The 284,987-nt window shown below is 50.3% G+C and overlaps 4 protein-coding genes across 7 annotated transcripts in view; 1 reads left to right on the top strand and 3 right to left on the bottom strand.

Annotated features, from left to right (window-relative positions):
- Window positions 1-82,868, top strand: part of NEURL1B (neuralized E3 ubiquitin protein ligase 1B) — a gene marked incomplete at both ends in the record, with an annotated part of 113,874 nt that extends 31,006 nt beyond the window's left edge. Inside the window, 5 exons of one of the 3 annotated variants that reach the window (XM_084295293.1) lie at window positions 2,233-2,293; window positions 77,406-77,966; window positions 80,662-81,369; window positions 82,196-82,321; window positions 82,624-82,868. In XM_084295293.1, coding sequence (XP_084151419.1) covers window positions 2,233-2,293; window positions 77,406-77,966; window positions 80,662-81,369; window positions 82,196-82,321; window positions 82,624-82,868 — 1,701 coding nt within the window. Of the gene's footprint in view, window positions 1-2,232; window positions 2,294-54,316; window positions 54,383-77,405; window positions 77,967-80,661; window positions 81,370-82,195; window positions 82,322-82,623 lie in introns of those variants that run through there. The other 2 variants (XM_084295294.1, XM_084295295.1) reach the window with 2 other exon arrangements.
- A 6,716-nt stretch (window positions 82,869-89,584) lies between these two features.
- Window positions 89,585-160,870, bottom strand: SH3PXD2B (SH3 and PX domains 2B; the record flags this gene model as incomplete). The annotated part of the gene is made up of 13 exons (XM_084295097.1): window positions 89,585-92,492; window positions 93,321-93,446; window positions 93,561-93,610; window positions 94,154-94,380; window positions 95,566-95,683; window positions 97,450-97,554; window positions 99,010-99,144; window positions 105,213-105,238; window positions 115,376-115,467; window positions 118,393-118,469; window positions 128,524-128,599; window positions 148,252-148,332; window positions 160,799-160,870. 13 exons carry the CDS (start codon window positions 160,868-160,870, stop codon window positions 91,062-91,064), a joined length of 2,616 nt encoding a protein of 871 aa, XP_084151223.1. The 3' UTR covers window positions 89,585-91,061.
- A 6,546-nt stretch (window positions 160,871-167,416) lies between these two features.
- On the bottom strand, window positions 167,417-215,109 carry STK10 (serine/threonine kinase 10). Of its 2 annotated transcripts, XM_084295023.1 has the most exons (19): window positions 214,858-215,109; window positions 203,289-203,453; window positions 188,392-188,440; window positions 186,467-186,616; window positions 184,674-184,746; window positions 183,741-183,935; window positions 182,533-182,614; window positions 181,254-181,388; window positions 179,488-180,048; window positions 175,535-175,665; window positions 174,085-174,208; window positions 172,695-172,874; window positions 172,368-172,460; window positions 172,076-172,205; window positions 171,542-171,666; window positions 170,993-171,181; window positions 170,602-170,727; window positions 170,242-170,355; window positions 167,417-170,132 (listed from the first exon to the last, which is right to left on the bottom strand). In XM_084295023.1, the coding sequence occupies exons 1-19, from the start codon at window positions 215,011-215,013 to the stop codon at window positions 169,992-169,994; spliced, it is 2,919 nt and encodes a 972-aa protein (XP_084151149.1). In that variant the 5' UTR covers window positions 215,014-215,109; the 3' UTR covers window positions 167,417-169,991. The 2 variants fall into 2 exon arrangements, with proteins under 2 accessions (XP_084151149.1, XP_084151150.1); XM_084295024.1 differs by lacking the exons at window positions 203,289-203,453; window positions 214,858-215,109 and adding an exon at window positions 188,749-188,787.
- A 13,629-nt stretch (window positions 215,110-228,738) lies between these two features.
- UBTD2 (ubiquitin domain containing 2) lies at window positions 228,739-282,565 on the bottom strand. Its single transcript, XM_084295160.1, has 3 exons — window positions 282,454-282,565; window positions 252,069-252,305; window positions 228,739-229,364 (listed from the first exon to the last, which is right to left on the bottom strand). Exons 1-3 carry the CDS (start codon window positions 282,521-282,523, stop codon window positions 228,967-228,969), a joined length of 705 nt encoding a protein of 234 aa, XP_084151286.1. The 5' UTR covers window positions 282,524-282,565; the 3' UTR covers window positions 228,739-228,966.
- Window positions 282,566-284,987: the final 2,422 nt, after the last annotated feature.

Here is a 284,987-nt window from a genome sequence, read left to right as displayed (position 1 = left end):
CCTATCCTGTACCCCTCTGTGGAACGGTGAGATTAGACCAGAAATATATTTTCCATTCTCCTAATTTTGGTCGAGTGATCAGATTTTAGCTGTGCCAGCTGTGATTCGTGCTGTTGGAGTAAGCACTGGGCTGTCAGCCCGCCCAGGACAGCAGCCTGTCCCGTCCTTTGCATGGCCTCTATGGAGGTGCCCGAGTGCCCCATGCACACAGGGAAGCTAAACCACTCCTCAGCATGAAGTACTGCTCCTAGGGGTGTGAGGCTGGAGCCCCGGGGCTCAAAACTTACTCCAAGACTGCAGCCCAAGCAATGCAGCTGTAAATGAGGCCGATTGCTGGGCACAGGCAGTTCTCTTGCCCGTGTGGAGCTGAAGGGCTCCGTCCAGACTTATTTCTGCAGGGCGTTCGTTTATCAAAGTAAGCGACTTGTCTAGCAAAGAGTTGCCCATCTGGAGGATTTGCTTGACCACAGAAATCAGTGGTACGAGTCCCACCTCCTCTCCGAGCAGAGGCTTTGGCTGCAAGGAAGCAACAGCAGGACCATCGCTCGTGGACAAGGATACGAGGCAGACGCACGGTGTCTCTGGAACATCTGCAAAGTTTTTTTGATGTCTGCTTTATTCAGTACATGTATGTGCCTGTGGATTCTCATTTTCACTGCTGCTTATCTGTCTGATAAGTATGTCCGTGTGAATTAGAGGAAAAATAGACCAGGCTTTTGAATGAGTATCTCAATTAAGGTTTTTTTAAAACGTATTTTCTCAAGGATATTTTTCACTGACACAGTGGTAACATCTAAACCTGCTCTGAAAAGCTGATATCTGAAGCATCTTGCTGTACTTAACGGTGGATATGTAGATAGTGCCTTCCTTTCCTACCACGTGTGGCCTCATAGTTAACCCTCACAGCTCCACCGAGACCTGGAAAGATCTCGCCGAGCAACTGCAAGGCAGGAGAACTGCTCCAGGTCAGCGGGAAATTGGTGTGGGAGCTGGGACAGGATCCAGATCTCCCAAGGCAGTAAGAAGTTTGGGTTTTGAGGAATGTCTCCAAGTACATCTGGAAAGTCAGTTTGCATTAAAAAAAAAAAAAAAAAGAAAAAGTTCTTCATTCCACAGCCATTGCAGAAACAGCGTCTCATTTGTTCAGAGGTAAGAATAGGAAGTTTCTAAGCGGCCTGGTGGAAAGGCTGCAGGGAATTCTTGTATCTGAAATCCTCTAATGGTTATTGCAAACCTCCTCTGCGGTGGATACGGGTTTGTACTGGGAAATTGAATTAGGGCTTCTTATTGCAGACAGGTCCGGTGAGACCTGGGTAACCTCAGCTGAATCTCCTGCGGGTGAGGACACGGTTACCTGTGCAAAATGTGCTCTGCCCTTCCTAAAGATCCCAAAGATCAACCTCCTGGCCGATCCCTCGGCAGATGGCACAGGGCATGGGTGGAAAACTGGCTTGGAGATGCTGTCGGTATGAGCTCTGTGCTCCTTACAGGCTTGGGAAAGCTGCGTTTGTGAGGCTGCTGCGGGAGGCTCTCTCCAGCACTGAGGAACTCCCGTGCCTCCCATTCCCTATTATTCCCTTAATTACCAGAGATGCTCAGCTGGCAGCTGGATCCTCCTCTGTGGTGCTGGCCAAGGAGACTGCTGGTGCTGTGTTCGATCCTGGCTTCTCTGCTTGCTTTGTGCATGAGGGGAAGCTGCCTGGGAGAGAAGATGCCTCTGCTCCCCTGCTCGTAACGTGGCAGTCCTGCTCCTCTCAGCCTCGCAGCAGTTTCCGTCTGTTTATCTAGAAACATTTTGTGAGGAGCCCAGAGGAGGGATCTCGGGGGATCCAGCTTAGCTATCGGCAGCCCTTCAGCTGAGAGTTAGTGAGGCGGAGAGCTCTAACCCCACAGGTGGGTCAGGCTACACGAACCACCTACCCCTTTTGCATAATTGATGATCCCCCTGTGCAGAAACCCGCTCGCCAGTGCTCCTGGCTGCGTTACGAGCACCCAGCCACCTGGTGTGGCTGTAACAAATCCCTCCGTGCCCTGCGGCGGGCAGGTGCTGTGGTGTCCCACGGGGATTTGATCCCCATCATACCCCAGGTATTGGGTTGCTGGGATGCGGGAACAGGAGCTCTGGTGTCGGGAGGTGACACCGGAGCTGGTGCTGAGCCCCTCCTGGGCACGCGGGTGCAGGAGCCGGGGAGCAGCGCTCCGGCTGGGAGCAGCTACAGCAGGTACCCGGGCATGGATGGCACCATGTCCCTGAGGAACGAGGCAAGGAGAGGGCAGCACAGCAGTTTCCAAGGTAGGAATGCTGAATTAGCCATAAAACTGTAATTAACACAGCCGGGTGCTTGGCACGGTTGGTTATCCGTTAGACCTTGTGCTGGCAACGTGTGCGACCCGTGGACAGCAGCTGGGTTACAACTGCAGAAGTATAAACCCCCTGCACCTCTCCTAATGGTAGTGGTGAGCTCCTGGTGTTCTGTACCAATTTGAGTGATTTTTTTCTTTTTTAGTTCTGGGAGCAAAGCTCCCATGTGGTTCCTCTTGCTTTTGCAGCTTCCTCCATTCGCAGTCGGACTGTGCTGCCAAACAGCTGATGCCTTCTGCTCCAGTAGCAGCTGCCTTGTGTTGGGGGTTAAAAAAATCCTCTTGAGCTTTAAAATCTGTGATGAATGGGGCTAGGCAGACCGGACAAGTCACTGTTTATGCTCCAGATAGGGCGTGTGGAGCTTGAATGATGGATCTGAATTCAATTCATCACCCTCGCTGGGCTGACGGACCTTGGCGGAGCCGCTTGGGTTTACACGGGCTGGCAATCTGATGTTTGTTGATTGGAGTTGCTTTGCTTCTAGACCCTTCTTTGGAAAGCACTCTGAAGGGCGATGGATCCCCTGGGGCTGCACTTTCCCCCACTGGCTGGGCTGGAGCATGGGATTTTGGCTTCTGCAGGAGGGCCGGGCTGCCTCCCCCTGCTCTCCCCCTGGGCGCTGCTCGGGGCTCTGGCTGCGCTGCAAGGGGTGGAAAGGTGCAGCTCCCAGCACGGGCTGCCTGGAGCAGAGCCAGCTGTGCTGTGATGTGCTGGGTTCTGCAAGCTTGGTTGGTGTTAGTGATTCTGGTACCCCTCGCTCCTGGTAAGCACCCTGCTGCGGAGAAATCTCACTGGGTTCAGGTGATGGGCACGTTCATAGCCTCAGGGAACACAGCAGGGCCACGCTGCCTGGGCTGGGGCACTCAATCTTCGTGTTTTACCCCGAGTTTTGTGTTGAGGCAGCAACTCTAAAAGTGACAAACGAGCACCGGTCCAGTGCCTTGTCGGGTGCTGTGCAAAAGCAGACAGACACGGGCAGTTTCTGAAATTCCCAGCCCACCAGGCCATTAAACCGTGCTTCGTAAAGCAGCTGGAGAACTACCCTGTTCCTAGATCAAGGGAAACCACGTGCACTTGTTCCGCGACAGTGAGTGGAGCCTTTCTGGAGCTCCTTTGTAGCCTCCTGACTGCAGAAGAGCATAAGAAATACCTTTTAAATCTGGGGCAGTAAGCTGTAAGACAGCTCAAATTCTGAAGGGAGAATGCTGCTCCCCTCAGCACCTGAATTAAAACCTTTGCTTGCTTGGCCAGGCACCACTTTTTTAAAAAAAAAATATTTATTTCCATCTTGTTTTGTTCCTTTCTGTCCCCGGAATAGCAGCCGGGGGATACCAGCATTTTCTCCAAGCTGTTTTTCTGGGAAAGGTGCTGTCCGTAGGGTGCACGCTGCCTGCACTAACTCCTCCTCTGAAGTACAGAGTGCTTGGAATTGCCAAATTTGGACTTTCTCATTCCTTTTGTTTCCCCTCTCAGCCTTTATTCAGGGAAAAATGAGATGTGGGTGAGCCTGGAGGGGGGAGCAGCTCGGGAACCCCTGCCTGCGAGCGTGTCTGCTTTGAGCAGGAGCAGGAGGAGAAGCGGCAGGAGCTCAGCATGGTGGGGACCACCGGGGCCTTGAGCCCTATGTTTGCTCGTATCACTTCGTGTCTCAGAGGCCGGGGATCCCTCCTTGGCTCCAGAATTCATGTCTCTGCACACCCTGCACCGCCAGGCCTGCCTCCCTCCCCAGGGCAGCTTTCTGCCACAGCCCAGTGGGGTTTTGCAGCCAGTCATGTTTATTGTCACTTAAGAGATTTGGATCTGTGATGCACATGGGATTTCCCTCCCTGACTTCCCCTCTCCGCCAGTAGCTTTTATTTTTTCTCCCCTTTATTGCTGGTTCCTGCCATTTTGGAGAGCAGCGAGCGTTAGCGCTGTGAAAACAACGAAACCACCAACCTTGAGAAAAACCTCAAGGAGTCGAGGGGACTCGTTTTCATTTCAGTTGGCAACTTCTGCAAGTGCTGAGCAGGAAAACATGATCTTCCCTCTTGTCATTTCTTTATAAGAAACAGCTTGAGCCCTGTGCGCGGGGCTGCGAGCTCTCCGGAGGGCTCCCCGGTGGGGCAGGCAGCCGGGGCCCCGCCAGCAGCCTCCTGCAGTTCGTGCTCCTCTCTTAATCTCCTGCTGCAGAAATCGGGACAGATCTCTGGATTTTAGCGGTGTGTTGTACTTTATCTTCTCTTTTCTTCCCCTTAATTTTGTTTTAGAAAGCAGCCGTCTCGCTCCGACCTGCCAACCACAACAAACAGCGGAGGCTCCTGTCGCCTGCGCGTCTCCCCCCGGCAGCCCCTCGCCGGTCAGGGTTTATCTCCGAGCTTGGAGCCCAGCCTGGGCTGCGGATAACTTGGCGTTTACAATTCAGAGCACTACAATAAACAAGCAAATAGCCGCCCCTTTCCCACACACACACATATACGGTGCACGTATACATGCGGGGCGATGCTTAATGCTTGCTGTCCGTGGGCCTGGGGGCTGTTTATGTACAGCGCCGCGTGTTTATACATGGAGTTCATCTCCTCAAGTGAAGACAGATTAAGCAGCGGGGTGAATAGACCGGTTATGTGAACTGTGGGATTTCCAACCTCGAAATACTGCCAAGACCGAGCCAGACAAATTGGTAGCACAGCAGTGTTTCTCATTAATGTACATGGAAAGTTGTGCCTTGCTGATAATGCACAACAGCATCCTGTTGGGAGCTTTGGGAACCCATCGGGGAGCAGCCAGCAGAGCAGCATTCGAGGCTGGGCTGTGTCTTCTCCTTGCCCTCTCTTTCTCCTCTGAGAACCTCGCAGGAATAAAAAAAAAACCATGCAACTCCCCCGTGCTGACATCCTGCAGTCTGTGGGAATGGCAGCGTGGGGATGGCACAGTTTGCCGAGCAGAAATAAGGCTGCTTGTTAGGGCCTCCCTTCTCGCCCCACGGCCACTCCCTGCTGGATGTGGTTTCCTGGGTACGTGGTTGTGGTTCCCACCTTCCAGCCCAGCACGATTTATTTAAAACTTGAAAATAAGCCTACCTGCCTTAATCGTACGTGGTGGTTTCCTTTGCTGCCCCAAGCGTTGATGCTGATGCACAGATCTGTGGGTTGGCTTCTGGGTTCTGCACTGGAGAGCTCTCCCGTGCCCTCCAGCCCCGGCACTCCCAAAACTTCACCTCCTAGGGACCGCGGAGAGCAGCAGCACCGGTGGTGATGCTGGGCTGCTCATTCTGCTGGGAACCTCTGGGAAACCACTGGACAAAAGGAAAGGCTCGTGTCTCCATCTCCCCACTCCTGACCGATTATTTCCAAGTTGGGTAAGGGCAGGGGCAGCGTGTTCTTGGACCAAATGCTTGTTTATGGCAGGCTTTGGAGCAGAGGGCGGCTCCCGCCTGGCACAAAAGGTTAGTCACCTTCAGCCAAGCAACAGGAGAGGCCACTTGGGCTCATTGTTCGGCATCAGATAAAGCAAAATCCCAGTGATCCCAGGTGGGCCAGGCTGGGAGGTGCCCTCTGCTTTCCCTTTGTGCCGTCAGGGTGGTGCTGGGAGCCCAGCCTCATGTCTCCTCTATTCCTGCCCGTGATGGGCACTTCCATTCCGTCAGGGTTTCTGTCATCACTTAGGGTACAGCTGCTGGTTTTGGCCAGCACGAGTGTCCCTGTGTAGGCACAGTGGGGAAAACACCAGGGCAGGCACGGGGTTGTATGGCACGGTGAGGTGTCCTGCAGCTGGCCAGACAGCGCGGCTGGTGCCAGGGGACTCTCGCGGGGACCTTCTTGCCTTTCTTTGTGCCGGGGAAGGAAGCTGGCAAACGGCTCGCATTGTTCGGAGCCAGGGAACAACAACAACAACTGGCTGGGGTGGGACCTGGCCAGCCCTTTGATCTGCTCCATCGCGATGGCTTCATAGGAATAGAGCACGAGTCGGTGTTGTTGGCTGGTTCCTCCTCATCTCCCCTCTCCTTTCCCAGCGCAGCCTGTGTCGGAGCCGTGCTGAGCATCAGGTGAGCGGCTCCTCCTCTCTGACATGGCTCCGAGCCTCTGCTCTCTACCTGCAGAAGTGGCACCGTCACAGGATCCCTGAAGCGACGGCACCAAAAGTTCCTGGATATTTTGAGCCGCGCTGAATCGCGCTAACAGCTCTCTCAGTGCCCATCAGTGGTTGATTTATTCGTTAGGATCGGTGTGGGTACGCTTCTCGTAGAGCTAAAATGCTGGAGCTAGCACTATTTGCTCCTTCCCTGACAGTGTTTCCTGAGGGGGGTTGTGTTGCTTCAGGATATGAATAATCTGGGTCAGCCTGTCCCAAAATCAGTCTGAATTCCTTCTAGTAACTGTCATGTCTGCAGCTGCCACATTGTGCCTGCCTGCTGAAATGACAGAGAATAGATATCCTTGATTCATGGAAGGCAATAAGAACGGCAATTCAAGTTAAGAGCTTGGCATAGAGACACTCTAGAAATGCCCAGGAACGAATAAATATAGTTTTGACCCTGAGATAAAAGAGCTTTGCTCTGACAAAACTTGACCTACCTCCATGGCAGCTGAGGGTCAGAGCAGGGTCTGGAAGGAGATGGCCCCAGGTGGGTCTGTAAGTGTTGTCCGTGGGGTTGGAGTGAATCTGGGGGCTGCTCGTGTACCAGTGGCTGACCCTCAGCCCTTGGAGAGCTGCTCCTCGCTGCTATCTCACCACCCATGCTTGGCTTTTTTTTTTTTTTTTTTTATTTTGAACACATTCCTCATCTCTTTCCCAAATCCTGTGGAGTTACCTCTGCTTTTCATCAGCAGCTCTCCGTGTGTTTTTGCATGCTCCCCAAGGGTTTGCCAGGTGGAGGTGCAGCACGCAGCGCCCCGCTCCAACCTCGCCCCGAGGCTCTGCGAGCCTGGGTCCCACAGAGCTGGGAAGCTGCTGGCAGACTGGGGCAGTGCAAACTCCCCGATACCCCTGTCGGTCACAGGCACAACTCACAGTGATCCCCCCACAGTTCCCTCAGCAACCTGAGTGCAAGAGGGATGTGATTTTAGGGTGAGGCGGCCACGAGGCTGCCGACGGAGGGAGCGGTGCCGACTGCCCCGTGCGGGTTTGCAAAGGGCTCCAACTTGGCACGAGTCCTCTTGGCTGCTCGGTGTTTTTTCCTTTAGAAAGGCTCGGTTCTTATCTTGCGAAAATATAGATATTTCTCCATGAAGACAGAATTTCCCTCGTTAAACATCCTGGCTCATCTGCTCCAAGAAACGCTCTCCTTTCATTATTTGGGTTCATTTGCCAGATTTATGTAATTATTGAAGAGAACATGAAACAGTGAAAATAACACTTTATGGGGTTGGTTAGACTTTTTATAAAGATCTTAACTCAGTGAAAATGCCCTTCTGACTTGCCATCCTCTGTCAGGAGTTGCATAGCAACTACCTGCCCTCCTAGGTCCTGTTTGGAACTGAGTATTTCTTGTGGAGAAGATGAACTTGACTTAAAAATAGATATTTTGCCCCTGTTGAGTCATTTTTCACTGGAAAAAAAAAAAGTGCTTTGAGTATGACTAAACTTTTCACAGATCGGATCTGACAATGGACATTTCTTGACATTTTAGAAATGTTTTTGTTTGGGACAGCTGGACTAAAACCAAAAGAAACCAAGCGTTGGACTGAGTGATGTTCCCCTCTCATCCAGAGGCTCGAGGACGTTCCCATGACATGGAGGACAATGCATTTTAACAGTTTGGGTTTTTTTTTGCCCAAAGGATTTTCCTTTGTGCCAAGAGTAAAAGTGACTTTGACGAGGATCCCATGGGAGCGGATCCCATGAAAGATCCCATACAAAACATTGGTGTGGATGGGACCGTCCCTCAGGTGAGCTGGGTTGGGAGCTGAAAGAGGAGCTTCTCCAGCTGGTCTGTGAGTCTGAGACTTCGCTTGCCTTCACCAAGTTCCTTGAGCTTTTTGCTCAGGGACAAGTGAAGCTCTGCATCTGGGCCAAATTAACAGTTCACGTTTTTCAGTCCAGCAAGCAGGAGGAAATAATGGGAAAAAGACTGGGTCACTCTGAAATGAGAATTCTTAGGAGCTGGTGCTCTCCTTGGCCCTGTCTGCAGGAGCCAGCGCAAAGCGTTCCTGGTTTGCATGGCTCCATTTTAAAGCATGAGGAGAGAGTAGAAAAGATTGAAGGAAAAGAGACCTCTTGGTCTTTGGGCACCTTGTATCCTGAGGCTCATTTTATTTGGAGGGTCACCCTCTGCGTGGTGCAGGAGGGGTGCTGGCTGCCTTCCTCCACCGCTGCACCTCGGTATCCAGGCGGGAAGAGCTCAGAGGAGGCTGATGAGAATCACTCGGCTAACTGACAGCTCCTGTGGGGGAGACGAAAGCTTCTCGCAGACGCTCGTGCCAAGGGCTAGGACCTGATGTGAGTAGCACCAGAGTGATTTTTTCTCAACTCGAAGAAGAAGCTTGGCTCCTCTGCCTTTGTGCGACCTCCTGATTTAGCACCTCCGGTCCTGCCGGGTGGCAAAGAAATCGCAGCAGAGCGGGCTGTGGGTGTGAACGCTCGGTCCCTTGCTCCGAAGGAGCTGCGCTGAGGCTGACAGCGGAGGCAGTTGGCACATCCCTCATTAGTGGCATCGCCTGGAGCTTGCGAGCACAGCTGCTCCTGCTGCCAGCCCCCGGGGAGCCGCGGCGCTGCCAGGGCGAGCGCAGCACTGGGAGCGTTTCCATCCCGCTCCCCTGGGTCCCTCCCCACGCTGAGAAGAGGGGTGAAGCCTCTGCCCTTGTGGCCATCGGGACAGCAAGTTTTTCGCTTTCTCATGACAGCTCAGCCATGAGATTTACTTCTACCACTAAGCCTCTCCTTGTCTCCCTCCTTGCACCCCGTGTAAATATCCATTCGTAGCGAGACCTTCGCACCGTTTGTGCAAACCTATTTCCATCCCGTTAGAGCTGTTTTCTCCTGTGGGATTTCTCCGTGAAATCCATTTGGTAAACGAGTCTCTCATCCCCTTAGGCCTCGCAAATCTCTTGTGCAACCTCTGGCTTTGTGTTTCGCGGCGTGTCTTTTTTTAGGCTAAGCAGATAACCTCGAGACCCCGTGTGATTTGCTTTCCCTGTTGGTCCTTCCAGAAGATCGCAGGACTCTGTGAAATATGTATTCTTCGGTGGTTATGAAGAAAAATAAAAATTCCAAGTATCCCCGAGGAGGGGAAATAAAGGCAGCAGCAGGGATTTGTTAACATTTAGGCAGAATCAGCCAAGAGCCTGACACTGTCCAGATGACACTTCCTGGCTGCAAAGATAACTCACTAAAGGAAACACGAGTTGTGGCTGCACTGGCGATGAGAAATACAACCCCTGCCAAGAATTCACCCCAAGCCCGGTGGGAGCTGCCTCTTTTTCTTTCCCCTGTGCAAAGGGTTCAAGTTTATTTAGTTGGGAAATATGCCCAGCATTTCCCGAGGAGGAGCGAGGGCTAGGTAAAGTGGACTCGTGAGAGCTGGGGTTGGTTTCTTGCTGCTCAAGAGCTGAGGATGGCTGTGGGGAAGGTTTGGGTTTGCTGAGGTGTGGGTGCCTGGCTCTGGCTGATGCTGGCCCAGGGTCCTGCATCGCTCCCTGGCTGGGTCCAGGCTGCTGGGGACACAAGGACACATCCATGCCAGGCGTCTGGGTGGGTGCAGGAGGGGACACGAGGGCACATCTGGACGGGTGCAGGAGGGGACACGAGGGCACATCTGGACGGGTGCAGGAGGGGACACGAGGGCACATCTGGACGGGTGCTGGTGCCTGCACACCCCAAGCAGCCTGCGGGAGTCTTGGCTCGGGGGTGCGCGGTGCTCGAGGCGCACACAAGTCGGTGTCAGATCTTACAGCTCTGTCCCTGTATTTCGGAGCTCCCTCTAGGAGGACGGTGCTCAGCAAGAGGATGAGGTGGATGTGAACAAAGAGCAAAGGTTTCGAGGTCTGCTTTCACACAACAGGGCCGTTTGGTTTGGCTACCCCGCCGTGAGCTCGCTTTGTGCTGGGACCAGCTGGGCCGGCTGTGCGAGCGCTTCCACTGCAGCCAGCGGGCAGAGGATCTGATGAGATTATCTTTGTCTGTGCAGTTTGCTTTCCCCAAGGTATTCAATCGCCTTTTAAGCTACAAAATTAACCGAGCAAATTGAATACAAGGCCATAGATCAAGAGTTATGGGCTCGTGATCTAACGCAGAGGCGAACACGAGGTGTATTGCAGCGTGTGTTTAACTCCCCAGCCCTGGAGCACCTCGATGAGCCACGCACGGCACCTTATTTCCCTCACTCAAAATGTCTGAGCTCATCCCAGCTGGTGCTTGGCTTCAGCTAGTGGCTGTGCCTCAGACTGGAGGTGTTTCACAGCTTTTCCTTTGTTGCCATGGCAGGGATAAATACTTTAATGCATTTGGTCTGGGGGGGTTTGAGATTTTCCTGGCTGTTAAATTGAACCTGAAGAGTAGGGCAAATTTCACCTAATGTGCAGGATAAATTTATAGCCCTTTTTTTTTTTCTTTTTCTTTTTTTTTTTTTTTTTTTTTTCCCCTATGGAGTTGTGTGCTTTGCTCTACCTGGGAACATCCCGATGTTAACCGGGCATGAGATTTTTCTCTGAGTACCAGAAGTCAAATGCTGAAAATATTCTGTGTGTGGGATGTATTTGGGTTTGGAGTTTTACAGAAGTTCCTAAATGCTATTTTTTTCTCTTGAATAGATCCAAATCCACTTGATAGATTCAAATCCACTTTTTGTGATCTTGGCTTTGTAGGCAAAATGACATCAGCACCAAGCTTGTAGCTCCTCTGGGGAAACTAAGAGCTTGTGTAAGAGCTGACAAGGGAATAAGGATGCTTATGTTTTGTTTTTCCTTAAAATGAAATTTTGGAGTAGTTTGCCTGCAGGCTTTGGTTTTTCCAGCCTCAGCTGAGGCTGGAGCTGTATCAAAAGACCGGGGCAATCTTCTTCAGCCGGGTCTTTCTGAAGCGTCTCTCAATACCAATTTCCTCTCTTTTGGGTCAAATCACTCAGAGTCCCCTGTCATTTTCTCACAAATTGCTTTTTTCCAGCAATTCTGCGTTTTCTATTTATGAATTTTTCTATTGTCCTATCAAAGTTGGTTAGGATCCAGTGTGTCACAAGTTCACCATTGTCTTCTGGCCCCCACGCTGAGGGCATCATTTGTCATGCTGAGCTCTGGAATGGGTCCACGCTGCACTTGCCGCTGCCTGCTCACCCTTCGCAGCGCACGGGGCAGAGCCAGCGTGGCTCTGCGGTGGGAAAAGCAGCTTTACTGCGGGCCGGAGACTTTTTTTTGCTACTTAAATATTTGATTTTTCTCTCTTCTGCGTATTTTCCAGCTAAGACAGCCAGGAGGTTGTGTAAATAGCTCATAAAGTTGATATCGCCCAGGAAGAAATGGAGCTCCCATCAATTTTGAGACCGCAAGGGAAAATAGCGGCTGTTTCCTGGAGAGCTTGCTTCTGCCCGACAGAAATAGCTGCGTGGGGTGGGTCAGTGCGACAAGACTGCCAGCCCTCCTAGGAAGGAAAAACCAAAAACTGGTACAGGTCAGCGCCGAGCTGTTTGGTCCAAGCGCCGGGGAAAAGGGATGGGGAAAAAGTGATGGCAGAGAACAGCACGGATCGGAACCGAGAGCTGCTACGGGCCCGTGGGTGGGAGGATGGGTGGCTGCTGTGCTGTGTCAGAGGGAACCCAGGAGGGGATGGAGGGAGAGGAGCGAGGTGGCCAAAGCTGCTGCGCATCAGCGGGGCCAGGGCTCCGTTTGCTCAGGGAGAGAAGGGGGAGGCTGTGGTGGTAGAGAGACAGACGTACGTGACATTTACAGTGCAAACGCTGCACAGATTTGAGTGGCACCTGAAAATGAAGCTGCTCCGGGAGCAGAAAATGATGAACTTGCTAACGGAAGGCTGGGCCAAGAGCGCTTTGTGGAGTTTTTGGGGAGAGCTCACGGGCCCGCAGGTGCTAGGGCAGGCTGATGGAGCCGCTGAGGTTTAGTGCTGGCCACGTGTGGGTTGGGAAGGATGCTCGTTAGTGGAAAGCAGAGCCGTGCCTATTAGACGAGCTTTTGCTGAGAGCAGCAAAACTTTTCGGCGCTCTCTTCGGCCGCCTTAATTTGCTGTGTTCCATAGCTGACCTTCCACAAACGAGCCCTACGCATTAAGCACCCTACAAAGAGCATGCATGTGCCTTCAGGGGTCTTCACGCTTGGCTGCAGCCACGCAAGCCTCGCACGCCAGCTTGTTTACTGCCAGATCCCCGGTGGTGACAGCCCCGGGATCTCAGCATCGGGCTGGGATGGAAAGGTCCCTTCCCTTCCCCGGGCAGAGTCTCCCAGTGCTGCCACTCTGGAGATGCTGCGGTTACTGGGATAGCTGGGAATCTATGCTGGGTGCCCAAATCCTGCTTCTTTTGCCTTGTGAGCCTGTCACAGGCACGGCACTGGGACTGCTTGTCCCAGGGAGGGTTGTGAGAATTTCTTACGGAGCTGAGCACGTGGACGGCCCCGCCGGCTCCTTGTCGCGGCAGCTCTGTTTGCCAAATGCGTCCGGCTCAGTCCAAGGGAGTTCCCCCATCTCCTGGTCTTCACCGACAGAGCAGCGCTCGTGGCTTTCAGGGCCGGGGCTGAGCTTGTGCCAGTTGGCACTTCCCAGCCCCACGCTGTTATGATTTGCTCCAGATGGTGTGTGCGAGCTGCCATGCCCCGAGTGAGCTGGTTGCTCGGCTCAAGATCTTGCTCTCGGCGTTTGACATGCAACCATTCCCCGGCTTGCCCGTGGGTTACGAGACGAGGAGATGTTGGGCTCTCGTGTACTCCAAGAAGCCTCTGTTCCTGTCCACTTCAGATATTAACCACTTCCCAATAAACGCGTCACGGGCAGAATAAAGAGGAGGTTGTTGCCCCAAAGAGTTTGCAGCTTAAATGGAAACTTTGAGCAGAAAGGGTGGAGGCTGCAAAGACTAACAGCGAAGTGTCAGTGATCCCAAGTTCAGCTTGCAGTGCCCCGTTTTTTGTTTAGATTTGGTTTCGCTGCTTTCCCCCGTGTGTTTTCTGGGTGCCTCCTGAGTGGGAAAAGGGGGTTTGTGAGGAATGTTTTGATGAAAGAGCTGCGAGGAACTGAAGGAGCAACACCCAGTGCCAGGCAAGGGATTGAGAAATATGGCCTGGGTGCAAGGAGCCGTGGATGGCACCAGGAGAAGATGCAGAAGTGGCTATTTATTTATTTTTGTAATGGTTTGAGGAAGTTTGTTGCTTCTGCCCTGCCATGGCTCTGCTTCTGTGGCATCTGACCTCTACCTGCTGTCTGTCTTCTCTTCTGTTCATCTTCCAGCTCTTCCTCACCATCACTCTTGGACAAACCCCGGGTCCCTCTCAGCCTGAAGCTCAGGGTAATCTCCTAAGGTTAGGGGCTCTCACTGCAGACAAATTGTCCTTTGGTAAATCCTTCACTCGCAGTCTACTCTGAGGTCTCCTTGGCTCAATGGGCATGAGAAGACGGCACAGGAGACACGTGAAATATCACGGCTGTGTGTGTACGAGGTGATAATGAGGAGGAAGGCACGGGCAGTCATCTGCTACTTGGGGTGTCCAGGCAAAATAAATGGCCTCGCCCCCATGCCTGGGTGCCTCGGGAGGCAGCGCAGACACACGGACACCCCGGGTATTTAGGCTCTCCACACTCCCCATGCTGTGATGGAAATTGTGTGCATCGAGTGCGTAAAACTTCCTGGGAAGTGAAGCCTGCCCGTTTGGTCTTACCAGCAAAGCCGTGTGTGTACGGGTGTGTTAGCTGAGGTCAGGGGGCTCTGCCACCCTCAGCCCGTGGTCGCTGCTGTCAGCTTTCACCTGGAGCAGCCAGCTTTCACCTGGGGCCTGCGGAGGAGCCGGCGATGTGCTGTGCCTCCCCTCGCTGTGTTTGTGCCACGGTGCTCCGCGTGAGCAGCGGGTGAAGACGCACAAGCTATTTATGTTTGCAGCCCATTTCCCATGCCTTAAAGGCAGTTCGCCTGACTTAGCATTCCCAAGATGCTGCCAAGCAGAGCAGAGCGCAGAGGAAGAGCCTCCTGCCCGCGTAAACAGAAGGGCAGCGAGCAAACCAGGCTGATGCTTTACGAGGCATTTCCGTGCTGAGGCTCCGGCTGTTTGGCCTAGAAGCAATTCTACGCTCCCATAAATCAGCTGCGTTTTCCTCCAGCTAACACAAGAGTTGGGGCTGAACCCTACAGCTGGCTTCATGTCGAACGTGATGGGAAAGAGAAGAGGCACCGACCCCAGTGCCCTGCTTTGCAGAGTGGGAAGGGAGCCTGGGAATGTGTTGTGTGTGTGTGGTACGAGCACTTTCTCTTCCCCGTGGTTTTACTCATCTCATCCCCACCAATTCTCTCCGGTCTTCCAGGGAATCCCGTGGCAGCAGGCAGCAGACGAGACGCGACGGCCAGCAGGAGGGTCCCCGTCCTCGCCCTCGTGCCCCTGCGCTGTGCAGGTACGGCGGTGCCAGCGGCGCGGTGGGGCTGTGGCGTTTCCCCCGGGGCAGCCCCGAGGAGGTGGCACCGCAGCCACACGGCAGGGTGGCAGACACGCAGGTCTCCAAGGGGAAATGCAGTGGGTGGGTTTTTGAAGAGGGCCAGGTTTAATCTGACAAGCTCTGCAGTTACAAGGTAGAGGGATGTCTGGTGAGGCTGCTCGGTGGGGGGTGAAGGGGTTTTCAGCCCCGTGTGCATCGTAAAAGATATGCTAAGGGCTCTTGTGTCCTGTTGAAGGGCTCTGCTTCCAGTGAGGAGCACGTGGTTGTTAGTATCTGTAAGTAACCAAGGATGTGTTGGGCTACACAGGCACATATTGAGATGAAGAGGACTTCTGGCATGCAAGGAAGGGATTTCTTGCTCACATCTCTCCTCTGTGCCAGACCAGCTTCTCAGGTTCTGCTCACGCTTCACCTCATCTGCATTCGAACAGTGCCTGCCCTCCTTCAGCAGTGTCCCACAGCCTGCTGGCCTCTTGCAGGCTTTACTCTCCCACTATGTTATGGTCTTTCTGGTCATCCTAGCCATTTCTGTCCCCTGTTGAGATTCTTCTCCCTGTGGAAACGTTTCAGCTCAAGGGCTGAGTTTTTATGCAGAGTCCTTCATTTTTGGAAGTGCAATCAGGAGAGGAAGTGGGTTTTATACCCGTGTTCTGCACCAAAAGTTCAGGCATCTTGAGGGTGTATGTGTTGCCTGCAGTTAGTCAGACAGGAAAGAAAGATTTAAAAAGGAGACCAGGGTATTTTAAATAGCTTGATCTAAAATTGATACCAATCTGTCTCTTTGTGGCAGCAGGCTAAAATAATATTTCCAGGCAGATGAGGGAAGCTGCCTGATGTGGAATTTGAGTATGATCATGACTGACACGGATATTGGGGCTGTTCCAGGGAGGAGACGTGTAGAAGTCAATCCTCTGGCAGCTCGGCAGCAGGGTGGCTTGGTGCCTGGGTGAAGGATTGCAAGGGGTGAGAGCTGGAGAACAGCAGAGCACCAGGAAGGCTTTGTAGCAAGGAAATGCAGAATACGAAATGCAGGTGGGCTCCAAAAATCAGCCCCACGTGTGTAACCATGACTGGGGCAGTGTGCTCTGGGCAGGTTGGTAGCGGCCCCAAAACGGGCTGTGCATCCCCATCCACACAGCTTCGTGGTGCTGCGGGTACCAGAAGGAGCAGGAGGCACGGCGTGGCCTTGCAGTGTGTTTGCAGCATCCTTGGGAAGAGGGGGGAAGATGCTCGAGACCCTTTTCTGCAAACGTGCCTTGGAGCCTGTGGTCTTCACTGCTTTTAGTCAAAAATCACTCAAAATATCAGATGGCAAAATGGGAGGCACCTCGCTCAAATGTTTGATTGTCCTTTTTTTAACGATTTGTGTTCTGCACTGGTAGTGTTGCAGTCAGGCAGCGTAAGAATGGGAAGAGGAAATTACTGTCAAACAGCCCGTTCTAACTCGCTGTCAGTGAGTGGCAGGAGATGAGCCAAAGAGATCCTGTTCTTGTCAGCCTCACTCAAGTAATGCACTGTCCCCGCTCAAGGAGAGCCCTCGTCTTTTTTAGCTTTGTGTAGGTTGAACCAAATTGTAAGTCACGTAAATGATTGATTTGCTTTACTGCAAATGATTGAAAAGTGGCAAAGTGGTAGGAAAAGTAGTGTGCGCTGCTTGAAACGGTTGAGTAATGAATGGGGAAATGGTTGGCTTGTGAATCGTAGCCTCTGTTTTTCAGCTGGAGTCCCAGGTCTGGAGCTCTCCTGGCTTCTGTGACGTGCAGGGAGAGGAGGGGGACGTGCTGCCTGCACGCAGGGGTGGCACTGATGGCAAGCGGCCGGGCTGGTGGCCTCCCGTCCCAGCAGCAGGGACAGGATGGCAGCAGGGGATGGGATCTCAAGAACAACGAGCTCTGGCCCAGATTCAGACGGCCTAATTTCCACCTTTGTCTCCATCTGATGCTTCCCATTGGCAGATGCTGCTGAAAGCTGTGGGTCTTCCCACGGACCACGCGAGGCAGAATTGAGGTCAGCTGAACCTGGGCCAAATTGTGGCTGGTCTGACTGCCGGTCTGATGCAGCTCGTCCCTTTGAGGATGTCCCTTCCTTCCCAAGAACATGGCATCTGCTGCCCCGTGGGGGGGGACAGGGCCTGAAGGTCAGCTGGGCAGGAAAATGGTCTCTGTCCTGGCTGAAGGGACGCAAAAACCCTAATTGGGAGCAGCTAGCTGAGAGGTTGGGGGTGGACAGAAAGGGAAGTGGATGAGATAATGTATCCGAAATCATCGCTGCTTATTGCCAGGTGATAGCCTCAGTCTCTCCTGTCATTAACTTGTTCAATGGTAATTGTATTTCAGGATAATAATCCTAAATATTTCGTCACGCTGCCAGGTGGGGTGCAAGAGATGCTTTGTGGAGGTGAGGGGCATCATCTCTGTTTGCAGGTGGCACTGCCGGGGCCTTCAGCTCGTGGGGTTCAACCAGCCGGTATGGATGGTGCCACAGGGCCAGCCCATGCCTGTCCATCCACAGATCACCTTTCTGGGCTGGAAACAGTTAAACTGCAAAGCTTCTGAGGAGAAAAACACACGCCTGAGGTCTGCAAACCTCCCTGGAAAAGGTTTGCTTTAATTTTAGCAGTGTGCTGCCGGCAGGTCCTGAGGTTACGGTCCAGGATTTCCAGGGATTAATCTAAGTAGGGCACAAACTGGCTGGGTTGTGGAAGGTCACCTCCAGCCATCGGCTTGGTGCACAGCTCTCCGTGCTCTGCTTGGTCAGCGCCGCTGTCCCAAGGTGTGAGCTTTGCTGGGACGGGGGAGGACGAGCTGGGGAAGGGGATCTGTCGTGGTGCCAGCTCCTGGCTGGAGCTGACCGCGAAGGCCAAGTTGTTCATTGTCACCCTCTGCTCTCACCCAGCCTTCAGCCCCTTTATGAAGATGACTAAATGCCTTTTTGTATTCTGCAGAGCCTGGATCAGACACTGAAGCAGAGGTGCGCGTTGTGGGGGCTTGTATGTAGCTGTGCTGCTGGAGGTATAGCAGCAGTAGCCCACAGCTCACGGCACGCCGCCTGCAGAAGCATTTTTCAGCTTCTTGGCCAGACTTCGGACTGAGCTCCAACCTGCCACAGCTCTGCTGCTATCAGTACCGTCTCCAGTCGGTGTAAAGCTAGCTCAGACAGCTCCATGAGCTGCAGTTGCAGTGCTGGCTCGCTGCTCTGCAGCTGTCCCTGCGAGCGCGCCGTGTGCTGGCTTCAAGGAGTCCCCCCAGCCCTTGACAAATGGGGACAGGGCTGATGCAGAGCAGCAGACGAGGAGGGGAAGTTGGACAGGCCAGCTGGAGAGCGTGAAGGCAAATGGAGTAGGGAAGGAGGGCCTGGAAGGTGGCTACATTTGTCTAGACGATGTCTGCATATTTTTTTTTCCCTCCCAAAACAGAGTCCGGACTGGACATTACAAATGGTGCATGCGTTCCCTGGGTTGTCAGTGCAGCCTTGGCTCCCACCCCGCTCTCACACGCTGTTCCTGCAGGGAAAGGCAGTTAGGCAGCACCGGGAGCACGCCTGGGAGGCTTTGCTCTGTTCCTCCTCCTTTGGTGAGGCTGGGGAGGAGAGAACCCGAGCTGAGTCCTGCTTGGGAAAGCAGCTACAGGGCTGTCCCCCTGGTGCCCCCAGGCACACAGCCACCTCTAGCTGAACCTTGGGGACGAGGTGCTCACAGCCTGGCCCCGGCTGGGACCCGCAGCCCCTCCTGGGGCAGGACTGAGTCCCACAGACACCCAGGGCTGCTGCCACCGCGGAGAAGAAGGGGGCTGCTTGTTTTGGAGACAAAAATAATGATGTGCCTTTCAGGGGATGTGGGACGCTTTGAGCTTAGCTGCCTCGCAGAGCTGACACGGGGCTATGCTGACCTGAGAGCTGTCAGTCAGAGCAGTGACGTGCCAATTAGCGAGTTTCATCAAGGGTTTTGAGACTGGGGGTGAGGACTGCATTGGCAAAAGCTGTCCTGTTTAATTGCACAAATCCCAGCCCCTGCCTGTCCACGGCAGACTGGGAGGCACTGGGGCAGCCGGCAGCCCAAAGGGCTTGGTATGCTTCTGCTCAAGAAGCTGCCTGTGTCTTTTTTTTTCCTGTTTGTCTCGTTTTCTCGTTTTTTTCCATTGTCTTCTACACTTGCAGAGGCTGCGATTCAGCACTTTTCCTAAGGGAAAAAAATTCCCATTTCTGAGCCGCGATACTTCCTGATCTACCAGTCAGCAAAACCTCTCCAGAATTGTCCACAGCCTTGCTGCACTCTCATCTGAGATGGGTTTTAACTCGACAAGAGAGCATTCCTCATAATTGAATCACTTTAATGCTTAATTAGGAAAATTCTCCATTTCCTTGGGGAGGACGAAACGCGCAGCAGCTGAGGGCAGGCCAGGCACGCTGCTCTTCATCAGCCCGCCATGGCTTCCCCGTGGAAATGCCGCGTGGGAGAGCGGATCCCTCCGGAGACACAGGCTGCTGCTTGCTTTTTGTGCCCTCTGCTCTCTGGGAGGACAGGAGAGTGGGGAGCTGAGGCTGGGTTTGGGGAGCTGAGAGGTAGCGGCGGGATGGCCCAGGCGCATTGCAACCCGTGGGGTCTCCTCCCTTGGTCATCCTGGTGTGAGCAGGAGGTGGATTTTCTTCTTGGAAAATAGCTTTTATTTTGTCAGGCTCCTGAGGAAGCTCCTTAAGCTAAGCATGTGTGAAACAACAGAGGACTGAATACAGATCAATAACAATTAATTTCCTTGGTTAACGTGCTTGCTGAGCTCCAGAGCAGCCAAAGCAGATGCTAGGGTACCTTCGGGTCCTTTCCACAAGCAGCAGTCCGTTCCAGCATCTAGAGTGTCCATTTTCCCAGATATCTGCACAACTTATAGGAATAATCCTGCTGCAAACTCACACTGATTCATCATCATCTCCCTGAGCTGACAGCTCTGCTGGAACCTTGCAAGTGTCTTCCAACCCCTCCGAAGTGATGTCTCTGTGACTGGCAGCGAGCTGCAGTCTCTTGCTCCCAGCCCTATCAAGAATGGTTTTTGTTGCTCTCCTGCATTCCCCCCTGGATAGCTTTGGCCACGAGGAGTTTCCCTCTTGCCATTGCTATAAATCCAGAATCAGTGCCATGAGCCTCAGCTGCCAGGTGGGGAGCGAGCCCTGTCTTTGTGACTTTAGTCCAGGCTCATTAGTGAGGCACAGCGCCCTGCAGCACGCTTTTGGAGCCTTGTCCTGCAGCCCCTGTCTGCCCCAGGCTAACAGGGAGAAAATGCACAACCCTAGTGACCTGGGGAAACCAAGGAAAGTAAAAGGTAAATGCCAGCAGGCCTGGTCTTTCTCCAGTGGTTTCCAGCCGGAGCGCTCGCTAAAAATGAGGTGTGGTCTGCCTCCAGCTCCGCTGGGATTTGGGACCAGCAGCCAAGAGCTGGGGCAAGGAGTGATGCCAAAAGGCATGGGATCGGTCGTGATCCCTGCCTTGCAGAGCATCCTTAGCTTCTCTGGGTTCTTACTCATGGGGTTTTACGTAACTTAGCGTCATGTAAATGTGGAAATGGAGCCAGAAATCAGATGATATCACCCTGGTACGAGCCGGGAGGGGGAAGGACGCCAAATCCAGAGGTGGCAGAGGCCGAGGGGTTGGTGCAGTGACAGCAGCAGCTCCGCTGGCTGCCGCTCAGCTGGGGCATCGCCGACCCTTCTGCTTCTCCTTGTCACCCTCAGAAAAGAGCTGCAGGACAGGATGCTGCCCGCACCGAGTGCTGCACGGGGCCAAGTGCTGTGAGAGCAGCGTGGAAGCTGGCGGAGGAGCAGAGCGAGCTGCCTGTCCTGACGGCGCTCCCAGGCACTGATCTGAGCTCACCTGCGGGGCCGACAGCCCTCCTGGCAGCCAGCCCCGCGTCCTTCCCGTCCCTCCCTGCTCACACAGCTCCCTTATGGCAGGGGCAGCCCAATTAGCCGAGCTTTTCCCTTTCGTCTCTGCTCCCGGCGGCTTGGCTCTGTGCTGAAGCGTTCCCGGGGAAAGATCAGCGGGGTTTTAGCAGATGGACGAAGGCTGAAGAGCAAATTGTTTTAATCAACCTCCCCTCTTTTTTTTTTTGGGGACACTGAGTACTCGCTGAAGTGGTAAAACAGCATCCGTGATTTCACAAGGCAGCAGGCTCGTCTCTAAGGAGCTTCTGTGGTTTTTTGGATGCCGTGGATACGGGCAATTAACTCGCAGCACAAACTTGGCCTTTCCCCAAGGGCATTTGTACTCGCTGCCTGTTCCAGAATATGCGGGGGATCCACAGGCTGCGTAAGCTGGTGGGCAAAAACGTCCTGCCTGCTCCCGTCCTCCTGGGCATTGCGCTGCTCCGGAGGAGGTGCCAGGGCCAGCCCTGCTCGGTGGTGCTGGGGGCAGTGTGTGGCGGTCCCATTCTGCTGTCCTGTAGGGTGGCCGTTTGGGTGCGGTGATGGAGATGGCACAGCAATTGTGGTATTCAGGAGGGAAAATAAAGATGAAAAGCTTGGTTCCAGCTGGCCCACGAGGTCGTTTTCAGAAGTGATTCCCTGCTCTTCCGAGCAGAGCTCCGGTGCCCCTCCTTCAGCACGGGCTCAGGAGCGAGCAGCAGTGAGCTGGAGAAGGTCAGAGACAAGCGAAGGTTGCTTTCCACGGATGTGATCAGGATCTGGCTCCCCTGATGGTTGTTTAACACCTGGGTTAGTTTTGTGTGTCCTTAAATACTGCCAGCGGAGAGATTCCCTTCAGTGCATCCCGCTAGCTGTATAAGCTGCCGTACAGGAGGCGATTTACTGTTTTTACTCTGTGGCTAGGCCTGTGGATCCGTGAGCCATGGAGCAGGAGCTACGAGCAGTGAGTGAGGAGGATGGGAAGCCTGAGGCACCGCTGTTGCTTTAGCAGCTGTTCATAAAGGACTTTACTCACTGGTAAGAGGCAGCCTGGGAAGCACCCGACCTGCTCCCAGCCCCGAGTGCGGTGCAGACTTGCATCATCTTGGAAGTCACAGTGCAATAAAACACCTCTGGGATAAATGCAAGGTATGTTGAGGCCCTTCCTTTGCCTCGACAGTAGCCCAGGCAGGTTTTGCACGAGCAGGCGTCTGAAAGTGATGGGATGCTTTGGGGTTTGCTCACTGCTCCCGTTGGCTTAAGTGGAGTCTCAGCAGCCTGGTGGCAACGGCACACTTCTGGGCCAATTCTTGTAGTCCCTCACAGGGCTGAAATCCATTTTGTCAGCCCCCTCACCTCTTCTCCCATCCCTTCTTAGTGTCACCCTGCTTGTGAGAAGGTTTCTTGAGCAAATTACAGCTTGAGGGCTCTTCCTGGTCTTATCCCAGCAGGGCTACTCCTGCCCCCTTCCCAGAGCTGGAGATTTGAGTGTTCACTTTACTTCCAGGGGTACGCGTGTGTGGCTGAGCCCCTGCTCGCTGCTCACTGTTCAGTGATGCCACGAGTCGTGGAGCACCGTTGGGTTTTCTTTGCATGAAAGAAACGGCGTGCAAGGGAAATTATTAATTATCACGGCACATATTTTTATTGCTAATGATTTGGGTTGTTCTGAGTGGCAAGAGGAACTGTCTGTGACTGTGTGGGTGGATAACAGATACTTAGGGGATGTTATAATTTGCATTCCTGCTTTTGCTTGGCCAAGGCTGCCATGGATCTTCTCTGTTTGTCGCTGGCTCCGGTGGCTGTGAAGCAAGGCTGTTGTTTGTGCTGCACCGGGCTTTGTAGAACAAGAAAGAGAATTTCCAAACTTGCCTGAGGAATCGGTTGCCCGGTGACAGCCACGGGGATTGGCATCCTGGAGGATGCTTGCTTGTTGGGAGAGCCAGAAAGCTCTATCTGCTTGGCCTCCTGTATTTGTGCAGGACCAAAAATACAAGTTGCAAGTCGTGCTCCGTCCCGGTGGTCACCTCCCCGTGCTCTCCAAGGCAGCAAACTTGGGCTGTGTCCTTTCTGTGGTCCCAGTGCTGGGGAAGCTGCTCTGTTCTTAGCACAGATTGGGACTGAAGGGATCTGGGAGAGTGCCCCAAAAACGTCTTTTGTGTTCTGGGTGTCCAACCATGCTGGCACCAGGGCCAGCACCTCACCAGGGTGCCGAGCACCACCGAAGGGTCAGCAGCAAAGGAGCCTTAACGGGGGGGAAAAGGGAGTTTTCTGCCTGATGCCCTCTCCTCTCAGCTATATTTGTAGGCATGGGCAGGTCACGTACATGCACTTCCACCGTTCCCTGCCTGCACTTTTGCATCTCCAGGAGGAAAGGAAGAAGCAGCGGAGGGGGGCGAAACGCAGCCCTCCACCCCAGCTCCACGTTGGGTTGTTGCTGTTAAAATATGACTAATGCTAAAAATAATCCTGGCGTTGCTATAGAAACTTGCACTGTTGCTACGTGTGAACCTGGAGAGAATTGTACCTCCTCGCTACCTTGCTTTTCTCCTCTCACTGAGCTCGCCCCGACAAGGACGACCACGCCAGACCCTGCCTGTTCCTCTGCCCAGCCGCGCTGGGCTGCCCACGGCTTTTGTTGTGCTGCTGGATGGGAAGGGAGGGCACTATTCAACCGATCTATGCATCATTCTGCTTCTACTTTCCATCATTTCCAGCTTTCTCTGTTATAGTTTCTGAGCCCACGTCTGTCTGGTTTGTCAGTCCCCTTCTTGGCTCCTTCGCTGGCTCTGGTGAGGCTTCGGGCAGTGCCCGCAGGCGAGTGGGTCCCCTCCTCAACGCACTGCCAGGTTTTCCATCCTCAGTGGAGGAAAAGGCTGTTGTAAACTTCCTTTGGGTCTAGAGATAAAAAGGGGTTTTGTATGCGTTAACGTCGTAACGCTGCCCCAATCTGCCATCCCCATCTTCCTGTCCCTCCCAGCCTCGGTAGCTATGTGCAGGAAGCTGAAGTCTTCCAAGCTTTTTGGAAGAAACCAACCAAGGGATCGGTTTACATTTTCCAAACTGTAATGACAAATGCTGGAAACTTCCATTCAATTTGAAAAAAGAAGCCGGGATTAACCCAGATACTGATCTAGCCCCCGAAAGCCAGCCTGGCTCCTGCACAGATTGCCCTGCGCTGCCGGCTGCAGTTTCCCCTCCGTCCTGCCAGTGCTGCTGCTCAGCATCAGCCTGTGTGAGCGGTCCTGGCTGCTCATCACCTCTGAAAAGCAGCCCAGGAGTTTAGGCACCTGGATTTGGAAGTCATGTCCTACCCGATTCATGCCCTACACAATGTTTCCATGTCGGTGCCGTGGTACGGCTGAGGAGCTGGGGCAGGAGAAGGCAAAAATGGTTTAAAGAGATGAGGAAGAGAAGGAAGAGACCTGCACACTCCTGCACCCTCGTGGGAAGCCCTCGTTGCAGAATTATCCCACATCCGTGACCTGGGAATGATGGTGAGGAAAGCAGAGAGAGGAGTTTTTGCTTCCCAGAAAAAAATCTTCCTTTAAAATCCAAGTGAAGTCTCTTGCTCTGAAAGCCTCTTTCTTGCCCTGTGGATTTTAAATGGGTTTTAGACACTTACCTCAGACTTGAGGGGCTTAGTTCCTCGGGAATGATGCAAGCTAGCACCTGGAGATGATTCACAGCAGCAGAGAGGGGCCGAGGCTGGCAGGGAGCTCTGGGGACCATCAAGTCCTGCCCCTGCTCAGAGGCAGGTCAGCAAGAGCTCTGCTCATGGGATAAAAGCTGCCCTGGGGGACAGAGGAGTAAGCATGGTGACAAATGGGATCCAGAATGACTTCTCAGACACAGGCACACTAAACCAGACCTTTATGAGACATCTACAGACAGGAGCTGTGACCAGGGGCTGGATGCACCTTCCCAGCCGTGCTTTCTTCCACCGTTGGGCACAGTTTAACACCTTCCATTTAACAATGCTTGTGCTGGATCAGACATGGAGCCAACGCACTGTGCTTTGGTTTCAGAAATATTTGTTGGAGTCTTTCCACCCTCTGCAACACCGTATTGGTCTTGGTGATGCGTGCGATCGCTGCGTGAGCTGGGGACAGGCCAGGGGCACGTTCGTGGGGTGATGGAGAGGCAGGCAGCTTCTGGCCAAGGCAAGGACCCTGCTCTGAAAGCTCTTGTGATTTATTTACATTTGTATCCCATTTCTCTTTAAGCAACGCTAATTCTGGGAAAAAAACATTTCGGCTCTTGCCCTTCTGGTGCTGGAGAGACAAAAGGGGCCAGCTCGCAGCCAGGCTCGGGAGGGCTGACTTCTGACTTGCTTTTTTTGCAGAATGTCTCCTCTACCAATACCCAGCCTGGTGAAGATGCCAGAAAAGGGTTAAGAACAGAAAGATAAGGCAAGTTTCTGGGAACTTTCCCTTCTCCGCTGAGAGACAGGAATGCGTGTTATTCTCTGCCCCTTTGGCACACACGGACAACGTGACTCCCCACCTACACGTGCTTGCCAGCTGGTCGCCTTTCTGCCTGCCTTTCAGCATTAAGCTGGGCAAAACTGCCCCACAGCCACAACACCAAGTCCTCACCCTGCCCTGGTGCCACCGTGTCCCCCCCTTTTGTCCCCGAGAGGGTCTTTCACCCCATGGGGAGCGGCCCCGTGCGCTGGATGCTGCCGTGGGGAGGCTGCACGGCGAGGAGCAGGTTGTGCCCCGTCCGACCTCCGCGTTCGATGGGCTGCTCACAGTGCTCTTTTGTTTAAATCTTGGCAGCCCCGCGTTGCTCGCAATTAGAGGAGCTTTGCTGTCGAACCATCAAATAGTTTGGTTAAACATCAAGCTGTGATTCCGCTTGTCCAAACATCGTTGGGTCTGGATGGAGTCTCGTTTGGGATGTGGCTTGATGAAGCAGAATCCAGCGATGTAACGTGGTTTGTGGTTTTTAATGTGACAATTGGGCTTGATAGTCCTTCTTTTGAAGTCGGCGAAAGTAGGATCCAGCCCTTTTGCCATGCTGAGGACAAGCAGATTGGGATAAAACAGGAACCAGCCCAGACCGATGAATCAGCCTTGACCTGAATCTCTTGAGAAGTCTGTGTAGAAAACAAAATAAACTAGGTTGGCTTTTCGTGAAGTTGTTTCCATTTTCATAACCATCTGTAATTTCTGATGTCAAACTCCTGACAGACAGTGTCCTGTGGGAATTCCAGTCTGACTGGAAGTAGGAGCTAAATCGCAAGGAATTTGTTCACAAGATTTATGGCCAGTGGTAGGGATGCCAGGGATTTTGTCACAGGAGTATCTAACACGTGCCTGGCATTTTGAGTATGCGTAGTAATTAATATATGAACATAAGGAGGGTAGGGACTGAGCACTGAAGTTTGAACCTCAGCTCCTTTCCTTGGCTGTAGGGATGATTTGCAGGTTCTGACTTGGTCTTTTGAGTGCCCAGCTGGGACACTTTCATCTGGATGGAGTACAAGGAGCCATAACTTGAGCTATTCCTATTTCTTCTGCTGATTTTTGGAGAAAACCCAAAAGGTACAGAGCTGGGCATCTTTCAAAGAGCTACCTAAATGGAGGATGGAAATCTCCATGAGAACCAGCTCTCTCGTGGTATCCCAGTACTTGGTGTCATCCTCCCAGGGAAGTATAAATAAGCCCTTCCAGAAGGCTTGATTCAAGTTCAGTTCCAGAAGTGGCCCCAGGCCAGCGTTTCTGTGGGGACAACTTCTGCTGCATTTCTGGCAAAGCTTTCCCAGCTTTAGGGCTTACCAGATACCAGTTTCTCTGATCACTAATCCTGGACTCCAAATCTGTTGGCCTGCATCGCAGAGCAGGTAATTACTTTGGCAAGGAGAACTTTGCCGATGTGTCATGCTAGCACAGTTTCAAAGAGAGGAAGGAGTGTTTTGATCTGGAGGAATGGGGCTGGCGTTCGTACAGGATTTCATCCTCCCTGTGTTTTGTGTAGGTAATGTATACGTGTGCTCGCTCTGCCTCAATTTTCCATTTGCAGTTTGGAAGTACCGACACATTACTGCTATCTTCCTTCATCAATCTTCCTTAATTAGCTGGTAAGATCATCAGGGTAAGAACATTTAGCACATAAGGCAGCTCCAGTACCTTTAATGAATAATAACAAACGCCGTCACCCAATTTTCTGTTTGCATCCTCTCTTACACAAGAATGCCCTGCTAGCTCCTTCAGCAGCTACCCAAGGATGCGGGTCCCAGGTGGCTTAGTTGCTGCAGCCTGTGTTGTGGGCTGGATATAGGAGGCTTCAGGCTCTCTAGTGGTATGGGAGTGCTTGACCAGGCTAATGTGACCTTAAAAAGGGTGACTTCTCGCTGCTGCATGCATCTGACCTCGACCTGTGGGGTTTCCAGCTTGTACATGCTGTTAGCCTGCCTGTGTCCTCAGTATGGAAACTGAGAGGTGCTCTTCTGTACCGCAGGCAGCGAGATGAACAGTTACAAGTCCAGGCTGGGATATCTCAGCCAGGTCTCTTGTGTGCGTTTAGCTTGGGCTGCCCTGTTTCTCTGTGCATCAGTTATCACACAGAGAAAGGGGCTCGGGGGAGCTCGGCTTTTCTTGCAGGGCGCTTTGAGCTCAGTTTGAAGAAAGCTGTGGCGTCTGAGGAAGCAGTTGCATCAAAGTGGTAAGTCTTGGCATTTAAACAGGATCTGATGACAGATGGGATTAAATGCAAAGCAGCTTGTGATGAGGCTTTAATAACTGTGGCAGACCTGGGGAGAGTGGTGAGGGGTGTGTAAGGGATCCAGCTACGGCAGAAGCACGTGGCGCTGGTGACAGCTGAGAGCGCTGCTCAGGAGGGGTAAGGCTATTCACAAGAAATGGTGTGAAGGTTCTGGGGAGAAGGGAAGGGAAAAAAAAGAGCACAGGGGAGGACGTGACATGCCCACTGTTCTGTCACCTGGTAGAGCCTCTCCTGACAACGCACATCAGTGCCATGAGGTCACCAAACAGGGGGGGAGATGCACCAGTGGTATTGTCAGGCTGAGAACAAGGGAAGGAGAGACTCTCCTCCCTGCTACACCTGAGGATTGCAAAACGTGCAGCTTAAAAACCAGTGAGGTTGCCTCTTCCTCCATGCATCTTCCCTAGTCCTCACTCATTTTCGTGTCACCTCCTGGGAGGAGAGGAAGGGATGTCCCCCGGAGCTGAAGAAACTGGCTTCATGCTCCGCGGAGAGCAGCGGGGGCTGCATTGCACGCTCATGGAGAGGCGTGCGGGGAGGTGTCTGCCTGCTTCTGCTGAGGAAGAGACTCGTGGGGGTGGAGGTGTTGGGTTGTGTGCTTGGAGGGATCCCCCCTCTGCTCCGGGATTTCTGCTGGCAGAGAGGGAGGCATCGCAGTGGCACAATAGGTAGAAGGATCCACGCGTGCCTGCAGTGGTTGTGCCCCTGGTAGCAAACGCAGAGGAAGAAAGACCAAACATGAGGCTGAGATGGGTGAATGAGGAAGCCCTCCTGCTCGTGGCGGGATGGAGTTTGGTGGGGCAGTGTGGGGTTGGAGAGCCAGGACCAGCATCTCTGGAAGGCAGCTTGGGCTGACAAAGAAAGGGCTCAAGTGGTTGCATGGCTTCTGTCTCTGCCTGCCCTCGCTGCAGGGGCCAATAAAACGGCAGTCCTGTCACTGAAAATAAGTCAACAACTGGGTGTTTTCACCTACTGATGGTTTTTTTGCTTTTCATAGCTGTATTGGGATGTACTGCCCCAGTCCTGAAACGTCTCAAAGAACTGATCTAGGGACATCCCAAACCCAGGTGAGGCAGGGCTGTGTCAGCCAGCTTGCAGGGTGCTCAGAGGTTGCTCTTGATGCTGCAGACTAGAAGGAAGCTTCCCCTGCTTTTAATATGAAATTGAATTTCATCTAAGCAATCCTGTTTTGCAGAGTGCCTCTTTTAGCTAGAAACACCCAGGATGGAGCCTGTGCTTCCCAGGAGCTACTCTCATGTGCTGAGCGAAGAGGCAGCTCTTCAGCTGAGGTCCCAGATGCATTCTGCCTCTTCAGAAATCATGATTTACTTAAAATGTTGATTTGGAGGTACCCAATTTTAGCAAGTCTGGAGTCCTGAGTGCTGGGGAGCTGCAGGGACCGAGCACAGCAGGAAGTGGATTTGGCTCTAAGCCTTAAAGGCTGCGGGATCTGTACTTAGATATATCCTGTCTTCCATCCCTCTCCCATGTGCATATACCTATATATCTTCTAGGGTTATTTTGAGGCACTTCCTAGTCTGTGGCAATTCCTAAAAAGAAGTGGCTCAGCCTTCAGCCTAGCAGTAAGGAGCAGGAGATCTTCTGGTGTCAGGGTCACTCTCTTCCTTAGCCAGCTTGCTGACATCTTCTGCGTTTCTCTGCTTAGGGACTTCTTTTTTTTTCCCTCTCCAACTGCATTCTACTGAAGGCAGCTACATGGAACCAGAGTCTCAGTTGATCTTTTTTGCTCGTTTCCACCCACAGAAGTCTGTCTTTTTTAACATCCCAAATACCTTGGTAACAAGATCATGGGTCTTGATTTGAGATAAATCTTTAGCTGATGATCTTTTTTTCCTCCCTTTCCTTTCCCAGATCGGAACAGCAGCACAGAGGTAAAGATGTACCTTCACCCAGGACCAAGAAGGTTTCAGAATCTGTTTCACTTGGTCTCTTCCCTAATGGGGAGTTTAATTAGGTTTCTTCTTCCCCTCAGAAAAAAGTCTGGCAATTCAAAGCACTGGGGTGAAGGAGAGCTGCCTTTTGCTCTCATCCAAAGTGCAGTGAAGCCAGTGGAAAGCCTGGCATTGACTTCAAGGGATGCTAGCCCAGAATATCTCCGCTTTGCAGCTGTGCAACTTTTATCCCACATAGCTCCTGCCTTCTGACGGGGCCAGCTGAGAGCCACTCTTTCTGCCCAGCTGCCTCAGGGGTAGCTGTCCTTTCTATTCAGCCCCAAAATGCCGCGTTTCAGCCCCAAACTTCCTTCCCAACAGGCCGGGCTTTACGCCCCGCAGCGGCACGGCACAACCTTCGTCCTTTTCTTTGTGCCATGCTGGAGCTCGTGGCCGCTCGCCAGTCTCCACAGCAACGCTTTCTGAAGGCCTGGCAGGGGATTAGGGATAAATACGTGCAGAAATGGGGTTTCTTTTGATGGATGAGGATCTGTCTTACTAGAAAGCGAGTGAAAATAACGCAGAGAATAGCGTGCGATCTGCAAACTGCTCTCTGAAGTTAGGCTTGGATTTTTAGACCCTCGGCCTAAAAGGTATGGCAGCATGGCATGGTTGTGGGATTCTGGCAATGTGCACGTGAAATGTAAGTCAAATGTGTTCGTGGGCCTGGGTGGTGTCAGTGCTACTGGTTTGCTTTTGCGAGTGATCAGTTGTTTTTCCATCTGATTTGTGTTTTAAGGTGATTTGAAGCGGATTTCCTGACCGTAACTTCTTGGTTGGTGGTTGCCAACCCACACCTGGTTCAAACACCTTGAAAGCTGCAGTGCAGGGTCAGATATATGGACCAAGGTGGAGTGCAGTGATGGGGAAGGGTCTCCACAACAGGCTAATATCCTAAGGTACATATAGACATAAGTAGGGCCAACAGTTTAACAGTGTTGTCATGGGCGGAGATGGGCATAAACCCACCAGGATCACCAAGACCCAGAGCCAGTCTCAAGCAATACAAAATAACCTTTGAACATCGTTGTTCCAGGTGCTTGGGGGTGGTAATATTGTAGGGTGCACGATGCAACTGCACAGCTTAAAACAAACATTTCTGACCACTACAAAGCTGTCTCCTGAAGCCTAGCACAGTTGTACAGCTCCACGAACTGAAGCAGGACCTGTGTTGGACAATAACGTGACTGAGACTCGTGAGACGAGGAGGTAGGTCAGCTGCTCGTGGGGCTGCACAGCCACTCGACGGCCTTTACAGGGGAATGAGTCAGGGGTGTCGGTACCATAGCAGAAAGATTTGCCTCCTGAAGAAATCAGGGCTGGTGTGGGATCGCCTAGCACAGGCGCTCGTTGCCTTGTAAACTCCTGTGGTTCGTGAGCGGGATCAGATGAGGCAGCAGGGCGGTTAGCACCTCTGCCTAGTGGCCCCCGGGTAACCCCACGCTTTTGGACATTGTCAGCAAAATCTGACTTAATGAGCACAAAGTCCTTTTGGTAGGGGTGTGGGGGGAAATTTCTTGCTTTTCTAGATTCTTCCTCCTGTGTCACAACAGCTGTGAGTTTGCTTTGCCTTAGTGCTTACTCACCAAAGAACGGCCCAGTCTGCTGCCCTCCCATGTAGCTAGCTGATACCCAGGGGGGAGGTCAGATCCCAAAGGCTGTGAGCTTTGGAAGTTATGCTTTCCCTTGCAGACTGTGCCTGTGATCTGGTATTCTTAAATCCTGCATCCAGGAATTAAACTAACAGTGTGCAGGAGAATAGCGGAAATTCACTGACATCGGTCCTGCTTTTCATTTTTTCCTTTGGTTAAAAAAAAAAAAAATCCACTGACTGAAACAGCTTTTGGGGTTAATCCTGATGGAATGGGGAGCAGGATGTGGTCGCCAATGGGTTTTAACCTCTGTCCTGAGGAACTGCAAAACTTTGAAAATCATAGAGGGAAAACACACCGCTGCTTTGTCCATACCCATGTGCTTTGGTGTGGTAAGGGACGGTGGGCTCCACGTGGGAGAGCCAGCAATGGTGGCGATGGCTGCCGAGAAGCAGGAGCAAAAGATAAATGTTTTTTGGTCAAAATGTAATCAACAAAGAAATTTGGGTTGTGAAGGCATTTCTGAAAGAGCTGAGGTAGGAACGTGTTCTCGTCTGGGTATTTGTGGGAGCGACGGCAGCAGCCAGGGAGTGACGATCACTTAGAGCAAGGTAATAAAGAGCCTGGAGAAAACTGCGCATGGAAGATGTGGCAACTGTTAAGAAAATGACTGTAAAATGACTTATTTGTTACTCAACACCTCCCCTCCTTTCTTCTGCGTTGACACATTGCATGTGCTTGCTAAACTAACAACAATTGTCACCTGGATTCGTATCACCTGATGGCTTCACAACAACTTGGTCCCAGTCAGTGACTTTTTATTCCAAGGGAAGATCCAAGATGAAAAAAAAAAAAACACACACCACGACTGGGGAATTTCAGCAGTTTGTAGGACTGTAATTAGAACAGCCAAGGAGAGCTCGCTGACCTGGTGTCAAGGAGGCCGAGCCATCGCAGCAGGCCAAAAGGGAGTTGTTGGGACCCTGCAGTATTCGAGCTCTGTTCCGTGAGCAGCGCAGAGCATGCCTTGCTCATTAGGGACTCGTGTTTCCAGGGCATCGTTAGTGTTGATGGGAAGTATTAATGATGCTCTTGGAAGAGAAGTTGAACAAGGCAGAGCCATTCTGGCACGTGGGCCCTAAGAAAGGGAGGAAGTTGCACAAGCTGATATTTTTCAAGTGGAAAGGGATGAAGTCAACAGGGACAAGAGTTGTTGTTCCTTGTGGTTCCAGACTGTGGGGAGAAAAACCCATTTTCCAAAAGGACTGTGGCCGGGCATTTTGCAGCTGAAGGATCCTGAAAATAGCTGTAATTGATTGTGTCCACTTGGAGGTGAGACATGGGATAACCATACTAAAAAAAAAATAAAATAAATGATGATGGTGTAAAGCCTTTTTCTACTCTCAGTATTTTTTCCTTATCTGATCCCCACCTGCAGCTGGGAGTTGGCCCGGTTTCTGTTCTGCTGAAAGACCTCTCCTAGCTTGCTGAGATCCTTCCAGCAACGCGTGCAGCAAGGTTGCTTTCCAGATTGTTCTTGTTAGTTTTCAGATGCAGCTGCATCTGTGTGAGAATTCAGCTTTCTACCACAGGCATCTTCAGTGAGCAAAATGTAACGTTGCTTGAAATTTTAGGGACAAAACAAAGGAAACGAGGCTGTTTCTGCTTGCCAGCACCATACCTAGCCGTGCCGTGGTTCTGGCTTTGTGGAGGGCATGCGTGTCAAATGCCATTTATGCCTCAAAGGAAGGCAGAACCATCCAAATGCTAAGATGGGGTTGGAAAGGGAAGAAGCAGAGAATGTCTTTTGTAAGTACTTTGGGAGCAGCCCCGAGGATACCCATAAGAAAGGCAGGGGGAATGAAATGTCAAAACAGAGCTTTCTGGCAATGCTAATTATTTTGCTTTTTGTAGATAATGGTTAAGAGAACATCTTTATTTTTATGGTACATCAGACACGTGCTTCGAGCCCACAGCTATAACGTAAATGCCATGTCCTTGCCCAAAGGAGCCTTCAATTCAGCTGAGCCTCTTTATTTTATAGAGACATATGTCTGTTGGTAAACAAATCAGGCTTGGTTTTCCCTTCCACTCATACAAGCAATTATCATTACAGGGCATGAAACCGGGCCAGTTGGTTGCCTTGTCAGCTTCTCTGATTCCTTCTCCTCTGCAGATCCTGCCCAGAAGGATGTTTCCCAGAGCACAGCTGGGCAAATCGTGAGGAGTAGTAACAGCAAAATGTTAGTAAGGGCGTCTAACGTCCACCATCTCTGGAGATTTTACCAAGAGGTGGCTGTGCAGTCATCCAGGTTGCCTCTTAAATGCACCCAGGGCCTCACCAACGAGTGGGATTAAACCCTGGATGTAGCCTCCTTTAGGGAGGGTGGGCAGGAATAAGACACGGAGCGGAAATCTGCGGCAGAGGAGAGAGGAGGATGGAGGGATGAAGGCCCCGCGTGGGGCAGGGCTGGGGAGGAGGCTGGAGCAGCGGTGGCAGGGGGCTTCTCAGGAGGCTGGTGGGGAGAGACTCTTCCAGGTGTGATGCAGGGTAAGGAGCTGAGCCCACGAGCAGCCAGCTTGGTACTGGTTTTTCTCCCAGATGCCCGTCAGTAATTCTGCAGCGGCAGCGAGCTCTGCTGGAAACGCGCTGGTGTCAAAGGGTCCTTGTCTGGGAGCAAACAGCACGGCACAGCCCCACGCAGCTCAAAACACAATGTGTGACACTTAGCAGCTCCTGTCCGTCTCAGTTCTGTGACATTTTCTGTGTTGGAGAGGCCGGTGAAGGCACCCCTTGTAAGGTACAGGCGGTGGGTGAGAAAAGAAAGCTGAAATGACACCTTCCTCTGCACTGACCTCCAGAAGTCTAGACCCCAGAGGCTGTGATACAAACTCACGTTCTTGCTTTTCTCATAGGCTTGTTGTATTTGATCCAGCAGTGCTCATGACATGCTACCCTCACCGTCTGCTTTAGGCTCACTGCTCCTGAGCAGATCTGAGAGCCCACATGGGACGGAGCGGGCAGCTGCTCACCTGCTGCAGGAACCGGTGCTCTCGGCTGCCATCTGCTCTTCTCCCCTAGGTACGAGTGTTCAGAAGCACTTAACACTGAGAGGTTTGGTTTCCTGGTCATTATTTCTCCCAAGACGTGCTCTACCATGCATGCCATGTCTGTTGGCTTCCTGCTAGATAAGCCGTGTATTTTCTGTATTAAAGCAGGCAATGGCATACATCTTCCTCAGCCAAATCTGTTTCTCAATAGTGGGTGTAGGAGAATGTCATCCTCACCGCGTGTTTATGTCTGCCTTAAGTTTCTATGGCTGCTTATTCCTGCCTCACCTTGGGAATAGTCCCCGCAGCGCTGTTTGTAGGGAGCAGGACCCTAAGCCCTGAGCTCCTCTTGGAGATCTGGGGGAGAGGTGGTGGTGTGCAGCTGCAGGTCGATGTTTGGCCAAGGAGAGCAATAAATTTCAGAATCTATGTCATTAAATTGTGCAGTTTGGTCTGGGCTTCTGTCTTGATCTTGGGAACTGTTTGTTAATAGTTAAGAAAGCCTCGACAGATTCTGACCTGGTTAATAAATAACTCAGGGAAGAGAAGGTTTCTTTTTTTACATTACAGGTTAGTTTACTTTATTTTTAATGATGTTCCTCGTGTGCATCTAATAAAAATTGCTGGAGAGCCTAAGTCAAACAGCAACAGGTTAGTGGCATTGGAACCATTTGTGCTTGTTTCTGTGTCAAGCCAACGCAGCTTTGTTTTAGTCTCCTGCCTCCCATGAAACATGCTATAGGATTAAATATCCCATAGTAATTAAGGATTGAAGAGACCCGTGGAACCTGGTCACAGTCTGTCCTCTTGCAAAATCGGATTACAAATTCCAGGTGGCGTCATCTCAGGTATGAGGTGCTTTTAGCCAGAAGAAATCAGCTTATTTTTGTAATTGCATTCCTGAGAACTACGGCCCATGAATCTGGGATTCTGTCATTGATTTTGTTTCTCCATATGTTGAAACAGCCCGAGCAGAGACTGTTCAGGCTCCCATCCCCCTGGATTATTTTGTGAATGTTTCTTTCATCTTAGATCACAGACAGACAAGCATCAGCTCACGAGGTGTCATGTACCAGCTACTGAATATAGAGCTGTAAGAAGCAGAAAACACAGGCTCTGCTTCTTTAATTAGTTCATGCATCTGCTTTGTTAGCTGATCAGAAGTCCAAGAGCATAAGGAGAATTTGGCCCAGGACACTGATAGCCATGCAGTGAGATCATCAACAATTCCTTCCAAGAGTGAAGGTTAAGGAGTCCTCCTCCTAGGTCCCAAAATAGATTTCCTGTTGAAAACCCAGCTAGTTGCACTACTTCAGTCTCACACAGCCACTTCTTGCCATTGCGGGAAAAATAACAAACCTCGGTGGGGTTTGTGCCCTGATGCACGTGGCTTCCAGGAGACCCTCAGCTGTGGGGTCTCGGCGCTTTTGCCATCTCCCAGCTGGGTGGATGTGTCCCTCACCAGCTGCTGCGTCTCGGTTCAGACAGATCTCCCGAAGGGCAAAGATGGCCCAGGGGTCCAGAGGACTGATGTTTGCTGGGAGATGCAAAGGCTTGAAAGGTGTAGGGAAGGGTGGGATAAAATGTACTCGTATGAGGTTTTATTATGCCTTGGGAAAGGTCCTACATGCCTCGTTAGGAGCTGCAGAGAGAAACTTCTGTGTGTGAACAGGAGGAGCAACATCAAAGATTGTGCCCTATGGGATGGTTTTGTAGCCGGTTGGTGGCTGTTCCCTGGAGGGGAGATAGGCTGCAGCCAGGTGCTTTTAAGCAGGTACGGCCACCAGAAAAACAGCTGAGACCGGGTGCATATTCTTGCCAAATGTGAGGTGTCTTGTTTTCAGGAACAAGAGCAGCTCTCATTTGTTTCACACATTTTAGCCTGCCCATCCATCCATCCATCCATCCATCCATCCATCCATCCATCCATCCATCCATCCATCCATCTTTCCAATGTCTGCCTTAGCACTGCAGCTTCAGCATGTCTGAAAAGCAGCTGTGTGGGTGTAGAAAAACCAAAGAGGCTGCTCGGCTCAGGACAGCCAATATTCATCACTGTCCTGCTCAGTGTCACGCTGGCCTGGCCTTCCCTGGTTGGGATGGGCAGAACTGGTTCAAGAGCCTTCTGAATTCCCCTGAAAGTGGGATGCTTTGTGGGAAAACCCCTTCATCCTAGGAGTTGTGTCACTGGTGCTTCACATGAAGCTGTTCTTGTAGCCTGAGAACATGGAGCAAGTGGGTGGATGAAGCTAACTCTGTTGTGCAACTTAAGGCTGTCATGCAAGTGGGAGCAATGCTGTCTTCTGGAAAATATCTGACCCCCTGGAAACACCAACTTCTGCCCATGTTAATCTGTCAGCCTCAAGCAGCTCTCTGAGCTGGGGTTACAGCCACGCTCGGTACTTGGAATGAGAGGAGCCTAAATCTAGGCCGAAATCTAACAGAAGGACCCGACCCTGCCCTCAGCTTTCCCGTTGACTTGTGTAGGATGTAGCAAGAAATCCTCTCCTAAACCCTGATGGTGCAGTCAGGAGTCGGGCAGAAAACAGGCATGGTCTGGACGTGTGTGGGCTCCTGGGTTTCCGAGTGATGGATGCCTTGGGCTAAGAAGAACAAGGACTGAACATTTTGAGTTATTTCTACATCCTGCCTATCTCACGAGAGTGTTTTTAGGGCTCTCTTTTCCAAGTGTGTCCTTTCTATCTCTAAGTTTTGGGTTGGAAATGTCTTTAGCCCAGGGCAGGTGCTCCGGTTGTTTCAGGGGCTGGGGCTGGCAGACGAGGACAGGCTGGGCACAGCACCTCTCTGGCACCGGGACTACTTTCCTTGGGCCCTGATCAAGTTGTGCTTAGCCACCACAAGCTGCCCTGTAGATTTGATTCAGAGCAATAGATTTATATCATAAACCGTTTGCCGGCAGCACCACGTTATTCCCACTTCTGTGCCAAGCCTTACTTGACAGCACCTGCACTGTGAATGGGAGAGGAGCCTGCTGTTCTCCGAGCTGGACCTGTTTTCTCTCCTTGGTTCACAAGGCTCCCAGGGCGGTTTTACTGAAACAACTGGGAAGGGAATGTCAGCCTGGTTTGGCAAGGAAGGCGATGGGAGCCAGCAGCGAGGGCTGCAGAGACGTGAACCCTGCCCTGCTGCTGAATGCTTCACACGCCGTGCCCGGGACACCAAGGTAGGGGCGAGATCAGAGGGCTGCAGAAGGGAGCAGAGGCCGGGTGATGCCACATACCAGGGCTGCTGCTTGTCTCCAGCCCTTGCATACCAGCCGCATCGCTGTCCCCAAAGGGGCAAACTGCAGCAGCGCTCCCCCAGGCCTGGTATGCAGGCAGGAATAGACACAGATGCACCCACAGCAGCACACACCATGTTTGTCGGGCTCGGAGGTGGAGATTTGTGCTTTGCCTGTTGGCACACAAAATAAGACTGGCTCAGGGGAACTGGGAAACCTGTCCCAAGAGAGGCATTTTAACTCTCTCCAAAGCCTGCAGCTTTCTCCTTCCCCAAGGTGAGAGTCCTCTGTCTCGGAGCTGCGCCTCTCAGCCTGTTCAGCTCGCAGCCTGAACTGCTTGGTAGGCACAGAAAAAAAGAAACAAAGAGATGCCCAACTTTCTGCCAACTTCCCTGGAGCCCTAAAGAGAGGCTTGAGCACATCCTTCTGGGCTTTCGTGTACATATAAATATTCCGTGTGTTGTTTCGTGACTCTCCTCCTCTTCTGTGACTTCATCCGTGGTCTTGGAGGACAGGCAGACTACTTGTGGATGCCATCCTCATCCTAGAAATTACAAACCTGGCAGCTACCCTAGCTCTCCCTTTCTGGCCTCAGGCCTATCTGCAATGCTCGTGGCACATCGCAGGAGCCCACATGTGCTCCCAAGGAGTCTGCTCCCCGTGAAGGACACCTCGAGCTACTCGTGGCTTCTGCTCTCGCTGCTCCATTGCTCCTTGCTGCATCCCCACGGCCTGGGAGCTGCTGAAGCTTTGCATCTTTGAAAGGGAAAAGTTGGGCTGGGGTAAATGACAGAGCAATGCTAGCACATCGATACTGTGGATGCAAGAAGTTAGGGGGTAAAACTAGTGATTCTGTGGATGGGATTTCAAAGCCTCCAGCAGCCCAGGGTTTCATCTATATGAAAGATGAGAGCTGCTCTCTCTCTTTCCATCTCTTTTCTTAATTTTAAGAATAATCCTTTTGGTTCACCCCCATTAGCATTTCCTTAAAAGGGACCCTTTTTCCACACCAGCCCGGGGAGAGCCCGAGACATCATCCAAAGCACTGCAACGAACGGGGAGATGGCTCACGCAGGCAGGCTGGTCTCCAGAGGTCCTTCCTAAAGGAAACTAAATTAAACAAGGGTAGAGGGTTTAATAAATTACAATCTATTTTCACAACATCCAAAACCATTCAGGGCAGCAGGGACTGACCCGCAGAGAGGCAGCAGGGGGATGGCAGCAGTTACTTTTCCCTCTTGCACTGCTACTGGCTCGTGCTGGGTGCCTTTGCTGGCACAGAAAGGACCCAAGGGCACTTTGAGGGGTAAAAGCCACCACTTCCACAGGAAGAAGCACTCTCGCTGTTTGTCCTGCCCTTGCACCAGCTCCTCCCTGGTGTGCAGGTGCGTGAGCCGATTAGATAAGTGACCTGGGTTAAAACCAACCTGGAGGGAAGGAAAGGTGAGATTAAAAGACCAGTGAATTTTTTTCACTGGCATGGCTGGTTTAGGCTGGCAAAGTTTGTATCAGAGCATGCGAAATGGCGATGAAAAGCCTTTTCTTTCCACCGTGGTTCTGAGTTTTTGGACCAAAGCTTTGTTATTGTTGTGGGATGTCTTTTTTCTTGTAGCTGAGCACTTGTCAGAGAATTCACTTCATTTTCATTCACTCTTGGCAGGGAAAACCCAGCACTTCCTCAGCGAGAGCTCACTGGAGCAGGACTAGGAAGAGGAGCATGGCGAACTCCAGCATAGCTATGAGAAAAAACAGAGCCTGTAGTGAGAAGGTGCCTCTTTGGTTCAGGGCTTTAACAAATTACCTGTGAGCAGTTTTTCCTGAGATCTGATTTCACTTCAGTTGGTTCAATTTCACACTGGCCCCGTGCACAAATGCAGTTTGGAGGCATGCTTTTGGAGACTTTACTCAGGGAGTAGCATCTATCCATGGCTCTTTCAGTGAGACTTTTCAGGGTTCAGGGCCGTGAACTCCTTTCTGGAGCCTCTGAGCAGCAAATCAGGGGTTTGTGGTTGGTATTGGGGATGATGGATTTTGATGGATGGGGAGTTTGAGTTTGGTGCTGGGTGAATCTGCAAAGCGAAGGGTGGGAGCTTTGTTCCCTCACGTGCAATTTTCTTCCAGCAGCCGGGTTTCGGCAGGTCAGGATCTGGCGGCTGTTATCGGAGCAGACTCCAGAGATACGGGTGCTGTGCTCGGTTCATCACCCCAAGTCCAAGTTCCTTTCCCGGTGATTTCCTGCCCTCCTGCAGATAAGCTGCAACCTGCTGCGGCATCTGTAGCACTGGGAACAGCCCTCGTCTGGAGCTGCTGGAGCTCCTGGAAACCTGGCATTAACGAAGGGGTCCCCGTCCCATCTGTGGGGTGGATGGCTCCAATAAGGGCTGACGTCCACGGCACAGAGATGACCCTCAGTGGCTTGCCCCTAGCAGACAGCCATCAACAGAGGTGGCAAATGGCTCAGGGGAGCTCAATTCTCTTTGGAAACTAACCCTCAAGGCATGGTTCTGCCATAAAACCACCACCTTTTCCTCTCTACAGAAAAACCAAACATGCTGAAAACATCCCTGTGTGCAGGCAGGGCCACTGTTTCCTACCCGGCGTTGGGCAGCTGGGTGGCTGCAGCAGAGCGGTGAGCTGCTGGCGTGGGTCACTGCTCCAGCACAGCACCAGCAGGACAGGCGGCGTGCGGCGCTTCAGTGCTTGGGGTGTCCTAATTACCACGGCTTGGCTCGCTGAAGGGAGGGAAATGTGTGGGTATTTACACGGCAATGTTAGCACAGCCGTATTTTTCTCCTAGGGAAACCTGTGGCTGCTGAGGGACGCGGCTGTGACCTCCCTGGGGAGGCACAGATGAGCTTTTGGTGTCCTGTGCTGTGCTCGCCCTGCTGGCAGCTCAATCCGTGGGAGCACGGTGGTTGAGGTTCTCCTGGTGCCTTTCTCCTACCTTTCCTATGGTAGTTGAGGTGTTCTGGTGGCTTTCTCTTACCTTTCCATCACCTGCTCCTTGCTTTAGCAAGCCTGTTCTCCCTTCTGTTCTGTGATTCCTGTCATGCAAATCTCTGCCAACTGGGAAAATAGCAGAAGTTCCACTCTGCTCTAACCCCCTTGATTTTATCTTTTTTAAGAGTGAACCATCCCCTGTCCGGGGCAGGCTGCTGAGCTGCAGGGGCTCTCGAGCCGGCCCACTGCACTCGCTCACATCTGCAGGAGTCGCTGCCTGTGCAGAGCCAACATCAGTGTGAGTAAGTCCTGGCTCCAGCAGAGCTGAGAGCAGAGACTTCTGCCCAGCCCGTCCTTCAGGTTGGGGCGCATTCTTGGGAGCAGCAGCTTACCCCTTCACAGCTCTTGCTTCAGCTGCAGCCTACCCAGGCATTTTTTTTTTTCCCAGAGATCAAACCTTTCTTATCGGTAACTGCCCGGGTAGATTAAAAGATGGCAAAACAATGGAGGGTGAGCTGGGACGAGGGGAAGGGAGAGCTGCACGTGGGTTACAAAGCTCAGCCTGGCCGTGGTGACTCTGCACAGCCCATCCCGAGGCTGCTGCGCCTCAGCTCTGCCCTGGATGCGACTCTAGAGTGGAGACTTGTTCCCCAGAAAAGGTTTTGAGATGTCTGTGTTTGTTTTTTTTTTTTGCTAGGTGGAAGGATGTGTGAGTAAAAAGGGAAGGACTTCTTGTTCTCTGTGGGGCTTTGAAAAGCATCCTCCATGAAAAAGAGGCCCTTGAGTTGAGATTTACAGCAGCCCGAGCAATTACCCAGCTGTATCTAACATCTGCCGCTCTCGTAGGGTCTCTCGGTTACTTAGCTTTGCATGGTTTCTTTTCTGATAGTCACAGGTGTGTGTGCTTGTGTGCAGTTTCTTTACTCCTCCTGATTCAGGAGATACTTTTAACCCAGCGTGTCGTCAGGTTGGGCTGGCTTCCCGTTCGTTCCCACTGGATAAATGGGAGTCCTGGTCAGCACCTGGTGGTTTTTTGAAAGGAGAGCAGGGTCAGCCGTGGCGTCTGGGCCAATCCCTCATTGCCCGAATATCTTCATTTAGCTCTTTTTTGTCTTTAGAGACTTCTCTAAGTCTGCTTTACGTCTGAGCATACACACGTGAGCTGAGAAGAACTGCGGAGGGAATCGGTGCCAAACAGAGGGGCAGGGTGAGGCTGCGCCCAGCTCCCAGAGCGATGCGTGGGCCCCCAGCCCCTCCGAGCTCGTGCCTGGGTGCAGCAGGTGCCTGAAGGCTGTGCCCCCGCTCTGAGCACCTCCTCATCCTTCCCAGCCTCCGTGGTGTGAGCAGCCACGTCCTGGTCCCCGATACCTCTCCTGCACGCAGAAAGGGAGGGAGAGGGGGCCAAGAGGCGTCCTCCAGCCCTTCGTGATGGTGCAGCGGGGCTGCGCTGCTCGCCGTGAGCTCCTCGGAGTAACCGATTGCTCCCAAGGGACACGCCACCTCTTTCCATTTTCAGCCTATTTGTGCGAGGAGGGTGTTTTAATTTTGATTTTTAGTTTTGTTTTACGTTTGATGCCAATCTCTATTGTTTGAGGAAACTTTTGCTAGGAAACTGGGACTGGAGAAAAGGAAACTCAAAGACAGGGCGGCCCAACCCTTTGCAGGAATCTGTTCTCTCCTGAAGGTTAAAGCTTGTCATTTTTTGATTTACTGGAAATGATTGGTGTTTCCTTTGTTCTCCTTTGCGGTGGCTGCTCCGATAAGCCCTGAGGGATGCTTTCCTTGGACAGGTCTGGAACAATTACAGCAAAAGAAATAAGGAAAGTAAACACATGTCCTGTTTTTCCCTATTCCATTTCTGTTAATCAGCGGCTTGCCTTGTTTCGGAGAGAGACTTGGGACCCTGCCTCTCTAATTCCTGGGGACGCTACATGGCTGCAAACCCAGAAATACCAAACACTGCAGAGCTATGTGGTCTGACCTTTTGGGGTTTTGGAGAGCTGGCTCCTGGGGCTGGTATGGCTCAGAGATGGAAGTCATTTCGCAGCTCGACGTGAAGCTTGCCCCGGCACAGAGCCCGTTCCACACGCAGAAAATCCCGAATCCTTTCCAGGACTGGGGCAGGGCAGCGCAGCAGCCCCCGGATGCGCAGGGCTGTGTGTGGCCCAGAGGCATGCAGGGGGACGCTGTAGGTCGGATCCTGCTGATAAACCCCTGCTGCTTCAAGGACGGGGACTGGCGGATCGCAGTGTAACGCTGAGTGTGACTGCAGCCAGACCGAGTGCGGACGGGGACCTGGGCAGCCCTGTCCCCGCGCGGTGCGGCAGTCACGTCGTGTGAAGGGCTGCTGCTGTGGGGAACCACTTCTGGTCCTGGTGCTTCCTAACCTGGAGTCCTCATGCCCCGGGAGAGCTGTGCCAGGGGCTTGCCCCTACAAAGAAGCCTGGGTGCCCCAACCCACGCAGCAGGAGGCCTTCCCAGTGCCTTCCCAGCTGTGTGGCACCTCTGCGCCTCGGTTTCTCCCTGCAGCAACACAGTGCAGCAGCCCCTGCCTCCATAGGGTGCTCCAAGGCTTGTTTGTGTCTCGTGAAGTGCTGAGATGCCTGGAAAAAGAGCCACGAAAATGCCTCCTGAGGAGGCACAGCCTGAGCTATTTGGGCTGCTGCTGCTTGGAGCCGCAGGGCTGAGCCTCGAGCGTGCTGCTGCTCGCTGTGGGCACCTTTGGTGCAGTTCGCTCAGTCCCAGCCCCTGGCCACATCCCTGACCGCTGTGACCGGCTGCTGCAGCGCTGGGGAGGGAGAAAGGGGACTGCTGCTTCTGCTCGTGGAGGTCTTAGACCAACGTGATGTTTTTGGGGACAACAGCTGAGAGACCCACTTGTCCCAACCTGCCCACAGCAGCACAGACACAACCCACCAGGTCCGAGAGAACGCGAGGAGCCACCAGCTGCTCTGCTCACCACCCTTGCTCCTTCCTCCCATGCCAGCCTTCAACGCCACTCTGCAGGTGATGGCAGGGCACGCCGAGATGCTCCAGATGCCCCAGAAACCTTTCCCGTTGCTGTTTTATCAGCTGGCACACACGTGGGAGCAGCTGGAGGGAGATACCCAGCAGCACTCTTCATAAAAGTCCAGATGAAGGATGGAAACACCTGCTAGCACCAGGAAAAATGTTTGCTCTGGGACGCTAGGAATTACACCCTGCAGTGCACATGGCTGCTCACATGCATAATTTCCTCATCATTGCCAGTTAAAGAGGCAGGTGATGGATGGGCCAGTGGAAGCCAAGAGCAGAGTGAAGGCAGCAGGCTCAGTCCTTGCCAGGTAGCGGAGATGATGTCTCGCAAACTGTTCTCTTCCCTACCTGGCTGTATCACAAGTACTGCAAAACATCTCCTCCTTTTCACGGCACAGGGATACATAACAGATTCCTCTTTTTAGATAAAACTCTTCTGTAATAGAGTGCACTTCCATTCAGAATAGGCATGGTTTTTAAAATAAACAGAGAGAATTCATGGCCATGGGAAAATCGATGACGGATTTACTGTTGATTTCCTCCCAAAACTCAGTCCAGTTCCTACCCTGAGCAAACCCAGTTCAAAGAGAGATGAGCTGGACTTGGTGCTTGGTGAAAAAAGCTGTCTGCTGCAAGCAGGGACTTGGTGCTGCAAAGCTGCTTGCCAGGGAGAAGCTGATTTGAGGGTAAAAGAGCGGAGCCGGCTGGAAGATGCAGGGACTGGATGTCTCACCCGAGCTCTGCCCATCAGCACAGCTTCCTTGCATTAAGCTGCTGGAAGCTGATGGCTGCAGAGCCACCACAGCCTCTTCCTCAGTGCTCAGTTCCCTCTTTTTTACAAAAGCCCAGCTCTGCAGGTGTTTTGACCCATGTTGTTTCGCTCGTAATGCTCAGCAGATGAGGACAGATGGCCAGGTGAAGACGTCTGCCCCGGTGTCCTACCTGCAGCTGGCCCTGAGCATCCCCCTGGTGAGGCTGCCAGGAGCACACCATGAAAACCTGCTGGTACCTTCCTAGGTTTGCTCAGCTTCCTTGCTGCTCCCAAAGTCCTTGTGTGCTTTTCGGCTCACTGCTGGCACACTCGTGCCACTGGCTGCACCAAAAAGCTGGGACCTTTTTTCTTGTCCCTCCCCTGGCTGTTTTGGTGCAAACCTCTCTGGGAGCGATGGGCTACGTGACTTGTCAGGGTGGGTCTGTGTGAGTGTGCAAAGCCTGGAATGGGGCTCGAGCTTTTCAAAGGGAAGTGTTAAATGTCAGGCTGCAAGGCTGGCTCTTTGGCACGGCAGAAGAAAGGCTTTAATGTCCTATTAAGTTTCGTAACATCCCCTTCATCTGAAATTTCTTTGAGCCCAAACCCAGTCTGGGGGCGTAATGAATTCAGCGTTCTGCCTTTATTAGACAGCTCTGGCTTCTGCAGTTTTGTAAACATCCCCAAATCCACGTGGCACTGTAGTAGCTGTCTGTCAGCTGCCTATCTCCAAGTGCCTCTCAAGGGGAAGAGAAAGCCTGGATCCTGCTCCCAGTCACAGGGAAAAAGGGATCAAGGTTCAGATCCCAGTCTTGTTTATGGGAGGAAAACTCGCCCTATGTTGGGATTGGGTCTCAGCTGGTGCAAGGTCAAGGTTTTGAGTGCCTGCTGGGACGGAGCCTTGTGAGTTCAGTGCTGCCTGAGCTGGTGGTCCTCCCTGCAGTGCCCATTTAGTCACAGGGTCGGGATTCATTACGAGAAATTGCTTGTTAAAAATTAAAACATGGGTCAATAGCTGTAAATCGGGTCACTGAGCTCATGAAAAAAACCAAAAAACAACACACAAAAAAACAAATAAAACAGCCAACAGTGGCCAGGCTCATCGCACAGCTACCTGGCATTGTGGATGTTCTCCAGGAGCTCTGGTGCTGCTCTCAGCTGACATCTGCTGAGCTGGGACCGTGCAGGTCCTGCCCCACGTGTGGCAGGTATTACAGTGACCCGCGAGGAGGCAGAGCCGAAAGCTGGGCGATGCAGAGGTGTGTCGTGGCCAAAAGGATGGTTTTCAGCAGCAGGTTGGTGGAAAAGGGCTTCCCCACCATCTGAAGGGCTTGCCTAGCGTAGGAAACGTAGAGGCAAGATTTAGAAAGTGGAGCTGTGTGATGGAGTCTTTTTAAAGCTGCCTTTCCTGGCTGCAGGGCTGTTTGCTCCAGTCCAGGTTGCTGAGTCTCAGAGGGGTTCTTGTTGCTGATTTGCAATCGCATCTCTTTCTTTAATAGCTGAGATAGCAGGTTTAGGCCGTTATCTCCTGGGAAGACTCTAAAATAGGCACCTAAAAACCCAGCACATTTTAAGAACTACCAATGCCTTATAGCACCTCGATGTGCATTTAATTTGGAGGCAATTCTGCAGATGTAGCACATCTCAGCAATTGTTTTCTCCCCTTTTTGTGCTGTTAATAAGGATGCGTGGAAACAAGAACGTCATTCATTAGGGATCCTTCTGCTCCCTTCCTCTCGCCTGTTCCTTACCCGCTCTCCTGACCCTCCCCATGGCACACGGAGCTCTCCACGGCACCTGGCTGTGTTTCTGCAAAGAGAGGGGGTAAATATCTGGCGTGGAACAACTCACCAGTTGTTCTGCAGTGGTTTAAGATCACCACGGTGCGATCACCCTTGGTTTGTGTGGTCTCTACATGCAAGCTCCGACACCTCTTCCCCGTAATTTCTGCACTGAGCCTTTTTCACAAAAGCTCTAACCTGAAACCTCTTGCAATTAAATTAAAACAGCTCCTAGGATTTTTTTTTTTTGGTTTCCTAGCAGGGGAAGCTGTAGCTCTCTGGGCTACCTGCTGTAGGAGAAAAACCAGGCACCATATGCAATGTAGCTAGTGCTCGCTCGGTCTCAAAAATGCCGAAAGAGGGGAGAGAATTCGTCCCACCAAACGCCCACTAAGCACATTTTGAAAATCTGGTTTCTCAGCCTTTCAGGAAAGGAGAAGCAAAATCTAGCTATGTTCTTCTTGCCTGCTGGAACCGGGCCCTGTTTCATGAAATTAAATGGCTAAGGAGAAAAAAAAAATATATCCAAGGCAAAGATGCTATTCTCAACAAAGGGAACAGTATATGCAACAGCTTCTGCAGCATTCCTGCAACATGATGTCTTTCCTTGCAGGCTCTCAGCTAGGGATTGATTGTCTAAGCAGAGAATTGCCCGATTCAGAAAGGCTTAAGGCACACTTCATGAACTGTTTGCTAAGAGGATGAATAGATGGGCATGTGTGTATATAAATCTATAAATCATGCCTTGTTCTGCCCTGAAGAGGACAGCTGAGATTGGATTCTTTGTCATCTGATTTCGTGTTCCCCGGGCTAGGGATAAAGGCAGCAGTGTTACGCACATGGGCTCAGGATTCGATGCCGCGGCTCCGGAAGGACAATGCGTGGAAACCAGGAGATGAGGTTCGTTGTGAGGGCTGGGGCTCACACAGGGCGCAGCAGCAGCCACGCAGCCCTGGTGTGTTCACCTGTGCAGAACAAAAGGCTTTGCTTGTCTCTGTCTCTACGTGGCTGCTGGGCGGCCGTGCGCAATTCCCTGTGTAACCCGGGTGTGACGGGTCCAGCCGCAGAGATGTGCGGGGTTTGGTGGGCTCTGCTCTGCCCCCAGCCCCTGCCAGCCACGTGCAGAGCTGCCCCGCAGCCCTTCCAGCCACGGCTTTGTGCTGGGTGGCTGGCACAGCGGCATGGGATCCCCCGGGCACAGAGCTTCACGCTTACAAATTAACTGTAAGCCACCAAGGGTCAGCTCCCTTTTGCTGTAATGTGTTTGAAAGGACTGAGAAGATTGAACAAGAAGTGAAAGATTTTTTTTTTACCCTGACAGTTTTTGGGGTCATCCAGCATTCCTCCATTCTCTTCCCTCTTCCTTTTTTTCGAAGGACTAACTCCCAAGTAAAGGCTTAAGAAGTTTGTCCCATGTTTGGGAGATGTCAGAGGTAGTATATAAGGTGGTTTTTTTGTGTGTGTTTTGTTTTGTTTTGCTTTGTTTTGTTTTTACATGAGCTCTTAAGCTGTAAAATATTATCAGCTACTGCATTTCCAAGCAGCCTTTCAGTCATTGCCCTGCCTGGGGAAATGAGTAACAGGGAGAGCTGAAAGCACGGGCAGAGGTCCCCGTGTTTGTGCTTCTCACTTGTCCTCCCCTCCCCAAATTGCTCCCGGAGGCCACTTGGAGCTGTCTTCCTGCTTCGCCTGCCACAGGTGACCTCTCCTCACTGCTGGCTGGGAAAACTTGGTCTTTTGGCTTCAGGGGAGGCTGGTTATCTGTCCCAGACGTCTCCCAGTTCTGGCACAGCAGCCTTGGCAGGAGCATGCTGCTTTTCAAAGGCCACGCTTACAAGAAACCCTCTTGCCAACAAACGTAGACAGTGGGTTTTATTTCCTCTGAATGGGTGCTTTCTTCTCTCCGAGGGGCTTCCTCAGTCTCCCCAAACTCCTCGTTTGGTGGTTAGGTTTCATCAAAGTCATCTTCCTTCCAGAAATGCTGCTTCTTGCTAATACCAAGCCATCGGCACGCTGCATGGTGCAGACAAAGCCAAATGTCGTGGGCTGGCGAGGCGGCTGGCCCGAGGGATGGAGAAAACTTTGGAAATGGGTACCCGGCCTCCCGGCTGCCTCGTGACCCTTTGCTAAATATGGGCCGCCTTGCATTTAAAAAAAAGCAGAGGGGATGGGAAGCCTGGGGGGGTTGCTAGTAACAGTTGCAGATGTTAGGCGCTGGGTTTATTTGTTTGGATCTCCCGAGCACACTGTGATCCCAAACTGTTCCGCTCTGCCGGGAGGAACTGGGTGAACCAGCAGCGGTACTCTGAGTCCCGCATGGAGCGGACGAGTGTCCGCAGCTCCTGGTTCGCACGTGCTTCCTCTCCCCCCAAGGGTGGCAGCCCCTCATCTTCATCACCCCTCACCCTGAGAGCCAAACGCGGCTCCTCCTTCGCCAGGCACTGCCTCTGTTCCCCCCAGCAAATAATAGCTGTTCCCAGGTCTGGGGTTTTTGACCCAACGTCGCTTGTCAAGACCACATTTCCATGCAATATTTGAGGTGTGGGAAGGGGTTTCCACAACGGTCTGTATTTATCTTCTGCATAGCAATGTTTATCAGAAATGATCCCCATTTTCTGAAAAGCTGCAGTTCGGAAATCAGCAGCTTTCCTGGTAGCGTTTCCGATTCCTCATGTTTCTGAAAATCATTCACCGCCTCCCATGAGCTTGTGACAGGTATGCAGGGGCTGTGTCCTGGGAATTTCTCATCGTACTGCCAGAGATCAGCCAGTTGCATCCAAAACCAAGTACTTCTGCTTTTCTTCCCTTATTAAAATAATAATTTTCCCGTATGTAACATTCCTCAGATCTCCCGTACAAACATCAGCTTACCCTGCTGCTAGGCACAGGCTCATTTCTGCCTCGCAGACGAGGAAGGGGGAGCAGGGAGCAGGTAGCACACTTGCAAAGGTCACACCAGCAAGCAGCAGCAGGGCGAGGGCTGTAACATAGCAGATAACCTGCTCTTTCCCTCCTGCTCCGGTCAATGCCGCTCAGCATCGGCAGTCCAAATTAAGAGATTATAATGCATAATCCACACCGGCGTGCCAAGAATTCTCCAAATCGTATTACACTGTCACATAAAATGATGACTCATTCGATAACACAGCCCACAGCCAGTTCCTTTATGTTAAAATTACATGGACAAGACTGGGTTTAAAAAGAAAAATGAGGGCTTGTTATGTGTGTAGCGAATGCTGAGCTCGAGACGCTTTCTTTGAAAGAAATGGGGGGGGGTTATTTTTATTTTGGCTGATGCTGAAGGAGCATTTGTGAGCGTGTTTGTTGACAGTGGTGCTTGGGACCAGAGATGCTGACATTCCACTAACAATAATAGGAACTGCCTCTGTTCGTTTCTAAATTGGAAATTCTTCCTTACATGGGCCCAACCCACCCGCCGCCCCCGGCGAAGGAAAGGGCATTCGTCTGGGACTCGCAGATGGAGCATCTCCCAGCAGAGCTGGTGCCTCTGGGACCGCGGGGTCACGGCCGCGGGTCCCTCATCTCCCCATGCCCTGTGCAAAGGGCAGGGAACGACCCACGGCTGGTGGTTTCTGGTTCCCCGGACAGCAAGCACCGTTCTTCTACAGGGACTGACAGCGCAGCAGAACAACCAGCCGCACTCTTCCCAGAAAAGATGCTTTCCCCGGGTCTCCCCGCTGATGCTTCCTCCCCGCTGGCTGCTCCTCGCTCCTCCCTGCAGCCTCATCATCCTCGCTGCAACCCTGACTTCTGCCCCTTATGTCTGCCTCTGCTTGGTGACCATGTTACTGCTCGTACCGAAGCCGTTTGGGATGTGGCTCGTGTGGGTGACTCCATACTGAGCCCTGCCGCACATGGTGTCACCGTTTCCTCTCTCTGCCTGGGCTGCAATTCCTGCAGCCAAGGAATCCATCGCCGGGTCCTTTTTGCCAGCGATGCCCACATGTTCTCTGGCTGAGGATTCCTCCGGCTTCTTGTCAGAGATTACTTTTCCATATGCTGCATGACTGGCACATATCAGAGCTGCTTCTGCATTTTGAATACAGAAATGCCACCAGGGCAGATGGGCACTGCAGCTTCTGAAGCCTCAGAGGGTTTTTTTGACCACGGGATGGGTCCAGCTCTGCGGGCTGCATTTCCCTCTCTGCGTCAGATCTCATGGGTCACCTCTGCCCCAACACCATTCCGCCCTGTCTCCCAGAAAATGTGCTTCAATCTCCCCAGCTTTGGGTAAATAAGCCTCACGGCAGCCAAATCTTCAGCAGGCAGTAAGGGCTCGGATCAGGAAACAGCTTCAATTGTTGAGCAGTCAAGGCCAGTTCAAGAAGCTCTTTGGAAGGTGCATGTTTTCCTACTGTCACGCTGGAAGCTTCTGCTTCCCTTGATTTCTTAAAGGGAAAAAAAAAAAGAAAAGTAAAAGCCAGTTTCTGTGTGACCTGTGGGGACCCTGTGCATCCTGTGCTAGCGCTGAGAGCAGGGGAGGAAAGCAATTGCTTGCAGCAGTTGGAACGTGTGGGTGGCAGGACGGCTTCGCGCCGTGCCGGAGGACACTCTGTACATACATCCCTCCTAACCAAATACCTCCCAAAACGTGGATTACGGGAATTCAATTTTTTTATTTATTCTCCTCTCTGAGTAGGAGCGAGGCTCGTTAGTACTCTCATCCCAAAGGTGAGGTGCAGAGGCTGGGAGGTTGTGAGATGAGAGATCTGTGTTTAGCAGTCAGACCCACTGCCTCCCCGGGCAGTCCCCGAGCTGCTAGCTTGGGGGGAAGGAAGCACGAAGGTGCCAGCAGGAGTGGGATTTGTGCAGGGGGAAGCACGTAGTGCCATGCACCACAGCTGCAAAAACAAGCTTTTTGCTGTGCCTGTGTCAGTAGGAAAGCAATTCTTTCTGTGGTGCTGCTTGGTGTGTTCATACTTGTTGAAGAGGTGTGTCCCGTGTCACCAGCGTGCGCCTCAGAGGGACTGTGTCCTGTTTCCTGCTCTTCTAGGTGTGGTGGCATTTGCATGCTGGAAGAGCCTTGTGGGCTCATAGAGTCAACTCACGTATTTTTCCAGGGTATTTCTTGTCTGCAGTCGCTGACAATTCCCAAGGAGCTCCTGCTTAGTAGGAGAAGGAGAGGGAGAGCTTGGGGTGAGACGTGATGGAAGTGGAAGTGCTTTGGGTGGTCTCAGCTCCAGACAGCTGGGGCTGAAGCAGAAATGGATGCTCCAGGTGTCTGCTCAGATTTAGAGTCACAAAGAAAAGAAAAGAAAAGAGAAGAACTGAAGGCACAGGGGTGTGAAGCCAGAGCAAGAGGTGACAGCCCTGGGGCCGTGGAGCAGCGCTAAGTGCAGCTCCACAGGCGAGTGTTTGCAAGCCACGATGTGGCTTCCACGAAATGATGGAGATTTGGAGAAGCCCTAAAGGTGGCAAAAGAATAAAGTGTAGGTATGGGATGAGAGAGGTTTTCAGAGGAGCTAAACTCTGAACAAGACAAAACCGGCCGGTTTGAGAGAGGGAAGCACCCAGCAGCTGGGGCTGCTGGACCCCGCTGTGCCCCCCATGCAGCTGCCCCGGGAATGGCAGGAGCTTGTGCCCCGCCGGCACAGGGGGGTCGCTGCCCCGAGGGGGGGGAGATGGACGGAGCTGTCAGTGCTTTAACTCACTGCTGCTGGAAGAGACGAGCCTGTCATTATTTACTGCCATCTGTTAGATACACGAGGCTGACAGCTGATAACAGCGATACCTTACAACTCACATTGTCCTTCATCCTAAAAAAACCCAAGCCCCCCAAGGGGTTTGTACAGACAGAGCGACTCATTTGATGCTCTAAGGAGAGTTATAGCTCAGGCTGGTATCAATCAGCGGAAATCTAGCTGTTCTTTGGAAGTAATTTCCATCTCTGGAAACATAACATTGATGAGTATGTTTATGTGTTACCATTCAGTGCAGCCCATTCCATCTCCTGAAAGGCCTGGGCTGTTTACACGGGTACAGGAGGGTTTGAACCGGATCCCTGTCTGTAACAAACCCTAGGTGGAAGTCATCCATGTTTGATTCAGAAAGAAATCTGTCTCTTTTCTTTTTTGTCCCAGATTTTAAAGGCCTGGGTTGCGCATCCACAACGGTAAGCTTTAGAGGCGAGCTGGGAAGTAGATGTCTTACATCCATCTGTGTAATACAGACTGCCATTCGGATCCTTTTCTCTTGCATAGTATTATCCTGAGTCAAATTTGCAGGGGGGAGGAGAGGGACACAGTGGGAGAAGCAGCAGCGCAGCATGCATGGCTCAACACAGCTGGACCCAACACAGGTAAGGGGCTGGGGCTGCTCCGTTGCAGAGCTCTGCTCCCGAGCCTGCTGCTGGCTGATGGGGTGACCTTGTACGTGTCTCCCGTGCCTCAGTTTCATCACCTGTAAAAAACGAATAACGTCACTAACCTTGTCTGCAAAATGGTTTAATACCTAGTAATAAAAAAACACTAGGAAAGAGCTTGGGTGCTATTACTATTTTATGTCTGTGAGTGAGAATGCAGGTATTAAAGTGAAGGACACCTCTGGGGGTCATCCTGTCCCTTGGTCAACGCAAGGGTTAGAGAGGGAAGGGGATTTCTTCAGAGGAGCAGCCATCTGCCAGGCTTACAGAAGAGATTACTGAAGTGTGTTGTCAATAGTTATCAAAGCTCGCTGGAGCGGAAATAATTTAAGCATGCTAATGAGCCTTCATTTGTGGGCCCCTGCTCTGGACAGTTGGCTCCTCTCTGCGTTTCTGCAGGCAGAGCAGTGACTTTGCATCGCCTTTCAGTTCCCGCTCCGTGCCACCTCCCAGTTCTCCTGTACTTTCTCAGTGTGGTTTCTGGGGAAGATGAAGTCATCCTCACCAAACTATTCCTCGTGCTTATTGTTTGGCATTGTGTGGAGCGGGTTATTTTAACAAACTCCCCGTTTTTTACGATGCGGAGAACTAGGAGCGTCGGTTGCATTCCTGGAGGCTGCCTCCACGTCCTAAGGATGTGCATTTCCATGTCATTGTCTTCTATTTTCGTCTCGTTTTGGGGGGGAGGAAGGGCTGGAACACCCTTGGGAAAGGCAGCGACCGTCTCTGGGCTGCTGTGGATGGGGTGTGGAAGGAGGGACGTGGTGTCACGCAGGGCACATCGCTGCCCTGGCAGCCCACAGGCAGCTGCGGAGAACCCCTCTGGCACCAAGGCTCAGTTTCAGCCCTAAAATAACTACCACTCCCCGCTGAGGGAAACCGCTCAGGATTAGGCAAAGCCTCCCGATCCCCACTGTGCAGTGAAACGAGGACTTTCCCCTCGGTGCTCAGCGTGGCGTCGCTCCCCTCCTCGTGTCCCCGAAGGGCAGCGCCGGCTCCTGCCCCGTGGCACCGTGCCTGGTGCTGGGGGCAGGCACAGCGGGAGCCAAATGCTAACCTCCGACGGCAGCAGATGGGTGCAAGCGCTCGTAAGAACAGCTGCTGGTGTCTCGTCCGATAATCCCGTTTTTAACACCTCCATATGGTGGCACAAAATCGTGGAAATCAGGTTTTTCTGCCCCCCTCTCATCTCCTGAGCCGCGCTTGACCCATTCAACATGATCTGGGGATTGAAGGCTTGTTATTCCAGCTTATTTTAACTGCAGTAGATCAGAGCCTGATCTCTGCCAGGCCGCTGAGCTGCTGGTGCTCGGCTCTCCCCCCTTCCACTTTACGTCCCGGGACATGACAGAGTTTGTGCAGGTGACTTCTGCCATGGGAAATGGCATTTACGTGACCCCACACTGCAGTTTCCCCCCTTTTAAAAGCAAGCAGGCAGAGCCAGAGAAGAAGGGCTTGGCCGCATCACCCCTCAGTGGGGTCAGCAAGAAAATGGACCCCCTCGCCCTCCTCTAACAGGGCTATGAACTTGATTTATGCCTGAGACTGAAAGATGGAAAAATCTCAAAGCTGATTTCACCAGCACTGGGTGTCCTTCGTCACCATGCCATCAGTGGGTTCCCAATTTGCTGGCCTCAGCCCCCAGCCGTGTCGGGGTGGTGTAGGGCGCCTCACCCAAGCCCACCCCATGAGGGGATGAGGCGCACCCCGGTCCTGGGACCCTTTGGGGCAGCACCCCCAGCACCCCCACAGCCCCCATTTATGCTTCTCCCTGAGGCACAAAGCGGGATCCCGGGGTCACCCACTCCCCTCACAGCCGGGGCGGCCCCACAACCCCACAGCCCCGGCGAGAGGCGGGGGGACTCAGTTGGGCTCGGATGGGCTCGGTTGGGCTCGGTTGGGCTCGGTTGGGCTCGGTTGTGCCCCGGGTCGGGGCGGAGCCGCTCTATGGGGCGGGGGGCGGTGGCGGGGCCGGGCCGGGCCGGGCCGGGCTCTGAGGGAAGCGGCGGCGGCGGCGGCTGAGGGAGGAGGGAGGGAGGCGGGCGGCGGGAGGCGGGCGCTGTCCATGGCCCTGCGGAGCTCCGGGCTCCGCCGCGCCGCCGAGCGGAGGAGCGATGGGCAACACGGTGCACAAGACGCTGCCAGGTACCGCCGGGGCCGAGGGGAGGGCCGGGGGGTGGCCGAGGGTCGGCTGCGACCCCGGGCAGGAGCCGAGGGTGGGCGGCGGGGATGCTGCGAGCGCCGCCGGGAGGGGTTCCCGCAGCCTCCCTGCCTCCGCGCTGAGCCCTCCGAGCTTCGCCTTTCCCCCTTTTTCTTCCCCTTTTTGTATTTTTCCGTGCAACTTTTTCATGCAGGAGGACGTTGTGGCGAGTCACCGGAGGAAAAGGGTCAGGAGCAGGAATATTGCCGAGCCTGCCCTGGGCTCAAACTGCCCTTGCACGGGGGGCGTGCGGGTCCCTTTTCCTCCTCCAGCTCCCAAATGCTGGGCTTTTGCCTCCCGTGCATCACGGAGGCAGCTGCCCGCTGGAGATTCAACAGTTTGGGATCGCTGAGCCCTCGCCAGCCCGTGCCTTCGCCCAGTTTGCTTTGCTTTTCTGCTCTGGCGGAGCTCCTGCCTTGCATCCTTTGTACTTCGGGCTCCCCTGAATGAAAAGGGTATTATTAAACTTAGTTGAAGGGGCAGGGGGACCTATTGAACGCGCACACACATGCCGCCCTGTAAGCAGCCAGGGAACTGAATATAGGAATAAAGAGGGGGAATGGATTTGCATTTGGATGTGCCGTGTTTTGTCTTTGCAAAGAGAGGGTACTGGGGACCTGCAAGGCACAAAAGAAAGCTTCTGGCTTGCAGGTTTGCTGTGAACCTGTGGTTTGATTTTTAGTCGCGAGCTCATGCATCTTCTGCTTTCCGCTGGGTGTAAATGGGAAATCTGCTACTTTCACAATACGGAAGTTTGCATTTTTTTAAATACCTCACAAACCGGCACTGTAAGGAGTGCGTGACCTTGGAGCAAATTCATTTCGTGGGGCAGCTTTTCAGCTGGAGGCAATGTCAAGGGACGTATGCAAAAAACCCGAGAGAGCCAGGGCTGTATCCTCGGGTCAAGGGAGGTTCCCCTGGTAAGGCTAGACCTTCCCAAAGACAAAATACCTGTGCCTGCTGGCCACGGGATCTAGCCGCGAGCTGTTTTACAGAAGGCTGAGTTGTACCAGCCCTTCTGCCTGTCGCTAGAGCGGTATCTCCTCAGCAGCCTCCCTCTGCACAGCCTGACACACGTGAAGTTAAAAAAAGGGATGACATCAGTTGCACCGCAGTTGTGCGATGAAAGAGTTCCTAGCGGCGCTTCTAAAAGTCGGCGAGAAAGAGGAAAAAGTTTGATGGAAAAAAACTTAAGGCTTGATTTATGCAGACCTCCCAACTCCAGCGGTGTTCTGGTGGCCTAGAAATACGCGGTCCCGTCCTGCCAGGTGGAGACCGTCTTCGGAGAGCTGCTTTGCTGGGGATAGTCCCTTGGCAAACAGCGGTCACATTGCGCAAACCCACGCAGGACACTTGAGCATTGTTGGCTAATGTGCTGTAAGACGCCGGGAGCGTGTCTCTTCCTCAAATTCAGCCGTGTTCGGTTCTTACGGGGTAACGATAGCCAAAAGAAGCTGTTCGCCTGTGACTGCAGAAAAGATTACGGACGTTTTGCAATTTTAAAGCATATAAATCTGTTTTGTCTAGTTGGACAGAGTTCAGCAATTTTTCATATTGATCTTCTTGGGTACATTGTTTGTCTTTCATTAGTCAAATGTCATCAGGGAGGGAAGCAGGTTTAAGGCTGTTCTTGGAACAGTCATCTTGAAAACTGTAAAGTTTTTCCAGCAGACTGAATGGTTGGATGAAATCCTATTTATAAATGCTATGGCTGTTGAGAATTACTCAAAGATAATCAATCAGAATTAAGTCTTTCCTCTTTCTTTCTTTCTTTCTTTTTATTTTTTTTTTTTGTCCAAAGCGCACCTTTTCTTTTTCACCCTGGCAGACCGAGCACTGCATTTTCACTCTTGTTTCAACTGACAAAGGAATTGCTCTCCCCTGCCCTATGTGCGTCAGTGGGTTATTTATAAACAAAAATAAAACTCCCCCAAACTAGTATTTGCCTACCTGTTGCGTTAAGATGATTAACTGTAGAAACCTACAGATGTCGTTCCCCTTTTGTTGTTTTGTTCACCATAAATAGCTGAAGGTGGAAAATGCCTTTCCTTTCTGATCAGATGTAGAGGAAGTGTGGAGGGACCTTCATCCTTAGGCTCCTGAAAAAGCCGAACAATCAACAATTCAGGTTTTCTATATAAATGTAAATACTCTCCTCAAACAGTGGAATTAATTTTTAAATCCTGTTGAGCGCCGTTCAACTCATTTTTACATACAGATTTATTCAAAGAGGCTTTCGGCGCTCGTTGCATCTTTAAATCCTTTCTGCCCACATTTCCATTCAACAGCAGCGGAGCACACGGCATCGGCGGGGCAGAAATCTGTGTCGGGAGCTTGGGAACCCCGCGCTTGCCAAGTATCTCATGGTTAGCACACAACGGGTGAAGGCATTGTCAAATTAGCAGCGAGGTTTCTACCCGGAGTGGCATTGAAATGAGTAATAGGCCGGGGCTAATGAAAGGCAGCTTCTATATTTGAACCGGTTGAGGAGGCACTGGAGTGGAAAGGAGCTGAGATGTGTCAGATGTGCTCAACACCGGGCCCCGAGGTGCTGCTGGAAGTCGCTACTGCGGGACGTGACACGTCCCCGCCGGGCTGGCCGCTCCTCGCCCTCCGGCAGCTCCCTGGGGAGCCCAGGCCGGGAGCTTTTATTGATTTTATTGCCTCCCTCTCCTTCACCCCCCTGCCCATTGTTCACGCTCATTTTGCAGGCGGGTGGTTGGGCAAGAGCAAATTTGGGGTATTGAGGCGCGTTGCTTTCCTGTCTCCTACAGGTGAGAGATAAACAAGGGGATATGGACGTGTCCTGGCCTGCGGGCTGGGCCGATGGCAGCGATGGGTGCACTGTGTTGTATGGCCCCTGTTGGATGCTTTATCACGGCCCCATACAGGAGTTGCTCTCCTGGGCCAGCTCGTTGATGAGCAACGCCCCTCCGTGCCCCAGCCCTTGTGGGTGGCGCGAATTTCTCCGTGCCGATCGCTTCCCTCCCGTAGGGCTGGCGGCTGGACGAGGGCAGGAGACTCCGCGGTCCTTGAGGACAAGCAGGCTGGGAGAGGTTAAAATTCCCCTGACCCGGAGAAGCCCTTACATGGGGCTGGAAGGAGATAGCGAGGAGGAACATCTAGGGAGCATCGGGAAGCCGAGTGGCCTGGTGGCACAGAGGGGACAGCTGCGGGAGGGCAGGGGGCACTCGCCGGCCAGGGCGTGAGCAAAGGGCTTTGCAGTTGGGATGCAGTTGTTGATCCTGGCCCAAATAGGGCAGTTGGTATTTGACAAAGGAGCCAAATTCCCTTTTAAGAATCCGGCTGGGATCTGGTTGCAGCGCTTCTCCCACTGCCTTCCTCACAACTGCAAGGAATACCAAGTATGAGTGGCATTTGGGTCTGGCAAGGACGGGGGAGAATGGGGCTTGTTCTGGGAGAAATGGCTTCGGTTTCTGATTTTCTATAAATTATTTTGCATTCTTGCGAGCGATGCTTTTAATAATTAACCCTTTCTCAGCAAGCCAGAAAACCCGAGTTTTGACCTTTCCCGGGCTGATGCTCACACCTCTCAATCAGCTGCAACACGGCGAGGGCCAGGGCAGTGGGATTTTTGAGGGTAAAAGCCGACATTTCTGTGTGTCCTTTTCAGTATCCTGATGCCTGTTGTCACAACGTATGTACTTCTTTTGAATGAGAGGAGTGATGAAGTCCATTTAGCAGGAAGAGACCTGTCTGCCTTTTGCAGGGGGTAAAATCACATTTACAAGAAGCGTTTTTGTTTAGGTTTCTTCCCTCGTCCCCGCTCCCCCTTTAGTTGCTTGTGATCCACTGTAGGAGGAGTTCTCGGCGTTGCGAGCAGGGAATCAGCTCGGTAAGGTTTCTGGTTTGGTTCCAGTTTGACCTCAACAAAACTACAAAATAACACTTCAGGTTGTTCTGGTTTGAGTGAAAAAGATATCTGTGCAGACCAGTTTCTGCTCTGCCTTTGGTTCAGCTCCAAGATTGCAGGTGTTAATCCTGCCTCGGTACCAGCCCCATTTTGCCTGCTTTCCTGCCTCTCTCAGCCTGGGAGTCGAGCTTTCTACAGTCTGTCACTGATTTTGCTGCTGACTCCCTGCGTCACCCCCTGAGCGTCTTTCTCATACGGTGCCTTGTGCTTAAAGGAGGCAGGCAGCGCTGCTCGGCTCACATGGGTGTAGGAGAGTTCATTAATTAACATGCAGACGTGAAGCATCTCCAGGAAAAAGGTCGCAGAATTGCAAAAACGAGATTAATTCATTGCTTCTTTTGTAGCTTTCTGCTTTTCCACTCTTCAAAAGGAAACCTGTGAAACCGCTTAGCCTTCCCGGTGATTTAGGGCTGGAACTGCCTGATCGTATCCCGAGGACTATCTTTAACCAGCCTTGCGCAGCACATACCCAAAAATGTGCCACAGCCAACTGGCGTGATTAATTCAGCCCTGCCACTGGATCCAGGCTGCTGAGACCGTACAAGCAGCAGCACCCGAGCCCGGGAAGACATCACCTCTTGTGGAAGGCAGTGCTAAGTGGAGCTGTGTGTCATGCCCCGTGGCTGGTTGCGCTGTCAGACGCACGCAGCGCACTGCCAAGTGTGTCATTAAGGCGAGAGCTTTAAGGAGCTTTGTGCGCTCCTTCCTTACGCTCTCACGCTGCACCGTGGTGTCCAGGTGCCTTCGCTTCTCTTTTGTTGTTTAGAGGGGAATTGCGTTACGAAGAGGTAGGAGTAAACGGCACTTTCTCCTCTTTTATTTCCCCGGATAATTGCTGCTGGTAAGAGGGAGCTGCGCGTCACCGTCTGACCCCGGTGCAGCTTCCCATCTCACACCTAAGCCTGTGGTTGCAGGCAGAGCTCTTGGAGAGCCCTCACCGCAGGCAAAGGAAATTGCTGCTTCTCAGCACAATAAAACCTGACAACCTATGGAGGTGCTTAAGTGTGTTTAAGGTGTTTAATTTTAGGCAGTCAGGTCTGAATGTGCAAGCATTAATGTTTACTTGACATGAAAAGGATGAGTCACTCGGCAGCTTATGCCGTGCTTTTCTTCCCATTCTAGTAAGGATCCTCCTCGCGCACCACGTTCAGTGACTTCTCAGTTAGGAATGAAGATAAGCACCTTGCTCCTCCTTAGCTGCACTTTCGGACAGCCACTGTCCTTCTGCACAGGTTGCCTCGAAAGGGAACGTTTTCTTTCTCATCAGCATCCCACTCTTTGCAGAGCCTATCTGTGCAGGTTGGTGGCTAACATCAGAGCGGGCTTTCCTCAGCTGGAGCACTGCGATGGCTGGGGTGGGTTCGGGAGGGGAACAGGGAAACAAATCTGCTGCTCCCAGCAGGGGGATGAGCGGGGGCTTCTTTGCTGGGGTGGCTGCTTGCACGGTGAGATGCGATGAGGCCAGGTGTGATCCCCTGAAATGCGTGCCAGCTCTCATCTCAGCTGCCTTGTGGTGGTTTCCATCTCTTCTCCTCGGGTCCGCATCTGCCTCATCCCCTTCGTTCCTCTCCTTTCTTGCTCCCCAAGCTCCTTGGCTTGCCGTGCCTGCTGTTGCTTCTTGCCACAGCAGCCAAACCTTGGGGCTGACCACGCCGAGCACCTTCCCGGCTCCTGATGAGCTCCGTGGCTCCTTTGGGGCTCCTGGCGGCATGGCAGAGCTGGCAGAGCACTTTGCAGACCGTACCCACAGGGCAGATGCGCGTGGTGTTACCAACAACTGCAGGAGCTGGGAGCCCGAGGGGCTGCGGGAAGGGAGCTGCCTCCAGGTCCAGCCTCGGGGAGGCTTTTCTGTCCGTGGCAGCTGGAGGCAGCTTTCCTGCAGGAGCATTTCCATATTTTGTTTTGCCTTCTCACACAGGCAGTTTCTCCACCCTTGCCCTTGGCATCCCTCGCCTGCTGCCTCCTGGAGGGGCCAGCCCTGTCTGTGGCCCACGTGCCTGATTTGGTGGCCCTCATGCCCTTGGGTTGTGCCACCTCCCTGCAAACCTCCCCATCCCATCCCATCCCATCCCATCCCATCCCATCCCATCCCATCCCATCCCATCCCATCCCATCCCATCCCATCCCATCCCACCCCATCCCATCCCATCCCATCCCATCCCATCCCACCTCACGGCAGGCTTGGTGTGGAGGAGATGCTGTTCTCTCTGTGTTGCTCCCCATCTCGTGGTTGGCTCTATTTTTTTTTATTCCCTATATGCTAAAAGGCACGAATCACTGGCACGGAGCCATCTGCCTGAAAGCCCTACCCCCCCGTACCTGTGGCTGCCCCGTGGGCTCAGGCCCCGAGTGCTGGCACATTCAATTCCTGGTGCCTGAACAGATGAAGCAGGGCTTCGGGGCGGAGGGAGGGAGGGGAAGGTGATTTCTTGCCTGTTAATTTGTTTTTCCCTCTGTGTCCAGGGAGATCTCTTCCTCTGCTTTGTGTAAGCAGGGCTCGCTTTGCTCCCGTTTTTTTTTTCTCCCATTCTTTCAGACCTCTGGCCGTGGAGCAGCTCAGAGGTCTCCCACCGCGAGGAGCAGACCCCATCCCTTTCCCTGCTCCTGCGAAACCCTGCCTTTTTTTCCTTTCTCCACCCGCAGCACTGGCATAAAGAAACCGAATCGGAACATACGGAATGACTTCTTGCTCGCTGCTGGAATTACCCAGGAAGGCTCTGTAAAGAAAAGCCATTTAACTGCGTTTCAAAGCTTTTCAGTACAGCAGGGAAATCACATTTAGGGTTTTTTTAAGAGCTACTGCTTCTTTGAAGGGAGAAAAATGGATGCGTTCGTGCTTGTAGAGTTGGGTACATGCACATAACAGGTTTCTTTTTCTTGTTTCGCTGGGGATCTTTACATAATAATGAGACTTCTGGATTTTAGGAGTTGTCCTCTTTTAACCACCCATTTGTCCGTGACTCCTGTTTTCCTGTGATTGCACCCCTGATGGCATCGTGTCTTACAGCTACATGGCAGAAATAAGTAGGCCACATAAAAGCAAACCTCTGTTTTTCGTAGCCTGTATAATAACGCCGGGAAGGCAGTCAAGAGAGAATTTCCCTGAGCGAAAGTTTTCCATCAGGTCTCCAAATGTCACAGAAAACAGTTGTTTGATTTTTTGCCCTCCTCCGTAACGCGAACGTGAAGTCTGCCAAGCCCTGCTTGACAAGCCGGAGATAAAAGATAGAACAGCCCATTTGGCAGCAGAAACGAAATAATTTCATTCAGGTTTATCTCTCTTTCCTCGGCGATAACTGACGCCGTGGCAGCAGCTTTTCTCAGCCTGTTATCTGTTGTGGTCTCACTGGGGCAGCGGCTGCTCGGCGTGACGCGCTCGGTAGCTCACCGAGTGGAGTTCAGGAGTTATCTGCTGGGCGCGATGCTAAGGTTGGAAGCATAAATCCTAATGAGGGGAAGTGGCTATTTCTCGGGGCCTTGGCCTTGGCACGGTTGGATGGAGATGGTTTTGGTTAACGGAGGAAGCCCGAGCAGAGCTTGAGGCTGGCATCTGGTGGGAGCAGCGGGGCCGGGCTCCCCGTTGTGCCTCAGCTCCGGGCTGACCTTATGGGGCAGGAAAATGATCTGCTGGGGCTGGTGTCCTGACGGGGGGCAGAAGCAGTGCTGGGAGGAGGAGGGGACCACCGGGGCTGCGGCGCATTATGGGTTTTTGGGAGGAGGCAGGACTGGGCTCAGAGCACAGGCTTTCCAGATGCCAGCTGGATGATTAATCCCAAAGCAGAGACTTGGTGGAATAGGGAAAACTGGAGCCATCTGGGTCACTGGAGGTCTTAGCAAGCAGGTTTGTTACTCACCCGCTGGGAGGGACATCAGTGGGGCTGGGCCCATGGGGACGAGGGTGGGCTTGGAGCCACTGCTGGTATCTGCGCCCAAGGGGTGCCTTGACGAGGGGCTCTTTGGCGGTGCTTTCCCCAGCGTGCCATCCAAAACTCCCAATTACTTCATCCTGCTAAGTGAAAGGGTTTCTAAGTCCAAACCCTGAGATCATTTACCAGCTGGCTGTTGCTTCATGTTTGGTGATAAGATCATCACCCGGGGTACTGCGCGGTGTCCATTGTGCTGGCTCACAAAGCAGCGCTCACTGCCGTACGGCGGTTCATGGGGACAAACTTCACAAAGTGCTTAAAGGACCTGACTTCTACCTGCCAGTCTGCAGCAGGGTTTCTCCAGAGCATGGCAAACGCCACCGTGTGCCAGCAGGGCTGGGGACACAGGTACAGGAATGGGCCCGGCACAGCGAGCCCCCTGCCAGCAGAGGGGCGAAACCCACAGGATGAGCATCGAGAGCAGACGTGCGGAGAAAGACCAAATGCCGTTAAGTGTCCAGAATCGATGCCCTGATTTTGGGTGTTGTTTGCAGGAAGGTCTGAGTGCCAGACCCTTTGGGGCAGCCGTGGTCAGAGCACACTTGGGTCAGCGTTTGATCCGTGGGGATGCTGTGGGGCTGCTGGCCTCCCAGCGACCAGCTCAGCAGCTGCCACCTTATGTAGGAAAACGTCTCTCTCACCTCACCTTGCAGGCTCAGCTATTTCATGTAAGACCTTTTGCCTACATGGAATTGTGCAGAACGAGAGATTTTTCTGAAACACGAATGTCTCCTTCCAAACGAGCTCAGTCGACTGCTTACGTTACCCGCTCCGGAAAGGCACGTGAGCGTGCCAAATGCCAGCGTCGGCACACAGATAGTGGCAATAATGGATCTGCTGTCCCTTTGCACCCTGCTTGCTTCCAAAATAACTCCCATGTCTAGACAAAGGATGCAGCTCACCTGCAAGGCTGGGCTATCGCTTCTGTTTGTTTTGCGATCGCATAGAAATTAAGGGGCCAATTTATTTTAAAAGGTTCCAAGAAATGCCTCTGCAACCCCACTGTTTATTCAAAAGAGAAAGAGAAATTCATAATTTATTGAATTGGCGTGTGTTCTGCTGGGATTATTCATTGGAGAAATGTACCGAGCGATTTTTTGTATCCTAGTAACCAGCTATGGTTGCTTTTCCATGAATAATCTTTATGGTTTGACTTGACCAGCCAAATCGAGGAAGGAAAGCTCAAGTAAATTAAATTTATGAAGGCAACAAATTACAAGGCACAGACAGTTTCTTTGTAGGTGAGAGGGAACAGCGTTTTTTTTTTTTCTCCCCCATTTAACGACACCATCATCAGATTGACAGATGCTGGCTGCAGTTTGATGGCGCTGAGCAGAACAAGGAGAGCTTCGGTAATTACGAACCGAGCTTCAGAACTTCACTGGTGTGATGTTTGTAATTAAGGACTTGGCCGAAACAGTCCCTTTTTCTCCCAAATAAGCGCTGTGACGGCTCTCAGCACTTCCTAACAGCCCCGCAGGTTCCTTCCCCTTTGTGTGATGGGGGAGCCAGGGCTGGGGATCCCCACGGCTCTGAGCTCCCTCCTCTGCTGCAGGCTCCCAGGATGAACTGGGAAATCCCTTCCCTCTGCTCCAGTTTGGGATCTGGTACCCGAATAAGACTCATCTGCCTGACAAGGATGCTGGGAGGCTTGGTTGGTAAAACACCTCGGGGAGCTCGTTCTCCCTGAAACGCCGGCCCCATGGGAAGCAGCTGGAGTTTGTCACTTCAGCCACGTGCTTGCGTTTTCCTCTTCGAAAAATCCTTTGCACTAAAAATTAGCCCTGTTTCAAAACTGGGTTTCAAGGTACCGTGTTTATTGTGAAACCTCTCTTGCTCTTAGAAATGTTAAAAGCTATCTTTAGAAGCAAAACAAAAACAAGAATTTGCTTCCAAGCTCCCCGGAGATGTTTACTATCTCTTCCACCCTCTTCAAGCATCCAGCTGGCCATCCCGAGAGGGCAGAGGTATGCTCCTTGCAGGGAGGTCAAAACCGCTTCGCATTTTCAAACAAACTATTTTCAAAACATCTTTTTATACCCTTTCCTATTTGGTAAATGTTTATACAGCCGTGCAAAAAAACCCGTACTGCTGTAAACACCGAAACCCGCGGGCACGCCGGCAGGATCAGTCGGTGAGCCGTGTCAGGCAGCCCTTTGCCAGTCTCGTGGGTTTGCCTTTGAGCTTAATGGTATGAGTTTCAGAAGGGGGGAGCTTTTCCCCCGTGCCTTTGGCCCGTGGCCATTTATTTTCCCTCCCTGATTTGCTCCCTGCCTCTTGCCCTTCCAACAGCTTCTAAATGAACCCAAGGTGATGGGGAGGAGCGTTAAGTGGGTCAGTGCCCAGGATGCTTTCCCTTTCTGTGCTGCTGTTCCTGTGCTGAGCCAGGACATTGCTTTGGAGCTGTTGCATCTCCAGCCATCCTTCATCACAGCAGACTCATCACCTGCCCTGCCAAGCCAACGCTCTTCCCAAAGCCCTATCTTTTTCATACCCTTTTCTCCCTGGGGCTAGCACCGGCGTCGGGAGTATGAGTTTTGGCTTGTGTCTGTCTGTGGAAATGAAGGATGAGTTGCTGAAGGGAGCGATGCTGCCTCACAGCTCACCACACCTTGCGGGGTGGAAATGTGGCACTCCTTGGGGAGCGACCCCAGGACTCTGGGGGATCTCAGGGCAGAGCTGCTGGCTGAGCTCCGTCCTTTCTCTGCCCCCCACCACCCTGGGGGCATGCGCTCCACCGGGGCTTTCCCCAGTGGGGATGGTTAATTCTGAGAAAGAGGAGGACATCCCCCCATCCCAAACACCGTGGGCCAGCCCTGCCCACGCAGAAGATACTCCAAATCAGTGGTTAGAGCTAGGGGAAATGAGGTGTCGACAGGAGGCAGATGAGAAGGACGGAGCAATGGGCATGGTCGGGGGCACAGACGCCGGCCGGGAACAGCGCTGCAGGACTCCTGTCCCCGTGCCAAAGGACAGGGGGCTGCCCAGTGGCTTGGACTGGGATGTGTCATGGCTGGGGCCACCCCCTCCTTGCTGGGCACCTCCTGGAGCTGGTAAGGGGCCCCATGGCAGCATCTCACGGACAGGATCTCTGAGCACAAGGAGCCCCGCAGCTGGGGAGCTGCTGTGTGGCCCTGTGGCACTGCTTGTGGCCAGATGAGGGCTTCTGGTGCTTTACAATCATTAAAAGTTTCTGCTGCTGATCCTGCCTTGCTGGGTGGCCCAGAGAAGCCTAAAGGGGTGAGTTAGGAGATGGTGCTGTCTTGGCCTCACCGAGCTCTGCGTGCACAGGGGGCAGAGCCGAAAACATCCCCAAACGGACCGGGTTTGCTGGTCCTGGGCTCTGTCTTAAAAAAAAAACACTGCAGTGGTGCTAATGAGAGGATTTTCTGGTTGGGAACCAGCACTTTGAGCACCTCTCCCAGCTCCAGCAGCTTCTCTGGCTACGGGTGCTACACGCAGGTGTCCCCCGGGAGCGGTGCGAGCACACCTTGCGGGGGGCCGCGCGGCGCGTGCCGCTGCTGGAAGCCCTCCATGGAGCGGTGCCACCAACGTCACCTCTGGCCACCGCAGCTCCCTGGCGGAGCTGTGCCAGGGCAGACGTTGGCCACTGCCACCGAGATGATTTTCAACGCTATTTTTAGACATCTCGAGTGCAATCCGGCTCAGCTGAAGCCAATTCCTCGATGTGCTGGCAGGGGCTGGGCGGGCGCGGGGGGACGCGCGGGGAGGCGTGGGGGAAGCCGGGCGCTCCCCTTCCTCTGCCAGCAGCGGGTCGCTGCGGGGGACACGCTGCTTACAAGAGGTTTCCCTGCATCTCTCGACACTGCTTCCCAAACGAGAGCAGCCTGGGGATGCCAAGACGCTGCTCTGGGAGCGGTGGCACCGGTTACACCAAGCGTCCTAAGCATTCGGGGCTGGGGGAGAGCCCCCACGTGGGTCCGTTTTGGTGCATCGGGTCTTTCCCTACATTTGGCATCCCTTTTTCCACGTGTTTGCAGCTCAGAAGCCCCTGGGAGCATCACACAGCATGGTGCCACGTGCTTGGAAGAAGCCACGGGATGGCGCGTAGCCGTGCTGCTGCCTGGGCTTCTTGTGGCCGCAACCAGCAGAGGCTCTCGGCTGTCAGCACACCATCGTGGAGCTTTTGTCTGCTAATAAAGCTGTGCTCCGCAGTAAAATTAAAAAAAAACGACAACAAAAACTAACCAAACGAACCACCCAAAGAGAAACAAATTCTTTCCCTCCACAGTTTCTCACTTGTGATTTATAGGTGTGTTTTTCCAAGCACATCCAAACTGGGCCAGCGACCGACTCTGAATTAAAGTGTGACTCTGCCAATTGAAACAAGAGCCATCTGGGTGGAAACTGGAGGTTTTGGACAGCTGTTTGTGTTGTTTTGGTCAGGGTTTCTAAAATTTTCAGCTCCACAGTTAGTGAGGAGTGTGCCGGTTGGCCATACAGTGGGATTTTATCGGTGTAAGCTATCTAGGAAGAATACAAAAAACCTTAAACCAGCCATAAAAACCACAGCAGCTCGCATCTCCGTGGCAAACTCTTTGAAGTTACTGACCGAGCATGCTCGGCTGGATGATGGTCCAAGCTCCACTTCAAAAAGGTGGGAAAAAGTGACAAAAAGCAGTGCTTTGCTCTGCCTGCTCCTCCCCTGCCAGGCAAGCGTCCGCGTGGGATCACTTTTGAGGCTGTTTGTTTGCTGGATAATTCACACATCAGCCCCCATCTCCTGGGAGCCATTCCTTCCTTTGAGGGAAGGAGCAATGAAGTGCTTTGGCCTTTTTTTTATTATTTTTTTTTTTTCCCCAAGAAAAGTTGGCTTTTATCTTCAGCAGTGCAAGGAAATGCCTCCCAGCTCCGGATTCACCTGACTTTGTCGTCTGCTGGCTGCGGTGCAGAAGGAAGAGCAACGGGAGAAAAATGTTGACTGAGGTGTGCTGGGATCAAATCCCGCTGGCGTTAAGAAGATTGACACGGAGGTTTAAAAATAAACCTCTCTTGCTCAAATCCTTCTTGTGTTGAAATAATTGAAGACATTTGAGCTGCAGAAAGGGGCTGAGGTCATTGTGTGTCCAGTAATGGTATGACTGTATTTTCTTTTGTTTGGACAGTTTAATGTCTTGAAGTGGCTCTTGTTTCCTCTTATTAATTCCTGTAAATACCGTGGAAAAGGATCTCACAGCTCAGCCACGCAGCAGCCAAGTGTTGCACAACCCGCCAGCATCTCTCAACCTGGCTTTGTAGCACAGCAGAAAACTGTGCATTGCAGAAAGCTTCAACCCAGGAAAAAAGGATGTGTCCTTTTTGGTGGAATGTTTTCCTCTGCTTCTGGACCAGCAAAGAACGCTCCTTTTTTTGTTTCTTTCTTTTTGGCTTTTCTTCTGAAGATGCCGCGGATGCCGTGTATTTGGAAAAAGCTCTATCTTCATCTGAGCATTAACTAAAACAGCCATCAATAAATGTACAAAAATTGTGCAGGTTGGACTGCACACTAACAGGGTGAAGTCCCATCTGCATGATTGTGATGAGAAGGTCAAATATTCAGCAAAAGACCTGTAAAATTAAGGAAAACACTGCAGAATCACGGTGTAGCAAGCTATGTGAGCTATTCCTTGTATTCAGAATTACATTGCTTGTGGTATCCGAAAGGATCCTCCAGCACTAAGTCTCCTTATCCCTGACATCGTGACCGTCTGCAGTGGCATTGCAGGAGCTTTTCCTGCAAAGCTGAAGTTTGGTGGTGTGCTGAACCCATCTCTCCAGTCCTGGGGCTGTGGTTTAACCCAAGCCCTGTCTTCGAGTAGAGAAGAGGATCTGAACAGTTGGGAATGCTGCCATAAAAAAAAAAAAAAAGCTGTTGCAAAAAGAGGCAAGGAAAAGACCCATTATAAAAAAAGAAATTGAAAAAAGGGGAAAAGAATCCTTAGCTTGGATGGAAGAACTCCAAAAATAATTAACAAATTAGCCTGCTTTCCAGCGGTGATGAAATCAGGAAAATCATGGAAAACTGCAATGACAGTAAATGACTTGAGAAAATAGGGGTGAAGGAAGAAGAAACGAGAACAGTGTGGACGAGCAGGGCCCTCCCCTGTGCATTGCCGTGCTGCAGAAGCGGAAGGAATGGGAGAACACAAACTGCTGAGATGCAGCCCAGAAAGCCATGCTCGTGTGAGCTAGCTGGAAGCACGGGGTGCACATTTGGGTAGGAAACACCCGCACTGGGGGAACGCCGGGGCAGGAGAGGCAGTGCTGGATGGGAGCTGTGAGCATGGAAAGCTGCTTGGATGTGATGCTCTCAGCCCTTTGGGTGGCTTGGAAAGGGTTTGGTTGATAGCAGCCTTGTCTTAGAGCTCCCTGATGGGGTCCCTGGTGCTCACCCTGGGTTAGACCCACCATCCAAACCCCACGGTGGGTTGCCTGTAGTTTGCCAGAGCTCCCACCACCGAAATCCCCTCTGTGCCTTGCGATTCCTGCAGGGGAGCTCTCCTGGCAGAGCGGAGGAGCTGTGCTCCCCCCTCCTCCATTTAATTATAACCAGTTATTCCCATCCCTTTGCCCTGTTTTGGATTCTTTACATATTGTTTCTGAAAAGCTTAGTGGAATCACAGCCTTTGTATATATAAAATATAGGATGATTGAAGACCTGGCCACTTCTTTATTTAGCTTCCTCAGCCATGCGTTCCTCCCAGAGCATTTTCCCCTCTCCCTGCCAGATCACTGTTTAAACTGTGTGTAAATACAAAGGGAACTATGGACAGCGTTTAAAAATGCTGCACCATCTTGGGAGCAGGGCTGCTGGAAAGCACATCTTCCTAGAGGCCTTTTTTTCCCCTTTCCCTGTGGTTTTGCGGCTCCCTTAGGACAGATCCAAAGCCCTCCTTGGGTGCCACTGTTATGTCGAATGGCTCTCTGGTTATCCATCCCTGGTGGGACTCAAATAGCTCCATCGGTTTTGCTTTTAACTGAATTCTTCCCTGTCCTCTGTCTGTAGAGAAGTTGTAATTAGGAGGAAAAAAAAACACACACACACACACACAAAACAAACCTTACAACTGCTGTGTGGAGAGGAGATAAAGACGGCAGCGGCTTCTGCAAGAAATCTGAAGCAAAGAAAAATAGCAGGTTTGTCCCCTGTATCATGAGCATTTCTTGGAAAAAGCTGAAAGCCTGAATGAACGGCCCAGCTCTCCTCTCTGCTCCCGGAACATCACGCCAAGCTCTCTCTTCATCTGCAGTTTTTCTTCCCATGCAGCCTGCGAAACATTTTGGTGCTCCCGTGCAGGTTTCCTCCCGTTTGCACCGCGAGCAGAAGGCGCCCTTGGCTCGCAGCGCACCTCCATGGGTCCCACGGCTCGGGTGCTGGCCCCTCTCCAACAGCCTTTTGGGAAGGAATCGACGTAAATTGTGTACGGTCCGGATTGAGAGTGGTAAAGGCAATGTGAGCACTGGCTCGGAGGGTGTTTGCAGAGAGCAACGGGACCAGAAGTGAGGCTCAGCCACCTCTTCTGCTCCTCACGTGGTTTTTTTCTTCCTGTTCCACCAGCTGCCCTCCCCGTGTGTCTGCAGGGGCTGGGTGGGTTTCCTGCGTCAGGGACAACAAAATTCTTTCCCCCTTTTTGTTCCTACGTCGATAGGTTGATGGAAAGGATGTGCCGAGCTACAGCGCTCTTCCCGTGAGCCCTGGGTTGAAACGCCGCCATGGGATAAAATCGCTGCAGTGAGGATGCTAACAGGGAATGCATTTCATTCTCCAGTTTCATTAAAAGCCACGAACATGGGAACGACGTGGCCACTATTTATAAATCCCCGTGCAGCTGGTCAGAAGGAAAGGGGCTTGGTGGAAGCCCCTGACACCGTCAGTGTCAGTGATGCCACCCATCTCATCCTCTCCTAGCTCTGCAACACATCGCTGCCGTGCTCGGGGAAAGGAAAAACCCTTAAAATGATGGGTTTTAAACACAGAGCATCGCTCTGAACAACATTTCTGAGCTGTTCGTGCTGTTTGTAGGAGAAAAAGAAAGTCTTGGAAGCCAGGAATTAATGAATGGAGAGAAGCTGGGGACGAGGAGACAAACCCAGGATCATTTTTGGTCTATAAGCTGTACTCTAACGAGGATCCCGTGCAGTAACACACGAGGGATGTCCCACGGACACAACAAGGGGTCCTCCCTGGGGGCACAGCAGCCCCCCAGCCCCACTGGTGGCGTGCTGTGGGTCCTGGGGTAGCACTCAGGCTGTGTTTGCAGTCTGTGTCTGTCAGACAGACCCTGGGGACACCACAGCCCATGAATTAAGAATATCTCTGTGAAAATCCGTGTTTGAGCCATGCTGCATGGTCAGAAGTCCTCTCCTCTAATGACCGTAGGAGCAGCCAGTAGAGATGAAAGCACCCCAATTAATGGGGCACTAATACCCCATTTCTGTATGCAACCAAAGCAGAACCCGACGGCTGCAGAGAACCCGAGGGTTTTCCACCCCTCTGCCCCTCTCCTCCCTCCCTGGGTCCCCGGCTGAGATCACAGCCCCGTGTGCCCAGCAGTGCTGGGGCTTGCAGTGCCTTGTCCTGCGCTGTGCTGCCTGCTCCTGGAGAGCAGGGAAAATCATAAATCCCAGCGATCCGTGCTTTAATTGCTGGCTGACAAGCCGAGCAGTTAGGCTTGGAAAATATTTAGTTTGCTAGCGCAGCAGTCGGGAAGCGTTTGCGGAGTTGCTCAAACAGCTGTCCGCTGCTTATTTCTTTGCGCTTTTGATCGCTTCCCAAAATTGTGCCGTGGGCTCTGAGCTCAGGATTAGGAGATGAAGTGAGCGCGGCAGCCCTTTGCTCTCCCCGCGGTACCCTCAGCTTTATAAAAAAGGGGAACAATTGTGCAAGCAGATGATGCATCGAGGAGGAAGGTTTGTGCTCCTGGTGTATGAAACCACACGCTTCATTTCATTTCTTTCTTTATTTTTATTATTATTTATTTATTTTATTAGTGGACACAGTCCAAGCATTCCCTGTAGGAGTTATTTATAGTAAGAGTGGCTGCTCCGTTGGTTTTGACAAGGTGTTTTTATCTTTGGCCAGGAGACAAACGTTCCGTCTAGTTTTGCATCCCGCGTTTCATGACTTTCAAATCCCCGACATCCCTCAAAGGCTCCTTGAGCTCTTTCTTGGCTCTTGAGCGTGGCCTTCCCAGCAGCACAGCTCTGGGTGCCGGGGCCACGCTCCCAAGGCTCCCCACCCGTCCTGCAGCTGCTTTCATCGCTCGCACCGAAGGACTTAAGCGGGGATTACGCCACGACCCCTGCCTTTCCTCCATCTCTCTCCCGCTCGCTCTTGCTCTGTCTCTCATTAACCGAGTCTACGAATTTGTTACTAGAGTTGCAGACTCATTGACCCAGATTTGCTAATCGTACGGGGGAGAGGAGATTGCTTCCCTGCCTGATCGCTGGCTTCTGTGTGTTCGTGGAGCTATTTATATGCAGGAGAACTAAAAACCCGTAACAAAGAGGGGGCCAACTTTGCAGTGGAATTCATGCGTGCACAATGGGAGGTAAAACAGGAGAGAACGGAGGGGAGTGCAGGGGGCTCCCCTGTACTTGCAGGCCCGTCGGGAGATTTGGGGATAGCAGACCCTGTGGGATAGCAGAAACTCTTCTGAAAATGCAGCACCATCAAAGCCTGGCTTTGGATGTATCAGGCTTGCTTTCCTTTACCACCAGGAGACAGTTTCTTGGCTGTCTCACCTGTGCAAGGCGATAAATAAATAAATAAAACCACCTGTAGGTCAAAATATCTTTTCATTTGGTTCCAGATTAGGAAATGCTATTCAGTTTTTGTTGTTGTTGTTGTTGTTGTTGTTTTTGGAGTTTAAATGGTCTTTCATTTGCAGGTGATGAAAAGATTTATTTAATTCAAACTAAAGCAAGTCTGTGGCCAAGTTTAAGGGCCAAACACCTTCAGCCTCAATAAAAGAAGGCAATGGCGAGGCGTGGAAACTCTTGAAGGCACCGGACAGAAGGAAACTGCTCTGTGCTTGTTACGGTAGGGAGGCAAAAAGGCAAAGAGACGTAAAGATCCAGGGACAGAGAAGGAATGAAGAAGTGATATGTCCCTGTTAGAGAGGGTGTTTCTGATTACCTGGGGACGATGTGCTGATGTTTTGCTGATTTCCAGCCTGTCTGGATGAGCCTGACCTTACCAGCACGTGCCGGCAGCGCTGCGAGCCTTGGATGCGCTCGCTCTTCGTGCCGGAGCTGCCAGGTGGGGACGTGGCCTCGGAGAGGTTCCTGCACGGCCGAGTCCTGGGGCTGGGTGATGGCTTCTTGCTCAGGGAAGGGTTTTGTCAGCACCTTTCAGCCTTGGGGCAGGCCTTCTGCCATGGTTTATTTTCTGCTTTGAGCCAGCTGGTGCAACATGGAGGTTGACGGTGGTGCTTTAGCTGCACATTTGGTTTTCTGGCTCCGATGCTGCCGTTGTTACGTGGTGTTCGGTGAACTGGGAGAGCAAGGGCCTGGGGTTGTTTTCCTGCCAAGGCAACCGCTCTTTCCCTGCTGCTTTTCAGCTGGCATGGTCATGCGTTGAGTTTGCAGGAGCTCCCCACAGCACACAAGGTGCCTGCCTCGCCAGGTAGTTATGCTCTGTGAGAAACGTGTCTCCTCTCCTCTCCCCTCCTTCCCAAGTTAGTCTCGTAGAAAATGTCACCAAAGCCATGTTTCCTGCGATTCTCTCCAGGCTCTTACATCTCCCTTACACCTCAGTTTCTATCTCACTCTGTCGCAAGCGAGCTGTGTGGATTTTTTAACTGGCTGGAAATCTGTCTGGGGTTAGAGGCACAGGCAGGGAAACCTCTGTCAAAGCAGGGCTCTGGACTGGTCACGCAAACCACAGGGCTTTAAATGGGGCTATTTATTAATTGTACGGTTGTGTTTTCCAATGGGTGCATGTTTGAACCACCAGGATGTCTGGAAACGAGGCGGGATTCATGCAGCCGCCGTGCGGTGCCGTTGGTAGCCTGGCTGCAAACTCACCCCGCCGAGCGTGGAATACATCAAAGCCGGCACTTCCCAGAGAGCTCCGACACGTTTTTCATATTAAAACATGAAACCCAAGCGCCAGCAAAACACACCGTCTAGGCAGAGGGCTAAATTTATATGTGAACAGATTTTTATCTCTTGTTCTCAGCAGATAAGATCACGCCGGGGCAGCACGGGGCTGGGCTTTGTTCAACGCGCAGCGGGGCGAGCGCGGCACCGACCCCGCTCCTGCTGCTCCGTGCTCGCCTTTGGGTCTGTGAGGGCGGAACTGCTGGAGTGCCCTGGGTGCGTGAAATGTGACCGCATCGTCCCGGCCTGTTGGGATTTTCCTGCTTGAAAGCCAAAGCCACCTTGCCCCTGCTCTCCAGGAGGCTGGTTTAATGTTCAACGGGGCTGTTGCAGCGGCGCCCCAGCTGTCTAGTGTCGTAGGAAAAAGTTGTAATGCTGCTGATAGAGAGACGGCCGTAAAGATAAGGCACGGGGCGTGGGGTGGGTTCCTTTTCTCTCGTGCAGTGAGCGTTAGTGGGTCAATGCCACGCTGCATGCCACCCTTCGGCCTTGGCTGTCCACGTGCGCACACCACGGGGCACCACGCCGTGCTCTGCCAGCTGCTACCACCGGGACTGCTCCCAGGGATTGCAGTTCCCCTTACATCCCCCTTCATCCTGTCTGTGTTCCTGTTCGGCACCTGGCTGGCCTGTATCTTGCTTGCCCTGTGATCCTGTGCTTTGCTTGTCATGGATTTATCCCCGGGTCCCAAGGAAAGGGACACGGGGCGCAGCGAACACCTCTTGACGCCGCGGTTGTACAGTCAGTGCTGACCCTGGGGTTACGCACGGCACTCCAGGAGCACGGTGCCCTCCTCCTCCTTTCCTCCCTCATCATTTTCTTCCTCTGCCTTTTCTTCCTCTTCCTCGCACTGCTCCTGCCGCCCTGCTGGGCTGGCTGCATGGGGCCAGGTCAGGCAGCATTGGGGTCAGCTCCCAGCCAGCTGCCCAGCCTCGTGCCCTGCACAGCAGCAGCTTTCAGAGAGCTCTGGCTCTGAATTTCACCTGCTGCTCTCAGGGAGGGTACCGTGCTGCAGCAGACCTGATGCCGTGAACAAACGGGTGAAAAAAATGTGTTTTCTAAATGTATTTTTAGAACTGGAGCCGTGACACATATGTGGAGTTTGTCCAGGGTTTGCCTGCTGTAGCTTTTTGACATGCAAAACGCGTGTTTAAAAAAAAAAATCTCCAAAGGTCAGCGCAACCTAAGAAACAAATGTGGCTGCCATGTGCGGCTGGTGAGAGCAGAAAGGAAAAGCAGAAAAAACTCCAGCACAAAAAGCAGCAAAACACTGGATGGGAGCTCAGGGCAGCACCCAGGCGTGCCCGGTGCTTCGTGTCCCATCCAATGGCCTGGGACTGAGTGGTGATTCAGGGAGTGCAGCATCCGAGAGCCTCACCATTTGGGTCCTCCTGGCTTCCCGCGGGCTGGAGGGATGCAGGTTCTCTCTTTTAGACAGGGAAGTGAGGCATAAGGAGAAGAAAGGACTTGCTCAGAGCGTTGTAGGTGCCTTGGAGCTGAAGGAGGAGTTGGCGTAGCTCCTGACTGCCCATCTCGGCATCGAGGCACCATCGGGTGGTGTTTCTGCCCCGGGTTTGGCTGTTGTTCCCCCTCTGACAAGTTTTTGGGTGGGAAAGCCCAGGCAGGAGAGGGGAGGTTCAGCGGGGATTAGAGCACTAGCAGAGGGCCTGAAAGGCGAGCCTAACCCTGAAAGCTGAGCTGCAGACGAGGGCAATTCAGAGGCACAAACATCCTGCTGAGCTTGCCTCGTCCCCTTCGGTACATAATGAGTAAAACACATGCCCGAGTGCGGCGCTGAGCAGGTTTCGGTGGGAAGGCCGTGCCTCCCCTGCCGCGGGTTGTGTCAGGCTCTGGTGCTGGTGGCAGCCGGCAGGTGTTCGTGCCGGGGGAGCGGCGTTATAAATAAACGCTCCCTGCATTTCCTCCTGCAGGCTTTCCTATTGTTTAGTCACAATATGCTTTCCTGTTTTGAAAAAACAAAACACCAGAAAAACAAACAAAAATAAAACCCAACACTGTCCTGAGGTTGCTTTCTGGCAGGGCAGGTGGGAAGCAGCTGGAGGGGGGTGCCCCCTGCACCCTCTGTCCTCCGCGCGCCCTCACCGTCCCTGCACGCAGCCCCTGGGCACCTCGGAGCCTGTCCTGGGAGCACCACCAGAAATTAAAACTCTGCCTAAGATCAAATTAATTAATTAATTAAGATCAAATTAATTTCATATTTTTAATCATTTTTTGGCTTGAAGGCCCCACGGATCCAGGAGGAGCAGGTGAGTGCAGGCACAGCCAGAAGAGCGGCGGCTCCTGCGCGGCGGCACGGCTTGCCGGCACCATTTGCAGGCAGCCCCGCGGAGCAGCACCCACGGGAGCAGCGGGTGGCATCTTCTGGGCCTCTGGTTTTTGGGAGGCAAAGGCCTGAGCTCTCTGCTGGGAACTGGGGAGAGAAGGGGCTCCTGCAGCCCCTTTGCTGTGGGTGGCAGTGAGAATGGCACCGTGGGATGCAGCAGCCGGGGGCTGTCTCCTGCCCATGTCCCCCAGGTCGCTGCTTTCTTGGCCTTGGCACTGGAGGGGTGAAGCCCCCGCAGGCAGGAGGGCAGGGTGGTGTTTGCTCACGTTGGTGCACAGCAGGATGAGTGGTTCACAGTCACGTGCAGGTCGAACAAAGCGCACACAAAGGCCCTTTTCTTTAGCCTCTGCGTGTTCCTGTCGTAATTCAGGACTGCCCCGTTTGCTCGGTGGAAGCAGGAGCTGCCAGCCTCAGCTCTTCGGCTCCTGTCGCAGATGGATAATGCAATGCTCAGCTCCTGCCCTGCTCCTCCTGCAGACACAAAGATGGGGATTACTTCCCAAATGCCTTCATTGATGCCAGCCACAAATTCAAGCCCCAGCTTCTCGCTGCCTTCTGGGTTTTTCCCTGCTGAAACAGTCCCAGCTGAAGTGAGGGTAGCCCCGTGGTGGTGGTCGCAGGGGAGCCTGGTCCCACTGCATTTGGGGCTGTGCAGGAGGGAGCATCTCTGCCTCGGGGAACTGACAGCTAAGGCTTAAGATTAGAAGTGTTTTTTTTCTTTTTTTTTTTTCTTTTTTTTTTTTTCATTCCTGCTTCACGCCTCTGTGAACTTCACTTTAGGCCTCAAATCTGCTTTTTCCCGAAATCGGTCTCGAAATTGCTATTGACTTGAAGTGCTGCAAGATCTCGCTCATAAATTCTCCTTCTCCCATCTGTAGAGGGAGGGTGGCAGGATTTCTGCGCCATCTGTGGTGCTGCGAAGCTGCAAACACGCGTTGGTTACAAGGAGCTCTCAGCTCCAGCGGGAGGCTGCGTGTACCGGCGAGGCTCTGCGGGATGAGCTGTTCCTTCCTGGGGCTGTTGGGTCTGGCATCCGAACCAGGGGCTGGGCTGGGAGCTTGGGGAGAACACGCTGGCGATGCAGGGGGAGTGCTCCAGCTGCGAAATGTCTCGGTGTGTGCGCTGCTCAAAAGCAATGTTCATCATTGAACAAAATTAAGGGAGAGGAGCCAGTGGCTGCACAAAAACGCGAGGCGTGCCCCTCATCCTGAGCACCTCTGATCTTAATGTGACTCTCACAGACTGTGGGAATGTGGCCCCGGCCGGCCAACGGGATGATTTAACCACACGTGCCTTGAAATAGGAAACGGGGAGCCAGAGTGAGAGCATCAGGCCCTTCCGACTGCAGTCGGATGCATCTGACGGGAACAAAAGGATGCTCTCTGCCCAACTGCGCAGGGCGCAGAGGGAAGCTGCCTAGCCTTTGCCCCCGCGAGCCACATTTGCCTTATGTTTGCATAAAGCTGGGGGCCAAGCTGCTGGAACAAAGAGCAGCTTGTGGCCGAGCACGGCATTTTAAGGCTAAAGAGCCCTGTGAGCAGCAGCGCAAAGCGCCACGCCGCTGCCCTGCCCGGGGAGAGCCCGCGGCGGAGCTTCCCGGGCTGAGCGCACGCGGTGCCGGGGCCGAGCCCTCATGCCGGGTGCCGTTTTCTCTCCCGCAGACACAAGCCACCAGACCCGCTCCGTCTCCAGCCGCCCCTACTACAGCCTGCCCAACAGCAGCCATGAGAGGCGCTCGGTCCTGGCCGTCACGGAGCCGCCGCGCTTCCACTCCCAAGCCAAGGGCAAGAACGTGCGGCTGGACGCCCACTCGCGCCGCGCCACGCGGAGGAACAGCTTCTGTAACGGGGTCACCTTCACCAACCGGCCCATCCACCTCTACGAGAAGGTCAGGCTGAAGCTGGTGGCCGTGCACCACGGCTGGAGCGGGGCCTTGCGCTTCGGCTTCACCATCCACGACCCCTCGCAGATGAGCTCCGACGACATACCAAAGTACGCCTGCCCCGACCTGGTCACCCGGCCCGGCTACTGGGCCAAGGCTTTGCCAGAGAGGTTCGCCGTCAGGGACAATATCTTGGCCTTCTGGGTTGACCGTCACGGGAGAGTCTTCTACAGTATTAACGACGAGGAGCCGATATTGTTTCACTGTGGTATTAAAGTTTCCAGTCCTCTCTGGGCGCTCATAGATGTCTACGGGATTACCCACGAAGTGCAAATACTCGGTGAGTGTGTGGCTGGGCTTGCTGTGCTCGTGGCTCTTTCCACAGTGGAGATAAAATGCATGATCTCTCTGGTTGATTGCTTCCACAGGACACTTAAGAACAACTAATTTTGTTTTTTTTTTTCATCAAATTAATCATTTCTCTTTTGGCAGCAGTGAGGGTCCAAAAAGCAGTACGGTTCAGAGATGTCAGTGATGGGAAATGCTGAGGCTGTGCATTATAGCAGCTGAGTGATAGGCTAGTTGGAAATCTCTATGTGTAACTTTCCCCAGCTTTTACTTAGCTGGCTGTGCTGCTATGGCATGGAAAAACGTGGTGCTGCTTGCCAGCAGGGTCCCAGGGATCGAAGAGACAAAGACAAGCAGCTCTGCTTCCCTTTTCTTCCCCAGCTACTGCCAGTCCACTGGAAAATTATGACCCATTCCCCATCCATGTCCTGGCACCCTTCCCCAGCCCCCCTCTGAGCTCTCGGCCTTGGTGGCCACCTAATTTGGCAGTTCAGCAAGCTGTGTTTGCAGACGTAACCTGCCTTAGCCTTCCCTTCTGCATGGGCATCACTGCACGCCTGCAAAGCACCAGCTGCAGCCCAGGATGAGGAGAGATCAAAAAATACAGTGCAAAATAGAGTTCGAGACCCTGGGCACTGCACGGCACATCTCCCCTCAGCCCTCAGCAGATCCCTGCAATCGGGGGGTGCCTGCCTGCACCTTACAAGGCACCATCCCTGCAGAAGGCTGCAAGAGAGGCTGAATTAATGAGCCGAGTGCCGTGGAAGCACTTTCCCTCTGTGACTTTTACAGCAAACACGTTCAGGGCTAGATGGAGTGTTTTGAACTGGTCAATACCAGAGGGAATCCTTTTATAATACAAGTGCTGCCCTTTCCTGGGGGCTCCTAGGAGCTGATTTGGTGTTAGCAGGCAAGCTCGAGGGGCTGCTGCCTCCACCCTCACACCGAGCAGGCGCCATGAAACGGGCCGGTGGGCAGGCAGCCCTGCCACGCATTCTTCAGAGCAGTACCAATTATTTTGCAGCTGAGAACGCTCCACATAAACAGCACTTTGACCTGCCTGCTCTGCCTCAAATGCGTAATTAAACCTTACCAGTAGCTTATCCTGTAATTGCAGCCGTGACGCGCTCCAGCCTCTGGTGCTCATCACAGAGGCGAGGGAGCGTTTGCTGCATTGACCAAGTGCAGCTGCTTCGCCAGAGCAGTCCTTCTTCCTCAGCACATTAGTTAGGAGAACAAAATGCTGCTTATTTCTGCCCTCACGCCTCCCTGCAGCCCTGCCTGCGGCGGCCAAGAGCTCAGCGAAAGCCTGTGCCTGAGGGCTGCTGTACTCTGCCTTGTTGCGGAGCAAAGTACCAAGCCCCACAAGCTGCCCCGGGCATCAGGGCGATGCTCAGCCTCCCGGGGCATCAGTGGATGCAGCCTACAGATGTGGTGATGCCTTAGGAGACGTGTTTGTCTCTCAAACTCCTCCCAAAATTTTGCAAGCTGTGATATACAGACTGAATGCAGATGCACGAAATGCACCTTTCAGCATCACAAAGCTCAGATGTGGCTTACTCCTCCTCTGGGGGAGCATTTCTTGCCACATGCCCTTGCCACCAGGACTGCCCTGGCAGCCTCTCCTGCACAGGCTCCTGATCTAAGGCAGCCCTTCCTTCACTGCTGCCGGATGCATTTGGGAGTTACCTCCTTTGGTAAAACCCCAGTGATTTTCTCCTCCGAGTAGCTGGCAGTGTTGGTGCTGGGATGCTTCACACCTCCCCGTCTTTGGGAAGATGAGGTGAGGAGTGTGCTTTGCTCCAGCACTCTGACTTCCACTGGTTTTGGCTTTGCTTCTCTGGTTATTGCCTTCCCTCTGGAGTGAAATGTCCAAGGCACCCCAGGCAGTCCTGGAGAAGGAAGGACACCACTGAACCTCCCCACATCCTGAAATCCCCCCTCGGCCTGGCATGGCCAAGGTGAAAATATGGGAAGTGAGTTAAGAGTCAGAATCCTGACCTTCCCTTTGCTGTGAAGGGGGAAAATAACTCTCTTACTGTAAAAAAAAATAAAAAAAAATCATCTTTCTAACACCTGCAGCATTGAGGTTTTGTGACAAATTCTCAATCCAAAATCGCTGCAGTGGTGTGAACACCCCTGAGATCCAAGGCTTGAAATCTTGTCGTAAAACAACCTCTCCTGGGCTCACCTGTGTCTGGACATGTCACAGTTTAAGGCAGTGATGAGTGTGAAAGGAATACAAAGCCATGCTTGTGCTCCTTCACCCAGCGCCGTGGCAGCTTGGGCTCGCACAGGACCTTTGGACGTGGGGACAGGGAGACGTTTCCTCCTGAAGGGAGCAGCTGAGAGCAGTCAGAGCCCTGCGCTCAGAAATCTGCAGAACCAGGCTGTTTTTTTACAGCTTCGCCCAGTTCAGCAGAGCAAGGAGCTGGCAGGTGGTGTGGGTATTTCACAACTCTTGTTTCTCCTCAGCTGGTGCCGAGTTGCAGCCGTTCCCCTGCCCTGCTGCCTGCCCCTCGTGGGATTCTCCAGCCCCGTGTTCGTTCGTGGCTGACCTCCGTCCAATTTTTCCATTCGAGGAGCAGAATTCAGATAATCCCTGGGCTGAAATAATAATAGCAGAGGTAAGAGTAGCCCGTTGTGCCCTGTCTCTAACGCCCCGTGTCGCTGGCTTTGCCTCGCAGATAGCATGTTTGCGGAGACCATGACCAGCGCCCGCCTCAGCACCGCCCGTCTCAGCACCTGCCTTCCGCAGAGCAGCCACGACTCCGCCAACTTCAACAACAACGAGCTGGAGAACAACCAGGTGGTGGCCAAAATCGCAAACCTGAACCTGGGCCGGGTGCCGGGGCTCGCCACCGACAACCACCTCATCCCCTGCTGCCCAAACCGGCGGCAGCGCGCCCCGGGGGTCCCGGCCTTCCTGGACACGGACCTGCGGTTCCACCCCACCCGCGGCCCTGACATCACCTTTTCTCAGGACCGGATGGTTGCGTGCACCAACTGGCAGGAAAGCAATAGGACCTTGGTGTTTTCTGACCGGCCCTTGCACATCGGCGAAAGCCTCTTTGTGGAAGTGGGACACCTCGGGTTGCCCTACTACGGGGCCCTCTCGTTTGGCATCACTTCTTGTGATCCCAGTACTTTACGGACAAACGAGCTCCCGGCAGACCCGGACTTTCTCCTGGACCGCAAGGAGTACTGGGTGGTGTACCGGGCCTTCCCCGTCCTCAACAGCGGCGACATCCTCAGCTTCATGGTCCTGCCGAACGGAGAGGTGCACCACGGCGTGAACGGAGCCAGCCGGGGAATGCTCATGTGCGTGGACACCTCGCAGTCTCTCTGGGTGTTTTTTACGATCCATGGTGTAATCAACCAGCTCAAAATATTGGGTAAGTGCCTTATTGAAAGGAAGAATAACGGGGAGCACCTGGCTGGTGAGGTGTCCTGGGCCAGGAGGGGGGCAGTGGGCTGCCTGTAGCAGAGCTGCTTGCCAGAACGAGGTGGTCACTGATGTGAGTAAGCAGCTCCTGACCTGACCTTGTGCTGGCAAACAGGAGTGAGTGAGATGTGGTAGGTGTCACACAGATGTATGCAGCCTTTGTAAGGCCACCAGAAAGGGCTGATGATAGCTGAGCGATAGCATAAGTGGCAGGTAAGGAGGCAGGGACAGCTGTGTGTGGGGCTGCCTGGTTTATAAAGAAGTTGTGTGTAGGAAACATTCTTCATAAACCCATGATTCCAGTCAACAGGCACTAAACTTCTGCCTCGTTAAGAGCGATGGTTTTTGTGAGGGCAGCTCTGGTTTCAGTACATGTTGCTGACGGACAGCAAGCTCTCCAGGTGCTGCCACAGCTCTGGGATCAGAGCTCACTGTTTAAACTCTTGCCTCTGCCCCAAAACTGAGACAGCGGCAGCCTGAGGCTGCTGTGCTGCAGGGAGCAGGGCTGCGGGGAGTCCACTTGCACCCCACACTGGCTGTCAGAAGCTGCTCACCAGGCTGAAATACCAACAGGAACCAAACGGAAGGAAAACCAAGGTCCAGGAGGCAGTGACTCCAGAGGTCCCAGCTAAACCTCTGTGCCCCTGTCGGGGCTGAGGGGCAGCACTTGGCTCAGCAGCTCTCTGCGGGGTGGGAGCAGCTCACCACGAGGGCTCAGCAGAGGGGGCCGTGCGTCCATCCGCCCGCTCGGGCTGAGCTCTCTCCTGTGCTTGCAGGCACTGTGCAGTCCAGCCCAGTGACCGTCTCGCCCTCAGGGTCCCCCGGCGGCTCGCAGTACGACAGCGACTCGGACATGGCCTTCAGCGTCAACAGGTCGTCCTCTGCCTCCGAGTCTTCGCTCGGTAAGGAGAGAAGCAAACAGAGGCTTTAACACCGGCTGTTGAGGGTGCTAGGGCTGTGTGAGATAGCAGGGAAAGCTTGGGGGGAGATGCTACCCCTACTGTGAGGCCAACAGAAATAGTTGGAAGGCAAAGAAAACCAACGGGAAGTTTTCCACAGCCTGAAGGAGAGCCCTGGGTTACTTCCCGCTTGGTCAGCCTAATGGAGGAAGGGTGGGCCTTAAAAAATTGACGTGAGGGTGTTGTAGGCGGGCTCGCCCCATTCTGCTGACTGACCGATCTCGTTTGTCTCCCCTCCTTCGCAGTGACTGCTCCCAGCTCCCCCCTGAGCCCCCCCATCTCTCCCGTCTTCCCCCCTCCGGAGCCATCAAGCAGCAAGAACGGGGAATGCACCGTCTGCTTTGACAGCGAGGTGGACACGGTGATCTACACCTGCGGACACATGTGCCTCTGCAACACCTGCGGTCTTAAGCTGAAGAAGCAGCTCAACGCCTGCTGCCCGATCTGCCGCCGGGTCATCAAAGATGTTATTAAAATCTACCGCCCTTAGCGCCCGGCTCGGGCTGTAGGAAGGGAGAGCGCCGCTAGCAGTAACCATGCCTTTCCGTCCCTGCTTATGGGTTATCGTGCTGGTCAGTCGTTATCAAGTGGCTCGTTATCTGTGTTTCCTTATTTGACTGGTAGGGCACAATTCAGGGATAAAATTGAGCTGAGGATCACATGGGGCCCAAAGCCAAGGCTGCCGTGCCGGCCGGGCTGCATGCCCGCGGGTGAATTGGGTGAATTGTGTTAGGGACCTGATCCGGCTGCCAGTGGGAAACTCCCCGTGCCAAGGCTTTTTTTTCCCTCGGAGGATGAGGCTCGTGGTGGTGTGGTCGGGACGGGGACGTTGCCATTTGTTCGGTGCTGGGTGCCACCAGATTTCCCAGCCCCAAAACCCAAATAGCCCTGGGGTGCCTACGCTGTGGTGGAACAAAATTAGAACAAGGCCCAGTGGGAGAGCTCCAAGTGGACAAAACTGATCTGAAAATGTAATATCCATCCATTTAAGGCGAACTAGCTAAGGCCCAAATAGTAGCACAGCCAGATTCTCACTCGTTTGGGTTTTGAGCGGAATTCTGGGGCACGTGGAGAAGCTGGTTTGGATTCAGATAAAGCAGCTTTTGCTTTTTGTGGCAGAGCAGGGACTTTTGGACAGGGAGGCTGGGACCCGGGGAGCAGCCGTGGGGTAGCAGCGAGGCGCACAAGCCCAGCGAGAGCCCCGGACAGCCCGAGCTGATGCAGCCATAAATGTTAGGCTGGTGTTTGGATGAGCGGGCTGTAATCCCACGTTAGGAAAAGCGATGGGCTGCCATCGGCCAAACCGAGTTTTTATCACACGCAGGCACGTCTGCCTGCATTCTGCTCTGCTCCTCCTGGCGCAGGGAGGTGACATCTCACGGGGCCCTGCCCTGCTCATGTCCCTCACCCTGCCCCTGCCGCCAGCGCAGGGCTCAGCCTCCCTCCCTGCCCACCACCAGGACTTTTTGGAGCCTGTGGTGAGAAATCCACGTCTGCCCCAGTCCCCGTGGGCTCACCTTTTCTTTCTGGGGACTGCAGATGTGCTGGCTTCACCTTCTGCGTTTCTCCTGCCTCTCCAGGTTTCCCAGCATAGCTCCCACTGCCCGGACACTGGGTCCCAAGGGAGGCTTCAGCCATAGACAAGAGCTTATCGAGATGACCAGGGATGAAACCTGCTTTTACTTGGGAGAAGGAAAGAAAAAGGCTCTGAGGCTGTTTTTAGATGTTGGCACTTAAGTGGTAGATGGATTTCAGCTGTGATGTTAGACAGCCACAAGCAGCAGCAACCCAGAGGAGCTGGGTAGTGTACGAGCAGGCAGCAGCGGGGCCTTGGTGTCCTTCTCCTTGATGCTCCTGCAGGAGCTTCCCTCTGTCCTCAGCCCCCTTGCAGGCCTCCCCTCTGGCCCTTCACCCTGAGCACACCCCAAGCCTGGTCCAGCTTGGTGAAGAGGTGAAGGGCACGATTAGAGAGGGGCTGATGGCATTCTCGCTCAGTGACCGTGTGCCACCAAGCACGAAACCCACCCAGGCACACCCCGGGGCTGCTGGGTGCACAGGGGCGTCCTGCTCCTGCCTGCCCCTTCTTGCTGTGGGTGCACCGCCGGCTGTCCTGCGCTGCTGGTGCTGCCAGGCTGCGTGGCTGCTCTCGGTCCCTGGCCCAGAGCCTCTCTTACCTCATGGGAAGCACACCCAGGGGAGCAGATAACCCGTCCCACGTCGAGCCGCAGCTGCTCGGAGGCTGGCCCAACGTGCCAGCTCGCAGGGCACGGAGAAAACTATTTTCATTTTTTTTTTAAACTTGAAGAGCTAATTAGCATTTCCATTAAGTGTATAAATGAGAGGCTACTTTATAGAGTGAGAGCTCTCAGACACTGCCCTGCTGCATCAGCACGAGAGCCTGCTGGCTTTGCAGAGCCCTTTTTGGAAACGCGGCTCAGCGCCGGCCACGCAGCATCAGCGCGTGCTGAGCCCCGGCAGAGCCATCGGCGCAGCGACTGCTGCACGTTCGCCTTTGCAAAACGCAGCGGTGAGTTTTCCAGCTTTCTGTCTTGCAGTTTTCCAGCAGCTGAAGCCTTGTGCCGAGCTTGATGCTGCCCGGCTGAGACCCTCCGTGGTCCTGCCCAGCCTCCGGTTGTAGATCAGGGCCCAGCTGTGGTCACCGGCCACAACGCCGGGTGCCGCGGTGGCAAATGCATGACTGCAGGGTGAATCCTGGCCAGGTGGGTTCGGCTGTGCCCAGCTGTGAGCGGGCTGCAGTGGGCAGTTTGGCCTGTCGAGGCGTTCAGGGAAAGCTGTCTGACTTCTCAGTGAGCGACACTGGCTTGGAGCAAGCTGGGCTAACAAATGCCAGCCAGACCCGATGCCACAGTCCCTGTTTCGGGGTGCCCTGTGCCATTCAGTGCCAGCCCCCAGCCGCCTGCACCGCCTAAAGTGCAGAGCCCGCTCGCTTGGCCGACCCCTCAGGTCCCCAACAAGCAGGGCTGGCTGCACGCCTGGCTTTTTTCTCGGTGTTGCTCTTTTCTTTCAAGCTAGCACGGAGAAGCAGTGAAAGCACTCGCTCCAAGCTGGCAGCCGAGCTGATCAGGTCGCACAGGTTTACACTGTGCTGTAGCAGCTGCGAGGGATTTCAGGGCACGGCACCCAGCAGGGCCAGCAAGGGAGCAAGCTCGCTGCGGGTGAGGATCCTCGCCGGGGTGCTGAGCGTGGCCGAGCAGCGGTGGCCGCGGCGCCCTGCCTGCCCGAGGGCGACAGGGATGTTCCAAAATGGGCGCAAAGGCCTCTTAAAAATGATTTCCAGGAAAAGGTAGCCTCTTACAGATTTAACCGTTAGTACTCGTATTGCTATTTTTTTTAACCAGTCCGATGAGATATGATTTGTACAGAAGATCTGTTTGTGCCTTATAAGGGTGTCTGTGCACTTTTTATCCTTTCTAAAGCGACTTTTAAAAAAAAAATACAAAGAAAAACGGGGAGAAAATATCACAGATCAATGGTAGTTTTATAGATTTTTTTTGTGTGTTCATCGAGAATCCTGCTTTATATATATATAAACGTATATATATAAATTTAGGAGTGAAAAAAGTGTTTATTCCTATGGATTCCCACCCGCTCCCATTTGTTTTTAAAAAAAAAAGAAGAGAGAAAGCAAAAGCGGAGTAAGGGGAGCCCTTTGACCTTGCCCCTTTCCAAGCCAGTTACTCTCTTGGTGTTACCTTCACGAGTCCATGCTGTGACCTGGACATCACGGCGAAGCCGAAGCCTCTGCGTCAGGCTTGCCGAGCAAATCATCGGGGGACCGGGGTGGGGGTGGGTCGCACGAGGGAGGGAGCTGCACTTCTACATGTCAGTACTCTATAGCGTTGTGTTCAGTGCTGTGTGTGTTTTATTTTTGTCCATTTACTTGTTTTACATTAATATAATTTTACTTGTTTATGAAACAAATAAAATTTTGGCTTGTAAAGAGGGCTCCTTGACGCTTAAAAGCGACCAGAAGGCTGAGCAAAAGCTTTTCTTCCAAAGTGGGCTAAGCTGGAGGCTCGGGGATGCTGCCCACCCCCTGCCCCTGCAGGCACCCCTGCTCCAGGACATTTAAATACCTTGCAGGAGCTTTGCTTTGCTCCACAGAGGTCACTGCACAGCAGCTGCTCCGTCCCTTGAAGGCTCATTTAACCTTGCAAGTCCTTGAAAACTTGGCAGCCCCTACAGCAAAAAGCAAGGTGTGTTTTGGGGCTATCGAGGTAGGAAGGGGCACCTGCTCCAGCCACTTGCACCTCTGTTCAGGGAGGGGGCCATGTATCGGGGCAGGAGGGCTGCTGGACTCATTATTTTTTTTTATCCCATCCCCCGGAGCTGCCTGGCTCTTTATTTAACAAGCCAAGGTCGACGGCAGGCTGTGCTGTAAACTGTTTATATTCTGAAATGTGGCCGGTTGAAGCCAGACACCAGTCAAGTCACCTCAGATGCGGTTTGAAGCGGAGGAGAAGAATTCATTCATAACTCTGCCCTGGCAGGAGCGCAGCCACGCTGACGTGTTTGCGCTAAGCCCCACGCAGGCTGCAGGTGGTGAAGGAGCCCGACAAGGGCTATTTATGGCCAAACGCCCGGCTATGGGCTGTGTGGCCCAGCTGTACCCAGCGGGCTGATGCTCCCGAGCTGCCACCAGCCTCACGCCGCAGGGTTCAGGCAGCACTTGGCATCGGAGCAATGCACCCCTGGGGCGAGTTTGCAGGACCACTGCCTGCTCCCATCACCTGCACCCACAGCCACCAGCCTGGGCACGGTGACACACGTCCCATGCGTCTCACATGGCTGCAGACCAGCTCTGGTTAGGGCTCTGCCTTGTGGGGAGCCACAGCAGCACTGAGTGTTGGGCTGCAGCCAGCCCCGCACGGTGCCAGGAGCGGCGAGCCCCGGCAGGGTGGGAGCAGCGCGGCACCGCTCCCTGCCCCTCGGGCTGGGGACAGGCCCCGTGCGCGGTGCTGCAACACCCCAGGTTATGGCACCGGCCCCGAATTTCTCCTCCATTCGTTCCTGCTGCGTGGTGGCTCCGTGCAGCAAGCGGGCCCCGGGTTGTCAGTGTGCCAGCCACAAAGTGTGGGCTCCCAGCATGGGGCACGTGCTGCAGGCAGGTGAGAAAACAGCAGCTGGAGAGACCGGCCCCGGTGCTGCAGGTAATTCAGCAGGCACGGGGCCATCGCCTGCTGCCTGCACAGCCCTGCCCGAGCTCCTTGCAGCCCTGCGCAGGATGGGGACCTGGGGCACAGCAGTGAGGGCGGAGCTGGGTTATTTCTGACCAGGACCTGTAAGACCAAAATCTGTGCTCAGGGCTCCTTCACGTCACCGCCTGCGACAAGCTGCAGCTCTTTGTGCATGCTGTGTCCCCCCTGAGCAGCCCCCTGCCCTGTTATCCAGCCACATTTCACACCTCCAGGACGCTTTGCTCAGCGCCCAGACCCGGTCCCTGCGCGGAGCTGCCACCGCCTGGACAGGGAGCAGCTCAGCCCAGACACACGCCAGCCAGGGGTTCACAAGGTGCTTGAAACCAGTCAAGCCATTTCTTTTATTTCTTAAAAAAAAACAACAAACGAAAAATTTAAAAAAAAAAAACAACACAAACCACAAAAAAAAAACATCAAAAACAAAACCCCCAACCCCCCCAACCCAATGAATTAAAAATAAAAACCAGAACGCAACCCCTACTGGTGAAAGTACAGATACGGCATTTACACGGCTACATCTATCTTCCGCTGCCACCCCCGCCCGCCCACAGCAAAGTCGATTTCTACGCGCTTACACAACACAGCGAGACACAGACAAACAGAACGGCTTCGGGAGCATGTGAGGTGGCACGGGGGGCCCCCAACCCTCCGCTGCCCCCCGCCGCGGTGATGCCCCCGCCTCGGGCTGTGCTGGTGCTGGGCGAGGAGGAAGCTCGGGCTCGGACCACGGCGGTGCTCAGGGCCCCGAGCATCCCAGGCCACCCTCCTCCTCCTCCTCACGAGGTAGTCAGAGGAAGGTGAGGAGACGCGGTCTGTGTGGCCACCAAGCACGTGTTCCCCGCTGGGTGTGGGTTTTCCAGTCCCTTTGCAGACGGGGGGGCAGAAGGAGGGGTAAGGCTCCCGGTGTCGGCACCCTGTGCGGGTGTGACTGTGCTGGCACGCACCCTGCCTCCTGGGAAGCTCTTTGGGAACAAGGGACCGATGCTGCCACGCGCCCGCTGAGCCAAATACAGTACTTGTGTCAGCAAAATGAAGCACTACCAGTTCTGAGGCTCGGTCTGGGAGGAAAGCAGAAATAGCCCTCATTTAGCACGGAAGCAACAGAAAGAGCATTGTTCCCTACGAGGAAAAATGGGATCAGTGAGGTCTGTGAGGCAGAGAAAGGAGAGAGCCTTTGGAGCCTAAAAGGACATTCAGCACCGAGAGCGAGGATGCAGCGCCATGGGAAACGGGCACCCCTGCCACCCCCTGCGTGACTGCCAGCAGCCAGAGCGGGTGGGGGGACCCAGCTCCTCCTGCCCCCTCCCCAGGCACGGTGGGGCTGCACTTGGCTGCTGGACAGCTCTGCCCTAACTGGCCTGTCCCCCGTCCATTTCCACGGCAGGAGAGTTTTTATGGAGCAAGGGATGTGTGGAGACAAGGCAGTGTTGTTCCCCGCAACTCTCCCAGGAGCACAACACTCCTCCATGTGCCACGCAAGCAGCTGGGTTCCTGGGTTGGGTTGCAGCTGTATTGCTTATCGCCAGCTCAGGTGAGTCAGCCCGATCAGAGGCTGATGTGTGATCAGAGAAACCTGGGGGTGGGAGGGAGAGGAACCAGCCAGAGATCGGGGTGCATGAGTTCCCAGGGCTGAAAACAAACCTCGGGGCTTCTGGATGGACTAGGATGGTCAGGGCTTCCCTGTCTATAAAACAGGGCTGGGACAAACTGCCCGCCCCATCACCTTTCCAAATGACACTGCCCTCAGGCACCACCACGTTTGTTCCCTATGTACAAAGAGCTATCTTTAAGTCCACATTTCCAGCATAGAAAGTGTGGGACAAGGGAAGGCAGCAAGTGCTCAAGGGAGTGGATAACACTCCTCCGGCACGGAGAGTGCCCTCAGTTCTGCTAGCCTCAAATTAGAGGGAAAACTCTAATTGTTTTCAGCAGCACAACAATGTAGCCGCAGAACTGCATCTGCAGCACTTACACTTGTAATTAGAATGGAAAGGGCAAACGGGCTGGGTCAGCCGCAAACCCACAGAAGTGCCGGGCATGAAGCTCTTCCAGAGAGAAACGTGGCCCTTGATCTGCGAGCAGCCATGTACGGACAGGAGGAAAGCAGCACAAGGGAGCAATAGGTGAGCAGACCCCATCCATCCTCCCGCTGGGATGAACATCACTGCTAGCAACATCAGACCTGGCAGGCAGGATGGTCAGCGGGGAAAAAAAACCCAGCTCCATCTGACCTGAAGCCCCCAAAGCTGACCAACACACAGGGGGAACTGAAAGAATCCAGGGTGTGGGATGACAGAAAGCTGGGGTGGCAAACAAGGCAGGGAGCAACCTGAGCACCAGACACGCCTCACAACTGGTTGCGATGAGGAGCTGAACTCCCACATTCTGGATTGCACTTGATAATATCAGCACCTACGGAGGGACCCACCTGCTGGCTGCTGCCCGCCAGCCCCGGGAAGCTCGGTGGGTCGCGGGACCAGGCAGTCCCCTATCAGTCCGACGGGCAGCGCAGTCTGTGAGGGGAAGGAAAGCAAAGCATCCTCTTGCCAGGGCTTCTGGGGTCATTCCGGTCCTCCGTGTGTTGCATAGGATTCTTCAGCTACCGAAGCAAAACACCTCTCGTTGGGTTGTAATACTGCAAGGTACGGTCTGCATAGTGCCCTGGGTCAGCAGAGAGGACCTGTTATGTGTGTGCGCTTGTGTGCATTTTTTTTTTCTTATTTTTTTTTCTTTTTTTTCCCACCAGAAGGATGTTTAAGTTAACACTTGTCGTTGCAGAGTGGGGAAGGACCATGGGACTGTCCTATGACGTGTGCAGGGAAAAGCAGGGCAGAGCGTGGAGTGCAGCACCTGGCTCCCGGCGTGCAGTCGTGGCTGCACATGCACGCAGAGCTACAGGGACCCTGTTCTGAGCAATCGTCCCGCTTTTTTGCCACATCTCCTATGACCCTGCTACACATTTGGACTAAGCAATGCGACGTACAACATTCAACCATGACCCTGAGCCTCAGGGAAAACCAAATCCCTCCATGAGGCCAGATTTCCTTCACTGGTACCAGGGCCAAGCTGCATTTCTCCCCCTGGCTGCTGCCGCCTCTTGATTTCCCGGGACAGGTGGCAAAAACCACCTATCGAGGTCAACTTCCCCAGCATGGAGAACCATGGAGAACCATGCTGGGGCCCAGACACCACAAAGTGTGGCCAGGGCAGCCCGTGGCAGCCAGCCAAGGCAGAGCAGGAGCTCGGTGGACGCGATGGGAGCGGGAGGCTGGGCTGCAAGGGGCGAGCGCGCTGCCTCCGAAGGGCACCAGCTGGAATGTGTGGTATCTCAATTATTATTATTTCTTTTTTTTTTTTTTTTTTTTTTTTTAAAGCCAGCCTTGTGGAAAACTATAAATTAATAGGCTAATTAAATACTCAGGTGGGAGAACGGGGAACCTCCGACCATGTAAACAGAGGACAGGCTATGGCTTCTTCCGCAGGTAGTTGGAAGGGATCCAGCCCTCCCAGCAAGGGCCCCCAGTCAGCACCTTGCAGAACCACCAGCCGCTGCTGTTCTTCTCGCGCACTTCAAACAACGTCCCTTCTCTAAAGCTGTTGGTCTCCTCGTCGCCTTCAAAATCCGCGACGGCCACGTAGAGAGCTTCCTTGGAGATGTCCGGGTTGGAGAAAGGGGCTGACGTCCTCTCCTTGCCTTCCCCTCTCTCCACCGGCTTGGATATTACCTTTGGGCCTAAGCCGCTTTTCGCTTTGGCTTCGTCTTGGATCGCAGCGGACAGGAAGGGTTTGGCTTTGGGAGGAACCAGCATGGGTCTGCCCGGCAGCGGGGAAGCCCTGGCCTCGGGTGCGGGGCCAGCAGCAGGACACGCCGTTTTTTTGGGTGGTGGTGGCCTGCGGGGCGGCACAACCGGGCGCTGCGGCGCGGGCTCCCGGGCAGGCGGGACGATGGCTGGGCCCGGGGGAGATTTGGGCAGGGGTTTGCTCTCCACGCTCAGTCGCTCCTGAAACCTTCCAGAAGCCTCCGGGGCGACCGTGGTGTTACCGCAGGAGCTTTCGCTGGCGGCGGTGTCTGGCTCAGGGGGTTTCTCGGGGCACTTTGCAGGCCTCAGCTTGCTCCGCAGGCTGCAGATGTCCAGTTTGTCGTCAGCTGGAGGGGGGTCAGTCCGGGGGGCTGCAGCGGGTTTGGGCCTGATCTGAGGTCTTGACTTCAAGAAGGGGTTCTGGGTGATTGGCTCAGGCTTGTCCTCCACGGGCTCAGGTTTTGGCTTGGTTGGCTTGACGATGGGCCGGAGGTTCGGCTTCTTCACCTCCTTGGCCGACACCTTGTGTCCACATTCCAGCCCCATTTCGTTTTTCAGCTGGAAGAGTTTCCCTTTCTCTGATTTCAGCTCAGGCTTCTTGCTGTCTTTTGGGGCTACCGACTGCTTTGGCGGGATCATGGGCAAAATCATGCCTGGGGGTTTTGGGGGAGGCCTCTGCCTCTCCAGCAACTCGCCTTCCGACTTAATGATGGACTCCTTCCTGGGCGGCAGGCTGGGCTTCTCCTCCACCTCACGGTCCGAGATCTCCTCATACCCACAGGCGAAGGCAAGGTCGCTGCTCTCAGCAGCCTCCTTCCCCTTCCAGTCCTTGGCCCACTTCATACCGCAGTCCATGCCGTTGGGGGGAGCCTCGGGCAGAGGTCTGCATGGCCCCGTGGCTTCCTCGCCGGCGCTGCTTTCTGCTGCGGCATCGCCCAGCCGGAGCTGGGCCATCTCGTTGGGCAGAGGAGCCAGGAAGTTCGGCCTGGACGCGTTGCTGGTTTTCTTGTACTTGTCAATAAACGTAGCGGGGGCCCAGCCTTCCTTCTCCTCAATCTGAATGTACCACCAGCCACTCAGGTTCTTCTCAATGACCTGCGGGAGGAAAGGAAAGCTCAGACACACACTCAGCAGCCCCCTCTGCACAAAAGGGGATGTTCAGTATCTCCAAAAAGAGATGCTCAGTATCTCTGAAATAACATCAGGGTGGCACGTAGCTTCCAGGCTCCTGCCACCCCAACCTGATATCCAAATGCTGTATAATCACAAGGAAAACCAGCACAAATGACTTTTACAAGTGGGTGTTCAGCTCAGCACAAAAAGCACAGAACCAGTATCCAACTGGGAGGGAATCCTACTAAGGGGACCTGAACTTCATGAGGTGGGAGCAAGGAGTGACACAGCCACGACGAGGATGCTGCAGAAAAGAGTAGGACGCCAGGTACTGGCAGTGGCCACTGAGTGGCACTGTTGGAGTGATTAACCAGCAGCATCACTGCACTGATCAGCAGCCATCCTGCCTGTACGCACTCCAGAAGTAGGACTGGGACGAGCAGACTGGGGCAGCCATGGAGAAAAAATCCTCTTAAATAGGCACAGTGTACATTTTGAAAAGCAAAATCACATCTACAACAGGGATTCTGTGAACAAAACTGGGTGTGCAATTCTAGAAGGGCTTTTGGGGTTACACCTGGCCTAAATAAGAAAAAAAAAAAGTAATTTCTACCCCCATTTGTGATGAAGTTTTATTTCCATTAGCTCAAACAACACAGCACGCACATGCTCAAGGGACAGGAGGCCACCAAGAGCACCTGGGACCCTAAAGTCTCACGAGTTCCTGCTGTGTGATGTTAACAGTCCACAGAGGTAATCACAAGCACTGTTCTGATGGCAAGATGCGAGGAGGGAAGACGACAGGCTCACCTCTACTTTCATTCCTGCCTGGAAGCTGATGCCGTCAGGGATGGTGGTCTGGAAGTCAGCGATGGTGTAATATTCCTCTTCCACTTGAGGAGGGACGGGAGGTTTAGGCAGGTTCAAACCACGTGGCTGTGACAAAAAAGAAAACCCATCAGCATGTCTCACAGCAGGTGTAACACAAGGTCCACATAGACAGAGGAGTCTTAAGGCAGCAGGGAGGTTACATGTGCTCTATGAACTTACTATGGTGAGATCTCGGCGAGGAGGGGGTCTCTGCCGCATCTTCGGTGACTCTGTGGAGGAAGAATTTCAGATGCTGTTGAAGGTCTGGCTTGCAGTCACACATGCATTCCCATAAGGCAAGTGAAAGAGAAGGCAGAAAGGCAAGGACTAAGCCTGCCTCAGGCAAGCAAGCCAAACGAGGAATCTCTCTGCCTGGTACCCTGAGTGATGCAGGTCACCCAGGTTCCAAGGTTATCCTGCTGGAAGAGGAGCCAGCTCTGCACCATCAGGTGCTGCTGGGAAATGCAGCTGAGGTGACCACACAGAACTGCTTTTTCATCCCAAAGACCTGACCTGCTGAGGGATTAAACTGTGCAGCTCCTGTGAGGAGAGGCATCTGCAGCTGAACCTGCAGGCTGAGAGGCCTTTATTTACTGACACCTCTGCTGCTCCTCAGCAGACCCTGGGGCAGCACTGCACCCATGCCAGTGTCACCTCCAGACCTTGCTGCAGAGCTCATGGTGCCTTGCAAGCCTTTTGTCTCTCCTTTGAGCTATGTTGCCCAAAATTCTGCAGGATAGGCTGCACTGACACCTTCCCAGCTGGCCACTTACTGCGTCGGATGTCAGCGTTGGGCAGGGGACGGCTGTCGAACCTCCCGTCCCTTTGGCCGGCGAGCCCGTCCTTCTCTCGGCTGGCCACGATCTGCTGCCGGGAAACGCCATCCAGATCCAAGGCACAGGAGTGAGTGGAGGAGCCTGAGCCCAGCTTCTGCGAGAACATCTCTCCATTCCCCTTTTTGAGATAGGAGGCAGGGGCCCAGCCTTCTTGGCCCTGGTACCTGCAGCGACAACAACGGCAGCGTCACTTTGCCAAGCCTCAGTGCTGCCCCGAGCCCGTGCACGGGGCTACCAGGTGTCCCTGGGGCCGGGGCTCAGCACAAGCCTGGATTTGGGCAAAGTGAGCTCGCTCGGTGCCAGGCTCCATGTCAGGTGGCACCTGGAGAGCGGCAGCATTGATTGATGCTCCATGCAGGCTGCTGCAGCCAGCAGGCTGAGGGCTGGGAACGGCGAGGAGCCCGATTTCCTTTTCACCTCAGCAATGGCACCAGTTCAGGAATGAAACGCACTGGCAGGGGAAGCGAAGGGGAAAACCAGAGGGTTGCTGCTAGGATTGATGTACCTGTTCTCTGGATGAAGCTCAGCCTGGATCCCTTCCCTGCTCTAAATCTGCGCTGTTTAGAAGAGGAACCAGCGCTGTGATCTGATTGAAAAACCACATCCACGGAGTCTGCCTGCCATGCTTGAGGGTCTCGCGCCAGCGTCGGAGACGCTCCTGCTGGCTGGGCTGCAGCCACTGCACTCACATGGCACCAGATCCTGAGCTTGTAATTGCCTTTGGAGTTCTTGTGGCAGCTCTCCTCTGCTCAGAAAGTCAATGGACATTTTTCTGGGGCTTTGCTTCTGCCAATACCACAGGTTCAACGCAAGGTTAAGAAAACCGTGGCATTTGCTCCCACCCTGCTCAAGTCCAGCCATTAGCTAACGCCACAGAGAAGCAAAAACGAGCTTCCAGGAGAAAACAAGTATCAGCTCAGGATGATCGGGAGCGTTTGGCCTCAGCACACCCTGTACACAGCAGAACTGGCCCGGACGACAGCCCTGCTCCGCAGGAACCTCCTAACACAGCCAGAGCATCCAGCCTGCCTCCAGGACACTCGCTGCTTTTCCTATCAGCAGCACATGATGTAACATTAATGCTCCCGGACCCGCTGCTGGGGCATGTGATGCCGTGACGCAGTCCACCTCCCCGGCACAGGAAATTGAGGGATTTTCAAGACATTTAACCACAGCTATGCTTGGCTGAAACCTTGAACTTCAGTTAGCCTTGGTATTTAGGGATGGAGAGAAATGAGTTCTGCTACTCTGCCCTCCTCTTTGCTCTAGGCTTGCCCTTGGACTGTGCATCGGGTCTCTGCTTTGCATAGCCTGCAGTGCCAGGGAAGGGCACGAGGCAGGGACGGTACCTGATTTTCCACCAGCCCTCCAGGTTCTTCTGGATCACCTCCACCACAGCCCCTTTGTCCAGGTTCATTTCATCCTGGTCTCTTGCAGTGTATGGGTAAATAACGGTGTACTTCTCCTCTGTAGGAAACAAAGTGGAGTTTTACTAAGATACTGTTTTACAGAAACCTGGAAATAGTGGCTAAGTGTTTTCTGTGAACAGTAATTCTTGTTGTAACATAGGTGCAAACACACAGAGATACACAACTGTTCAGAAAAAAAATGCCAGTGAAATGAATTCCAAAACAAACCCAGTTGCATTTTGAAATGTAAGCTTTGGTGAGTTTCCCCTATGACAGCCAACGTGAGGAGGCACTGAATGCCCACTTCTTTTCCTTTCACCCTCTCACATCCATCCAGTCTGTGGTCCCAGCTCTTGCTCTGGGATCCTGTGCTACTCACTGACCACAAAGATACAGCATAGGAAGCTGCTTGACCCTAAAAGGAACCCAATCCCAGCTACCACCACGGTCTTTAATCACTTTCATACATCACTCAAGCTTCCCCTTCCAGTTGCTTTTTGCCTTCATCCTGCTGAATAGCCACTGTTCCTGAAAATGCACTCCTCCAGGGCTTGAAAACACATCCAAACTGGGTGCCCGGCCCTTTGTCCTTGCCTTCTTGGAAAAGCACAGCTCTCAAAAGACCTGATTCCCCTTCCGCTTCATGCAAATGAGTCAAAGCAGCAAACGTCCTGTCCCATCCAGCAAAACCAGGTCGGCTCTTCTCTTGGTGCTGCCTGAGCCACCGACACCAGGACCTGGCTGAGAGCAGGGACTAAGGCAGCAGCTACAAGAAGTTCGCATAAATGTGTTGGTAGAAAGCAGAGACTCCAGTCTCTGTACCCAAAACAAGCCTCAAAAAGTTAGAAGGAACGGCTGATAGTGGAAAGAGAGGTGGACGTGAGTGGGGTGATGGGAGGCTGAGGAGCACACATGGCACATACCAAGGATGACACAAGCAGAGTCCCTCCCATGCAAAGCAAACAAACATGCACACAACAAGGCTGCAGGCACAAAACCAGGGCAGCTGAACACGTCTCTACAAAGTCCACCTTGACCCCATCCACTGGTGTACAAGTCCCCAAGGGTCCGACGACGGCCAACGTGCCTGGGCAGGGACCAGTATCTCCACGGGACTGGGAAGAGCATGTTGGGGAAGCAGGAGAAGGACAAGAGAGGACGTAAGGAGGCAGCACTTCGGGTCTCAGAGGAAACAGGGTTGACAGCAGAGAGAGGCACAGAGCTGTACTCACCTGGAGCTCTCTGGGGGCCCTCCCTGGTTTGAACCCCCATCCCACCTCCATCTCCCCAGGAAAAGGGCTGAGCAAACTACAGCACTGCTCTGAGCATACAGCGGTCAGTGGAAAGGATGCGTGCTGCAGGGCTGGTTCAGATTTACTGTACACAAAGGTTGCAGCTTTGCTACTCTCATAACGTGAACTCATGCATGCTCTTGCTTTCTGCATGACATCAGAAGACACAGGAATTGTCCTAGGATCTGAGGTTTGCTCCTCCTTCTCCAGTACGTGCAAACCACCTCCCTGGGAGCACAGGGGGCATCGTGATGGCAGGACTGGGTGTTCCCCAGAGGTGGCACCTTCAGCCCCTCTGGGGGAGCAGGAAGGCCAGCAGCTGCACTGCCAGCATCCCGCTGCCACACTCCTGGTGCAGCACTGGAGCAGGGTGGGCAGACCATCACGGGCAGACACGACTGTGGCATTTGTGGGTTTGTCCTCTCCAGAGCTCTTCCCCTCCTTAGGTCAGAAAGGGCTAAGCAATCCTGCAAGCCACTCAGCACAGCTCAGCACGAAGAAGCTGGGGCAGTCATCTCCAGGCACCTCTTACCTTCGTCGGGCTGCATGGAGAACTCATCCTGGACGCCATCCTGGGCCTCCAGACAGGTCGCTGGCACCCAGCCTTGCTCCTCTGATGTGCTCACAAACCACCAGCCTGGGAACAAAGCAGCAGGAGGATCAGCCAAGGACACCCACCAGCCAAAAACCACCTCCCTCCCTACAAGCCCTGAGTCTGGGGGGCTTTGTCCCCTCTGTGCTGCCATACAGGAGGCTGAGGTTACCCCGAAAGGGAGCACACACAGCAGCAAGGGAGAATCGCAGCTGAACGATACCCAAATGTACAGCTCCCTCCCCACGGTCACAAAAAATGGGACAACTCAGAAGTGAGTGACTCCAGCCACCTCATTTGCTATCTTTTTTATTTTTGTTTTTCCCTTCATGGTTCATTTTCTCTCAGTATGGGTCAGCAAGTCCAGTCTAATTAGCCGAGATGAATACACTGTCTGCAAATCGATAACTGACTCCTGCTGCGCTCTCGCCTTCTTAACATTTGTGAAAACAGCAGATTTTCAAAGCTAGGAGCAAACGCAGGATTAAAACACGAGCTCTCCCAGCGGAAACCTGGCCAGCTCCACAGAGGCCACTAGCAATCCCAGGCCACCCTGGGTGTACAATCAACATAAACGCGTGCTCCTCAGTTATGAAAAGCACAAGCTATTTGTGTCTTTAGGGGGGAGAAAAATAAAGACCAGCGTTATTTTCAGAGCCTCGCCAGCAAGTCATTTAGAAAGACAATGATTGTCAGGAAGGGAATCAACAGCTACCTGCCTGGAAGTGAAAACCAGGGCTGACCTTTCATAAATAAACGATTTGCCATACCTTTTGAATTGGCTGTGCTAATAGGTTTCACTTGCTTTAAGATTGCTTTTATTTTCCTCATTCTCAAGCACGGCTGCTGGTTCAACTAATCCTCTTGGGACTGGCTTTCCAGAATTTAAAAATCTATTTTCTTGATTTATCTGTAAACCCCCCTAAGCAACTCCTGTTACCTTTGGGGAATAAATTCCACTTTTCAACCAACTCCAGAAGGCGGACCTATGACACAACACATTCCCCTTGCAGAGGTTAAAAGCAAGTTTAAGCTTTAGCAAGCGAACGTCTGGGCTGCCTGCCCCTGCCCCAGGGCCGAGTGCTGCATGGTGTTCTCCTTTGGTGGAGGCAGGAATTTCACAAAGGGGGCTTTACATGGTGCTGCTGCCCAGCATCCCCCTCATCAGCCACTGTATTTTTCAGCACAAAGAAGCACAAAATGAGAATGTAAAAAATGGACGGCGCCTGGCGCTCAGCACAGCAGATAGTCAGACCCTTCCTTGAAAGAAAGTCCCTAAATCTCATCCGTGCTCATACAGAAATCCTGCAGACTGATGCTGCTTCCTCCACATCTCACTTAAGCTGCCCATCCAAGGACATCCCTGCGAGGTGCCCGGAGGCTGTTCTGCTTAAATTCCTACTAAGAAGACACTGACAAATACAGGATTGCTATTCCTGTCGCTGCTCTGAGAGGCGGAGCAGATCCGAAGCCCTCTGCCAAGCCGAACTCTCTCTGTACCTGATTCGTTCTTCTCAATGATATCCACCACCTGGCCCACGCACAAGCTGATTTCGGAGCTCTCCTGCTTCTGGTAGTCCGCCACCACGACATACTGCTCCAGCACCAGGGGATCGACCGACGCAGAGTCAGCTCCTGCACAGGGGGACAAGAACCCAGCCGCGCGCCGGGGTCAGCACCAGCTCCCGAGAGCACGGGCCACACTCCCGAGCGCCTGCTGGCCTGCGAGCAGCTCCAGGACACCCTGGGGACCCCAGCGTGAGAGAGGTGAGCCAAAGGCTTGGGCAGAGTGAAGACAGAGACCAAACCAGCAGCCAGGTGAGATGGGGACAGCCAGGTGAGACCTCGCGCTTGCTCCCACCTCCTGCTCTCACACGGAGCCGTCCAAGCACCGCCACCACCGCCGCGGGCGCACAGCATCCTGCTCCCTGCTGCTGGACACCACTGCGCAGAGCAGCTCAGACCCCAGCTCAGCACACACTGCCCGCAGGGAGGTTTTCTGGTCCTAAAAAGCCTGGCCATCCAAGTGGAGGGGCATTTGTAGGACACAGCAGCATCCCCCAGCCATCATCACCCTTCTTGTGCCTCGCCGGCTGTTTGCTGTCCCAGCTACTTGCTCCTCTAACCCTTCTCAGCTCCTGCAGCAGATCCTAATTCGGTGCCAGAAAAACAACCCACTGAGACGAGGGGCAAACGGGCAGGATGTGCAGAAAGCAAAGCACTCCCTGAGCCAGGAAGGGACCTGCCAGCTGACGGAGGGCTGGATGCGCCCAGGGAACCTGGTGCAGCAGCGCTGGCTGTGCCGAGCCCGGCCAGGCTGAAGGTGGCACTGCAGGCTAAGGCGAGGGGACAGCCAGCACTGCCCCACCGGCCCTGCCAGGGGACCAGCAGGCACCAGCCAGGCACAGCAGGGTGACGCTGATTTATTTTTTCCAGGCACGTTTTCATTTAGTAGAGTGGTCTGGATGCGGATCCCTTTGCTTGGCGTCTCCTACCAGGGCGGTACTGGGACAGAGTTTTCAAGTCAAATCCATCTCTGCTGTAGAAACGCAGCCCCACGTTTGTCTCTACACATGGAGACAAACTCCCCTGTTCCCCCAAGTGCAGGGGTTTGCTGTGTACGAGGAGATCGCGAAGCGACCCAGGGCTTTGCAGACCTGCGGGTGCTCAGCACCAAACCCAGACCCCTCAGCCCCTCTGGGAGGGCACTCACAGTGGGCTCAGCCTCACGCTGAACCAGCCACAAGGCACTTGGGTACTCAGGGCACAAGCAGCACTTGCCCAGCTGCCTACAAAAGCATCCAAGGAGCAAAAAGGTGTCAGAAACACCTGCACTCTTCTGCCCTCTGCCCCAAGGCTCAGCTCTAGCCTCCAGCCCAACACTTTGCCTTGCAGCTTCCCAACCTGCCAGCTGAGCATAGACCCAATTCTCCCTGGTGCAGTAGGAATTAATTAATATTTGCCCAGTGCTTTGGAATTAGAACAGTATTAATTACTCTAGCAGGAGTGATTGTGGGTGTTAAGTCGTACTTACAGGGGCTGTGCACGTACTCTGAGCAGGGGGCCTCACGTTTTGGATCAAAGGCAGAAATCACATCTGCTCCAGCCCTCTGGCTGCTACAGCATGGCAGATACATGGGACAATTACCTCCCAGTCTCAGAAGGGTTTGGGAAAGAAATGATACAGAGAGTGCTGGTCCCTTGGAATATAAAGGCAAAGCACAGCAAAGAAATTGCGGCTGTGCATCAGGAAGAAATGTCCACAGCCTGCTATGCTGCAAGAGGAGCCTGTGGCTCCCCTGCCATGTGAGATATCTCAGCCTGATAAAAGAACTTTCTTACGAGGGAACCTATTGCAGGGCATGATCCTGCAGTGACCAGAGCAGGAGGGATGAGCAGAGATGGACGAGATCCAACAGGTCTTCAGCGGTGCTGGAGCGCTCTGCTCCCCCACCGGGAAGTTCTCCTAAGCCCGAGGTCACCACCTCTCAAACTGGTTCTGAGAAAGAAAGACCACAGCCACAATTTAACTGAAATGCTTTTTCAGGACAGTCTCATTTAAAGGAGGAAGAGGCTAATTGCCCGTGTCATCCTGCCATAAACAGCTCTCTGCAGAGCTGCAGGTGAGCTGGCCAAGTGCACAGGATCTGTTACCACTAATGAAAGCTTCCTCCAAGCCATAACCCAGAGGTGGGGCACCAGACAAAACTAAAAATAGCCCTTTAAAGTGAATGGAGGATGCTAGGAAATTGGGGACTATCTGTTCTACTAGCTCAATTAAAGGTTTGCGCTTAAAGTGATCAGAGGACTTACCCAGCCCCTGAGAGCAGAATAACAGCTACAGGAGGAGAGCAGTGCTCTCCTTTCTGCCTCCCTGGCTGTAATTACACACAATGCCGTGAGGCTATTTGTAGTTTCAGCAGGCAATTCTGGATCCTCCAATGTACCTATTAAACCAGCAAGAGAAGCGGCAAACTAAGCTTGGAGGAAGACGTAGGAGTTAATTTCAGGAGTGCCTTCACCTGGCATAATCATCCTCAACCACAAAAATACGTGGTCAAGTTACAATAAAACATCCTATTTAGGGGCAGACTTGGTCTCTTAAGAATAGCAATGGCATAAACTTACTCATCTAAAATAGTACCTAAAGCTCTGTAGCTGGGGAGGGGAGGAAGGATTAGCACAGAACAGAGCCCACAGGAGAGGAGTTGTGTAGAACAACAGTAGCTAGGAGCACAAAGCTTGTATCCCCCGAATATTTTTGAGACTGACACAAACGTGGCCTAGAGAAGGGATGTGCATTGAGCCGAGAGACCACTGGGGTCCTTGGACTGGACTTGCAGAACAGACGCTGGCTATAGGTGCCGGAGAGCCGCAGAGGAGATGCACTCACCCAAAGCAGTGAGGTGTACAAAAACAGGTAGAAAATCTCAGATACAGGGTTGCTCCAAGATGTCATGTTTCCAATTTCTGCCTTTGCACTATCAGTGCCAAAAATAATGAGTCTCTTAACGGTACGGACACTGGTGCCTTCAGAGAGAAGCAAAGAGCTCAGGACTGAAATAGAAGTGGGGGCACAGGTATTTGGGCATTTGTTTTTAACGCCTGTCCTTGCTATACACTCCAGCCCCTGCCTACTGCTCTTTCCAAAAATGTTGTGCTTTGGATAAGCTTTTTTTGTCCTAGTTCTCTGGTCTGTGCCGATCAGACCCAGTGCTCTCAGGCCAGCCCCTCTTCTCCCAGACCTAACGAGCCTGTGAAGACCAGCACTGCAATCCCTCTCATCCCTCCAGGGATTCTTCCTGAACTAGGAAATAATCACATGTAACTAGCACTCACCAGTGGAGTTTCAGAATGGCCCTCCTATCGCTTCTGTAGGATGAGAGCTGTGCTTTCACTCTCCCTCATCAGACCAAACACTGTTTTTTGGGGTCTCTGAGCTACTGCGGGAACATTGCTCAGCACAGCAAAAGGGATGCAGCCAGGCAAGAAAGCATCTAAAACAAAACTAGCAGGGGGATATGGGAGCTCTTCTGCCAGTCTCCTAGGGCAGTTCCACCCAAATAAAAACTGCTGAGAGAGTTTCAGGCTCCTGTGCACTGCATTAGTGCCACAACAAACCTATGAATCTCCATCTGCTTTCTGTAGAACTCAGAAAGGAGGAGCAAATAGAAATGTTTGAAACAGTACTGGGGACCAATTATGATGATTACTTTTAGGTGTACCTAAATCAGTGGCCAAGTCAGGCTTCAGAGTCCCAGAGCATGAGGAATAATGAATAAAGGCATATAATGCCCACCAGCTCATACTAAGCACGTCCCTGTCTCTGGGCCTCCTCACAACACCAAACATTTGTCCCTCGAGCCTCTTGGTCACCGAGGAATGCCGTAGGTACCACTGCAACCCACTTTGTAGCCCAGTTACAGCCCATTAGAAAACAGGGCTCGCTGCTGCCAGGCACCCGGGAGCATTTGTTCTTTGCAGTGCTACCCCAAAGAGCAGCTCACCCCCACTCTGGGGGTGCTGGAGAAATAAGGGACTGGGAGACAATTCCAGTTGTGTTTGTTTGTCAGCAGCTGCTGGATGCCCCCTCCTCAGGGAGATCTCATATTAAAAGAGCCTTTTTTGTGTCATGCTGTTTGCTCTCAAAGCAGGCCTGGCTTGAGTGATAGATGAAGCATCAGGGGCGTCTTCAAGGTAGAATAGGGCTCCAGGTGACAGCAGCAGAATCAAATTTGGTTTCTTTTGCCAGAAAATAAAAGATGGTGAGAGGAGTCTCTAAACATGTCTGGAACAAAGCATCAGCCCTTTGTAGTGTTACACAAACACCTCTCCCTGATGGCTACTGCACATATTCCATGGCCAAACAAGGGGATTACAGTGCCACGGTCTAAACATCATGCCTTGTCCTGCCAGAACAGGGCTCTGGCTTGGAAGTTACCCCAAATCTTCCTCTTCTCTCCCTCTCAATGGTGCCAAGCAAGCAGCATCCCAAAAAGCATTTTCTCTTCGACCTCAGAACATCACCATGTCACACATAAACCTGCCATGCCTACAGGGCTGGGGGCAAGACGCAAAGCGGAGCTGCCCATAAACCTGCTTCGCTAATGGCTCTGTGTGAAGTGGGAAGGCAGAACGAAGCTGAGTGCACAAACAGGAGAAAAAAATCAAGCCAGCGTCCTTGAATTAAATTCTGCCCTCAAAGAAAATTTTTGCTGCATAACTCAGATCTTTTTCTTCTCCTCAACACTAGAAAGGTCGTCTTTTTTCTCCTGCTTAATGTAAGTGGACTGGGTTCAAAGTGATCTAAACACACACTGATTTCTCACGGGGAAACATAATACCCTTCCTTACTCCCCAGATCTTCCTACTGAGCCATCAGACGAGACATTTTGAGACAAGGGATTCTGTGTCTTTATTTTACCTCCGCTTTATCAAAAGAGAGGAGAAGGAAAAAAAAAATCATAGCCTGTTTTCATCCCCACCCACAGCCAGATGCTTCTCTCTGCCTCCACATGGGTTTGCACTGAAAGCAATAACTCAGCTTGAAGCAAAACCTTCAGCACATCTCCTGTGACAAAGCCAGGGAAGACCCACCACTTCAGCATGAGAAAGACAGTAAAAAAAATGCAGTCTGTGATTACAAATGGCTAATGAGAGCTATAAAACTGCCTTCCCAAGGTCCAGCTTTGACAGACATACCTTATGGCTGTCAGAGTTTGAGGAGAGCATGTTTTCCAAAGGTTTTAATTATACTGGTAAACCCCTGCTAGTTCACCAGGAGACCACTCAGTTATGACCTGCGCATGAGAACGGAGCAAAACCAAGAGCTACTGTTCAAGCAGATAACGTGAGGTTTCCGTACACATCCTACCCCTGGTCTCAGGAGGCTGGGACGTGAGCTGTTCTTGAAGGAGGAATGCCCTTCAGATAAGAAAGTAGAATTAAGTCTTAAGTCTCCCCTGTACCTTTTCTCTCTCCTTAGATAGGAACCCACGTATCTACAGGTAAATTTGCTCACGCAGTTTATGGCAGTGTCAACTCCCAGGCCAGAAACCTTGGGCCCGCAGCCAAGCGCCTGTCCCACTCCCACCGCACCTCCTGGCTGCTGCTGCCCCGTGTCCACCAGGCACCACAGAAAGCTACGGGGGACGTGGCAGCTTTTTGCAAGGGGCTTGCCCACCCAGAAAGAGCAGGTGTCCCCCGGCGAAAGGCGAAGCGAGAGCAAGGCCCAAGGTAGCGCGCGGCTGTTACTACCTCTCTGCAGGAAAGAGGCCGTTCTCTGGATAAACCCTGATGGAGGAACAAAAACGATGGGAGACAAGGCGTGAGGAGAGGAGGGACACGACCACGGGGGTGGCAGCAGTGGGAATGACTCGATGCACGAGCAAACGGGGTGTTTGGTGCAATGTGTGGAGCTGTAGGTGTCCGTCAGCCCCATTCTTCCATGGGACGCCTGTGGGATCAGGGCAGCGAAGAGCCCCAGACCCTGCTGTCCTCAGCCCTGTCCCTTCCTTGGGGGCGCAGAGGGATGTGGGGCTGGGACTTGGAGGGGACATGCTGTGTCGGGAGCCCCGTGCCCCACAGGGGAGCACAGCAGCGGTGCTTGCCATGGGGCCAGGCTCCCGCACCCCGTGACAGGAGACCAAGGCTGTGGGTGAAAGGAGGAGGTGGTGAAGTGGGAGGAAAAGAGGAGTGCTTACCAGATTTCTTCTTTCCAATGGGCTCCCTGAAAAAGAGAACGAAGAGTGTCAGCAGAGGGATGGGGACGTCTGGCTAGCTGGCCACAGGAAAAAAACATGCAGGAAAACACAGCGGCACTGGCCTTGGCAGTGCAGCTGACCTCCCTCACACCAGCTAATGTCCCCGTGGGGCACAACCAGCTGTGCAAACAGGCTGTCTCTCCCGCTCTTGTTGAGTAATTAAATGCTTTTGTCTTTCCCAGGATGAGGGCTGCTGGCCCGGACTCCTCAGCGGCTTGCTCTGATGGCCACAACTCTCACTGTGCCACTTGGAAAAGGAGGCAGACTAGAAAAATCTGGCAGCAGAGTCAGGTGCAGGGGAAACCCAAACCCCAAAAACTGCTCTCAGCACAGACCACAGCTCCCACAGAAGCGGACACCACTTTGAAGACAATGAGGGTAATACTGAAGATGTTCCATGTCCTGCACCCTTCCTGGGGACAAGGATGGGGAGAGGCTGGGGAAGGGGCAAGCGTTTATGCCCCAAAAGAAAACAACTCACTAAAATGGTGTAGAGAGGATGAACACAAGCAGGAGCTACTGGCTGTTATGAGGAGGCAATGAGACAGCTCCAGCACAAGTCCCCTCATTATGGACAGCACTGGCCACATGGATGACAAGATGGGTTAGAAACCAGAGGTCCTGAGTCCCTTCTCTTATTTGAATGCTGCAAAGAAACATGGTTGCTGAACAGCCCTAAACTCAGGGCATGATTAAAAACCAAACAAGCCCAAGAAAACATGGCCTGAGACAAGCCTCAGAAAAATCACAGATAGTAAACCAAGGCACCAAACCAAGCTGAAGTCCAAACAAATGCAGCAGCACCGTCCCCAGCTCCAACCGCAGCGGTCTGTCTTGCTGCAAAAGGGCTCTCAACACTTTCACACAAATCGCCACTGTGGCCCTGAAATATTGCTGTAGTACGGGGTGATGACAACCTGTAATTCCTCTAGCTGTGAGCTGCTTGACCACTGCTTGGAAAGGCAGCTGGACCAGCCCAGGTAGAGCCTAGGAGCCCCTTCCTCTGCTTACAAAATCTGCTGGCAGAACAACCTTTCCCTGTCCCTTTCAGGCCAAGCAGAAAAATCCCTCCGTGCTCAGCAAGAAAGCCAGCCAAAGCTGGGCTACGCTTTGTTCTCTTTCAAGCTTATCTGCATTTTCAGTCCATGATTACTGCAGATGTTTTATTCCCCCGGAGCAATGGGGTGATGCAGGGACTCAGCAGCCTTCAGAGCCTGCCTGCAGATCCCGACCGTGCTTTCCCTGTGTGCTCGGCCCAGGCAGCACCACTCCTACTGCTCCAGGGACACACACAAAACCATTCCCTGACCTTCAGGATGGGGCAAGGAGGGAGCCAGGGACACAGGAAAGCACAACCTGATGCAGCAAATAGCTGCTTTTTTACCCCTCCTGTGCAAGGCCCTGAGAAACACACTGAGGCCTCCCTGGCTGAGGGGATGTGGCATGGGCGTTCATAGTCCTGATCCCAAACAAAGAGGAGGGCACAGGAGCTATCGGACAGCCCAGCATTGCAGAAACCCCAGTGAGGAGGCTCAGCCCTCCAGCCCCATATCACAAACCCTGTGTCCTAGCCTAGTCCCACTGGTAACCCCCACAGGCTCTTCTTTGGCCTTAGGTGGGCACTGAGGAGTTAACCTCATCTGCTAGCAATGCTTTATCCTCCCTGTCCTCTCCACTCCCCCCTTCCCTTTGCATCTGAAACTTCTGCAACTTGCCCACTGAGCCATCAATAAAATTAAATTAAACGCAGCAAAGATGGAGCAGAAACAAACGCGTCACCGTGCCTATCTTTTAAGTTCAGAGACCAGAGAACTGTGTAAAGACCTGAACACCGTGTCCCTGATGCAGACACCAAGGAGGAATCTAAGGGACAGTGCAGCTCAAATACATTTCTAAGCAGAGACCAAAGTGCAGAGCTAAATCCGAGCTCATTGATGAGAAGGCACGGGGCTGGGGCAGCCCTCACCATGGGTTGCTGTGGGGCAGGGAGGAGAGGCAAGGCCCGGCAGGCACGCAGGAGATGGCAGGTGGGCACTGCATCACCCTGATGGAAAGAGCTGCTGCATTTCCCCTGCCATCTGCTAAACTTCTTACTCTAACTCATCCCCCCGTTTCCTTTCGCCGCCTGCTCCGTCTGGGTGAGGGGGCAAGGAAGGAGCTGCAATTTCACTTTGCTGCTGGGTTGTTTCTGGCACGGATGCAGAGAGCCGCAGGTCTGAAGACCAACAGCCCTGGCCCACCACCTCGGAGGGGACAGGAGCTCAGACAAGACAGGAAACAGCAACAGACTCCCGGCAGCATCTACTCCTCCTCCGCCGGTCCCCATGGAGCAGAGAAAGGCACGCAGCAGAGCCTGCATGCACGGCCTCCTGGAAACTGGTGGCTCAGGCAGAGGAGGAGGAAAGGCCACTGCCTGCCACTGGGAAACTCATTTAACTCTCACCCTCACAACAGTCGTGCTGTGCAGATGAACCAGGCAGGCACAGCACGACTGCAAGGCACCGGTACACGGTGATGACAGCGTGTCCCCACAGAGCTCCCCGAGAGGTAAAACCCAGCAATGGCTCTCCAAACGCTTCCCAGGACTTTCCCAGTCCCTTGTCAGGAACACTGAAGGCAAAGGTTCCTGTGTAATGGGAATCTCACTTAAAACTCTTTAAAACAAACAGAAGCAGGCTGTTCTTCAATGATAGGTATTAAGCTGTTAACCTTGCTGCAGGATGTTGTGGATGCTGAGAGTTTTCACAGGCTTACAGGGTCACAATTCAGGCAAGAAATGCTAATTATAAAACCAGGAAAGCCCTGAAGGCTAGTGCAGTGTCTAGAGAGGAGCTGCTAAAAGCTTGCTTGACTTTAAGCAAGCACTCGGGGTTGGTGGCTGCTTAGCTAGGAAGGCGGCTGTGCTGCAGGGGTGGCTCTGCAGTGGCTGTGCAGTGGGACTTGGGGGAGGAAGATCCCACAGGAGGGTCCTGGGAGGAAGGCTCTGGCACGGCACAGCACTCGCAGACCTCAGCACCACACATGGTGTCCCACTGCCCCAGCCAGAGCACAGAGAGGGAGAAGGACAGCATAGCACACACACGAGGATGACAGCTCCAGCTGCTGCAGCACCATCCACGCAGGACCCACAATCAGGATGAGATGGGTCTGAAGTCACCATGCCAAGAAAACACTCCCCATAGAAAAGCCTAGCCCTTGTAAAGAAAAAAAAAAATAAGGAAAGGAAAATATCCTTCAATAATACAGCGAAGTCATCAAAATAGCTATCAGGAGGAAGCTCTGCTTGGAAGCACTCTGCAAGCGTGGAGATGTTAGAAGCCTTAGCAAGGTTTATGCGAGCAAGACAGAGTGAGAAATGGGGTACAACAGGGCTCCTGTTTAAGAGAACTGATGTTTAGCAAATGTTCCGCAGAGGACTGAAAGGGCCCCTGTCACCCAAACTGCAGTGCCTGTGCCAGTCCTGTATTTAACCACTGGAGAGCTATCTGAGCCAAACCTTTGGGCTCAGAAGGCTGCCCTGTGCCCTGCTAGCACAGAAAACCAAGTGCTCTCTCCATGCAAGGAGCTTACACTGGAGCAAATCATGATTCAACCCTGTTAACATTTCATTCTATTATCAGCTAGGAAGGACAGTTCTCAGCCGCGAGGGAGGGAGACCACTATTTTGGAGCTGAGATCTAGCCCGAGCTCCTGGTGAATCTGCACGTAGGCACCAGCAGAACTGCAAAACAAACAATTCATTATACAAGCTGTAATTTGTCTGGATAGCAGGACATGGCTCAAAAGCCACAAGCCAACAAGCCTCCCTACCCAAGTCAACATCCATCAACTCAGGGAGCTCTAGCTTACAGGCAAAAGTGACTGGAAGGCTTCCTACATGGGGCAGCCACTCCATCTTGCAGCAGGGACCTGAGCTTCCCCGTTTTCTGTTAAATCCCCATCACCTGGCACAGGATTTGATGCCCCTGTCGCCCCCCAAAACACCACACAAGGGTTACAAGGAAAACTTTTGCTCCTGGCACAGCTCAGCTACAAGGAAAGGTAAGCACATGAAAAGCTACGGGGAAGCTAGGAAGGAAAGAGACTTGCTTCAGGGAGACACTAGTTATAAATCTGCTCATATTTATGGAAATAAGAGAAAGAACCAGATTTGCTCTCTGTTACACTGGTGGGAACATACTTCAGTCTAGCATCGTCTCCTGGTGCTTTGGACCTAACACAAATCTTTCACCCGCCAAGGCTGCTGGCACAGTGGCCCTAAGCAGGACCTCTCAATCACACGTATGGAGACAAGCTGGCACAAGCTGATCACAGCCGTCTTGATTCTCATTTTGGCCCAGCAGTCTCTTCGTTGATTTATTGGAGCTGGTGACTGCCTGGAGTCCCCGTCAGTCTGGGTGCAGGAGGCGATCCATTACTGTGAGTGCCATCGCCACCCCACTCAACTGCCCAGCACCAGAACCTCAGTGTTAATAGAAACATTAGAAATAAAAAAAATAAAAATAAACAGAAAAATAAAGAAAAATAAACAGTGAACATGAGGTTTGCTGCAGGCATAACACACTCTGCTCCTCTGGTCATGCCCCAGCTCATCACCATGCACCTCCTTCAGTCCTCCACCCCAGCAATGAAAACATCCCCAGCAGCCCAGCTGGATTGCCCTTGAAACACTCCCAAATCCTCTCCCTGTAGCCAAGGGCTGTTTCGGAGAAATAGCAGGAATGCAAGCTGGGGACGTGAGCTCAGATGGAGCCTGCACGTCCATTAGGGAAGGAAAATGATTTCTAAAAGTTGCCCTGGACTTTGGCTGCTGTCAGTGGCCCTGCTGCAACTGGAACTTGCCCCGAGTGTGCCCAGGGGAACTGCAAAGCTGTAGCCACACAGAACAGCCAAACTGATGGGGACATTTTGCTGGTGCCCCAGGGGAACAGAGAGCTCCAGGTGGGCTCCAGGCCCCATGAAGGGATCCTGTCCCTGAGTGCCAATCAGGCTCCCAGGCAGGCACAACTGAAGCACAGGTCAGTGCCTTGGGTAAAAATCCTCAGGGAGGCTTGTCTGGAGCTCAGTGACAGAGCCAGAAGACACCACCAGAATCAAAATGCTGTTTGTTTTATCTTTCTCTCTCTGTTTCCAACATCTTTGGTGTGTATCGATGTATACTGTGGCAGTAGAAGCTGCTGCCACTGAGCAGGGACCCAGGAGGGCTGGGAAGCTTGGGCAGGGACCCACTGCTGTGGGGTTAGGAGATCAAGGCAGAAGGGACGGCAGCTGCCTGTCCGGGCTGCCTTCCTGCCAGGAGAGGGGACACGGCCCAGCCCAAGGGGTTTCCAGAGCTGAGCACAAACCTGCGGCCCTGCTGCTCCCAGGACGCTCAGCAGCTGCCAGCTAAAACAAGGACAGAAAAAGCCACCAGGTCTCGCTTTGAGAGTTGCAGATCAGCTCAAATTGGGAAGCAGCAGCCAAAACGATGCACACAACGCGTTTCCTGGAGGATGTTTGCTCAGCAGGAGGAGATGAATTTCTCATTCGTCTGCAGACCAGGCAAATCAGAGGTGGTGTTCCTGCGGCTCCCACCACCACGCAGCCCAGCTAGCAGGAGCAGGGCTCTGCTCCCAGTGCACACATTGGGGTGGTAGCACGCAAGCACGGGGGAGCAGAAGCTGAAGCTCCCCAGCAAAACTCCCAGCTGGGGTCTCCAAAGGCAGGACAGGCCCAGGGGCCACCCCATGGTGAGCCACAGACTCTACCTCCACTGCCATCTGCTTGTGCAGAGGTCATGATCCCCTACTAAAAGGCCTTTAAAGAGTGGGGTGCTGGTGCTGGTCCCCACACCGACCCTGCACTAAGCCTTGGCGTGCTGTGGGGGCTGCCAAGGGGCACGTGCCAGACATACAGCACTGCCCTCCCTTTCCAGGAGACTCACTGGGTTTGGGAACACTTAGAACCTAAGGGAAAAGCTGTCTGAAAGAAGGACAAGAGGAATTTACATATTTTAGAGACAACACTGGTATCTCCTGAAGCCGGTAGCTTTCAAACTGTGAATGCAGAGCACATGAGGAGAAGTGCACGAGGACGTCTTTCAAGCACGGTAACAGACAACAAATTTGCTCTACAGGTGCCTGTGCTCCCACTGGAGGGAAAATAAAAAGGAATCGGCTTTGTACGCTGAAAGGTTCAAAACAACTTCTAGTGCCTTTTACAAGACAGGATGCCCAGCTACAAAAAAAAGAAAGCAGCCTTTAATGAAAGATGCCTCTCACGACCAGGTTACCTCCTGTGTAGCTCCACGGCCCTCGGGCAGCAGATGATGGCTTCTTCCCCAGTGCTCCTCGCCTGCACAGCACCGACAATTACTAAAGGACCCCTCAGGACCTTGCTTCACTACAGAGTTAACCTGGGCTCCCGCATGTGGCAGAGCAGAAATTCAGCTGGCGAGGAGCGCGAGCAGCTAAATGCCTTGACTCAGCAGTGGCTTTGTGCCCAGCAGCTCAGCCTTCCCCAGCCTTACCCCAGCAGCTCTGTGCTGTGGTTAAACGACTGCTTTAAACTGAAAAAGGGTGGGTGAGGGGTGAGGGGGTACACATGGCAACTTCCCACCTCAACAGCCAGGCATCCTGCTGCTGGTCAGACCTGCTGAGATATGCGGCGAGCAGGAATTTGATGATTCCTCTCCTTTGAAACTATGTTTTTCACAAGGCTTTCATCCATCACCAGCAGAAAAACCCCACAGCCCCACCGACAGCTAAGTTTTTGGATGATTTCTCTTTCCATAACTATTTCTGTCCTTCTCTCCCACATCTCCATTCCATCCCTGCAGACCCATTTTTCCCCAAATTTAATCAATCCCTCCAGATTACAAGGCCGCTCCTACCCACTACTGGGCAGCCCTCTGAGGCAGAAGGGATTGAATTATCCCGTCCACAGACTGCTGGACAGGGATCCACGTCACAAAAGCCACCAGGCATCTCTGCCAGTGGAAACACCACAGCCTCAATCCGCTCCCCTGTTTGAAGTGGTCCCTGTGGGCAGGAGGACGCTGGAAAGTTGGCGGGTGTGTGCGGAGGGGATGGAGCAAGGGCTTCACCTCCCTCCTCCACCCCCCATCTGCTGGAGACTCCTTGTCTCAGCTCTGCTTTGGGCTCTGATCTACTGCCCAATTGGAAGCAACGGGGGAAAAAGGATGCATTTGTCTCTTTCCCTCTCCATTCAGTCCCCTTCTCCTCAATCTTTCTTTGAACATGCCAGCGGCAGGGCTGGGGGGTTGTAGAGTGAGTTAGGGACTAAGATTTTTATTCTGTTGGCGCTCCCAACGGCATCAAACAGACACCAAAGGGGACTTTGCACAGCAGGAAAGCACAAGCAAAGCCTGGATCAGCCCAGGAAGAGCTCCAGCACTGGGGAAAACAGACACGGGAGGCGCCCAGGGATAGATGCACAGGCTGTCCAGCCTCCTCTTTGCACTCCCAAACGCTGCCAGATCCAAGGACTACATTCACCCTTTGCAGTTAAACAGAGCTCTACAGTCTGCAGTCAGCTGCAGCTCTTGAACGTGGCTGCACATCTCAGCGTGGTGCGAGATGGGTGGATCCTCTCTGCGTAACCCAGGAAAAGGAAAGCAGAGGCTGCATCCAGAGCACCCAAGGGCATGTCCCTATCTCCAACAGCCACTGCTCCGTGCTGCGACCCAGGACAAGCCCTGGGGCATCAGCCAGGCAAGACAAATGACAGGGGACAGGGAGCTTGAAGGCTCCTGGCCGTGGTGCCATGAGAGCGGCTGCTTGGCTTGGCACAGAGCATGCTGAGCAGACCTTTTTTCCTCCCTCATTCCCACCTTCCAGCCACCCAGCATAAAAAAATGTTTGCTTATTTTTTTATTTTTTTTTTTAAATTCTCCGTTCATGGCCTGGCTCCCTTTCAAACTCTCGGAGAGAAATATTTATCTGCCTTATGAATGATGACATCCGGCCAAACCCCAGACACGCCATCACGTCTGATGCAGCCCCGCCGTCTATCACAGCTCTCCTATCGTCAGGGCTAGGCTGGCCGCGTGCCAGCGCTCAGGGCTCGGGAAAGGGCTCCCACCAATCTCTCCAGAGGAGAGAGTCAAGGACTTTTATTAATTAGCATTTTGAATTGTCGCTAATAAATACCCGTTCGGCATTCAGGCTGGGATATGGAACACAACAGAGACGTCCTTGAGATGCTGTAGCATTTTGCTGCTGGAGGCGAACGGACAGGAGTCACCTGCTAAATCCTTCTGCGTGCTGCAAAGTCTCCCCTCAGGAGAGCAGCAGGCAGGGGAGGCAGCGCAGCCCACCACCAGATTCAGCAGTGCCTCACCAGCTCATCTGCCAGCACTCCAAAGGTCAAACACACAGCAGTTTTGCACCGAGGGCAATTTCGCACCCCAGAGGTGTCCTGCAGGACACCGCAGGATGTATTCAAGGTTGGATCTTGTGACAGAAGCACATGCTTTGGATTATATTTCAGGCTACTGCCTCCTCTCTCTATCTCTGATTAGTTCTGTGGGACACAAAGCAGGGAGATGATGAGCAGGACGTGGCACTGATTGCTGCTTGGCCAGGTAGCCAGGAGCAGCAAACACAGCCACAAACAGCTGCACTGCTCTGAGCTGATGCTCAGCACCTGAAGGTCTCCACACCTGAGTGTGCTCCTTGTCCTGGCCCCAGTCCCACCACACCTGATTTCAGGCCAGCATCTGGCTCAGCCTGTGAGACAAAAGGAAAGGTGGGAAGAGTGGGTGCAGGGCTGAAGCTGCCCTGCAATCTCCTATGCGTGCTGTTGCCCCAGCTAGAGGCAGCTCCAGTAGGTCTCTCCCTTTGCAGAGCAGCTCATCGTCTTCTCATGCAGGGCTCAGACTCACACAGGCAGCTCCCCATGCCCTGAAACAGCCCCAGGGGCTGTTAACCCCCATGATAAACCCTCACTCAGTGTCTTTGCAAGCTCGTCTTGTTGTTCTGTCTCTTGCTTGCCCCTGAACCGCCACCTTTGCTGAGGGACGACCATCAGGTTGGCAGATTAAGTGGTGAGCAATAGCGGGGCAGGATGGATGCGAGCAGCAGCTGACAGCACGCAATTAGTTAATGGGCTGCGGGGCCCTCAGACCAATCTCATCAAGTGACTGTGAGCTGCAGAAGGAATGACGACAGGCCAAGTACTAGAAACAGAAGCCAAAGGAGGAAAGCAGGGATGGGGGAAGGGGGAATTAAAGTGAACAAACGAATAAAATGTAAAACCCATGGAGAAGACAGAATCCACACAAGCATAACACCTATCTGGAGACCCGAAAGACTCAGTGCTCCTGCTCAGAGTAGAAAAACAAAATCCCTTATCTACCTCCGCACCCTTCCAATAGGGAATGATGTCAAATCAATTTATTGCCTTTCCTTGCACAATTAATCAAGCCTCCTCCGTTGCTCAACCTTTGGTAGAGCCTCACATAGTGTCACATGCAGCATAAAGAGCGAGCCGCATAGCGGGAGATGGAGGCGGCTGCTCAGATTTATGCTGCTTGTGATTAGTAAGAGATGGGTGGCTCCTGGCCAAAGTAGCTCACAGTCACAAGACTTATAACCACACAGAGTTGCGTAAGGCACGCGAGATTCCTTGCAAACATTCCTTGTTTTGCATGGAAAAAGTCAGGAGTGGTTAAGGATGGGGCTCACAGGCATTACTAAGGGAGGGAGCCTTCAAACGAGGCAGAGGACGCGCAGTCCCAGCCTGGTTGCTGCCCTGTGAAACAAGGCTTTTCAGCCTGACTGTGTTTCTGAAACCAGCATTTCATTGAACAGAAAGTGGCACCGTGTCTGGCTGTCATCAGGGGAAATTAATACTTGATGGGGTCCCAGAGAAGTACATCCACTTCCCTGCTGGAGAAGACCACACCAGGAGTTGACTGAAGGTGTGGAGCTATCCACCTCAAGCTGTGCAGCCCCCATTCCCTCTCCAAGAAACCATCCAAATCCCAGATCTGTGACTCCTGGGGGGAACTGTCAAAGCACATCAGATACTTGGATGCTGCCAAGCTGGAGGCAGTGTGTTTCATCAGCACCCCCGTGGCAGCAGCCACCCACCCAACTTACTCTTTGGGGGGCGTCAAGTCGTCGGGTCGGGTCTCAAAGAACTGCAGAACCTCCTCACACTGCGAGATGTAGGGAGGCAGCTGGATCAGGGCCTGCAGGTGGAACAGAGACACAGGTGATGTGAATTGCTGCCATCAAGACTGAGCAAGGAGCCTCAGAGCACGGGAGACTGGGTCATGGCATTGCAGAGCGCTGTGCTGGTCCCTGCTCACGGGAAGGAATAGGGCCATGGGTGACTGGAACTGCAAAAAGTAAAACTGACATGCAACTGAAGATCTGAAGCAGGGAGCAATGCTGCAGCCCTGCTTCCCAAGCTGGAGCAGATGTTTGACCGATTTTCTATTCATTTCTCCCACCCTCTGTTTGCTGTCACAGCAGTCTCATGAAAGGAGTGCAGGCAGTCTGAATCTCCACTCCCTTCTGTATCAGAGACAAAGCCACATCTGCAAAGCCCTGGGGTTACCACAAGATCAGATGTGGCTCCATCCTGACCTAATTGCTGGGCCCCCAAAGCCCTTCCAGCCATTCAGCACACGGTCATTCGCTGCCAGCACAGCAGACAGTCAGACCACTAATCACAGCCCTGCTGCAAACAGGATCATGTGAGAGACACGAGAGAGAGAAAAGCACTCACTCCATGGGTTTTGTGTGCAGGGAAGGGCTATCCAAAGACCAGGCTTTGCATGGATGCCATTCCCATGCGGGCAGCACTCCCCAACACCAAGCATCCCATGACCTACACAACTTCCCCTGTGCTGAAAAATCACCCCTGTTCTGCAGCCTGGAGAAGGGATGCACATCCTCTGATAGCAGGGAACGGTCACAGAAAACATCTTGCGCTGGGAGCACAGAAGGCAAGACCCACGGCTCATTTTTCAGGACGTCTTGCAGGAAGCCCAACCAGCGCTGACTCAGTTGGTGCAGCTGTGGCTGAGTCAAGCAGGCCACCCTGCAGCCCAGCTGGCCATGGGCTACAGCATTGTGGCCACAAACACAAAAAAAGGGACATAAATAGCGTGATGTCTGTCCCATCTCTGGCTCTGATGCCCCAAGAGTGAACTGGCAAGGGCTGTCAGCACACGGCTTCAGACCATGGTGTTAGAACCACAGCAAGTCACTTTGGTCATTTGCTGGACAAACACACCTTATTGCACCAAAATCCATTTTCCAGGGTGTGAGAAAGGATTATTCTCTAGCAGGGATTTTTTTTTTAAGAGGTTCACCCAGTCTCGTTGGGCTAGAACACCACAGCATTGCAAATCCTCCATCCACACCCCACTAACAGCTTCTCAAAAGCCCACTTCAGGGGAAACACCAACAAGTGCAGAACAGAGAGTAAACTAGAAAAAACGGGAAGAAAGTCCAGACTTCTGCTGCCTTCTGAAACCAGTGCTTCCCTCCTTTGTTGTTCCCCTCACCTGCTTCCAGCCCAAATCTCACCCCCCTTTCCAGGGCTCTCCCAGAGAACGAAGACACCTCCTGACTCCGCCAGGGGATGGCAAGAAAGCACAAACATTCCTATGCAGTTTTCTGCAGGAACCTGTTTACAACAGGCTTGCTTAACCCTCAGTTCTCCTTCAGCAGGCTGGGGGAGACTTTTTATTTCTGTTCTGCGCCACCACACTCTGAGCACACCCAACGTCCACCTCCGACAATAACCACGGCAGGGAGAGCAGGATGGGACCCCCACGCCTCAGCCCTGCAGTGCTACGTGCCCTGGAGGAGATGTCTCTGCTCCCACCAGCTCCTTGCTCATCCCACGTCTCTGCAGCTCTTCAGTCCCACACCCACCTTGGAGCTCAGCAGCAGCTTTTCAGCTAAGCAGCATCGGGAAGGCCAGGCCCAGTGTGCGTGTTATTACTTGGAAATGCATTAAGGGGGGGAGGAGACAGCAGCTCTCTAAGTGGGTCATATACCATCAGCCATTATGTTCCAGTTGTTAAGTCAAATGGATTCATTATATTTTATGCCATTAGTGGCATCATTCTGAAACAGACAGCTGCAGCATCTCATCATTTAGGGACTTTTTCTTCTCAAAAATTAAATTTACGGCTGTCTGTGTCTGTGTGGAGCTGGCACGTTTCAGTGACTTGGAAGACAAGGGGCTGAACACTGCTGGCTGGAGCCAAGTTATCTTCACCTTCAGCTTCCCTGGTGCTGCTCCTTTTGGAGCTCACAGGTCTACGTACACCTTGCACCACATCTCCATCACGTGGCTGTCATCTCCTGTCCTGGCCCTCCGTGGTTTTCACCCCCAGCCCCACTGCAGAGCTATCAAGATGTGTTCACTAATTTATCTTTACCCTTGTAAAGATAAATTCTTTACAAGAATGTGGTTCCTGCAGCCACAACAACTCTTCCCTAGGTCTGGCTGAGGCCCCACACCCACAGTCCCTCCTGCCATGCAAAGTCCTAGGCCACGGTCACTGCTACACCTCCTGCACCTGAGGAACATAACAAAAAACTGTTTCCCTGTTTTCTCCCTCAGATTTTGCAGTCTGTGTATATGTTTTCAGCTGCATGTGTAATGGATTCCAGAAGTACCAGTCCTACCTCCAAGACCATTTAATGGCTGCTGGAAATGTAATTCTTTGACATGATGAGACATGGTGCATTTTGTGTAAAACAGTTTTTTATGGACTTTTTTTTTTTTTAATGGGGAAAAACAAAATACTAGCAAAAAAACAACAGCAACAACAACAACAAAAAATCTGCCCTGACTTTATAATTTGCTTTATACCTTAGCACAGTCTTGTATTCTTGAAGAGTGTGGATGAAATTGTCTCAGCGTTACTGGTGAAAGGTCCTAGTCAGCTGTACCTTGCCTCTATGATGACAGGATCAGCAGATGGGATAATCAGTGGTAGGTGTTCATCACCAAAAAGGTTTGACGGTGAGGGACTGCTCACACTCCCCATTCTGCCAGCACTGGGGTGCTGTTATATGCTACCAGGACACAACTGAGCCCGATGAAGGTGGTTTCATCTTTGTTTGACACTAGCAACCTTCTCCCTTACCTTGCAGTACTCATCGATGGGTATCAGGCGCTTGACTGCAACATCACGGATGTGACTCCGGCGGAAGAGGATCTTCCCTGGAACAGGAGAGATGAAGAGAGAGGAGCAGGTCAATGCAACGCTCAGGGATGTTCTTCTGAATCGCTCTGTCAGGACTTCTTCCCTGTGTATCCCATTCTCACCAAAAGTACCGTACCTAAAGCACATTCCCTCCTGTGCATTAAATATTAGAACAAAGCATATTGAAAGTGGCAAGCGTGTTTAGGCAGAGAGAAGGGGAAACAACTACCAGCAAAGTGCATCCCCATCTCCCCTCACCAGCGTGGCAATGACGGAGGAACAGCCCTGTCGAGCCTGTGTCCCATACCTTACTGCCTGTCTGCAACGTGGCGTGGGTGTACAAGTCCACCAGAAACACCAGCACTGGTCAGAGAAGCAGACGTCCCTGCTACAGGGTGACCTCTGCTGCAGGCTACGGGCTCTGAGCTCAGCTCCAGCATGGGCAGCAGCCAGGCCAGGGGGGATCTCCCTGTGCAGCTCCGGTGTCGAATCGGTCCTCGAAGCCACAGAGTTGGGACTGCAGCTTTGAGTCAGACCTATAGGATTTTCCTTCCTGTCTGGGGTTTATTTTTGTTCTCCATTAATGGGATCCTCTTGCCACTCCGCTTCCTCCCCTCTCGCTTGTGGTACAGACCTATTTCCTTTGAAGTCTAATGAGTCCAAAATGCTTCAAGCTGCTTTCACAGAGAACTGATTCTCTGGCATTTAATGAGACAAAAGCCATTAGCAGACAGCAAAACAGATATATACAGAGACTCAGTGATCAAAAGGACCTGTATGTGGTAGGATTTCAAACTTCCAAAATACTAGGAACATACACTGGCACTACTTTGCAATACAATAACCAGAAAAAAAATGTGTTTTGAGAGAGGGTGATAAAGTTCCTTCGAGTTCCTTCCAACATTTCTTATACAGCATGAAAGCCTTGTCTCTTTTTTTCCCTACCTGGGTTTCTAATCCCACCACCAAACCCACAGCAAGTTACTGATGTGTTTGTCTGTACAACCCCTTCACTTATCAAGGAGGTCACCACTGGGCAACCCAGAAGCCAGACACCAAGCAAGACCAACAGAAAGCACTCTGAAGAGTCACTAAGCTTTTGGCAGCACCGTGGCCACTTTCAGCCACTCCAGCAAGACTTCTCAGGGGCCATGGCAGTGCTGGAAGCAGAGGCTGGATGCTGCCATGTTACCTGTGAAGAGGCTGTGTTAACCAGTCACATACCTTCCACAGCTTTAAAACCCTCCCCTGCTCCATGACCCGGCCAGGATCTGGAGCATGACTGACTCGTGCAGCCTGCCAACACATTTTTTAAGCAGAGATGAACTGAAATGACCATATTTCAGCCTGCAAGGAGCATGAATCAGAACCTTATGGAGGAGCCAAATCTCTCATTAGGCTCAGTTAATGCAGAATGCCTTCAAAACTGGACTGTCAGAGGGAGCACAGAGGAATCACACTCAGTACTAGAGCTGTGCTTGCCCTCAAGTGAAATGCAAAGAGTCAGACGTGCTCATACCAGAAGGATTGCTTCTCCTTTATGTCCCACTGACAGCGAGGGACCCAGACGTTCATGGTGGGAAATGCTCTCCTCTGAAACGCATTCCTTCTTGCAGTGTGTCACAGCCAAGTCTGGCAGCCTTTGTGATACAGTGGAAAAAAAAAAGCCCCTCTATTCAATCTGTCTTTCAGAAGGGTGAATAGCCTGGGAACGCAGAATTTGTCTGGAAAGACTGGGAGGGAAAGGGAGCGACAACCAGGTCTGAGCTCCCTACCTTGCCCATAGCAATTATTTTCCATCAGACAAACAAACGATCAGCAGTTTTCTCATTAGCAGTCGTAGTGGATTTGCTGTGCAGATTTCTATTTGAATGATTTTTAAAAGATGAATGGATCGCGATAGCTTTGCTGCCAATTGTAAGGAATAGCTGTTTAGTTTTTACATCTGCCAACATGAAATCCCTGATGGATGGGCACATTATAAATGTCTAAAGGAACAAGCTCTGGGTGTGGGAATATTTAAATGTTTAACAAACAGATGCCAGTGAATAATAATAAAAAGAACATAGTTACAGGGAATAAACGCATCACAACAATTGAAGTGATCTTAAATTAGGCCAGGCACAGCGCACAAAAACCAGCAGGAAACCCAGCTCATCTCTTGATTTGCTCTAGATCTAGTATTTTTCAACAATGAAGTTTATTTTCTAACAGAAAGCTGTTGTTCCATCAAAATGCTTAATTAACATAATTATAGACCCTTCAGTGCTGCCAAATACAGCTATCTAAATCCTTGACTTGAAAGGCAGGAGAGAGCAGGAAACTGCTTCCTCCCCTCCTGGGCTAACAAGACAACATTTTCCTGGGCTTTCTTCCCATAGACCATACCTCCAAAATGGGAACAACAGTGCTGCCTCTGGGGCTTTTCATGGGGCTGAAGACCATATAATGCAAGAGAAACATCTGAGGTTATTCATCTCATATCTGCATCCCTCCTTGCTGTAGCTCCTGCCCTCAGCTTCAGCATGAGGTGTAAGAACAGAAAAACCCGAAGGCAGGCAGCTCTGCTCATCTTGCTGAGTACTGTAGGTTTTCAGCAGCTGGTAAGGTCACTGCCACTGCATGCTCCACTTCACCACCTTCTCAATCATGGCATAACTCAAGCACTTAGAAATGATCAGTTTTTCATATATTCCTACATACAAGGTTATGCATGCACAAACAGAGCAAGGAGTCTCCCTGTTAGCACAAGAAAAGTCACTGCCCAAGGAGGCGTAGCAAAATACATCTTTATGCACAATTTATGAAGTGTTCTTTCTCCAGATTAATATACAACACTTTATTTTGGTGAATGCATTTATGAAGCGCTACATTACCCTACTGTAACTGTAATCTCACTAAAGCATCGCACCTGCCTTGCTCGATATGTATTTGTTTCACAGCAGAATTTAGGTGTCTTGTAAGCATATGTTCTTTGAGTGCAGCCTGGCAGTATTATTATTCTCCATCGTGTTTTGACTGGAGAAGTCTGAACAGCACAACCCATCCTTTACAGTTAGAGGAAATAAAACTGAAAAAGAGCTGAAATACACACAACTCCTTCAAGATCAGAGCAAGTGAAGTCTCTCTTCACTGGTCTTCAGTGCAGTAGTGGGAGGATGCTCCCTGTCTACACCTGATGTCACATTTTGCACTCTTCTTGGCTGGTTGCAGCTGCTGGGGAGAATTAAGCCATGCAGACTCATTTATTAGTGTAGGATTGCTCTGGAGTAGCAAGGATAAGTTTAATTTAGAAAAAAAGTAAGACACCGTAAACATTTATATCAACAGGACATCAAAGTCAAATGCAGCCCAGGAAAAGGGAAGGACACAAGGGGCAGCCCTTAGCACAGGATTCATCAAAGGGGAGAAGTGCCAAGGGCAATCAATGCCAGTTCTCGCTCTGCTGCTGCCCTCCAGCCCCTGGCACCTGCGCTGCTGCCAGCACCAGCTGTGCTCCTCGGAGGTGGCTTCCAACCCACTGGGGCTTCCACTTACCCAAAGGCAAGACAAATTCAAGAGCAACACAGCAGCAAAAGCCATGTCTCTGGCTCCCCTGCTGACTTGAGCATTTGTTTACTCATTTTTTCTCCTCATTGACCTTGGTTTGTTCTTACAACCAGGCCACCCGGATGGGTGTTTCAGTGCTAGGGGCACCCAGCACCGAGGGCACTTAGAGAGGCACAAAGAAGGGGGGAAACCTAACAAAAAACCCCAACCCACCACAAAGCCAACATCTGGCCACATCTGAAGGACCTCAAGTCAGCAGCAAGCATCCTGTCTCCCCTGCTCAGCGACAACCAGAGACCTTGCAAGCAGCCTGGGTACACGCTGCGGGCACTCGCCCTGCCCCTTCCCTTTGCCCTGCCCGACCTCCTCTCCCTCCCCTTTTGACCTGCTGATACGATCTGACCAGCTCGGGGCTCCCTTTGTGTCAGTGCTTCCATTTCCTCTCTTTCACCGCCCTGAGCTCTGGGCTGACAGGAGGGAGCCGATATTGTTCTTTGCCCTGCTTGGTGTGAAGCCTGGAAAGCCCCAGCAGAGAGCCTTGGTACTGCTCTGAGACTCCATCAGCCAATGCATGCAGCTCACAGCCTGTTGGGATGTGATGCTCCCAGGTTACAAAGCTCTGTGTCCCACCACCACAGAGGCACTCCTCTTTTCTTCCCCTTTTCCATAGGGGCATTCCTCTCCCTCCATCACTGCAGCCAGACAAGCACTCCTGCTTGCCTCACACCGCCAGCAAATTAACAAACCCTGCAGCAAGCACCCCCATTCTTTGCCCCATGCTGTGCCTCATCCTGGGGAGACTTCTCCTGGAAAGTTTTCTCCAAACCTCTCCTTCGAACCTTTCTTTTCCACAATCCCTGCACTCAATTTCTCCCCAAAAATCCCACTGCAACAGAGCTGCGACCAACACAGTTGGGCCAGGACACATGGGGACAGCCTGCTGGATTTTACTCCCCATCCAGCAGTGAACTTGCTGGAGCAGAGCCTGGAAGAAACCCCTCTTTGTGGCTGATGGAAGCTGCTGTGCTTTATCTGATTGTCTGAGAGCAAAGGGTGCTGCAGCAGCGCGGGAGGGGGGTGCAAAGCGATGCAGGCAGCACAGCCCCCACTGCCTTGGGGATCCATCAGGGGCTGCAACGTGTCAGAGAACAGCATGGGGAAAGCGCTGATAAGGACTGTAGGTCTCCTGCAGGGTGAAATAGAGCAGGCAGGCCACAGGAGGAGTTAATCTCTCCAAACAAACAGGTAGGGAAAGAGGGCTGTGCAAATTATCCCCTCTCTCATGTGAATTCTCCAGGCAGAGCTGACAGGAGCAAGAAGCAGAAGAAAACAATGCAGGGGCTTTTCAGTCAGCAAAATAGTTGAGGCTCCTCTTGATCCAAAGGCTGTTACTGGGTCTCAAGCAAGCTGGAGGGGCAGAGAACCTTAAACACATCACCCTGCTGGTCACAGCTGCGAGCGAAGCCAGAGATTTCCAGCCTGGAAAAACGTCTGTGCCTCTCGCTTTACCCTGAAGGACTCCCCCCACTTCCCCCACCCCACTGCCTCGGAAAGAATTTACTTCTCTGCACCTTTCAAATCACATCCAGATTTTGCCTGGCACGGGTTCCAAACTGACTTAAAAAAAAAAAAAAAAGGCAGCCCCAAATGTACACATAATTAGTCCCAGCCCATGGAGCAGCCAGCTAGCTACGTGGGCTATTCCTAGGACAGGGAAGCAGGCGTGGGAGACAGCACTTCCAGGAGCCCTGCACTTAGCATCTGTTTGGCAAAGCTGTGTGTTGAGCACGCAGCCTGGAGAAAAGGAGGGGGACCAGCAAGCACCTCCATGGCTGTCATGGGAATATCCCGAGCACGGAGTCCTGTGCATCTGTAAAATGAAGGTGAGCTCAACAGTGCCTCTGTCAAGCTCATGGGCTGAGATCATGCTGGGAAGAGCACAGTTAGTTCTGTTAGTTTGCCAGTAATCTCAGAGAACTACAGAGCACACGGGGCAAGAAAGCTCTCAGGTATTGGATGAGGTCGCCAGAGGAATAAGTCTGAAGAGATGAAACCTCAATGGAAGAAAAGAGGAGCCCTTGAGGCTCCTATGGGTGCTGCTGGCCGCCTATGATACACGAGAAGGATTTTGGTCTGGGCTAAAACAGTGAGGCTCCTCAGGGCACCACTGGGCCAGTCTGATGATGCAAGAGAAGCTGCTTTTTCTTCCCAAGTTCAGCAGCAAACCTCAGTATCTTGACTTCCTTGCTACCAGAAACAAAAATAAAATACATTTCTGAAAAAGGCAAAAGGTTGAAAAAATAGAAGGAGGAAAGGCAGCTCCCCAGCTTAATAAATCCTTGCTAATTCTGGTTATCATATCAGACTCAGAAGCTTTTCTTCATGAGTAAGAGTGGAACAAGTTGGAAAGAAGCCTCAAAATCTCCCAAAAGCCCTACTGAAAACCATCCATATAGGAGCTCACTGAGAAATGCAAGAGTTCCCTGGAGCAAAACATTCCCAAGGCCATCGTTCCTAGGGTCTGCTGGGCCACGTAATGGAGAAAGACATGAGATTTTGTTTAAATCTCTCAGGTTTGTTTAAAGACAGCTCAAAGGTCAGGAGCAGAGCAACTGCCTCCACGTAGGACTCCGCTTGCATATCAGCAGGATTCATTGAAACCCTACAGAAAAAGCAACAGATTTTAGGCTGAAAAGTACAGAAAAGTACAGATTATGGGCTGCAAATGCCTGGGACTCTCCGTACAACATTGCTATGGCAGAGGCACATCTTGCTAGAGCAGAAAATAGTAACTAAGACCTCTGTACACCTCCAGCTCTGATGCAGATGCAGTGGGAGTGAGAATGTCAGGTACCACAGCTGGACCAGGGACGAGTTGTCTTCCACCTCCTGCATGAGGCCTTTGTGGGGAGCTATCAGCATCCCCACAGTTGTCCTCGGAGAAAAGCCCTAAAGGATGTGGCCAGCACTGATACCTGTGCCAAGCAGGTTAGCGGGCTGGGAAGGGAGTAGAAAGCAGGCATCATTCTGCTTTCTAAACTGATCCCACCAAATCCTCTTTGCTCTCCTCCCTTCTTGGGAGTTTGCTATTGTCTGTAGCTAAAGCTTCCTAAAAAGCAATTTTACAGCCAGTTAGCTCAGCCTCAGGCAACCCCTCCTTGCTGAGGTTCACGTTTCCAGCGAAGCAGGCTGGCCAGGATCAGCTCCAGGCCACTTGGGCTGTACAGCGTTTGGAAGGCTCCGCTCTCCTTATAAAAGCTGTTTCCTGAAAGATCTGGCACAGCCCTTACACAACTGGCCCAACTGAGCTCATTTGTTTTCTTAGTTCATTCTTTCCTGGGGTCTCCATACCATCATCTCTCCAGCCAGCAGATGTGTAACCCTTAATGGGAATTCCTGCAGCGAGGACGGAGCTGTCGTGCCTGCCCTGCCCTGCCCAGCACACCTTCCCCTGGGATCTCCTCTCCCACCAGCTGCTCCTGAAACTGCTCCAGGGACCACAGCTGATCCCAGGCACCCTGGCTGGTGTAGCCAGCACGGTTTCAAAGGGCCATCCTCAACACCACACGAAGCTGGGCAGGCTGTGCCAGTGGCTCCAAGCCAGCAAAAGTAGCCAAGAGTCCACTTCACATTCCCCTATACAGCAGCAGAGGCTTTCCAGGCACAGTGCTGGAGCTGCAGCATCCTGCCAGGCCAAATCTGACCCCACTGAGCTGTGCTGTGGATCAGGTTGGGGTTTATACCTGGGAAGGGACAGCCCTGGCCCCAAACCCATCAAGTGCAACTGCTCCACTGCCCTTTGGAGAACCCAGATTTATGGCTGTGCGGGTTGAAGGACGTTCACTTCTGAGAGCACTTTCTGATATACAGATCTACTTCGAAACTCCCAAAGTCTCTACAAATTTCCAAGAAGCAAGTCCTCAAAACAAACAGCAGTAACAAAAAGTGACACAAAGGAAATGGAGTTCCTCTGGGCTGGATGTTGTAACGATGGAGTAATTGTGGAACTTTCTTCCCATTCCGGGAAGCCAGCCTGACAAACAAACCCAGATGATACCTTCTCAGGTCATGGTGGTGACCTTAAGTTTGGGGGGTTTAGGACTTTTCCAAGAAAGCCAGAGCTGCGAGAGGCACAGGGTCACAGGAGACACTCTGGAGAATTTCAGTGGTTGCAATGTCTAACGTTACCCTGCAACCATCTTCCCAGGCAGCAGCATGCTTTTAGTACGTCACTGGAGCCAAATCTCCACCGGTAATGAAATTCAGATGCTAAAAATGTGGCTTAAAATGGGATTGGGAGAAAACTGCAGTGCTCACAGAAGCTGAACATAACCAAAAACCTAGAGACTCTGAGCGTAAGAGGCACATTTTGCAGGGAGAGTGACCCAGGCCCGTGTGTGCTGAGCTCGCTCAGGTGGCACCCCTAGGTGATAGGTGAAGTCTGGGTTCAGCTGCATGGTACAAAACCCACCGCTACCCCAAACTGGGAAGGCTGAGAACTGCTGCAGAAAGCAACCATTCTGCTTAGCACATCCCCCAGCACAGCCAGAAAAAAAAAAAAGCTTTCCCTTACACCCAAGTGAAGTCCTTTCAGAAGCAGATGGCTTGCAAGCAATTTCACTGAGGAGGTACCGCTCGTGGGAAAGCCACCATCTCCACACCTAATAATACAACTTCCCTGAAGCAAGAGGGCTTCTCAAACTGTCCTGTGGGGATAAGGAGATGTGAGATTTCCTATCCAGTGACAATCTCCTGCTTAGAGGTAGGCCACCATTCCACGCTAGTATCTTCTCACCACAGCCACCCCTTACCCCTTGCTGGCACCTGAAAGTGCAAGTGGTAAATAAACCCAAAGAGGCCAACTGTTGTATATCAATGGTCTTTCTTCTCAGCCATTGCAGAAGTGAAAAAAAAAAAAAAAAAAAAATCAAGAAAACCTTCTGCATCTAGCATGGTTTAGCAGTTTTCCACATCAACATGTGACTATCTCTAAAAACTGTATTATTTAATCCTGTTGTAAAAAGGGAGCCACAGCAAAAGGGCAAACACCTCTCCAGAAGAAACACACAAATGCACAAGTTCCTACGGAGGACGGTCATCCTCACTACCCCAAACTGCTTTATTACACAAGATCCAGGCTTTATTTTCCGGGAACTTCAACTCCCTTTTTTCCTCCAATGGAAATCCCAGTGACATGCTGCTCAGCGAAAGGAAACTATTTCGACACAAAGAAGAACAAACACGTATTGATGAGTCTGCTGTGAGAAGCAGGGCTCCAAGCAGGCTTCCTGAGCCTGATGCTACCTTCCAAAAATAGCGGCATTTTGGTGGGAATTCTTTGCAAGTGCAGCGCAGCCAAACTGTAAGTCCAATTTTTCCAAGTTATGCCCTTTGCCAATTTGGCTTCCTTTTTTTTCTCCCCAGTCCTTGCTGGCAGGAGTGGTTGTGCAGCAAAGGCTTTTCCTCGGTATTAACGTCAGGTGTACTTTGTTTTTGCTGATGTTACAACACAAGGAACAAGCCAGAAGCAGAAATCCCTCGGTGGGAAATCCAGACAAGATTCTCTTACTCTCAGAAGGGGGTGTAAATGATTTTCTTCAAGCCAGTCAGAGAAAACTAAACCCCACTGAATGTCTTTGTGTGTCTAGAAAAGCCAGGAGGCAGAACACAGCACAAAGGGCTACATTAAGTAAGCCTGACAGTCACTGGAAGTGATTATGGTACCGTGACATTTCTAAATGTGCCCATTAGCTACTTGTGGGTGGGGGTAAAGACAACTTCGTGGTCAAACACATTAGCTATGGGTGCATGAAAGGCTCGCAGGGTCCCTTCAGTCTGGGTATTTTTGCATGGCACATTAGGGCTCTTTCTTCCCCCTGTAACATCAGCCTCAGAGGGCAGCCACAAGCAATCCTCTCCACCACAAAGTCTGAAATGGGCCACTGCATCTGGTGCTTGGGCATGCAAATCCTCGGCTGCACGTTGGACTGGTGGGACACACGCCATGCCACAGAAATCCCGTCTTTGAGCAGCCAGTCCCAAACATCACAGGAGGAAGCCAAGGCTGCCAGTCAGCTCGATTTAACATATGGAATTCAATTGTTACTTCTTTCTCTCCGGACAGCCCTTTGAATACTCGGGACAGGAAAAACAGCAAACGAGCATTTCCTGGGGAGCCTCGCACCATCCTCAGCTCTGCGTCACGCTGGCCGTGCCCTTCCCAAAAACAATCATGCTGCAGTTGGGTTTTGCTCCTGGCAAAAGCTGTGTAACTGGGATTGCTGGCTGAAGTCACCCGTTAATGCTTTCTGGAGGAAGAGGGAAGGGGCTTAACACTCACGGGGTGCCCTGCTAACACATACAGGTGTTTTAATGGGTACAGCACTGTCTGAAGAACTTGCTAACGCTCAGATGGTTCAGGAGGTAAAAGCTAAAGCATGTGTATGCACACACGTGTACTGGGACAAAAGTCACTGCCATGCCAAAACCAGCATGGTTTGTTACTGGAGCCCTCTCTCCTACCTGGCAGGAAGGGGATGATCCTTTGCTTGGGGTCTTTCTGCCCTCCTTCCATCGGAAACTTGTCCAGCATTTGCATCTAGAAAAGAAAATGCAAGAAAAGCGATTAAAGTCAATAATGTGCCCACAACACAAAGCCACGCTCCCCAGGAGGCAAAGCCTGGGGAGAACATCCAAGCTAGCAGTGTCCTGAGACATTGTACACAGCATGATCAGCCAGGGTACAGTGACCACAACACCAAGGATCCAAAGAAGTGCCAGAAACACAAGATCTTACCAGCATTTCAATTATTTTCAAGTCATTTCTTACCACCGATGCTGTTCACCACTATCATTTTGCTTAGCATGGGTGGTTAACATCACCTGCATTTCTGCAACTAAGTGTCATCCTGATGGACCTCAGTCGCTAGAGCTCAGAAACTCCTCACAAAAAGGCATATTTTAAGCTCAAGGAATATATTAGCTCAAGCATAGCACAGCACTGACACAGCTCCTGGACTACAGCTGACTTGGACTCAGAGCACAGCCTCATGCTCGCAGGCAAGACCATGAAGTTATGCGTCAACTTTGGGGAACGCTTTGTGCTACAAAAGCTGTGAGGGATAGAGGTTTGAGAACTTCAGCACTGAACAAATAATTTCCTGATTGACGCAACTGCACGGAGACTGCGCTCAGTAAATTCGGTCAGCAAGGAGAGGCGATGGACAACTCCCACTCTTGCTGGTGTTCACTGGGTGTCTGTACTCGTGCTTCAGGGCGTGCATGCTGCATACATAGCTTAACGCCAAGCCCCTGGCAGGATGCATATCCTTAGCATTTCCCTTGCTTGGCCTTGCTGGAAAACACTACTTGGATTGGACTTTGCACTTAACAGAGCAGAAGAGGGGAAATGTTCATCCACCCATCCTCCAGCTCAGCTAGTCCCTCCGTCGGAAGGAAGGGGATGGAGATGCAAACTCTCCCTTGTTTTCTCTAGGGTATGGCTTTGAGCTCTGTCTCCCATCACTTGAAGAGCTCCCTGGTCCCCCAGGTGTTGGAAGTGGGCTTCACCGTCTTCTGTCGGAGCTGTTGCACCCCGCATAAATAATTAAGCACCTATGGAAACAACGGAGACAATCTGCCCAGGAATTGCCCTAAGCACACCTTCCTACAAAGCCTATACAGTCATTTTCCCCTGGCACAATTAATATTTAAAGCATTTTGTGCAGAGAGGAAACCACGCAACTGGAGAGACAGAGCCACCCATCCTGCAGCAGCCCCACGGGAGGCAGGAGAGGCAGCACCGTGCAGCCACTCAAACATACAGTGCTCCCCTGTGCCAGCTGCTCAGCCACAAAACATCGGGAACCCCGTCATCACAGGGGACCCACCAAGGGCCACAGGGTCCCAGCACCCAGGTTTTCAAGGATCTTGTTCTTTGGCACCTATTTTCCCCCGTTTACAGGAGCCATCTGCTCCTAGCTGAAGGCTGTGGGTTCCTCCATTGTGAGGCACGAGCTGTCCATAGAGCACATCTGCTTTGGCACATCAAATACTTGCCTTTTTTTCCCCCCTTGGATCTTAAATGCACCGGGATACAACTCTTGAGGCTTGGTGGAGAGGGGGCAGAAGGAAGGAGGCATTTTTCCTACTTTGCCATTAAAAAAAATACATATAAACCTCCCCCAACACTCCCAAACACAACAGGAAAACCAAAAGAATCTCTCAAATATTCTCTTCAAAACGAAAACAAGCCATCTCTAAACCAGGATGACAATAAGCCCGAGCAGACCGTGCTTACAGCTTCTTTCCACTACAAATTTTAGAGTTTGCAACAGAGAAAACGAGCGCAGACTCAGCAGTAGCCGGGGACGGCTCTGACGTTACTGGCAGCCACAAGCGAGCACGGCCAAGGCAGCACGGCTTCACCAGGCTCCTGGGGCACGTAAAACCCTCCCGTTCTTCCCTCAGCCCACAGGAACGAAGGGTGGCCCAACAGTTACCCTGCACAACACCCGCGCTGTGCCACGGCGGGGAGCGGCGGAGCCTGACCGCCTCTAACCCCGACTCTTCCTGTTTGGAAGAGCTCGTCAGGGCTTGTGACAGGCGAGGGACGAGCAAAACAAAACAAGTCACAAACGCTGCACATCTGATTGCTGTTAAGCAGCGCAATATTTGAGTCCCTGGAAGCTTTCCCCTCCTCGCGTTTTTGAGCACGAGCTGAGCATCTCTCGTTCCTGGAGCATCCAGAGGCTCCAAGGCGGAGCAGGCTGTGGTTTCTCCCATGTGCACGTGCCTGGATGGTGCCCCTGGCCAGAGCTGCTCCCAGCCGTGTGATCCCACCAAATCAGGCCAGAATTTCAGCCCAGAAGCTCCCCGTTTCCTGCTGTTTCTTGACCAAAGGGCCTCTCACAGCAGCAGCTCAGCAAAGCAGGAGGAACCACGGCGCTCTCCTGCTGCAGCTGCCCTGCTGCCCCCAGCCCTTGAAGGAGCAAGGCAGAGGGCTCGGTGCCCTGCATCCCACCCAGCCCAGCTGCCACATCACACAGCAGCACACGCTAGTTCATCAGGCTTGCTAGACATAAGCCTGTGGTTGAGGAACGGAGAGAAACCCACTCCAAAGAAAACAGCCCCAGAGCTGGCTCCGAGCACGGCAGGCAGGCTGTGTTCGCAAGATACAACAGCCCACGTCTGCAGAAAGCAGCCTGCCAGTCCCGGGCTGGAAGGTCTTCCACTGCAGCACCACAACATCAAGCTGCAGCGAGGAGAAGAATGTAACAGCAGTGGGAAAAAGTCAGCCTCGGGGCTGGGAGATGGCACTGGAGAGCTGGAGGAACGCAGCTGGCAGGTCTCAGCATTTTGAGGCTCCCTGGACCCCTTCTGGCCCATCCCGTCCCAGCTGATTTTGCAGGACAGAGACTACAGCAGATTGCTGCACTGCTTTTGCCCAGGAACCCTGGAAAAAAGTATAGAAAATGGGCAAACACTCAACAACCCCACACACCCTGTGGGACAGATGCACAGAGAGGCACCAGAAGATGCACAGAGAGGCACACCAGTGAGAAGCCAGGCACGTTTCAGCTCAGAGCACCTTCCTGCTCAGCCTCGGCAGGGAAACGCGCTCCCAGCAGGCAAGGAATTTTGGAACAAAGGCGGCGAGCGTGGGGAGACTCCCACAAATCATGTCAGCAGCCAGGGTTTCCATCCAAGCTCCGAACGAGACTGATCGCATCACATTCCCAGAAGGGAAAACTCGCCCAGCCATCCAAGATCCAGGGGAGAGGGGGGAAAGCAGGCAGACAAGCAGCAGACAGACGCAGAGCCCTTCGGAGAGCAGCTATCCATGCGGAGCGTGGGGCAGCGCAGAGGCCAAGAGCCAGTCTTGCTCTCAGCAATGCAGTCAGCCGGGGGGGAAAAAAATATGAGGGGAAAAAAAAAACACAATAATAACACCATTGTTTCTCCCCCTCCAAGATTATTTAAAAGTAATGGAGGCAGAACCTTAAAAAAAGAAGTAGATGCTGCAGATGCATTTTGGTGTGTTGTTCTTAGGCAGAAACTTGAAGTATTGCAGGCATTTTGCACCGAATCCTTTGCAGAAATCCCTGGGCTGGACGGTGCTCACACACACCCGTGCCTCCCTGCAGCAGGACCGTGGCACGGATGTCCCAGCAGGGCACCAACCTGCAGCGGGGCTCCTCCTGGCAGGAGGACAGGGCACAGAGCCGTGGTTATCCCATTGCATACATCCCCAGCACCTATTTACCATATCTTATCAATTTGCTGATTGCCTTCTTAACCTGGAGACGCCAGCAGGGCTAACACTCGTGGCACAAGCCGAGGAGCTCCGTGTTCCCCTGCCGGCCCGTGGCCGGGCTGTCTGTTAGCAGGACAGGCAACAACGCTGTCTGGGCACCCGGGGAGAGCGAGCCCTTGGCCAGCAGCTTTGTATCAACAGCTAACACACTGGCAGGCAGCTTCTTCGTTAACAGGAAACTCATAAGATAACATCCTAATTGAATCAATTATCGGTGCTGCGGGCTGCCAGGGGTCCTCGGGGAGGGAGAATGCTTGCACTCAGCAGTATTCCCAGGAAGCAGAGCATTCAGGAAGGGCTTTGCCCAAATAAGAGCTGCTAATGCAGACAGCATAACACCGCAGGGATGGATGGCTGCTGGAGGAGCAGAGCTGCCAGCATGCCCTATCGTTTTCTGGCCCCAGCCAAGCCCAGAGAAGTCTCTGCAAAAAATTAAAGCAAGTGCCAGTAGCTAATAAGGCACGTCATCGCTTCGCTTCTTTTCCACTACAGAGTGGAAAAGTTTTGCACCTTCGTATTTTGGTGGGGAAAAAAAAAAAAAAGAAATTAGTTTTCATTTAAATCTGGTGCAGTGGAAAGAAGAACGTGACAGTGAAATGCATTCCCCGATAGCAATGGAGCGGAAGGAGCACAGGTTGACGCTGGCTGCAAGTGCTCTGCAACTGGTGAGCACTGTGGGATTTGCTCTTGTCGAGCTGCTGTGGCCAGCTGGGAAGCTGAGGATTTCTGCTCCCGGGTGTTGTGACTTGTGTGGGTCACCCCAGGACTGCAGAAGAGAAAGCCAGTCTCTGCCAGCTCACCAAAGGGATGCTGCATCTCAGCGAACAGCCAGGTACACCAGCACATCGGGATGGTGGTGATGAAACACCCAGGCGAGGACAGCAAACTCTTCCACTCTTGCACAACACCAGGACATGATGCATGAGCCGCAGCTGCAGGGAGAGGGAAGTTCCCTCTTCTCTTCTTGGCAGGATTTGCTTTGGCTACGTGACGGAGGTTCGGAGTAAAGCCGTATTTCTCTGCTTTGGTCTCACAAGCAAGAGCTGACCTAATCCAGGCCTGCACCAGGCACTGCCATTATTACCCTGAGCCCAGAAGCTGGCTTTTGACACCACCCAAAGGGAAAAAAAAAAAGAAAAAAAGAAAAAAAGAATTCAACAGAACAAAAGGCTTCACAATCCGGTTCGGCGTGGGCAGCGGAGTCACAGGAGGCTCTTTGTGAAAGCGACAGCCTCCCGCTGAGAGGAGGCAGCCACTTCCCATGGGGAAAAGAAGGGCCTGAGCCAAACCCGCTCTCACCCCGCACTCCAAAATTCCCCTCGGTCCCTGTCCCTAGGGAGAGGGGAAGGCAGCAGGCGGGCAGACATCCTGCGTGCCCTGCTGTTCCCATGGAGGCCAGCTCCAGCCAGGGACATTCACACACATTCACTCTGACCTCCTTGACTCCCTCAACCAAAATCTCCTCCAGACGTGTCCCACCCATCTCAAAAGGCAGAGGGAAAGGGAAGCAGGCCCGGGCACTGCCTGTTTTCACAGCAGCACCCACAGGGCCACTCGGAGATGTGAACCAAAGCCTTTGCAAACGCTTTCCTGCAGATCAGAGCACCCTGGCACCCTGGAGCCAGCTTGTTCGGAGAACATCTGCCAAGCAGAGAGTCTGCAGAGAGAGCAACATCTGGCAGCGGCTCCTGGGCAGCTGCTGCTCAGTCTCCTTGCTGTGCTCTGAGAGGCACCTTCCCCTCATCTCCACAGACTGGGAAGAAACTGGAGGTGGAAGCACAGCAGCCCAGGAGACAGAAGGACCAACATGGAGCAAGCTCAGACCCCAGGCGTCGGTGATGCTGAGCCTGGGGAAGGACTCACTGCTCTACTGGTGCTGCGCCACCACTTTGACCAGTCAAAGCCACCAGTCCTGGAGCACCCAGCTCACTGGGACCATTCAGTGCGAGCTGGATGTTCAAAGACTGAAATCACAGGTGATAGGCAGCAAAACCAAGCAGTTTCCTGATGACCACAGCTTCTCCCCAGTCCCTGCTTTTCTGGTGCAAGGGATGAATTGAAATGCATTTGATATGTTACTGGGCAGGGTGATCCTGACCTGCTCAGCACTAGGAAACGGCATCACAGAGGCCGGATTGTGAAAACCTGATGGAAAACTTTAAGCCTGGCTCAGCAATAGACAAAAAAAGAATTAACTGAGGTCAGAGAAAAGGGCTACACAAATTGGCAGCAGCTGCCACTGCAGGAGAAATTTCCTATGAAATCACAGGAAGCGTTAGACAGAAAGATGTCAGTGTCTGTGAATAGCTCCCTCGCATGGAAAGGGAAGCGGGCACGGGGCAGGAAGCACCCCCGGCCACGTCCTGCCCCGGGCAGCCCCCCAAAAAGCAGCGACGGCCAGCTCCGCACCTCCCCGGCCCTCCTGTTCCTGTCCTCCACGTGGGTTCAGGGAACCAAGCGCAACGTGAGGTCTCCAAGAGCAACCGGGCAAAATGCTTCTGTTGTCCAGAGCTGGAGATGTTTCCAGGCAGAGCACACGCTGGTTCTTTGAGCAGAAACCTTGCCAGGGCTTGCTTGACACACTCATCAGCTTGAGCAATCGAGAGCCAGCAGGCTGGGCACTGCATCATCACCGGGCATTCCCAGCAAAGGAAAGCCTGGACCAAGCATCTAACCCCTAAAAGCCTTTATTCGACCTCAGTGTAATGAGCTTTGTATTTCATCATCCGGCCTTGAAACTTAAAACCCCAGAAATCACTAACAGATTATCCAGGTTAGTCACTCATGGTGACAGGCTGGGAGTTTCTAATCACTGATGTCACCATCACAGCCCCACTGCAGCAGATGGGCCAAAGACAAAGCCATGATGATCCAGAATCATCACCCATTCCTGGCTGGCTCAAACTATTCTGAAAAGCACTACTTGTTTCCCCTTCTGTCAAAAATATATTTGGGAAAGACCATACTGCTTTAAAAATGAATTAAAAATAATAAAAAAGAAAACCTCACATTTGGACAGCAGCACAGTGCTTCTGCCCCAGCAATCCCAAAGCAGTGATCTCCATTAACACAGCCTCCTCACCACGTTTGCCCCTCTGTCTGCTTCTTGGACCATTTAAATGGCTTTTTACATCTGATTTGGTGGTAGTGACCCAGTAGGCAGGCCCCAGACCATACCAAAGAGCACTGAAAGCTGCAGCTCTCCACGTCCACCCCTGGAGCAGAGCACTAACACCAAACAATCAATAAACATCCACAACTCACCATGGTGACCCAGCCATGGGAAATTATTCTTGCCAGGAGACACGCTTGGGAACTGAGCAATACCTGGGGGTGATGCTGGTCTGCGCCACTTCCTCTTCCCCTTCCTCGCGATGGGAACTTCCCCACTCCAGCACACCCGGCGCTGCGTCAGCCCTGCAAGGAGCCTCGGCACGGGAGCAGGAAAGAGCTGAGCCACCTGCCTCAGCCCAAAGACCTCAGGGCAACCACCAAAACCATCGCCTGAGCTGTCCCGGCAGCAGCGGTCGCAGGGAAGACTGCAGAGACAGTTTGCATTCACCCACATCCTGCTCTGGGATGCTAGCGGGGAGATTTGCCTGGAAGACCATGAGGTCATGAGACCGGGTTTCTGCTGTGGAAATGGAAACACCGGTGGAGAAATACCAACAAATTTGCCCGATTGTGTGTGTTGAGCAGCTGAGGTACAGCAAGGGGGTGGTAGCTGAGGCCAAAGGCTCCAGGCAGGTCTCGTTGCACATCGAATCTCGTGCTTCTCGTGCTTCACACCAAGATGTAACCTCCAGTCAAACATTTCAGCAACCAGCCGCCCAGCAGAGGCTCGACGTGCGTGCCACCCCACTCCAGGCCACGTGCTTGCCAAAACCTCTGGATGACTTCTCACTAGCTTCTTCCCCAAATAGCTCACGATCCAATTTCTCTTCAACCCCTCCCTTCTCAAAAATCTGCCCCCACTCCAGCACACGAAGAAAAGCAGACTGGTGTGCATTCCTTCCATGAAATTAATGTAAAGTTTTAAATCTGCGGCAGGCCCGAACGTGACGAGACAAAGGAGGCGGCACTCGAGCTACAGGCAGCACCGCAAAAGCTGTAGTCCCACCACTCGGGAGAGCATTGCTGGTCAGAAACAGGAGCCTCATGACCTTCCTCTTGCATCAGGCTTCTTCCTAACCAGCTATTTTCCCTGCTGTTCCTTCTCTAAACACATACCCCATTTTCCAGCTGAGCAAGCACAGTCAGCAGAATGGCCTGTGTGGAGGTTTTTTTCCCCTCCACGCAAGGGAAGATTTCATCCTGCTCAGGTTCACGGGGGTGCCTGTCACCAGCAGCTCCGTAGGAACCAGGACCATTACACAAGTGGGACAGAAACACGAGATAAGGCAAACCTTTGAGGTCTGTCTGCCCCCAGACAGGGTTTCCATATAAAACACATATGCCTTCTTAGCATGACCTTGCTCCTTTCCTCCCTCTCCTCTTTCCGCCAGCAGCATCTCTCCGGGGAGCATCCGAGCACCAGGCTGGGTGGCCAGGAGCACCACAAGCTGCCCTTGTATTCCTCTGTTTACAGAAAGGGTGGGATTTAGAGGTGCCAAGTTCAGCAGTGCCCAAAGCCTGAGCACGGCAGGAAGCCTCCACAGCCAGCGCACACACATGCACTCTGGGGCTTCAGAGCTCTACTGAGTCCAGGCAGCCCTTGCCAGAGGACTGGAGCTCGCCAAGAAACTCTGCTTATTGCAAATCCAGAGCGCTGCTGTTAAAGGATATCTGATGGGGGAGACCGGCCTCACAGCTTACCGGGGAGTTAATGCACTTACCAGGGCAGCAATGTGCAACAAAGCTGGGATCTCGGGGAGCCTTTAGGAATGCACACAGCCAGATGCATTGCCTCTGCAGGGGGACAAGGAGAGCACCCTCCTGACCTGGGATGCTCATTATTTCCCCAGACACCAAAGCCAGCGAGCACAAAGCCCCGCAGCAGGCAAAGAGCAGCCCGCAGAGCAGCCCCGATGCTTTCTGCTCATGAGAATGCAGATTTCAAACACACGAAATCAACCCAAACCACAAAGCTGGAACCGCATCTGCTTTTTTAGGACCCAGCAGGGATAGGGGGAGAGAGAGCAATGCCAAGAACTGTAAGCATAACTAAACCCCTAAGGAGCATGAACCCGTAACGGCACCCAAACCCTGGGGGACGTTAGAGCCCTTCTCTAAGCACAGTCTTACCACAGAGATATTAAAAGAGATAGCCTGAAAAGCCTCTGGCCAAATGCACGGGCTGATTAAAAAAAACAACAACAACAGGGTATTGGGGCTTAAAGAAGGCACCTGTTGGCAGGTGGAAAGCAGCCACCTCCAATGCAGAAACGTTGTAGCTTCCCAGGACATCCCAGCAGGACTTTTCTTTTTCCTGGAGGCAACCAGAGAGGGAGAGGAGAGGAGCTGGAAAATGCTGCCTTACCACAAGGAGAGATCAGCAGATGGGGATCCATTTCAATTAACATTTCATTTTCAATGGTAAAACCTAGCCACGATGATAAGAAGGAATTTACATGTTAAGTGACTCATCAATAAGAAAGTTCTTTTTAAAAATTAATAATTAATAGCAAGAATTACTGATGGTAATTATTAATTTTTAAATTTAAAATGTTTTACATGTACCGAACTGAGTTTCTTTGTTTGCTAAAGTTTAGGCACTAGCTTTCCTCCCAGCGCAGGACAAGGAAACGCGATCATTTTGCAGAGCTGCCTGGCTTCCCAGCCTGCTTGGCACGCTGCATGGCCCAACACAAAGGCTTCTTCAGGGGCTGTTCCAGCAGTCATTCTCATCATGTACGCATGCTGTTAAAAAATACAGGATTGCAACTTTCTGTTTGATGAGATTGGGCGAGAACTCCTAGATTTTGCGTCTCCACCATGGGTGCTGGTAGTTTCTATCACCCAGTTTTTCCTGGGACAGGAGAGCGGTGGTGCCTGATACCAGCAGCCGCTCTGCAGACACAGTTTTTCAATGAGGCAGGCAGACCCACAACCTAAGCTTTATGGAAAGTAGTATTTCCCTTGTTTTTCAGCAATATCTTTCCCTAGAAAAGCTCCCAGAAGAATGTCAGCTGCGCTCTGTGAGGCTGAAAACCCCCCAGACACCAGTTCAGGTGACCCTGCGGTGCCCGAGACAAGCTGTCCAGATACCTGAGAGCGCAGTTGCACAATACAGCTGAAACAAATGGATTTCTGCCTGCAGCAAGACGCAGGGATGGGTCCCACCTCCACCTTCCTCTTCCTCATTCCTGGCCCTCCAGGAGCCACCCTGAGCCCACAGGAATGTTCCTCCACCTCCAAGTGATGCTGCACTGCTAACAGGGATCTGTTGGCCTTCAGGAGCATCGCCTCTCTGTCACAAAGCTACTCTTCGAGGGAGGCATTTCCCAAAGTCTGCTATGACAAAATAAGCAGCTATCTTCTCTCTTTCCAGCAAGGTTAAGTACCTGACCATCACTGACTGTAAATGAACAGCAAGCTCTGCTTGCAGAGAAAACAGGAGCACAAGGACTTCTTGCACGTATCAGAATACGCCCCATTTGGCTAAGTTAAGATGGTACCAACACCGGATGAAAAAAAGATAAAAGAAATTCGAATACTAACTATTTCTTGCCCAGACATTAAACATTCTATCAAAGACAGTATTAAAACAATAATTTCACCAACTTTAATTGCATCTACCAAGCCTAATCTCTAAGATCTAATTTCCACACTGCCAGGTAAAGACAGCCACAACCATCATTTGTTATTCGTTCACTGCTCATTGACTCACCACCATTGCCAAGGCCTCAAGATGTGGTTCCAATAAGGCAGAAAGTATTTTAGGATCAGGGAGGTGAAACTCAGACAGGGAAAACGTTGGCTCTCCTCATGCAGACAGCTCACGAGAGAACATTTTTCACATAGCTTATCACCGACAGCGCAATCCTAGATAACATCAGACGACGGGAAGATGAGCAGAAGGGGCGTGATGCACAGCAGTACCCTCAAGCCCCAGCTGCTGGCAGGAAAAAATGAGGAGCGGCCACAGAGGGGATGTGCAGGCTGCTGGAGCCCTTCAGCATCCACCCGCTGGCACCACGGCATGTTTTCCCCTCTCCACTTTCTGGTTAATGAGGTCCCCCCTTCCTGCTGCCGGCCAGCTGGAAGGCATGAATCACAGAGGAAGGGCAGATCCTGCACACCCATCCTTCTCTCCTAATCCATCCAGCAGAGCAGCCTGGCTGGCACACACCTGCCTTCCTCTTTGCTCCCAGCTCCGGCAGGATGAGCGTTGCATACCCAGGAAAAGTCTGAGCTGGGTCCCAAAGATGGGGACAAGGAGCCAGACAAGCCTCAGGGCAGAATGCGTACTGGAGAAGGAAAAAAAAAAGGCAAAGGAAATAAAAGGAGAGGAGCATCACTTCTTGGATGGAGCTAAAAGTGCCGGAAAGGGAGAGCAAGTAGTTAAATCTGTCCCTTCTCCCCAGGCCCACTGGGATCCCGTGGGGATCATACCAGAGGTCCACACCTCGTTTTGCTGTGGGACTCTCAGAGCGCTGGGTCCTTTACTGAAAGCACTTTCAGCCACCAGAGCAGGGTCAGGATTTCCAGCACCGTGTTAGACCTGGGAAAGCCTGATGCAACTGAACAGAAGGCACAGAAAAGAGGTGAGAAATGAGAATGATGCAAAACCCGCCACCCCTTCACCTTTATCACCTCCCTCTGCGAGGACAGGAAAAGCCCAGACCATTGCTCTTCACCTCTCCTTGTTCTTGTTTCCATCTCCCACTTGCCATAAAGACGCAGGGATGCTCCCATTTCCTAGATGCCCACGCTGTGTGCGTGGTGCTTGCTACAGTCAGTACTACATCATACACATTTAGCCATGTGGATGGTTCCTAGCCATTTCACAAAAAAATTCAGTGCTTCTGACTCCTTTGTACTGACCTACTCTCAGCCCTCAGTTCCTCCCAAGCACCATCAGTCAGTGCTTTCTTATCAAACGATAAGCTTCGACCCAGGGCTGAGACAAAGAGGGGTGTGGGTCATCTCCTCGTGTTACAAGACAACTTCTAAACGCTGCGTTACTGAGATCTGCACCAAACAAAGCCATGCTGTATTTCCAGAAGGAGAGCTTAGCTTAGTCCCAAGGAGCCTGAGCTGCTTTAACCACCCCGTGCATCCCCCTGCAGGGGTGACACAGCACAGTTCCCCCCCGGATCACAGATGTCCACGGGAGAGGCTACCAGGGGTGCCAAAAAGGCCGAATGAAGGTGCACCATGGGGACACCATGGCAGATCCAGGAGCAAAATAGAAGGGTCAAGGCTGGCCATCAGCTTGGAGCCCATCAAAAACCATCCAGAATTGCTACCAGTAAGCTGCTCGAGGAAGGTTTCAGCTACAAGAATCAAACCTGCCGAGGACGCCTGCTTGCCCCAGGTGTGCGCTGGTCCTGGGGACTTTCATCCAACGCCATCCTTCTGGGAGGACTGGCTGCAGCGTCCCAGGGGCAGGCATGGCTTTCAACAGCTCAGAGCCCTGCTTGGCTGCCAGGTAAAGAATTTAGCAGCTAGTCAGAGTGCCAGCGAGAGCCAATTATAACTCAACTGACCTGCCTTGGCGCTAACACGCACGGGAATGTGCTGGCTGCCGGCTGCCAAATGCTGGAAAGCTATAAATGGGAGACGTTTGGAGAGAAAAGGATTAAGGAGCCAGCTTTTAACCAGGCTGAAGCGCATGGGACTGTACGTATTCTTTATGGAGGGAGAGAGAATGAGTAAGATCTTTGATGTAGTACTGGAAAAATACAGGCTCTTTCTTCTACAGAGACAGCAGTAGTCCTTACTTAATGGAAAGTGTTTCTTCTTTTCTCAAGTTAGATTACGAAAATTCACCTTTTCTATGCTTCTGCATGTTGCTTAAGCTCGCTATTCTCGGTAAAGTCTGGACACAGAGGAACAAAGGAAAAAGCCTTGCCCGTGCTTTGTAGCAGGAACCTCACCATAGGAAGTTGTGGGTTTTTTCTTGTATTTGGTCACGCAAGTGCCTGTCTTTCATGATCCAGCTGTCTAAGGGAGAGATCCTGTTGATTTATATTTGTGGCTGGGTGCAGTCATTTCACACACAAATGTGCAGAATTTTGCTGAACTCCACAAACCCGGGAAAAAAGAAATTCCCAAAGTGTTGAAATAAGATCCCTGTTATGAAATAGCACTCAAAAGCGCCCTGTTTACAGTCCCTGGACACAAAAAGACATCCATCTTCCTAAGCAGCAGAGTGACCGAGCTGCCTTAGGGCCTTTCCTCCATCAAAGAGGCCGTCAGAAACGCCACCTCCAGCCCAGGACAGGCATGAAATACAAGCGGCAAAGTATGCTGTGTTTCCACCTTGTGCTGATGGGGACAAATTGCTTTGCATTCCTGCCCCTGGCTTTCTACGTCTGGAGAATGAAGATAACGCTCACTGCCCTGCTGAGAGCCGCAGCCCCCGGCACAGCGCAGGAGGAGGAGGAGGAGGAAGAGGAGCAGAAGTAGAGGAAGACCAGCATGGGGCTCGTCGGGTCCGCACCCTGTGCCAGCATGTCTCGCAGCAGGGAAGCAATGCACCAGGCTCATTTTAATTTTTCAAGAGGCCAGCAGCCTGAAACAAGCTGACAAGAACAATTCTCCTCTGTGTGCCAGCCAGCGTCTTCTGAGCCCATTTTAACATAACCTTTTATTTTAAAATGGGCTGAATTACTCAGATACTGACTTTCCCTCGCTGCTACACGTGCGTGGCAGGGGAAGAACCCCCTCCAGAATGGCTCATCTGTCTTTCACGTAGAGACAACACGCACACACCACTGCCTTTTGCCAATTTTCTCATAAAAAGTAGGCACCACTTCAGCAGTCTGAGCTGTGTGTTGTTTTTTTTTTTTTCCCCTCTTACACACAAAGCTGTTGGCCTGAGGGATGCAGGACTCTCTCCAAGATGACATAGCTCCAGGTGGGTCAAGGCTGAAAGTTTCCAGCTAAGAACCTGAAGGATTTGTTAAACATATGGACAGACCAGAGGACTGGGAAACACACTCGATGTGCACACAGCGGTTGAGAAAGCCAGAGCCATTTTTAAGTGTGCTTAAAATTCTCATTTTGTCTGTCTCTGAACCATGCAGCAAGCACATTTACTGCAGACTATGTCACGTCTCCTTCCCTGGGCTCACAATTAAACCTTTGTGCAGAGAAGCAGCCACATGGCATCACCCTCTCTTCCTACAGCCTTCAGCTGGGTGGAAGACTAGGAGAAAAGTTACTGAGCAGAAAAATCACAGGTTAACCTGAGCCCAGGGAGTGCACCCCTGTACTGCAATTTGAAGTTGAAGGGCTTGCAGCTGCCTGCCAGAGGAGATACTCCTGCTTTGGTGGCAAGAAGGCAAGCCATGGTGTAAATGTCAAATGCTTGGTACCTCCATCACAGCTCGTTTCCTAATGGATCAGATCCATTCCTGACTGCAGAGACATCAGTTTTGCTATCCCCAGTGCAAAACTCAACAGGACCAAAAAGAGCCAGGGTGGCTGCAGCTGAAAGGCAAAATAAGCAGAGAGCACAGCACAGGGCCCTAGATGAGCAGGAAAGATGTTAAAGGGTCGAGTTTGGGTGTAAGGACACATCACGGGCATGGCAAGACAACCGTGGCTCTTGGTCACATGAGGACTTGAAACAACTACCACCGTGGCTGATGAGCTCATAATTACAAAGTGTGGAAAAAATGTTTATTTTTGGGGGGTTTCCATAAAAAAAAAAAAAAAATGCAAGCCAGTATCTGTTCTCTAACCAGTACCGTCTCTCCAGACAATGGTTTTAAGAGGAGCCTTCCAAAAGGCTTGCTAAACTCCTCCCAAGCAGTGCCTGACACGACCCAAAGGAGTGCTGCAGTCACGGTCAGCTCCTCACCTGCAGGCAGTGCTGGGAGCGTCTCTGGGGCACACAAAATCCCGATCCTTGATCTTTGTCTCCCACAGAGACAGCCCTTCACGTATCTGATCATCAGCTTATGTGCCAGCAAAAAATTTCCAGCATACCTGCCAGCCTCAATTAGCGTCCAGAACACAACTGGCATCCTTGCGAGCATCAATCTTATTGCCTTTATTTCTTAGGAACAGCATCCATCTGCTCCCAATAGCTCACATCTGGCACGCCACGAGTTATGAAAGAGCCCCAATCCTGTATGAAGGAAATTATTCCTCCAGCCAAGAGGCTCATGCAGAACCGAGTTTAGTATTTGTCGTTACAAATTTACTACAAATCACACAGTTAGTTACCTGGGGGTTCAGATTTCAGAACTGCAACTTCCTGTAGGGGTTGATTTTGATTTTTGTTTTGTTTTTCTCCGTCACACGTTGATATTATGTAAATTGCTGTGTGATGGAAAACATCACACAGCAGTGGAGAAATACTGAGAAATACGGAGAATACGGAGAAAAACAAGGACTGGGAGTAGGAAGCTTAGTATAGAGATCTACATACACAGAGCAGCAAAAATGCTCTGGAGCATTAACCCAGTGCCCTGATTTCCTCCTGCAGTGAACAGCACATAGGAGGAGGGAGGTGTTAGCCCGTTCAAGCACTCCCTTCCCAATTTCATCGCCTGGCACAGTACGCCAAGCCTTCTCGTGATAACCCCAGAGCAGGTCCTGCATACTTCCCAACACATGAAATACAACATTTGTATTTCCAAACAGCTGTGAGGTGAGGAAGCAGCCTCTGCCTCGTGCTGGGCACATGCTAGTTAAAGTCCAGAACGAATGTTGGTCACTGGTCCCTGTATGGGAGCTGACCTGTGCAACCAAGGGATGGCCTACGCTGCAGCCAAAAGGAGGAAAGCAAGTAATTAGGCAGAAATAGGTCTTGTCCTGCTTAAAGAAAAGCAGGGTGGTGCTTGGGAAGGCCGCTGCAGCCGTTATCTCTAGAGGGAATAGCAGAGGGTGGCAGCACCCAGCACTGCCCGAGGCCACAGGGTGACTCACTGCACTAATTAGCCAGGGCTGCAAACTAAGATCCTTACTGGTGAGATATTAACTTATTTTATTACCGCAAATCCATTGCTGCTTCTTTCTTTTATCCTACAACGTTACACACCGGTAACACTGAATTTCCATAGTTTTTCCATCATCATAGACCTGGCAAGCCTCAGAAGTGGCAAACAGGACCTCTCCTGCAGGGCTCAGCACCTCTTGGCCCAAACAAAGTAGGGGCTCCTCTCATCTGCACAAACCAGTGCAGGAGACAGTGACTGAGGGGTCTTTGTGAGAAAGGTAACTTGCCCCAGCCAGTAAAGATGCTTGATACACAGCTAGGAAAGCACCAGGGTCCCCAGGGAGCTTACAACCTCTAGCAGCTTCCAACAAGAGAACTCAAAGCCTTAAACAAAACACTGATTATTTGGGGATTTTCAGGATGAATTTCACCATAGCTTTTCTCTTGCAACACAGGCCAGTATTTATACACCCGCATTTGTGCCAAACTAGGACTTTTGCACAGAGGAGCCAGTCTCTCAGTATCGATGACAGCCAAAGGAAAGAGCTGTAGAAGTTCACGGTATTCAAACAAAATCTTGAACGCTCCCGAGGTGGTAACAGCACATACTGCAGGCAATACTGTGATGAGCAAGGTGGTTTTTGACCATCAATGTGCTTTTCTGGTGGAAAGACAACTCCTGGAGAGGCGATAGAGATGGGGGCACAGAGCAGTGGGCGTTGAGCACATCGGGGCCAGAGGGAGCATTATTTCAGTAAGGGGGACGCAGCCACTCTGTGCACGTCTGTGTGCAGAGGCAGGGAACAGCACCAGGTTCACTGCAGGCTTCACCCCAGTTCAGCTGATCTGGCAGTTCCTGTTTCAAGCACTGTTCCAGTGTAGCTGGGGAGGGAAGGACCCCAAATGGCCCCTTTGCCCTCTGACCGCAGTGGGAGCAGGACAGCCAGCGAGGCTGTCAGTAGTAGGAGTGCGTGTGTTTGACTTGGCCCTACTCCTAAAATAATTGTTTGGCCACAATGGAAGGTGACAAACGATTCAGCTGCAACCCCAATGGGAAATACCAGGAGAAAATCCCCAGCCACTCACACAACTGTGCTGGGACTGCTCTGAAACACCAGCATCACTTAACCCTCTGGTCCCACTGCCTTCACTGACCCCCCAAGAACATCATCTCCCCTCTCCTGCTTGGATCAAACGCCTTCCTCGTCCCGCTGCCTGGCCTTAGCAGGAGGCTCATTGACAGCAGAGGAGGGTGCACCAACCTTCACCCAAACGTGGCCAGAGCTGCTGTTGAAAAAACAAAATCCCGCTCAGCTTCTGGCAGGAGTGCGCAAAGTGCAGCCAGAATCGCTGGGCACACAGATATCAAATTAACAAATATCTCTCCCTAAACATGCATGCACTGAGATTGCTCAGAGCTGTGAGTATGAGCAAGTCTGGATGGATTTTCACTGGATAATCCAAAAGACAGTTTATTGACACAGGGATCACCTGTGGCTCCAGTTTCCAATCCTTCCTCTAATGCATCAAAAAGATCATCAGAATTGGACACATGAAAACTATTTTTCCCCTCTTACTATGTTTTCAGAAGCAGCCGAAACCTTTTAGCCAATTACTTTTTTTTTTTTTTTTTTTTTTTAATAGCCAGCAGCGTGAATAATTTCCAGCATGGAAAATTTCTGCCTAAAGAGCTAAAATTGGCATAGAATCATAAAACAGTCATATAATAAAGGCCTCCAGCAACTGCAACAGTCACTGCTACCAAGCCTACCTAGAGCATTTTTTTCCACTGTGCTAAGAGGATCTGTTTCACTCCTCTCCTTTCAATCCAATTTCCACTGTACTGCACCACAAGTTTAAAATAAGGACACCAGGAAGCATGTGCGATAACAGGGAAGGAAGGGAAAAACCACAATTTCATTCATTCTTTCAACAGAGCCAAAAAGGAGTGGTTATTTTTTTTTTCTTCTTCAAGAAAATGCTGATGGGAACAGGGAAGGGGGATGTGCTTGGTTTGAACTTTTGCATCTGTACCACGATACTGTAAAGCAACCCTTCCTCCAGAGGTGCCCCAGGGCATTTTGCAGACTTGTGCTTGCAGCACAGCCAGATTGGGTCTGTCTCCATGCAGCCTCTGGTGACGACGACTTCCATCTAGGAGCACGTAGAGCTCAAGCCAAGATGCAAGGGGAAGAAGAGAGGATGGACAGTCACAACATCCTTGTGTTTCTTTCCCCATGAGCAGCAAGGCAGGCCACACAACGACAAGGACACAGCCCTCCACAGCTGGAGGGAGGCACTGCTTTGGCAGACACACACCACCTTGTTTGCCCCTCTTGCAGCAAACGTCCTAAGCTTGGCTCCAACCTTGGAGCACCAGCGAAGAAGATGAGATGCTGCGGAGAAGGAAGAGCTGAGCTCCATTTCCTTCCAGCCCTGGCGGCAGCCCAACAGCTGTTCCCTGTTTATTTACTTTCATATTTCCTTGGTTACACAAGCAGCTGCTCACTGCTTAACCCCTGCCTGCTCCAGCAGGGCCCACGCTGTGCTGCCCACCTTGCCTTGCCCCGGCACGATGCTGCGGGTCAGGGGGAGGGCTGCTGAGGTCCTGAATGGAGCTGGGCTCTCAAAAGGGCTCAAAACACGGACATCCTCATGTGCAGGGCTCTGCAGAAGGTGCCTCGTTGGGCAGGGCACAGGGCATGTCTCCCCCGAGCCCACCTGCACACCCACGCCGACAAAGGCTTTTCAAGTTGACCCGAAGCAAACTGACCAGCTGGACCTGCTAAAGCCATCTGGCTTCCCCCGAGCTTACTTTGCTATGCGGGCCCAGATGCGCTGTAATTTTAGTAGCCTATTTGTGTCGGGATGCATCCAATCCCCAGCCGTTTACAGGGAGGCATCCTCATTCCTGGGCAAGCACAACACCCATTGAGACAAAGCACGAAGCTGCACACAGCTTCACATGAGCAGGGTGCTGGAGGGTGCCCAGCTCCTCTCCCCATCCCACACGCGGGCCAGGAGGGATGTGCCAGCGAGTTTTCTGGCAGGTCCATAGATCACTTCGTGCATTTTCCTTTCTCATCTGTACAGAGCCTGTTCCAGCAGCTCAGTTTGCGTTTTGGCTCATAAAGCTCAGCCAGACCCCTTGGCTCATCTCCACAGTACAAGGAGGGGGTGGAAAACACCCTTTGCCTGCTCGCCCAGAACACCGGCTCCGGTTTGCTGCAGCCCAGCCTGTCCCAATTGCCTTTCCAGCCTCCTCCCTCCATTCTTCCTTCATCTTCCTCCCAGCTGCCTCCTCTACCCCACACCAAGAGGTAATTGCTAAAGCAGTGCACCTCACTAGGTAATGGCAGATCCCGATCGCTTGCTCCCTGAAATGCCAACCTGCGGCCCAGGGGCCATGGGAACTGGTGCTTCTCAGCAACACCCCATTTTGGTGTGCCAGCAGTTGGGAAAGGCATGGGATTAGCTCCACAGGAGTGGAATTTGGGGCAAACTGTAACACACACACAATAAAAAATGACTCACCACCACCTGCACAAATTCCAGCAGTGGGAATTCAAACATACCTACGTCCCCCCTGTAGCCCAGGGAGCGAGAGATGAAACTAAGACTGGGACATGCAGAAGCCCCATGGTTTCAACGCTGAGTCATGAGAGGCACCGGAGCTACAAGTGCAGCTTTTGAGGATGCTTTGTTCTTGCTTTTTCAAGGATGTCCAGCACTGCACTTAAGTTTCCTCAAATCTAAACATTTTCTGGTACATTACAAAAGGAATGCTTGCCCCTAGCATAAAACATAAACCATTCTTTGCAATTTAGCATGTCTTTCAATCCTCTGAAGTCCAAAACCTAAGAACTGGAGAAATGCTTACCTGCAGGTCAAAGAACTTGCTGTACCGTCGGTAGATGACTTCTGTGGACCCATTGGACCAGGTGACTTTGATAATGTACACCTGTAGGGAACAGAAGAAGAAATCAGATATGAGTGACAGAACAACCCACGGCACAATCCAATGGCTGCTAAACAGCTGGGCATCAACCAGGGAGCTGCACAGAACACTTCAAGCAGCACTTAAAGTAGTTTCAGCAATACTAGAAAATAAGCTTGAATTATTAAGCTCCATGCTACAACTTAGCTGTCTACAAAACGCTTATTCATAATCATGAATTGAGACAGCACCCTATTGCTAACTACAGGTATACAACAAATGTGAAAAGGTGCTTCTATGTAAACATATAGTTAGCCTCTCCAGACAGACATGTGAGGAGTTAATAACAATGCCCTGGTGATCCCACCTATGGCTGCAGTGTTGTTTGAGCCCCTGATCTCAAACCTGCTATGCACTCCCCAAGGCCAGTCTGCACCCCAGAACGGGGCTTGCGAGGAGAACTCAAACCCTGTGCCATTCAAAACTCTGTCTGTTTTCCATAAGCAGCTTTGCTGTCACCTTAAGGTTTTGTTTTCTGAGGCTTGCTGAGGTGCAGGTTGCCCTCCTGTTACATAAAATGCTACACAACTAATCCTAGCATTTCTAGGTTATTCACAGATCATGTGGCCAGGCTTTTACTGCTGATGAATGAGAAGGGGAATAAAAAAAAAAAAAAAAAAGGAAGAAAATACCCCAGCTTTATTATTCTTCCATGAAAGACAACAAGCAAATAACAGAATTGGGAAATTACTTATTTAATGTCCTTGCTTGTTGTTCACAGAAACCAGAGATGACCCTTGATGAGATGCCAGCATAACTCTCAAGTGTTGCAAACCTCATCCTTTGCTAATTGATAGCAGATTGGGTAAGCAGAACGAGGATATGTATGTTAATTTTTCTTCTTACTATCATTTTCCACATATTTCCACCAGAAATTCCAGCATTAACCCACTGAGGCAGGAACAAACTATTCAGAAGACCAGGTGAACAGACCCGGTAGAGACTTCAGTCTCACACAATGAAGAGTGAAGGCCTTTAGGATGGTGATGTTCTGGTATTTAAAACCCAGTCCCTTAACAGTTTCACAACGTTTCCCACAGAGACACATTTTTCCAGATGCTGGAACAAGACCAACATCCCAGCCCAATATCCAAACTCAAATACCAGGAGACTTAAATGGCTAGCACAACAGCAAACTGTTTGAGCTAACCAAACCTACTTGAATACTGTAGTAAAGCTCTTATTGAAAGACCATTCTGCTTCCCAAAGGGCTGACGCTGCACGAGCTACCAAGGTGAGGGGACTCCTAAGGAACCATAATCTCTTCCCACTGCAACCCCTTACAAACTATGATGGAAAAGGAGACAGTGAGATGAAGCACGTGCTCACTGCTAAAATAAAGAAATTCAGCAGTTTCAAGCCAGCAGTTCAATGACCACTTGTCCTAAGCCAGATGCTCAGCTCAAACACAGCTGCTGCTGCTTTTCCTGCCTCGCAGCGAGATGGCTGGGAACCACCACCACCACCTTCTCCCAGGCAAATTCAGAATCACCCGGCTCACCTCCTGTGCCTTATTCAGCTAACCACAATCCTCTCCTTTCACTCACAAAATATTTTTTTTGAACTGAAGGACCTGCACTTTCTGTACCCTAACTCAAGGAAGACAGAGGACTCCTGCAGTACAGCATTTGCAGCAGCTGTGAGTATCTGGATATACAATGATATGTTACAAGAGGTGCCCTGACAACACACTTAGTTACCACCAAACATGGCTTGACAAGTGTTTTCAAGTGGATCAGGCCAATACCTGTTTAAGTACATGTTCCTAGACCTCAACAGGTAAGAGACAACTTGGCTGACCTCAGTTTGCAATGAGAACAGGTTGAGTTGCATGACGTGGCCTCAAATTCCTGAGAGCATCTGTATAGGTACCACCACTTCATTACACAAAGAAGTCACCCAGCCCAGCTGAACTCGAGGCTTGCACCTACTGCTTACACTTCATGGATCATACCATCAGCAAGCCAAGCGTTAACTTCATGCTAAGCAAGCATCCAAGCTGCCTTTACCCTCACCCCAGGACTTGCGGGCAGGCCAGCATGAGCTCATTTTGGTTGGAAGCTCAGCTGATATCCCAGCTTTCTTACCAGTCCGCAGCACTTCATGGGGTTATATCACTGCTGGCTGCCTGCCTAGAGAACGCCTTCCACTGGGGCAGGAGGAAGAGCCAACTTTTCTTCATTGTTTATTCCTATTCTGCCTTTATTTGGAGTCAACAGTTTATTAGACTGGGATTTTAATCAGGATGTGGATTTGCTCAAGCCAGAATGAATCCAGCGCTCTGAAGGGTAATAAAGCCATGAGATTTGAGGGCATACTATGCTTTATTATACCCTTTGTAACTGAGGGAAGGAGACCTTCTCCCAGCTGATGAGCTCACTCCTGTATTGCTGGAAGGCAGATCTCCCTGGGGTCAGGATAATGGTTTTGTGCTCATCCCATTTAAATAGCCGACAGGTCTCTGGGGATATCTCCTCATCTATCTGTGAAAAAAACTGAAGAGATAGGAAACCCCGCAGAACAGGGAGATCCTCAACAGCCATAAAAATACTGTCTTCATGAAGCTGATTCCCTCTCTACTTGTGAGCATCCCTCATCCTTGACTCCAGTGGCCCCATCCCACTAAGGTACTCTAGGCCAAAAATGCCACAGCTCTTTGATAATTCCCCCCTGAGGGATGAAAAACGAGATGCCAGAAAGCAAAACTCAGGTGTTCATTAATTAACAAGGAAGCTGCAGATTTTGGAAGGGATAAATAGTACAGTTGGCCACTCTATGATGTTTTCACAGCCCCAGCAAACTCGGTTTCACCCTGGTAATCACAGGGACCGCACCAAGCAGCTTGCTCCTGCAGAGGCTGCTCCGAGGAGGAGCTTTATCCAAGCCTGGCTGTGTGGGTGAGGGCATGTGAAAACTTATTTCACGGGCTTTCTCCAGCTTCAAGCGAGCACTGCTGGAAGGGGGAAGCCACAGCCCAGGCCCCACAGCTCCTGGAGAGGTGGGGAGGGCCCAGCAGATGGCAGGGAGGCAGCAGGCGGCCGGGTCCAGGAGGGGGCTGCAGCCCCATCACATGGGCCGGGCCCATGGCCAAAACCAACAGGCAAAGCTATCTAAATATTTACAGGCCTGCCCGGGCCAGCGGTGGTTTCTGCATGGTGGAGGGGATCTAGCTGACTCTGTGAAAACCGATGGCTGCCCTCCCTCTGGAAAGGAAACCTCACTCTCCTTACACTGAGGGCCCCCACCCCTTGCCCTGCTCCAAACCACGCTGCCACATGTCTATCACATCAAACCAGGCTCGATGGCTGAAGGCACCCTAGGCTACAGTGAGCTTTGGGACAGGCAGTAATCACCAGGACTGAAACCTCTCCAGCTCAACTGCTGCCATAGGTCATCACAGCACAGCTGAAACTCACGCCCCTGCTTCCGAAATTGCTGAAATGCAATTCACACTGTTTGTCCTGCTAGTGCACAGTACAGAGGAGGGGTACAAAGTTTTCGGTGTTACTCATGTGTCACATCCTGGAAAACCTGAGCACGAGGTCTTCCCCACAAGCCTGAGCTTCAGGGCAGGGGGAGCACTCTACCAGGAGATGCCATCACAGGTGGCCACCACCAAAACAAGGGAACAAGGTCTCCCCCGTGCCTCCACGGGGCTCCCTGTGGATGGTGTGGAGACCAGAGGCCACCAGGACACGTTAGAGGTGCAGGTGGGGCTTGTTCAGCGCTGGTGGGGAGGAACACTTCACAGTAATGCAAAGAACACCATGTGCTCCCGTCCCTTGGAGGGATGGAGTGGAACAAATCCTTCACAGAAAATGGAAACCAACAGATGCGGAAGGCTGAACTCTGACAGACGCAGCAGTGTTTTGGCTCCCTAGACTTCCTGCAAAGCTCTACATTACAAGCAATTGGCCGTATACCAACTGTTTAAAAATTACTGATCAAGGAGTTTACCATCAGGCCTCCAATCTTGCAAGATTCTCCTTGGTCATGTTCGAAACCAAGTACCCTAAACGGGAATATAAAGGTGGAAAATTTAAAAATAAAAAATAAAAATGTAGCTTTCCCAGTCCATCATCTTTATTCACCAGCTTGGTCCCTGCTGTCTCTCCTATGGCTTGGTGTGCCGTGCAGCCCTCCCGCTGCTCCAGCGTTCCTGGAGACACAGTTCAGAGGGAGACCGAGCCAGTGGAAAGTGGGACTGAAACCCTTCGTACTGGAACTGTCAGAAGTGACAGGTTGCTAAAAGCAATGCAAATGGCACCTGGCCAACCGTAACAGAGCTGTCAACAAAAGCTGCCAGTCAGCCATCGTGGCAGCAAGGGCTCTGGCAACCACGGGGGAAACGTGCTGGCAGCTGGAGAATGCTTCCCTGGCTCCATGAGGGAGACCTGTGCTCCCCAGGGAGTGGGCTGGGACATCCCTCCAGGAAGGAGGGCCATAAGAGCCAGCATGGCAGGCACCAAGTGGAGCCCAGATGCTGGGCACTGCCTGGAGAGGCCATGCAAGAGAGCTCATGTGCAAACCCACAGCTGTCAGAGGCCCAATGGCTGGGAACTAGGAGAAAGGGGAGGAGAAGCCGCTGCAAATTATCTGAAAGGCAACCCAGAGATTTTTATTTTTTTCTCCTTTTAAATAAATGGGGCAGCATGCCTGAGCCCTGGGAGCTGCCAGACCTAGCAGTGCTCTTCCTGAGACTGATAAGAGCCTCAGTGCTGCAGATAACAGCGGCTTCTGGTGACTTCCACAGCAAAAAGTGGCTGAGGACTCTAAAGGCTTTCACAGGCCCTCAGTTTTACGCTTCTCAGGAGGCATGTTGTCACATAAAATCATGGCTACAGAGCATGGATGGTTCAATGGGCTGACTTGAAGCAACGAGATTAAGAACAGATATAAAAAAATAAAAATAGTTCCCCATTCTTGAAACACAAGGCCATATGACCTTCTAGAATAATCATGTCTGGACTCCCTACGTAAACACACTAAGGACATGCACAGAGCACAACCAGGAATCCGCCTGGACTGCTCGAATGTGGGGAAGAAGGCAGACCGCAGCTGCAGGAAAACCCAGAGCTGCGGCTGCAGCCTCCCTCCTCCCACAGCTTCTCCAACGAGACTTGGAAAACATCCCGGCTGTGGGGGTACATGTACTGCTTCGGGGAGAGGGCAGGCGCTGTGAGCTCTCTGAGGGCACCCCAGTCCCCAAGGAGGCTGCAAGCCCATCCAACGCAGCTCAGCCCCATGCTGACACATCAGCTTGAGCCCAAGGGCAGAGCACCCACACCCACACAGCACTGCCAGCCAAAATCCTTTCTGCAGGCCCCCCCAGCACACTGCCACAGGCTGGCTGGCAACAGCCCCCGCTGAGCTCCCATGTCTCTGAAACAACCCCATGCCCACAGGGAAGGCAGGAGTGTGTGAGAAGAGGGAACATGACTGCAAGGGATTCTCCTCCTGCTCACGTGGCAGGAGAAAGCCCTCTCTGGCAGCAGGCAGGGTGTGAAGCTGGAGTCTCAGCCACTGAGGGATCTGGGGCAGCATCCTGCTGGCTCCCCTGCTTACTCCAAGGCTCTCCAGGTTCAATGCCAGCCAGATGTACACGAAGAGCAGCAGATGAGAAAGCACTGTTGCTGTCACCTACAAAGGCACTTCCACAGGGGTCCAAGAACACCCATCACTGCCCACCCGTCACTGACAAGCATCAGTGTGTGTCCACAAAGGTTCAGCAGAGCTCCGAGGGCACAGTCAGACATAACAGCCTCCAGCAGACAGAGCTGTCTGCAGAGCTGTTTCAAATGGGTTTGAGTCTGTGTGGTCCTGGGCCCAGAGAGACTATGTACAATAAACCTCTCTGTGGAAAACTCCACAGATTTAAAGCATCTTTCGCCAGCAGAGGGGAAAAAGCATCAGTCTCTTTATTCCACATGCCCTCTCCCACACCCCGAGACACAGGGAAACAATGAAAGAGCCTGGGGAGCCGACAGCCCCAGCCGCGAGAAAGGAGCACCGAGAAATTCAAAGGGGCAGAGAAACCAAAGCAGCTGAGGGAACGAACCAAAACAGAGCAGGGTTTAATATAGAAAAGGGAGTGGGAAATTGTAAGAGGAAAAGAGAAAAAAAAAAAAAAAGAGGGAGGTGGCTGGAAACAAAGAAAGTTCTTGGCGGCGAGCTGCTGTGCTTGGCCCTTCTCCATCAGCCTTCTCTGCAGCAGGAGCGCAGGGCTGCCGAGGGGAGCAGGGGCTCTGGTGCTGCACGACACCGTAACTTGGAGCAAGAGGGACAACAAGCCCCAGCTCCATCCTCAGAGACCATGCCAGCCCTGCTCTGAGGACAGGAAAAGCCAGGAGAAGGGCCATGCTGTTTCAGATGGCACTCAGAATGCCACAGAGAAGCAACAGATGTGGGACATTTTGGATGCTGCTGTCATTTCTCTAGTTTAGCAGAGGAAGGGGGAAGAAACAGCAAGACAGATTGCAGGGAGGAGGTAACGGGGATGCAGGTGGCACAAGGACAGGAACATCCTCACCATCACATCAAATAACCAAAGCCCATGTGCCCAGGAGCTGCTCAACTACTAGCCAACCACATCCCCCAGCTCTGACTCAACCCTTCCACTGTACCGTCCTTACAGCTCCCGTGAGCAACAGACCATCCTGTCCTGCTGTTGCAAAGCTGTGCACAAGTGTGTGGTCATGCAGGTCACAGGGATCCCAAGGACAAACCCACCAAGCCTTGCTCAACTACGGCGCAGGCTCCTCTCACCAAACATACACACCGGCTTGTTTGCCCTGACTCATGCTGAAGGTCAAACATATGGATGCTTCTGTTTCCTATTTCCCACTGCTACGTGAAAGGGCCGGAAAACAGCTATACCCTCCAAAGCAAAACTGTGAGGGACCAAGGTCACCAGACCCCTGAGCAGGCAGCGCAATGGCCCTGACACTGAAGTTCACTGCTGAGACTGCATACGAGCACCAGCTTTCCAGTCTGCAGGCAGAGCCTCAGCAGATGCTTGCCAAGCAGGATTTGGTCCTTCCACTGACCTGTGACATTCAAGATTTTCACCAGCATTAGGTAATGCAAATAGGGAAGAAAAACAAAGGAGAGTTTGCATTTGGTTCTTGGTTTCACCCACAAAGCCAAAAGTGCTCCCTGAAGCCTCAACTCTCTTGAGAAGCAAGAAGTGGGAAGGATGAACAATCAGATCTCTAACACTGCACAACAGACACAAGGACAGACCCAAATTTCACCCCATATACAGCTCCAGACACCCAGTCTTTGGCCTGCCACAAGCAGGAGAGCATCAGGCAGCTGACAGGAAACAGGACAAGATGCAGCAGAACCACAGGACACAGCAGCAAAACCATGCTGAGGCTGCTAAGAGCCCTCAAACTCTCAGGGCCAAAGGCCAGATGCTCAGAAACTCTTTGCAGCAGCAGACTTCAGCATCACTGTTCCAGCCTTGCTTTATATGGTCTAGTTTCACTTTTCCCCCTTTAACTCCTCGCTTAGTTAACAGCCGCTGGATGGATTTCACTCTATTCATTTTAACCTTCTGCTTCCTCTGTCTCAGTGCACCCAGCTCCTCCGGTTCCCCACAGGACATTCCAGCCATGCCGGGAGCACGGTCACCCTCCGCAAAGAGCATCACACTGGGGAAGAGTCATCCCCCAACGTCCTTTTTAAGCCAAACAACCGGTGTGAATCACAACAGAAAAAATAAAGCAGCTGTACGTGGTGACTTGGGGCCAGGTCTCCTCAGATCTCTCTTCCAATGGACCACGTCAGGACCGGGCAACTCTGACACAAGCCATGGGATAAGTTGTTCAGAAGGCATCTCCTGCTCTATACATATAAGGCACTGAGGAACGACTCAATCTGTAGATCAGCAGCCTTCTTTCTCTTGCCAGTGGAGCATTCTTCTCTGAATACTGAATAATCAATTCCAGATAAGCAATAGGGTTGGGCTGCGTGATGAATTAAACCACAAATAGTCTCATGACTATAAGGCACAGGAGCAGAGAAGATACCTAGTAACACTTTACAAATTCACAATTAAAAATAACAACACGTTAATTTTTTGAATGTGGTTTTAATCAAACTTGTTTTAAAATACCTATAGACTCTATAACCTAGACACCGAATTCCAACACCCACAGTTAATTACTTTTACAAGGCAGCTGCAGATACAAATGAGGCAGTTAAATATGCATGGATATCCACCTCGTTTAAAGTTTGCAATCTTGTTAACTGAGCTTGTAAAATAAATGTATGCTGTACACTTTGTTTAAATTTTCCTGTTTCAAAGTGATATTTGCGTGCATTGAGGCTGGGAAAGGAAGTCCCTGCAAGAGCATAGTCCAGATTTCCCAATAACCTCGAAAAAACATACAGCATGCTGCTCTTTTTTTTCCCCTGTCAGACGTATATATAATTTTGTTCTGTGCTGTTGAGCAAACATTTAAAACTATACGAGTTGTGGAAGTATTCTTAGTGGACAGAACCATAGGAATGAAGGTGCAGTTCAATGGCATGGTTATTAACACAGAACAAAACACACAAGCTGCAGCTGTATTACAAAGAAAGCTCCTAAAGCTTCCTTAAGGGCAAGAAAACAGCTAAGATCTACATTTAGTAAGCAAAAGCTGTATTTTTGAGACTTCTACTAGGAATAACAAACACAACACTATAAAAAGATCCCGCATGAAGTCCTTTAAAGGAAAATTTAGTCTGTTTCAACTACGGTTTTGTTTTGGGTCTTTTCTGAATAAACACCCATTTATCAGAATTTGAGACTTGGCCAGACAATAGAAATGACAGTCTGCTACTCTGTCGCCCAGAATGATTATTTTTAAACTTTGCTTTTGGATTTTGTCTTTTCAAATGAATTTAATTTGCAATACTGGCCCGGAGCCCTCGCTGCCAGTGTCCCTGAGCACTAGACCTCCAGGACATGAGCTGTAATCACTTGAAATGTGATTGCTTGGGACATGTCACTGCAGGGTGACCCTCACCCTCTGCCTGATGGGAGGGAGTCTTTCTTCTTCGCTCTGATAATGGGCTCTGATGGTCCCAAGCTCAGTTGTTCTCCTGACAGAGTCCAAGCAGCGCATCCAACAACACACACCTGCCAAAAAATCGTTTCTCCAACTGCCCTTTCCATAAAAATATTATTTTAATATATTAATAAAAAAATTTAAATATAAAAATGGCACAATTTAAAGACCAGGGTTAGGAGGTCAGGAGGGAAGGTGCAACAACAATACACTGAGAAATGGTTTCACAGCTAGTAGAGCAAACTCGAGGCTGCTATCACTTGGAGCAAGAATCTAGGTTATCCTTCCCCTCTTGGCCCTTCTGCTTGTACAATCTGAGTTGGTTTGACAAGAACAGGAGGCAGACGTGTTGGCCTCACACCATGCCAACACTACAGCAGTAAAAACCTTCCGGGAGTACAAGGGTAGCAGCGAGACAGCAGCACTGCCTCTCTCCTCCACCGGGAAAATGCACAGATAGTATTTGACCGGCAAGGTGCAGAACACTGGGCAGCATTAAATCCTGACACAGCACACATTAAAGCTAGCATTTGGGTACCCCCACCCGTCGGCATGCATCTTGTGGGGTCCTTACTCTCGTGCAGGGCAGGGCCCTGCATCAGGGAGCGATGCTCCTGGCTCTGCCTCCGTCTGAGCAACCCCTGGCCTCTCCCAGCCAGAAAAGCAGCATCAGCCAGCTGGGAACGGGCCATGAAGGGTTAGGAAAGGATGGAAACACAGAGGCCCCGTGCAGCCTCTATCCCTGGAAACTGTTACATGTGACATTTCTCGCAAGGCTGTGAAACTCGGAGGCGTTTGAGGGTGAAAGGCTGAGGCAGGGATGGAGGGTGAGCTGTGCTTATGAAGAACAGCACCAGGGAGAAATGTTCCTGCCCAGCACCAAAGTGGCATTTGATCACTTTTTGATAAGACAGGCAAATAGTACAGAAGCACCCCCTCCCCCAGTTTAGGAAATGTGTCTCCTGCTTCAAATCAGAGCTTGCAAAAGCCCAAGTTTTTGTCTCGGTTGCACAACACTCTGTATCGATTACCGAGGTGATGGGTGAACCCCGCCTGCCCGAACGGAGCTGGCCTCTTCCACCCCCACTCCACCAGAGGAATAAACAAGGACTTTGAAACACTGATTTGCTATCACTTCTCTGGGAAACTGGAATTTCACGGTTTTCTACTGTGGCCTCATGCAGCCAACACAACCGCACCTTTGTCCAGCACAAAAGAAAAGCCTCACGGATGCAGAGCGGAGGCCAGAGCCGAGCGTCACAGGTCAGCCACGGGTCGGGCAGAGCAGAGGCAACGGGAGGAAGAGCCGCAGGGCTCCCGCTGCCTCCAGGGATGGCAGAGAGCACATTTATCTCGGAGAGCAGAAGCAAAGCAAAGGTTTAGTGCACACACTTTGCGGTTGACTTCGCTTTGCTGCTTGCCAACAGATACAGTCTAAAGTGAGATGACTCAGCCGGGATTTGCTGCCTCTCCTCTGCCTCTCTTTGCAGAGGAAGGGGAGGAAAAAAAAAAAAAAAACAAAGGGGGTTGATTCCATGTAATTAACTGGCTTTGTGGATCTGCCTCTTTCCTATCGATCCTCTCTAGCAAGGCGAGCGCTCCCGTTTACTCCAGCGCTGCCGCGGGGAGGCCGCTGCCCGCCCCTCCCCGAGCTCAGCCCGCCCTGGCTCACGCGGCCGAGTTTGGGTCCAAGACAAGTACAGGGAAAGGTTAGAGGCAGAAGACTCGAGCCGCCAGTTGAGAAGGGAGCGGGCAGCCAAGCAGCCGAGCTGCACAGCTGACTGTCATGAGCTCTGTGCAGGCGCTTCTCCACCGTCTCCTCCGCACGCTTGGGATCCGGCCGCGGGAGCTGCCACCCCGCTGCACCCACCCAGCGATACGTCTTCATAAACACTGCTGTCCCCATTTCTCAGCCCGATAGGATTATTTGTGCTATGCCCAGCTCCACCCGCCTCCCCGCTGCGGAGCTGTGTGGGGACCCCGGCGGGCGAGCAGGGACGGTGCCCAAATGGGACGGTGCCCAGTCTGGGGGTTGCATTTCCCTGTAGCAGGGACTCGGATCCGGAGGGACAGCAGGAGCCCAAGGGCTGTGAGGTGCCCTCAGCCCCTGCAAAGCACAAAAAGGCCCAGAAGGGAAAAGGGAGGAGCAGCCTCAGGCAACCCCAGCACACCCGTTACGGGACCTGAGGGCGATGCAAGAGATCTGCCAAGACAAACACAAGCACACGCAACTCATCAAACCTCCTCACGTATGTGTTCCTCCGGACCTGATGCACAGCCCAGCTAGGGTGAGTAAGTCCGGGGTGGACAGAGCAGGAAAAGGGCACATCTGGAGCTGGGGCCAGGTTCGGGCAGACACTGATAAAACTACTGACAAGGCAGGAGAGGAGGTAGAGGTGATAAGGGGTTGGGGTGGTGGCCACCACATCACAGAGCTAAGGCACTTCCCTGGGTGCAAGGAGAGGATATCGGCCCTGTTTACACTCTCCTCAATCCCAGCTACAGCCAGCTTGTTCTTTCGCTTTCCTCTGACTGTTGCTGACCGCCACAAGCCAGCTGGGGGGGACCCAAAACAAACCCCTGATCTGCACAGAGCTCAGGCTGCCTGGCTCTGCTGACATGAGGCACTCTGCGTGTCCTTGTAACCCAAATGCAACACGAACAGTGTGTCACTGGGTCACCCCGGTCTAAGGCAAACGGGGCGGGGAGAACATTTTGGTCTTTGTTTTACAGTTGCTGCCAAGATTCACCCACAAGGTCTCCATGGATGCCTGGAAGCGCACCAAAGTGTAAATAACAACAACAAGAATAATAATAAAAAAAAAAAACTCGAGAAAAAGACAGCCCCGCAGCTGTTGGGAAGATGCCCTGGAGTGTGCAGGAACGTGCTCCCCAGGACAGCGGGGCAGCAGGGGTGCAGCGGGCACGGAGCCACCTCGGTGGGGGACAGCAGCACCATCCCAAACACAGGAGGATGGAACCGGGGGGTCCTTCTGCGGGGACCCCACAGCCAACAGGTTCCTGACTCCCCCCGCAAACGCTGCCCCTCACCAAGGCAGGGACACTTTCCGGGGGTGACTCCAGGGGTGCAGGCTGCCCCAGCACCCCCCTAGCCCCAGTGGCACGCCCTGGCACATCCCCACCCACATTCTCCCCCCACTTTGCCCGGGTGAGGAACGGGTCCCGGTACCGGGACAACCCCAGCAGCGCTGCCCTCCTCCTCCTCCTCCTTTTCTTCCTCCTCCTCCTCTTCCTCCCACCATCCCGGAGCTCCCCGGGGATCGGCAGCGCCCGCCCTTTGTTTGCCCAGGGCCGGGCCGGGTGCGCCCCGAGCCGTGCCGAGCCGAGCCGTGCCGTGCCGTGCCACTCACATAGTGCTTATTGGGGATGCGCCTCTTCTGCACGTCCAGCACCTTCACCTCCGCGATGCTCCTCCTGGGCATGCCTCTGCCCCTCGCAGCCCGGCGCCAGGGGCCCGGCGGGGAGCGGTGGCGCTGGGGGAAGGCACACACAGGGGCGCACGCAGCCGGGACCGGAGCTCGCAGCCGTGCCGAGCCGAGCCGTGCCGAGCCGAGCCCAGCCACCCGCCCGCTGCCGGGGGCGGGAGGCGGCCCCGGCCCGCCCCGACCTATCCCAGCCGGCGGGGCGGCCCTACAAGCGCCCGCTTAAAGGGGGCGAGCGTGGCCGCCCGCCCCACGCGTGTTTGTCCCCTCCACGCGTGGCCGCCGCGCTAAGGGCGCAGCTGGCACAGGGGGTACCCGGCCGGCTTCTGCCTGCTCGCCCCACGCCGTTCTCTGCCCCCAAATCACGGAAAAAAATAAATAAATAAAGGGAAAAGCTGGCGTGGATGTGGCACGGGAGACGCGCAGGGATGCGGTGGCATCGGCCGCTCCGGGCTTTTCGCTGTAAGTCGCCAAGGGCAGCGACCTGCAGCTCAACAGCTCCCCGTGTCCCGTGCTGGGAAGTGGCAGCCCACAAGTGGTGCTTTTCCGAATAACATGCGTGGAAAAAGCAGAGCGAGGCAGCACAAGTCCTCTGCGGCTGCCCTCTTGCTTTCCCCTTCTGCCCTTTTGAAAAACAGCATCCTGAGGTGATGTCAAAGCACAAGAGTCAGTTCAGTGCTGCTCAGGGGCAGCTCGGCTGTTTCTCCAGGAGGGCACGGCTTCTTGGGGCACAGCTTGCCTCATCTGCAACTATTTGCCTTTGTAGGAAGCTGTAGGGAGTAGAAGAGGGTCCAGGATGATTCCTCCTGCCTGACATGGGGGACCCGTATGTGGACTCCACACCCAGGGTTTGGTCCTTGACCCTGCTCTTGTCCTGTAACAACTGCCCCCAAGGCTTTGCTGACGTGGTTTCCAACAGCATCAACTCTAAGGCATTTGGGGAATGAATTGAGTAGAAAATAGAGGCTTTGTTGGCTGTGGGTATGATGGGGTCACCAGAACGGCCTTACCCAGGACTGCCTCTGTATCCTTTGAAGCTGGGAGCTGAGCCACCGCACCCCACTTGTCCCCAGCAGCCCACTCCATCGGGCCGTGCCCTTGGAGCAGTGGAGAGGACAAAGCAGTGACCTGGTGCTTCTCTGCACCAGCACAACCCTCGGCCTGCTTCTTCCCGGCAGCTTCTCAACACGTGGCATAACCACAGCTCTCCTCCCTGTTGGGCTTTTAATTACATTATAAAGTTACCCAAGACTCATGCTGGCAGGTCATTAGCTTTCATATGAATTTAATTTAATCATAAACAACTCATCTCACTCCTTGGCAGCTCCTTAAATGTGGCTCCTTTTTTTTTTAATGCTGTTAACTTTGCTAACCCCACCATGGAGAATCAGGGAGGTGCAGGCAGGTTGCCAGGGATTTATCACCCCCCTTGCCCTCCCAAAGCTCTCATTTTCATCTTCTTTCCCCTCTGCTGAGCACAAGACCTCTGCAGCCCTGTGGAGGAGGTGGTTGCAAAAAGGATGCTAGGCTATGTGAAGGGGAAACTACACCACTGGCACCTGCTGGCATGCCCGACTGCCACCATGGGGTACATGAGGATCAGTTGTACATTGCTCCCCTCCCTGAGTGCTATTTAAGAGTCAAAGCCTGGGGGAAGCACTGGGGCAGACAAAATGTGGCAAAACTGCAGCTTTCCATCACTTGGGTGGTGTTCTACAGGCACACGCAGCTAGAGTTGTACTGGGTTTAAAGCCCTGATAGACGGGCAAATAAGTAATCCAAAAGGTGACCAGAAAATCATTGAAAGCCCCTGTGTATAATGTCTGTAAGAGAAGAAACTAATAGTGAGGAAATGAGGAACACTGGAGAAAGTGGGAGTAAGAGAGGAATTAAACAATTACTGGTCTTTGTGTGCTTAAAAGAGAAATGGAGCAGCTGGGGGCATTGCAGCTGAGCCGGGTGGAGGAGGATGTAACCTGAAGAGCTCAGGACTGAAAGGCTGGGCAGGGTGATCACCAGGAAACAGCAGGAGGTGAAAGGACATGAAAAAAAAAAAAAAAAAAGGCACAGAAACCTGCTAAACAATGCAATGGATGTTAAACTGCAAGGTGATGGGAACTGAGTGAGACAATTGAGTTACAAATGCTACAGCTGCCATCCCTCCTGCTTCAGGTGCAGGTTTGTTCTGTTTAGCAGTGACTGCTGGATGCTGGGCATCTGCAGAGAAGGTGCTTGGGCTGCTGGTCATCTGTATGCACAGCTGCTCTCATGCATTCTGGTAATTTGGTTTTACAGAGTGCACAGGCTGACCCTACACTCCCCGTGCTCTGAAAACAACATAGCCAGGCTGATCGTTTTGCTGCCCAATCCATCTGTACATTAACACAGAGTCATCTAGACACCTCGGACTCATGATCACGAACCTGGGGCCAGTCTGTGCATGCCCAGGAACGTCAGTGAATGTAAACACCGGTATACAACCATGAAGCAAGTATAAAAACATGCAGCAAGTTTTCAGTTTCTGCTGCTTTCCTCATCAGGAAAAAGGCTAGTTAGCAAAAAATAGTAAAAATTAATAGAAAAAAAAAATGGAAAGAGCAAATAGAGAACATGATAAAAAGTATTCAGAGTGTTTTTACCTATAGGTGTAGCATCCATGAAGATGCTAAAGTGCGTTTCTTGTGAGATTGGTTTGGCCTAGTTTTAGGAGCAGGGACAGCTGCAGCGCAGAGGGACAGGGTAGGACTGCCACTGCCTGCTGTGCACCCATCACCCGTACCTGCACAGCATGCCAAAGTAAGGACCAGAAGCAGAAGCAGTGAGACGAAGCAGGGAAGTCTGTGAGATGGCTCCAAAAAGGAACTTCATCCCTGCTGTAATATCCTGCTGGCCACAAACCTGGGAGATGCCAGCCCCAGAACATCGTGTTAGCATGGAGGCAGGTGGTGGCTTTGGAAAGGTAGAAAATTGGGAAAATTCTGCCTATTTTTACAGGCACAATGCCTGTTCCCTCCTCTGCCCTCTGTGAGCCCATCCCCTGGCACTGCAGTGCGCTGACCATACTGCCAGGCACCTTCATCAGTGACCCCTTGCCTTTTAATCCTGGTCCTTCAGCCACTGGTGCGAACCCACAAGAGGGTGAAACATCACACAGTGCCCCTGGGAAGGAGACCTCGAGCTTGAAGTAGCTTGAAGCAGCCCACAGGGACACGGTCAGGCTTTGTCTGAGGAAGCTTTGCTCTCACCTCCCCTTTCTCAGGAGGGGCACAAAACCTTCTGGCATCCCCTTGCTGATAAATCCAGTTCCCAAGATCCCCACATGGAAAGGTATGAGACCGAAAGCAAAAAGGAGAAGGTGTGAATGAGCTCTCCTGACATCTTGGACCCACCTGCTCCAGGGCCCAGACCCTGGTTTCCTGCCTTCACCTTCCCAGCTCCTTTCTGGGCACTGCTCTGGGCTCAGTGACATGCTGCTGGTCTGTTGGGCCGTTCCTTTACATCCGGGGTAAATCACATGTATGAAATAGCCAGCTTGTTACGCACAGGAGGTTATTTTATCTGTTTCTTCCAGGGAAAACCCACTTCAGGCTTACAGACTCTGGCGGAGAGCCAAGAGACTGCACAAAATCAATCGGAAGCACTTAAGCATCAGCATTACTTCCCCAGGGCCGTAATCTGCTTAGAGGGTGCTGAAGTGACTCCATCGCACCTGGACCCCAAGAACACAGACAGCATCTGCGGCTCCATCACTTCCGAGCACCCAGGAACAAGCAGAGGTTGGAGCCGATCACCGCTGATGCCGTCAACCGGCTCCTGTGTTTAATTAACAGGTCTGATGAGAGCTGTTGAGGAGACAGTGTGGCTTTGCATGCTGACCTGGTCACCTCCTGTGGGAGGCATGCCAGGAAGCCAGCTGGAGAGCCTTGGCCGGGTCTCTGCTGCTCCTCGGTCATGTATCAAGGCACTTGCGATGGCCGTGGAGTCCTGTGCTTGCCCCACACCTCTGGTGCGGTTGCAGGAGCAGCAGGGATGTGGCAGCAGCACATCCCACACTGAGGTTATGTGGTACAAGGGTACAGGTGCAACTGGGGGGAGTTTAGGGATAAACGAGTTGTTTTCTGCTGCTGGGTCACAGCTGGGCTGTCCCCAGGGTCTGGCAGGTGTCAGAAATGGAGTGGAATGAGAAATGGTGCCCCGCGATCACCCAGAGAAAACAGCACCTGCAGCCTTTCTGCTGCAGACAGTCCACTATTTCTGCTTGCTCTCTTAATTTAAGAACTGTGAGTATTCTCCTAATCCTTCCTCACATACGGAACAAATTCATTCATCTTCCCTGAGCTCCCTGACAAAGGCAAGTCAAAAACAGTGCTCTTAGCACAATACTTTACGGGGCAGGTCTTTGCAGCTGGAGCACAGTGAGGCAGCGGTTACACACTGTATTGCCACGGCTGTCTTGCACCACTTCTCAGCCACCTCCAGCAGCGATTTCCCACTGCTTTGACCCCAATATTGCCACGTTCAGCTGTGTGCATGGATGACACCAAAGGCAGCCAGCCTGGTGGCAGTGATCCCCTCCTGCACGGAGGTTTTGTAGCAGGGGGAAGCTGAGCCCGTGCAAGGGGACCTGAGGAGCTCCCGAGGACAACGCTGGAGACAAAATGCTGAAGCACCAAGGAAAAGCAGAGATGAAGGCAAAGGTGTGCCAGAACAAATGCCGATCTCTGCATCCAGGATTAAAGCTGTGCGAAGGGGCCAGACGAGGCGGCCGTCTCAGCGTGCGTGCCACCTAGTGCCCGAGAGGGGAACGGTGGCCGGAGGTTAAACCTCGTCCCCAGACCTTGCCACTAAACCTTGCCCCCTGCAGCAGGAAAATGTGTAAAGGCCCTCAGCATACCGGGGTGCAGGGGATTTGGGGACGGAGCTCTTGTCTCCAGCTGTGCTCCTGCAGCGAGGGATGGGGAGAGGATGCTGCAAGATCAGGAGGGCAGTGGAGGCACAAAGCCCAGCTCCGTGGCCCTCCCTGCATGCCCTGATTTTTTTTTTCCCCCCGAGAGCATCGCTGTCCCCATCACAGCAGGAGCACTGCGAAAGGCCCTGGGCAGCTGCGAGGATGTGACAGGACAGAGAAGGTAATGAGGAGAGCCGAGAACAGTACGGCTTGTGCAGCACCAAGTACTTCTCGGGGATGTCATCTATCTATTTTTTATAAAGAGATTTGTCACTTTCGCTCTGTTTTCATTGTTCCACCAGGGCAGGTGGTAGTTAATGGTTATTTCTGGAATATACAGTACTTTCAGCGTATTCATAAATTAAGTATCCTTGCAGCTGAAGCTCCCCTCAGGCACTGCCAAGGCCATGCAGATGAAGTTAAATACTCCCTTGAGCTCCTGGGGATACACTGGGGACAAAAATGACCAGTGTGCCCCAGGGGATGGTGCAGTCCTGGCACAGGTAAATGAAAGAGGTGGTTAATTACATGTCCTCAGCTAGTTCATCTCTTACTATTTCACAGGAGGCAAGCACCTTGCTCTTGTCCTTCTCTCAATACAGTGCTGCCCAATTAACCCCCCCAGCCAGCTGGTTGGCACCAACAGCTCCCTCTGCCTTTCCCCACCTCCCCTTTGGACTCCCAGCCTGCACTTTTATGTAACCAAGGTGGACCCAGGTAGCAAGGTCACTTCCAGCATGGCAGAAGTTGGTAGGTTCTGGAGCAACTTTTCAAAAACAAGGGGAAACATCACAGCAAATGCACCAGTTCCTTTCAAAGCTGTTGTTGTACAGTGCATCCCTGCTTGGTGCGAGGTATCTACGTGAAAGAAATAGCTAAACCTGCAGGTAAAAATCTCCAAGCAGCAAACAAAGATCACAAAAGCCCTGGGCCTGGTTACAGAAGTGGTGGGAGCTTTTCTGAGCAGCCTGGGGGAGCAAGGAGAGGTGTCCCCCCTGCACTGGCAGGGGAAGGCGAGGTTTGCATCTTGGTCTCATGACACGGCCCCAGATCCAAGCAAAACTTCAACAAGAGCAGCAGGACATAGCGGGGAGGAGACAGTGAGGCAGCCCTAGGACATCCTTGTCCCAAAAAAAGCATGAGAACCGAGGCATTTGTCTGCTATCTTCTGCTAAAGCCAGACAACCTCATTTAAAAAAAAAATAAAATAAAAATAAATAAAAAAGGAAAAAAGTCATGCATAAACAATTTGCACTCTTCAGACAACTGGATGCAATACTCCCCCTTCGCCAAGCAGAGGCACCCGAGCACTGTTCTAACACAAGGAAGGCACCGAGGGAACCGCTGCTTGACTCGGGTCTGCCACACTTCCAGCTTCGGAGCAAGGATGTCACTGTCAGTGAGCTGCAGCGCACAGCAGAAGTGTTTCTGAAACAACTAGCTGCATTTTAATGAACTGGAATTTCAGCCTTGCAAGGTTCACATGCCAGAACTGGCTCTGGAGCTTTCCATAAGTCAGCAAAACCCAGAATGTAAAAGCAAAACTGTGCTGATCTGAGGCCACAGCCAGCAATCATGTGGGAAAGCAGACACATGCCTGGGTTTCTCAGTCTGTTACTTTATTAGAAGGCTCTATACATCAGTGGTCACCCCACTAGAGACATTTTACAAAATATTAAAAAAAAAAACAACAACTTTTATTCAAAGCCACATTTTTTAAAATGGCACCCCATCTCCCCTCAGAAATAAATTGGATTTATTCATGGTTACTTCTGAACAGGAAACACCAAGACATCCTCTTTTTCAAGGGGGAAAAATAAGCACCCTGTAAACATGACAATCATAAGACGTGCTCCCCTGCCCTCTTCTAGGAGAAGGGTTTGGTGTTAGAGCCCCAACACACCTGGAGAAGGAGCTGAGAACAGGCAAAGGGCAGGGGACAAAACCATTCCTACCCTCTGTTAGCAAAAGCAAAACTATGTTGCTAGCTCCAGGCTGCAAGTAAGGTGGACTGGAGGAGGGGACAACCGATTCACCTTGTGAGTACTCACACCAGCCCTTTAAAAGCCCCCAGAAGTAGCCTCCATACATTCACATCGTTGCACAACATCCAGAGAGAACTGATGCTCCTGGGCTGGTGCAAGAAGGCAGAGAGGCTACACCCCCCTTCAGCGAGACCAGGTACATTCTGCTGCAGGTACAGTATGCTGCAAGACATCCTTCCACTAGTCACGTACAACACATGAGAGGCCAGGCCTGGGGTCCTGATTTCTGCAGCAACAACCATTTCAGAGCACAGCTCCAGCTGACCCCAGCAGGACAGCAAACAAAACCTCGGGGGCTGCTATCATGCATTTCTATTGCGACTAAAAGGCTGAAACCAGCACTTCGTCCTGGTTCAGGAACACCCCCTGCATTCATTTGTTTTTATGTTAGCTCCAAACCCGATCCTGTCGTTATATCTGAAAGGCACAGTCAGTGTTTTTGGAGACTGGACAGACGGTCTCCTGAGGACAGGCCAGTTACTGAAAAGCCACAAAGCAGTCTGCTGGCAGAGGGGCACAGCCCTTAGAATTCTGTCTAGGCTACATTTGCTAATAAAGACAATAATGGTGTGGATTCAGAAGAAACTTGGCATGGCCCAAATGGATGTAGTCTTGCTAGTGTGCAGGAAGCTTATTAATATATATTATGAACTCTAAATGGTGATGAATGCGCTCCTCAGATAAAGAGGTGCTAGAGACCTGGAGACTGACTCCTTCAGCTAGGAAGTGTAGCATGTCACACACCGCCTTTTCCTGAAATGCCAGCATGTCTCTGAACCTACATGTGAGATTTTAAAATAACAATTTTTAAATTTTATTTTTTTTAAGGGACATTTTATTTTGCTAGGGAAGCAGGTGTTTAACAATTGTCTGGAGATCAAAGAGAGAAAAAGTGCTACCTTACACCCTTTGGTCACTGCCATTGCATGAGGAGGGTGCTGCCCAGTGAGGTCTCTGACCCCTTACCCAGGTCCATGCTCCAGGACCTGCCCAGGAGCTCAGCCAAGCAGTGCCTGGTGCAGGTGGGGAAAGAAAGGCAGCCCAGCCAGGACACATCGCCAGGGAGCAGAGAGGATGGAGGGCTGGACCTGCTGCTGCTCTGCCTCTCAGCAGCCTGACCCTAAGCTGAAAGCCTGGAGAGTCACCCAGGAAACTGTGACACTTCATGAGAAGATGAAACATCAGTGGAGAAAGCAATGCTGAAGGTAACGAGCCACCATGACCTGTCTGCATCTCCTCTTCCCTTGCTTGAAGAATCCTTTATTCCCTTCCGTAACCCTGACTGCAGAGTGGCTGACCTTCCTGCCCAGATACAAGGCACTTAAAAAAATATCTCAAGCACCTGTGTGACCGCAAGGGCTGTGGAAATGACACCCTTCTGCCCTTCACTGACTAAAGGCAAGTGGCTGTGGCTAACACCTTGTGGTGTCACCGCAGGACAGGACACCATACCAAACCTCCCCGTCCTCACACGCACGTACTTTTCCGTAAGAGACAAAAGCCTGCACAGTCTGTACTAGGAGCAAGAGGAAAAAAGGAACCCAACCCTCCCTGCTCAAAGGAAAAAAAAAATCCAAATTGCTGTCTCCCTTGAGCACAAGAAGGCCACAGTAGATACAAATAAATCTAAGGCGAGTGTGGGGGGCCACGAGGCCAAAGTTAGCGTAAGACACCACCAAAGCTACTTTGCCCCAGGCCAGCCGTTTATGGAGGACCAGAAGGAGAAGGAGCAGCCATGAGGAGAGGCTGCTGGCCACGAGCCGGGTGAGTGAGGGCCTGCCTGCTCCTCCTGCTCAGGGCTGTTACTGCTCCAGCCCGAGCTGATGGGCCTAGTGAGCACCAGGCTCACGTCCAAGGCGACGCGTTCAGCTAATGGTGCCAGTACAACCACAGAAATGGCCCTCCTGGCCTCCTCACTGAGTGGGCCAGCCCCTGGAAAAGCCAAGCTTTCCTGCCAGCATCCCACATGAAAGACAGGCCATGTTTCTCCCAGACAGAGCAAGGGGACAGGCGGGTGCTGTCGTGAGCAGAGGCTGCCAAGAGGGTCTTCCAAGTCCAAGAGGCCCCCCTGCAGCCCAGGGGGACACGGCAAGTACCAGCTGGGGGCCTGCCAGCTGCCACCTGGGGGTTAGGAGCTCTCTGTGGAGCTGAACGGGATGAACTTGGCGTGTTTGGTTGGGGATGCGGGGGTCTGTTCATCTGCCTCCTCGCTCAGCTTGAAGAACATCTCCTGCTCACGCTTCTTCTGGTTCAGCTCATCCTCCAGGGCCTGAAGCAGAAGGGAACACATGCAACAAGAGATGTGTTTGGCACTGTACTGGACCTACAGACTTTGTCCCCCCCGATCAGCCAAACAGGACACTCTGGGGAGGCCATACCTTCTTCCGTGGCCTCAGCTTGTCCCGCCACTCCTTCATGTGCTGGTTGTGGTTCTCGTCCAGGGACTTAAGCTTCTGGGTTTCGTGTTCAATCAAGAGGTGACACTTTTCATTCTAAACGCAGACCACAAAACAAAACACTCATTAAGGAGCTGGGACTCTAAGTCCTGTGCTCCGGCCGGCCATGCATCAATCAGCCAGAGGCATTCGGAGCTCTGAGCTCCAGGGCATGTCGAGACACGGCCACAAAAGCCTCTGAGGCAGAGCCGAGGACACCAGTTCTAGTTCATTGCAGCCACTTCTGACAATAGCCAGGACTTTGCTGCACCCCTGAGAGGCCAGACCAGGAGGAACGGGTACCTGCAGCTGCTGGAGCTCGTTCGTGTTGCTCTCACACTGGGCTAGCATGTCCTTCATCTGCGTCTCATGCTTCTGCTGCTGGTGCAGCCGCTCTGCCTTTTGCCTCTTCTCTTCCTGCTGAGCAAACTGGAAGAGAAGAAAGCAGAAGTATGTGTAAGCATCGCTTCTCTGAAGCCGGTTAAGAGACCAGTCAACTTATATTATTTTATATGAAGGAAAAGAAAAGCCCTGATGATGCTCCCCAGTGTTACCCACAAAAGCAAAGACCTCTGTCTTCCTGCAGAGGGTTAGAAATTTGGGAATGGTCATTTCTTTCCAACTTCCCTTCCTCAGAGAAGTAACTGTACCCCCAAGCTAAGCCTCAGCCCTGATATCCTTTGCACGGCCTGACCTGTTTTATCTTCTCCCGCTGCTCGGATGCACTCCCGCTGGAGTGGATGTGAAGGCTCTTCTTATACATGGCCATGCGTGTTTTCCCTTCGCTCCGCTGGATTTTGGGCAGCCGGGCCTTCTCCTGCTGTTGCCGAACCTTCAGTTGCTCTACCATGCGCTGGTTGTATCGCTGCATTTGCTCCCTTTCCTGCAATGGCACAGAATCAGGCATCAGAGCAGAAGACACACATCAGGTGTGCCAACCTTCACTCACTGCTGTGGGAATCCACTGAATGTCATACTGGACAGTGAGAAGTTGCCAGAAGAGCTCCCCAAATTCACAGCTGCTTCTTGGATGTTAAATGCAGGCAGCACAGAATATACATCCCAAGCAAGTATGCTGACCCCAGTGTTATTCTGATTCCTTTGGACTAACTATGACCAAGTCCCTCAACACTTAGCCCATTCTCCACCCTCGTTTAAATCCTAAAAGGGATGTTTTCAGGGACACCCTTGCACCCAGACGAGCAGCAACTGGCACTGGCATAGGAAGGAGCTAACACTTCACCTTCTCATGCTTCCGGAGCAACTCGTGCCTCTGGAGGAAATACTGGTCCTTCAGCTGCTGCTTGACAAGCTGGTGCTTCTCCTGTTGCTGATGCTCTTCAAGATCCCAGATACACGCCTCCCGGTCTGAGGAAGGGAGAAGAGTCAGGAGAAAACCCACCCAGGCCTCCCAGCTTGGTCACACGCAGCACCCCAAGCACGAGTGGTCCCTACACACAGGAGCAGCACAGCAGATGTGGGGTGTGACTGTTCATCACCTGTCTTCCAAGAGAAATTGGTTGTAAACCATATCAGAGAATCATTCTTGTAATTACGAAGCCTAATTGGTTCATATTTGTAAAGCACTCTGAAGATTAAGATGCTAAGTATTATTATTGTTAAACATTTAGACAGGATCTGGCAGGGCTGTTTTTTCTAAATCCTATCCTGCCAGCTTGCAACTCTGCTGCAGCATCTGTTGCGTGGGAAGAGCCAGCAGTGGATAAGCCCATCATCACAGCATTTGCTTTCTTCCTCTTCAGCCTTTGCCACCCACCTCTCATGAGCTGCTGCTTTTTGTTGAGGCACTCGCGCTCCTTGTCGCAGATCTCTTTTTTGTTCTGGGCAGTTATGTTCTTCATGGCTAGCTCCAGGTCTTCCTTCTGCTTGGCCAAAAACTCCTGTTCCTGGAAGGAAACCGCAATAGCACCATGAGCTCTCCTCCTACTGGAACCTGAAAAGCATTTGGTGGCAATTTACAGACAACCAGTCCCTCAAAGGAGAAGGATGCGTCAGTCTGCTCTGCCCTATCCAGTCTCTGAGTTGTGGCAATCTTCTCTCAGCCTTACCATGGTTTGCTTTTTTTGGGCAAAGTCATCCATCTTCACCTTCATGCTCTCTTTGCGCTGTTGCCGTGGCATCTTTTCAACCTCATTCTTGACCTTTGGAGAGGGAGAGGAGATTTATCAGCAGGTAATTTAGGCCAAGAAAAATCCAGCCTAATGTCGCTAAACAGCAGAACATCAGGAAAAAAACAAATATACCAAAGAAAAGCAAGAGCTTCCTGCTAGAACACCAACTGCTTCCCCCTCAAGATCTGCTATGGAGAAAGGTTGATGCTTTCCTGGAAGAAACAGGTGCAGGAGACCACAATTCCTCCATCCTACCCCATTTACCTCCTTCTTCATCTGCTTCAGCTGCTCCATGAATTTTACATGGTCCCGTTCCTGCTCTAAGCGAATGCGCTTGGCCTCCTCCCGCCGGCGCAGCGAGTGATCCTGTTCCATCTTCTCAATCTGCTGCTTCTGCTGCCGCTCGAGGTTCTCCAGTTCAGTGTCATAGAACTTCTTCTTTGCCTGTATGGGAAGGAAAGAGAGGTCAACCTCAGTCTCCTCTGAGTTTCATTTTCTTAAAAAAAAATAATAAAAATACAATTTTGTAAGTGAGGTGGTTGTCCTAGCGTGAATCAAACATTTTTACTGAATACAGAGGAAAGAAATTTCCAAAGAATGACCCATGAAATACAAGCCAGCTCTAGTATGAGCACGAAGCATTTCTGATTTTGTTCTAGTGCTGATGCATTTCAACACTTTCTCCTTGCTTAAGGCCTGATCTGTAACATCCCACTGGGACCCACAGCCCTGAGCAAATATTAACAGGCATTGGAGCTCAAGCATAACACTCCTTTCTCTGCAGACAAGGATTTTCACATTTGAGGGTACTGTGTTCCGACAGCGCCCTTGTGCTAATATCTCTGTGAGCAGCAGGGACAGAGAGTACTGGTATCAGTAGGACTGGATTGCAGACTGCCACAGGTAAATGGTAAAAGAAGCACATGTGGAGCTTTTGCACATCACACTGCATGGTGAATAATGTCTCACAAATGAGAAGTGACTGGCTAAGATGGGAATTTACAGACGTGGCATGTCAAGACTTTAGAAATATAACAGAGCACATGAATGAACGATGCCTCCCAGCCTGCTGCAGGAGGATGGGGTTATCAGACGCACAAGCTAGATGAATTAATAAAGGAGTATTTAGCACATGGCTCATGAAAGCTTTAAAAGGATTTACCTATAAAATCATTCTACTTCAACGTAAGCTGCCCATGGAGGAACTAAATAAGCCAACCCAGTTTATCTTTATTCAGTTTATACTCAAAGACTTGCCAGTTTTCCTGCTCTCGCACTCTAACCACACCACTTTCTTATTTGAAGGTTTTTTTCTGTTAAACACAACAGTACTACAAACTGCTCCTCACAGTAGGTGGGAAGGGACATACAAGAAAAGATCACTGAAGAGGGAAAGTCCTGAACAACTTTTTCCCTGCTACACCTTTCAATGGCAATCAGTGCTCCCTAAGCACCTAACACCCCAATAAGGCTCTGTCCCCCACAAATGCATCCTGTCCCTCAGATCCCAAAGGGGTTTCTCAGCTGTTTTGCTCCCAAGAAGACGTCCCAGGATTGCCACAACCCAGACAGCTCTGCCCTTTGATGGGGCTTGGAGGGCATCTGCAAAGAAGCCAAACCAGCTGGCAGCCGGCAGCTTCCCCTGCCTACATACCGTCATTTCTTGCTCAAAGCGCCTGAGCATCTGCTCCATCTGCAGCTGGTGCTTGCTGTTGAGCTGGGCCTGGTTTCGGTGCTCCTCCTTCTGAAGGAGACGCAGCTCCCGCAGCTCCTGGCGCCTGCAGAGGGTTAGAAAAGGGAAGGGGAGAGAGAAGTACGGTCAGATGAGGTCAGAGCTGCGTGCCTGAGTGGAGATGGCAGAATCAATAACCAGAGCACTCCAGGAGTGAGGGAGAACTGCACGGGCATCCCTTAGCACTCAGCTGCTTGTTTTGAGCAGAGGCAGGAGGTAAATGCCAACTGAGGGATGTGCTCTTGGGCTCTGCACCACCAGCTCACTGCAAGGAATCAGGGTGCTAATTACATTAACTGTAGGCATGCAATCTGTTTTCACAGCTAAGGCCTGTTAGCATTCGAGCCTTCAACAAGCCTTGACAAAGCTCCTAAAGTGATGCTGCAAGGCAATGCCCTCCAGTCAGGATCCAAAATATCCCTTCTATCATACAGATTAGTGCACACTGGTCTTCAAAACACAGCTCAGGCCAAGCTGGCATTGCCCTGGCCTGGCTCCCACACTCTGTATCCGATTGTGCTCATACCCAGAGGGCAGAAAGGGCAGTTTTCCCAAATTCTGATCAATCTATCAAGATATTGTGTCAATCCTCCCACTGAGTCCCCCAGCTTCATAGCTAGCGAAAGGGAGCCTCTTCTCGGTCAGGAAGTTGTGTCTGAGCCTGTTTGCAGAGTTTGTGCCCCACCAAGTTGGAAGTCAGCGATGTACCACTCAAAAAGAAAAGCAGCAGCAGTTTTCCTGTGCAGGATCCCCGCTGCTGCTGTGCATTAGTGCTACACGCTGCAGTGCAACTCTCTGGGGGCCCTCTTGGGAAAACTACTTTGGAACAATTTCTTCTCTCAAAACAAACTCAACCCCCACTAAATCAGTTGGCTCAATAGGATCGTCTCTTTTCTAATTTCACCTTCAAATGAATGCCTTGGCGTGTTCCAAAAAGTCAGAAACAAGGCTCTTAAGTACAAAACAAGATGCCAGGAGAGTTCACCATGCCCACTAGGTAGCCCCAGTAGAACAGCCACTTCTCCCAAAGGCTGCTCAGGGACCTGATGCTTTCTAGCCCTAGCCTCTCCGTCCCTTCTTCCTCCTTGCAGATGGAGCAAGCACCGTTAGAAAGAAGGATTCTTTTATCAGGGATGCCATCTGCATGGGAATAGAGCTCCGCTGAGACAGTACAGCGAGCCCCCTGCCTGGCACAAATACTGCTAAGAGAAGACTAAAGGAAGTGATGTCCACCCTGGACACTTGTCCTGTCCAAGTTGGACCAAGGCAGGAAACATGAGGACTTTAGGTCACTCCTGGATTTGCTTGTGGAGAAGAAAATGCTGCCCAGTGCATTGCCCTGCCCTCCCTTCCACACTGGTGGCCAACTTGCCTGAGGAATCTCATCTCTTCATCCTTCTTCTCATCCTCGCTGATGATCTTCGAGGTGGTGACGCTCACCTCCACTCCATCCACCACAAACTTGCGGGTGCGTTTCAGCGTCTTGTTGTGCATCCGGGAATCCTGAGTTTGGCAAAAGAGGAAAGAAAGAGGCCATGAAGCAGCTCCCCAGCTTGCTGCTCGGGGCGTACAGCTGGAGGTCTCAGAGCAATTTTGGTGCTGTTGTTGATAAAGAGCAAATACAAGCAAGGAAACTACATCAAAGCAAATATCATCAGCAGATTTGGAGGTGCTGTTCAAATCATGCAGACTTTGTTTGCTGCACGATGGAGTGAGGTGTGATTTCCACCCTGCAAAATTTCCACCCTGCAAAACTGCAGTTCCTAGAAATCCACACGTGATGCTTGCAGTGTTTCCTTTTAACCCCCCTGGGCCATCTGACCCACAGGTGCAGGGCAGCCAAGGCCTCCCCATCAGGCTGCGGCTGCAGACACAGCCATGGGGAAAGGAGCCAGCCCAGCCCAACATCTCTGCACTCGTGTCCCTCTGGCCCTCATTACAATACCTCACTAATCACAAGCAGCTCCGAGCCCCTTACAGCGACCTCCCCAAAGCACAGTCCAGGCTTGTTTCCACTGGAGTAGGGGAAAGTGAGCAAGTCTGTCTCAGTCTGCATCCGCAGCCTGGCTGAAGGACTGTGACCAGGGACGTGGCTTCTTTGACAAAAATAATAGGGGCGCGAAGGACTTGAATCACACAGTCCTACACGGAATGCGCAGGGGTAGAATGGGCTAAGACTCCCCCAGATCCTCTCATTCTTATGCTGATGGCCATTACAGATAGAGAGCACGGCACAAGAGTTTCCCACGAGCCTGCAGTGGCCAAAGCAAGCCCCCAGAGAGCTCCCAGCAAATGGAGGAGTGCTGTGGCTTAACCCCAGCGAGCAACCCAGCACCACATGGCTGCTTGTTCACACACACCCCCAGCTGGAAGCGGGGAAGAGAATCAGAAGGGCAGAAGTTAGAAAATGAGTGGTTTGAGATAAAGACGGTTAAATAAGAAATGGGGAAAAAAAAAGAAGAACCAAACAAAACCCCCACAACTGAAGGAAAAAACAAGTGATGAATAACGCGATTGCTCACCACCAGCCGACCGACACCCAGCCTGTCCATGAGCCATGGCAGCCCCCCTGCTAGCTCCCCACAGCCTTATCTCTGAGCATGGCATCCTATATGTTATGGGACATCCCTTTGGCCAGTCTGGGTCAGCTGTCTTGGCTCTGTCCCCTCCCAGCTCCTGGTGCACCCCCAGGCTCCTTGCCGGCAGGGTGATACGAGAAGCTGAAAAGTCCTTGGCTCCGTGAGAGCACTGCTCAGCAACAACTGAAAACATGGGGATGTTATCAGTGCTATTTTCATTACAAATCCATAACTTAGCACCCTATGAGCTACCACCAAGAAAATTAACTCTATCCCAACTGAGCCAGGACAAGGAGCCAGGGAAACACCGAGGCCACACGACTTGCCCACTATCTAACGATGTACCAGTACGTTAGCGGTTAAACCAATACAGAGGAACTGGTGCAAAAAGGTTTGCATGGGCTCAGTTTAAGTCACTAAGACTCTTACTGCCTGGAAACTGAATTAAAACAGCTGGCTAAAACCCGGCATTTCCAGGGTGAGAAAATGCCAACATTTAGCAGGTCCAAGCAGTGCCCACCCGGGCAAAAATTCAAGCTATGTACTCAAAATGAGGATCTCCTCCCACAAACAGTTTGATCTGAGAAAGTTTGCTTTACCTTTTTAAAGCCCTATCTCTCTCCTTCTATCTGCATCCCATTTTTGACTGCTTTCTTTGCCATCTGCAGCCTCACAGACTCACCTGTAGATTTTTATCCTTAATTTTTCTAAAACAAGATCTGAATACTTTCTGGTGGAATTTTTGTTTTCTTTTTGACTAAATTATAAACAACTGGAAAATGGACCTGGTAATAAGTGTGATATTAACTTTGCAGTTTAGCCTGTGATAAAAGGCATGCAACAGTTAATGTTCACAACCAGATTTGGTTTAACTCTTTGTTGTCCCTTCTCTGGCTGCAACCTGCCAGGTACCCTGTGCACGTAACCCAACATCACCAGAAGCACTAGCAGGGGCAGAGCAGGGGAGTTTACATCCATAAAGCTAAGCCTGGGGATAATCTGTGTGGACAAGCCAGAGGAGGCAGCAGGAGAACCCTCCTTCACCCCAAGTAAATAAATAAGCACAGCTATTTCCTTCAACTGTAAACAGCAGCCCCTGGAAATCACAAAACATCCCAGCCTGGGGCAGTCCCCAGCAGCTGGGAGGAAGAGGAACAGACAAGCTCAAGAGGAATGAAGAGCACTGAAACTGCTGCCAGGTGAGGAGGGAGCAGCACAGCCCGTACTCTCCACACTAACAGCTCATTTTCATTACAAATCCAGCAAAGCAGAGCCACCACCAGGGCACCCAGGGCCCTCCAGCGGCATCACCCCTGGAGAACAGCTCTGCTGAAAGCCTCGCTTGGAGATGTGATTTAGTCTGTTCTGAGCATCACCTCTCAGTGGGGCAAATCAAACTGTCATCTAACACGACCATCTCTGAGATTTACTCCCTTTAAAAAAAACAAACAAACAATTCCTTTCCCCTTGTAGGGCGCTGACTGGGGAGAGCAACTACACGTGTGGCACCACGTATACCTGCGGCTGGCCTCGAGGAGACTGGGTGGCACAGGGAAGGCATTGTGGAGAGGTGAACGGCTATGCAAGAGTGTCACACCTCTCTTGTTAGCAGATCCACCTTGAGTGTGGGCTCTGCAGGGGATGCCAACTCTCGTGCTCACAGCAGGAGGGAGAAGGGGAGGTCAGCTTTGCCAAGAATGGTATCTGGGCACATTTCTGTGCCGGGAAGCCTTCACTCATGCAGGCAATTGCAACACATGCTCTGCCCCCTCAAGTTGCCTACATTTCTTCTCCTGAAGATCAGCAAATATCATTCGAATTATTTTGCCTCTTCCCCTAAGCCATGCTGACCTTGCTGGCTCTGGCTCACAAGCATTCCCAGCCTCCAGAAAGCCTTTGCAAAAGCCAAAAAGCCTGGGAGGTCTTCACGCAAATCGCTGCTGACACAAACCAGGCCAGATGTACAGCAGGTTGCAAAAGCCGAGAAAGGCACCAGCCCAACCAAATAAGCTTTCTCCTTGGGTCAGATGTTCTAGGAAAGAGCAGGGAATGATGGGCAACATATAAAGTTTAGGAAGTGGCATTTTGGGTTTCATACTTGGGCTTGCTTATACTGTGTATGACCACAGAAGTCAGGCATGTGGCACGGCTCCTTCAGATTTCTCCAGGACATACAAGTAGCCACCAAGCACTGGACTTCCATTAGATTTCTGTGGCCTGGGACAGAAAAGGACATGTAGCAGCTCCACCGAGAGCTTCTCCTCCCTTTCAAGACATGCCACCATGCACCCATGGCACAGCTTAACCCAGCACGGCCACAAGCCTTTCACTGACCATCTCCACGAGGCTACCCCACCGAACAGCACTCTGCACCACGGGGCACCTGGGGCACCTTTAGCACCGTGCTCAGGGGTTAAAGGCGAGGTTCCTGGACCCTCTGCTGTCATCCAGCCTCTGTGCTCTCCTACTGTACCCGCTCCCAATCCAGGCACATGGCAGACTAGGGGCAACTCGCTTTCTCCTCCTGCAGTCAAAGAGTCAAAATCTAAATATCTAGAGTAAAAACCTTCCAGAAAAGCATTCTGCTTTCTCAGGGAGGAGTTTACTGGACTATGGCTGATGCATGCATGTGCTCAGCCTCTCAAGGAAAAGATCTGAATTTCAGAGACCGGCTAAAAAGAACACTCAGCATGTATCATGGGCTTGCTGCCCTTTCTTCTCTACCCCCCCTGCCCACCAGTCTCACCTTCAGGGAGATGGAACCGCTCTCTCTGTTGAGGGACAGGTCGGCGGACAGGGAGATGGTGAGGTCCATGCTTTCTGAGGCCGAAGTGCTGCCAGAATCTGAGTCCCCTTTGGACCGGCTGCCAGGGAACGGAGCTGAGGAATCCAAGCTCCCGTTGGTGAGTTTCTCCTCCGTGAAGTTCTCCAGGTGGCTGCTCTCCGGCCGGTCCGCGATGCTGCTCCGCTCCCTGCTGCCAGACTTGGGCTTCTTGTCCCCCTCCGTTGAATTTCCCAGCTGTCCAGGCTGCGAGATGATGTCTGGTTTGCCTGAGGTGGCTTTCCCATCCTCTGGGCCAGAGGGAGCAGAACTGACAAGGGCTTTTGTGGGGTGATTGTTCGCCAGTTTGTCATTGTCACTGCTTAGCCCTTCATCTGGGGCTTTGCCACCCTGTCCATTTGCTGTCTCCTTGCCAGTCCCCACGGGGCCGTTAACTGTCTTGGGCGAGGAAGAGTCTGGAGGCTTCTCCCCATCAAAGCTCAGCTGGCTCACTTCAGAGGGATCCCTCTTGTGCTTTCCAGGTGGCTGCAAAGACAACGAAGGGAAGATGTTGGGTTTTGCACCACCCCTTTAACACAACTGCAGGAGCTGTAAGTCACTGCGCTTCAGAGCAAACCCACCCACGGGTAAAGAGATACTGGGAAGAAATCTTCCCTGTTAGGACATTTGCCCTGGGATACTGATGTCTTTCTCCAGTCCAAAGTGCTCTGGACACTGTCTGGAAGGAAAGAGAACAGCAGAGGAGCTCTGGGAAATGCAAGCACTTAAGAGGCAGCCTAGGAGTTTGCATACTGGACCCCTTTTTCACATGACCGTGGATTCACCACCGTCCTTTGCCACAGACCAGGGGGTTCAGGACACCTGCAGCAAAACTACCTGGGCAGCCACACACCGTGCCCTTTCCAGGATCCTGGCTCAGAGGCAGGACTGCCCGGCTCCCTCCTGGGGCTGGTGGTGCCTGCACTGCAGTGCCACATGCCACCCGGTCTGCACCAGGTCCTGTTCTGCACAGACACATCTTTTAGTTTTATTTAGATCCAGTCATTGTTTTTTTGACTGGGAAGGGGGTGGCTAACTAACTGCTCCTAGGGTTAGGAAGCCTGGGCTCCATCCCCTGAGTTCGCCCATGCCAGCACGTTCAGAGCCCTGCCCATGCACAGCCCTTTTGTTCCCGGCCCACCAGATCAACTTCAGACCCTGTTTTAAGTCAGGATTTCTCGCTTCCCTTTTCAAGGATGACCTCTTTCAAGAAACCAGCAACCTGTCACCCTCCCACCCACACCACAGCAGCGGGACACAAACCGGAGCCAGGGGTGCTCAGCGCACTCACCGGCCACCCCAAGCCCCGTGCAGACAGCACTGCCTGGCAGGAGGGGTGGAGGAGAAAGGCAGCTCAGTGAAAACCCAGGCTCTCCATCCTTCGCACGTAACCCAGCCTTGGCCTCAGCAGCAGCTCTGGGCACACCCCTCCTGCGAGCAGGCAGCCGGGCCGCCTGCCAGCACCATTGTTTCCCTGTGCCCTTGGCAGCCACCGAAGCACGGCCTCTCCCTGGCCAAGAAACTGCTTTCCCGTCCACCAGAGGGGCCCGAAAAAGCAGCAGCCTTCTCCCATGGGTGTCTGGGGGAAGTAGCCATAAAGCAGACTCTGGGAGCCAGGCTGGGGGCCTTTTCCCCCAGTGCAGCCCCACTCTGTGCAAAGCCTGGCGCAGGGCTGGCAGGGCAGCGCTCACCGAGGCGGACTCTGAGGAGTCGTCGTCCTCTGCTTCATCCCGGCTGTCCTCAATCTCCTCCATCACCTCGGCCTTCGCCTCGGCCACCAGCTCGCGCAGGGCTCGGTTGCTGGTCACCTTGCTCACGAAGGGATGCTGAAAAGCCAAGCACAAAACGCCGGTGTGAAGCAGACAGCAAACAGAGCGACGGCAAGGATCACTCCTTGCTTTTAAACAACTGTGCAGACCTAAGGACCTGGTTCTCACCGGCATCACGAGGCTTAACCCCCTAAATGGATTTACAGCTTTGTACGAGAGAGGAAATGATGCTGAGGTTAAGTGTCAGCTCTGCAAACATGTTCAAAGCACGATGCTCTGCAAAGCTGCTTTAACATCTCCCCCCTAAATGCACCAGCTGCATTTAAACAAGGGGCTCTCGCTGCAGAGGCAATGCCCTCCCCTGCCACGGGCAGGCTGAGCCCCGATGCAGGTCCGAGCCCACGGGGCATCGCTGGGGCAGAGCAGGGCAGCAGTGGGAAGCTTGAATGCAAACACAGGGCGGGGGAAGATTTAATTGAAATTGGGCTCAGATCGCTCAGCAAACAGTGGCGTGTTTGTGCTGAGCTTCGGCAAGAGGCTGGGGAGTCCCTGTGGTTTCCAGAGCGCACCGTGCCCTTCCTCCTGTTGAGCTGGGTAAAGACGTGCCCACCCGTGACCAGTGGAGCTGCTCCTCTCCCACCCACCTCCACAGAGCCCCCTGTGTGTGTGGGGACAGAGCCCCCAGCACACACCAAGCTGAGCACCTGCAATTTGGTTGGGATGTGCAGCATGGGAAGGACGCAGCAAACATGCCCATGATGCAGACAGAGCACTTGCAATCAGTGCCAAAAAAAAAGCATCTTGTGGGGTTTCGTTGTTGTTTTGGAAGGGGACTGGAGGAAAAGGCTTGGATTAAAATTTGGTATGATCAGATATAAAGCAAGCTGACTGCCACACGGGCATTTTTAGGAAATGGGAGCCACATCTTCTCCAGCTGGCATCAATAGGAGCTCTGCAATTTGCTCCAATGGGAAAAACATCACCGCTCCATCTGGAGCATTTTAGTGGCTAAGTACTATGAACTTTCTGAAAATGAGCAAATTTATCTTCAGCCAGTCTAGGGCCATGAACACCTTTTTTATTTTAAGTTTAAAAAAAAAAAATAGTAGAAGAAGAAAAGAATAAGGATGTACAAACACAGGGACTCACAAAGACACAGGTACCAGTGCAGACCCACCCCGGGGCCGGTGCAGCTCCCTACCTCCAGCAGCTGGGCTGCGCTGGGCCGGGTCTCCGGGTTCTTGTCCAGTGCTGTCTTCAGGAAGTCTCTGAACTCCAGGGACCTTCAAACACAGTCATTGCGAGAAGCTCAGAAGAGGGAAATGCCTCAAATGCCTCAGGGTCTGCTCAATCTCATGGAGGTTTTGTTCCTGTTCGCATCTGACCATGATCCCCATTTCGCTCCCAGCATGGGAAGAGCAGTGCTCAATTATTCTGATTATTTGTAAGAGAATCATCAATCTGGCCAAGCAAGGAATTAGATTTTCCTTTACCCATGATGGCAACAAGACACACCAGGACTGAGCACTGGCCACTGTGCCCACAATTGGGGCAGAGAGATTGGGAGAGGGCACCAACACTTGGTTTCTCAGGTGGAGCTTGGGGACAAGGATGCTCCAGCACCCATTCCCTCAGCCCCAGTGGGGTGGGATGGCCATGAAAGATGAGAAACCCCATAGGAGGGCACCACCAGCTTGCAGAGAGCAGCTCCCAGACACAGGGTGCGTCTGAGATCCAGTTCTGGCTTCTGAGCAGCCCCAGAGGAAGCACTCCTACATGGAGCAGAGGGCTCGATGCTCTAGGACTCCTGCCTGCCACCTGAACCCTGGAACTGTGCTTGTGGCCCCACTGCTCTCCCAGCAACTTGCTGCAGGCTATCATGCAGCAGGTTTAGTCACAATAGGAAATCAAATTAATAGATTGGATTTTTTATTATTATTATTTAGGATTCTTTCTAAATGCAGAAGGTTTCCAAACTCCAGGAAAGGAATTCTGGAGTTCTTGGCCACCTCCAGGTTTACAGGAAAATTTGCCTTTCATGTAAGAATGGGACATTTTGAAACTAATGAGAAAATCCCTCCTGCTTCATCCAGCAGGGCTACCGGGGCTTCCTCCATGCTGCCCTGGCACTTGCAGCATGGTCACAGCCCCACAGTGCCTGCTCCATCGCACCCCACACCGAGCAGCTTCCCTCAAACAACAACGCCCGGAGCCCCTAGCACACAGCTGGACCCCAAATCCCACGCTAAGCTCTCAAATTAAACAGCACGGTGATAAAAGATGATTTTTTCTCTCTTGAAATACTGCACAAGTTGGAGGATGTGTGCTCCAGGCTTTGTGCACTGCAGTGTGCATCACAAATCCCAGGGTGCCCCCTCCCAGGAGCTGCCAGGCAGGGCCCCCCCTCACCATTTGGAAGGGCAGCTGAGCGTGGGAGGGTCGGACTTGGCAATCTTCAGCAGGACTCGCATGGGGTTGAGCTCATGATGGGGCGGCTCGATCTGGGCCATTTCGATCAGCGTAATTCCCAGGGACCAGATGTCCGCTTTGTAGTCGTACGGCGTGTCCTTCATCGTCTCACACATCACCACCTCTGGGGCCATCCTGCAAGGAGCACAGCAAAGAGCAGAGATGATGCTACAGCTGCTGCCATGCACACGAGCCTCTCAGCAGAGATTAAAAGTGCTTGAAATCTGCAACATTGCACAAAAAAAAAAAAAAGGCCTTTCCTCCTAGCTCTGGGTTTAGGAAGTAGCAGCATCTTTTCTAAAGGTCATGGTCCAACCTCCTCCCTCTTCTGCAGACCAGCCGAGACAGCCAGAGCAGCCCATGAAAACCTTCAGGCCATTGACATCTGGCACGGATGTTGCTTCAGACAATAAATTAATACTCGCCGACCCCGTTCCTTCAGCGAGTCGGGTGATTTAGAGGTTGCATTTCTGGAGTGAGGCGTCGTGCTCATGTGCTTGGAGCTGCTTCAAAGCACTCTCCACCACCCAGGCAGAGGGGAGCAGCCAGAGCACACACGCGAGCACATGTGCGTCCCTTGCTCCTCTGAGCCTGGAGCACGGCAGCACCTCGGGGCACTGATGCTGTGCAGTGCTCCCATGCCACCGGTGCTCCTCACGGCTCCCTTCAGGCAAAGGAAAACCTTCCACATGCCAACGCTGGCCCAGGTTCCTTGTTAAAAAATCCTCCCGCCCATGCTTGGTAAAGGCAATACGGACAAACACGTCCCAGACATCACCAGCTCCACGTTTCTGAGTGTGCCTGATTTCCAGAAGTGAAGCCATCACACGGCTCCTCATGAACACGGCATTGCTTACCCATCAGGTCACTCACCAGTAAGGGGTCCCGATGAAGGAGTCTCGCTTCTGCAAGGTTTTCATGTTTTTGGCAGACACTCCAAAGTCAGCTGCAAAGAGCAGTAACATTAGATGCTGTAGGAAAACTGAAAGGCCCTTCTGAATTAGCACACTTGGCTGAAATGCAGATTTAAAAGCAAACACACATTTAAAGAAAGAACATGATACAACGTGCTGTTTCCTCTAAGCCGAGCATCAGAAATTCAATTTGCTTTTGGGTACGCAGCCATGAGGGACCTCTCCCTCCCATGCACGATATGACAAGGCCATAACAAGTCACCCCTGCTGTAACCCAAACCCTATGTATTTACAGGGAAGTTGAGACCTTTTCCACAAACAAAAGCAGCTCCATGACAAATTTCTCTCGGCACTACTATTTCATAGCAAAAAGTCTCATTTTACACCCGAAAAAACAAAGCACAGTTATAGTCTTTGCCTCCCCTTCAACCCTGTACTGTGTGATGCCGTTCCCTGACTCTGTCCTCCTACAGACAGCTGCTGAAGCCAACCCAACCCATTAAGATCTAAGGAGGGTACCAAGCCCAACCCACGTTGGTTTTCTCTCCACAACAGCCCTGGTGACCTTCAGAGAAGCTGCTGTCCATCCACACCCTGGGCCCAGGGCTTCCCTGACTGTGGGTCCCTGTTGATTCAACCCAGCAGAGCATTTTTTATTGCAGAGCACAGACCCCAGGAAGGTCTCCAGCATCCCAGGAGGACAGTGCTTGGGTTCCTGCTGTACAGGCCACCCCTGGGTCTCCATCAGCACCCACAGCCACATCCCATGAACACCCACAGCTGCTTTCACCCCCTTGGCAGGTTCTAAAAGGGATTCACACCTTTCTGACCATACCCCAAAGACAAAGCTGCCGTCTCACCCCCCAGCAGCTTGCTGGACACGAGCTGAGCTCAGACCCGTAGCGAGCTGGCAAGGCCACCCTTTGGCACAACTCGCCCTGTCACCACCAGACCTGCTCTGGAGATAAGACGAATTCTTCCAGCTCCTGGCCCTGCCAACTGGCACCCTTCACAGGATGCTCGGCAGGCCAAAACACATAAAAATCAAGTTCAAAACGTGATTAAACAAATTCATGAAAGAAAAAGCCCATCAAGACTGGGGCTGGGGGGTGTTTCCTCTCTCCCGTGGTTTAGCGCAGAGCCCCTGCACCACGGCGCTGCGCTCAGCTGTGTTTGGGGACATTCACCGCAGCGATTTCCTGATGCCAGCACGTGGGGTACACGTGGGCTGGGACACCCAAAGAGGGAGACACAGATGGCCCCTTTGCCATCTGCTCTCCCACCAGCCCATCTGTGGGGCAGCATGTTTGAAAGCTGACCCCGACTGCCTGCTCAGGACCAGGCAGCAGAGCTTCCACTCTTCCCGACCATTTCCTTCCCAACTGCCTTTAACCCCTGCTGGGTTACAGAAATCAACATCACATTCCTATTTGCAGCAGCTATTAAGAGATCTCCCCAGCTGAGCACAGCCTGATGGTGGATTCAGCCCCCCACATAACAAAAAGTTTTTCCCCATCCTTTCCTGCCCAAGCTCAGCAGACAAGAGGCAGGGCTGTGAAACCCATGCACAGTCCCAGCCCTGCAGAGAGCATCCCTCAATCCCAGCCACATCTGGGCACAGCCAATCACTGAAATATGGCATGCACAGCAGCCTCCCGTGGCTGTCATCACCTTGGCATGAAATGCCCCAAAAGCAGCACCATCCCCAATAGCAGCTCGCCGAGCGAGTGCCCGCGCCGCCCCTGCGCTCACCCAGCTTGATGTCCCCGTCCTGGGTGAGGAGCACGTTGCCTGCCTTCAGGTCCCGGTGGATGATCTTCTTGCTGTGGAGGTAGTGGAGGGCTTCCAGCATCTGGCGGCAAATCACTTGGATCTGGGGCTCGGTCAGGCCCCGGTCCAGCTCTGTTGGGAGAGGCAGGGGGGTTAAATGGGACGGGGAGCTGGGCTGGGCTCCACCTGAGCAGCAGCAGGGCATGGGCTAGCCAGCAGACCGTTTAAAAACTGCTGTCCGTGTGTCAAAGCAGCGGGAGACCAATGCAAATCAGCTCATTAGGGTAATTTATTCTCAAAGCCAGCGCTGGCAGCTTGGAGCTGCTGGTGCACGGCTCCCTCCCAGGGATGCGCGGCCAAGCCGCCCGGTCCAGGAGCAGCGGATGGTGGGGATGGGAGGCAAGCGAGCCCATGGGGGGCTGCAGCATGGTGGGGTCCAAACAAGTTTGGGGACACATCCCCCTGTGTCCCTCTCTGTTTCTGGAGCTCATGGGGACACACAACCACTGGCACAAATGTCCTGCTGAGCTCTGCCCGGCCACCTTCACCACCTGAGGCCAATTTCCAAAGCAACGGCTCCGCCACCCAGCAAACCTCCAGATGGTGAGCATCGGCCGAGCCCTCCTCCCTCCCTCTGCGAGCCCTTGGCAGGGCATGTACACCCTGTCTGGTGGCCAAATGTGCTGCAGAGCGTGCCAAAACCAGAACAAGCCTCAGCTGACTCCAGCCACCTGAGCTGGGGTGGGGGCTGATGGATGGGCCCAGCAGGTGGGTAACCTTGTGGTAACTCAGTTAATGCAGCCCCCAGCTCACGCTGCCCCTCTCCTGGGAGGTGATGGCACTCACCCAGGCCCAGCTCACAGCTCCCCAAGCGCCCTTCTCCCACCCCACCTCCCAGGTCCTCCAGGAACCGACTGCCATGGCTCCAGAAAAGTGCCGAGGGGATTTTGGTGTCCCACGGGACAGGGCACCCTGCTCAGGTTTTCCAGGGAGCATTGCTTCCTCCAGCACTTCAGCACAGGCACTTTTACTTGCAGTGATCTGAACCCATCGCTAAGAAGTTCCCTAAATGAGGCACACGTTGTAGGGGCTGGATCAAAAACAATAAATTTGGGTCCAGCTTCAGTTTTCTTGGAAATAAAGAGAAATTGAAGCCTTAGGAAATATCTGAGGCCTGAAAGGGAATAACCCCTGGAGACACGGCTCTGGCCCGGGGGCTTTGCACAAGTGGGAGCCGGGAGCTGTGCTGCCCTCCAGGAGGGAACATCACCTCCCCATCACCTCCCCGTGTCCCCACGGCCCGGGGGTGGCTTTGGGGCGCACCCACCCGCTCCTAGTCCCAGCGGTTCTACGTGGAAGGGAGGAGTTAAAAACGGGAAGATTCCTGGAATTACTGCAAACTGCAGTTTGTTTGGATGCTTGGGCTGTTTCCCCAGATGACCGATACCATACGGAGCAGTCAGCAAGGGGATCCTGAGGGAATCACCACCACGGGTGCCCAGATTCAGAGCTTCAGCCACAGTACCCTCCCCAGGGAGCTGTGGGAACAGGATCCCGAGCACCCTCAAGCCAATAAATATTAAAAACCTCCTTTCCCCTTCAGTCAGACTCTCCTTTCTCCCCCATGCTTTATGATCTGCTGATCCCAGCAGCATTTAAATCACAAAAGGACATCAAAAATAGCTCAGGAAACACCCAGGGGTTGCCACACCTTGTGCTCCAGGTAAGAAAATATGCAAACTCATGGGAGAGAAACAGTAGCTGGAGAGGCTGAGCTGTCTGCTGCCTTCAGGTTAAACCTGGAAGCACGCCCAAAGCTGGGTGCTCGTGGGGATCACCCCAAACACGGAGCAGGACCCGGGCACAGGGCTGGGAGCAGCAGGGACAGCACGGAGCGCGGCACTCACCCAGCATGGTGGCATCCACCGCCCCTCCCGGGCAAAACTCGATCATGATCTGGGAAAACAAAGACAGAGGAATTACAGTCAGGGCTGGGTGTCACCAGCAAAAACCCGCCGGGTAGGGACGAGGAAACGAAAGCATTCATTTTGCCACTTCCCCGCGTGGCAAAGCTGCCCCTTCACACCGCGCAGACCTCAACGCCTTCCTCGTGCCTCCCCGAGGGCACATCCCCAGCACCAGCCATCACCCCAGCCCCGGAGCCTGATCCTGCACAGCACCCAGCTGGGAGAGGCTGCCCGCAGCACCCCGGGGAGCAGAGCACCCCGCAGCCCCAGTGGCACCGCCTGGCCTCGCTGCCCTACCTGGAGGCCCATCCGGAGCAGCTGCCCCCAGCTCCGCTCTCCGCGTTTGTTTACATCTTTTTTGATAGCATTTTGGAGCGAGGGCTGCTCCAGAGACGCGTGTTGGCCTTGCCAACAGGATGAGATAGCTGTCATAGCTGGGAGCTGACGTGGCTAGGAGGAATCAGGCAGGATTTTGCTTGGCGAATAAGAGATGGGGAGGGCTGCTTGGGTCTGTTTTTTGTTGTTTGTTTTTTTTTTTTGTTGCTTTCCCCTCCCATTACTCAGTAGTTCATTGCTCTCTTGACTTTGAGCAATTTGAGGGAAAAATATGTCAATAAAGAGGTCGAGTACATTGGCCAGATTGTTGCTGTTTGTCTCCCAGGGACACGAGCAGAGCACTGCCAGTCTCCCATGTTCGCCCGCCCGTCCCCACTTTTTCCCCGGCTACCAGCACCTTCAAGAGACCACAGCATGAAGCACTCATGAGCATCAGCTCTTTGCAGGCACCCTTAGGCACTCGGGATGCAGGTCCCAGGGGGCTGAGTCCCTTGGTGTGAGGCTCGGGACACAGCCCTATGTGGGGTGCAGCCCCCCAGCCCTCACGTTTCCAGTGCACAGGCTTGCCAACAGCACACACCCATGTCCCCCGCCTCTGTGCAATTCAGCTGGATCTTTCCTCGGGGACAGCTCGGTGCTGACCCCAGATGGGGTCGCTCAGATAAGCAAAGGAAACAATTCAAAGAGCCCGGGGTTAAGAGGGACAAGAGACACTTCACAGCCTAATGCCCCGACAAGCTGTTCTGTTCCTCGTGGCAGCGACTCGGGGCGACATACCGGAGAGGTGAAATGCCAGAGGTCGCCGTGAGGACGAGGACTGAACGCAGCGAAGGAGATGTTTACCAGCACGGCTCCCTGAGCCGAAACTGCCCTTCGAGGGGAGGTCACGTAACTCAGCCCTGCTCCATCCAAGCTCTGCACCAGTATCTGGGGGAGGAGGTCCGAGCTCCCTCTTTCCCATAGCCTCATCCTGCTGCAACAGGCGAGCCACAGCCCAGCCCTTCATCCCACGGTTCCTACACGTGGACACGGGAAATGTATTTTCCTGACATGGACTGTGGTGGAAGACTTTGTTCTGGAGAAGGGGCAGCAGCAGGATCCGGCGCTCCCTGCCGGGATGCAGCACACCTCCAAGGGTGCCACGAGAATCGGCCCCAGTCCAGAAGCAAGAGGGGAGGCGATGCCGAGAGGGGAGCTGCAGGCAGGTTGGGCAGCGTTGTACAAGCACTGGTGGAGGAAGCCGAGAAGAACAACCAGAGGCCAGGAGCGGGGAAGCGTTTGGAGCAGCTGGGGGAACAGGCAGATGGAGAGAAGCAACTGGGAATAGGTTTAAGCTATTTGAAAACCAGGAGAACAAATCTGCACTGACTCAGAGCTGAGCACAAGTCTGGCAGGGAGGAAGCCAGCAGAGCCCTCACGGTAACAGGCGATGTTGTTACCGCACTTTTTCCAGCTTGAGTTTGTACCTCGCATCAGCACGTCACCAGCAAGGGCGAGAACTGCCTCCTGCCACTGCCTGTGTGCTGGGGTCCCCACCCAAATGCAGCACAGACCTGATCCCCTGTTAGTGCAAGCATCACCTCTCTGCACTGCCTGTCTAGCCTAAAACCTGCCCGTGCAAATTATCCTGCCTCATCTCTGAGCCACAGCTGCAGCTTTACTCATCCCGCGGAAGCGATCCCTTCCTGCTCCTCGGGAATCACCTGCCTGAGGGGCAGTCCCTCGGTTCAAGCAGCAGCCTCCCTGAGTTCAGCCAGTAGAGGAGACCTGAGGAGAAGCTCTTCCACACTTCCAGGCTCAGCTCTTGAATATCAGCAGTCCCAAAATTTAAGGCAACCCAGTCCAAATCAGCTGCTAACGCAGCACCCAGGTGACTCGGGTACTTGCAAATGCTCACAGCTCTTCGTGAGTCCCAGCTAATCCTTTGCGCTTCCCAAATCTCTCCTTCTGCAGATCCTCCAGCTTGCACCTTTACTTATTTTGGGGGAAACAGGGTGCAGACAGCTCGGTGACAGCCCAGCAGGGTGGGTGCTGGGGTCTCCTGCCCCAAGGCACAGGTGCCAGCACAGTGGGAGGGGGGCTCTGGACACGGAGGCTGAGCTTCTCTGTGGGGAAGGGCTGAGCACGCCAGGCCCCGCTCTGGATCCGCGTGGGCTGCATTTCATCTCCGTTGAGCTTCGTTCTGGTTCACAGTCTGGCGATGAGAATATTAGGGAAATCAGTACCTCTGAAACAGCATGAGTTTGTGCAGGCACAGCGGGCTGCAAGCCAGGCACTGGGAATATGGAAAATATGGGAAATTTAAAAATACGCATTTTCAACAAGGGCAGAGATGCCAAAGAATAATTACGGGTGTGGCTAGATAGTCTGAACATCCAAAAAAACCTAACGGGCTCGTTTCAGCCCAGAAATCCTGATTTAAATAAATTCAGCTCCTAATCCTATAGTTCACACACACAAACCTTCCTTTTAGGAGCAGGGCCAGTTCAAAAGAAGCTTTACCTTCGAACCAGGTAGGGACACAGGTATCAGCCGCACGCAGCCTTCTCTGCATGCAGGCAGGGGGCTGCAGGAGGCTGCAGAGGTGCTTGCCCTGCTGGGAAAAGGCAGGGCAGCAGTCAGGGGGGACCTGACACCCCAGGGTGGGCACCTTGCTGCTCGGGCTGCAATGAGGAACAAGCACAAGGTAAAAAAGAGCTGTTGGCAAGAGCCTGTGCAATGAGGAGATGGACCTGAGGGCTGGGGCTATGGGTTAATGCTTCACTTAGGGCTGTTTTTGTGTTCCTTGATTCATGGGCAGACTACACCTTTTTTTATGTGCCTCCAAGGCACGGCTGGATCAGGCCTCCCTAAGTGGCGGTGCTGATCTTGGTGCTGCCCTTTGCCTCTCAGCCCCGTGCTCAGCTGCCCTCATCCTTCTCCCCACGATGGGTGAGACGCAGGGACAGGGCTTGCTGCAGAACCCCAGCACCACCACACAGCACACGCCTGGCCCCAAATGTGATCCTGCAGTCCTGTGAGCCACAGATTGGAGGCCCGTGGGGTCTCAGCCCTGGTGCAGACACCCTAAAAGCAGCTCCTTCCAACTAACGGGAGCTGGGTGTGCAGCCCCATGGCCAAGGAGCTGGCCGAGAGGGGCTGAGCGCCAGCTGCGGGGTCTCCAGCAAGCAGCCTGGGGCAAACATCCTGTTTGTAATGACTTCCTCCATGCACGAAATCCAGGGACTTCCTCAGCCCGCCCGCTGCACCCGCTCCGGAGGGGAAGCAGCAGCTAGCAGCAGCTCTCCCCCCTGCCTCCGCACCAAATTTATAGGTGAAAATAACACCCCAGAAGTGCATTTGTAAGCCCAAAGGCGGTTGCAACCACATATCACAGGCATGTGCAGATATTATTCATCGTTAGCACCTGCCACTGAAGAAAAACAACGCCCGGCTGCCTTTCCACACAGCCAGAGCCCAGCAGAGCTCAGCTCTGAGAGCACGGCCAAGAAACCCGCCCGGTGTGCAGCTCAGCGGGGACACACGAGCTGCACGCGCAGGAACAGATTTGGGCACCCAGTGTGCAGACACAGGAAGGAGCCTGCCCTCCCGAACCCCTGTACCACAGTCCGAGCATTGGGTCCAGGGATCACGGTGTTCCCTAGAAGGATAAGCAGGTGTGTGTTTGTATGAAAACACAATGCCTTAAATTTATTGCTCCTAGAGATGCAGGGGCTCACGGTGCACCTGAGCAAAGGGACACTGAGTGTTTTGAACAAGCAAGATGGGAATTTGGAGGTCAAAACTGCAGATCCCACACTGTGGCAGGACGTTCCCTGCAGCCCTCTCCTGGGGTTAGGTGGCAGGGGGACAGCAGCCCGGAGAATAAACATGCTGGGGATGGATCAGAGCCCTTTGCAGCTTTGGATCAAAGTGCAAATGGCATCTCCTGCGGAGGCACTGCTGTCCCCGTGGGTAGGACAAGGAGCTGGCACGCTCCTCCCAGGACAGGCTCTGCCCTGGGTGTGTCTGAACTCGTGGAACTTTCTATGACATGACAAAGAGTGAGAAAAGTTTATCTCGAAGGGTATTTCGCCAAACACTGTGTGGTTGCCCGGGGTGGGACAGCTGACGTCCCTGAACTTTTACTGGGGTTTGCAGCTGAGGCCTGATTAAGAGGACACACCCTCAGCCAAGCTCCTTACTCATCTAATTGGCATGTCAGAGGGCAAAGGCCCATGAACTGTTCCCTCTGGAACAGTGGACTGGAGAAATGCCTCTTCTAGTCACAAAAAAAAAGGGAAAAAAAAAAAAATCAGCTGGGAAAGCTGGAGGCAGCTCTTCTCTGGCAGCAGTGGCCCGTGGGCAGCCAGGCTTTTCCCAGCAGCACACCAGGCTGTGCAGGGAGGCCACCAGGTCCTGCTGGGATAGAGAACAGCACATTCACCCCCAATACACCAGGGGCTCTTGTTGTGGCGTGGCTTTTGCAGTTGCACATTGCTTTATTACTCCAGAGCACAGCAGCCACCTCCCTTCACACTGCGCCCCGTGCATCAGCAGGCACAGGAGGTTTTCTGTGTCCCCAGGATCCCTCTGCCCCCAGACCTATGCTGACACTGCTTTAAAACTGAACTACTTCAGCAATTTCCTCTGCAATCTGCAGGAAAGGGCTCCATTTGGTTTGCATGGCTGGCTGCCTGCTGCTGGAGAGAAGGCAAGGAGCAGCAGCATCCTGTGCCCTGTGCTGCCGCTACCCCCCACGTACTGTGGTGACTCTGCCCTCCTGCATGGCCACCAGCTCTCCTGCCTTGAACTGTCGCAGAAGGATCAGGTGAATAAGAAGCGTGCACACGGCAGAGTAAAATGCACTCTGTTTATAGACCAAGACACTAAAGCAAAATGCTTTTCAGGTTGCCACATTGCCAGCGAGCGCGCCCTTTCCACCTTCCCTTTCTCTGGGATGCTGAGTGGGCACAAGGCTCCCACAGGGATGCTGTAGCTCATGGTCTTTTCCATCTCTGCTTTCTCAGGGTTTTCTTGTGTCTGCCCACCCTGCCCTGCCTGCTCGCAGGGATTGGCACGAGGATGGAGCCAACAGGCATGGGTAACGGCACGCAGCAGACCTCGGCGCGGGCAGCGCCTTCCTGGCATCGCCCACCCGCTTCCAGGAAAAGCAGAAGAAAAGGCAAACAGCAGAGGGTGGGGGCAGAGCGAGTCAGAAGAAATCTTTCACATTCAGCAGAAACGCAACAAAAGGGAAACAAAGAGAGAAAGAAAGAAAGAGCCTGAGCAAGTCAGAGGCCCCAGCTGCCTCCAGGCTCTCGTGGTGCAGAGGAGCTGAGCAGCCTGGCATAAAGGAGGGGTGTGGAGGAGGGTGCAGAGCAGATAAGAGGGGTTGCCACTGAGAGAACCCCAACAACCTGGGGCACTGCTCCCCTTCTTTCCTCCCATACACCCAGGTGATGGACTCAGCTTCCATGCTCACGCAGGAGGTGTGGGGCTGCACAGCCCAGCTCAGCCCCACGACCATCCCCTGCTCATGCTGGGTCCATCTGTCCTGGGAGGCACGGGTGGGAAGGAAGGAGCAAGACACCCCATGACACAGATTTCCACAAAGCTGCTTTTCAGCCTGCAGCAAGAGAGCAGACCCCTCTCCTCTGTGTGGGGACTGCCCAAAAAGGGAAGTCCGTGACCTCTTCCTGCGGCAGGGTAGGCAGTCCCGAGCAGCACCACCTCGGGTAAAAACCGCAAGGCCTGTGCCACCGCCCGAGCTGAGGCAAAACGCTACCTCGAGCAACTTGCCTCTGCAGCTGCAGAGCCTTTCCCCCCTCGCTGCCAGTCCCTGCAGCTATCCACGCAGCAGGACACAGGCTGGGGACGTGCACGGGGTCGGTCCCCCCCGCAGAGCCCCCAGCCCTGCTCCGAGGGGCAGCCAGCCAAGGGCTGTGCTGGAACCGCAAAGGCTTCAGCCCCGAAACCCGGCACCGCCCTTCCGCCACCAGCAAGGGTGTCGCAGCCTCCGGCGCCTTCCTCCCCCTTCTCCAACCCTGCTCTGCACGGCAAACACGCGGCCGAGCCCTCATCCCACCCTGCTGCGCTTGGGGAGCCCACCTGGGGAGCACAGTGCCCCTCTGTGAGCCGCCCCAACCCACCAAAAACATTTCCTGGCCTCGGCGCAGGACAGAGCCTCCCTTCAGCACGGGGGTGACCGGCTTTCCCGGAGGCTCCCCGTGGAGCCAGCCCTGGCACCGTTTCACCCTTGACAAAGGATGACTCTCCTGGCGTTGGAGGTGTCGGGGCAGGGGCAGGAGGGACGGAGGAAGCTGTCTAGACCTCCCCGTCTGCGACGAGGATCGGGGAGCAGCGGCACGGCGGTCGCTCCTTGCAGACGTGGGGCGCGGGCGAGACAGGCTCTTCCCCAGCCCCGCGGGAATGGGGGGAAGCAGAGGGCCCAGACGGTCCCCAGGGTTTTTGGTCTCGGCTCAAAGGCAGGGATGGAGCAATCCTGAAAAGCATCCTCCTGCAGCCCTCGGGGCTGTTTCCAGAAGAGCGGAAGGTTTCCTCCTCTGTTCCTTTGACAGTGGGTTCTGAATTCCAGCTTCCTGAGCCATTAGGGTTTTTTTTTGATAACAAAGTCACCCAGGAGCTTGCTGAAGCTGGCATCCTACACTGCCACTCAGCCCTATAATACATAGCATGGAAAATAAAGGACAGAGATACAACAGCTAGCTGCATTCTCAAACCCTGCTCATTTGAGAGGTCTCTGGCAGGGTCAGGAGCATCTGGATGGGGACCAAGATCTGCACAAAACATGTGGAGAGGACACCCCTGGTCCAGACACGATGGCTGCAGCAAATAAAAGGTGGAACAAGGAGAACACTGATGGCTATTTGCCCCAAAGCCACCCAGGCAACTGAGAGATATGAACCTCAGGAAGGCACAGCTGATCCTGTCCCCTGGGCTGACCGGCTGAGCCCGTCCTCGTGGCCCCAGAGAAAGCTTAGGGTGACCGCACACCTCCAAGTGCTGAGAACAGAGCTCGAGCTGTGACCAAAACAAACCCCATAGGACAGAGCAGCTCTCCATCGATGGAGAGAACAAAGCGATATATTTAGGCACAGAAACCACATTTAGCCACGGTCAAAGGCCGTGTCCTTTGCTCTGTCTGGTTGACATCTGACCCAAGTTCTGAAGCTGTGCTGCTCTGCAGGCTGGGAGAGGGATGGGAGCAGGGACTCCAGTCCAGCCTCCCCAGAACGGCTGCGGGTACACGGCAGAGCCCCGTGCACACAGCCTGCGTCTCCCCATCACACAGGGGCAGGTGCTGTTTTTGAACATTTTTTGGTCCCGTCTACTCTCTCCTCCAAGTCAAGGGTCATGCTGCTTGGTGAAAATTCATTTACAAGCACACTGAGCACCCAACACACTATCACAGCCCTCCTACATCCAAAACCTAGGGCTTTAGCCTCCATCACACAGCAGAGCAAGGAGGCAGCTCACAACCCCACGCTTGTCCCTTCCTTCTGCCCCTCCTGCCCAAGGCTTTTCACCCAGCATGTGCCAAACGGCTGGAGGGAAGAGGGGAATGGAGCACAGCGGGGTTACCTGTGAGCCATCGCTCAGCAGCCCCAGGCAAACGAGCACCCACAGAGCCCCAGCACCCGCTGAGCCCCCCTCAGCCCCAGCACCCGCTGGTTCTGCCATCGAACAATACGGAAACCCTCATTTCTACCACAGAGAACAAATGTCAGCAGCTTGCCTGACACGGCAAGTATGCTGTAGGTGGAAGTGAAATAATTAGATCTCTGTAAGAGAGCGTTCCGAGCTTGCCAATTTTCCTTATAGACAAGGATACCATTCAGAGACTTTAAATATAATAAACCTTTTTATTTCCCCTCTCTCCTTCTTCTGAACAAAATAACTTAGAGTAAAATATTAAAAATATTTGGAATAAAAAAGGTCTGTCCCCGTAACCAGCGAGGGAAAGATGCAGGGCACAAGGAAACCCATGTCCCAGGGAATTTCGGAACAGCAATGCGTTATCGAGAGCAAAGCCAGGGAGCTCTGCATGCTCCTCTTGAAACACAGAGCTTTCTGGTGAACACAGGGAGACTGAGGGTGAATTCTTTCACATCTAAATCACTCCAAGATGACCAAATATTTCCTTGAACTAATTCCCCCCGGCTGGCAGAAATATTGCTATTCCTACTGCAATTTTGGTGGAGCAAGTGAGAACCCTTTTAGGCTAACCACGTGGTTTTGACACTGCAAAGAGCATCATTCCCCTTGCTAGAAATGCACAGAGCTTGCTTTTTTTTTTTTTTTTTTTTTTTTTTTTACTTTTGATAAGGGTGATAACCAATCCCACTGAATTCACTTATCCTGACTTTCCTAACCAGTGTCCCAGAGGGATGAGGATCCAGGAATAGTGGTGGGCAAGAAACATGGGCAATGAGGTGGCAGCTGGACACCGAGTGCTGTGGGAAGGGTGAAGTGTGCTGCACAAGGGTCTTTACGAGCAATGCCTGCAGGGATGAGGGGCTAATCCAGCAAGCTATGCATGAGGCTGAGCAGCTCCCAGCACCACGCCTGGCTGCCCCACGGAGCAGGGAGCAAGGCCGGTGGTCTCCCTTGCTATAGGAACCAGAGGCAATGGCTCTCTGCCCAGGCACAGGGGGTATGGGATCCCCCTTCTCTCACCAGGTTAATCAGTGTTTTGAGGCCACTCAGCTCACCAAGAGCATTTATCTCTGAACGGGCAGCTTTATGCACAAAATTGTTTAAAATATAAATAGCTAAGAAGCAAACATGCTTCTTCAGTGGGACGATGCAGTGATCTCAATTGCCCCAAGGCCATGCCATCACCTGAGATAGATGATGCCTTCCAGGAGGGCAGAGCTCACCGTGAGAGGTGGAGTTTGACCCGGGACAAGCCTCAGGAACAGCCAGCAGTGCCAGCGCCAGGCTGCCTGTCCGTGAGGACACCTCTCTCAAGGAGGGGCAAAGGACTTGACTTGTCAGGTTTTCCACTCTTGCCTGACCTCTCCCTACAAGCAGTTTTTCATTCAGCTAATCCCCAGAAGGTGCTTCCATCCATCACAGAGGATGAGAATATCGCTACTTAACTGTTCCAGTGAGGGCTTTGAAGACAACGGAAACCACCCCAGGCCATGAGGTCTGCGGAGTGACATCCCTCCCCTCCCAGATGAAAACTTTCAGGCTATATCTGAAGGAATAAAAAAGAAACCAACCTCTAAAACTGCAGCCTATCACTCGTTCAAGGGCATAGCTGGGCTTCAAGGTACTGCCGGCTATACACAGGTAGCTCATAAATATTCATTTACATGCAAACATAGTTCCTTAGCATTTCCCTTGGTAAGCCAGCCCAGTGGGATTGTGGCTCATCGAGATTAATTTCTAAACAAAGTTTTAAAAAAGCTTTGAAAGCGAATTTGCCTATAGGCTTGTTGTCTGCCACTTTCTTTTCATAAATCTATGGCCTCATAGTTATAACCCCGGAGTGGGGTGCAGCACACAGGACTTATTCCCAGGTACCATTTACCTGCTGGGTAAATTTTAGGCAAATTCTTGTCTGTGCCTCAGCTCTCCCTTTTAATAACTGGGATAATGACACTTAGTCTCTTTTATAAAAGCGTTCTGCAGCATATATATGACAAGGGTATGTAATCACAAGGCATTATGAGAGCTTCAATAACCTTTTCTTGCAACGTTATCCTCTATAGAGGATGATACACAAAGGCTCCTTTTCTAGTTTATGTTGTCATGTTGCTACCTGTAGAAGCACTCTTGAACTTGGCTTTGCTATGGTAATTCGCCTGCTGCATAAATCATTTCTGGTGCTTGATCAGAATCACTCCATGGCAATCCCTGCTTCAAGAGAAGGCCCCAGTTCTACCCAAGATTTCACAGAATTGCCAGGAGCCCAAAAGCTTTGCTCACATTCACAAGATGGAGCAGAGATTTTGTCCCCACCGCCATGCAAGACGCTGCCTGGCTTTACAGCAGCAAGGAGGACAGGAGAAAATGTAGAGCTCCACGGCTTTAGAAAATGCAGCAAAAAACCTGGATAAGGGAGAGGCAGAGGTCAGCCTTCCTGCTTTGCAGGAGGGTGGCAGGGAGGGAGGATTTACCCCCAGACACCCACCTGCTGAGTCCCGGCTGCTGAAGACACAGCTCAAGCAACAACATCTGCACGCATCTTCTCCTTGCCTATCCATCCCCTGCAGAAGTTACAGGGACTGTTTTGCAGCCAAAACTGGCATAAATTTAAGTTTCTGTCTCTGGGGAAAAGGAGGAGGAGGAAGGGAAGCCTTGTTCTTGTAAGAGGCTGGCTAGGTACTTAACAAAGCTCCCAGTTCTGGCATTGCTTTGTGTTTCTGCAGTGAGATGCGACCCGGTCAGCACAGACACAGCGTCGAGGCAGCCGCGATGAGCACTACAGCAGAGCTGTGCTGCTCTCAAACACCACACAGGATTTGGCTCTTGCAAACTGCAAGCGACTGACTGTCCGAGCACTTTCGGGGAGGAAGCTCGGTACAATGCTTCAAGAGCGTGAGGCCAAGCAGGAAGGGCCAGTTTGGACTGCAAAGCTCCTGCCAAGTGAAACTGTAAAGGCACACAAAGAGCTCTCGGAGCACACAGGGACTGACAGCTGAAGCCCAGAGCCCTGTTCTGCTATGGCAATCCCATGCTGGGGTCCTCTGCCTGCACCCAGCCATGGCTCCGGCCGCTCACCCTGCGAGACATTCCCGCAAGTTGTAATCACCTCCTCTTGTTAATAAAAATCTTAAGGAGCCCGACAGAGTTATCAGCTTTTTTTGTTTGTTTGTTTTACAGAAAAAGTATTTCAACTCCAGAGAATTAAAAGCTGTGGATGCTTTACATAGCCCAGCAGTCTAGTGCATGGGATAATGAACATTTCTTTATGATACAGGATTTTCAAGAATGCCCAAGTCTCCCGTCAACATCCATATCAAAGGGGTGGCAATCCAAAAAGTCCCCAGCTAAACAGGTCAGGGCCTGCCCACAGAAAATGCAAAATGCTTTTGTAAGGGAGGTACAAAGACTAGCTACAAAGCTGGTCTATCTGCAAGCTGTACGAGTTGCATACCCACACAGCGGGCCAGCGAGAAGAAACTCTAAGCTGATTAAATTAACCATCCCCAAAATGCTCTGGCAAGGCAGGGTTACCTGCATGGTACAGTGATTTTTGCTTTGATCTCCAGGAAACATCTGTTTATTCAGAAGTCCATTTGCTATAGCAACCATGGTTTATAGAAAAGGAGTGGGGGGAAGAAAGAATTCCCTAGTGCTTCACTGGCAAAGCTGTACAGCCGCTACAGGAGTGGCGTTAAACACCTAGGGCCAGACAGCAGTCTGAGTAATTCCTGCAGCACCCTGCAGACTCAGTGCTGGAGCATCTCGACAGGCTGTGCAGCAGGAATGCTGATGTGGGTAGGGACAGGAGGGTGTCCCAGGAGCAGAGATCTCCCGCGGGAGTGCCAGAACTCCTCAGTCCAAACGAGGCTCTCCTTCCCGTCTCTTATCTCTCCTCTGGCTGCAAGAGGAAGCACTCGGAAGCAGCAGAGATACCCAGAAGCAGATCAAAAGGCCCTCCTTTCCTCTGAGGTCCCAGTCTTTTTGTGTTTTGGAAAAGAAAAAAAAAAAAACACAAAGAAACCCTAAGTCACAAGAGGGACATGGCACGCGAGGTCTGCTGTTTTTCTTTCCCATGCACTAAATGCTATCAGCACAAACTCAGCACCATTGATTCCAGGAGTTCAAAACCCATAACTTAGTCCCATTCCTCAATTGCAAAATAGCTTTAAAAAGTTGCACATATGCTGTGTGAGGGGTATTGCCTTTGTGTTTCAAAGTCCTACATCTCTCTTCACAAAAAAAAAAAAAAAAAAAAAAAAGCAAAAATGTGGCCCAGCCACAAGGCCTAAACCAGACTTTTTTTTTTTTTTTAATAGCTCAAGATTCTCAGCTTTCATTTGGTGCCCCTATTTCCAGCAGCTGGGATTTATGCAAAAGAACATCAAATGCCACAGGGCTTATAATAAAAATAAAAGAAAAATCATGAGAGCTCCCAGCACTGCAGTTTTGCAAGCCTCACTGGGCTGTTTTTAACCAGCACAAGGCTGCTTAGCCTCTGCCACAAGCAAAGAGCAGAAGATGGGGAAGGAATGGAACGAGACAGCAACCCCTGGCTGAGGACACTGCATCTCTGCAAAGGATTTATATGCTAAGGAATTTCATGCTGCATGTTGTCATGTCACCAATTTTATTCTTGGGGACTCACTGGGGTCCTCTAAGCCCAGCCTGTGCTTCCCATTGGGCTTCAGCTGTGTTTTGGGTGAGAACTGGGGCTCTCCTCCCTCAGCATGGTGTGGATCAGGTATGAAAGCCAGAGCAATTTGCTGCTTGCATTTCGGTGCTATGTACTTAAAGAAAGCTGCTCCAGGACACACCACTTCCCTTTGCACAGAGGACTTTTGCTCCATTAATATTGCACGTCCCCTTCTGGCTCCCCAGCGGGCACCCCGCCTCGCAGTGAGGAGCCCCTGCAGCAGCAGCCACTGAAGGCCAGGTGTCCTCTCACGTTTTCCTTGTTACTTCAAGAGCCAGGGAACAGCCAACAGACTGATTTAGCAAGAGCCCCTCTCAGCACTGTCAGCTGAGAGCGCTTGTGGCACAGACCAAGCCATAAATTATTTAGAGCCCAAGTGCTCCTCCAGCCATCCGGGAGGCAGGGCACGTCTGCTCCCCTTGCATGGCTGTGCGATGGCTCCTGCCCCTTCCTCACTTTGAAAATCACTTTTCCACACCAGGCAGCAAGCACAAGCAAACCAGAGAGCACGGCCCTGCTTGAGAAGCGTGCCCCCAGCCCGAGCCACAGGTCCACGAAGCCACCTTGCAAACAGTCCATTTGCAAATGGTGCAGGAAACAACTGGCCAAAACGACAGCACAGGCAGAAATTGGGATGGGATGGGGGAGGCTACACAAGGCAAGACAGAATTTATGTCCCCTGCAATGCCAGTGACCGAGAAGCAGAAACCTTTGAGGGTCGGGACAACCTGGTAGTGACTAGAAGCCTTCCAGCAGGGTAACAGCCTGGCTTATTTACTTCCCTCAGAGCCAGTAAAACACTAGAGCATTAATAAGAACAGCCTGAGCAATGAAATGCAAATGCCACTCAAATAATTAAATAAAGAGGACGATCCTCTCCCCAAAACAATGGACGGGGCTGTAACGCCTGCCCTCACGGGAGAGCCTCATACGGGAGGCTCTTGTTCCATTAGCTTCAAAGAGGCAGTTTAATTTTAGTAGGTCGGCGAGCATATGACATTACAAAGCACTTCTCAGACAAAAGCACAGCAGAGGAGATCTGCAATCCGTTTTCCCTTCAGGAAGGAAGGCAAAACTTCCTATTGCGGGGAGGAGGTGGAAAGGAAAGGGGAGGGGGCTGACATTTCAGCAAGGCCAGCATGCAAAATTCAGGCAGACCAGGAGAAAGCAGGGAGGGAAGAAGCAATAGAGCAGAGAGGAACATAAGGCAGCCCCATCTCTCACCCAAGCTCGGTATATATTTGCCTTTTTAATTTTGCCAGGATTTATTTTGCTGCAGTTGCAATCTGTCCAAATCCCAAGTCTCCTCCTAGGAAAGATGTTTGCCTTCCACTTCCTTAGAACAGCACATATTTACTCTTGTGCTTTAACATGCCCACGTCTCAGCATCACGACTAGCAGCCATCCAAATACCAAATCTCCCGACAACTTGCACTGCAAATGCAACTTAAGGGGATGTGCCCTTAAACTCTCCAACCCCCTGCACCTGTCCCATGGCAGCACGCAGAGAAGCACCTTTCACACCAGCCTTCCCATGGTGCTGAGGAACTAACAGAAAAAGATGGGGTGAAAAAAAGCGTACCCGCTGGGCTTGGGGAAAATAATGCAGGAACCTGCTGTTCCTGCCCAGCACGACTAGCCCTTGCACCAGCCCGCGGGGTTGCATTTTGTGTCCCCAAACCTCCACAGCCAGGGGAATTGAGCTGTGACTTTCCCTTGTGCATTACAGGTGCTGAGCCAGAAATAAGGCATGAATCAAACAGTGGGGCTACCCTCCCACCAAATCCTTCAAAACCGAGTGGCTGAGTGGGGAAGAAAGGCTCCCATCGGTGCTGCCTTTTCTACCTTCACAAGGTCCAAAAAGAGAAAATCGAACAGTTCTGGTTTTCAACTCAGAGTGAAGATCTCTTGAACTTCCCTGGGCTATTTATAACCAGCTCGAGTTAGAACATAGTTTGCCTATCAAAGAAAGCGGGGAAAATCCAGGCCCTGTTCACGCAGCGAGCAGAGCACGGTCTGTGAGTCATTTCTAGCTCACTCCGAGGCTTCGAGCTGCTCCAGAGGTTCTGCTTCACCGTGCATGAGCCATTTCCTCCCTGCCAAGCGAGAAGTGTGCAGCCGTACAGGTCACACACCGTGAGTCTCTTACCCAGAGCTTGCCATCCCAGTAAAACGCTCCCAGCAGCTTGACGATGTGCCGGTGATCGCAGGTCGCCAGTATTTCAATCTCCACCATGTAATCCTCCAGTTCATCTTCGCTCTTTGTTTCGATGACTTTGGCAGCCGCTAAGGCACCGGTTTCCTTATTCTTAGCCTGCAAGACAAAACCCGTATGAGTACAGAGGTGAGGAGAGCCAGAACACGCAGTACTTGCACAGTTCCTGCTCGGCCGATGCGTGCTCAGCACCATCCACAAGGCAAGCGCAGGAACCTTGCGGATGTCTCGCTGCTCCCTCAGCCTGCCCAAAGCTTTGAAAGGCAGATGAATGCTGTGCAGGGGCCAAAGCATCCTCCCTCCAGTCTCTAATGCCCCACTGCTTCCCATGAAAAGAAAGAGGCTTTTAGACAAGGAATTTTTTCCTAGGACAAGGAGCTTTTTCCTATTGTTTGTAGCATGAGGAGAGATGGAAGCAAGAAAATCTCAGAGTCTAGAGGCCCTCATAATAATATCGTAGGCAGCATCTCCAAAATCCAACCAAATTCACAGTACAGATGTGTCAACAGCCGTGAGCATCCCTACACTCCCTTCATCATCAGGACTTTTCTGCAATGTGTGAGGGAAATGTAGGGATGTCCTCCTTGACAGGGGAAGCAACAAGAAGGGTGCATTTCCCAGGCACTGGCCAGCATTCCTGGTGTTGCATTTCAGAAGGCTGCTCAGGTCATGGTAAGAAAGATACTCCACATGCTCTCCTGTTTGCCTTCTTCATTTTTATAAAGTCCCTTTAACCTGCTTACTGCAACGTGCTTCACCAAATAACTGGAAGTTTGTCCAAACCTCTTTCTTCTACTGCTTGGGAAACCTTTGCTGACTTTCTCTCCCCTTTCCTTACAATAAACCCCTTAGTGCCATTGGGTCAGTGACTCTGACCGCACCCTAGGTTGCCTGCAGCTCTGCCTGCAGATGCCAAGCACGGAAGGTGCTATTGCTGGAGGCACCACGCGCTGCTGCTGCTCGAGGGCTCTCCACCCAGCGTTGCCCACAACCCTCCCCAAAGCTATCAGGGCAAATTTGCATTTTTCAATTGGAAATTTGCACAACTTCTGAAAAAAAAAAAAAAAAAAAAAAAAAGTTGGGAATCCGCAACCAAATGCAAAAAGGTCGTTTGCATTTGGTTGCTCCGCTATCAGCCGTGTCACGGGCTGGGAGCGGGGGCGAGATGGCAGACATTGACTCAGGAGCTCAGCGCCATTCCCCGAAGTGCACTGAATCAGCAGGTTGAGAAATCCCCGTTAGCTCCCTCACCCCGCTCCTCCACCCACACGGGAGAGCCCCCAGGGCAGGATTTCAGTTCCTTGCCCATTTTCTATTCTTCATGCCCCCTCCGGGCTGCAGAGCCCCAGCTGGGATCAGGACTGCTTCCTGGGGGAGGAAGCCCTGGCAGGGATGCTCACGCTGTAGGAACAGTTGGGACCTTTCTGACTGCTTTGCAGTTTACGTATCTGTGTTTGGAAAACCTAGGCGGGTGCTTACAGTAGGATTAATTCCTAGTGTAAACACCCCGAGCCCCGCTGAGCAGTTTTACAGGGCTTAGGTGAGAGCGGGGCTGTGTACTGCCAAACAGGCTGGGGAGGGCAGGAGGGAACGAGGGAAAAGCCATATAACGGAGGGAGGGAGGGAAAATAGAGGAGCCCTGCCTCTCTGCTGGGTTTTGAAGGCTTGTTGAATTCACACTAGTTGGCACGCACAGCTGGGTCTTTACTACAAGGGACAAACCCATTTCCACCTGGGCTTGCTGCCCAAATGCAAGACAGCAGCTCAAGCTGGTTTCAGAAGAAAATAGTTGGTTTGTGTGTTGTGTGGTTTTTTTTTTTTTTTTTTTTGCCTTTGCTCAAGCTTGCGTCCTAATAAGTTGCCACCAGCAACCCTGAGGAAGGCAGGCAGGCTGGGGCAAGGTGTAAGGGGAGAAGTGGAGTTCTGGGGAAAGCACAGCACTTCCCAGACACCACAAGAAGTGCCCCACCGTGTTTGCTCTACACTTAGGGCCTTGGGAGAGGGCCAAGGAGGGGAAGTAAATATTGTGAGAGAAGGTGGGGCTTCCCTCTGAGGTCAGCTATCGCACACGCGGGGTCCGAGCCAGCTCAGCCCTGCCAGGACTCAGGGGCCCTGAAGGCACCCGAAGAACTTTGAGGCTGAGAACCTGGAGCACCCAGGGTGCTCGCCCTCATGGGACCTGCAGTCCCTGTGGTCCATGCATCCACTTAACCCACAACCCCCATTGGCACAGGGCAGGCAGGATGCCACCCCGCAGGGCCACCGCTGGTGCCACCAGGAGTAGGTGCAGAGCTGCTCTGCATGCATGGCAGGGCTTGATCTACAAAGAAAGTGAAGAAACAATCAGTGATGTGAAGGTCTCCTGCCCAAACACAGGTCTCCTCTCCCATGCTGTGCGTTTTGGAGGCTCTGAACAAAGACCTGGAGGACGCAGCTTTGCGTACCCGGCTGCAAGCTGTGGGTGCAGGAGCGATTGTGGCCCACGTGCTTGGTGGTGGCAGTCTGATCTTATCCATGGCTCCCCTGCGACTAACGGCAAGTAGCCCAGCAACCCACAGATATCGCTTCCTTTCTAGATACGAACGCACCAGCACACTGCCTCGCATCCAGGCCAAACACAATGCAGGTGAAATCAAGCTACCAGCGGTCAGATGGCTTGGTCACGCTGGCAGAAGTGAGACCATCATCTCTGAGGAGAAGCCAGCTCAGGACATCACACACACAACACAGAACCATGAGCCTTTGAAATAGTAACAGCAAATTCAACATGGGTTGGGATGTGAGGAGGCAGCACGGGCAGGAGCCCTGTGCCTCCCCTGGCCTTGCAATGTCTCTGCCAGAAGCGAGCGCTCTCACGTGCCGTGGGAGCGCAGTTCCCAGGAGAAACCGAAATGCCTCACGGCCCCGTATGAGAGCAGCAGCTGAAGCAAGAAGGTGACCTGAGACCATGAGCTGAGCAGATCTTAGAAAACAAATCTCCTCCAGTGTGACCTCTTACAGCACAGACAGGAGACTGGTTCCCACGCAGCTGCCACCGAGGGGACCAAGACTCCACGACGAGGCACTGCTGACCCCTGCCAAGCTGCCCACGATCCCACTGAGCCCAAATGCAGCCTTGCTGTCACAGAAGCCCCCCAGCACACTGAGGGACAGCTGTCCCCCCCCAGCAGGCAGACGGCTGTGTCACAGCCCCTCACAGCAGCCAGCCAGCCCCCGGAGCTGGGCCAGATTCATACAGGCGGCGTCAGGTTTTGGCTAAGCCTGCCGTGCGGTCTCTGGAACTCACATCTGGCAATTTCCTCCAGCTTCTCTGCTGGTATTTTCCTGCATACGGCGTATTACAACAGAGATATTCTTCCAGGAAGGTTTGTTTGGATGCTAAATAGGCCAAATGCTTATGGTGCCATCCCTGCAAGCCAGTTTCAGACATCTGAGGCACGGGATGATGCTTTAGGGCTTATAAGCCTTCTCTGATTTCTGCTTGTCCTTGTGCAATAGAGCAGAATCTGTCCTGAGACATCAGCACAAAGCAAAATACAGCCTGCTGCAACCCCAAAAAGCATAGCCAGCAATTTTGCAGGGGTAACCTGCACCTCCGGGTCTGTAAGCTGCTGGCCTGGCCCATTCTCCTCGCAGCGAGGGGACCCAGCACCAGGCTCAGGAAAGGCAGCACCCACTGCTCACTCTCCAAGGGCTGCAGGATGGAAGAAAAGAGTTGTCTCTCTACAGCTTCACCTCTATCTTAAGCTTCAGCAGGGGTCAAGCCCCCATTTTGAAGTGATGGAAATGAAGATTTCTCTCATGGTGTTTCCGAGGCCATCAGATTTTCTGTTGAAATTTGTGGACAGAAGACAAAGAACCACCCCTGACTGATGAGGTCCCAAGAACAGAAACTGTTTGATGCTTGTGTGTGTGACCTATGGCCAGTCAGTCAAAAAACAAAACAAAACAACTAAACCAAACAAAACAACAAAAAAGCAAGCATCCAATTGTCATTTAATTCCTCTGCTGGGCATTTTAATTCCATGGACAATTTGTCCCTGGAGTGCTAATTAGTATAAAAATAGAGCAGGCAGCTACCAGCATACTGCCCAAGACGTGCTGCTGAACCACAGCTGGGTTCATTGCAGTCTCAGCATTTAAAACCCGAAATGCTCTCAGGGCCGGTGGCAGCCTCTGTGCAAACCAAGGTGTGCGCAGAGGTAGGCTGACAGGTCTGTGCAGAGACGGGAACGGGGCACGCATTGCACAAGAGAGCACACATCAAATAAAAGTTATCCAATAAACCACTTCCAGAAAGCCACGCCAGGAGCCAAGGTTCGGGATACAAAGCAAGAAGAAGAAAGGATCTTGCTGGAGCCCTCTGGAGAAAGGCGGGTGCTGGGCATGCTGCTGCCAGGCAATTGGGAGCAGGGAACAAGTAGGATCACTCCTCGAAGGCAGAGGTGCTGCTTACTTCATGGGTTTAAGGGGTAAGAGGTGACAGTTCAGGTGACAGGCAAGGCTGTTTGGCCTTTGCCTGTGACTCACCCTCTGTGCTATTGTGAAATCCAGGCTATTTTAAGCCTTTCCAGAACGCGTTGCCGGCAGGCAGGATTGCTGTCCTTCCTCAGGCAGCCCAGCTGCCAAGGCACAGCACGCTGCCCTGGGAGCTGCAAGGAAACCCCATGCGAGCCCTCCTTCACCAGTGACAAAAAAGGGAGCAGCACGAGTGCTCCAGGTGGTCCCACGAGAATTTTGTCTGGCTCGCTTGCCAATGTGGCTGGTGGCCCTGGGGTCTTCCAAGCCTGGGGTGACCCTTTTGAAGCTGCAATAACATGCCACCACATTTCTGTCCCTTCCTTCCATGTGCTGGGAGCGCTGATGTTTCAGACCTCACCAAGCTGCAGAAGCAAAAGGGAAAATCCCCATGGTCTCCATGGCTTTGGGGGTTGAGAGCCCTGGCTTGATTTTCCATGCAGCGTATTCCCGCTGCGTGTCTTTGTATGCAAACAACTGCTCGTTTAGATATTTCTCAGGGATAACATGATGATTAATTGCCTTCCAATGAACTTTGCCTGAGCTGTCTGCATCAATAAAGCGCAGGACAGACAGGCTCAAGTCAGTGTTTCTGTTATTGTCAAATGATCAATGGGAGCTGAAATTAATTCCATGTCTGACGAGCCCCATGGAGCCACTTCAGTTTGTTACAATAACTCTGAATTCTCTGAATTATTATTTTTTTCCTTTGGAAATGTTGAGTTTACCCCTGGCACCAGCCAGCAGAGACAAGAGGGTGCAGTGGTGTGTTTGGGGCAGCGGGGCACCCGAGGGTGCTGTGCCCTGCAGCCTGGGCACTTGTGGGAGGCAGAGAAGACCCCAAGCTCACATCAGCCCAAGGAAGAAGGGAGGCAGCGTGTCCTGCTGCAGGCAGTGCTGAGTGATCCCTCCTGCACCCAGCCAGCCTGGGATTAATCCCAGCCAGACCCAGCCTGGCTCCAGCATGGGCCTCCCAGGAGCTCAGCTCTTTACATTTTGAGCTCACAAGTTATGACTTCAGGTGCGAAACACGTGCTTGGGGAAATTACTCTGAGCCTTATCCCAACATGATGTGGGAGGGTGCCAGCAGGCTCCCTTATCTGCCAGAGGGACAAACGCAGCATGCGTGCAACGAGCCCTTCTGCCCTGCCTGCACATCACACCACCAAGCTCTATTTGCTGAGCACCCCTGGTAAAGCAGCACCCACGCTGAGGTTTGTCTGCAGGCATCGGGCTGGGCTGGGCACCGACCTCGTGGCTGCACCAGCGCTGCCGCCCTGGCAGCTGTGGCAATACTTTTGCAAGAGGTAGGGGGAAGTGGAAGTGGCTTGCAAAACACACAGAAAGGCGTTAGTACAAACGCAGCAACGCCTTCCTCTGGTTTGGCGTGCTAGGGGTAATGGAAAGAAACACTGCCAGCGAGTTTGAGCAAGGGCTTCTTTTCTATAGGGGCGTGTGAAAAAAGTGTGACCAGAGCACGGCATGTGCTGCCCCTTTTGCCTTAAAGGCTCAGCAAGAGGCAGGGAGAGCCAGCAAGCCCAAGCAGCAGAGCTCTGTGCAATGCTGTGAACCTTGCACCCGCACACAGCAGCAGAGACCAGAGGAATGATGGGGAGCTTCTTTGCAGATACACCACACCATAACCCACCTACAGAAACCAGCTGGTTTCTCAGGCCCAGCACAAGCGAGAAATGAACAGAAACCCATGCAAGGTTTAAAGAGATGGAAGAGTGGAAAGATCTACATGGATCTAAAAACTTCAGCCCACATAGACCTCAAGTCTGGAAGCACAAAGCATCCCTCAAACCACCTGGAAAGGCACAGCGCCTCAAGTCAAGTACGCCTGCCTTGATCTTTGCTCAGTCAACACCACAACATTGGGGAAAAAAAGAACAGGAAAAAAAAAAAAAGTCATGAAACCAATTCTGAGTTTCCTAGCAACTTTCTACAACAAGTTCAGCACACGGAGTGCTAAGGGCCTGGCCGTGGGCTAAGTGGCTGCATGCCTGAGTGGCAGGGAACAGGGACATAAAACCCCCAGCCTGAGGGGTAGTGTGGGGTCAGAGCTCCCCATGGCCAAGCACTGCAACACTGAGGGTGGGCTTGAGCTAAGATGCATTCGAAAAGCCCCAGACTTACAGACAGCAGCACCCCAAGGATAAGAAGAAGAACATCTCCCCCTCTCACATGCCCCCAGAGAAATTGGGCACTCAAAGGGAAAGAATTTAAAAAAAAAAAAAAAAAAAAAAAAAGAACCAAGAGGCATGTTGGGCAGGGATTTTCCTAAGGGACAACAATTGCCATGTGCTTGGGAGTGAAAGGCTCAAAGGCTTCTCTGAGCTTTCTCTTCCACGCAGCTGCCCACAGCATTGCCAAGCTGCGGGCCATGACACAGAAGTCATTGTCAAAATATTTAGGCCATGCAGAGGGATCCCTCTCCCCCTGCACACACAGCGAGCAGCAGCTCCACAGGGCTCAAGACAAGCCTCTCTTGGACTCGTGCAGGGACAGAGCAGCGCACGTTTCAGTGAGTTTTAAGTGACCATTAAGTTCAATCCAGTTTAAAGTTCACCCTGGTTTAATATTGTTGCACCACAGCTCTACAAGTAAAGGCATAGTGTCTTCCCATTCCTCTTTCCCTAAGAGGTTTTATGGGGGAGAGAACCCTTCAGCTATTCTAAGAGACAAAGTCATGAAATCATCTTCCCCTCTTCCCCCCCCCCCATTATTTCTAGACACAGTTGCAACCAATCAACTTAAAACTTTCTTCTTCTTTTGTCCTTTTTCCTTTTAATTAAAGAAAATAATAAAAATATTATTTTTTAAAAAAAAAGCAAACCAGCAGATTAGCATCCCTCCACAACATCCTTTCCAGGAACTGCACGTTAAAACCCCCATGAATCAGACTGAGCCCAACTCACTCGAGAACCAACCAAGCGTGGTGCAACCTCAGCTGGTGAGCAGCGGTTTGCAAGCAGAAGAGACGCCCTGCAACTTCTCCTGGGCCCAAGTTGTGGAAGCCAAGCTAACGAAGCAGCTGCACGACACCTCAACAATTAGTCCCTTTATTACCCAAATTTCAAAACAGAGCATTTATAGTCTTTTAGCAGGGAGAGCATTAAGCACTACTGCCACCATAAGATCAGATAACCCAAACGTGGCTTTCTGAGCTGCATCTGGAGAAGAAAAGAGAGTCGCACAAGAGGCGTGCTTATGAATTGCTGTGGCATGGGGCTGAGCGTTATCTATCTCGGTGCCTGTTTCAAACAGAGAGCTGTTTGAAGGCGAATTCAAATGAAGTTTTCCACTGCACTGGGGGCAGCGTGGCAGCCCGCGCTTCCATCCTGTCCCCACCCCGCGAGAAGAAAGCGCTATCAGGGAGCCAGCGTCCCCATCAGCACACACTGGAAAGCCGAGATAGCGTTTCACAAGAGACACGAGCACAGCAAAACAATCCCATGGTTAGAAGCACGGTGAGCCTCCTTCCAGCAGAGCCCATGCTTTTGTAAGACCGAGCCCTCTCCCTGCCAGCCCAGGAGAGCCTGGACGTATCCATCTGTTCCTGCTGACACCAGTGCAACTGCCTGCAGCAGTAAATCTCCCATCCCTGCGCCCAGTGGGTTTTGCAGGGGCTGCAGGATTTGTTTGAAGCACTCAGGCTGAAGCTCACGGCTGCAGCTGAAGCATCCTTGTGGTCCCAAGCCCAGCCCTGTGCCAGTGGCCAGCTCACAGCACTGCTGCCGCCGTCCTCCCTCCCCGCACACACCCACAGACGTCGCCTTTGCACCAATACAGGCCCAGCCAAGCATTTTATGAGATGTGTCTTAGGTGTTTCTGCAGCAAAAAATAACTCTGCGTTTTTAAGGCTGTTTGGAAAGGGCCTGGGTTAGGAAATTGTATTTTTATAGGCTCACAAACGTTGGGGTATTGCAGACTTCACAGGCTAGCACACACTGCTTGCAGCTCCCAGTCACCGGCCTAATGAGTGATGTAAGATCATTGATTTAATGAACTTTGGACGGGGCGGGTAACACATTCTCTTCGGTGTGCAGTGTGTTGCTATCTATGGGCTGCTATTGCTTCCTTATCACAGCCACTGGAGGTACCAAAACCAAGAGATTAGTAGAGTGAAAGCAAGGAAGAAAGTCTCTCCCCACCACCTTCCTACTTTTCAGCTTCGTTACCCTCTGCAACAAGTTTTGCCATTTCCTCATACCATCAGGTCCCTCTTTTGCAGAAGAAAAGAAGTCTTTATGTAGAAATAGGGAAATCCCACTGGCTGCAGGTTGGTTCCTTAAGTTCTGCCGTATGCATTTCAGGCTCTACTGCAGGCTTGATTATTTTTAATTAGCAAACATTTAAATCAAGCCTGTCCTACTTCTGTAGACGCTGTGTCAAACCAGTTCAAGTTTGCTCAGGAACAGCTCCTCAAGTGTTTTGCAGGCAGTAACACCAGCGAAACCACTGCACAGCAGAGCCCTTCTTCCTCCTGCTCAAGCTTGGCATCATAAAAACTAGACCTACTAAAACAGACATCTTTTTCTTCTATGGAAATCAAAATTACTCCCAGGTCAGAGCTTTCTGGTTGGGTTTCAGACCATTCTCTGTACAAATCCCATCTTTCTGCACTGCACAGGGACCATGGGCTCCTACAAGCAAGCACAGCATGCAGGAGGCAGGGCAGGATGCAAGCACAGGAGGATTATATCATATCCCCGTGCTTCCGTGTGTGGAAAGGGGGCGGAAGGCAGTCAGGAACTCCATTCAAACATCCTGAAACTCTCACAGCCATACAAACACCCTGACTTGCTCTGAATGATTGCTTTGGTGTGAAGAGCAAATTGACTTAAGTAACTTCAAGGGAATTATTAAAATAATGGCTGCCTGAGTTTTCCTTTTGCACAAGCGTTGTTTGTCTTGGGCTTTTTGGCAGCTGAGCAGAACAATAAGGCAAGCCCAGTCTTTCAGGTCACCATCCTATATACATCCTATATCATCACCTAGGGTAGATATTTAGAAAGACAAAGGAAGAGAATATGCAAGTTAAATCTTCACATGGCAGGAAACTACTCCCTAACAATGCTACTGCCTATTATCTAAAATGAGGCTTTAGAGTAACATGTCACCTGAATAATTGGGGAACCTTAAACAAACAAACAAACTTTTGCACCATAACTCCAGCCAAGATGAAGGATGGGCAGAGAAGAGCTCAAAGAAAATGGAGAATTAAAAACCTGAACTATTATGAAGCATGAAACAGCCCTTTGCTTTGTCACAAGGTTAGTCCCCTCCCCATGACCAGCCACAGTAAAACATCTCTAAAGCAGACAGTTGTCTAAGTGTATGTTAACAACTTCACCTACACTTAGAGTGAACTTTGGGTTGTAACCACACAGTCTGCACTGTATCATATGCTACAATCCCCATTCTTCTCTGGGTTGAAGTGGGGAGCAAAGAAGATGGAATTAGGGTTGAGAAAGTGTTATCCGGCACACTGACATCCTTAGCCCACCATACATAAAGTTACTGTGGTAATTTAATGTATTAATATCAGGCTGGAGTTAGTAGCATAGGCATTCAGGTACGACAACAGATTTAAAAACCAAACCAGCCACTTTCAAAGTATGTTCACTCTGAAAAGTTCACTATGTAGGATATGTTAAACACATTTAAAATAGCGGATATATAAATCAGGTGTTCGTCTAAGTTTTCATTTGTCTCAGAAGCCTATTAACTTGTTTTACAATGTTTACCTCATTCCTATCATTGCATGAGAAACCTTAGCAAATACAAGTAAATAATTACCCAGAAGAGTGAGCGTTGCTATATACAAACTGGTTTTCAATGCACAACACCAAGGAAACTGGTAACAGATGCACTAATTGCTACCGGTGCTACTTTTAAAATTATAAATATACCAGACATTAAATTATGATTATAAGCAATTGCATTTTATTAGCAGAAAGGATCCTTCACCAAGGATTTCCACCCAGCGCATGGAAAGCGCACTTTAAGCCTGCTTTTTAGAGAGTTTCTCTCAAATAACATGATAGAGAAAATAAATAGATAAAAGCCGGAGCGCTGTGGTAAAACACCCCTGTCCTGATCTGAAAACAACCAGCTTCCTTCCTGACCTTCTCTGCAGTTACTACTTATTTCTCAAGGCAGTGCCTTGAGGCTGTCAGAAAGCAGCTGCCGAGCAGCAAATTCACAGCTCCAACTCCAAATTATCTTTGTTACGCAGCTTGCCCCTGAAGGCTGGATCCCCAACCTGCTTCTCCAGCCAGCCCCAGCCAAAAGCCTCCTGTCTCAGCCTCGCAGAGATGACCGGAGCATTTCAGAGCCAGCTACAGGGGAGAATGCTGCTTCTTTGGAGAGCAAAGTACAGCTGAGCATTTGGCCTTTAAAACCCAGCTCCCCAACACGAAGGTTAAACTGGCACAGCACTGGACATGTCCCCACCGGTGAGGAGCTGGGCTCCTCTTCTCCCTCTAAGTTTCTTTTTGCCAGCAAGGACCACAGGAATACAAATAATGTCACCCCCCAGAGGCTCACAAAACTTGGAGGCAGCCCGGAGCCTGCTGACTTCCAAGAAACCTCCATTCATTGCACCGCCAGGTTTGGCAGGGAGCACCTCACACGCTCTGAAAGAGGTCGAGTTAGAGGGAGAGGGGGAAGAAAAAAGGAAAAGAGATGGGGTTGGGGGGGGGAAGAACGCTCCTCTCTCTTTTTGCCCCGAGCACCACCTCGCACTCAGCACCACCAGCCACCCTGCTGCCTCTGCTCCCAGGCAGGAGAGGCCGAGAAGTGGCTTCTTTTGCCCTCCAGCAGCTCAGGGGACGTGGGGAGGCAGCGCATGGTGCCGGGGGTCCAGCTCCCTGCTGCTCCCACGGCTTTTAGGGCAAGGAAAACGGTCGGGGGCTCCCCCAGCCCGACGGGGCGGCCGCTGGCGAGGTCCCCCCGAGCCCTTCGGCTGCACACCCACCTTGTAGACCTTGCCGAAGGCTCCGTCCCCCAGCTCGCCCACCACCTCCCACACCTCGCCGGGGTCCAAATCGCGGCGAACGTGCTCGTACTCCTTGGAGCGGCGCTTCTCGAAGGTGGAAAGGCGAAGGATGCGGCGGAAATTTGCGAAAGCCATGCCGCTCCCGCTCCTCTAGCTCCTGTTCCTGAGGCTCCTGCTGCTCCTCCGTGCGGAGCCGGGAGCCCGGCGGCCCCGAGGTCCCGGTAGCAGCCGCCGAGCGCCCCGGGGAGCGGAGCCGTGCCCGGAGCCGCCGCCGCTCCACCTGCTGGCCCGCCCGCAGCCCCCGCTGCCATTGGCCCGGGCCGGGCAGGGGCTGAGCAAAACTCAGCGGAGCTCAGCTCAAGTCAGCTTTGGAGGATGTGGATGGAGGGCACGGGGTTGTTTCAGGCTCGCGAGCCGGTTTGGGGGCGAGAGGGAAGGCGCGCATCCTCCCCCTGGTTGGAAAAATAAATCCCTCGGGAAAGCCGCGTGAAAATCACGTATTGAATGGGGACACCTAGGGGAAATAACCGACGGTGCAGCCGCCTTCGGTAGTTTCTGGGGCCAACCTGTCCCCAGCTGAGGGTGTTTTGCTGTGTGCCCCGAGGGCGGGGGTCGGGGATGGATTCCTCCCCCTGCATCCCGCTGTGTGATGCTGGCAGCGCCCTGCTCAGCCTCATTAATCCCTTAATATATCACACCCGGGAGCGCGGGGGCTGATCGCCGGCTCTCGCTGCCTTTGCTGTTAAGCAGAGCTGGATTTATCCTGGTGTGAGCGGCCCTAGCATTTCGGCTGGGAGCTTCCCAATAGTGATGCTCGAAATGTTATTTAAATCTGCAGTTCCTGGAAATCCGTGCCTGTACTAGAATTTCAGCTGCGTTTTTGAAGTGAGCTTTGTGTTCCCCTACTTATTCCCCTCTCCCTTGTGGGCTGTGGGAAAAACAAGCTGAAAATACAACCCAAGTATATCCCAGAAACAGAAATAATGGAGCACTTTTTAAAAATCCAGCTTCCTGAGTCTGGGATACAATGCAACATGCAGATTTGGCAGTGCTGGAGTAAGATTAGAATTAGAGCAGCTGCTTTTCAAAATCACACGCCTTTTAATCTTATTTTTTCCAGTGTTATAGATATCCTCTTTTCAGTTATTTATATCAGTAGTAGTGTACTTACTTTATTGCAGAAGTGGGCCTGGGTGCTGCACACAAGCATAGAAATGTTGCTTGGATGGCACCCCCAGAGCTCACCCAGCCCAAGTTCCCACCTGGGGCAGGGGCATCATGGCACACAGCAGGACAGGCAGCAGTCTGTCCATCTGAGTGCTGGCAGCCTCCCAGGATGGAGCAGACACCACCTCCCCAGATTACCTGCTTTGGGACACGCCATCCCAGGGGAAGTTTTTCCCAGCTGCTACCTGTGGTCATTCCCCTTGCTCTGTCATCTACCTCCCTGATCAGTGTTTGCATCAGTCATCTTTGTAACTGCCACCACAAGAGCTGAGGGCACGTATTGAGAATCTCCATCCTTATCGGATTCGGTAAAGATAAGTCCTGTGCCAAAGGGCTCGCAGTGTGGGCAGATGCCCTGCAGCCTATCGGAGGGTAGTCCGGTCAGACAGGAGCTCACACAGGTGATTTCTCTGCTAGCAAAAATTTTGCAAACACACATTAACCCTTCAGAAGTTTTTGAGCAACTCAGATACAGCACAGCATTTTGAGGGCTGTGGCATTTTTTATCCAGTGCTTGACACCTTATAACCAGATTTGCTGTCTCTTCACAGCCAAGAGGAACCAGCCATCTGCACTCTTTCCACCCATTTCTTGCAGAAAGCGTGCAAATGTTAAACCAAGTCAGCAAGCAGGCTAATCGTCTGCCTCCAGATTACTTCTCCTTACCGTTTCCCAAATGATAAATAGGGGAAAGAGAATAGAAACTCCAGAAGCAACAACATAAACCCTTGCAGGTCTGCCCCAGGCTCACGGGAACAGCCCTGATCGTGTGAGCAGACTGCCACGAGCATCACCACTGCGTTAAACACGACTGCTCGGAGCAGTCAGCACAACACAACCGATGGAGCAGAAGCTGCTAACTCGATGATGAGACTACACACAGCTCTGCATTTAAATGTCGGCTGCAGAGGGTCCTTGGACTGAAGCAAGCCAGTGGAGTTTGGTTTTATTATTAGTGATCCTGGTACGGTTTAGGGGGTAAGGACTGGGTTGGACTCTTTCTGTATGGGAAAAGGAATTATTGATGAACACTTCAGATAAATATGAGTGTTTCAGTTACCCGACAGCTAACCTGAATAAGAAGTTAGCCATTCCAAAGCAGCCATCTCTGAGCTATAGATCACAAGGATGTTTCACAGGCCAGTATGAGGTACTGGAAATTAGAAAAGTTAAAACCACGGCTAGCAGGAAAACCAAAGCACTGCAGAGGGTGCTCTGTAGGACTACCTCAGCCTGGATATACAAAATTTGAGGTACCACTTGTCTGAGCTTGAGATTTGCATTACAGTCATTTGCTTTGCTAGAGTAAGTCCTTAAATCTGTGTTATCTTGCACAATTTAATCAGACTTAATGCTCTTAAGCATTGCCAGAATAATTTCTGTCACTTGATTTTATTATGTATTATGCTTTAGCAGTCGATAGGTGAGGCTTTGCCTCCACAACTGATGGGAAATCTTGAAAACATGGAAAAAACATTGAAGTGTGTGACAGAGGCTGTGTTCTGGTTCTAGGGCAGAGTTTTCTTATTGTGAGGGGTCAGCGCCTTGGTGCTAATTCTGTTTGGGAGATGAAGCTGAGATCTGGGTGTTTTCTGCAGCGTCTGTACTTAGACGAACTGTTCTGCTTAGTGGCAGTGGCACTGGCACAGCATTTCCAGTGCCTGGATTTTCAGTGCGAGAAAGCCCTAACAGCAAGCGCTTCTCCAAAATGAGATTGGCATTAATGCTATACAATTACAGGCCCCGTGTAATGTTTTGAAAAAAGATATAGGGAACGCTACATTGCTTAGGGTTTAAATCCGGAGATTACAAACACTGCACTTCAGATGTTACAACAAATGCAGCGCTCCGTAATACTAATTACCTAGCCGCTAGCTGATACGAGCGCTTGGCAATACCCCAAAGAGCTTTCTGTTACAGCACACACCAGCACGTCCTCCCTGCTCTATCACGCCCTGGGTGCTCTGGAAGTTACCTGGCCTGGCTGCTCCTGGACCTCGTACAGCTTGTGGGACCACCTGGAGCAGTTGAGGGGGATTTTCAGCTCCTACTGAGGGTATCCCTTTCCCCCTTCAATTGCCTTCTCCCCTATCTGTGAAACAGAAAAGGGTCCAAAATCCCAATAAACCTGTTTGATTTTATAGTATCACCACCCCCTGCATCCCAGCAGCTTGTAAAGCCCCCTGTCAGGCTTACTAGCACTGCACAAACACGATAACCAGCTCCCAGCCCCAGTGAGTAGATAATCGATGTACAAAAAAACCCGGGGTGGTGATAAAGGGGATCTTTACAGCTGTACAAGCAAGATGCCAGGAACACAGGGCAGGAGTGAGTTTCTGGCTCACCGAAGCTAATTCCTTAGTACTGCAGCAAACCCCATCATGTAATCCTTTCCATAAACCGACCGTGCTCCGCGCTACAAAGCAGGTGGGGTTGCTGCCAACAGTTTTCTCCACATGGGGCTGTTCGCAGATGCTGGTCTGCTGGTTCACAGCTTCCTCACGTCCTGCCTGCAGGTCTGGAGTCTATTCCTGTGCTTTTGCAAGCCACCGTGGTGCTCCAGCTCAGACGACACCTCTTCCCATGGACTGAGCCACTGGCAGCAATTCAGGAGAAAAAGAGTTGGTTTTTTTTTTTTTTTTTCCCCCAATGTTTCTGGTTTACTGAAAAAAGTTTTTTGTATTTTTTTTTTCTTTGGGGTGTAGTGGAAGAAAAGGAAGACAGAAAATCATGGGTGCTTCAACATTGCCTTCCATGTAGAAATTGCATATGCCCCTTTCATAAATCAGACATCTCATTAATGCCATCTATTAATTCTGAACAGTATCTCTTGTCTGCTGCTGTGTTTTTAATTGCCTGTGCAACTTGTTTGGGAGCAGCGGGCATTTAAAACAAAATAAATCCTGCTAATTACTGCTCACAGCTTTGTGCAGACGAGGCCTGAGAGCTCACTCTTTTCCAGATCTGCAGTTTTATTGCATGCTCTGTTATGACAGGCCTGAATAAAAACCAGCTCGTGCTGCTATTTGACCTTCTGGACCACAACGTGATGGGGAAGGAAGATCGGCCTTAATGACTTCTGCATCACAGTGTGCATCCTGAACCACGAGGAGCCCCCCAGCACAGCCAACAGCCCCAACCCATCCATGTGCTGCTGCCTGTGCGCAGGAAGCACCGGGGGCTTGGTATTTCCTGCAGGCACAGCCAGAAAGGGGTCACCTTTATTCTCTGGACACGAGCACCGTCTGGTATTCCACGTATTCTTTCAAAGCAGGAAATCAGCACTCGTGACCTGTTTCTAAACCTTTCTGCCCCAAAACAGAACCGTCTTGAGAAGGATTTCATCCACCAGCACTGGGGAACTGCCATTCAGCTGCTGGATGTAGATGGTGATGTGATTGTGTCATGAGTTTCAAGCCACAAAGCTTCTCTTTAACATCCAGAAAGAAGAACTTAAGATATTCAAAGACCAATATTCCTGGAAATGAGGTAAAATTAGAGAAATTACAGTCCAGACAGAGGCTGTGAAAATGCCCCTGTATTTAAAATTAGTCCTTGGGAGGTGAAAAGTTTGCCACATCTGGGAGAGGAAGTCAGAAACTACGTGGGAGAAAGCAAGAAGAGCAGCCTGTCTTCTTTAAGGATGCAATTCCCAAAGTCTTAATTGAAAATGGTTTAACAGCAAAATAGCAAAAGGTAGAAAGTATTTTTGGGGGTAACAGCATCAGTCCCACTGGGGACAGCTCTCCAGTGCCCTCAGAGCGGTTTCCTGGACCAAGCGGCCTCAGCCCTGGGCTGCAGTGATGCTGTGCTCCCACCTGAAGGCTGCCTGATGGAAAGGATGCTGTTGGTAGGAGCAGCCCAGCCGTGTGATGCAGTAGCAAAGGCTCTCTGCTCTCCCCCTTTATGCCCACGCAGTGACCCAGAGGTTATGAATTACCATGACACCTGCAAGTCATTACAGAACGGTGGAGAAATATCCACGTGCCAGGGAGGTGCCCTGTAACGTGTTTGGGTTGAGCTGGGGGCAATAAGTTGAATCCAATTTCTCCCGAGTGAGCTGGGGAACCAGAGCAAGTTGGAAAAGGGAGTGAGAGCTGGGGTGCTGGGTTTGCCTCTGTCTCTGAAATAACTGATTATATCAGCCAAGGCTTTTTTTGCTAAGCTAGATACTCATCTCCAGATCTAGAAATTGAGCTATGTGGAATTCAAGATGTTCACAGTCTTCTGCATTGATAACCAAGAGGAGAAGAAAAGAGGAGAAAGAGAAAAGGGAACAGTAGCTGACCTCCCAGAGGGACCAGCATGCTCCCAGCAGACCAAACTAGACTTTCCCCAGCTGGGAACAATGCAGCCTTGCTTCTCCATCCTCCAGTTCACTTTAGAGACACCAAATACGTGGATCAAACTTGTAGAAGGTGAATAAACCAAAGGGATGTGGCCCAGCAACTGCTTGTTCTGTTTTCTCCATTTCATGTTGCTGCTGCCCTACCAAAATGAATACCAGAGACTGACATCCGAGAAGGAGGAGGAGGAAGGATGGGCACAACTCAGACTTCAGCCTCATGCTTCACACCTCTCCCCAGGAGTAGCTGATAGCAGCGTTGCCCCCTGCCCTGTACAAAAGGGGGGTCTCTGCATGCCCCCCAGTGCCATCACACACTGCCTTAGCAAGGAGCCTCCTCCCCGGCTATTTGGCGATGCTCAGATGCAGATGAGCACAAAGAAAAGCCAATTTTAGGTTCAGCAGCCTCATCTCTCCAGTGTAGCACCCATTTGGGGTTGTCAGCTTCCCCCTCCTGTGTTTTCTGCCTCGGTGTGCGTGCCTGCGGGTCGGGCAGCTTCCCTGCATCCTCGTCACTGCTCTTATGGGGAACAGCTCAGCTAAAGGAAACGCTGTTTTCTTTGTTAACTAAACCACCTAATTAAAGCCATGTGGAGGGAAAGCAAGAGAGGAGGTTTCTCTTGCTAAATATTGATTGTTTACGCTTTGGACACAGCAGCCCAGTGAATTTATTTCCCTTCTCACCTTACACCGAGGGCATCACACCATTCAGCCTCCTCCACACTCACTGCCATTAAAGACCTCCCCTAATGAAGCTGCAAGGCTGTAGCATAAGGGATTAATTAGAACAGAAAATTCCCATCTCCAGGCTCAGCCACTGACCCCACATGAAGCCAGGCTTGAACACGCCTGCAGCATGGCATCCCGGCTCCCAGACCTTTACAACCGCTCCGACTCCAGAGAAAATAAACCGAGCGCCTGAAAGCCCCACTTTGAGGGATTGTGAGAAGGGAACACAATGAACCACTCCTCACAAAGCTGGAATTTACCTCTATGCCCTGTGTTTTTACGAGCTCCCCACCAGATTCCCCCTGTGGCACATGGGGGGCATCTGGAGTTCCTGCACTAACCGAGGCAGCCACCCCAGTATGAGCAGCAGCAAAATGAGGTCCACAGTCAGGACAGTCCCTCCGTGCAGCAGATGTGATGCCTTTGGAGCTGACCACCAGGTACGAGTGCAGCACCAGGCTGCAGGAGCCCAAGCAACCTCACTGCTTGCTGCAGCAACTGGGAAAATTTAATTTCTCGTGCAGACTTTTGACACAAAGTTCACTTTCTGCTGGGGTTTTGCTTAGGTTCACAGTCAGGTTGGTGTTGCCCCGCTTGTTTCACACACCAGGCTTCTGGACACCACAGAGAGTTTGGGGTGCATGGGGCTGTGCATGCAGACACGCAGCGATATACGGTGAACATCCCTCCTGCTGTTTCACAGGAGACCACACTGCTCAGCTAGAAGGTGGGTGAAGAGGGAAGACCACACGTTGCTTATAAATCATGGTGTCTGAGGGCATCAGCTCTGAGAATGGGAATATGTATATGTAAAAGGGATTATATATATATATATACACACAAAAATATATATAAAAATTCAGGCAAGTTTATAATTCACATGGATTCAACCATGAAAATATCCTAAGACTTAAATAAATTACTAAATATATGAAACAAAAACAAAACAAACATTGAAAGGCTTGGTTGTGATAACATTAGATCAAAGCAGACTACAAAAAAAAATGATTCGTACTCCTCTGATACATTAGGTAGTTAATCAAGACTAGGCAGCGGTGACCTGAATTAAGACAACATGTCAGTTAATTTAATTACAGGACAATTACACCGATCCATCATTTTGCACTTTCCCTGTTCACCAAGGAGCCTGAGGCACATTTGCAGGAGCCGCCATGGACACAGGAGGCTCCCATGAGGTGCCCAAAAGCTGCTCTGCCCTTCCTTAGGGCCCTGCATTGTCTACGGATCGCACATCTGACTTGCAAGGTGCTTTGGCACACACCAAAACCACCACCAAAATGTGGCTCTAGGGTATTAGAAGGCAATGAAAAAGTCGTGGAATTCCAGCTCAGAATTAAAAGTCCTATTTAAAGAAATTCAAAAAGAAAAACAACACTGAGTTTAGTTCTTAAGGCATAGCATTTCCAGTATTATTTTTATTTTTAAAAGCAGGAAAAAAAAATCTTTTTGTTTGTTATTTTTTGTTTTAAATACAGGAAATTTTGTACAGCATTTCCAACTCATAGAAGATCATGATGGTTTGCTCTCAATGGTAAAAATCTTCCCTAGGTTAAAAAAAAATAAAAAAAAACACATAATTTAACAGTCTAAAGACAACCTACTTGTGCTTTGCAGTTGATTAAAAATGTGCACACACTACTGCGAGATGTCAGCCAAGAAACAGAGGTACAACGTAAAAATACAGAATGCATTTTAAAAGTTACCTGGTGTTCACAGCATCTTTATATAGGCCTAGAACTCTTCACTGGCTGAATGAGCCAGGAAGGGGGGAAAAAAGTTAAAAACCATGTTTTACACAGTTGTATATTTGATTTTAAAAGATTTAATAAAAGTTACAGGGGGAAAAAAATTACATCTCTGGGATTCCCTCATCCTTGTTTCGCTGTGTGCTGTGTATTTTCTGTGTCAGTACCAAATCTAGCACCGTATCCTACGTAGTATGAGTGTTTCTTTGTTACGTGGCACACACAAACAAACTGCGTACAAAAGGTTTTTACCATAAAAATGAAGATATTTATTCAAGAAGTACAAATTTGATGGTACCAGCCATCTTTGAAAGCCATTACCATGAGGCAGAGAGGACACAAACCTAAGTCTCTTGCTCAGAACATATGAAAGCAAGTGGCTTACAAATCTCCAGCTAACGCAGTAATGTCAATCATTGCTCAAAAGCCACCTCCACTTTTTAAACATTCCCTGGACTTGAGAGGCACAAACAGGGTTTTTAATACAAGACCAGTTAGTTATTTTAATAAAGACATCAGCTAAAATTTAATTTGATTTAAATTTCCTTAAATCGTCTCCAGCCTTTAACTGGACTCAAATTTCCTAAGGAAAAAGGGACTTTGAAACAAGCAGGTGCAGAATTTTTGGAGCTCAAGATGAACTACGAGTTTTAAGGCAGGAGTCAGGATTTTAAGTTCTCTGTTTGCCCCATGGCTCTGATCAAATGGTCATCGTCTGTAAAATATACAAATACAGAGTTCTACCGGATAAATACCCAACAAGTGGTCCTGCTTGAAGGACAGAAACACACTTCTTCGTGGAGAGTCCAGTGGACACGTTTATTAGGTTTCCAAGTCCACAGAAAGAAGCCCGCTGGTTAACACATCTCTTCTTCCAACTGCTTGAATTTTGGAGGCTCGGTGGCATGTATACGTCTCCCGTGGAAGGAGAGCTTTAGCTCCATTTCCTAGGAACAAGAGCAACACACATGCGGCTACGGAGTATCTAAATGAAATGTGGAAGAGGAGAGCCGTTTGCAGAGCAGAACAATCAAAAACACTTGATGAAAATGAAAGTCTTAAAGCAGGCAGACTTGTATATACAGTCGTTAACCAACAAAAGTGTTTGTAGCTGCAGATATAAGTGTAGGACATTCATCTTCTTCGGAAGAAGACAGAAGCACAGCTGCTGAAAAGTTTAACTCAAAGACTTCCTAGAGCTTGCACCAACATCTAGGGGGTTTGAAGGTGTATTTTTTTTTTCTTTTTTCTCCCAAGACAGTTTGCGGAGCGTACAAAGCTCACCCCCACCCACCCAAAGCAAGTTTTCAAAAACTCCTTTCTCAAAGTACCTCTACGCCCTACTCCAAGAGGGTGCGAGCTGTCCAGGAGCTGCCAGCCATCATCCAGGAGGGAGCATGATGTACGGAGGAAGTGGTCAAGGGCAAAGAGAAAAGGCCCCTTTCTAACAGAGACTGCTTTTATTTCAACGTAACAAGGTCTGAGCAGCTTAGTGAAAAAGCCAACAAAAATCTTAACTTTTTTTCTTTAAAAAAAACGTAAACATTCTCTGCATAAGGTGCAGGGTCTTGAACGTATTTACAGTGACATAAAAAACAGTTTGTAAAATACAGATCAAGAGTCAGAAATGTAGCTACCACTTTTGTTTCTGAAGAAGATAGAAATGGAGAAATGTACAGCATTCAATTCGTCAACACTTACACAGCTAAAATGCTTTCAAAACTCCATGGCTAAAAGCATCCCACCACTGTAACAAACTAGGATTTTTAATAGCATTTTTGAAGTTTTTATATTATTTACTAACGATAGATATATATGCAGAAGCATGTCATACTACAGCAATATTTTATCAGTTGGCCACCTGGTTTACTAAGCGTTATGCACATGGCACGTGTTGCCTTGTTGCATCACTGGATCCCTTTCCTCTCCTCCCCAACTTGTGAGTTTTCTGTGAAAGGCAAAGAGGTGCTGTGGGTTTGTCTGGTTGCTCCTGGGATAAGTTGTCTTTTTTTTTTTTTTTAGTTTTGTTGTTGCTGCTTTTAGCATTTGTGTGGCTATTTTAAAAAAATAAACTCGTTATACTGATGATTCACATCAGTTAGTTTTCCAAGCTCTAGAGAAGAAAAGGCTTTCAGAAAACTAAAAAGAGGTTTCACAGAGCAGCTATTCTCAACTACGTTTTCTGTAGAAAACACTAATAAGCAGAAGAACACAAAAAGCCAACGTAGTGAATCAAGCTTTTGGGTGCTGGATGCTCTGCAGGAGTGCTGTCACTTGACTCTGGAGGACGACCAGAAGCATCCTTTTGCAACGTACCTACAGCATCTGAGGCTTTCCTGGAGCTCCCCAGCAGACTCTGCAATGTTCGTGCCTCTCAGGCTGCGCAGGAGCGTGGGTTTCCCTGGTTTACTACTTCTGGGTCAGGCAGAAACAACAAGAGCATAAAACTCTGAAGCATGTCAAACAGACCTGTCATTGACATGGCAAAAAATGCACTCTACTGGCATCAGTTCGTGGCCAGAATTAATCAGGAATGACACAAAGGGCTGATGGGTCTAACCAAACAAAACAAAAAAAATCCTATTACTCCTCTCGTCAGCGCTTGGCGTTGCTGTTCATGGCTGCGTGCGCTACAAATCCGCTGTGTTACTTCAGCTCTGCCCAGGACACCTCACCAAGCAGCCTGCCAGAACCAGCACAGGCCAGGCTGCCAGCAGCACCGAGCTTACAGCTCAAAGTACGCCTGTGCTACAGGGTAAAGGTGCAGCACCACCAGCAGGCTTCTCTCCGTCCTCCCCACGTGAGCAGCCACATGCGGACCTGCACCTGGTGCTGTAAGCTAAATGGCATTTTAGTCCTTCGTTAGTCTTGCTTCAGCCATCCTCTGCTCGGCAAAGCCTCTCTCCTTTCCTCCCTGCTCTGGGAACGGCCATGAGTCCTGCAGGAGCCCCAGCCTGGTCCCCTGCACTTGCACTGAAGACAACCTCACGGGACAAGGACAAGGACAAGGCATTGCTCAGAGCCAGCAACGGCTGCTCTCGATGCATACTGCAACCTCTAGGTATGTACAAGGGGTATGTCAGACAACATGCTGTATGCTTTCATTACTGGTTTTTATAATATATATAGATATACTTTGGAAACTTAGAATTCTTTCCTAATACAAATCTTGTAAAATTTGGTTCCAGTAGGGTACGTGCTTGTCACACCTGCCATTTTATAAAGAAGAAATTAAAATTGTCTTCACTTCCACCTGTAAATGCATTTTACCATTTATTTCAGGTTTAGCTATGTACTAACTGGACAGGAGAGGAGAGAGGTTATCAGAGAACAGTGCATCTTCATAAATCAGTTCTCTGTTCTACTCAAAGCCCACTTATGACATAGCCTTCAGATCATCGCCTTGCTCCCCGCCATAAAACAGTTGATATAAAACACGGTAATCTGTTACAACATAACACGACTGGTGCTTTTCTAAGAGGGGGAGAAAGGAAAGAAGGAGCTCTCCCAGCTCCTACACGCTGTCATCTCAAAACCAGGACATGCTAACAACTGCCTGAACAAAAAGAAGAAAAAAAAAGTCTCCACAAGGCAACCTAAAAAAAAAAAATATTAGTGTTTTAGTGTTCGCAGTTGCAGAATTGTCATCCAGGTTTCAGCTTTGCTCTTTCTTAATCAGCTATCACAATTCTGCCCATCTCACACCCCCCTTTCTAGAAAGGACTGGAAGGTAATGACACTGCAAAGACCATTTACATGAAGATGTAAATTATGCCTTATGAGACAAGTAGTGTCTTCCTGGCACAAAACTATCCTTTGACCAGTGGAAATCCAAGAGATTTTTGAGTTGTTTATATATCAAATAAATATTTTTCCCTCTGGAATGCAAAAGATCTGGCTGCAAAACCCCAGTATATTAAATCATACCTGTCTTTAAAAAAAAAAAAAAAAAAGAAAAACAATAGAAAACTTTTGTTCTAGATTGTTAATCAGCTTTGATTTTTTCTTCAGAAAGAAAAAATAAAACCAAGTCACTTGGGTGTTTATGAGAACAGAGAACTAATTTTCCTTTACACACCTCTGCCACTACCCTTCAGTCATCCTGTACAGAACTGGGGTTTAAGGAACTGTCAGGAACTCTTTGCATACAACACAGGGATGAAAATGAAAGCTGTATTTATTCGGGGTAGAGTGGGAAATGCACAGAGAACGTGGATCTGTTTTCCAAGTGGTGGAAGTTGGCTGCACCAACATCAATGTAAATTTTGCATCCGCTTCCATCTGTTGGGAAAGACTTGCAACATTTTGTGCGTGACCTTAGCTCATTCTGGCTCTACACTGATGCTTGTGGAGCAAGAAACTCCAGTGGATTCTGAGAAATAGAGTTCTACTGCGTGAATGAAGCAGGAACAGGTTTAAAATTGTCAATCCTAACCCACCAGTTTCACTAGCAGATGACTAAGAGTTGGGACAACTGTAGGTTTAGACCCTAGACGCAGAGAGGGAAGACAGAAACCAGTAAAAAGGATTAGCCTGATCAGCATATTAGACTTTGGAAGAAATAAAGTAATTTCAGTAATGGCTGGAAAAACAAGCCAACTAGCAATCATGTTTAAAAGGAACAGGGAATTTGATCTCAACCAAAGGCATTGCCAGACAAGGGTGCAGAGCAGCCAAGGAACAGAGCGCATCTCTAACCAAGGTGACCATCAAGTTCTTTCCCCCACAGACATGCTCATCTGATTCAGATTTCTGAGACTAGAAAAGGACTTCTTGTGTGCCAAAAAGGCTGCTCTTACACTCTGAAGGGAAAAGCACTGGCTATTGAACACTCTGACCATGCTCTGGGCTGCCAGCGTGTGTTGGTGAGGGTACCTCCAATTGTCCTGACCACAGGATCACCTGAGCTAGAAGACAGACTGCTGCTGCAAATGACACTCAAGAGGAAAAGCTGGAATTTGTGTGCTTGTGTGTCCTCCTATTCCCACACTTTGTGCCCTCTAGGAGCCGAGCAGGGGAAGTTGCAATCCGTTAGGTGTGGGTGTAACTGCAATTTAACCTGGACCTATTACAGCGAGCAGGCCAGCGCCACTTGACAAAGGTTGTGCACCTAACCCTTAATCGCAGACCAGCGCATCACGCACCTGAGCTAGCTTGTTCAATGCTTGCTTTAATGATCTGAGTGACATAGAGTAATTGGGCAGGCACGTACTCGGGTGCCAGTCAGCCTGTAAGCTTCAGGCTAAGTCAGTCGTGTAGCAGGTTTACAGTACAGTACACAGAAGTATACATTTACGAAGTTATTGCCTAAGGCTCCAGCAGGCTGTTTCCCCAGCACCGGAGCCAGCAATGGCACAGGACTGCGTTGCCACCTTGGAATGTACAATTGCTTGGTCTGAGCATCGCCAGGAGCCACCCACGTGGGGCAGGGACAGAGCCCCCAGCCCAGCTCCTCCGCCCAGGGCTCACGGTGCCTCGGCAGCACCCGGACGAAGCACACAAGTTAGGTCAAACCACACACGATCCCCATGGACACGCAGCGCGGCTCCTACCCAGAGCAGCTGCAAGTCTTGCATGAACTGTAGGTGGTGCTGATATGAAATATTGATTTTCGTATTTATTTGTTTTTTAATCAAAGTGCTCTCTGTTACTCCTGCTCTGTAGATCAGGACACCACTTACAGTTTTAAGAATCATTACGTATTTGTATTGTTTAAGTGAAAGACCACCTCTTCCCCCCCTCTTTGCGTGTCCCCCCTTTTCCCTTCCCCTCCCCACTCCTTTCTTTGCCCTTGCCCTGTGCTGCTTGCTGTTGGTTGTGTTAAATACAAGATCAGGCAAACCCCAAAGGCCAGTTTACATTTTTATGTTTTGTTTTTGCAGATCTCCATCACAGATGGAATTTTTGCTGGTCATTTCTTGGAACCAATCCATTAGCAGGACAAACCAAAAGAAGAGAGGGCAGTGAAAACCAATCCCATGACAGAGACGGAGGAAAGAAGAATCAATAAACAAGCAGAAATCAGTTCTCCACCGGGGTTGGGTTCGCTAAGGGCTGGCTCACGATGACTTGCACCACGTAGTCCTTTGGGATTTTCAGCTCCTCCAGTTTCATTTTGTCTGCGAGGGGCCTGCCCGAGAAGAACCAGCGCTGGCTGCCGGGCTCCACTCCCTCCACCGCATGCAGCCGCCTCTTCATGTGGTACACCGTGTCCATGCTGCGGACCATCAGTTTGAGGTCTTTGCCTGTGGACAGGCGCAAACGAAGCTGGCATTCGTGCCCCGAGTTAGGCGGCGGGTCGGGGATATCCAGAGTCTCCAGGTCGCCTTTCTCCTCGATCATGTTGATGGGGGGAGCGAGGCAGTAGACGGGGAGCTGGTACCGGTTGCCCAGTTCATCGTAACACTCCGTAAGAGCACCTTCAGGAGGTAAAAGAGAAGGGGGAAAGTGAGCATCAATGCATTTCACATTGAAAACTGAAGCACTTGTGCTTGGAAGCGTTGACCCTGCTGTTAACACACCTGATAATTTCAGGCCTTACCGGATCAGTAGGAAACCTTGAAGTATTCATTAAAAATTGCTTACCTTGTTTTCATATGGAAACTTGGGGTTGAGTTAAAGCACTCCCCACAAAAGCCAAACGCACCCAACCCGACAGATAAAGCAGGGTAAACTTCAAAAGCAGCAGGAAGGAAAAGATGAGGGAGGATACTATTTTCTCCATGTGTAATTTAAACAAAAAGCATTTCACTGGCAGCATGGATGAGATTTAGGGCATGCGAACACCCAGAAAACACTGCTGGGATGAAACGCACGATCCCAAACCCAAAATGGCAAAGACTGGAGGCAAAAGACTACTATGAAAGAATGATTTTGTAACTTCTCAAACATTCAAAAATTGCTGAAGTGGTTTTATATAGGATTTGTGTTTTAGTGATAACTGCCAGAGAAAATAAACATGACCACCCAAGTTCAACAACTCTGTGGCTGTGGTGTCATCGCTGGAGCAGTGACATGCAGCGACACAGAACTGATGCAAGTTTAAAGCAGCTCCCACATTCAAATCCCTGAAGTTTCAGGAATGATTTTTCTCCCCCCAAAATCCCGAGAGGTTCCCCAGGATGATCTGTGTGTTTGTGTTAAAGCAAGACAGGGAAGTGGTGTGTTGCCTTGCATATGGCATATCCTTCCCTACTGAAATTGTGCAACATGCACACAGAACAGCTCAATTACAGCTCCTACAGAACTAACAAACAGCTTTTTGCCTTTTTTTAAAAACAAACAAAAAAACAAAACGACAACAAAAACAAACAAACAAAAAAAAACAATGAAACACCCTCACACCCTTTATAAAAAGGCATTTCAAGAACTACCCTTGACAAACAGCAGCACATTTTTCATAACCTCCTAAGAGTTCAAGTGTCAGAAGCCCAGAAACGAGAGCCCTAACACACAGCACCTATCACCTCTTGCAGTGAACCAGGAAAACAAAACGCAGAGGAAGTTACATCCCAGTCCCAACAGAAATCCCTTCTCAGATGGGTTAAAAACCCCAGGTAGTCACACTCCAAATAAATGCTTCACCAGCGTCTTGGGTTTACCTGCTGTAACAGATTTCCACATTTTTGCCCCTAGAGGGGGCACATTCACTTGCAAGATTCTCCATCCTTTTGTAGTTGGAAGTGTTTGAAGAGCAGCCAAGTCCTTGAGCTACAGAATATTTAAAAAACTCTTTGACTCGGCAGTTCTGCACACAATGCTCTACTGCTCCTTGTTATAAACTAAGGCTTTTTCTTGTTTTGTTTTCTTGGTTGGAGGCTTTTCTGTGCTGACAGTGAGTTGTCTTAAACTTCGCTGTTTGATCAGCAAAATTACTGCACTATAAAATTATAACTTGGGGATTTGTTGTTGCTTAGCTCACTCTTGTGCCAGATATATACTGTCTTTCAGGCAGAAATTCCCCATTTTTTTATTATTTTTTTATTTTTTTAAGGGTAATTTATGTTGATGAACACAGGAAATCTTTGGCTAAAATATCAGTGTTTTAGGTACAGCCACTTTGGGGGGCTATTCTGTTTGTACCACTAGTGCTGAGGCTGTCATGCAGTGATATTTGTTGGGAAAACAAAGCAAAAAAAGGAAATTCTGCAGAAATAGTTATACCATTCAGTAGAGTCTTGTATCATTTATGAATCTCAGAGCAAACCAGCTTTATCAAAATTGTATTGGATCCAGAGCTTCCAGCATACTGTGCGTGTGATTTATATACCAGGGCCTGAAGCTCTCATATTTTAGTTTTAAAATGATAATTTCATTCTGTACACCTAATCAATTTAGGTAATGGCACAGTACTAACTTCTAAATCAATGCATAGGAAAAAGCAGACAGTTTTTTGTTTTTTGTTTTGGCTGAAAAGAGAAAAACCCAAACCCCAATAATTCTTAAATTTAGGCAGAAAAGATAAAATTGTACCATTGCTAGGTATCTTAAAAAGAATGTCCCTATTTTAGAGAAGTACACTAAAGAGTTAATTTCAATTACAATGGTAAGCTAGCTATGGTATTTATTCATCATTTATATCCTTGCCCAGTTGAACTAACATCAAGGTCAAAGCATATGCTATAAACATGGGATTGCTTAATCATAATCAGATAAACAAAATTAAAATCCTCTGAAAGAGCAGCTAACTTGGAGGTGTGGGCGAGTTTTTTTTTGTTTGTTTTTATTTAAGACAGCACAGAAAACCTCTCGCCAATAAAACCTGCACAGTTTCATCCGAGGCTGACGATCAGTTAGTGACAAACTGATGATGCAAGCACAAGTTACCATAAACCTAACCAACAAACGCCCATCCCTCCACTCTTGCTGGTAAAAATATTCCTAAGACCCTCGAGCCGTCTCACGTACCACTCGATATCGTCAAGACTGGACATATTGATTAAAGCAGAAGTCTCCTGCAAGCCGAGGAGACTTTACGACTGCACCTACTTAGCCAGACCACGTCTGCAAGAGCCCAGAGGGGGGTCAGGAGGCGTCAGCCCTCGCTCCCGACAGACGTACGGATGGATGGCTGCGCACAGGCACGCAGCACTGCCCCGTCCTCTTCAGACAGCTCATTCACGCAGGGCTCCTCCAGGCTCTAAGGGATTTTTGAAGAGGATGGGGCTCTGCTGACAACCTTCAAAATGCTGTCAATGGTAACAACTCGAAGGCAGGGCGTGAAGAAGCATCGTGTTGGTTGCAGCTCAGAAGTTAAGGGACGGCTGAGTGCTTTTACCTGAAGGGACGGTGAGTCTGGAGCTATTTTAAGCAATGCAGGCGAAGCAAGTTATCGGAGAGGAAAAGAGAAAGCGAGCACATTACCCACAGCCATCACGACCGGGCCTATCTCCCCAGCCAGATGGCAGCTCTTCACCGAGGCGTTCGCTGCAGCGTCCCTTGCACAGAGCAGAGCACACGGCGAATTACACGTCGGGACTGCAGCCCCCTCCTAATTTCCCTGCTATAATTGAAAACCATGTTTCTGAGCCTTCCTGCGAGATACATCAGCTCTGGCCACAGAAGTCATTCAGCACAAAGGGGCATGAAAAGAATGTCAAGCTCTCATGAAAAAACACAGAGAAATAAAAAAAAAATAAATTATTTTTTGTAAGGTTTCCCTGTTCCCTAGGCAACAAGGGTCCTCAGCAGCCGGTTACGGCACAGGAAGGATGCAGCCTCCCTTAAAACGGAGGAAAAGCAAGTGCCACACACGGAGGTACACACGTGAAAGACCAAGATGTTATAAAAAGACTTTAAAACAATAGCAAGGAGAGAATAAATTAAGCACATTGATACTTTATATGCTTGAGTATTCATCATGCACTTAAATAGTTCTCTAGATGTTCTCATGACTTCAATAATGACACACTAATCCTTTCCAAAGCTAGAACCACAGGCAGGTGGTGTTTTTGTTGTTGTCTTTTAGTATTATTTTTTAGTAGTTCGAAAGTAATACAGCCCTGGAGACTGGGGAATTCTGGAAAGAACCACAAGACCGAGCTTCTTGCTGGTTGTTATCCAGGTAGGAGACAGCTTGAGAGTTTCGGGTGGAAAAATAAGCAGATGTGATCATCCAGCATACGGAATTGAAACATTTCGAAATGAATTGCTTTGCAGACCATAAAGTTGTTTTCTTAAGATTATTAGGATGTGGATGTTTCTCTGGATTTGTAAGGGAAAACACTGAAAAAGGACTGGCTGAGATACTGTTTCCATCCCCAAACAGTTCCGAATTTGGACGTACTGGCCTTTTGCACATGAGAGCACTACCAGTGAGAGACCTAACCAGCATGAAGGTAAACTTCTCTAAGAGTTACTGAAATTACGTGTATATGAGCACCTCCATCCAGAAACATAAAAAGCTTTAATGCATTTTAATGGCATTTCTAGAAAGCTATGTAACATTCTCTCTTACAAAAAAGCAACAAATTTCTCGTTTTCTGTTCCTAAAGTGCCTTTTAAGATTTTGAGCAGTTTTGCAGAGGGTTGCTCAGAAAAAACGAGCAGATTTCTTTTCTTACTCCCCTCCCCCAGACAGACTTGCTGCAGGAAGAGAAATTAAAACAACACAACCTAAAATCTAGCATTGCAAAGAGACTAGCTAATTTAAGGAGCTTAAGTGTCTGTGTATAACACATTTGCCCTAGGAACAGCTGCTTTGTTTGTTTTTCTTACTGAAAAACTCCACTCCAAAACCAAGCTCAGCATGGATTGCCGAATAAATTGGCAATAGCAGAGCTCTCACCTGTAGACTACTGGTTTTTTACCCAAAACAGGTCACGAATACCTGAAACTCATTACAAGCATCAGGAAACAAGTGGGTCTTATTCTGGATCCTACAGCACAACAATTCCTAGAGAGCACTGATTAAGTCAGGCAGAAAAGCCGAACTATCTCTTCATCTGTATTAGCAGCTGATTCCAGGTCATGGCTGGGAAACGCAGAACCTTGTAAGAAAAAAGCACACTGACGTCAACAGCACGCACGAGTGGTGAAGGGTGACTTTGCTCGCTAAGAGAACAGGATTGAGCCAAACAAGTGAAAACATGCAGAGCTTTGTTCTAGCTCACCTACAACCACTGCAAACCGGGAGGAGTTAAAAGACAGAAGTTATTTCACATTAAAGTCCGTATAATGTAATGACAACTGTAAGGGATTAATGCTGCAGTTAGCAGCTGTACTCGCCCGTTTTCTGGAGAGCACCGTGTGGGAATTATTTGTGGAAGCCTGTGCCTCAAAACATGTATGGAGAACACTAAACTAGAATCATTAGTGGTGTGGATGAACCATTTCATAATAAACTAAATACATGGGCCCCCTCTCGTGCTTCTTCCACACTAAATTTCCATTGGCCATGCAAATTTAAGCTACAATAAGCGATGTACAGTCTTGTTTCTCAACTCTTTATGAAGATATGCACTTGCCTTCTAAGCCACTGCACAACCACTGACCCAACGCTGCTCTGCTCTCATCTTCAGCCTCTTTTTATTCCAAACAACTTACTCCAGTACCTTAAAAAATGTGTTTTGTAAGTCGTAAGTGTTAAGCATTTAATAATTCCCATTTCAAGTTCCCTGAGAAAGCTCTTCCATTAGGAGAGCATCATCGGTCTGGCTCTGTTCCATGGCAGAGCCGCTCCCAGAGGCGGCAGGGGATGCCAGAGCTTCGGGAGCTGCTCGACGAGCGGGGCACGGCTCATTCCTGCTTGTGGCAACTGGCACAAGACAGACTGGAATTGCACTTAGCGTACTGCGAGGGAGAGGAGCAGGAAATTTTGGCACTCTGCTACTGCCTTTGTAATCGTCCCGCCCCGTTCCTGGCAGGAGATGTAGCTAGTGGGTGCTGCACTGAGTCAGCTACCGCACTGTTCATGCTCAGATCCCTGCTTGGGTGTTCTTCAGCAAGCCGAGCTCACCTGGGCTCCAAGATTGCTGATAAAATAATGTATGTTCAGCTGTCTGAAGGAGCTTGCAAAGCAGTAACGCAAGACATGCTTGCAGCAGAGCACTGGACTGGACAGCCTCGTGTGTCCCTTCCAACCTGAAGGATCCCAGCTAGCTGTAATTAACAGCAGAGCTCAGCCCGAGTATCTAGTCAGAGATTGCGTGCGTGTTCAAGCCCTCTGCTTCCAGTGCAGCAGACCTCACCCGAGCGAGGGGCAGGGTTTGTGAAGCAGATCTCATGAGTAATCCATTCTTTAAACCAGTTTTGCAACTCACGCCTGCAGGCTGGAACACAGGAGGGTAACCCAAGCTGCTCCCACCACATCAGCAGCACGGGGCGCCTGCAGAAACAAGCCAGGAAAACTGAGACGCAACGAGACAAGTTTGGTTCAGCAGCAATTTGCTGGGTAAGAGGGATACACCATCACTACCCAAGTGAGAGATACACTTCATGCACGTGTTGTAAATTAAAGCCGATCTGTCTGCACGTCATCACTACCTACTTTTGTCTTTGCATTTGTATTGGGTTGGATTTGAGGGGTGGGAGGGAGCAGGGAAGGAGCAGAGGTGTTTCGTTTGGAAAAGGCTGGTGCAGATATGGAAAGTGCATTACTGGATATGCTGAGCCTGTCTCTCTGTCGTAACAGCACCAGCATCAGTTAATTCATTAGCACTGATTAACTGGGCTGAAGGTAAAAGTTAATTAAGATTAACATCATCTTCTGAAAGACAAATTTCAGCACTAGAATAGCAATCCACTTTTCCTCAGATTTCAGCCACAGTTAGTACAACCCTGCACATCTCCTGCCAGATAACCCCTCTAAATAAGTGGGGCGCCAAAATCCAGGCTGGAAGCAAAGCCCCCCTACGTGACCCTTAGAGCAACACCAAGCCACTCAACTGGGTTTCACCACAAATGGGTGATGATGGGGCACGCAGATACACACACTGCTTACTACACACTCCACATAACAGGGACCGAGCTGACCCTATGGCAGTCTTCTCTGTCAACTCTGACAGAATGCATCACTTCATCCCAAAACATAAGGGGCAGAGGAGGCAGCAACCATTTGCATGTTTCTTCTATCCATGTTTTAGCCACAAGAAATTGCTTTTTCTTTCCTCAGATAAGAGAACAATTGTGTTTCAAGCATGAAATCTGCAATGTGCAATTCCCCCCTCAATTTGCAGGGGACCATGGCAGTGGTAGGCCCATAAGAACTGGGGTCTGCAGTCTCACCTTGCTTTCCTGGTCAATGGCATGGCAGTGGTCTGCTGGACAAGGAGAGGAAGCTAGAGAAGAGGTGGTCTACATCTGAAAGCTCAAAGTTTAACAGCGATGTAACTTACAGAACAGTTACTTTTTGCTTTATACGTTTAAGTAGAGCACAAATACCTACAGCGAGGTTCATTCGGTTTTCACCTTCTCTAGTTGATGCACTCAACTAAGCCACAAGCTGAGCTAACGTGTACCTGTAACTCACAACAGAGCAGAGGGCAGCCAATAACTAGACCAGGACCACCACTAATAACTGTGAGCTAAACATCACAAGAAGACCGTGAACTTTAACCACAACTGTGGGTTCAGAGGCTGGTTAACCAGTCACACGGTCATAGCATCATTTACAGTAAATTTCCACTTCTGTTTCCTTGCGGGCTTTTGCTGTGCTACAAACTCTAGAAGGGGTTTGCTGGTGAGCATTCCTTTAACCAAATGAGGTTTGATAGAGAAAGTCAATTATGCATTAATGCTCCGTAGTTGTCACATTAACAATACCATATGTATTGCCACTTCTCCACCACGCTGTAAAACTTCAATCTAATATTGCAAGAAGGTAACAGCTTTCAAGAAACATTACATCAGGGTTCAAAGATGACAAGTCGTTTTACTAATGAAGTATTCATGCACTATTCTGCTTTGCATTTCATTAAAATGGATGTCTGTCTAGACAGGCTTCTTAGATAACCAGATTTTCATTTTTTGGTAAAAGAGCTCCTCTGTATACCCTTTTCATTTGCATTTGCTGTTCTCCTTTATCCATTTCCTTTAAGGGGGTGAAGTGGTGTTAGGGGAAAAAAAAAGGATGGTATTCTGATCATCTGAGCCTGCATCACATCCCTCCACAGACAGCTAACTCTGCAATGTGACCAGGTTATCCGGTCAGTGGGAGGATGCACAGAAGCAGAAAGGCCACCACAAAACAAAGCATATCAGCTCCTGAGCTGCAAACATCTCTTTTTTTCAGAAATAAAAGAGAAGGTGCCATTCAGACAGGAGAAGTTGTGTTAAATCTAAACTAGACCCCTGTATTTACAACAGGGCTCCATCACCCTATGAGCAACAACATGCTTTGGGAGCACTGTTTTCTGAGGGAAAAAAGCCTTTGCCCATTACAACAGGATGTTTTGCATAATAACCACATACAGAACGTCCAGCTATTCAGCCTCACTTTCCTAACATGACAAACTGCTTTGCTATTTCCAGTTACTCCTGGAAGACAAGGTAACTGCTCTCTATTTGCATTTCCCTTTAAGAGGATTTTCCTCTCGCTGAGATCAGCAGGGCACTATTGATCAACACCATAAACTACTTCATCATCCAACAAATATGCCAGAGCCTGCTGCACTCCTTTCCAAATAAAGGACAAAAGGCAAAGACAGCAGCTTTACCTTTGCTTGGGACTAATCTCATTAGGTGCAATCCACTTGTCCTTGCTGCTTGTTCTACCTTGCACTGACTCATGTACCGACCCCAAGACACAGCACATCCTTTCTCTTGGCAGGCAGAGAAGGCATGGTGTGACCAGTGGAAGCAGTGCCCTGCACAGGGAGGTCCCAACAGCAACTCAAACAGTTGCTGAAACTCGAGCTGCTCCATCCCCACTGCATGACCAGCGTCAGGGCGCTTAACCTTGAGCAACCCCCTGCCAGCCACAATGCCCTCTCTGGGCAGCAGAATGATATTTGAGACTGAGTTTAATATGAGCTAGAAGTGGATATGGATGGAAATTTGGCTCAGGATGGTACTTATTATAGCTTGAGCTAACACAGCAGCAGAGACAACCCCACAGACTGAACACAAAAGCAAACGTAGGCTTTTATGGAATGCACTGAAGTCCCACATCAGTTTGCAGCGAGAGATGGACATGTGAAAAACGTCTGCTTTCTAAGACTAAACAGCAATCCATTCCCCTCCACAACCTACCTACATGCAACAGGGGGATGGGAAGAAAGAATAACCTAGATAAGTTTGCCCTGTAACATTTTGTTACTGCTGCCAAACTTGCTGATACCCCTGTGTTGACTTTCAAAGCCAAGTTAATGAGCACCGAGTCATTCATTTGCATGCTCAGTCTCCAAGGATAACCAGGAAAAATGTTAAAGGCTCCAGGGAGGTCAAGCAGACTGACATAATCCCACATTAGTACCTATGTCCTAAAATAAAACTACAACACAGGACTATTTAAAAAGAGGGAGGGAGGGAGGATTAAATAAGGTTACAGAAAAGATTTAAAGAAAATCTGCAGAATTGCGTTTTACTCCATGTAACGTCCTCTTTACCCTCCAAGATGCTGTTCCTTCAGAGTTACCTTACTTATAATAAATAAATAAAAAAAAGTACTGAGTAAGCATAAATGTAGAAGGCAATGTTAGTTAAATCTGTATCACCCTCTAAGTGTGTAAATTTGGGGGAGTCTGCACAGATTATGAGAACCCAGGCAGGTTAAAAATATAACACCTAGCTGTAATCTACAAAAACTTACTTGATTGCTACAAAACAATTAAAGACAGGCATGTAATTTAATTATTTTTTTTTCTGAACAATGAAATTACTTAGAAATTAGTACTTTTTCTTTTTACCGGTAAATCCATATTTCACCAGACGAAGCCAGTATCTCTCACATGGTTTTGTGAGGCTTCAACACTCCTTTGCCTACCAGCCTGGTAAACGTGCAAAGCGCTGGGCAGTGCAAGATATCCAGGAACCGGGGAGTTTTCTCCTCCATTTCTAGTGGTAAATCTATTCTATAAAACTCACTGAAACCCTGCAATGACTTGAAGTTACCACCTCAAAGTGTTTATTGAAAGACAATGTGGAAGATTTAGAGTGCTAACACATCTCCTTTTGGGTCACTTGCAGACTTGTGAGTACTGTGTGGCTCCATAATGCACACCATGTAGGACTTCTCCTTAGTCATCACCTGACCCCAAAAGAAGCCAATTCCTGCAACTCAGACACTTCTGAACATAACTATTTTGCCTTGGCCTTGTAGAAAAGATACAATCATCGTCTTATTCAGATATTTTAAGCTGGAACAGAGAAATATGACAGATATGCTGACCACCACCCACTCCAGATCACGGAGGAAGAGTGGGGTGCAAGAGTGGGCAGGGAACAAGCGAGGCACCTAAGGCCTTGCTGACCCCTCATTTATCTACTCAATCCTCCTAACACACAGTGCTTCAGGTGCACCAGTTTGGGGGAAGAACATCTATATCAATTACAGAAACAATACCACCTCTGAAGACCACCTGTGCAGGGCAAAGGCAGCTCCTAGGTGGCTCTCGTGGCTTACACTGACATTTTCTATGAGGAATACATTTTAAATGCTTCATATTTCTTTTTCTCATTTTACTAGCAGACAGCAAGGCAGATTAAGCAGATACCCTGTTTCATTGTTGTAAGCAGTCACGGAGGGGGTAGAAGTCCACTGTGGAGTATCTAATAAACTACACATCACGTCCTGGCCACTACCAGATACCAAAGGAATTATTCACCTAAAGCAGACGTTTTCCTATCCAGAAGATCTGCAACACACCATCGACAAGCAGTCTGCAGCTCATTCGTTGCTTAATGGTTAGACTTGATGATCTTAGAGGTATTTTTCAACCTAAATGATTCTTCTGAAATGAATTTGAGACATTTTTTCATCACAAGGCCAATTTTATTTTGAGTGTTTAATGGCCGTCATATACAGTCAGTCAGTCTTTTTTTTTTCTTCTTCCCCTTAAAGCAGTTAGCTGCACTTTCCTGGCCACACGTTAATGGTACAAAAAATTGCAGTTTTGAGAACAGTGCTGTACAGTCGTCCTTACCACAGCAGAAAAGGCAAACTGAAACCAAAGACAGAAAACAGACGGGCATATGCTACCAGGGGAAGAGACTTGAGAAGAGTCCAAGCAATTATGTTGACGAAGCTCCCCAAAATACCTTTCAAAAACAAGAGCAGAAGTTAAAAATATTTAAGGAAAACAACTGTAGGATGTAGCCATAAGTGCATTTTTACTTGAAGGGTTGATGCTTTCTAACCTGTACTTAGATATGTAACTATTTCAGTCAGCCACAACTGCTTTACATCCTGATGACTTGATTCAATATTCCATTTGAGGAAAACATGGAAATCCAGCATCCCTCAGAAAGGATACTGTGCATCTATTTTAAAAACATTAATCGCAGCAGTAATGTCAGACAGCATTATCTTAGCTGCTGATCATCAGGACTCAAGAGGTTTTTGAGAAAATACACTGCGTTTCAAGGTTAGGAGTCCTGCCAAGTACCCATTCCAGCCTGCGCAGCAGTAACGTGTCCTTTGCTGGCTTCAAGACACTTCACCAGAAGCAGCAATGAGACTTGTGCAATTCCTACTGAAAACACACGATTCATGAGAAAGCTGCCACAGACACACTACAGTGCCACAAGCACTCATGAAGGCTATAAGGAACCACAGAATGGTTTGGAAGGGACCTTAAAGATCACCCAGTTCCACCCCCTGCTGTGGACAGGGATGCCCTCCACTAGATCAGGTTGCCCAAAGCCCCATCCAACCTGGCCTTTACCAATTCCAGGAATGGGGCATCCACAACATCTAGAAATCTGATGAAAACATAACAAAAATGGGTGCACCACTGAAATAAAAAGCACCTGCAGTAGCAATATACCAATCCCATTCAAACAGTTATCATTATTTGACTCATTGATAAGCCATTGGCATTTCCCTTCATTCTCCTCTCACAAAACTCCGTGTTGAGCTTTCCACTACATGCTATGCAAAGTGGTTGCAATACATAAAACAAACAATAAACCGGCCAAACATTAGTCTGGCTGTTATTTCCTTCCTCGAGAAGCAAAGAAACATGCACACTTCGGAGCACTGTGCAGTAGGCGCTCTAGATGCAACCTTCTCAAACGGAATTTGCCAATTACAGAAGAATTTATTGGCATTTCTCTAGTTTTCAGCCAGGGGATCTCTTGAAGGGCTCACTTTTACGAGCGTTTCTCTAATGAATGCTGCTATATAAACATACGGTTCTGATCTGGCCACAGGCTGCACTGTGACAGCCTAGCAATGGATGACAATCAAAGCACCTCTCACGTATCTCTGCCTCTCACCTCTAATCACACCGCAGTAGAGCGCCGTCCTCCCAGGACACAGGGGACACATCCCAGAGCTCTTCAGAAACCTGGCATCACACCCAGCTTACAACTCTCCAGCAGAGGGGATGGAAATGATTAACCCATTTAACGATGCTGTTAAGAGTCACTTTGTTATGTGGCAGACCGAGGTTCCTCTGCAGTGCGTTGCATTTTCAATCGGTGCTGGTTTACATACTTGTCCGAAACACACACAAGCTGACAGTTGTAAAAATAGAGACCTTTCATAAATGATCCCTTCCCCATCCACTTCTGAGGCTGTGGACAGATGGATGGATACTTTTCCAAGCAGCAAAACCATCCCAGCAGTTGCCTGACTCCCAGCTCCTGCACCGCCCATTGAGCTGCTCTGCTGTAGGTGCTTGCAGCTACATCAAGAACTGAACTTGGGAACTGATCAGTGCCAAAAGCAACCTGAGGTTGGGGCAAAGGACATTTAAAGCTAGAGATGTTCAGCAACATTGTTCACCATCCTGCAGCCCCATGAACAGAGGTACTGGGGGAAACTAGAAGGTTACATAAAGGAAAGCAAGCAACCTGCTCAGTCTTGCTCCGCTGCTTACAGCTTTCAGGGTCCACAGCCACGATCTGTGCTGGGAAGCCAACTCCTTGCTCTCTTGAACTGAGAAAATGCATGTTCTGCTTTCTTCCATGCTACCTCTCATACCTGTAGTAAACTACAAACACAGACACCTCTCCCCCCCCCAAAAAAAAAATTAGTTCTTGGTGCTTGCCCTGCTAAAATACACACTTCCCCCCTCCCACGTGTCAACAGCTCTAAAGATGGGAACATGGCAAAGCAGCAGCCCCATCGTGCTGTGCAGTACTGCTTCCATGCATCCATCTTCTGATTCCAGTAAAAGCAATCTAAAGAATTGTATGAAATAGATAAGAAAAAGCAACACCTAACTTTACTATTTAGGAAAGCAATCTTTTATACCACTTCACATAAAATCAAGGCTCTCTCTACCTCAGTTTATTTTATACCTTACAGCCACCTTCCCAGTAACACTCCACTTTGAATGGGTCCTTCTGGAGTAAAAACTGAAGCAAACACAGAACAAAACACATCTGAAGAGTAGAAACAATCGGCTGTGAGATTCCAGGTCAATGCAGGATTGCATTATTCACATTATCTCCCTGCCCCTCTCAGTCAGAAGGCTTTCAAAAGGGAAATGGGTAGAGTACTCAAGAGATTAAGCGTTCAGAGCTCCACTTAAACACAAAAATCAAATCAAAGGTTTCTCCAAAGCTTTCTACTACCAGCTCTGAAGTGGTTACTACGAAAGATGTTTCTACTGCACCATAGTCTATAAATTAATGCTACAAATTTGCCCCTTTTCAGTGTGAAGGTAAACAAATGCATTTCTTTAAGCACCCAAGAACTGAAGTAATGTGCTGTATTTCCAGCCAGGAAGAGCTGTATTCTCATGCATTTCTGTATGCTATCTCCTCCCCAGAGTTCTAGTTTAAAAAAAAAAAAAAATAAAAAAACAGATGAAGTTGCCAACAGTGCAATATAGTCACGTAGTGAGGCGTATGGGCTTACTGTTTTTAAATGACCACAAAGTGGTAGAAAAGAATGCAAAACACAGCCTTGAAAATAATTTAAACATTTCATAGTTTGCATCTACATTTAATTCCTTTTCCAAAGGACAGAAGAAGGTAAAATCATTGGTGTAGTGATTCACTTTTGTCCTTTGTCTTTTTAAATGTCACATGGATCCAGGGCAAAAATTAAACAATTCTCTGCCTTTCACCAGACAACTTGTTAGACCTCCTAAATATTTGGCTGGTCTTAAATGATGACAACTGCAGAGCTGAGGGATCCTCCCTGACCCAAGTCTTACATTTTTAAGGACTTTGCTCATGCAAAGGGCTGCAGCACAGGCACAGCACATCCACTCTTTCCCAGCACTGCTTGCACATACACTTTCCTAGGAAAAGACTTTTCACAAATGGAAAAAAAACACCTTGCCAGGTGTATGGGCTGTGTGACAGAGGAGATGCCAGGGAGCCAGGAGGCGGCAGAGGAGGAGCTGCCACCAAGCAGTCCCAGGGCGTGGGTTGCAGCAGGCTGAAATCGGTGTCTGAGCAGGGCGTGCACAGCCGGGGGGCACTGGTTGAAGATCCCTGATTTAGAAGAAGTCTCCTAAGAAAAAAAAAAACAATTACTGTGCCTGAGCAGAACTGAAACGGCCAGAGCATTTGCGATGCTTCATACCAGCAGGAGGTGCTCACTTTGTGAGGACAGAGAGGGCAGCAGGAGTGGGCTCAGAGGCGCTCCCTGAAGAGGATGCTGAACACGCGAGGAGCTGGTGCTTGCCTGGCTGCAGATCGAGCAGCTTGGTGGTGGGAGCCCTGCTCACACTCGTCACACCCCTGCGTCGTGTCAGCGGCCCAAAGGAAAGCGACACCTAGACCACAACACCCAGTGGTCAAAGCCTGTGGGAGGCACCACCAAAGCCGAGCTGCGGCTTTCCCCTGAGCGTGCCAGCCTCCTTCAAACATCTAGCGGCACTGCTCGCAGGCACGATGCTATTAATGCAGTTTGGGTGCAGCTTTACTAAAAACTGGACTCGATGTATTTATTCACTAACCATTTTAGCAAAGATAAGCCTAAGGAAGGAACTTGATGTCAACAGCTTTTAAAAATAGACACCAATGGGTAGAAGAAACAGACACACGATGAGCACTCTCCTCATACATGCTTATGTCCTCGGCGCTAACAGCAGCCAGACTGCTTCCTTGCAATACACCAGCTCTTCTTGGTTTTAATTCCTCACTCTTGTTTTGTGGTGGTGTGTTTTTTTAAACTGAAGAAAGAAAGAAAAAAAGAGAAAAACCTCCTCCTGAACTAAGAACTGTTTTCTGCTCGGCAGATCTTCATACAAAAATAATTAAGTAGCCTCTGTTGTAAGTTTTATGATATCTATGACAGAAAGATTTTCAAGTTTCCTTAACTTTTATAGCCTGCATGCTCATCTCAGTACTACTGCTGATCATATTGACAGATATGCTTTCACAGTCAGACCTCCCAAAGCTTTCATAACTCGACTGAATCTAAAATTAGACAGCTAGAGTCACTATAAATATCATTCACTATCGTTTTAAACAGACATTAGAAAAACCTGACCGAGGATTCTGTATACAGACAGAAAAGCACGTGGTTCACCACGGTTTTTATGTTTGAATGCAGACAATATAATACATAAAAAAAATTCTTAACAACAATTAAAAATCTCTTCAGACAAACAAGCTATTGAGAAAGTGGTTTCTATCTCCTGAACCCACCAGCAATGGATACAGCAGCTTGCAGGCAAGGGTGGAAAAAACCCACAAGGATTTTACAGCTGAACAGGCAGCAGCAGATGAAATTCAAAACACTAAAGGTGCCCCTGTGAAACATACAGTATAAATTTCTGCAACCATAGATTCATCAACATAACAGTTAATAAATCAAATATAGCTATCACATACAAAGCACTGCAAAAATTAGAGTTCCACTTTTGTAGCTACTTATTTTAAGTGAGACGTATCTTAAATGCTCAGTGTTAAAGATCTACTCTACAATTTTGCAGTGCATATTTCTGAATTATTGTACAAATTTAAAGACCAGCTCCTGAGCTTATTGACTATCTTATACTGCTTCCTCTCCTGTCTTTGTTTAGCAACTCACTTTTAGCAATTACAGTTTTGGGAGCCCAGAAAGTCAGGCTAAGAGATGGATACGCAGGGTCTTTTGCAGGAAGCTCTTACAGCAGCACCCCACCACTGGCATCTTTATGCAGCACCTCTTGGGTGTTAGGAAAGGTCAGGCGTGTGGCACAGGAGTCTTCAAAAAGGAGTAAGGAGTTTAGCAGACGTTCCCCATTAACAGGTAAGACACCAGAGTATTTTCTACGACTTGATGTGCAAGATCTGTGGCAGAATAAAATTCATGCCTAATCATTTGAACTACAGATGATGCTTCAGCCCCATTTAGGGAAAAGAAGTCCGATTTCTCTCCTGTATACCAGAAACCTTCTGATAAAGGATCTGGCTTTAATGCAAATGAGTTCGTATGTCTGTGATACGTAATATCTTTAATTAAATTAATGCCAAGTGGCTCAGGCATCAAGGACTGACAAAGCCCTAAGAGGATGCTTGCTCTTGGGTGCTAACTTACCATCTCCAGGACAGAAAGCTGCCTGGTACATTTCAATAAAAGCACTGAATGTTACTTTCATCCTTAATTACTGTTGCTACAAAAATAAACTACTGTGACTCCCTCCCCTCCCTCGCTCCAAGCCATGCACAACCTTGGTCCATTTTGCTGTGCAAGGGAGGGTCTTTACAGTCTCCTCTCTCCTTATGAGCAAGGACGAGGCAGGTTGGGATGTCTAATTAGTACTGATGGTATACACAGATCCGCATTCCCATCACTACTGGGCTTCTTGGCCCTGCAAGGAAGAAGGAAATGGTATTTTGCTTGTGGTTTGCTTTCACTGCCAGTACAGACTGTTGTCCACCCAAACATGCTGGGGATGACTGCTTTACGCAAAGTGACTTTTTGTGTACCAAAAAGATCTTGGTATGAAGATTTCTCATAAAACTAATCACTTCTCTACAGAGCAAGGAGAAGTCCATCTGCCCAAAACTTCCCCAAACACCAGAATCATCTCAGTAAGGATGGAAACAAGGTAATATTGTCATCTGAACAAAGGTGAAATAACACCATTCTAATAAAGCTAACACAGCAGTAGTGTGTCAGCCATAAACACCTAAAAAGCACACAGATACCCAACGTCAATACCCTGTGTGCCTGTCCAATGCTTCTGAGCACAGACACAGCTTTCATTTCCAAAAAAGCTTCAATTCTTCTGATTTACACCAAGATCAGTGAGGGAAGGTGAAATAACTGCAGCAGGGAGTAGAACTTTTCCAACACTCCCAGTGATTTACTTTAACATAACAACCTCCTCAGGACTTTCTGCACAACAAATGCAATCAATGCTAAAAGCAACACTGACATCCTGCCAAACACACCCGGGCTGTGGGCTCCTCTCCCACTTACCCAGTGTCATGCGCTGTTTGAGTGCCTTTAACTATCACCCTCTCTCCTCTTCACCTTGCACTCTCACGGTCTTGGGTAACAGTGTGAAAACCTTCATTTGCAAACAGAAACAGAGTTTAACACCATGGAGGGTAACTTCCTTTTAAAAATAAAATAAATACGTGTTCTCCTTGTACTAGTTTTATACTTTAAGCAAACAAAGTATTAGTGGGGAGCAGATGCATCCTGATGGTCTGCTGAACCCTGGTCCCCATCTCCTGATGTACTGCACCGAGATGCAGTGAGCACTAAAGGACAGCACACACATTAAGGCATTAATGTGTCCTTTCAGATGATGGAAATCCAAATGCACCCAAATGAGGGACGGTGCTCAGAGGGATGCAGGACTTGAGGCACAAACGTTAAGAGCTGAGCTTTAGCGCAGGGAGCCCTCAGCCCAGAGGCAGCAAGCACCACAGCATGATGTATAATTACAGCTCAACGGGGGGAAAAATAGTTTTGCCAGAGTCAGGTTTTTGTGTTTGGATCAGGGTGGGAGTAAACAGAACAGGCACGCTTCCTTTACATCACCATTGTTGGTTTGAGGTGTTGTTGTTTTTGTTTTTTTATGGTTTTCTGTTGAATATTTCACCCAAAGGGGTAGAAAACTCTCTACCCACTGCTAGAACATTTGAGTAACTTCATTTACTTTTCCCCAGCATTTAAGGTAAATATTCACATCCCCACTTTTCACGATCTCGAGTGTTACACACAGTAAATGTGACAGCTCTGCTTACACACAAAAAGCCAACGCTGCAAGACTGCTCACTGAAAAAGCTCGCTGTGAGCTACAGTAGCTGTATTTTAAGGCACAGAGAAGTTGGCTGCTCCTGAGCACAAAGCCACCAGGCTTAACAGAGAGGCCCTTTTATCGTTCAAATAGTATTAAACGAGATAAATTCAATATACTGGTAGCTATGCTACAGTGGATTAAGTGTCCATCCTGAAATTTTAAAACTCCACTTAACCCCAGAGAGATTCCAATTAAAATTAACTACTTCCAGGACAAGTTCAGCCCCAGCATTTGGTGCAGACCCTAATAAAATACTACACACTCCAACATTTTGTTCTTAGTAGCTAAGAAGTATGCAAAGTGTTCATTAAATTTAAATGGACTCATTAATAAAATATTGAGGATGTGCTACTTTAAGACATCAGAAAAACATAAATTGGTGAGAACGTTATTTCTATTTTTAAGTACATCCCACAGAGGCACCCAAGATAGATGAGAAGTGCTAAGCCCATCCCACAAGCTTATTTATTTATTTAATACTTACGTGCTATTTTTAACTGCAGAAGACAGCAAAAGGCATCCATTAGAAAAATTACATTGGTTAGATTTTTTTCTCACTCAGGTTAGACAAGGAAGATGTCTGGCTGAAGGCAACGGTAAAGAGAGATGCATTTTTCCTCACTTCCCTACAGGTTTTCAGAATGAAATAGCAATTTCATATTTGCAGGAGCAGCCAGGCCAGTATCTTTACCTGCAAACCTCTGCCACTCCTTAATCCCCAGACCCCTCTTCCCACAGGTTTAATTTTGTAAGCAATACAGTTTGCATGCAAGCCCATCACACAGGGACAGTTAAAATGTAGGTGTTTGGCTATGTTATTGTGTTTTTTTTTGTTGCTTGTTTGGTTTTTTGTTTGTTTGCTTTTTGTTTTTTAAGCCTCAGTTGTGTTCACACAAAAGAAATAAGAGGAAATGCCACAGTCTCATGTCAACGTACTGCATCATTCTATATTTCCACTAAAGAAATTTATCCGAGTTGATGCTTGTAACACAGTTTCCCTTAGGAACTGGGGCTCTTTGGTGAGCTATGAAATCAAAGGAGGGTGTCCCATCCTTGTCTGTCAAAAAAATAAAATCAAATCCCACCACAAATAGCAGCTTTCATGGCCAGAATTACCAGAACTACGCTGTCAAGCTATTTAGAAAAAAAATCTTGACATGATTTCTACACTTCATCTTACTAAATGCTTTCTTGCTTTGAGCAAGCAGTGTTTTCATGCACAGCCTAATCAGTAAATCCCCCTTTTTCCTCCTACCTGAAGGAGCAAAGCCTAAGCTCCAAGGACGCACATTAGCACTCCAGAGCAGTTTCTACCATGGCTTGTGGACCAGACGACAAAACCATGCGTGGGCATTTGTGTGTGTTATTTCAGGAAGCTCTGCAAGCAGTCGATTCCCATGCTAACTGTGAAGGACAGACAGCCTGAACTGGATGTGTATTTGCTGCACGGACAAGTAAACTGCTGTAGAAAATAAAAAAAAAAGTACAAAAGCTGGATGTGAGGGGTGACACAGGTGGTACCTGCCATGTTCCAGTGTCAGTGCGAGGAGCAGTCCACCCCTGGGGGGCAGAGCTGCAGCCGCTGCAAAGAGCTCTGCACTGCTGGTAAGCACACCTGTACATCTAGGTGGTGGCACTAGTCGGGTACACGCAGGATTTGGTATTTAATGCATATGCAAGCAGTCAGATTCCTTAACAGCTAGCTTCCCCTCTTTTTGAATTTCACCCAATTTGAGATTTTTGTGAACAAAAATGTGGAGCCTTTTGGTGTCCCTTGGAACAAGGACAGTTTGTTTGTTCTACCTGCCTGGGGATAAACTCAGCTTGCTGATAACAGGCACTACCGAGCCCACAGATGAAAGGGTTTTATTCATAATCCATTCACGCATGACACTAACAATGCTTGATGACTAAGAAACACTTGAGTTTCTAAATGAAATGGCTTTCTCTGTAGTGGAAAGGTCACACAACATTGAGAACCATGCAAGCAGCTGATGCACAAGACGAGTGTCAACAGCAGAAAGATGGTGAAAGAGCGAGTAACTCAATTTTGTGGGTACAAAAATCACTGCACTCCACTCAAGATTCTGGATAAATACTGAAAATATTCTCTCTGTTTGGAATCTGACCAAAGGCCAGGCCTGCCTAGGCAACAGCAGCTCTGATACAAGCTTGATTCCTGGCTTATTTCTGAAATATTCTGAATATTCTGTATGTGGGCCTCAGAGCAGGCCGCAGTCTGCCAGTAGTAGGCAGTACCCTGAGCAAATTCTCTGCTGAAGAGCCAAAGTTTCACAGCACACATACTTCTTCCCCCTCAAGTATTACACTCAGCGTCATTGAAAGGGCTAATTTCTAGGGCAGGGCGTTCATCCTAAATTCCTCAGACTGCCCAGGGAGGAGAAATGAGAGCTATCTGCCCAGTTTCACATTTTTGCTTGCAACGAGAAACTTCAGCTGTGGGACTTCAAGTCTGAAACTCTGAATGGGATTAGTAAACTGCTATTCGAGAAGCTAAGAAACACTATTTTCAAAGTGTGGTAGTGTTAGAGGTATACATAGCACATCCTCCCTCCTGCTAAGGAAAGTGCACAGACACAGAAGTGATTCCATCTCAGAACCCAAAGACCTGAACTACTTAAACTTCCCACTTTGAATAAAATCCTCCTCCCCAACAAGTTGTTGTGCCATTTTAACCAAAGGAAGTAGGGACCTAATATGTTGAGCAGCTTCTTAGCATGACTCGATGCTATAAATTTAACATTTCCCTGCAAGTGTTCTTCATATGTATACTTGTGCAACACTTAAACTGAATACATAATCCCATGCTGTCAAAATACTTCATTATCAGGGTCTTGTCAAATTCCACGACTGCATTATACAAATAATATCCCTCTCTCTGCCAGAGCATGCTCTGTGACTCAGATTGGCATTTACTAAATGAATTATGCTTCCATCAGTCTTTTGTGTACGGCTATAAGCAGAATGAGACCCTCACTGCAGAGGGTGAGCACTCACACATTAAGAGGTTATTTTTCAGGCTAAGCTCAAATCCCATCTGGAGATAGCTCACATCCGCTGTAAGAAACCATGGTGGGAGGTAATCTGCATTTTGTTCATCTTAACTCACTTGTAAGATCGAGTTTTCCTGACCTCTACTATTTTTATTTCACCACCTAAGCAAGACAATACAGTGGCTATTTTAGGTCTGCAAATACTCAGTTTCTGAAAAATTATTTCCATTTGAGGGGTAACTGAAAATTATCAGTATTTTCACCAATCCATTTTGCCAGACCCCTCCCACCTAGGCAGTTCCCACTAGGTCACAACTTGCCTAAATACCCAGCTTCTTCATATTTTCAGCAGAGTAGATGTTTGGGAAGGACAACAATTCAGTAACATTATCAATTTAGAAGGAGAATATTCTTTTTTTTTTTGGAGACAGTAAATATAACGTGCTATTTAAAATTCATACATAAAATGTGTATTGATGCATAAAATCAAGAAACCTAGTAGGTAATTTAGGATTTCCATGTTCTGGCCAATTTTATGAACCACTGCAAGGGAAGAAACACATTATGACAAATAGAGGCACAAAAACATTACCCGTTCCACATTAGACAACCTGACTCCTGTCTCTATCTTTTGAAAAATCACACTAGCTTATAAGCAGTGGAATTACTTTTCTCTCTCCGATTGATTAGGACTAGACTATCGACAGAACTGTTGCAGGTTTGTAGAAGAGGAACACCGAGATTTCCTTGGCATTGGCAGGTTCTGGAAATAATTGACAAAACCATTTCCATATGCATAACTGCCCTTGACAAAAACTCCCTCGTTATCAGTCAAACCAGCAAAACAGAAACCTCCTTGAAAGCAAACAATGATCTGGGAGGACTACAATAGGCCGCCCATGAATTATGGAAGAGACAGGTCATGTTGCAGCACTGAAACTTTCCACCTCTCGGCTAAGTTAGTGACATCCTACTGACAGCTCAACAGGAGTGGGAAAAAGAATATCCTGAGCCACAATGACTAGGAACGTTCCACACTTCAGTATGGAAAAAAAGACACCAAATCCACCCTTTCCAAAGGAAATAGGTGATCAATCGACTGCTTACAGAAATCGTGATCCTAAACACAACAATGAAAGAAAAAAAGGGCAACACGAGTAGTCAACCTCACAAAGAGCAGTTACTGCAGAAAGGAAGGCGTGAGATCTTCCAAATCATCCTTTTTCTCTTCCCAGGAGACCTGAGTCAGCATATACATAGTGTCTTCAATACTGCACTCAGGTCAGCGTCTCTGGAAGTAGTTCATTACTTGGCATAAACCTCTTCACCTCTCTTCTGGTAGAAGAGACACCAAGAACAGCCTCTTTTATCCACCCCACCCTCCCTTTCTGTTTTCTCTTGAGATTAGCAAACCTATAAATCCATTAAAACTTTTTTTTTTTTCTGTATTTCTGTTTGGCATAAAGGGAAGTGATTCATTTCTGAGGAGCAGAGTAAGAACAGAGCCTGCAAAAATCAGAATTCAGAATGACAGAGTGAAAGGGAAAACAACCGAGATAGTAAATGCTTACACTGTACAAAATCTTAAAGCAGACTGTCAGCACCAAGTTTTTGGGAAAGTTTTTCATATTCTTCTCTACATACGAACAATTTTGCTTTGAAACACCAAAGAGAAGACATTGTGCAACTGGAATACCAGTGTTTGAAACTACTGCTTGCCTCAGTTGATTTTCATGTTAAAACCTCATTTGCTTAACCTCCCGTTACACTTCTCACCGGCCACATCCATCTCAGATGAACCTACCATGTGGTAGTGTTATGTTTGCACCATCAATGATTGCTTGCGCCAGTTCATGATCATTGCTCTCAAAAGCATGTGCAGCAGCCTTGAGGGCATCCCAAATCTCCTTGCGGCCTTCGAAAGCTGGTGCTGTGTCCCAAAACTCGTCCCTCTTACTGCGCAGCTGTCCGTCTGTCATGGGGTAATCACTTTTCCATTTCGGTTTCTCTTTCTTCAAGGGTTGGTTCCGACCAAGAGCAACTGTGGAGTAGAAAGAGGAAGAGAAATTGAAAAAATGGTAACAGCACAAAGTTACTCAAGCGTATCTTGATTATTCTGTCTAGGTTTTATGAAAAGAAAGTTCACTTTCAGGCAATCCTGATCCTTTTTTCACCCATCTTCTCCAGGAGAGCACATTCCTCCCTCTGGCCTCCAATTTGTTTTTACCTCTCAGAAAAAATTAAGGGCATCCCAACACTTGCTGGTTCCACCTGCACCTCCGAGCACCCCACAACTTCTCTCCAGGCTCCTGGAAAGCACAACCCTCCTCCTGCACCACGTGCCCCTGGCTGGCCGATGCAAACCCCACAGAAATTCTCGAAGGCAGCAGCAGCGCTGCAGGCAGAAGCCCATTATCTGCACACCAGGGTGCAGGGAGACAGGGCTGCATCAGGATCCTCCTCCCTGTGCCGCCAGCAATGCTCTCTGCTCAGCAAATGGGATACTCCATTACATGCAGAGTTTTTAAGAGACTAAGGATTATTTTTTTGCATTATCTGCTTTTAAATGGTTTCAGTTCAGAGCAAGTGTGGAAAGGCAAATAAGATGCACAAAGGCTGGAATCGTCAAAGACAAATCCCTGAAGAATAATCCAGGAATCTGTCAAGCTTTAATAAGTAGTTACTTCATTCACAATAAACATAAGAGTGTTTGTTTTATTTTAACTACCGCTATGTTTATGCAATAGCCAGTTAAGATAATCACTTAGGTCTAATGTTGGCGGATTAAAACTACCTGCTCACTCTAAATTACAGCACTGCTAAGAGCATGCTAAAAGCCTCCTCTCGGTTTGGCTGCCTCATTTCTGTGAGCACGGGGTTAGTTCTGCTCCTGTCTGAGCACGGTGCCCAGAGGTGCCTGGGAGCAGGGTGTTTGAATGCCTCTTTCCTACGTAGAGGAGAGGCTCTGTTGCTAGTGTCTGCCCGAAACATATCCTGGGGACTGGAGAAGTCCATCGTTTGGGCTCTCCTGTTGTGGTTCACGTGAGAAAGCTGGAAGAGATCGGCTCCAAAGGCAAACTGCAATCAGCATTTTAACATTTGGATGGAGACCAAATACACGGAACTGGCTTCTACTGTCCTACAGAAAGGAAAACTAAAATTGTACTTTCCAAACATTCTTTCACATTACTTAACAGAGACTAAAAATTGTCCAACTGCAGAACACTGAGATAGTACAGAAAAGCTTTTATTACTACCTAAAGTACAAAGAAAACAAAGGGAACAAACTTCAGTGCACACGGGGAATAGTTTCTCCCTGCAAGAGTTAAAACCCCACTTAAATCCATTCCTGGCAGCAGGGACCTTGCTGAAACGGGACACTGCGACAACAGCATGGGGAAGAGAACAATGACAAACCACGAAAACAGCTCTCACCACGGCTCGATACCGCAAAAACCTTGAATACGTAGTTTAAACATCTCCAGAGGAAACAAGATGTCCTTCAACAGTTAAACCCCCCTTTCAGGGTGTCTGCAGCTGAAAATAAGCAGCTGCATCAACATGGAAGGGTTGTAAAAACAAGGTGATGAATATTGAATGCTCCTGGGGGACAGGTAAGCTACCAGACTTGAACTCCATTAAGGATCCCACCATGGAGATGTCCCCTCCTGCGCTCTCTGTAAGGAGCCTTTGCAATCCCAAGGGAGCAGAGGGACTGCAGCAGCTGCCAGGCCAGGGAAGCATGAGCAGACCTGGTCCATCATCCGACGTCTGCAGCACCGAGGCCAAAACAAGCTCACACGAGCAAGACACCACAGCTGCCACGGCGTCAAGGCCCGTGGCACAAAGCTGCCACTTATCAGGTGCTCCTGGTTCATCTGCAAGGAGCAGAGAGCCCCTGGACAAACATGAGGAATTACCTCCGGCATCCTGCATCCCACCTCTGTCCTTATAGACAAGAAGGAACACTGCTTTTCTCCAGGCCCTCTCATTTTTCCAGCACAGCTAACAAAAAAAACTCATCTCTCTCCTCAATCTTACTCCAGCAGTCAGATTTCCACAGTAGAACAATCTCATGTCCAAATATTCTTCAGTTCTTAACCTAGACCCACACTGTATCTCCACAGCTAGCTACACACCGTATCTACAGCAATCCACTGCAGCTCTTTAATACAAGTGCGTACACGGTGGTGTGAGAGTGCTAAGTTTCAATACACTAGAAATAGTGATTTCAGATAAATTGTAATGCCTTGCAAAACTATTTAAGTTGAATATTCCCTCTTCTTCCTTAACTTTTTCTACCACGGACACATTCAGCTCTGCTTTCAGAGCAGCAGCCAACAGCAAGCGTTGTGCCTGGGGGCTGACCATCAGCATCTGGTGTTGCAGAAGGCATTTCAACTTCTCAGTCTTTAAAACACATCCTCACGGTTACGACTTGCCCCCTTCCACAGCCCTACTTGCTACGACCACAGAAGCTTCAACTCATAGCTCAGAATGACATTCATGCTTAATAAGCTGTGACTTAATTGAAAATAGGGTATTTAAAAGAAGTTCTGATGGTAAGGTGACATTTCCAACTGCGTGAATCCACGAGGCTTCTTCAGGTTATAAAAAGACGTCATCGCAGTTTCCATACAAATGCATCATCTAAACCAGATCACAACCAAAATTAGCAAACGACAATTGCGTGGCACCCCAGCTGTTATTCTGCATCCCATGCAGAAACTCCCAATAACCAGCTTCTGAGACAGAACCCTTCCAAGTGACCACAAACATTTATTGCCTTTTGTTTCCGCGGGATTGCTTCCAGGAGATTGCTTCCATTTGCTTTTCAGAGGAGCGCTGACCATTCAGCAGATTTGGGAGCAGCAAACCCAAGTGTTTACAAAACACCAAGGCTCCTGGCAGAGCCCTGCCGCTGACGGTCCAAGCCCTGGCTGAGCTCGGGCAAGCTGGGAGCTGGGGATGGCTCGGCCCAGAACAATGGTGAAGGAGGCAGCCCAGGCAAGGACTGCATGCGTTATGCAGCGTATTATGGAATGGTAGAAACACATGTGGTGAAACGCTCCAACGAGGAATTGTTTCCTTATTGAGGCTTCGCAGGCAGAGCATGAACATTTCAGACAGAGGAAACGTGACAACGCAACAAATTTGGGTCAGTGGGCATCTTTTCTTCCATTTTACTTAGGCTAACATCTGTTAGCATGTACGCTCAATGGCTGCTAATTTATCCCACAGGGCCCTCTCCTCCTCCCCAAGCATTAATTATGAAAGCGGGTTAAAGGCGCCTCTTGCAGTCCCCGAGCACGGCGGCGGCTGCTGCAGGAGCCCCGTCTGCCGGGTACCCAGCAACACAGCACGAGCTGCTCCAGGCCCTTGCCCTCCCATCTTTACCCAAAACAGCATCCGAATACACAGCTCTTCACCAGACAGGGCTGGCAGGGGGGACACAGAGATCCTAACAGTCCCAAAAAGCTTCCCCCTGGAGATCCACCCCTGCCCACACAGGCAGCGCTGACGATGAACCCAGCGATAGTTTCTCAAGCTGGAAAGCAGGATGGTGGAAGGAAGTGACTCTATAAACACCACTAAAGCCATTTTTACTCTAAGGAGCCGTTCATCCCAGGACTGAGCCTTTAAACACAACTTGGCTTCACCAGCTGATATTTAAAATGGTTTTTAGTGTGTTTACTATTTATTACAAGTGTTTCAAGAATCCCCTAAAAGCTTTAGGCCCTCCTGAAAAAATGTTAATCTCTTTTAGCTGTGTTGATAGATGGAGCAGAAAGGATACAAAAAGCCACAAGTCACGTAAAAACATGTAAAGTGGCCCATTTCTCACTTCAAGGTTTAGTCACTAGGCAGAAACATCACTACACAAACTATGGTCAAAGTTTTGGACTACATCAAAGGACTTTTTTTTGTAATAAGGTTGATAAAGACAGAAAATGCACTGAAACGGTAGCAGTCTGAAAACACTTTGTCAGGTATTTATAATGCCACTTTTATATTCCTCACTTCTGAAGTTAACGAGAGCTCAAAAGAAAAACATCGACTTCATTTAAGGCCACGTACATCAGAGGCACAACAGCTTGCAAGATCTGCAAGAGAAAGTAACATCCCCATTAATTTTTCATCTTACATCACTTCAACATAAGTAACAAATTATTAATATCGTGCTTGAAAACATGAAATACTGTCTTATAAATGCCAAAGAGGCATGTTCTTGCTGAAGCAATATTGAAAGTCACACTTCTCATTAGATGGTGATGGTTGATCTTGTTTGGCAAGAGATTTATTTAGACGGAAAAATGAAGACCGTTAACAGCCTGCTTTCCAAAAAAAGCGAAGATCAGCACATCAGCGACACCTCCAAATAATTCAGGGTGTTCCTGCTCCAGCAGCTCACGGACACCCAGGTGGTGCTGCGTATCTGAAGCGGGGCTAAGAAGTTGCTGACAAGCTGCAGGACCTCGCTTAAGAGCAGCCTTTCTACAGGAGGAACAACCACAGCCCATTCCTGTGGCCTCGCAGATGTTTTCCTTAGGCTGGTCAGAGGGGTTGCTTGAGAAGAGACTACAGATGCTCTTTATCCTCCCGGATGCCCGACCTGAAGGATGCCTCCTGCACTGCTTCTGCTCCCCCTCCAGTTCAGTCAGACCCACCTACACGCACGGCACACTGAGCACAAACTGGAAACACCGTTTTTAGGACTTGCTGTCATTAACCTAGAGGGACCTTGGCAGAAGCAACAGCTAAGATAAGATGCCCTGATAATTACCAGCTGCAAAATGAACTTCCCAGGGCTCAGCATGCAAAGGAGGAAGATGTGCCTGTGCAGTTAGACAGTCCAGGGTATGGCAGGGGTCTGGGCAGAAGGGCTGGTAGTGCCATGCAGCAGGCTGCAGAAGCAGAGGCAGCCTCACCTGAGCTCTGTATCCACGTGTCCACACTTCTGCCATTCCCACACATGCAAAATCCAAGCACTGCTCAAGTCTCCTTCAAGTCAAGCATCCCTTCTAAGCCTGTTTCATCCCTCGAAGTCTTCAAGGGACCTAAAAATACTTCCAGACAAGCACGTAGGCTGTCTCCGCCCCATCAGCAGCTGCACATAGCGTGCTTTCACTTCCCAGGTAAAGAACAGCCCTGGATCCTGGAGGCAGCCACTCCTGCCTGTCCTGCTAACCTCAGCTCTTGAAAAACTGCCAAGTCGTCTTTTTTTCAGAAAAGACACATTTCTCCAGTCCTCAGACTATTTTTTACCATGAATCGTGAAGGTTTGTTTCCTCTCCCCACAGCTTCCCGTCAAAGCAGGGGAATCAGCGTTATCTGTGCTTCTTTTGAGTGAGCTTATGCAGATAAATCCAGATATTTAAATCAGTTTCTTCACAGAATGTCAAAAAAAATGTCTAAGTAGAACTCTTTAAACAGCTGTTGTGTTTGCTATGTCACTATCGCTGCGGATCAGAGCACTGCTGCCTGCTCTCGAGGCGGGCCAGATGAGCAGAAGCAGCTGGTAATGGAAGAGTCTCATAATAAATACCAACATCCAGCTAAAGCATTCATAATTCCTAGTTTATATACCCATGAACTGTAGCACTCGATAATCAAATTGGATAATATTTCTGCCCCAACGGGCTGACTGTCAAATCAAATAATACAAATGCAACAGCCGAATGAGACATCAGGCAACTGACACCCTCCACAAAAGGCTAGGTAGATCTCTTAGTTGTGAATTTGATTTTCCTGCTTCCCTGCTAATAATCACACTGGTAAACCCCTAAGACAGTCCACAGGATTTGGTCCATTTTAAGAGCCTCCTGAAGCTGAGCTACAACATAACCATCTGGGGAGACATCCCCTTTGCTTTCAGTCAACCTCCCGTCAGCTTCTTTCCTCCCTCCCCGTTTTTTCCAAGCATCTTTCACCTATTCCTTAGGACGAAGCAAGGAGTAACATTTGGCTTACGTTAAAATCCATGCAAATGCTCCGCAGTGAATTTCTTCCTTTTCTTTTGAAACAGAAGCATATGTTGCTTGCAGCGTAAGAATTTTGCTGCTCTTCTAAGAAAACACATCCAAATTTGGCCAAAGCATGCATTGGAAACATCTCCACGGGCACCTAATCCACCAGGGTGGGGAGGGCTTGGCAGCACAGATCTCAGAAGACTTACGGACTGGTCCAATGCTGTTTGGGGGCTGAAGACCCAACGCTGCTGATCATGCATTTGCAAGCAGTTGCGTACAGGAGCTGCAAGAATAGGGCCCTGCTTTGCTTTCAGCTCTGTAGACTCACAGAAAGTACATTGCACATCAAGAAATGAGCATGGGAAGACTGGCATGGAGGTCTCCTCAGCCTGGAGCAGGAGTTAAGAGCAGATATGGGCAAACGTTAGCAGAGAACATCAAAATGTTGAAGTGCCAACAGTATCGGGAGAAGGTGGGAAGATATGATAATTTTCCTTTTTTTCTTTTAATATGTAAGAGATGGAAACAACTGTTTAAGTGTTGAGAGATGAACGGTTTGGAGTAACTGTGTGGAACAGTGCAGGAACACGCAAAAGAAGTGCAAACGAAAGGGCAGAAAATTAACAAAACTGTCTATTTGGATAAGAAAGATGAGACATTTTTCAAGAACTGCTCTCAGTGGAAATGGGAGGATTGATGACTGCCAGGCTCCATGGGTGGAGGACAGAAACGATACTCCATCGAACAAGATAGACCAAGCTCTGCAGAAGCAGAGGCCAGCAAGTATGGCACACAGCTCCCGTGCAGCTTGCTTAAGCTGTAGGCATGCACAGCCTCAACAGAGGAAATGATATCCTCTCAGGGAGAAGCAATTTGAGAAACAGCAAAGAGTAATTATTTGAAGACAGTCATGAGAAGCTAGCTGAATATTACACAAATTGAACTAATCATCAAAAATATTCTTTGCAAAATTGCTTTGCGGTTGAGGATTGATTACTAACAAATTACTTTTCAAAGACAAATGAAATGCAAAGTAACAGTTTGCTACCTATAAAGTTCCTTTTAGTAACAGTCCCAAGGGCTTCCCTCCCCAAAATCAGTGAATAGTACTCTACTCTATCATCAAATGAGTCTCATTTTAAATCTACATTGCTCCAATTTCTTCATAAGCTATCTTGTAATTTGGTATCAATATCTAGATAGAATTTATCCCAATCATTTTTTTCACTCCATCTGTGGCATAATCCTTCCAGGAGCAGAATTACAATAGGGGTTAGAGGAAGGTACAAAGGTTAGGTGCAGAAAAACAAAAATTGAAGAGGGGGGAGGGGGAAATGCATTGCACCTAAGCTGCAGACAATTTGAATTACATTGTCACACAGCCTCGCACAATCTAAATTACTTTAAGTAGCACAGGCTTACACGACAACGGGAAAACAGCAGAACCTTATCTGTTTATTGCTAGTTTTCCATATTTTTTCTGTAGAAGGTTACATTTTTGCAAGGCAAGAACAGTATTTTGGAAAGAAAGCGTCCCTGGGCAGTAGTAAAAGATTTTCAGCCTTACAAATGAAATATTTCACTGAATAATCAAATTTTCATAACGAGAAGGAACATCAGGATTTCATAAGAAAACATCTATTAGGACAGTCTTGAGAATATTCAGAGTAGTGTAATGCATCTGAGGATGCTGTGGGGCTGAGGGACTGGGAAAGCATGAACTTACCAGATGTTGTGCATGTACATGCATCTGTGTAGGTCCATCTATCTGTTGATGCTTGAAACTAAGATTTAGGCTTTCTAATGAAGGGAGATTGGGGAATGAATGCCACAAGAAAAACTCCATTTCCCAACAGGAATGAACACAAAAATTACATTTCTTGGTAGAAATTCAAGTTACATATTTGAATAGACGTGTCATAAAACATAAGGTTACAGACAAATCCGAGTTATAAAGGCGTAGGCAAAACAGTCAAAATTAAGCCACGCAAGTAGTAAACTTGTGGTGTGAAGATTTTTAGAGCAGCAAACCTAATAAGGACAAACTTGTGCAGAAGAATTAAACCCACCAAGCAACCCCAGGGCTATTTCCCCATTCTCCTCCCTGAGAGGAGGCGAAGGAAGAAAGAAAAAGATGGAAAAGGGGAAGAAGCAGTGGAGGACACGGGACTGATCACTTGAAGCTGGGTCTGCACTCTTCTGTGAGCAGCCTGCCAGACACTTCGTGGGCTGGTGTTCAGTGATGTGGTCCCCCTGGGGATGGGGAGACACCCACTGTGGGCATCATCCTGACACAGAGCTGGCAGGGCAAACAGCACCACGTCCCCTGATGGCTACTCACCGGTGCCAAGACCATAGGTGTTGCAGAGCGCTGCTCGAAGGGGGAGCAGGGAACACGCCTGCCCTGTTTCTCCAAGTCTCTCCTCAACTCTTACCAAGCACCTTCCTCCAAAACCAGCTAATCGCACAGAAACAAGCGTAGTGAGTAAAGCGCAAGTCACACTGGTAATTACAGTCAGCTCTGGACAAGTCACGCACAAGGCACTAAATCTTTGCAGAGTCAATCCAGAGGCTTCACAGCATGAGATACAAAACCCATGAAAGGACGAGGGCGTATGAATGTGCTGGACAAAGAAGAAAATTGACTCTAATTACCAGCTATTACACTGTATTTTCCACCGCTCCCATCATTTTCAACAGGAACTGCAGAAGAAATCGAGAGAGAGCCTGGTATTTCCAAGCAGCTCATCACCTCTCACATTTCAAAGGAGCGAACAGCATTGCAGCAAGAAATAAAAAGCTTCAAAGTTGTGAGATCTGCTCCCTCCCTGACCGTACACCACATCCAAACGTCCCGTCCCACCCCAAAATGCACACACGGGCTCCATCCAGATCGCCAGGGGCCTTGCCACTCGCTTCACGCTGGGATGTGCTGTGATAAGGTAGGTGGCCTTTCACACAACCCTGAAACCCATCAGTGTATTTTGTCTAGCAGCGGAGAGCCAGCTGGCAAGAGTAAACTTCAGCCTCTGGTCTGTTCATTCAGATTTTATGAGGATGATTTCTCTGCTTCCAAGGCTGTGAGAACAGGCTGGCAAAACCTGACATTTACAAATGCTCAGAATAAGCACTGTAGGAGAGAGCAATAATGCAAGAAAAGCCAGTGTGAGGTTCTCTATTGTTATTTGCCTCGACTTCTCATACTGTTTTTCAAAGGAAATTTTTCACATTGGTCTGCCACCAAAAAAGCTCAGCATTATTGCCTAGCCTTAGTTCTGTGGCTTCATTATCAGTCTGCAAAAGCTGCAAAGCATATTATGGTTACTGCTGGGCCCTGCCTGCTCAGCTGGCTTCCTGCTGGAAGCACAAGCAGAAAATTTTCTGATTATCTCAATTAAGGTTTTGATATAACGTCTCTTCTGACAGATGAAGATGTCTAGGGGAGCAAACACCCCTGCAGAGTCACCACCTCAAATCAGCTCCTCCATCAAGGGGAGGCTGCAAATAAGCCGGAATGCTGCCAGGCAGGGTGATGGGATGGCCAGGTGATGCCCACCTGTCCTGACTGCACCCCATTGGAGCCATCTCAGAGCCATGAATTCTGTTTCTGCAGCAGGTAAGGAGCACAGCAGTGGTGGTACTGACTGCACAGTGCCAGCTTCAGCATCCCAGTGATGCTCAGAGAGCTATGGTGAATGAGCATCAAGGGACTGCCCAATTACCTTTCAGTGCTGTTTACACTAGAATTTAAACTACTCCTATCTACCACATATAGGAGTAGGTTTCATGTTTTCAGCAGGACGCAAAACAGGATTAGATTGACCCACCATTAAGGAAGCTGTCAGCAACACGAAAATATTCTGTTTGACATGGGCTGCATTACACGGTTTAAGACTTGATCACAGTTGAGAGTTTCGCACCAATACAGCTCCTCAGTGCAAACAAAAGTCACAGTACACCACACGGTGAAGTTGGAAAACGTGGTGATGCAGCGGGCAGCTTGTGTGGAGCCTAACAAAAAAAACCCAAGGCCCTCTGTCTCCCATTAGGAGGAAGAATAGGATTCAGCAACTTCATTTTTAACATACCGAAACCCTTTTGTATCTTCCCCTCTGTTCAAACAGAGGAACTTGAGACACAGCAGCTCAAACTGCACTGTGATGGTTCCTCTGGCGGGTCAGCTGCGTGCCCGCTGGTGGCGATGACAGGAGCACCAACTTGCTGCTCCTGCCAGCAGGGATTTGATGTACCAACCGATCTAGTGCTCCCAGCTGCAAATGGATGCTGGCCTGGCTCAGAAACCCCCTTCTCTCCTCAATCATGTACTCTCTGTGACCACTGTGCAACAGTCACGTATATGAACTGCTAAGGAAAGCTTCAGACGTTTACTGGAGGCTGACATCTCCCATCAAAAAAAAAAAAAAAAAAAAAAAAAGGATTACAATTGAAGTGCTGCAAGCTTTTCTCTACAAGCTAACAGCCAAAACCTGCATGCTTCAAGCAAGACAGAAGTCGGCGTCTGGCTCAGCACAGTTTAAACTGAAGCTTTGCTTTTATGGAGGCCTTGGCCACGGGAGCCGTGCAACTAGTGCAAGCCTCTGTCACACAGCCACAGGCCGACCACACAAGGTCATCAGAAATTCTCTGAATTTGCTAAGTGACAGACAGGGACATCTGCTGTACATCTGGTCTCTATTTAATGTGCCACAAGTACTTCCAATACTAGCACAATTTTCATTTAAGAAAAAAAACATTAAAAAAAAAAATAAATCAAAGGCAGCCTTATCAGACGTCCTGTCAGAGTTACAGAAAAGATTAGGCTAATAATTTTCTTTAAACAATGCAGCCAGCTCCACCCTGATTAGGTGCAAGGGCGCTGAATGCCAGCAGAAAAACCCTCAGCAGCAGCACCACGTACGGGGTGTGTGCACTGACTCTGCAACTTCTGAGGACTCTCTGGGAAACACCGTCGGTGAAATTGCTTCCTTACAAAAAGAAACCCAGATTTCTTTAAACTTTAAAACCAAGCGAGGTCCCAGAATCTCAGGAGGCCCCCCTAAAGTAAGATCTGGGAGGAGCTGCAGAAGCTAGCACCAATGGTACTGAAGAGTTCAGTGGGCAGGGATCTTCAAGGATCATCTTGTGCAACTGCCTGACTTCTTCGGGGCTAACCAAAAGATAAAGCACACTAATGACATTCATGTTAAGAACATAATATTCACATTAACATGTAAAATCATGTTAATAACATTTTCATATCCCATCTCACCAGTGTTAGTTTGCATCAGGCTACGTTGCTCTGAGCCTTCCACACCAAAACCTGAAATTTCACACAGCTCGTTGTGCTGTGTAAGGTATAGTGCCCGTGGCAAACAATATTATGGTCCTAGGAGAGTTTGCATGAACATGGCACTGCTGGCCACGCCACTTCTGTGCACAGAAGTCACACACTCCAAAAGGGAATGAATAAGAAAGCCTCCGAGGTAACTGCTTTTACAATGACCAGTGATTCAATTAGCTTAGTTACAGGACCTAACACCATGGCTTGAATTTATTCCCGTGTCATAGTCATTGGCAGGGATAGAGTTTCACATTAGCCAATTAACTAAATGCACTATTACTGTATCTCAGCTACTTAAGCTCATCAGTTAATTAAGAGATCAGTATAAGCTGAAAATAGGAATCTTACCTGACACACATACCAAACATGCGTTACCTTCATGATTTAATTTTACAGTTCTGTGGTATGTTCCACGAGTGCCATTTGGAAAACCAATTGCTCAGTGTAAGGAACAGGCAAGATGCACAAAAGCAAACATTTAAAGATTCAATCAGCAGGCTGTGTTTCTTGTACTTGCTGCTTTACTAAGCTCCATTTTCCGTGGCAGTTTTTCCATGAGAAAGTTACTGTTTCAAATTAATTTACAAATTATTTCTTTATCAATGTTTAGATGCTTTCCACTTGCTTCCCATTAACAAGATATTTTATCTTGGTGTCTAGCTGTAACCTACCACTCATTTTCCCAGGACTCCACCCCAGCAATTTGGGAGACGTGCTTCTGCCAGCACCCGCTGGACCAGGCAGGGGCAGACGGCAGCGTGCCGATGTGCAATGGGGGGGTAGGATGCTCCCGATGCTCCTCAAACGTCAGGCTTCTTTCTGTGAAGTCATCTCTCATCCATCTCTTAACAATAGGTGGTAAAATCTTCTTTAATAGCTGTCAAATCAGTCCTGCCATATGCAGGACTATCACGAGTGATTTAGGAGCAGAAGTTCTTCAAGTTCCCTGCTCGCTGTTTACCCTTTAAGGGTGCACAGCACAAGTCATCACACCTTAACATCACTCAATGCTCCTCCAGAACACAGACCTGCTTTTCTGCCTATCACAAAACCTATCTTTTGGGGTTGTTTGTCCTTCCTGGCATGCTTAAGGCCAAAAAAACACAGACTTGCAAGGGTGAGACTTCATTTCTGAGATGGGTTGATTAAAACAAGACAAACCACCCCCCAAAGCCAAACAACAAACCCTGTATACTTCAACTGCCCAGAAGCACAAAAGGCTCTTCATCCACAGAGGTTTCTACGTGCTTCACTAGCAAGAGTCACCCTCCTCTCCTGCTGTCTTGCTTCCCCTTAGCAAAAAGGGACTCATCACAAGATTAACAGATCAGTATGAGCACAGAAGCTAAATGACCACATCACTGAGCCTCCAGGTGCTCCCGAACAGCGAGATACCACAAGAACCAGATCCATTTTAGTTTTCATCCATTTGACTGCACACACTGAACCCCTGCAGGGCAGGAGTCTCACAGAACAGCGGCTTAATGCCCCAGAGAAAAACAAAAACACTTGTTCACTTCTAGTCAGTACTTTCTGGATCCACAAGCCAGTTAATAAGCTTGAAAATTTATTCATAGACGAACCAATGCTCACAGCCTAAGCTAACTCCAGACTTCTATTCGACAGCGTGTCATGTTAAACAAGGAGGGGGTGTCAGGAAAAACCATGTGAGATGCAAGTTGGATCTTTTGGTCAGTCATTCTCCAGGCACTCCAGAACCTAAGACTGGAGAAAGCTCAGTAACTGGAAGTCTAGGAATCGGTGTAAAGGCCAAGCAGCAACAAGAGCTTACAGAGCAACATCCAGACTTCTCAGACAGCTACTAATACAAAGCTATCAGTAGCTGCCTTGGGATGCCAAAGTCTGCTCTTCCCAGTGCCCCCATCAGAGGTTATAATGTACTGTGAAGAATGACTGAAGACAAATTTGGGATCTGCTTGAAAATTAACTGCTGTCAAAAATTCCGGTGGGGCCAATCCTACCTTTGATTTTTATCCCAGGGGAAGGATAGGAATTTGCATTAAAATACTGTGTAACAGCCAGAGAAACTGAAGTGGATGCTGGAATCTGATTAAGTGTCTGGATCAAGTGATGAAACGAAAGACATTACTTACAGGAGCTTGAGAGGACCCCAAAAATCAGGACCTGGCTAAAGCAATTGACTGACAGCTCTGTTCTCTGGCTGAGGATGCTGGAGATTATGAAACATGGGAAGAAAAAAAGCAAAACCCTGAAAGGAAAGCAGTTCAATATGGGAAGCTCCAGAGTAGGATCTCCTGACAGCATGGGGACAGGACAAGAGACGACTTTCTCTCAAGTTTAAGTGAAGCTGGGTAATTTCCTACTACTACCTGCACCCTGAGGCAGCACGGTGCCACCAGGTCTCCTGTACACTGCTACTCCACTCTTAGATGGTGACATCCGTCCTCTTGCCTCTCATTTCCATGGATATGCAAATATGCAAGTCATGGAAGAAAGGTTAAAGCATGCCAGGAGTTGAGTTTCTGCTGCTGAAACCAAATTTTAACCATAATATCCAAAGTAGAAAATTTTAGGGAAAAACAAACGAAGTGTTACAGAGCATCAGAGGGTTCAACCCACAGGTTTAAAGCTCCCATTTGTTTTTCAGTACTTTGAGGAAGGGAAACAAATCACACCCACGAATTAAAAATAAATAAATAAATCTTTCAGCTAACTATTCTTCTGCAGTCAGACTAAGGGCTTACTTTCCATACCATTTTACTATGTAATTAGTAAGTTTAATGATAATAATTGCATCATTAATTAGCACAATTACCTTGGAGTAATCCCTATTTTGGTGACAAATGCAGAGAATTTTGTTCACTGCTTGTGTATAACGCAAGATGACAAGAACCAACAGCATACAAGGTTAACGTGAACAAACTGCACTCAAAGGTTTGGCGAGGTGATTTTTTTTTAAGCAAAGGACAAGATGGGCATATTCTACAAGTTCAGTTCACTTCTCAGTGTTGTTCTGATTAACACTGATAGAATTTATGGGACTGGGTGGATGTCAGAAAGTCTTTCAAGAACTTCCTTAGCAGGTGATGCTTCAGAACAGCTCAGTATGGGGAGGTTTTGGTAACTGGCATCTGCAAGCAGGACTGCTCTAAAATGGCACAATTACACTAGTTACTAAAAATGCTCAAGATTTTCAACTTCGAGACCTAGCTGCCTTTTGAAAAATGATGTCTATATTACACATGAAAGACCCTTAGACAAAGAATTCCTACTTCTGAAGTATATTTTTTGTTCAGAAAGCCATATTTAACCTAGAGTCAGAGACAATTTATAATACATTAGGATACTTAGCGCACTGCTTTGTTATTTAGGAATCTATCATCCATCTTCCTAACCTAAAATGAAAAATGTACACAAACATTTACAGGTTGCAACAAAGGCTTGTCTCTCTCACATATTCAGGCAAAAAAGCCTTACTCTTAAACCAGAGCACTTGCACAAAGTAGCCTTAAAATTACATCCATTCAAGGCTACGTTAGCTCCCTCTGGATCTACTTAGAAAAAAAAGGCAGGCATATTATAGCCTATGGTGGGGGATTATTGATGCAATCCAACCTTAAGCATTTAACTGCGGGTGTTGAAATTAGGAGCATAACCTTCTGCCTTCGCACAGTCAGCAAACCCCAGCGCACAGCTCAGCTCCTGCTGCGAGCCTCCTGCGGGAGCCTGCTGCTCTCCCTGAGACAGAGGGACCGAGGAGCAGGCCAAGGAAACTGCCCTCTCCGTTTAAATTGCTCGAATTAAGATAGATTAGAGTAGCCAGAGCCCTTCCACCTTTAGCAAATTAATTTGATCTCCTCCAAAAGTCCCCGAGCGCACAGGTCTTTAGCTCTATTAATGGCCTGAGCGATGCTCGCTCTGTAACGAAGGGCACCCTTTCCGACAGACGCAACAGCACTTCACTTAAGTAACTTCTCTTCCTTTTAAAGGAAGGGATGACTGCGTAATGTGATTTGATTTAAAATGCATTTAATTCTCAACAACTCAGAGCAAGCTAAAAACTCGCAGTGCAATGATTGTGTTGGCAAAGGTACCAGCCGCTGTGTTCCCAGGCACAGCTGAACACGGGCTTGCACATGGGCTACCCTCATCTCTTTTTTTAAAATCTGTTCACCATAACACTCAAGGGAGCTTACTTTTCTCATTTTACCATCTATTCATAAGCAGAAATGGTATTGTTTGTCAGGAAGCATGCACCTTCCTTTCCTTGTCCTATAATTTAAGTAACGAGTGTCATAACAGCAGGTTAAACCACGTGCACGTTGATTCTGAACTTCAGAGTCAAGCTCCTGTAGGAAAAGTCTGATCCTAAAATTAAGGCAGAGCTCATCATTGTTAGACAGACCTTTTTCCTCATCCCTTCTCCCCCTTACCTGATGAGAAAATACTTAGCTTCGAGTGTAAGAATGAGAAATTTCGGCACGTAATGAGGACGAGAGCATTAGCAAGATTTTTATTTCAGCCACTTAAAAACAATAGCCCAGAGCTCTCATGGGTTTCTTACATTTGTTGCAGATACACAACGATTTTATTTAGGTGTAGTGACTGCTGAAAGCACTGAACAAAACGCTGGTTGCTGGTTCCAGCAGAAAAAGGAAGAATTCCCCAAAACAACCGGCTGCAAGTGCATTTGTGATCCGCCCAGCCTGCCGTACTAATTGCTGTGCTCTAATGAGCAAACTATGCACACCAAGTGCTGCTTCTGCAGCTCTGAGCAAGGGCGCCTTGGCTCCAGGAGTGCTTTTTGGACAGGACCCGTCAGAGCCGGGGCTCCAGGGCTGCCTCCCTTACAGTAGCAATCACATTGTGAACACGAAAAAAAGCCATTCAGGTCCCCCCAGTGAATACCGCGGATACACAAAGGAAGTATTTAAGCTTTCTTGCTTTCAGAAGCCTGTATCAAACTAAGAATCAAAAACGTACAGCCAGGATTGGAACCCATCAATCCAGCCCTGTTATCACAGGCAACCTGCAGGCAGAGATTTTCCCAACAGCAATTTCTCTCTCGCTACTTTTTAAGCTCTATTTTTGGTTCACAGAACTACGGCCAGCGTTCAGTACCCTCCCTATGCCAGCAATATTTAGGCACTACTAGCAACAGAGGCTATTAAAAATAACCAAAAACGCAGCAAGAAACAAGAGATTCCTTTGCTGTGAGAAGAGCAATCTTTGCTGGGGTATGTCCAAGATGAGCGAATGCAAAATATTTAGGGACGGGTGGAAAAAGTCACCGAGGAAGAATAATCCGCATTTCGTGTTCTTTTCATGCTACACCTGAAAGATTGATTTCCCCTATTCCAAACCAACTTCTATTTTTATGACCGAGCTGTAATTCCCCTCCCCAGATCTCAGCATTTTCCTCTCAGCTATCACAGAATAGCTTGCGCCTTCTGATTCATTCGGTATGAACTCGGTAAAAGAAAAAAAAAGGAAAATGGCACACTATTAGCTAGAAATCTTTTTCGAAACATCTATTCCTAGATAGTGAATATTTGCCAAGATTAGATTTTCTAAGCACCTATACTGAACATGCCTTGATGTCACACACCTCCTCTTCCCTTCTAACCCCCTACACGTTAGATAGTTGTAAAAATAATGAAAAACATCAAATTTATACTGAGTCAGGTGTAACTATTTTTAATCTAATTTTCAAGGCAAGGATCTCTTAAATCTTCCTGTAGTCCTTAGAATCAATACAAAATATTCACGGCCCAAAAACATTCACTGAAGTACCCTAAGATACATTTTGTAGAGTCAAAACAGCATTGGCAGGAGTTGGGTTTTTAGTGAGGTTCTTTACAGTTTTTTTTTTTGTTTTTTGTTTTTTGTTTTTTTTTTTTTTAAAGAAAAGAATTAGGTGCAGATGGGGACAGGTACAGAGAATGGCCCCCACTTAAAGAGAACTGTAGAAGAAAATCTGTCATACTGCCAAAACTTATGCTTTCATCTCCTACTGCAAGAAATGGATTTCAGACCTAAACTGAAAAGAAAAAAAAAAAAATCCCTGTTCAGAAGAAAGTGAAGACAGAATCCCTTCATATCCAGCAGGAAGATACACGGCTTTGGGGTTCAGAATCAGCACAGAAGGGTGGACCGCTCTGCTCCCTTCCCTGCTTCCCTAAATCATTATCTAAAAATGCAAGAGAAATCCAGATTTTTTAAACAAACATAAAAATTACCAAAAAATATTTTTCTTTTTTCTCCTCAAGATGAAAGCCCATCTAAGATTCAACAATATTATTAGAAGCCAGATGGATTTACCATAATCTAAACGTGTATATAAACAAAAGCTGAAAAACAGCAACAAAGCAATTTTTGGCATTTACATTACCAGTAACTGGAACAGCAGGATCAGATCCAAACTGTCCCAAGCTTTCAATCCAAGCTGCCACCCAAGGAAACAACTACAGCAGGCGTGTTTTCAGCGGTCACACTGCTTGGAAAAACTAATCCCAGAGCATTTAAAGACGGGTCAATGAAGTACCTGGCACTCAGTTAATCAATGCCAAGTGCATTTCCAAAGAGCAGATAATAATGTAGTATCAGCCACAAAGGGAAGAAAAAAAAAAAAAAAAAATGTGCATAATCTGAAGGTTTTGACCTGTGCAAAAGCTAAAGATGAGCATGAGAAAAATGCACCAGGAAATGTTCCTGTCTAGGATAGCATTCACCAGAGCTATCCTAGCTGAGCACAGCCCATTCATATGGGCTCATTTTTTAGCATCCACGCTGACTTTCATACATAATAATCTGCACTAAAATATCTTGTTAGAAAATACTTGCTTTCTGAGAAACTGTTTCATTTCTTAGCTTTAAATATGAACAAGTGAATCTGCACTGGAACGTGTCCAAATAAGAACAAGAAAAGCGGTGCAGATACCCAAATCTGACTTGCAAGGCAAGAGTTCCTCCAGTTGGAAAAAAATCCTCATTAATTTATGATAATGAAAGAAGACGTGAAGGAGGGAAGGGTGACTGCACTGAGCAGTTAGAAGCAGACTTTATCAATGGAAGATGAATTCAGCTTGGAAATTTGGCAGGGAGAGCAATCAGATAGTGACAGCATACTTGAGTAGGCAAACCTGGAAATAGTCTAAGAGAAGATTAGGTCGGCTGGTACTGGGAATATTCTGCTTGACACTGCACTGAACTAGAAAATACAGATGCCTCTGCCAGCACTGCTATCTTGGACTTTGTGCAACCTCGTATAAATATGAAACGTCATTGCTAAAAAAAAAAAAAAAGCCAACAAAAAACTCTCGTTAACAGGTTTGGTTATCAAATAGCAGCTTTCACAGTGTCTCTCCGTGTAGTTTGCCAAGAGACATTAACAAGGTGGGACACTTGCAGGAACCGAAACACTTCCTCCCCCACCCTCCAGTATCTATAACATTTTCCTAACTAATGTGGAGCTTAATGCAAATTATTAACTCTTGGTAATAAGTTTCCACCACAAAAAGATAAAATGCTAATGTTGGTTCTTCCCCAGTTGTGCAGCATGCCGTTCCTCCCCCTGAATATAATCAACAGAAAGAGAATGTAACTGGAGTGAAAAAGTTGCCTTCCTAAAATACAGTGAAACACCTCACTTCCTTGGGATGGATGAAGCCGTAAGAGTGACATTGCAGAAGTGAACAATTAAACTTGTTTGTTTTCAGATCCAGTAAGTTGAGGAAGTTGTGGTAAGTGCTGTTTTAACTATGTTTACATATAAATTATGGACAAAAAGTTGTTCCTTGAGAACTGATCACGAGTGATCACATCCTGGGGCTGATGAAGGAAACGGGGAGAGTGAGAGAGGCCACCCACCGTGCCCATGCCATCACCACTCCTACACATTAGCTAGCTCCCAGCAATGGGGTGGGCACAAGGGTGGTGTTCCTTTCGAGCTTTACAAATTAACATAACTAATGGTAAATAAGCCAGGTAAGAACACCATAGCACGATGAAAAGATCAGGAATTAAAATGTTCACTTTTGATTGGGCCTATTTGACCAAAAAAACTAATGCATGGACAGCTCAGAAAATGCAGAAGTTGCTTCCAAGAAACCTGCAATGTTGCAGTCAGACTAAAATCTTTGGGACCTGTACTGTTCCTTTTGTTCCATTTATTCCATACCCATTGGCTTGCCCAACAAAGACTTGGTCTATGGCTACTAAAATAGTGTAATTCCATCTGTAAGCACAGTTTCCCCAAAGAAACCCATTTTAAACAAGAGCAGTAGGACAGAAGCCAATAGAGCACCGCAAGGTCGCAGCAAGTCACGAAACGCTGGAGTTTTCCTTTCGGCAAGGCTTCTGTCCATAAGAAACTAAATGTATGAAAGCTTTTGGAATTCTGCGTTTGGACAAACAGCATCATTTCCATAACGATCTCTTCAGGGTGGTAATGGCCTAGGCAGCTCTGTCGCTGTTTAGGAGCACCAGATGTTTCCACAGGGTTCGTACCATTTAAACACATGAAAACAGCCCCAGTATAGTTGAAATGGTTTTAGAGGTTTATAGGAAAATCAACTGTTTACTGGATTGTTTTTCCTCATATTGAGGAAAAAAAAAAAACACACTTTGAGTCTCTACTGTGTGTTAGAGTTTGAGGACTGGAGGGTTACTTACAGGACCCTCACGCTGGTACCGCCTCGCAGCGCCGATCCGCAACAGCCACGCGCTCTTGTTCTGACAGTGCTGCTGCTCCTTTCTTCTCCCAGAGGAGAGACTAAAACTCTGTATTCCCTCTTGTTCCATTCCGAAGGCGTTTCAGCTAAAGCCAAAAACTGAGCCTGTAGTATTTTTGGAGCTATTTTTGTGCTGTAATATCAGTGCAGCAGCTGAAGCGCCTTGGATATGTACAATGACCGCGTTTGTTTCAGCCGCGTTAAGACAGTGATGGAACGTTGCATTAAGTGCCATCAGCGTGAGGCTATACAATACGTGACTGATTTAAAGCATGTGACTTCAATCAAGCAATGTGATTTCAATACACATGCGGTTTTCCATTGGAATTCAAGCTGTTTTGGCACCAGAACTAGTTTTCGATTTGGAGAAAGATACAATGGAAATATACAGATGTGAAGAGCTGACATACAAATGAGTAAGAAAACTTATCTGAAATGAGCATTTAAACTTGTCTTAGAATAATATCAGATATTGATGAGCACTTCACACAACATACTGCTATTCAACAATTGCTTGTATTTATAGCAAACCATATTCTTTTAATGCAGTTCTCTAGGCACACAGCAAAAAAAATCTTTTTTAAAAAAATCAGTCATGCATTTTACCGAGCCAAGTCATCAACATGCATCTCAAGTCGGTTCCAATTTTGTTTAAAAAAAAGTTTAAATAGATATTTGACAGCTTTCCCCTTCTTCACCCCTTGAAGTGCTAACCCTCGGCTGGGACCCGCGATACCACCAGCCACTCAGTGGGTACGCTCCCTGCATGTATTTTGTGTGTGCTACAGACACACGATGCAAAGGAGGAGATCTGCTCGCTCTCGGGACATTCTGATCACGTCCCCAAGAGGCAACCACACCAAATCCGGCAGCAGCGAAGGATGATGCTAGTTAGAGGTGTGAAGGACTGGAGCGCAAAGCTTCAGCTGAACGTATGCTTAACTACCGCTGCCACCAAATATAGCTTCCTGAAGAATGCATCCAGCAAGCCTGAGCGAAATTGTTCGTCCAGCCTTCAGATAACATTTGTTGTCTCCAAACTATTTTCCTCAGACACTAAACCTTGCTTCCCATTAACATTTCTTTTCTCTCGCCTCCTCAGCCTTGCTTCAGCCCTTGTGCCATGGATCAGCTGCCACCAGAGAGCTGAACAGGGATGCAAGCATCCCTCCCCAGGACCCTGCACAGCTCAGCTCCCTGGGAAGAGACAGGGAGAGTGCAGTGCCACTCACAAGAGGGGCTCCAAAATGTTTGTTGGGTAAGAGCCCAACCAGAGCCCAGCACACGGCACTAAACACATTAATTTGACGCACGCAGCTTTTGCTTATACCCCAGATTAAGCAAACATGTCTGAATATGCACTGAAAGCATTAAGTTCAATACATATGACATATGCAGCGTTTCTCTATACCTCTGCCAAGAAATATTTGTTGGGGTACACACAAACCATGTGAATTAGCGATTTTTACTTCAACTATTTACCTTTTCACCAGCCAGACATTATCCTGCAATTGCCAGTGTTGTACAGTAGGCTCAGTCGCTCAAACAGCAGCACGTTGCCAAATAAAAATTGGCAGGAGAAAATGGCATTCACCAGCTGCAGGTACTATCCGATGTTTTGCAGGTAGTCTTTTAGAAAAGACTGTATTTATCCCTACAGACAAGAAATCACAGGAGATGATAGCTCTGCAGCAGAAAAATAAAACGACAAAGTAAATGCCAGGAGAGATCCTTCTCACGGATCCGGAGCGCCCTTGATCACAGCATGAGAGCAAAAATTGAGTTCCAGAATTGAATTTTAAAAATACAAAGGTAACAAGCTTCCAACCCCAAACTATTGTGCTCTGCTCCTGATGTAATTTCAGGCCCTGGGACTATTCTCAAAGAACATGCATCTCTAATGAGAAAAAGGTGAAAAATGACAGCAGACAATGTAGGAAGGCAGCACTCCAAGAATTATTTACAGTTGGTACAATTATTAGAAATTCTTGTTCATTAAAAGTTATGAATTATAAGATGCTTGCAATGAATGGTATTTTAGGTATTTATAGAAAAGTGTCAATAACAGGAGATTAATCATAGTAAGGGCAAACATTCCCTGTGAAACATGAAATATTAACATGCAATCTCAAACATTATAGATTACAGGCTATTTCATGGAAATGTTTTTCCCCAGGCAGAACCTGTTCTCACTGAAAACTACTGAAGTAGTCCTCACTAGCATTTGTGCAGGGCCTCCTCTTTCATGTTTGGGATTGTAGGAAAACCACATGATAGATCATGCAGAAACTCCCCAACCCTCCTCTCCTCTACCTCATCTTAAGCACAAGGATGCCTTTATATACACACGCACATAAAAAAAAAAAAAATCCTTCATCACATCTGAGTTTCGACAGAAGGGAAGAATCATTTCTTCAAAACCGTGCCTATCTCCTCCCACAAACGGCTTTCAAGCAGTGCTTTGAATTTTTCCTTTTAAATCATCTTCACTGAGGAGGTGGGGAGAAGGGAATAGAAAAGGACACTGGGAAAAAGAAGAACAGAGGAGCTGTAAAAGTGGTCTAATGCACAAGCACAGCAGCAAGGAGCCCCCCCTCTGTATTTGTACTTTATGAAGTGCAATTCTCAATTGCTTTACATTAGCTCCTAGCAGGTCAAATGGATGTACAACAACTGCAAATTCATTAACTGCGTGTTATTAGTGGCTTCTGCACTTATCACCTGCAGAATCTGCAGTTGCTCTGCATCTCTCACTACTGTGAAGTCTCCACATGACAGGCTGCTTATGTCATTTTAAATATTTAAGGTAGCCTAAGAGACTCCAGCCCCATTCAGCATTTAAAACGCAGTCCCATTTATTTCAGAGGCAGGAAACAGGGGAAAAACCATTTACACAGTTTGCACCGCCCCAGCTTTCGGCCATCGCTCATTTAAACAAACCTGCTCCAAGCCTGCCAGGAGCGAGAGCGACTACCTGGTAACAGCTGGGAGATCAGCCCAAGGTCAGCAAGGGGCAGAAGGTGTAAAACTCAGGTTCCAGCTGAACCTTAAACCACAGTGGACGTGGTGCATATTTTACTGCACGCAGGTCAGGACAGTGAACTCTCACGTTACGCTGAGCTGTAGGTGCGCGCCGTGGACTGGACGCGCAGCGTAACGCGAGCACCCAGGCGGCTTTTGGATGTGCTGCTCCGACAGCTGCTGCTGATCCGGGATAAATCAGCACGAGGCGCTGAACTCCATTCTGCACTTTTCACACTGGAAATGCAATTACAACGTGAGGGAAAAGCTTTTTCTTAAAAATAAACAAGCAATCCTCTATTTCTTCTGCTTCTCAAGCAGTGGAACATTCCTGTGCCTCCAAATCTTAGATTTCAGCCAATTTCAGCTGAAAATTATTTTTAATTCTTCCTTCTACTCCATCTGCTTCACAGAGCAGGTCACCTCGCTGATTTTGGGTAACTGAGTCCTGTCCTTCTCCCACCCCAGTCTCCTACAGCCATGGCACAGCTGATCCCCCAGGGAACGGATCCGATGTGCCGTGTCCTTGCTCCCAACACGCAGATCCACCTGTGCCATGCCAAGTCCCCGGCTACAAAGTCGCAATGCAAACTCCAAGGGCTTAGCATCTCTGTGAGTAAACAGAGCCCGGAGGTTTGCAGTTCGCAGAGCAAACAGATGACTGAAAGCCCCAAGTATATGCACGTAACGCTCTCCTCGCCCTGGCATCCACCCAAGGTCAGCCACCTTTCAGCACGCTTACGTTCAGCATCCCAAATGGGCAAGGCATCCCTGAGTACTGCCTCATCAGCCTGCTGACTGTGTTTTTACTATGATTAAAATGAATACAGCCGTCCAAATGGACTTGCTTTTAAAACTAGATATAGCAACATTCAGAGAGGCTTTATTTCATAATCTGACTTTTACAAAAGAAAGAGGAGACCTACAGAGCTTCCAGCTGGAAGAATTATAAACCAAACCTCCACAAGCTACACCCTAAGCACCTGCATGTAGGAAAGATGAAAGCGAATCAATGGCTCCTGCCTTTAAGCTGACGCTTCAGCAACATGCATCCAACAGATGCCACGCACAGTCTTCTTTCTCCCTGCTTCACCCTGGCTGCTGGGAGGCAGGAATCCCTGGAACAGGGATGCCACCAGCTCTGGGAAAGGGAAGCTTGGTTCTGCACGCTCGGCTGGACCTCTTGTCATGGACTATCCCACCAGGAATGGAAACCAAGACTCTGCTGCATTTTATTTCAGAGTACTTTTTTGGAAAGCCACAAGAGCATGGCAGCAGGTACTAGCACCTGGTCTCTGCAGGACAGGATGTCTGCACCACACCAGCCAAGCTCAAAAAGTCATCTGAATCTGATGAGAAAGAACAGGGAGGATCACAAAGCACCTACTGGCCCTCAAACCATGGTTTCCTGTGGCCGGCACAAGCAATTTGCAGAATTACGTGTTTGTGTGAGTATATATATATATGAACGAACATATGTATATACATATATATAAATACAAGCACACATACACCATTTAAGAGGAAAAAGTAAATGAAGTATAAGAATTTGCATCAGAGCAGTCTGAATTTTAAGGAAGTGACAGAGACACAGCAAATGAGTAACAACTGCCTAAAAATGTAACTGACAAATACAGTGCTAGCCTACAAGACGGGGTGAAAGTGCTTTTTACATAAAGCCCTTTAAGCAAAAAATGGATTGTGATGCTTAAAAACAAAGGAATAGTTGTATTCATTGCTAGAACAAGGTCATGTGGTCAGAAGTTCTTCAGATTTAGTTATATATTTATTTTTAAGAGCTGGGTAACTAGACCAGCTGTGGCTACCTTGATCCCTCCTTGTACCTGCAAGACTTGCAGCAATTGTCAGGACTCTCACAAAAGATCTGCTATAAGGCAGATCTTTATTTCTGGCTTCAGTTGCATTATAACTTGTGACTCATAAATTGTATTATTCAACATTCATATGAAAAATAATAGCTATCATATTACCCACTGTAATAAGAGCGGATTGCTGACTTTGAGTTTATTCAAACAGAAAACAAACAATATTTTCCATTTATCAAAAATCTCCAATGCACAAAGAATGTTCAATTCATTATATTTAATATTCAGGGAGGGGAGGATTTCATTGCTTTCAACACTGAAATCCCAAACAGAGAAATTAAAACAAATCACTTCATCTAGAAACCAAACAAACAATTACATGGAGGAACAATGCCAAAAAGGAAACAGAACAGCTGCATTAGTCAGCCCTTATTAACAGCACAAATAACACCTTATTTCATTTGCCACCAGTTACTTGTTATCACCTGAAAAACAAACGAGGTCTCTTGGGCTACAAATGAGAAGTGCCATACCAGCAGAGTGATATTCGGGTGCTCTCTGCGCTAGATCTACCGATCCTACCCATCCCAAGCAGGCTGTGGGTGCCCAGCCCTTAGGAAACCAAATCATTCATTAACAGCTACTTTTATTACACAGCCTTGATAAAACACACAGGTACTGCTGTGGAAATCACGAGAGATTTACAGCAAGTTGTGAAAACCATAGATATATATAAAATAAGGAAAGCTTAGTATACTTATTTATTTTTTTAAGGAAAGCCACAGTAAAACAACACCTAATGCCAGCTCTGAATTTAGCATTACAAAAACATATCCAGCACCTTATTTCAGGGTTGCATTACAAGGCAGCAGGAACTACCTGAAGCCTAGAACACCCTCCTTTAGGTAGCAGCAAACTCCCAGGAAGGTGCTACGTGCTGGCACGCGCTACCCACAGCTTGCGATCAACAGCCCAAACACTGCAAAACGCAATCTGGGAGATTCTTTGTATGCTGATACGCGGGGTCCGCACCAAATGCTCTTAACTGCTCAGTCATAAGAGCCTTGTTTAAAAACCCTGCGCAAGCTGTGCATGGGCCCACTGTATCAGCCCAATTGTGAGCCACAAATCTGACTACTTAATATGCAAATTCCCTTGGTCAGCCTGCCGTAGAGGCACCATGAAAGCAGTTATTGTAGCTTCAAATTAGACATGTGATGCGCAGCATTACACAGCACTCGACTGAAAATATTTAAGAAACTGTTGTCCAGTTCCCAAAAGCAGAGGTCAAGCTTGGCATTTGGCTTTCCAGAGCTTAATGAAGCGCCAGTACTATATCAAGTACTGCAGGAAGAATTTACGCTTCTAATATATTCTGGTGTGTCACTCAGATGGGCAGACCTATTTCCGCTTGTTCCTATTATCACTGCTGGGTGATAGGGGCAGCAGTAAAGAAGACAAATTTCAAACAGAATCATCGTCTTTTATAACAAAGAATAGCGATAAGAGCTCCAACAGGCAGGCTAACATCACATCAAGAGCACAGCAGCAATCAGACAGCTGCAGCCAAAAGACTTAATCTATAATGACTTGTCATGCCCGCGCTTCGAGACATTGGATTTCCTGCCCTTTCGTTACTCCACACAAATAACTGTCTCGCTGAACTTTACGAAGTCAGACAAAGTAATATGCAGCTTATAATAGGGGAAAGAGTTTACTGGGAGAAAATGAACTGGTTCATTTTTCTCCTTTCCCTTCACAAACTTCCCCCTCCTCCCCTCCAAAACGATGAAAAGAAATTTAAGAAGAGACCTCCAAAAAGGCCCTGCACGTGGGAATGCAAATTCCCTGGTTTATGCTAAACCAAACATAACCTGATAAGCTGTTAAACCATACTTACAAGCACAATACATGTTTCTCCAGCTGTTAACTCCTAACCCAATACTTCAGTGCTTTTCCTGAACGCACAGCTGAAGAAGTCACACAAGCTGTAAGTGGCCAGAGAACAGCTATTTCTCCCTCTACTCTCCATCCTGCAGAAATTCAGTCACCTTTAACACGGCACAGCAAGCAGAGATTGGTTGCTTGGCTCCTGAAAGCCTGGAATATCTGATGGGAGACAGCTGAGCTAAAGGGATGGGGAGAAACACCTGTGTCTATAAAGCATATAACCATCATCTTTTATTGTTCTTTTATCTCCTCTAAAGAGTCACCAATAAATTCATCTCATCATCTAGGACATACGCACACCACAATACAGCTCTGCTGGACTATAATGCACCAAGCTTTGAGACAGGAACTTTCTCTCTAAATACAGCAATATTCTATTAAAATGAAAACTCACGAAAAAGAGCAGTGGTAATGAAACAGCTGGTATCAATCTGAAAAGACCATTTCATTTCCAGCAGGATGGGCAAAGCAGCATCTGCTTAATTCTTGTTAAGTAACAGACTCCTCCTGCTTTGGTCAATGTGAGCAGAGACGTGCAGTGAGCGGGTACGCATGTAGCAGAGCTTGGTGTGTTTGATTAACTTATTCTTACACTCAGAAACACACCAAGTGCATTAAATAGTTTTCCGGGTAAATGCAAGCATCTCTCTGACCTTGAAAAACACCATAGGAAAAGACAAAGGAACAGCACACGGTCAGGGCACTGTCAGCTTTGCTGAGCAGCAGGGAAGTAACTGGAAGTGCCAGTGATTGACAAAAAGACCAGGGACAGTATGGGGATGTGACAAATTCTCATCTCAATTCCAGTGATACAATCTAGCAAGATTTCACCAGCTCCTCACAGCACTGTAATAGGTTGAGACTGGTAGGAATTAGACTTGAGATCTGGCTCCCAATTTTATGCAACATCAAGCATGCTATTACTATCTAATCAATGTCACAATTGCTTGGAATTCTTTAAAAAACTCTTCTGTTCTGGAGGGGAAAAAAAAAAAAAAAAAAAAAAAAGTTCCCCCAAAGCCAGTCTATCACTGGCAACGTTCTGGCTATAAGTGAGATGTTTCTGTTCTAAAGCACCTTCCTGAGATTTATAAAATGATGCAGCCCTGCTGACTGACAGCAATTTGAAAGTGATTACGCCGCACTAGGTCACAAAACAGGAGTTGGAGGAAATAACCCTTGTATTGGAAACAGGAATAGGCTGCCCTTCTGTCCAGCACTGGGCTCAAAATCATGTCCACTTGTGCTTCAGCTGTTTCCTTTCCTGATGTCTCAAGACATAAGCTCCCTCCAGAGCTCAAGTACTTAGCACAGGCACACACACAAAGAATTTGGAAATCTAAGGATTAGTGAAGGCTGGACTTCAGTGTCTCAGGAGTTAGATTTATAGAAGATGTGCTGAGGTTCCTGCACCTTAACACCCTTCCTCGCCCCCCCTTTTTTTTTGTTTCCTTTCAGAGAAGCAAGAACAGCTATGCAACATTACAAAACAGGCTATTGCACACTGTAACTCATTGTTTAAGACAGTCCTAAGAAGCACATAATTCAACCGAAATTTCATCACTTCTCACTTCAGCGAGACAACCTTAAGGAGCATTATCCTTAGAGCATGAATCAACATGAGCCAGCTGACATGCGTTTTGCATCTCTTACATCTTGGAAAACCCAGCTGCTGCTCTAATGCACCAAGTACAATAGGTTATTTAACCCAGAAGCCATAGCGTGCCAGGCCTGTAAACACTAGGCAGTAACATGCTCTGAGTAAGTCTACCCGGGACAACAATTTTTAGACAACTTGGACAAAAACTGTCTACCTCACGTACTGCTACTGAGCGCTTAAGACGGCAGCATTACTATTTTACAGCATCAGCAAAGTTCTGATTGTTTTCCCCATCTCATTCATTGGACAGCACAGAGAAGAGTGAGGAAATTAAACCACAGCTATTTCTGTGACATAATCTCACCTTGCAACACCTAGCTACTGAAGCAGGTCCCTGAAAAATTGTCAGCACAGCTTTTAATGCTATTTTTTGGTCAAGATTTTATAAGTACGTTACTACTCCTTCCATTCTTCTTCCTTGACATCTAGTATGCTCTGGTCCCTTACTTGCTCTTGCGTCTCTTACTGGTTGGTAAGTTTGCTTAGTACTTACGTAGTTTTTAGGTAACTTGCTTTTTTTAAAAATAAAAAGTAGGGGGGAGAGTAAGAAAGACTCACATTAGGCAAAGCTATAAAATTCCTTTTAATGTCAATGATGTGATTAAATCCTACACATCTGGACTTCCTGGTATTTCTGTGAACTATGTATCTGGCATTAATCAGCAGGTGGCTGCCTCAGATGTAAAAGCTGCGTTTTTTGGGCATTATGGAATAGCGATAAAGTCACTGCTGTGACTGAACACCCATCGGCTGGGCTGCCTGAGGTAAAAACAGACCAATAAATAATACTCCGTAAGGCACAGGGGAAGATGTAGATCTAGGTCAGCAGTTTTCAACCTGAAATCTGTGGACCCCGCATGTGCGAGGACTCCTTATCCAAGCGTCCTGTGGGTAGGCTGACTTTAAACGACCACACAGCAGACAGAGCTCTGCTGGAGAACATCAGGGGTCTGCAAACTGAAGACTGAAAAAGCAATCGCTCAGACGTTTAGGTAGAGAAAAAGCATAAAGGCTGAGGCCACTTACACTGCAGAAGGGTTTCCACACAGGCTGGGCTCGCTAAGGAGGTGTGTGCTTGCACATGAGCGAGCACACGCTGCTCCAGCAGCTGAAGTCCCTGGGAACTGACTATTTAACACGGGAGATCCAGGCTAGAGGAAAAGCATCCATCTTCCTCGGAGAGAATGAGGAAAAAAAAAAAAAAAAGCCCAACGCACAGCAGTGCCAGGACCTAAGTTATCTGAAGAATTATTTCCCACACACCACAAGGAGCCGAGCCCAAGGAAAACAAAGTTTGGGAGCCCTGGGCAGGCCATCCCCCCAGCCCCTGGTTATTTCCCCAGCACCGGGGCTGGGGGAGGGCAGGGGGGGAGGCTTCGTCCGCGTTCCCCGGGGCACCGGGGGGGGGAACGCAGCTCCCTGCTCCCGGCTCCATCCCGGGACGGCTCCCGGCGAGCGGGGACCCCCGGGAAGGGCTCGGAGCACCCCCGTAGTGCCCTCCCCGGGAAAGTTGCGGCCCGGCCGGGCGTGTGGTGGGGAGGGGAACCGGGCACAGAGCCCCGAGCACGGGCAGAGGGGGGGCACAGCGCTGCCCTCCCCCCAACCCCGAGGCTCCAGCCCCGGCCCCACCGCAGGCCCCGGGTCCCCTCGCGGCTCGGTGGGCAGCCAGCCCTTCCCCTCCCGTCCCCTCCGGGGCCCGGCTCTCACCTCCGGTGCCGTCCGAGTTCTCGTTGAGGCTGCCCGAGGAGTCGTGGTGGGAGCCCACACACCCGCCCATGGGGCCCGCAGACCCGCCGCTCCCCTTCTCCGCTCCCCTTCTCCTTGCTCCCCCCACCCCCCTCCCCCTAGGAGCCGAGCTCCGCCGCCGCCGGCCGGCCGGGCAGGCGCGATGGCTCCGGAGCCGCCCCCGAGCTCCGCAACGCCGCCTCCGGGGCGCGGCCTCCCTCGCACCGAGCGGCTCAGCCTCCAACGCCGGGCCCCGGCCGAGCCCCGGCCCGCTCTGCTCGGGGCCCGACCCGGCCCGGTGTAGGCCGCGGCGGAGCCTGAGGCAGGGCCGGGCCCGTCCCCGCCGCCCCGGGCGAGGCGGGTTTGGGGTGGGCACCCGGGGCCGGCTCCTCGCTGCACCTCAGGGTTCAGGCCCTGGGGTCGTGAGGGGCCTGCCCTGAGCTTGCTGTGCAGGCTGGGGCTTTCCTTCCCTCCCCTTCATCCCTGCACCCTTCACGGTTTTACATAGAAGGTGCACACACACTGAGATAATCACAGAATCACAGAATTTGTAGGTTGGAAGAGACCTCAAGATCATTCAGTCCAACCTCTGACCTAACGCTAGCAGTCCCCACTAAACCAAATCCTAAGCTCCACATCTAAACGTGTTTTAAAGACTTCCAGGGATGGTGACTCCACCACTTCCCTGGGCAGCCTGTTCCAATGTCTAACAACCCTTTCGGTAAAGAAGTTCTTCCTAACATCCAACCTAAAAATATAACCTATAAATCTATATCCTGCTAACAGCACCTCCGTGTTAATAGCGTGCCGGTTTAAATTAAAAACAACAAGCAAAAATAATGCCTCGTGGCCAAGCAGGACTTGCCTTCAGTCCCCTGAGAGGAAAAGTTTCCTTTTGTTTTGTGCACTTCATGCCCAAAGAGGCTATATTATTTTAGCAGCAATCTCACTGTGGAATTAGGGTTTGGACGCTATCAGATGTACTGTCGCTCTTCGAAACAGCTAGCAATAAGTCAGAGCATTGAACGTTAAAAAAAAAAAAAAACAAGTCAGAACATTGAAAAATGGAAGCAGACGCTGCAAAAAATAAAACATGGTAACAGACCGAGCTCTGGGTTCCCCTACGTTCTGCTGTACGCAGCAGCTTAATGTTCTGCTACACAGAAAAAGCAGAAAACGGAACCGAAGCTGAGCATATTTTACCTACTTACAGATAGCGTTGCAAATGTATTTTTTTTAAATTAAAATGCCGTATCTGTTCGTAGAGCTCATAGCACAATGAGAGGAACACACAGACAAGTCCATTTCTACCATTCATTTTCATATGTATTCTTCATGCTGGAAGGTACCTGTGTCAATAATTAAAATCTCAGATGTATGAGATAAGCTGAGTGCAACAGGCTGAACACGTTACCATCTGAGAACAAAATCACATAGAGCCGGTCTGCTTTATGGGCCCAAATAGGAATGTCATGAATGCTAAAAAAATGTGGGGGAAAGATCACTAGAATCTGCCCACATTCACACTAATCACAAGAAAGGCAAAATTTTCTTTTCTGTGAAGAACTTTAAACCGGAGAAAGGAAACACATAGCACTCAAGTTGCTTGAGCTTTCTTTTCAGCTTGCATCTGCAGGCCACACAGGTTGTTTGCCTGAGCATACACAGGTATATTTAAAAGTATGCTGGGTATGTGTTTTTTAATTGAATGTAATTTGTTCAAATTGTAGAAATAGAGAATAAAATAAAGGATGTTTGCAATTTTTCATGACAGTAAGAGTGTAACTGTACAGAGAAAGCAGGCACAGTGCTTAGGTGCAGGAAAGGCTTCTGCTGCTGGCTATCGTCCTGCCCAGTGAGATCTCAAAGATCTGTCAGTGAAGCTGGTGGGGGTTAACCAGAGTGTGACTCTGTTCCATAACGGGGTGGCTGCAGGACAGCAAGCTGGCGTGGGAAAGTATGTCCACCCGACACAGCAGTCTGCATTGCAACGACACATTGACGCATGATGCTCTGAGTATTTGGTACTAAACCCTTTCATTAACTACCTTGTTCTCACACACACTGTATTTAGTATTTGGTAGATATATACATGTATTAGTGTATGTGTAAATATTCAAATTGTTCAAAAATGTCAATATTTACTGCTTGATCCCATGTATTTGGATGCAGTTGCAATGTACTAATAAAGTACAGAAGACAAACAAAGGCTTTTCCTAAACAAATGATCTATTTTGAAGATTATACTCCTCAAAGTACTTTTCACAAGAAGCAAAGACTAAGCTTTGCAGCAAAGTTTTTGCACTCTAATCTTGGCTGTGCCCTAGATATCCACTGTGGCCTTGGACAAGTCATATAACCTCAATTGCTCTATTTCTGTCAGTAGATTAATGTTTGTCTACCTACCTCTTGGGGTATGGTTAGGATTAATTAATTCTTACTCTTCATTACTTGTTAACTGCCTGCAATCTGTGGGATGTAAAATACTTTGAAGATTGGAAGTGTCATTTCACAAA

This window comes from Netta rufina (assembly GCF_964035555.1).
Source record: "Netta rufina genome assembly, chromosome: 14".
NCBI classification, from domain to species: Eukaryota; Metazoa; Chordata; class Aves; order Anseriformes; family Anatidae; genus Netta; species Netta rufina.
Note: the sequence above shows the minus strand (reverse complement) of the source record. Positions and strands in the feature narration are given on the sequence as shown.

Coding starts and splice junctions, on each gene's coding strand:
- STK10 (XM_084295023.1), bottom strand. CDS start 215,013: ATGGCTTTCGCAAATTTCCGCCGCATCCTTCGCCTTTCCACCTTCGAG. Junction 184,747..186,466: donor GGACGGGGACATCAAGCTGG/GTGAGCGCAGGG, acceptor TGCTCTTTGCAG/CTGACTTTGGAGTGTCTGCC. Junction 170,728..170,992: donor AGCGGGAGAAGATAAAACAG/GTCAGGCCGTGC, acceptor CTTCTCTTCCAG/TTTGCTCAGCAGGAAGAGAA.
- UBTD2 (XM_084295160.1), bottom strand. CDS start 282,523: ATGGGCGGGTGTGTGGGCTCCCACCACGACTCCTCGGGCAGCCTCAAC. Junction 252,306..282,453: donor GAACTCGGACGGCACCGGAG/GTGAGAGCCGGG, acceptor TCTACTCCACAG/TTGCTCTTGGTCGGAACCAA. Junction 229,365..252,068: donor AAACATAACACTACCACATG/GTAGGTTCATCT, acceptor TACCTCCTGAAG/GTGCTCTTACGGAGTGTTAC.